General features: G+C 39.6%; 19 protein-coding genes across 34 annotated transcripts; 9 read left to right on the top strand and 10 right to left on the bottom strand.

Moving 5' to 3' along the window:
• Positions 1-4,811: 4,811 nt before the first annotated feature.
• Positions 4,812-14,827, top strand: LOC130546522 (kinesin-like protein KIF2A). 3 transcript variants are annotated; one of them, XM_057321825.1, is made up of 21 exons: positions 4,812-4,994; positions 5,929-6,023; positions 6,884-7,012; positions 7,133-7,187; positions 7,265-7,366; positions 7,724-7,824; positions 7,992-8,087; positions 8,180-8,234; positions 8,309-8,471; positions 8,851-8,941; positions 9,023-9,086; positions 9,628-9,719; positions 10,171-10,313; positions 10,393-10,597; positions 10,684-10,794; positions 10,903-10,970; positions 12,213-12,296; positions 12,772-12,919; positions 12,997-13,098; positions 13,364-13,499; positions 13,766-14,827. In XM_057321825.1, exons 1-21 carry the CDS (start codon positions 4,934-4,936, stop codon positions 13,849-13,851), a joined length of 2,187 nt encoding a protein of 728 aa, XP_057177808.1. In that variant the 5' UTR covers positions 4,812-4,933; the 3' UTR covers positions 13,852-14,827. The 3 variants fall into 3 exon arrangements, with proteins under 3 accessions (XP_057177808.1, XP_057177807.1, XP_057177809.1); XM_057321824.1 differs by having other exon boundaries at positions 12,213-12,326; XM_057321826.1 differs by lacking the exon at positions 12,213-12,296.
• Positions 14,828-16,672: 1,845 nt separating this feature from the next.
• LOC130545826 (membrane-associated phosphatidylinositol transfer protein 2) lies at positions 16,673-67,766 on the bottom strand. The gene is given in 24 exon segments (XM_057320618.1): positions 16,673-19,925; positions 21,391-21,519; positions 21,670-21,853; positions 21,935-22,084; positions 22,168-22,316; positions 22,409-22,525; positions 22,609-22,725; positions 24,212-24,360; positions 27,892-28,056; positions 29,396-29,566; positions 29,643-29,821; positions 29,897-30,120; positions 30,993-31,112; positions 31,203-31,392; positions 31,483-31,727; positions 32,713-32,759; positions 32,888-32,992; positions 33,069-33,164; positions 34,246-34,578; positions 35,316-35,549; positions 37,742-37,863; positions 37,966-38,180; positions 45,975-46,168; positions 67,224-67,766. Coding segments are annotated over 23 exon segments (3,861 nt in total). The 5' UTR covers positions 46,053-46,168; positions 67,224-67,766; the 3' UTR covers positions 16,673-19,583.
• A 596-nt stretch (positions 67,767-68,362) lies between these two features.
• On the bottom strand, positions 68,363-81,362 carry LOC130546462 (M-phase phosphoprotein 9). Of its 2 annotated transcripts, XM_057321735.1 has the most exons (24): positions 81,244-81,362; positions 79,956-80,227; positions 79,718-79,865; positions 78,578-78,667; positions 77,998-78,455; positions 77,338-77,485; positions 77,079-77,151; positions 76,909-76,994; positions 76,657-76,776; positions 76,216-76,586; positions 75,675-75,824; positions 75,040-75,127; positions 74,560-74,775; positions 74,418-74,465; positions 74,262-74,326; positions 72,447-72,548; positions 72,171-72,287; positions 71,934-72,088; positions 71,693-71,854; positions 71,486-71,606; positions 71,327-71,412; positions 70,931-71,142; positions 69,858-69,926; positions 68,363-69,766 (listed from the first exon to the last, which is right to left on the bottom strand). In XM_057321735.1, exons 2-24 carry the CDS (start codon positions 80,189-80,191, stop codon positions 69,665-69,667), a joined length of 3,423 nt encoding a protein of 1,140 aa, XP_057177718.1. In that variant the 5' UTR covers positions 80,192-80,227; positions 81,244-81,362; the 3' UTR covers positions 68,363-69,664. The 2 variants fall into 2 exon arrangements, with proteins under 2 accessions (XP_057177718.1, XP_057177719.1); XM_057321736.1 differs by lacking the exon at positions 81,244-81,362 and having other exon boundaries at positions 80,003-80,224.
• Positions 81,363-82,046: 684 nt separating this feature from the next.
• On the bottom strand, positions 82,047-84,660 carry LOC130546169 (cyclin-dependent kinase 2-associated protein 1). Its single transcript, XM_057321288.1, has 4 exons — positions 84,131-84,660; positions 83,037-83,128; positions 82,811-82,937; positions 82,047-82,707 (listed from the first exon to the last, which is right to left on the bottom strand). Exons 1-4 carry the CDS (start codon positions 84,183-84,185, stop codon positions 82,640-82,642), a joined length of 342 nt encoding a protein of 113 aa, XP_057177271.1. The 5' UTR covers positions 84,186-84,660; the 3' UTR covers positions 82,047-82,639.
• Positions 84,661-84,966: 306 nt separating this feature from the next.
• sbno1 (strawberry notch homolog 1 (Drosophila)) lies at positions 84,967-97,073 on the bottom strand. Of its 3 annotated transcripts, none has more exons than XM_057321432.1 (33): positions 96,553-97,073; positions 95,642-95,758; positions 95,419-95,520; positions 94,845-95,181; positions 94,321-94,359; positions 94,065-94,165; positions 93,226-93,322; positions 92,949-93,109; positions 92,677-92,810; positions 92,506-92,596; positions 92,266-92,427; positions 91,454-91,589; positions 91,202-91,307; positions 90,937-91,090; positions 90,550-90,732; positions 90,365-90,462; positions 90,075-90,220; positions 89,637-89,825; positions 89,382-89,558; positions 89,047-89,219; positions 88,836-88,967; positions 88,614-88,749; positions 88,371-88,483; positions 88,212-88,283; positions 88,045-88,144; positions 87,876-87,950; positions 87,650-87,796; positions 87,466-87,560; positions 87,299-87,385; positions 87,086-87,223; positions 86,797-86,873; positions 86,499-86,692; positions 84,967-86,210 (listed from the first exon to the last, which is right to left on the bottom strand). In XM_057321432.1, the coding sequence occupies exons 2-33, from the start codon at positions 95,753-95,755 to the stop codon at positions 86,068-86,070; spliced, it is 4,209 nt and encodes a 1,402-aa protein (XP_057177415.1). In that variant the 5' UTR covers positions 95,756-95,758; positions 96,553-97,073; the 3' UTR covers positions 84,967-86,067. The 3 variants fall into 3 exon arrangements, with proteins under 3 accessions (XP_057177415.1, XP_057177416.1, XP_057177417.1); XM_057321433.1 differs by having other exon boundaries at positions 96,737-97,073; XM_057321434.1 differs by lacking the exon at positions 94,321-94,359.
• Positions 97,074-98,007: 934 nt separating this feature from the next.
• kmt5aa (lysine methyltransferase 5Aa) lies at positions 98,008-101,698 on the top strand. The gene is made up of 7 exons (XM_057321475.1): positions 98,008-98,261; positions 99,104-99,260; positions 99,343-99,553; positions 100,228-100,315; positions 100,407-100,466; positions 100,549-100,739; positions 100,861-101,698. The coding sequence occupies exons 1-7, from the start codon at positions 98,253-98,255 to the stop codon at positions 101,069-101,071; spliced, it is 927 nt and encodes a 308-aa protein (XP_057177458.1). The 5' UTR covers positions 98,008-98,252; the 3' UTR covers positions 101,072-101,698.
• Positions 101,699-102,338: 640 nt separating this feature from the next.
• On the top strand, positions 102,339-104,525 carry snrnp35 (small nuclear ribonucleoprotein 35 (U11/U12)). 2 transcript variants are annotated; one of them, XM_057321476.1, is made up of 2 exons: positions 102,339-102,396; positions 103,628-104,525. In XM_057321476.1, exon 2 carries the CDS (start codon positions 103,628-103,630, stop codon positions 104,369-104,371), a length of 744 nt encoding a protein of 247 aa, XP_057177459.1. In that variant the 5' UTR covers positions 102,339-102,396; the 3' UTR covers positions 104,372-104,525. The 2 variants fall into 2 exon arrangements, with proteins under 2 accessions (XP_057177459.1, XP_057177461.1); XM_057321478.1 differs by having other exon boundaries at positions 102,385-102,443.
• Positions 104,526-104,600: 75 nt separating this feature from the next.
• On the bottom strand, positions 104,601-114,367 carry rilpl1 (Rab interacting lysosomal protein-like 1). 3 transcript variants are annotated; one of them, XM_057321473.1, is made up of 8 exons: positions 113,860-114,367; positions 112,401-112,545; positions 111,109-111,227; positions 110,754-110,999; positions 108,004-108,158; positions 107,450-107,554; positions 106,061-106,148; positions 105,403-105,517 (listed from the first exon to the last, which is right to left on the bottom strand). In XM_057321473.1, exons 1-8 carry the CDS (start codon positions 114,145-114,147, stop codon positions 105,512-105,514), a joined length of 1,152 nt encoding a protein of 383 aa, XP_057177456.1. In that variant the 5' UTR covers positions 114,148-114,367; the 3' UTR covers positions 105,403-105,511. The 3 variants fall into 3 exon arrangements, with proteins under 3 accessions (XP_057177455.1, XP_057177456.1, XP_057177457.1); XM_057321472.1 differs by lacking the exon at positions 106,061-106,148 and having other exon boundaries at positions 104,601-105,517; XM_057321474.1 differs by lacking the exons at positions 105,403-105,517; positions 106,061-106,148; positions 107,450-107,554; positions 108,004-108,158 and adding an exon at positions 108,867-109,247.
• Positions 114,368-114,649: 282 nt separating this feature from the next.
• Positions 114,650-127,218, bottom strand: LOC130546226 (huntingtin-interacting protein 1-related protein). The gene is made up of 33 exons (XM_057321371.1): positions 126,864-127,218; positions 126,050-126,113; positions 125,771-125,913; positions 125,612-125,668; positions 125,431-125,511; positions 125,273-125,349; positions 124,961-125,022; positions 124,702-124,842; positions 124,552-124,609; positions 124,284-124,359; positions 124,065-124,199; positions 123,918-123,967; positions 122,507-122,579; positions 122,235-122,418; positions 122,066-122,154; positions 121,897-121,995; positions 121,693-121,794; positions 121,409-121,603; positions 119,986-120,096; positions 119,606-119,800; positions 119,220-119,370; positions 119,045-119,131; positions 118,863-118,970; positions 118,503-118,639; positions 117,582-117,692; positions 116,877-116,935; positions 116,768-116,798; positions 116,627-116,689; positions 116,438-116,538; positions 116,248-116,353; positions 116,038-116,161; positions 115,872-115,933; positions 114,650-115,797 (listed from the first exon to the last, which is right to left on the bottom strand). The coding sequence occupies exons 1-33, from the start codon at positions 126,960-126,962 to the stop codon at positions 115,456-115,458; spliced, it is 3,573 nt and encodes a 1,190-aa protein (XP_057177354.1). The 5' UTR covers positions 126,963-127,218; the 3' UTR covers positions 114,650-115,455.
• Positions 127,219-127,344: 126 nt separating this feature from the next.
• On the bottom strand, positions 127,345-132,666 carry ccdc62 (coiled-coil domain containing 62). Of its 2 annotated transcripts, XM_057321372.1 has the most exons (14): positions 132,236-132,666; positions 132,118-132,158; positions 131,730-131,864; positions 131,266-131,458; positions 130,958-131,124; positions 130,766-130,867; positions 130,520-130,691; positions 130,277-130,393; positions 130,018-130,106; positions 129,519-129,619; positions 128,795-129,280; positions 128,325-128,439; positions 127,982-128,197; positions 127,345-127,855 (listed from the first exon to the last, which is right to left on the bottom strand). In XM_057321372.1, exons 1-14 carry the CDS (start codon positions 132,294-132,296, stop codon positions 127,841-127,843), a joined length of 2,010 nt encoding a protein of 669 aa, XP_057177355.1. In that variant the 5' UTR covers positions 132,297-132,666; the 3' UTR covers positions 127,345-127,840. The 2 variants fall into 2 exon arrangements, with proteins under 2 accessions (XP_057177355.1, XP_057177356.1); XM_057321373.1 differs by lacking the exon at positions 128,795-129,280.
• A 186-nt stretch (positions 132,667-132,852) lies between these two features.
• On the top strand, positions 132,853-135,817 carry denr (density-regulated protein). Of its 2 annotated transcripts, none has more exons than XM_057321226.1 (8): positions 132,853-132,917; positions 133,766-133,873; positions 134,125-134,144; positions 134,280-134,364; positions 134,594-134,686; positions 134,945-135,061; positions 135,153-135,292; positions 135,519-135,817. In XM_057321226.1, exons 2-8 carry the CDS (start codon positions 133,777-133,779, stop codon positions 135,561-135,563), a joined length of 597 nt encoding a protein of 198 aa, XP_057177209.1. In that variant the 5' UTR covers positions 132,853-132,917; positions 133,766-133,776; the 3' UTR covers positions 135,564-135,817. The 2 variants fall into 2 exon arrangements, with proteins under 2 accessions (XP_057177209.1, XP_057177208.1); XM_057321225.1 differs by having other exon boundaries at positions 132,880-133,028.
• Positions 135,818-135,928: 111 nt separating this feature from the next.
• LOC130546121 (hydroxycarboxylic acid receptor 2-like) lies at positions 135,929-137,837 on the top strand. The gene has a single exon (XM_057321224.1). It carries the CDS (start codon positions 136,504-136,506, stop codon positions 137,497-137,499), a length of 996 nt encoding a protein of 331 aa, XP_057177207.1. The 5' UTR covers positions 135,929-136,503; the 3' UTR covers positions 137,500-137,837.
• A 3,462-nt stretch (positions 137,838-141,299) lies between these two features.
• Positions 141,300-142,271, top strand: LOC130545734 (hydroxycarboxylic acid receptor 2-like). Its single transcript, XM_057320451.1, has one exon. The coding sequence runs from the start codon at positions 141,300-141,302 to the stop codon at positions 142,269-142,271; it is 972 nt and encodes a 323-aa protein (XP_057176434.1).
• Positions 142,272-143,897: 1,626 nt separating this feature from the next.
• On the top strand, positions 143,898-147,343 carry LOC130546173 (B-cell CLL/lymphoma 7 protein family member A-like). Its single transcript, XM_057321295.1, has 6 exons — positions 143,898-144,059; positions 145,007-145,088; positions 145,171-145,264; positions 145,729-145,875; positions 145,984-146,084; positions 146,477-147,343. Exons 1-6 carry the CDS (start codon positions 143,968-143,970, stop codon positions 146,546-146,548), a joined length of 588 nt encoding a protein of 195 aa, XP_057177278.1. The 5' UTR covers positions 143,898-143,967; the 3' UTR covers positions 146,549-147,343.
• Positions 147,344-149,892: 2,549 nt separating this feature from the next.
• clip1b (CAP-GLY domain containing linker protein 1b) lies at positions 149,893-166,897 on the bottom strand. Of its 3 annotated transcripts, none has more exons than XM_057321270.1 (22): positions 166,765-166,897; positions 165,480-165,639; positions 164,644-165,095; positions 164,447-164,571; positions 164,168-164,369; positions 163,887-164,084; positions 163,558-163,661; positions 163,410-163,470; positions 162,060-162,164; positions 161,486-161,614; positions 160,951-161,067; positions 160,320-160,377; positions 159,906-160,114; positions 159,769-159,822; positions 156,054-156,139; positions 153,916-154,027; positions 153,778-153,821; positions 152,788-152,848; positions 151,996-152,152; positions 151,795-151,847; positions 151,603-151,715; positions 149,893-151,521 (listed from the first exon to the last, which is right to left on the bottom strand). In XM_057321270.1, exons 2-22 carry the CDS (start codon positions 165,565-165,567, stop codon positions 151,293-151,295), a joined length of 2,757 nt encoding a protein of 918 aa, XP_057177253.1. In that variant the 5' UTR covers positions 165,568-165,639; positions 166,765-166,897; the 3' UTR covers positions 149,893-151,292. The 3 variants fall into 3 exon arrangements, with proteins under 3 accessions (XP_057177253.1, XP_057177252.1, XP_057177254.1); XM_057321269.1 differs by having other exon boundaries at positions 164,644-165,134; positions 166,765-166,896; XM_057321271.1 differs by lacking the exon at positions 162,060-162,164 and having other exon boundaries at positions 164,644-165,134; positions 166,765-166,895.
• Positions 166,898-167,664: 767 nt separating this feature from the next.
• LOC130546207 (dual specificity protein phosphatase 26) lies at positions 167,665-171,891 on the top strand. Its single transcript, XM_057321344.1, has 4 exons — positions 167,665-167,922; positions 169,043-169,250; positions 169,520-169,731; positions 169,812-171,891. The coding sequence occupies exons 2-4, from the start codon at positions 169,072-169,074 to the stop codon at positions 170,012-170,014; spliced, it is 594 nt and encodes a 197-aa protein (XP_057177327.1). The 5' UTR covers positions 167,665-167,922; positions 169,043-169,071; the 3' UTR covers positions 170,015-171,891.
• Positions 171,892-172,839: 948 nt separating this feature from the next.
• On the top strand, positions 172,840-174,914 carry LOC130546212 (RING finger protein 122). 2 transcript variants are annotated; one of them, XM_057321351.1, is made up of 6 exons: positions 172,840-173,090; positions 173,508-173,681; positions 174,151-174,196; positions 174,293-174,334; positions 174,421-174,503; positions 174,629-174,914. In XM_057321351.1, exons 2-6 carry the CDS (start codon positions 173,572-173,574, stop codon positions 174,741-174,743), a joined length of 396 nt encoding a protein of 131 aa, XP_057177334.1. In that variant the 5' UTR covers positions 172,840-173,090; positions 173,508-173,571; the 3' UTR covers positions 174,744-174,914. The 2 variants fall into 2 exon arrangements, with proteins under 2 accessions (XP_057177334.1, XP_057177333.1); XM_057321350.1 differs by having other exon boundaries at positions 172,841-173,090; positions 173,529-173,681; positions 174,629-174,913.
• A 1,162-nt stretch (positions 174,915-176,076) lies between these two features.
• ppiab (peptidylprolyl isomerase Ab (cyclophilin A)) lies at positions 176,077-178,224 on the bottom strand. Its single transcript, XM_057320995.1, has 5 exons — positions 178,025-178,224; positions 176,916-176,946; positions 176,758-176,846; positions 176,500-176,672; positions 176,077-176,385 (listed from the first exon to the last, which is right to left on the bottom strand). The coding sequence occupies exons 1-5, from the start codon at positions 178,091-178,093 to the stop codon at positions 176,253-176,255; spliced, it is 495 nt and encodes a 164-aa protein (XP_057176978.1). The 5' UTR covers positions 178,094-178,224; the 3' UTR covers positions 176,077-176,252.
• Positions 178,225-178,593: 369 nt separating this feature from the next.
• On the bottom strand, positions 178,594-212,072 carry zmiz2 (zinc finger, MIZ-type containing 2). Of its 3 annotated transcripts, none has more exons than XM_057321085.1 (19): positions 194,634-194,868; positions 194,339-194,444; positions 190,313-190,427; positions 189,008-189,201; positions 188,366-188,549; positions 187,581-187,802; positions 187,017-187,211; positions 186,126-186,224; positions 185,730-185,898; positions 185,370-185,511; positions 185,011-185,221; positions 184,811-184,916; positions 184,576-184,733; positions 184,319-184,386; positions 184,126-184,194; positions 181,848-182,092; positions 181,540-181,709; positions 180,896-181,090; positions 178,594-180,769 (listed from the first exon to the last, which is right to left on the bottom strand). In XM_057321085.1, the coding sequence occupies exons 2-19, from the start codon at positions 194,386-194,388 to the stop codon at positions 180,662-180,664; spliced, it is 2,700 nt and encodes an 899-aa protein (XP_057177068.1). In that variant the 5' UTR covers positions 194,389-194,444; positions 194,634-194,868; the 3' UTR covers positions 178,594-180,661. The 3 variants fall into 3 exon arrangements, with proteins under 3 accessions (XP_057177068.1, XP_057177070.1, XP_057177067.1); XM_057321087.1 differs by lacking the exon at positions 194,634-194,868 and adding an exon at positions 194,544-194,564; XM_057321084.1 differs by lacking the exon at positions 194,634-194,868 and adding an exon at positions 211,477-212,072 and having other exon boundaries at positions 178,595-180,769.
• Between the last annotated feature and the right edge of the window lie 2,928 nt (positions 212,073-215,000).

Genomic DNA, 215,000 nt, shown 5'->3' with positions numbered 1-215,000 from the left:
CTTCAGCATCTACTCTGGACCACTGAAGAACTGAGATTGCTCACATGTTGCTCTTTTATAGCTCACGACATTTGATTGAGGTCTCGTTGTGTTTCATTTAAGTCTTAGATGTTTCTCTCCTCAGAGAAATAAAACAGAAACAGATGAGTGGAGGTGTAAAATGAATGTAGATTGTAGAGGTAAAATAATCTAGATTTGATGAGAAATGTTTGAGTTCATGTTGGGATCTTCAGTAATATTGACTTTTGATTGCGGTCTTGACAAATCTGAGCTCAGTTTGACACATTGTTGACATCTCTTCTGAAACTCTTAATGACAGAGACATTTGTAAAAAAAAAAAACTTTCTGAGGATAAATATCTGAGACGCAGATGAGACTTTTTTTTCTTTCCATTTTCTCTCCATTTAATCTCATCGATGTCTATGAGAAAGAACTGAGATATTAACGAGATCTCATCTGTGGTTTTTCTTTCTTATGGTGAGTATCTCACAGCTGCCCTTAGCATTTTCTTTTCTGTGTTATCTTTGAGCCTGTGTTGTTTTCAAGATATTCAATGAGACACACGTTTGCAAACATACAGGAATCAGTATACTTGCAAACTTTATACTGCAGGAATAGCACAGCTAGTAAGATAGTATGTGAATCAGCACACACGTATTGTATTGAATAATATGTGGTTGAGAGCGCCTCCATGTGGTCTTAATGTGCACATGCACATCTAAATATTGATAAAACACAACAGCATGAAAAGACATGAATGAACATATAGTCATGCCTGCATGTTTTCAAATAAGATCTTTTTAGTATCTCCATTATTTCTCATAGACAATGCATTTAAAGTGAAGGAAAAAATAAAATTCTGTCATCATTTACATCAAAACTGTAGCCTATAAATGTCTTTATACTGCTGAACACACAGGAAGACGTCTGAAAGATTGTCAAATCTCACTCCCAACATCTCACCTCCCCAACCACACCAACCCCCCCCCCCCCTTTTGAATCCAATATTATTTATTCTTCCCTACTATGGCAGTAAATGGGGGATGAGATCTGACATTCTTCCAAATATCTTACTGTGTGTTCGGCAGAACAAAGAAATGTATACAGTTTTGGAACAATGAGTAAATGATGACAGAATTTTATTTTTCCTCCCTTAAAGAGCAAATCTGCTCATCATATATTTTTCACAAATAAAATCTGAAATCTCAAGAATGTCTCCATGTCTGCATGTACAATTGTCTCACTTCTACCTGTTTTTATGTCTCCACGGCAATTTTAGCAGAAACATCAAATACTAAGTTGATACCTGAATAAATCACAACCGTGAACTTAATCGGATCTCCTGAGCTTTAAAAGAGCAACATCTGAGCAATAACATTCTCCTCTGGGTTCGCTGTACGGCTTTGTTTATTTGATGTCAGTCAGAAGCACCAAAGATTTTTAAAGACTATGAATTATTTCACAGTGTCCATTTGATTCCCTCAAAACACGTTGAATGTCTGTCCTGTACATGCATTTTTAAAACACTGATATGGTTTGGATATAGTTTTGAGTCTGAAGGAAGCATGCATGCACATTTTATAAGAACATTAGAACAGTCACTGAAATCACTAAATGCGGGACACAGATGACATCAGACTGGAAGTTTGATTTAGATCTGATGTAATCATTCATCTAAAGAGCTAGGCACACGTGTCATTTATTTATTTATTAGAAAGAAACTCTGACAAGCCATTGTTTGTTTAGATACATGTTTACTTCAGGGATCTGACAGCAGTTACAGAAACGATTTATCACAATCTGTGATTTAACATAATATCTCAGTTGTTGAGTAACACGCACAGGTTGATCTCCTGATTTCCGCTCTGACACTTCTGTCCTGGTTTGATGTCTCAGATACGTTCAGAAAAAAACTGGGTAAATTTGATGAGAAGTGTTTGAGTTCATATTGAGATCTTCAATCATATTGACTGTCGATTGCAGACTTGACAAATCTGAGCTCAGTTTGACACAACGTTGACATTCTGAAACTCTAATGACGCGAGACATTTGTGAGACTTTTCTGAGAAGAAATATCTGAGACACAGATGAGACTTAGACCAACGTTTCCATTTGGTCTCCATTTAATCTCATTGATGTCTAGGAGAAATAATGGAGATATTCAAGAGATCTCGCCGGTGATTTTATTTTTTCTCAATCGTGTATCTTGAGGCTTTTCTGCAGCTGTCTCGTGTTTATTAGTTACACTTCAACGTGATTTCATGTGCCCTGTTGTTTGTTCTTTCATGTGTTTGTGGCCCTTGAAATCTCACACAGATAGCGGGGTGAGAAAACACAACAAACAAATACCTGGCCTTGTTTTTGCACAGCACACAATCTCATTCTGCACATCAAAGCTCGTGCACGGATTCCCGGGAGGACGTCTTTCATTTGCCCTTCACCTTGCTGTGAGTCCCGATCAGCCTGTCAAATCTCCACAAAAGAGTCGCTGTGAGCGTACGCCGCTTCCCAATCCATTCCCCGGGTGATTCATCTCATGCTGTGTGGAAGAAAAATGAGTGAGGAAAAAAGTAAATATGTTTCATTCAGAGACAGATGCATCTTGGGATACGTGTTGTCTTCCTCTCCGCTGGTTCAATCATCCCAACAGAAAATGATTCTGAATCCGGGACACATTGATCAAAGAGGCGACAATGAACGAATGATACTGGCTGTGACATTTTGGCGTGATTTGTTTTTAGGGATATTTCATTGTATTTGTCAATTATGTATGAAGGACAGACATGAGCAAAGGAGGCAGATTTTAACTGAAAAGATGCCTTAGTCAAATTACAAGCATCGTATATAAGTCTTTACAAAAGCCAATATCTGACCACGACCCTTTTTATATGAATGACAAACGTCTTTGTCATCTTGGAATAAAGCAAAAAGAGACAACGCGACAATTAGGAAAATTATAGTATGTATAAGTTTTTTAAAAAGTATAGAAAAATCATGCTGTCATCCCTAATAATTTTTGGGACTGCTTTTATAATCCAGCCAATGACCTGTTGATAAAATAAAGTCCTCTGTTTATTTCTCTCAGATTTTATTGCTTTACTCTGAAATATATCACACTATGGAAGTGAACCAAACAGTAAAAACACCAACTGTGAAAACTGTCTTTTTTTGTAAAAATCCACATGAAAAAGTACTGTAGTACATATTGGTATTTACTTTAGTCAACAGTACTAACATTCCTATACTATAGTAAATATACAGGATTTACTACAGTTTATCAATTTACATTTCTATAGTTAATACTACAGAATAGGCTACTATATACAGTATACTACAATTTACTGCAGTTTACTATAGTAAATACAATAGTATACTTCAGTATTTTTCATGAGGGATGTTTTGCCTGAAGTGTGTTTGGGTCATAACGCTCTATAAGAAACACATCAATCGTGTTGTTAAATGCTGATCGTAACACTTTCAGAATGAAAGAGTTCAGTTGTATAATCTTGTTGTCCTGTTACTCCTGTATGAACCCAACAAACTGACACACATTCCCTCAAACTGTAGCCGATTCACTGTTACCGTGGAAACGGCTGATGAGAAAGTGATGCTGAGGTCCAGAGGGGCAGAAGAGCTGCATTCAGCTGACAGTCACAACTGATGGCTTCATTCAGCTTCACAAATAGATTGTCATTGTGAAGAAATGACCGCACCGGTCAACAAGAGATTTGTGTGCGAGATCTCACAGATGTTTCAGCTCACATATTCAGCACATAACATTACTCGCTGTAATAGAGAATCATTCTTCTCAAAGCTGTTGATACACAGAGCTCCACACGCGCTGCTGGATTGTGATATTGGATATTGAGATTTTCTACAGTAGTTTTGCAATTTAGTATTGTTGCATATACACTAACTTCCAAAAGTTTAGGGTCACTTACTCAATTTTATATTTTATTCTATGATTTAGAATAATAGTAAACTCATCAAAACTATGCAGTAACAGAAAAGTAACTGTGGGAATTATGTTAAAATTTATAAAAACTTTATTTTGTTTGATTATCTTCTGGGTAGTGAGTTTTTGTGTAGAATTTACAAAATATTCTCGTGTCATTTTATCAAAAAGCTTGAGGTCTCAGCCTGAGATGCTTTAAAAACAGTATTAAAGGAGTTTCTAGTCTAGTCTGACCTCTTAATGACTGATTTTACATCATAAAATTGATACATTTTATTAAAATGTTTTATTACAAAAAATAGTTTCTGATGAAAACATAATGTGTTGTTGGCACAATTATATTTTTCTCTAAGTCAAGAAGTGACCATAAGCTTGGTAGATCTATTATAAGATTTTTAAATTATTGTTCTGACAAAGGTAGTTTACTAAAGTTCTCAGTAATTTCCAAAAAGACAGTAGATAAAAAGACACACTGAATCTTACTGAACCTTTCACCTGAAGTCATCAACACAAGCCTTTGCTGCCCCCGCGTGTTTATTTCTGCAAACGTGCATTCGATAAACTTAAAGATTTATTCAAGTAAATATTTTTAGATTCATATTTTTTGTTTTAGTTATGAATCGAATCCAAGTAGGAGCTGTTTTTATTACGAAATTTTATTCTAAGAAAGCGGAAATATTTTAAAAATGTTTATTTAAAACCCCTCAGAATTGAGCTAAATCTTTAAAAAAAAAACACGAAAAAAGATTTTTTTTAAAGTGTTGTGGACAGTGAATAAAATAAAGTGATTTGTGTCCGCTGCAACCAGACAAAAGAGGCTGATGTGACATCCTGCTGATGGGCGTGTGAGCGCATTGCGCATGCGCACTCGTCCTCTCTCCCTACTGACCTCCTCCCGGTTCCTGCTGCCGATGATCAATTTCTCCCGTTAAACCCGCTCAAATACATCCGCACGGATACTGGGTCACACATGAGGCCATGGCAGCTGTGTTCGGGAAGATCCAGATAGGCATTTTTGTGGAAATCAAGCGGAGTGATGGTGAGTCACGCCCGACAGCGGCTCTTTTATGGGCAGTTTGTCGGCGCATCATCTTTGTTTGACCGCGTCAACCCGCTTAACAGCGCGTCCGATTAAATTGAGATCAAATGCAAACGACAGAAGAGACTCGATATAAGTACATACATGCAGATTTGGTGCATATTAAGCGTGAACGTGTATCTGTCTCTCGGAGACCTGCATGAACCGTTAGCGTATTTACGAATCGCACTATGGCGCAGACTGGGCTCATGAATATTAGTTAGGTTATCCTGACGTTGCTTGGTTACCGTGTTGGTGCGACATCTCATTAATATTCATCAGCCACCATTGGGATTCGCCAGATGAGCCGGCTGGCACAATGCTGTAAATATTTCAGCCAATGGTGTAGGTCGAGGAATTCATATTAATGAGCTAAGCCTTGACCGTAGTAGGATTCGTAAAATCGCAGTGTTAGCATCCAGCCTGAGGAAGACGCCCTGAGACAATCGTGTGGAAATGACTTTAAAATAAACGCTTTGCACTGCTCTTTAAGTTTTTCAGTGACTTTATTCTCATCCTAGCACTCTAAAATCATACCATCGAGAGAAGTGTGGTTTTACGAGGCCAAACTGCAGATAGTACAAGTAATTCACTGTAAGCAGTTATGACGCGTAATAAATATAACCTATACATCTAAAACATACTTTATTATTGCTACTGATGTGGGTAACAATGTACAAGTGACATAAGTGATGTGTTGTAGTGGTCAAAGCTCAGGAGTCTCGAGGCATGACTCTTATGCATGAATATAGCTACTTTCTTACATTTAGAAAGATTTTTGTAAACTAAACATTTGGGTTCTGGCACAGTTTCCCATAGGAAAGAGGTTGAACTATTCCTGATAGTTGTCCGGAATATTGAAACGCTGTAATGTTGGTTGTATGATGTCTTGTAGGCAGAATCCATCAGGCCATGGTGACATCACTCAATGAAGACAACGACAGTGTGACAGTTGAATGGATTGAAAATGGAGATACAAAAGGAAAAGAGGTACACGTGTGTCCGTCAAACTGACTGTGTGTTTGCAAATATTAGCTGTTGCATTAGGTATCACTTATACATTTTTGTTTTCTTTTTTTACAAAAAGTATCCGTGACCCACATTTGGTTTTTGCCCATTGACATCCCCAAATGTCTCAGATTGTGCCATATCGGGTCTTTATGAATGTAGATACAATACGACAAGCTGATGGAAAACAAGAATCTGGTTCTTCTTGAGAACGCAAAAAGTGCTTTTTCTCATTTCCGATATGAATAGTAAGTTAACAAGAATTGCTCAAGTCAACAGATTCTCAACAGATCTACCCATCTCCGTGTACAGTACAAATAAAATAATGACACGCGTCATTTGAATACTTACTTTTCCCGAAAAAGAATCATCAAAATATAACATTTTAGCCGGAGAATTCTGGTTGATTTATGTAACAGAATTTTGTCAGCAATTGTACAGTATATATAGATTTGAACTATAAAAGCTGTATTCATTGTTACCGTTGCATAATACAAGCGTATTATCCGTCTATGAGACACAGATATAATGTTGACGTGTCAGGATAAAGAGAGATTTATTCCAAAGCAGCTTTTCTGTCTCCCGTTATTAACATCTCAGTTCATCTGCTGATTTAAGTCTGTGACTGTTGTGCTGCAAACCTGATCAATACTAAAATTCACTTATATTGGTTTGCGTACTTTAGTATCTTGTCAAATGTAAGCACAGCTCGAGATCTCTTCTGAAACTCGCATGTGAGATTAAGCGAACCTCACTGCAAACGAATCTCATAGCTGTCTACGTGACGTGAACAAACAGTGTTTTTATTAACTGAATCAAACGCTCTGTGTCCGTGTGAACAGGTTGATTTGGAGAGCATATTTGCACTGAATACAGATCTGGCACCTGAAGAGGAAATCGCACAGAGTCCAGAAACTCCTCCTCCCCCTGCGTCCAGCGCCATCAAAGTCAACAAGATCCCGCAGAACAAGGTCTGTGTCCTCAACTCAAAACTGGATTCAATACTCTTTCTGGATTGCAATGCATTGTGGGATGAACTTACAGTGGCTGTAATGACACGTTTATGGTTCTCCTGGATTTGTCTCTTGTAGAATCGCAGGACAGTCGCTCCGCCTAAAAATGAGACGCCTGCCAGGGATAACCGAGGTACCATGCGATGACGAGATGAAATTTGATGAAAATGTGGAAAATGCTAACGCAACACCTGTGTTCGTCTTATGTAGGGACGACTCGAGCTCGTCCGAGTCAACAGACCGAAGCTCCTCCTCCTCCCGCTGCTGTTCCACCTCCACCCATTCAACATCAGACCCTACAACAACAGATCGGTAACGCAACGCTTCTCGTGCTTTTCCTGACAGACATTAGCTTAAAAGTGGAATTGTTGTTTAAGAGACTGCAGTAGCGAGGGTCACACACGAGAACAAAAGCCACATTTAGTGTTGTTCTCCAACACGACTCCGAGATGACGCCTCCTGCCGCCGGCGCCGAGAGAATCACCCAAACACAACCGATGTGTGTGTAACTCTTACACAAGCCCATTTTCATTTCTGATTGGTTGAAGCTGCTGTATAATAGTCATGAGACACACACCTGTGACGAAGAATTCTTAATTTAATACATGAAGTTGCTACAAACCATTCAAACATACGCTGTCATCAGACCTCTGTCGTTCTGTCGTTCAGCCCGCAGGAAGTCCAACTGTGTGAAGGAAGTAGAGAAACTACAGGAAAAGAGAGAGAGGAGACGAATACAACAGCAGGAGCTGCGTGAGAAAAGAGCTCAAGCGAGTGACATGAACACACACACACACTGTATTTTCAATTAAACACTTGTTTGAAATCAGTGAAGGTCAGTGCATTGCATTGTGGGATGTCATGGAAGCGGTGTGCTCTAGATGTATATTTGGTGTAATGTGATTGGTCATTTCAACATGGGGCGTGTTTATTACAGGAAGTCGAAGCCACAACGCCTAACTATGAAATCATGTGCATGATCCGAGACTTCAGAGCCAGTTTAGATTACAGACCGCTGACAACTGCAGACCTGGTAAATTAACGTCCATCTACACGTCATACATTGACTGTACTGTACTGTATGTTATTATGGGAAAGATAGTAATAATAAACTTATTTTCTCAGATCGAGGACCACAGGATATGTGTGTGTGTGCGGACACGACCATTAAACAAGAAAGGTGAGTGTGAAATCAAATGTATTTCGTTTCTGGTGTTCGTGTAATATTCACGGGTTCGTCTTCTTTATTCTCAGAGATGACGATGAAGGATCTGGACGTCATCACCATCCCCAGTAAAGATGTGGTGATGGTTCACGAGCCCAAGCAGAAAGTGGATTTAACCCGATATTTGGAGAACCAGACGTTCCGCTTTGACTACGCTTTCGATGATACCGCCACCAATGAAATGGTCTACAGGTCAGATATTTCCTTGTCGTGCCGTTACCGCGGTTGGATTTTCAAAAGTAGGCTGTGATTGGTTGATATTATCATTTAAAAATATATATGGAAGGTCGGCACACCAAAGCTCCAAGAACATCACTTTTGTGAACGTCTGTAAACGTTTAATATATTTTTGGAGCTTTGGTGTGCTGACTTGAAATACATTTTCTATGTGATTCGTTTTGGTGGAGTAACCATTTCCAAGTTGAATGCCGAGTGCATGCTTTTGTGGCATTTTGTTATTAATATTATGGTTTCCCATCCATGAGACTTTGGTGACGGCAGCAGAGAGTAAGCGTTGTTTCAGAAGCATCGCGGAGTATGTTTCAATATGTTTGTTTTAATCTTGTGTCAGGTTTACCGCCCGGCCGCTGGTGGAGACTATATTTGAGAGAGGAATGGCCACCTGTTTCGCTTACGGTCAGACGGGCAGCGGTAAAACCCATGTACGTACCACAGCTGATGTCACATGATCACACTTTCCCAGAGGAACGTTCAGCATTATAATCCATTCACTCGCATTTCAGACCATGGGCGGAGATTTTTCAGGGAAGAATCAGGACTGCTCCAAGGGCATCTACGCACTCGCCGGTACTCATTCATGCATCTGATGATATTTTGTACCTTCAATAATTTGTGTGTGTGCGTGCGACGCGTGTGTGCACATGCGTATGTTTGTGCGTTCCAGTGCATGCGTGTGTTTGCGTGCGTGCTTGCGTGAGAATTGAAATGACTGATTTTGTGGTAGTAATTTCCACAAATTTGGTAAAAACAACATGCATTTGTTTATGACTCGAATACCAGAAATACTTGTTTTAAAAAAGTTTTCAATAAATTAAATAAATAAGCAAATTGTCAGTAATAAAATAAGTCTCTTTTAGACCTAAAGTAATGTATGGATGTGTCTGAAACGGTTTGTTTATTTAAGACAGATTGTGTTAACATACAGTAAATACTCGCCAAGATAAAACAGAATGATGTTGAAAAATGATGAATTATAAAGAATCTGAATAAATTCACCATTTTGTATTCAGCGATCACAGAATCATGCAAAGGGGGCATGAAGAGGGACTGTTTTGAAACAAGTGTCATACTGTTGTTGTATATTTTAAATATCTCATCTTTGTCGCAGCACGGGATGTTTTTCTCATGCTTAAAAAACCCATCTACAAGAAGTTGGATCTTCAGGTGTATGCCACGTTCTTTGAGATTTACAGCGGGAAGGCAAGTCCTGAAGTTCAGTTTTCCACACCAATGAATCAGAATACAATGCGTATTTTTAGGGCTGTCAAACGATTAATCACGATTAATCGCATCCAGAATAAAAGTTTGCGTTTACATAACATATATCTGTGTACTGTGCATATTAATTTTGTTTTTATAAATACAAACACATACACAAGTATACATATTTAGGAAATATTTACATGTATTTATTTATATTTACCAATAATTGAAATGATATATAAATGTTTATTAATATTTAGATTTTTCTTAAATATATGCATGGTTGTGTATGTGTTAATAAATACAAAATTATTATGCACAGTACACAGATATATATTATGTAAACACAAACTTTTTTCTGGATGCGATTAATCGCGATTAATCTTTTGACAGCCCTATTATAATATTCATGTAATATAGTTCGTTTAACAAATGTGTGTGTGTGCAGGTGTTTGACCTTCTGAACAGGAAGACGAAGCTGCGTGTGTTAGAGGACGGTAAACAGCAGGTTCAGGTGGTGGGATTACAGGAGCGAGAGGTTAAATGTACGGAAGACGTCCTCAAACTCATTGAGATGGGGAACAGCTGCAGGTGAAAGACTGAACTGATCTCAGTCGGTGGAGATAGATCGCACACATCAGATTCCCAGATTCCTCTGTGTTTATTTCAGGACGTCAGGACAGACGTCGGCGAACGCCCACTCGTCCCGCAGTCACGCCGTATTTCAGATCATTCTCCGCCGGAGAGGAAAAATGCACGGCAAGTTCTCGCTCATCGACCTGGCGGGAAACGAGCGAGGAGCCGACACGTCAAGCGCTGACCGACAGACACGTCTCGAGGGCGCTGAGATCAACAAAAGTCTCCTGGCACTGAAGGTTTGATGATGACGATGACGGGTTGGTGTTTGGGTGGTGATCGCACACACCTGAGGTCTGACGTGTGTTTGTTCTGCGTCTCACAGGAGTGTATTCGAGCTTTGGGTCGAAACAAACCACACACTCCATTCAGAGCCAGTAAACTGACGCAGGTCTTACGAGATTCTTTCATCGGAGAGAATTCCAGAACATGTATGGTGAGAGATTTACTGTGACATCACATTCTATATATGCAGTGACATGTAACATTCAGTGTTTAAAGTAAACATGTTTGTGTTCTAAAGATGTTTCATTTCTTTGAATAGATCGCTACGATCTCTCCTGGAATGGCATCGTGTGAAAACACATTAAACACATTGAGATATGCCAACAGGTACATTAGTCTTAACACCTCTGTTTAAATTAAATATATTTATGAGGGGTATTATTATTCTTAATATTGTAGAATAATCAGTTGACCACCCTAAAGTTCATTTTCAGATTCTCTGAATTTACTGTGTAGGTACATGTTTAATTTAAATGATCATTTCATCCTGTGAACTGGTGATGATATTTCTCCTAAATTCCGAATGAAAATGTCATTTATTTGATTCGGAACTGGACAAACAGGTAAAAATAAATGCAAATTTGAATATTGCAATGAAAACAATTCATGTTTCATATTCGTTTTAAAAAAATAACAATACTAATGTTTTTACGTGTGTTTTGGGATTACGAAAAACATTACAAAATAGTTGGATTAATATTCTGATCATTTGCATAAATATCTGATCAAATGATCCAATTTTGCTCACTTGTGATTATTGACCTAGAAATAATTATATCTTAAATCTTCATTTTATTTAAAGGGATAGTTCACCCAAAAATAAAAATCCTGCTATCATTTACTCACCCTCGGGTTGTTTCAATCTTATATAAATTTCTTTGTTCTGTTTAACACAAAGAAAGATATTTATAAGAATGTTTGCAATTTTCAGTTCTGTGACATCAACCACTAACCCAGTAGGAAAAAGAATATTGTATATTTTGATGTTCTGTTGAACAAAACAGTAAGATATTTCGAAGAATTTAGAAACACAAACAGTTGTGGGGCACCTTTGGCTAATGAAAATTGCTAACATTCTTCCAAATATCTTCCTCACTTTTATCTTAATTTATACAGGTATGAAATGACATGAGGGTGAGAAAATGATGTCAGAATTTTCATTTTTGTCATTCATCACTTTAATAACGTCACTTTTTTGAAAATTCTTGAACATTGTTTCCACTGTCCACATCATTCTCGATTACAAATCAATTTGCATTTGCGCGTTTTAAATGTGTCAAATGATACGAGTTGGTTTTATTATGGTAAAAGTGTAGTAACCTTGTTTTTTGGCAGATTCATTATTTAATGTATTAAATAAATATACCCTGTTTTTTTCCACACTCATCATGGTTAAACTGGTGTTATTGTGTTGAGACTGTAGTAAATTTGTGTTTGATATGGTTTTACAACAAATACATCAAAATAACTATGTTTACTATAGTAAACTCATTGTAAAGGTTAGTAAGTTCATATTTCACTGATGGTCTTCCTGTCTTTCTGATTGGCCGTCTGTTGTCCTGTCTTCAGAGTGAAGGAGTTTGGGATAAGTCCGTCTGATATTCCCTTCTCTCAGGGGGGAGGCGGTCGCTCCGAGCTTTCTCCTACCTATGAGTATGATGACTTTGCTACCTCACCCAGCAGGTCTCACCCTTTTCCACATTCAAGCCTGTCTAAATCCAGACAGAGCGCTTATCAAACCTCTTTCTTTCCCTCATCATCCACACTAACCATTCAGTTTCAGTTCACGTCACGTCTGCGTATGCATGCGATTTGGTTTGTTTTTTGTGTCCTGTTTTTTTAATCGTTCCGTCTTTATTCCACGTATGTCAGGCATGTTTTGAAGGAGTAATTCATTTAGAAATGAAAACCACCATTGGATCATTTTTGGATGAACTGTTCCTTTAAGTGTTTTCCATTGCGCAATTTTAACACCGTTTTTTTGTTTGCTTGCACTTTATAGTCCTGATGGAGCTTGTCTGCCATTTCATTGGTTCACTGGCTGCCCGTGTGCCATGACATCATCACATGAATAGTTCACATCTTCACACGCTGAACGTCATGAATTGAGATGATGTTTTTGTCGCAGGGTGAAGGAGTTGACCATAGACCCCAGTGCGGTGATGGACACTGGGCCCGGCGGACACTCGGTCGGTCAGCTGGACGTGCTGGAGGCTCAGTGGGGGGTGGGCAGCTCTCCTCAAAGAGACGATCTCAAGCTCCTCTGTGAGCAAAACGTAAGAACACTTCATCTCACGCGTCTTTGGAGAAGTGTAAAGATGAGTTCGAGTTGTGTGTTGATGGTTGTGTGCAGGAGGAAGAGGTGTCTCCTCAGCTCTTCACCTTTCATGAGGTCGTGTCTCAGCTGGTGGAGATGGAAGAGCAGGTTCTAGAAGATCATCGAGTCGTGTTTCAGGTGCAGGATTCTCTCTCTTTCTTACTCTCTTAGTTCAAGTCTGAAAAAGGGTTTACACGTTAGAGTAAGTCCACATACATCAAATGGTGTTTCAATAATTGCTCCAAGACATCATTTTTTTCTTCTTGGCATCACATCATCTTGCATTTATATTCATGACGTTGGCAGGTTGTTACAGAAAACATGCCGGTAGTTATATGGTGTTTGCAGTAGATACTTCATCATGATGTTTTTGTGTTTTTCCTGGCGGTTTGATGACGTGCAGGAGTCCATACGCTGGCTGGAGGATGAGAAGGTGCTTTTGGAAATGACGGAGGAGGTCGATTATGACGCGGAGTCGTACGCCACTCAACTCGAGCAAATTCTGGATCAAAAGATTGATGTTTTTACAGAGCTCAGAGGTACAAATACATTCTTATTGCGTGATTATACGGTGTAAGATTGACATGATAATGTACAGATATACTGTAAATGTGACGCATATACAATCGTTAGAGCAGACACAATCATATCAAGCTGTTGTTTAAGTTTTTTACTTTGTCTATCAAAACACTGAAATGCATTTATCCCAGTGAAAACTTTTGGAAAGATTGATTTAAGTCAGTCTCACAATGTCTATGTTAACAAACATGTAAGAATAAAATGTACGTGTTTGTTTTCGTGACAGATAAAGTGAAGTCTTTCCGCTCGGCTCTTCAAGAAGAAGAACAGGCCAGCAAGCAGATAAACCCCAAGCGTCCTCGAGCGCTGTAGCTTCATGACCAATCACAACATGTGATTCTGCCCATCAGACGTCGATGTACATACACAAATAACTCGCTCTAAGTGTTGTGACCGTTTCTTTCATCTACGAAAAGCACATTTTAATCGTGATTGTATCGAAATCCAGTTCATCTCAGTTTTTCATTGTCACGAAAGGGATCCGTGAGCCGACGCATAAACATAGCTTGAGCCTTGACTGTGTGCGTCTGTAAATATTTCATGGACATCATTCAAAAGGAAAATGCTTTTCAGATGTATATAGCTGCTGCTTGTGTTTTAATCTGAATCCCGATGGAGAAACAGCCGCAGATATATTTACCATTAGAGACATTTTGACTGATGCTGTATGGATGCCAACTGATATTAAAGGCCATTAAGTTCAACTAAAACACTCGTTTCAGTTTGACTCATGTAAAAACGCATTCTTATGTAAATTCGATTGTTTACAATTCCATGATTTCACATTAAAAGAGTATAATATACAGTGAAATCTTTGAAGTCTGGAGAAAAAAAAACATTGACTCTGAATTGAAAAAGGCCTTATTGTTAGAAACAGACAAAGAGTATAGTTCAAAGATATCGTGCATCTTTAATCCCAATAGAAACGCTGCTACACAAATTGTTGGATTATCTCTATTGAAACCTGCAGGAACCGATTCCTGAACGTTGTATTTATGTTCTGGTTTGATTAAAGTTAACAATTGTAAAGGGAAAGAGTTTTCTATGTTACTTGCCTGATAAAACCAACAAGGCCATAACTGTACCATAAATACCACATGTGTACACATGTGTGTCGTGGCTGATGTGGAGCTCTGAAAGGATGAAACGAGGGATTTTGTTACCTGATGGTGTTTTGTACATTTTGTCATTTATAAAAAAACAGTGTTTTTTCTGACACTTTCCTCCTCATGTGTATTACACCCTTGAAAGTAAACCATCATCTGTCAACTTTATACTCATTTGTGTTCTTTTATTGCAGCGCATGAGGGGTCAAATTCAGTTTTATTGAGACAACTAAAGTCAACTGAGACGAGAAGTCAAATTCACCTACAGTAAGCATCATGGCAATTATGCGCTGTTAAGTTCAACATAAACAGACAGACAACATAAAATTGGCTAGATATGGGTTAATTAAAAACTTTGTTATATAACTATGTGGTATAGATGAAACAAAACATTGGTTAAGTAACAGTTTGTGTTAAATCCATGTTTGTTGGTTTCATTAGGAGCAACAATGTATCATGCAACATAAACACAAACCTGCAAAGCACAAAAACAGCTTTTTTTAAACCATCGAATTCAACAAAATGCTAATGCTAATCCAACTAATCCAATTACATTTACAAGTTGGGAAAAGTTTGAAATTAAGTAAAAGTATCTCTTTGTTAGCAAAATGCTTACATTAAATCATATTCAGTATACACAAAGTAATAAATTGACCCCTCCTATATTTAAGTTCTTGTTGGGAGAACATTTGTTATAGTAAGTTTTTTTTTTTTACAGTGCAATGTCCACATTTCTTCAGCAAGTAAACCAGGTAGATGCTGTAAAAACAACTTTGGATGAACTGGACAAGTTCTTCTTGAGCTCCACTTTATACCAAAGTGTCTTTGCTAATCTGATAAATATTATGTTTTTTATTTTTCTTTATTCCACCATAACTTGGTCATTCATGTAAAGGCTGTTCCTCTGCTTTGAAGTGGCAATGAAGTTTTAATTAACTAGATGAAATAACAGTTGAAAATCATCTAAACGGTTTAAATTCATTTTAAAAACCAACAGAGCATAAAACATTGAGATTATACCCGGTTAATTTTCTTAATGTAATGTTACATTTCTGATATTTTATTGTGTCATTTAATGCATATAACTTGCAGATCTTTCCAATTTTCTTGGTAATATTTTTAAAACATTGCCTGATCTTGATGACAGTCTCTAGATCAGAAAGCTCTGGATTAGTTTGTCTGTGGTTTTAACATCGTTCCTGGTAACATCAAACATAAGCTGTTGAGGCACCCGTACTTAAAAGAAAAACCTGTAACCCTTTACGATAAATCTCATTGATTAGTTAGTTAGCACAAACAAACAATGAATGTACAACATTTAAAAAGATGAATAATTATTGTAAACAATTTGTATATGTATCAATATAATTGATAAGCTCCTGTTCATTGTGCATTAACTCGTGAAAATAGACAAAACTTTTGATTTGACAAATATGACAAAATAGAACCTTGTTATAAAGTGTTATTGAAATACCTAAAGTTCGGTCGAAATCTGTCATCATTTTTTCACCCTAAGGTTGTTTCAAACCTGTATAAATTTCTATGTTCTGCTGAACACAAAGGAAGATATTTGGAAGACTGTCAGTAACCAAACAGATCCCATCCCCCATTGACTCCCATGGTATTTATTTTCCCTACTATGGCAGTAAATGGGGGATGAGGTCTGTTTGGTTACTGACATTCTTACAAATACCTTTCTCTGTGTTCATCAGAACAAAGAAATGTATACAGGTTTGGAACAACCTGAGGGTGAGTCAATGACAGACTTTTTATTTTGGGGTAAACTATCCCTTCAATTAAAATGTCCTCAAGTTTCCTTTAACTAGAAAATTCACTCATTTTAAAATACACACCAATTTATTTAATAATAATTTAAAAAAAAGAAAGTGTAAAATTAGGCTCTGTTTGCTTTGCTACTATCTAGAAGTATGTAAAGCTGCTTTGCAATAATACCAAATTGGGAAAAGCACCATAGAAATAAATCTCAATGAAATGCAACATTGTATGACATTTATAAATCATAAAAGCAATAGAAGAGTCAGAAGACATGCACAGTTGTCCAACTGCATTTAATTCACATTACATACAGCTATACATATGAGAGCACTGAACCACCGGCCGGGTAAGAAAACTGTAAGAGAGCGAGTCGGTTGAGATCAACACCGACACGACAGAAGTGTCACAGTTCAGTTGTGTGTCACTCATCATCAGCAAAACATGTTTCCTTCATACAGCGTTTTGGCAACAAACAGGAAAAATTGTGAATCCAATTTGTCTATTGATTGGTGTACATGTCCAAAAGTTCTGCCGTGTTTATTGAAAACAGTACTTTCACTCTAATTCCAACATAACGCCAACACTTGAAAATCTCACCATGTCAGTGTTTAAAAATATGGTTTGGGATTGCCAAGATAAATATTTGGTAGTAATATGATGTTATATAGAGACAACAGCATATTCGTAGATACAAACTGGAGGTATGTCCGGTATAGTGGCCCATTACTGAATACAGCAAAGTGTACGAAAGATATGCTGTGTCATGCAAAATAGAAAAGTGTCTATAATCTGGTTTATCTGAGGATATAATACTTGTACATTAGCCCGCAATCTTTCAATGAATATCTGCTGCAGAAAACGTGTGCAGAAGTGTGGCACAAACCGCCAAATGACACAAAAACCTTCGATTCATAAATAAAATTCATGAACTTGACCAGCATCTGTGAAAAAAGGCCGGTATTAAGAAAGCGTAACAGGTTGCAGAAGTAAATCTGTTCTGATATGGAAAACGAACGTATGGTGGAAAAAATGACAATTTCAATATAAAGAATCAATTTAAAATGGAAAACATTCAAATTATTCAACATTTTTTCAAATTTTTCTGAATATTTGCCCTGATGTCTAGTATCGAACAGACAACAAAACCTGTTCACGTTACTTACAAAGACTAGTAATACTAGTCTAAATATAAACTTAAAAACAGAACATTTTAAAGATGAAAATCACACAGCATCAACTTAAAACTCACAGAAAGATGAACCATGTTAATAAACGTTCATAACCCCCTTCACATTAAGTGGAAATTAAAACCCCGTTTTCCAAAGTACGATCGCTCTCCAGAACATCTGCACATGTGTTTGTACACGTGTGTGTGTGTGTGTGTGTGTCTGAACACATGTGATTGTCCGTGCGGTACGGTGGCGTTCTCTATAGAATTTTGCTACAGAAACACTGTTGACGATTATGCACAAGGACGCACGTCATTGGTCCTTAAAAGAAGCGTCAGACAAAAAGTAAAGCGAGACGTGGAATACAGTCAAACCTGAAATATCTATCATCTAACGAAGCTACAGAAATAAATAGATTCTGACCGTAACATATCCTATGTAGTGAAATTTACATCTTTTACAGTATCTACACGCGTTTAAGTCCCATTCATTTCGCAACAGCCGCTCTGGATGAACGACAAAAACCATCAGCCGGGTTGGAAACCATCGCTTCGGATGGGAAGCCCCGGCGTACATGCAGAATGGCTATTCCAGTGTGTGCATGGCAGCGTTAAACAAACTAACAATTCAACACCCGACTCGGTCATGCTGTCCCATCTAAAATCATAAAATTAAGAGCACGATTTCTAGAGATCTCAAATCACTTACATATGAACAATATCATCGATTACTGAACTTCAAAGGACTTGAGTTGATCTAAAATGATCTAAAATCTATAAAACATTATACACGCGCCATCCAAACACAGCGTATGTACACACTCCGCCCTGGAAACTTTGCTACAACACATCCAACACTCCGCTCGGGTTCCCACCGTCCGACCGCCTGGTTTTGGCACATTTCTCACGTTTTTTTCGTTTCCTATATCTTGGAGAAATATTTGATCGTGCGTGCGCACATGATGAGGGTCACATGACGTGATAAGAGGACGTCCACTATTCCACTAGTGCAAAACAACAATGAGGTGATGCAGTTGCAGGACTACAGCGTTTCAAATGAAGTGTATTTGGCCATCGGTGGTATCAGGCGGGCGATCGATCGAATCGCTCCCCCCGATCACCGGGGAATGAGTGCAAAGAGGTTCAGAGGAAATGATTGAGAACATGTGGAATCCGTCTCCATCCAAATCTTGGCGGAAAAAAACGATCGTTTGAGTTTGCGGCGGAGCATGCCAGCTGCACGGGTGGAAATGGGAGATTTTCTCCAGGGTTTCAAAGACGCTTTTTGACTTCAGTGGGTGTGGCGTGAAATCCCACGTGTGCTTACGATTGTTTTTTGGTGGCTCAGAAGTTGAAGAAAAAAGAAATATGTTGAGAGTGACCCAGCAGCCGTGCCGAGAGTGTCCAGAGGACAGGACCGAGAAACGGCAGACGTCTCGTAGATATTGCAAGCAGATGGCCTGGTAAAGGGATAGTTGCTCGGTTGAGAACGAGCGTCCGTTCATAAGGCCTGCATGTTTTCATGTGATGGGGTTGGATCCTTATTGCCGAAAGCTGCTGGGATTCCACTCGGAGATGCCGCCGGGAGAGAAACGGAGTACTCCGTGAGAACAAGAGGGACGAGAGACGGCCTCTGGGTCTGACCAACTTCTCAAGATCATGGCTGCCCTGAGCAGGTAAGAGGAGGCACGGTCTGAAAGGGTAGCGGGGTGTAATGTTCCTGGATGACGGTGAAAGGGAGGAGTCCAAGGTGTTTCCGTCCGAACAGTACATTCAATCAGGACAGAGGTGAGGGCCGGGACCCAGAGCGATGCTTAAGGCGCTAATTTTCGTTTTCTTGAAAATGTTTGGCTGCTGGACTTAAAACAAAAAGAATTCTCATTTTCTCAAACGACTCTCATGCAACAACACTAAAGCCTTGAGGTTTGCTCACAGAGTTTGTTGTAATACTGTGACCATAAATCAATCTCGATTTTAAACCCGGTGGGTGGAGCCTATTTTGGGCTCAGAGCTCCGCCCTCCAGTTTGCTGGTTCGGCCCCAGCAGCCGGCGGCGATGCTCATGCTTCTCTGGGCACGCTCAGCCCGCTCTCGGTCGCATTCTGATTGGCTCTGGGCCCGTTCGGGACGGCCCAGCTGCACGACGGGAGTGGAGGGGGTGGGTTGTGAGGAGATGGTACGCATCAGGTGATTGCGCTTGCGCAGGAAGTCGTTGCTGCCGCCCAGCCCGAAACTGCCTTTCCTCAGGACCATACGAGTACTTCCTGTCTTGGCAGGTCTGGACCTCTGATTGTACTCCAGCTGTGACAGGTGAGACGCGTAACCATCTGTGATGAACTGAGACAAGAGGAGAGATGTTAGGGGGAGTAAAGAGAGACGAGTGTGTATGAATGGAGAAAGACACATGAACTATGTGTTGTGATTACAGGAAAAAAGCAAATATAGAGACGAGTTTGAAGAAGGAGAAAAAGAGAGACAGAGACAAGAGGAATGGAGATTAATAATTTTAATAATAATATTAGTGTTGGATGTCTTGTAATAATAATAATAATATTTTATTTATTTATTATTTGTGATGTTTCCTTTATACATAATTTATTTTTGCTTATAATTATGAAGTAAATAATATTATGTATGTTTTTATTATTATTGTTGTTATTACTATTATTATTATTTTTAAAACATAGTATTTACATTTTTATTGATAAGTTGTGATGTTTTGTATATATAATTTATTTGTGTTTTATTATTAATAAATAATCAATCATTTTGTTTGTTAATAATAATTAATAATAATACATAATATTCTTTAGATTTTGTATTTATAATTAATAATTACATCATATTTACATTTTTAAGTATTGTTTTTTTGGTTATTTTTATACTATTATTAAAATTGTATTTTATTTATTATTTATTATTTGCACTGTTGTGTATATAATTTATTTTTGTTTATAATTTAATTCATTAACATTTTTATTGACAGAGACAAGAGGAATGGAGACAGAGACAAGAGGAATGGAGATTAATAATTTTAATAATAATATTAGTGTTGGATGTCTTGTAATAATAATAATATTTCATTTATTTATTATTTGTGATGTTTCCTTTATACATAATTTATTTTTGCTTATAATTATGAAGTAAATATTATGTATGTTTTTATTAATTTTGTTTGTTTATTATTATTATTATTGTTGTTGTTATTATTACTATTATTATTAAAACAGTATTTAATTTTTTTATTGATAAGTTGTGATGTTTTGTATATATAATTTATTTGTGTTTTTATTATTAATAAATCATCAATAATTTTGTTTGTTAATAATAATTAATAATAATACATAATATTCTTTAGATTTTGTATTTATAATTAATAATTACATCATATTTACATTTTTAAGTATCGTTTTTTTTGGTTATTTTTATACTATTATTAAAATTGTATTTCATTTATTATTTGCAATGTTGTGTATATCATATTTTTGTTTACAATTTAATTCATTAACATTTTTATTTGCTTTTTTGGTTTATTTTTATATAATTATTATCCTTGTTGTTGTATACATTGTCTTTTATTACTTGTTTAATACTCATTTGTATGAAGATATACTGTAAATGTTGACAACTAAGCAAGTATGTTGTGCCAATAGAGCTACAACTACAAATGAATGAGTGAAAACAAAGACAGATTGATATGAGAGGAGAGAGACAGGTTGATGAGACTGAAAAGTTGCAAAACATGAAAACGTGTGTGTGTGTGTGTGTGTGTGTGTGTGTGTGAGAGAGAGAGTGTGGATACCTGACACTGATGTTGCATTTTCTTTGTTGGTCTTCCCACAATGTAGATCTGGGATGGAGTCAGACCCAGTGACGTGTAAACCGAGATGTCTTTAGTAGAGCCATAGGCAGCAAAGATCTTCATATGTGCCTATGAAATGAACCAGATAATCCTAAACTTCTGTTTACAATCCACACAGCCTATCAAATGTACCGTACAGTATACTAGACTAGAAATAATATTACCCACAACCCCTTGAGCCACGGAAGAGAAGTTTGTGACGGTTCTGCGTTCTCTCACCTCAGTTATGAGACACTTGAGAAAGTTGGCTTTGTGTCGGAGGGGGTCGTGCACTAGACCGTCACAGAACGACACGATTCCATGAGGGAAATTGTGTTGTGAAAGCCACGCTACCACACGCTGCTTCTGCATGTCCGGCCGTCCAGTCACGTACACGATCAGATAACCCAGATCCTGCCAGTGCCTGACAAACCAAACCATCTCATGTCAAGAACAGCAACACCGCCTGCCATTTCAAGGAACGGATGTGAAGTCAAGACCTCACCTGACCACATCAACGGCCCCCGCGCGGACTTTAGGGTCACTGCCCATAATGGACACGCTGGCTGCGAAAGAGCCATCGATGCTGAACACGACAAATTCAGTGCCGCACGGCAGAACCGTCAGGTAGCTGTCAGCAGACGTGTGGTCACCCCTGTGAACAGAAAGAACAGCCTAGAACCCAGTTCGTAAAAAACACAACCAAACACTTGAGAGTTGTTGTGTCTGTATCTGTACCTGACCACCATTTTAACAGGATACACTCCAATTCCCAGTTTCTTACTCTCAGGAATCACGTACGAGATTCGGCCGCTGCTATTGGTCAGTTCAGTGTCAAAGTACACCCACTCACCAGACGGAGGCTGGGTCATGATGTGGATGTCAACCTTGAAACGACAGGAAAAATACAGTATATATACTGTCAGCAGAATCATTTACAGGGATGATGGTTTATATGAGCGGATTCATTCATACACACCTTTTCTCCTGTTAGCGTGACCATATCCAATGGACCGTACATGAAACGCCCCGTGACCACCTGAGGACCGTCCTCTGTAAACACGGCATCATTCACACGATGGTTTGCCGTAACGTTCTACAAAAACACAAAGAGATATTGTGCAATGAGAAAAGCACCTCTCAAACAGTGTTTGAGAAAAAAGAGATTCCGTGTCTCACCCTGATCTTCACGTGTGTCCTCTTCCTCATCCATTTCTCCCGCGGTTTGGACGGAGTGAATTCTGAGACTTCCTTCCCATCCAGTTCCAAAATACTGGAATTCTCATGTCTCATAACCTACAAATATCAAGAAATAACAGATCAATAAAAATCACATGCATGGCTGATTCAAAATTTCACATTTGGTTTTTGGGTTGTCCACAGCTGTTTTTATAGCCAACCAGAATAGAAATGTAATTTTTAAACAACAATTTACATTTTCTTTTTTGCATTTGACAGATGCTTTTATCCAAAGAGACTTGCATTCAAGTGAATATATTTTATCAGTAGGGGTAAAACAATACACACAGATTATGCTTCGATAAAATACATAATACTGCATTCGCAATACAATACTATAAAAATATTTCGAACATTTAAAACATTTAAACATTTAAAAAAGGAAAAATAATTTACAGTACTTTTTTCTTAACAATTTTAAATAAACTTTTTTCTTTCTTATAGGAAGAACTTTTATATAGAATTGACAACATTCAAGGTTTAATTGAACCCTATGTCCAACCTTATTTTTTTCCATACCGTGTACGTAAAAAAACCCCTAATAAAAATAAAATAATAAATAAAAATTTAAGCATACATTTAAGAAAGAAAATAAGAAAGTAAAAACTTTTTAAAGCGGTAAAAGCACAATATAAAAAAAATTTAAACATTAAATTGTACAAAATAAAAAAAACACCATAGCTTAATACAGTGGTTCTCAAACTGGGGGCCGTGGCCCCCTGGGGGGTCCCAAGATGGATCCAGGGGGCCACAGATTTTGTGGCATTTTATGAAATATAGAAATTTATCATAGATTTTATGCAATCAAACATCAGAAAAATAACACCACCAACCAAACGAATTGAGGTTCCAGCATTGTATAACTGAATGTTTTTGGTTTAATTAAAATTCTAAGTTTAAGATTATACGTCTTTATATGGGGGACCGCAAAGCGATGCACGTAACACAAAGGGGGCCTTACAACGAAAAAGTTTGATAACCACTGGCTTAATACATACACCACCGGTCAAAAGTTTTGGGGCATTTAAGTGAAATGTTTCTCGTTATTTAAAAAAACTTTTGATCTGAAAGTGTATGCTAAAATGTTTGAAATGAGTTAAGTAGACAAAAATATAATTTTGCAAACAAACATGTTTTTTTTTTCATGACAAAACTAACATTTTATTTAATGAAAAATGGATGACTTTGACTGAATAATGAAGAAAGAGCAGCCATGTGATAAGGGCACAGAATAGATGGGAACTCCTTTAATATTGTTGAAAAAGCATCTCAGGGTGAGACCTCAAGAAGCAACATAATTCCCATAGTTCCCTTTGTTTTATTTAATAATTATGATGAGTTCAAAATTATTCTAAAATATGAAAAAAACATGAATAAGTCCAAAAACTTTTGACCTGTAGTGTAGTAGTTTAATTTTTTTAACAAATCTAAAAGTTTGGGATATGTTGTGCCAGCTCTATTTATCAGTATGTGTGTTCCCTGTGTATCAAACCCAATCCTCTACCCGCTGAACTACAGGAACACGTGATGAGTGAATAATCACCTGTCTGAGCAGAAAAGACACGACGTCTGTTGATTCCCAGTATGATGCGTGAAACAGGTGAGGTAGAGCCACGGTAGGGAAGGCAGTCAAAGCATCAGGACAATACAAAGCAAAATCTACACGTTTAGTGCCCCACCAGCGTGCAGCGACTGCGGAGAGAGAGAACACGTGAGATCAGACACATCTGTTCACAACATCAGGTAGTTTAGAAGTGAATCAGGGTGAGGAATATGATGCAGGACAGGAGCGGACAGTTGTGGTGGGTCATGCGAGACTGAAGCGAGAGACGTGAAGCGCACATCTCTCGCCAATGATCCACAGCAAGGGCACTCCAGAACACTAAAACTCTAAATCTACCTTCTAATTCTTATGTTTAGTCTTCATCTACAAAACGTATTTATTGCTCACATGTCGCTCTTTCACGTCTCAGGACGTTTGTGTTTCATGTACAGCAAGTATCAGAGTGTAATTGTTGACACATGAAGAGTATGGAGGTGTAAATGAATGTAGATTTGGTCAAATAATTTGGATTTGGGTCATTTTGATGAGTTCATATTGAGATCTTCAATAATATTGACTTTTGAGGCTGTAAGCACAAAACACACTGGAAAAAAAAGCAAGACAGGTCATCATGCTTCCAAAGCATCATCATCATCTTCATCGTGCAGAAGAACCCCGGAGCGTCTCGGGGTTCCAGAGATGAAGAACTAAAGCACCAGCGCTGAGCTTTTAAGGGAAAGGAACATGAATTCAAGGGCATCAGCGCAGGGGAGATCATCCAGAAACGGACTGAAGATACGGAGGAAAGCAGGAGGGATGGGTGCTAGAAACTAGCTCAGGCAGACGGGGGAGCGGGCAGATCTGTGACCTGACATCTACCCTCGCTCTCCTGCCCCATGTACCTTGCTCGATGTCTGGTGGGACACAGGGTGATGGAGGGTCAGAGCCAAGCAGGGGTGAAGGCTCAAAGCTTAGAGAGATGCTCTGTTCAGCATCATCCATACAGCCGGCATCCAGAGACTCTACCTGCCTATCACGCACCTTGCTGGATTTAGGGGAGGGGCTTCGGGAACCAATTTTATGATAGGGGAGGGCCAATTGGGACAACAGATTGAGCTTTTTGGAGAGACTAAGTTGGCACGCTTGCGCTACTAGAGAAACAAAAAAATCAAGACAATAGTCAACAGGTGAACATAAACTCAGTAATTCTTTTAACTATATAACAACCACTTTAAAGCAAATAATATTTGTTAAAAGTACTTCTAAATACTGTACAATACGTAAACAGAAAACATTTGAAAAACGTAAAAAAGGTTAACAATATATAAACAATATTTGTTTTTTTAACATGTTAAAAACATGTAAACAATATGTAAAAATATGTTGAAAACAAGTAAAAAAATAAGTAAAAATATATTAAAAATATAAAAGCAATATGTAGGTAAATAAATAAATGTTCAAAATATGTAAACAATATGTTAAAGTTTAAAATATGCAATATATAAAAATGTGTGTGTGTAAAAATGTGCAAAATGTGTAAATATAGAAATAAATGTGTATATATATATATATATTAGTGCTGTCAATATATTAAAAATTTTAATCGCACCCTTTTTGTGTGATTTCGCACACGTTTAGTCAAATTAAACATACACTATTTATTTTGTTCAACATATTTATTTTAGTGCTGTCAATCGATAAATAAAATGTACTAACTAATTACACACAGCATTTATGTTTTTAAATATACTTTTACATTCTAATAATTTCACATTTTATCTCCAAATAATGTAGAAACAACACATTTCTTTAACAGCATCATTTTATGAATGAAAGTCAACTTCTTATATTGTTGCCCTGATGTCTTTATTAAATATCTTATGTTTTTCTACTAATCAAACTCATTATAATAAGTGTGCCCTTCCTACCGGTCTAACAGGAAATATACTGAAAATAAATCATGTTCTCAAACACTTTATTTACAGCTAAATACATGAAATACAGAAGAATCCTCATTAAAGCTACAAAATCACATTGATTTCTTATTTTCTTTTGTTCTTTGATTACCAGCAGCACGTTTAAGAATGCGGCCCCTTTAAGAGCTGCCGCTCTGAGCGGGCCTAATGTGCTTCCTATTGTCACTACTCTTTGCATTCATTTAAGACTTTATTTAACTCGTTGAAGACTGTGCTTGCGAAAATACTGGACAAAATGTGCTTTCTGGCATAATCTTGTGTGTTTTTGTTCATTCAAGCACAAAAGAGAAGTTAATACTGGTATGCTGCCTGACAGACTCTGACGAAGCCCATGTGTACACCAGACTGGACCTCTGTGTCGTTGCGTTGAGCCGTTTTCTACAGCCAGAAGCTGTCAATCTATACTGGATGTGTCAATACAACCATTTCAAATCGCACCTAAATAGTTTAAACTGCCTTTATAAGAATAAGAGCGTGATTATATAATGTATCACTAGACAATGAGTGCATTTACATGCACAATATAAACGGATATCTATCAAAAATCAGCTTAAGAAGAAACCTGTTTTCGTGTGTTTACATGCACAGTAATAAACCGGCTACGCATAAAACCGCTTTTACATGGAAGTTTGAGACTTGCCGGGTTTCTCGTGTGCAGTGACGTCACCGTCGATAGTCTGTTTAGCAATTAAAAATGCAGCGTGAAAACGGTCAGAAGCTGTATTTTTATATCTATTCTCATGTCCACAGTACCTGCATATGCAACAATAGTTCTTCATTTTGATGTTTCTACATCAACTGCATGATTCGAGAGTGGAATTTTATGCGTTATTTTACTATTACGTCCATTTTGGACTTATACTATTGTGCTGTCAGACATGCGCACATAAACAAAACTGAGAGAAAACTGGTAAAGACGTTTACATGCAGCGCGAAATCGGAGTAATGTGCAAAAAACTACCTCTTCCGAGCGGGTTTTGCTTACACGTTTATGAGCTTTCCCCGATAAAAGATGACCTACTTGTTATCAGTTTTCTGAGTAAGACTGTGCATGTAAACGCACTCAATGATGTTGCGTTAATGGCGTTAAATATCTTTAACGTGTTAATCTGAAAAAATGAATCGCATGCATTAACGCGTTAACGTTGACAGCCCTAATATATATATATATGTGTGTGCGTAAAAATATACAAAATGTGTAAATATGTCAAATTAAATTAAATTAAATGCATAAACATATGCAAAATAAATGTTAATTTTTTTTATAAATGTAAAAATATGTTACAAATACATAACAATATGTACACAAATAAATGACTGTTAAAAATATGTAAACAATATTTTAAAAAAGTAAAAATACGTAAACAACAAACATAAACATGTAAAATATGTGCAAAAATGTAAAAAAAAAAAATCGTAAATATGTATAAAATATGTTAAAAATATGTGTAATTCTTTTCAAATAAAAACTACGCAAGTAGTATTTTTATGTATGTATTTTTAACATGTACTTGCATAGTTTTTACTTGCGTAGTTTTAAATTAATATATGTATGTACATGTAAAAAAGTAACAAAATGTGAAAACATTTTAATTTCAAGTAGATTTTAATTCAAGCAGATGGCACATTTAAAGTGTCAAAAGTAGCTTGTTTTCTTGTTATTTATATTTATGTTAGTTGTATGTTTTGTGTGTGTGAACTCACTGTTGGCGATGTTTGATGCGGTGTAACTGTCCGCTAAACCCGACACCTGGCTGGCGATGCTGGTCTCGCTGGCTCTCCGGGTACCACGGAAGGCCGGTATAGATGCCGGAGATGAAGGACTGGAGTGATCTGAAAACATGATGCTGTGAGAGTGCATCACATCCGCTGTAAAGAACAAAACCAACATCACTAACAAAACTAACAAATCTACAGCAGGGTGTATACCGCAGACAGCAAGCAGATCTGGTTTAAAAACATTTTATAAAAGAACTCTTTGATTTCAAATCATAAAGATGCAAACACAATGCCAGAGACAGAGAAGTAAATACTGCCCCCCGAGAGCCCTGCGGTCTGATCTGGACCATCATAGATGAATTTAGAGGAGAACTTTGACCGTGAAGTCCTCATGGGGCATTATCTACCATCTACACATGCAAGTCCGTCAGAAACACAATGCTGTATTAGTCAACAGGGCTGTTCAATGTTTCACAAAGGTGAAGCGTGTCATTTCGGTGTGGAAATGTGTAATGATGTTTAGTTTAGGGCTGGTTAAGTATTGTGACATTATAGTCATAAATATTGTCATTTAATAATAACTTAAAAAGGCAACTTAAATAAATGATTAAAATATAAATATATTTTAATATATTTATATATTAAAATAAATATTTGTATTTATTTTAAATAAATAAATGTTATAAATATGTTTTATAATAAACTGAAATAAGAAATATTGACAGAAACATTTAAAATAAAATGAAACAAACAAACAATAAACAAGTAAAACATCCGAATACATTACAGTAAGGATAATAAAGATAAAATGTGTCATGAAAATGATGCCAAAAAAAAATCCTTTAAGCAAATAATATTTGTTTTAGTTTGGGGGTGAAATGTGACTTCGGACGTGATTTAGATATCGCAAGAAACAAACACGGCTTCACCTCTAAATATAATTTCACACCAGTTACAGTTGCAGCATCAGAGAAACAAGCCCAAGCGTGTGGATGTGAAAGCAGACGCACAAACACACAATTACACACACGAGCGGATACGAGGACATGACACGGGGGCATTTACACTGAAGGGTGTAAGAAACCAGGAATGGCTACACACACTCGACGGGGGCCGGCACGGCGGGCCAGTTGAGCACAGGGACAGCGATGGAAGTCTCGCTGATGGAGTCCTGAGCGCGCGGAGCGTACACACACGAGCTCTCCGGCAGGAGCTGAGGGTTACTCTGGATGGTTTCCACTGCGGGATGAGGGACACGTGCAGAACGACAGACAGAAAGAGAGACAGAAAATAAAGACACAGAACAGACAGGAACGACACCGACCGACGCACAGGACGGTGGTCGTGACTGCGGCAATGAAGAATGTTTGTTGGATTCAATTAAACAAACATGTATTTGCATGTAATGAGTTCTTCACACAAGTGTCCCAAAGGTTTTGTGATCCGCATTTGAGCAACATCACTTTTTTTGCGGCTGTAAACGTCTTACCCAGCAGTGCCGATTGGCCGTCGCCCAGAGGGAAGCGCTGGTATCGCGGCACGCTGAACGGAGGCAACAGGTGGAAGCGCTTCTCCAGCAGAGGCTCCAGACGTGAGGCGGACGGATCCGCGGGGTGAAACAGATTATACACCTGCTGGCACGCCGGCCGGAGGTGAGCCACTGAACAAAGAACAAAAACGTTAACACCCTCTAAAATTTAGAAGGCTTTATTTGTGTACTCAATGTGCTGCCGTACCATCCAGAGAGGGAACGACGGTCTTCCTCAGAGCGAGAACCAGACCCAGCGGAGAGCCGAAGAGGAAGAAGTCAGACACATCGAAGTCAAACTTCCCCAGAGCTCCGCCTCCCTCCAGCATCGTACTGCTACTGGAGCGACGTGAACCCGGATCGTTCCGCAGGACGCTGGAGTGCAGACTACACACACACACGCTTCACGTGAATATATTTCAAAGACAAATCATCTACTGACACTGGAATCCCATGAGTCACCTGGACAGAAAGGCCTGGTGCTGTTTGATGGTGTCCAGCTCGTAAGTGGAGGAGTCGCTGCGTTTCCGTGGCAGCTGTTTTTTGGGGTCGTCTGGACCGCTAGAGCGTGGGATGTCTATATTACTGCGGCTGAGGTGACGGCTGCCCTCCAGAGATAAACCCGAGCCGGATCCCGAGCAGTGTGTGCTGTTTATAATGATGCCTGGAGATAAAAGATCATTGTCCTGTGGAGACACAATGAGTATTTGTTCATTTAAAAGGTGTGGAATGGTCTCATCTCTTATTATGGGATGTAATGAATCATTGTGTTATGAGCGAGAGAGAGTTAATAAGTGAGCGAGAGAGTTAATAAGTGAGCGAGAGAGTGTGTGGGAGTTAGTGAGTGAGCGAGAGAGAGTTGGTAAATGAGCGAGAGTGTGTGTGTGTGTGTGTGAGTGAGTGAGTGTGTGTAAGAGAGTTAGTACGTGAGCGAGCGAGACAGTGTGAGTGAGTGAGTGTGTGTAAGAGAGTTAGTAAGTGAGTGAGTGTGTGTGATTTAGTGAATGAGCGGGCGGGCGTGCGTGCGTGAGTGAGTGAGTGAGCGAGCGAGCGAGTGTGTGAGTTAGTGAGTGAGTGTGTGCAAGAGAGTTAGTAAGTGAGTGAGCGAGTGTGTGTGAGTTAGTGAGCGTGTGTAAGAGAGTAAGTGTGTGTGAGAGTTAGTGAGTGAGCGTGTGCAAGAGAGTTAGTAAGTGAGTGAGCGAGCGAGTGTGTGTGAGTTAGTGAGCGTGTGTAAGAGAGTGAGTGAGCGAGCGAGTGTGTGTGAGTTAGTGAGCGTGTGTAAGAGAGTAAGTGTGTGTGAGAGTTAGTGAGTGAGCGTGTGCAAGAGAGTTAGTAAGTGAGTGAGCGAGTGAGTGTGTGTGAGTTAGTGAGCGTGTGTAAGAGAGTGAGTGAGAGAGTTAGTAAGTGAGCGAGAGAGTGAGTGTAAGATAGTGAGTGAGTTAGTGAGCAAGTGTATGTTTGTGAATGTATGCATGTATGTGAGAGAGAGTGAGTGTGTGAGTTGGTGAGTGATAGAGTATATGTTTGTGAATGTATGCATGTGTGTGAGTGTGTTCACCTGCACGCTGACGATACTGCCCCTGCGGCTGCTGTTCTGACTCTCAGACACTGTGATGTTACTGCTGCAGAGAGCATCAAATCCCAGAATTCCTCCAACACAGTCTCCGATCAGACACACCTGCACACATTAACACACCTCACAACTTAACATCAGCACACCCACCCACTTCCCACCGCTTACATCTATAAATAAAAAGATCCCACTGACTTGGCCGGTGAAAGTAGACCCCTCCAGGGATTTGATGAAGTCACCGTAAACCTGATTGGCTCGCACAATGACCGTCGCCACGGCGTCCTGGTACTGTGGTGCTGAGGTGGCCAATAGGGGCAGGGCAGCGAGAGGGATGTGATCCTGACTGTTAGAGAGACAGCCTTCATCATAGCTTTACGGACTCAAACTGTGTCAAGGACAGAACAGAGAGAATTCTGGGTAAATTTGGGTCATACGCACAAATCGCGTACAGTAAGAAATTTGTGTGTGTGCTCACTTTGACACCAGAGAGAACGCTTCGGAACACACGGCCGGACACGGCACCAGACGTATGGCGATGCGACCCAAAGCATTGGGATAGTGAACTCTCATGACGGCATCAAACGCACCGCTGATGGTGTTGACGTCACACTGTTTGCTGTTCTGGTCTCCTCCTCCCGTGTCCAGGATGTTTCCTCCGTGCAGGATGAGGATGAGGACGTGGATCTTTGAGGGTTGTAAGCCCTGCTGTAAGGAGCAATCCTGAGGGACACATTTATAAGACGTTCATTTTATCCACACACGACAGAGGGATGCTGGGAAACGACTCACAAACATCGATATAGACTGTAGGATTGTGTCTGTGACAAACTTAAAAACAGAACAAATATCTCTACCGTACAACACACTCTTCACTCTACGTGTTGTCTGACAACACTGCTAAAACGGATCTAATCTGACGTCCAGATGTGCGGTGATATCACTCACAGCTGCACGTCTGCATGCTCTGCGCTTTTGCTTGCGGGCGGTGGAGCGTCGCATGGGTCTGAGTCTCTGTGGACCAGAGTTAAAGAGTGTTGAGATGAATCCAAACGCTGTGAAACCCTTCACAACATGAGAGTGTAACCTGACGGCAGCTGACCGTCAAACCGTCAAAGGTCAGATGGAGAGTTTAGTGAGGGTTTGTTATTGCATAACACAGAAACCCTCAGAGACGCAGGAATATTCTTTGTTTTTGCTTTTACGTCATCGTAAATGCATCGTGGCTGTTCTTCAGGTATAAACGAACGAGCCTGATCCAGGGTTATTATCGTTAACTTTAACAGAAACATTTCTCTTCAAATAAAATGAGGGTTTGTGAAACGATTAATCGCGATTAATCGCATCCAGAATAAAAGTCTGTGTTTGCATAATGTATGTACACAAACATGTATATATTAAGAAAATGTTTACCTGTATTTATTTATATTTGCCAATAATTTAAATAATATGTAAATGAGTATTAATATTTAAAAAAAAAAATTCTTAAATAAATGCGTATGTTTTTATGAATACAAAATTAATATGCACAGTACACAGACATACATTATGTAAATCCAAACTTTTATTCTGGATGCGAATAATCGTGATTAATCGTTTGACAGCCCTAAATAAAATATAGACCTAAATATTATCCGAAACACTTAAACTAAATGAAAATGACAAATGTTGCGCTGGCAATAAACTGAGAGAAGTTTGAGGCACATACCTCGCCAAGCCGCTCCACAACGGCAGCGCCAGATTCACAGAATTCACCTGCAACAAAAAATGAAAGCACTTCTAGACATTTACTTAAAGAAAAACGTCATAAGCTCAAGGACACAGCATATGAGTCCAGCCTCAAATCTGATGAATGGAAATAAATAAAATCCTTTTTTGTATACCCTGAGCTTCCTCTGCCTCTGTGCTCTCGATTTTATCCATCATGTCATTGGAGTTCCATTTGGTGATCTCCTTGGCAAAGATCTCCTCGTTGTCAGAGAAATCCTCTGTGAAAGAAACAGATCTGAGTAAGAAACTGATTGACAGAATCTCTTAAAACTGAAGAACAAAACCGAGTGTTACCGTGAGCATCGAAGAACTCATCATCTGTGCTGTCCTCTGAGTCTCTGGCTATGCTCTGCATGCGCCATTCTGAGATACTGTGTTGTGAAGGACTTCCTGTGTGACACACACATAAATACATAAAGTCAGGTCATGTTTGTGCGCTTTAATGTCACCAACAAATACTGGATAACATACTTAAAAAGATGGAAATCATATTGGGTAATTATTTTCATCCTAATATTATTAAAGTGTTACTTCACTGATCTTCAGTTCTCTTTGTATTGGTACAATGTATATATTAAATGCATAGTTTTTTGTCAGCAAAAGTCTGCCGGATGAAACAAAACAAGTCTTTTGCACCGCTCCTAGTAAGCTGACAAACTTGACAAATAAAATTCTCAGTTCATGTAATACAAAGAAATGTGATTTCTGTTAATATAAGTCAATTCAAATATAGGCCTAAATATTATTTTAAAAAAAATTAAACCCAAGGAACACTAGAAATGTTGCCTTAGGAACTTTAAGTTGAGGCGCCTATATGATTAACTGGAACTAAAAAAAAAACTATACTATACTAAAAACAATATTTAAATTTTTAGCTATTTTGTTATGTGTCATTTAACCTAAATTAATATTAAAACTGCAAACATATTAAGCCAATTTAAAATATTAAAAATAAAACAAAACTAAAAAAATAACACCGTAAATATATAAAAGTTTAAAATCTAAAAGTTACACTTTAAGTAAACAAACGGGTGAATCTTTAAACATTTTACTACTTTAAGTGAATTTTGTCATTATTGAAAAGCATCCAAAAATGTCCACACTAGAAAAACTACTAATTTATAATAAATATAATAAAAAATATATATTTAAATAAAATCTTAAGAAATTCAATGCTTCACAAATTTATTAGATGACCTGTCATAATAAAAAAGCTTTTTTTTTTAAATCTGTCAAAACTTAAAAAAAAAATGATATTGTCATTTAGTAGGCAAATAGCAAACTGAAACAACTAAAGTCTTTATTCACGTTTTTGCACCCAAATTTGAGAATTCTCTCAGAAGTCAGAAGTGAATCAAGTGTAACATTCAACCATTAATCTAATACTAATACATTTGTTAAGCAATGTATTGTAAAATAAATACTGCAGGTGGGACTCTTAATGATTCTGTTTTGTTGAATGTGGACGTACCACCTCTCTTGGAGGAGCGTGAGGACCTGGAGGAGGTGGACCATTGTTTTGTCAGCTCTCCTCTGGCCTGCAGAGTATCTCCCAGTCCTCTGGACGTGTTCTCTGCTTCGATGGAGCCGATGGCCTCTTTGGCTTCCAGCTCTTTTTCGGGGCTTGTGACCATGCCGTTGTTTTCGCCTCCCTCTTCATTGCAGCTGTACTGAGCCATCTTCTTCGCAAGGGCCAGCTGTGTCTCCAGCTCCAGATGTCGGATGTCCTCCATGGTCAGACCGTACCACTCGTCCTGCCAGCACCAGGCCTGCCGATGAGCCCGTACCATCACCTTTCTCAACCCTGACGGAGAAATGCTCCCATGTTCATTTTCACAATATCACATGATGGAAATTGTTTCGATACTTTCGATCTCACATGCTTCATCAAAACATTTGGTCAATGGAAATTACAAACATTCTGGACAGAGATGAAATTTGGGTCAATCGATAAAGATTCATTGATGCTGTTAACCAATTCCTGATGGTGAAGATGAAGAGATGTGCAAACAAAATTTATTATTATTATATTTTAACAGCCAGAAAACTGCGAGCGATATCAGGCCAAAAAAGGAAGAATTTAGCATCACACCTCTCGCAAATGATGGGAGAAAAAAGGCAATAAGCGAGCGGATACGGGAGTAATGAAACGTTAAGCGTCAGCCGTGCGGAGGAAATGAATCCCGTCTGCAGGAGGCGGCTTTCACCGCATCACTCTCTCTCATTAAATGCAGGTTAATGTTTAAGAGGTTGTGTTCCTGACGGAGCGCTTGACACCTGCCGCCCACCCACGCTCACCGATAACACGACCACAAAACACACGTGTGGCAGATAACACGCTTCATATGGAACTACTGGAGAGACAAATCACCACCCATGTTTCTTTTTTCCAAGGAAACAAAATGAGCAGACAACGGGAAAAACCATTAGGGATGTACTAATGGATACTAAATAAAAAATGTATGAATAAACTGGTACAATCTTTATTTTAACACGATGTCAGCAGTCACATAATAAAGATGTCTGAGCGTTTGCACTTACCCACGTCATGAATGAAGCGTTCGATCTTGGACTGCATGCCCCAGTAACGAAACTCCACTTTGCACAGCTTGTACGCACACATGACGGGCATTTTCCCGGGGTTGTTGTTGATTTCTGCAATCCAGTCATCGTTCAGGGGACCGCGCTGGGTCTTCACTGACTTGTAGAGTTTAGGGTCCTCTTCAGCTAGATACTCGTGAAGGGCCATGACATCTTTCACAATGTCGATGGGATCTGCAAAAGACATTTGCTTGAATTATTTTGGACGAGGCATGGAGAACGGGTTGCTAGAGAATCAATGAATGAAAGAGAAATACATCTATCACCGAGTTCTTGTGGAAAGTGCCAAAGGTGATAACCCAAACATTGACTATCTCTTTAAAGTGATACTGTAGTTCACCCAAAAATGAAAATTCTGTCATCATTTACTCGCTCTCTTGTCATTTTAAACCTTTGCGATTTTCTTTCTTCTGCAGAACACAAAAGAAGGTGTTTTGATAAATGTTGTTAACTGGCCCCCATTCACTTGCATTGGTTTTGTGTCCATACAATAGAAGTAAAAGGGGTCCAGTGCAGTTCGATTACCAACATTCTTCAAAATATCTTCTTTTGTGTTCTGCCGGAGAAAGAAGACCATAAAGGTTTGAAATGGCAAGAAGGTGAGTTAATGATGACAGAATTTTTTTTTTGGGTGAACTATCATTTTAAGACATTACTAAGGACATGGATTGTTTTTTTCTGCTGTAATGTCATCATGCGGTCTCTAGATGTCTCTGCTGTACACTGCTGAACACACGTCTCCAGGTCGGAATGGAGTTATGTAACAGTATGTTCAGGGCGCTTCCCCCTGCATTGTTTGCGTCTGTCTACGTTCGGCTCAGATACCTCCAGTATCTGTCCCAGAATGCACTGGGGCTCTCGTGCTGTGGCATGTTACTCGTCAGTGTGCTTCTGTGCAAATGAAACAGACGTGACTCAAGAGCACTTCCTGTTTGGACCATTTAACAGATGAACGTCCCTTACAGAAAAGACACATGGATTTCACATGTTTTTAACATGTTTTTCGCATGTGATCACATGTATACAACATGTGTTTAACATGTGCAAAAAACACATGTGATCACATGTGAAATGTGTGTTTTTGGAACATTTTGGTGTGAATTCCACGTGAATTCCCACGTGAAACCCATGGGATAACATGTAAAAACCCATGGGATGACATGTGCAACATGTGGTGATGTGAAGAACATGTGATCACATGTGGAGACATGTCGCATATGTTATCCCATGGGTTTTTACATGTTATCCCATGGGTTTCACGTGGGAATTCACATGGAATTCACACCAAAATGTTCCAAAAACACACATTTCACATGTGATCACATGTGTTTTTTGCACATGTGAATTTCGTGTGTCTTTTCTGTAAGGGGTGTGAGGTTCCGTCAGAGCAAACCGTCGAGCATCTGAAGTCGATGGTGCTCATGTGGTTAACAGCGAGCTTCATATGAAATTCTCAGCTGCGGTTTAGCATTTATAAAGTGTTACAGAAAATTAAAGTAGGTTTAGATATAAAAGGATGCTGTGTAGATCAGTGGATCTCAGCTTTCTGACTTCAATATCCCCCTATTGTGCACAATCATATTTTGTGTATAACACAGCAAAAATTGAATTTCTTACCTTATCTACATTGTTAAATCAAGATGCATTTACTTAAGAAGCAAAATGGTTATAACTATTGTTTTCTAATAAAAAGTATTCTTCAAAATATCGTCTTTGTTTACTGCAGAAGAAGTCATAGAGATTTGGAATGTTCCCTTTAAGATTCTGCTTAAAACAATAAAAAACATCTGCCGATGGGGTAAGAAAAATAAATGTAATATCTTAAGGCTTAATATCTTAGATCATTTTGCTTCTCAAGTAAATGTATGATTTAACATATTTTCATAATTTTAGATATTTGTACAGGATAACAAGACAAAAAAATCATGTTTTGCAGTAAAGATTATTTTTCTTACGTAACTGGAAGATGTGTTTCCTTGATATAAACAAAAGAGTTTTTAACTGAATAATACTAAATAACTTGCGTGGATTTGCTTGTCAAGTAAATGCATCTGAAGACATTTGTACTGATAAAACACGACAAAAACACATCGAAAAAAAGTGAAGCTCCACACATTCACAATTTTTACCCAATAAAACTTTCTAGAGCTTGGCTGAACTACAAATACATATACATTTTATGATATGAAATTAACCAAACACTATGTACTTTTTAGTTGTTTTAGCTCATCTTAATGTTTGCACACATATTTAAACAGAAGCTCATCGCTGACGTTAAACACATCAGAACAGAGATCATTAAAACCACAAATAATCCTTCAATATCAATATCTCTGCAAATAGAAATGAATCTGATGTAACCGTACCTACGTCCCGCTGTCTCCTCTCAGCACCAGACATGTTGAAGACGTCATTCTGAGTTCCCGTGTCCGGTTTGTAGTACGTCTCGATATCGATGGAAAACTTTTCGACAAAAGGACACGTGTATCTGCGGGACAAGAGAGAACAGATCAGCGTCAACATCACATCAGCATGTCTGAAAAAAGCCTGATGTGTGGTTTTTTTGATGATTATCAGTCAGGACACCGACCGTGTGCGGGTGTATGGGTAAGCGTTCCAGGACTCCTCCTCCACACGAAGAGCGGCTTTGGGTAAGATGGAGCGGAACCAGCTGGGGATGTGTTGGCCGATGTGATAGACCTTATGGGTGTACTGACCCGAACCGCCCGGCCCGTCTGTATATGGCCGGTTCTCCAGGATCTCCACCCCGCTGCCCTCGCCTTCGCTCTCCTCACGACTCTTTTTCTGCAGAGAGGACAAAAAATCAAGGGTCAGGAGTATATTTTTAGGGTCAGTACTCGAAACGATCATGAAACGGGAAAACCAGACAAACTTTCTAGTGTCCGTTTTATTAACATCCAGCCGTTTTATTGGAAGTAACAGACACTGATCTGTGTATAATTGTCCTCTGTGTTTGAATAAAAGCCGGACGATGACAGAGCGGGTCAGGACAGGACCGGCATGCTCGCAGGGCAGACGGATACACAGCCGTGACTCTGCATTAGAGAGACGATGGCTGGGAGATTTAAAGCAGACAATGTTACTTAAGACCTTCATTAAGATGACATTTGAGCCAGACAGTTTTCCTCACGTCTCATGATTTGTCCGAAGGCCCAGTAAACACAGACATGGGTAAGATTAAACTCATCCGTATGTTTGTCTAATACAACATCACTGTAACAAACTTCATAAAGTCCAGCATATTATTGTTAGTTTTGAGTATCCAAAGTGACTTTGAAAGTATGACAAAGTGATTCAATCTAAGAAGTCAAAAGCATGAGAAGTGCCAAGATACGAAAACACGAAATGTATTTTTTGCATCTTTATTCCATCATGAGTTTTACTGTACAGTAAGAGTCGGGTGTTCTATAAAAATATAAAACAAAAGCTTTTGATAAAATTCCGATCAGGTTCCTGTGTTGGAAGAAATCTGTGTTTTGGACATGGGGAAACTCAAGAGGCAGAGATTCAGTCGACGAGCGCCGAACAGTCTCGCGACAGAGACGCCTCGCAAATGCTCTTGGCCTCAAGTTTCAGTGATTTTAATCCATCAGCAGATACATGATGAGTAAGACGTGGCAGCAGCCGAGCCTCCCCGAGTGTCAGAACAAACCACAGCGGCGCTCGGTCAGACACACACTGAACATCAAACCTGTGACGGTCAGAACACTGCTGAACGCAGGACGGACAACTGAAATTTAAATGTGAATTTAAGAAATTCTGCAGAACACAAAAGAAGATATTTTGAAGAACGTTGATAATCAAATAACACTGAACCCCATTGACTTCCATTGTACGAACACAAAACCACCTCGAAATATCTTCTTTTGTGTTCCACCGAACAAAGACTGACATCTACATTGGTGATGGTTTACAACCACATGAGGGGGAATAAATGTTGACCGAATTCTTATTTTTGGGTGAACTATCCCTTTAATTCCAACACACATTTTGATGTTGCTCTTTTTTATAAGAAACATGGATTTGGTATAGAGATAAACGTACTTAGTTAAAAGGACAATGTCCAATTATTTAAATGAAAAATATTGTTTTGTATTTCTCCTAATTGTAATTCAATAAACTGCTTTCCCATTTAAGGTTCCCATTCCCTGTGAGGTGTGGCCGACTCAATTCAGCTCGAGCTAAAAGGGAGTCGATTCATTGTTCTCCTCGATCGTCTTCTTAGAGACGGACGGCGGGAGAGCTGTCAGGAGGTAAAGACAGACAGACGAATGGCAGACGGGCGGCAGGATCTGCTTTTCTTCGTCCTCTCAGCGTGAAAGCGCCAGCATTTCATTCTGTACGTGACAGATGACATCACAACCCTGCGCACCTGCTACAATCAATGACACATACACACTCTCTCTCACACAAACACACACACACACCAAAAGTAGTGTCCCAATTGACTCTTCCTCACAATATTACATTGATACTTTATTGCATCAATAGTTCTCAACTGTTTTGCTTCAGATATTTTCATTTTATCAATAACCACAAACTGCCGTGAGAATCTTATAAAAACGCAATAACAACACTCTGCAGCACACAGCCTTTCTTTATTCCTCTCATTACACCAAATACAACAAACACTGGGCCAAATATCATATTAGTCACCACAACATCACAGATTCAGTAGTAAATATTCAAGCCCTGGTCAATAAAATAAGTTTTTTTTACATTTGATATTTCAATACAGGATCTCAACTTCTGAACTAGGCATGGGCCGGTGTCATGAGATATCAAGTTCCCTCTCGAAATCGGTCCCCTTTAGGACCCCGACTGGTAGCTAGTTAAAATGCCGGATCAAAAAGTTGTTTTTGAAAAGAATTACCATCAGGCACTAAAAGAGTACCCGTTAGACGTTCTTTCAGGCAATAAAATCACTCGGGGTCCTAAAGGGGAACGATTTCAGGAGGAGACTGAGACATTTGTCATGACACCGGTATGAGATTTTGAAGATATGATAACCTTAAGCCAAAATATCACGATTTTGCGGTATGGTGGTATTGTGCGTACAGCTTTTAAATCTGTCCTTTTAAATGTCTGGGTAGAAACATTGAACACAAAATATTTTATTTTTAAGCAATACAAAATATTTGGAACAATAGTAAACATGTACAGTATGTCAGGTCAAATTAGTGGTTTTAAAAGCATGGCAGGGCTGTCACAATTATTAAATAATCGTCTCATCGCGATTGTTTGACCTCATCATGATGGTTTCGGATCATCGCAATTATCGCACATCTCTATAGAAAACACTAGGGAGAGCTGTAGTGCATCTGCATATTGCATATTTTAGTGTATTTATTGTAACTAAAGCATTGTAATACTTGTAAAATGTACCACCACAACACAATAAAAACTAAAGCATATACCATAAAAATAACCTGAAGTACAATTTAATATTATTTAAGATAATCTCAGTCTCAGTCTACCAAAATTTCATTAACATAGAAGTATAATTTTTATTGTAGTCTTGTAAGTGAGAAAAAAACAGACTAGAAGCATTTCTATGACTGATAGCATATCAATGGTGGCTTCAATTCACCCCTGATCAATTTACTTCATTTACAAGTATTTGGCGGTTGTATTATTGACAGGTAAAAGCTTAAACCTTAAATATATGATGACCCAATTTTTTCCGATGTATTTCCAAGAAAAAAACATATTTTTTTATATTCAGAACAATATGGTCGTTTCAAAGCTGAATAAAAAATGTATGAGAATTGAATGTCAAAGCTCTAAAACAGACAATTAATCGCCATAATCGCAATGATTTACTAGACAATTAATCGTCAGCCAAATTTCATAATCGTGACACCCCTTTCTAGTCTTTTTTTACATGCTTTTCTAGTAATTAAACTTACATGCATACATAAATATAAATAACCTAAATGCAGATGAGCAAACAACAAATTAAGCATAAACCAAAAAAAGCACAGAACCTGATGGGATTCCTGCACTTTCGGTCTTTGATGAGACACAAAAAGAGCTCATACCTTGGGAACGGTGTAACAGGAAATTTTTGTATTTTTTTTAAACCGTGTCTTTTTCAATCCACAGTATACCTTGAAACCGGTCTTCGCCCATGCCTAGTCTGAAGCAAACGTGAGATAATAAATCAATGAAAGCAACATTCTGTCCATCCCGGATTTCTTGAGTCGCGAGTCAGATCGGATGGAAAACAGCAGCACAATGCAGGAGACTTTGACACATGCGAGTTTAATCCTTGAGTTTGTTTAAATCTCTAACCCTGAACAAAAGCTAACAGTGATGTTTGCTTAAGAAAACAATACACAACGTTCTGGTCTCACGTAATGCAGTGTTTTACTATTGTCAAACCTTATGGCAATATTCCAAAAACAACAACTGAAGGAAAAGTCAATTATGTTTGTAAAGGACACAATGAGAAAATGTTTGATTTCCAGGTGAACAATTCATTGAAATAATCCAGTCTGGTGGTTTTATTACTGTATCTAAATCAGATGTTTAATAAAATCAGAATCTCATGGGTTTGACAAGTAATTTATTCAATGGAGTACAACTCCAAAATATAATGCAAATTCAGTAAACAACGACAGAATCGTTATTTTTGGATGAACTTTCCCTTTAACTCAAATGAAAAATTACTAGAGTCCTAACAAGGAGTGACCTAAAGATTTGTTGCTCTCCAGTTTTATTTCTGCCACCCGGGATTTGCCCTTAAATAAAATATTCCTCTATTTTTTCCTCTGCGGTACTCTTAATTAGCACCGCTGCAGATGAACGTCAGGCGAACGCATCCCTATATGGATACGGAAGGGCCCGGATCATGCGAGAGGTTTAACCTCGGCACGACGCACCTTCACTGGCCATCTGTGGATAACAGAAATCACGGGAGTGGAGTTGCCCCGGCAACAGGCTTGCATCATCGTGACCTCTTCCTCCATCTCTCCTCTTGCACTGCAAACAAGCCACTGCAGCGAGCGCCATGCTCTGGCTGATGTCACCGGTAACCATGGCAACCGGAGCTCAGCTGTGATGCTGCAGTGGAGGGGGGAGAAAAAGAGAGGGAGATGGAGCGCTACGGACGGATGCGTGATGGTGTTGTGACGAAAAGACCCATCAGACGGATGCCTTTGAAATTCCTACGTTTCTTTAGCGTGCCCTGAGCTAAAAATAACCTGATAATATTCAAATTGTGTTTGCCATAAATGGGCCTTGACACCAAACTACTTAAAATGTTTAAAGCAGAATAATTTAAAATAATCAGGTCGTGTGCTTTCTCTCTACACGAACACAAGAAATGTGATGCGACCTTGGAAAATCCAACACATTGTGAAATTGTATATATTTCAGATTTTGATACCATATGAAAGCTGGGTTCCAGACCTTTCCAAATACCTTGTATGCAACAAAAGTTATGGTTATCCGAAGTCGGCTGACCGCTATGATTTTCAGAAACGTTTAAAGTTGGCGATAAAAAAAGCAATGAAAATAAAAGCACAACAGTCAAGAATCACAAGTAAAAGTAATACTCTATTAACAATTTAATATAAAAACATTCCCTATAGTGTTGAAAAATATAAAACACACGGTATGAAAACCATTAAAATAAAGTGAAAATAATGCATAGTGTTAAAGGGGTCATATGGCGGAAGTACGTGTTTTTCTGTGTTTTTGGTGTGTAATAAGTTGCCCATGCATGTATTAGACACGTAAAATTGCACAAATGAAAGTGTGGGAACAAAAGATGCATTCTATCTAAAAGCGAATGCTCAACCAGACCTGCCTGAAACGCCTTGTGTAACCACACCCCCACAAATCCATGTCAGTTCGTAACAAGATTTAACTAAGACCGGCCGCCCAAATCTACACGTAGTTAAGGTGGGTGTAATTGTAAATCTCATTGTATCGTCTGTCAGTACAATTGCTTTGGAACTTGATGTTCCGAATATGGTAAGAGGCGTTACATTTCCGTGAAATGCTTGCAGTATTTGACCAATCACTATGCACTGGTTAACTGGCCAATCATAGCACACCTCGCTTTTCAGAGCCATGAGCTTTGTAAAAAATCAGCACGTTTCAGAGAGGCGGGGCAAAGAGGAGATACAAACATGCACGGTATGTGGAAAATACAGCGTTTTTTAAACTTTAAATGGTGTATACACACTGCGTTACATCTAAAACAAACAATAATATTCGTTTTAGCCGTGCAATATGACTCCTTTAATATGAAAATGGTGCTTGGCACACTTAAAGAATGAGAGCTCTGTCAGGTATTTTTCAGAAATAAACAAGCAATTTAGCCAAGATGTTTTGAATAATAATTTAACGAAACCCAATTTTGACCAAAAATGGAAATATTCCTGAAAACGTCCAGTGCGACATCCGACGGGTTTTCCCAGATCGCATCACAAATAATATTGAATCGTTCTTATGTACACGCAAAGAGTCAGAAATCTCACAAATGTCTCTGGCATTAGAGTTTCAGAAGAGATATCAGCAATGTGTCAAACTGAGCTCAGATTTGTCAAATCTGCAATCAAAACTCAATATTATTGAAGATCTCAATATGAACTCAAGTTTCAAGTTTACTTTATTTATATAGCACATTTACCACAGCCGCAAGACTGACCAAAGTGCTTTACAGAGTACACAGCATCATAAGAAGGTACAAAACAGATTAAAACAACTCAAACATATTTACCCAAATCCAGATTATTTTACCTCGACAATCTACATTCATTTCACGCCTCCAAACTCTTCATGGATACTTTTATAAAACATACTCCTCTGTGGCACATCATACATAAACCCTCACGCTAGTAAGCGACGGCCCGGTTTCTTCTGCTTATTTTCCATCAGCAGTGAACACCTGCTCCTTCATTCTGACCACAGAGGATAACGAGGATGATTCTCGCTGTAATCTAGAAGAATCAGGACACGTATGGTGTGATACGACACTAGTGGGGTCACTGTGACGGAGCAACCGTGTTCATGCCCTGTGTGCCCACCGGTGGCACGTGTACAGATGGTTCTGGTAAACAACAGAGCTCAGAATGAAGTAATAATCGAACTGATTTCAACAAACGCACGGTTAACGTTCCCTCGACCTTTTTAACTTCAAGGCCCTTCATTGTCCGCCACAATATTTGAAGGCTTTCCCCTCACAATTTCTATTCAATGAAATATTTCAGAGCTTGGTATAATATGTTTATTTGTTACAAAACGCAAAGAAATATCGTATTATTTCAGTTATTTTAATGCTCGTTTGTCTTATTTTAAATCATTTTAACAAGCAGCGATCAGAATGTCCATTTGATTTAGACTTAAAACAGTACTGTATCACAGTATTCAGCAAATCATTGCATTTCGATATCGATGGAAAGTTAGCATGCTGACGTGTTGTTTGTTTTCGAATCTCCGCATCGAGCGAAACGATTGGACCTTCAGTCATACAGACGTTGCTTCGCACATTCGACGACTCACACTTTCTGCTAATGAATCTGTCGCTCCTGCGGGACTTTGAGTCTTTTACGGGAGTCAACATCGCTCAGGTCAGACTCGGATGTTTAAATTTAGCACGCCTGTTTCGTTCGGACAGTAACACTCCGGCTGTCTATAGGGGCCGCTGCTTTAATACCTCACTGACAACAAACACTGACGGACAGAATGCTAATTAACCTTATGAGCGAAACACTTCATCTTCACTATCAACTACTCAACCTCATCACGAAATGAGAAAAATCTATGTTGACACAATGAAATTAATTGAAATCTCAAGACATTTCACTAAATAAACATACAATATTTAGCACATTGCAAACACCCGTATTGATTTCTGCTGACGTCTGTCAGTATTTTCTGTCAGCGTGAGGTTCTTCCTGCCCCAGCGGCACCCAAAACCTCTCCGACATCCTTTCTCAAGAGACCACAGCCCGATCGGCCGCAACATTCAGCTCGTGTGAAACTCTTGCGCTTTATCAAAAACAGCCCAGGATTAGCTGACGTAGCTCACTCATCAACTTTGCTCCAGAAAACGCAAACTTGTGTGAATGATTCAATGTGCACGTAGGTCTGAGAAAACATGAGAGCGCAGCACGTTTCAGAAAGGAAACACCAAACTGTGAGTCACGTCTTTCGTGCGTAACAGCCTTAAAAAATAAAACATTTTGTCGTGCTAAACCTGGAACACAACAAGAGAATTTCTGAAGAATCTTCACAGCTCTTTTCCATCCAATGACAGCTCACAGTAACCAATAAAGACAAAGTATAACACAATCTATAAAACCTGCACAGTGTTCCCAGCATTCTGAAGCCATGTGAAAACCTTTTTTTTTTACCAACAAACTGACACATGTTATTGTTTACCGTTGATCTTTCTTAAGCTGAATTTCAGTCTGGTGATGTCAACACAAAGCTCTCAAAAGACCTGGAAAACTGTTTTCAAGTTGTATGATTTTTTAAAATCAATTTTCAAAATTGATTAAGAATTAATGACAGCACGGGTTTGAAAACGTGTCAGCAATTTTCACACGTGAAAGAATGCCAAACCTGAATCATGTAGAGCTGAGCGATGCGATACTCCTCCACGCTCATGGGCATGGGGATGCGGTACTCTTTGATCAGCATGTTGGCCGTGGAGCGGGGCGGCGGCTGCGAACTCTGCTGGGTCGGGGGGTAAATCCAGCAGGACTGCCCTCAGCTCGAGTTCATCAGAGAGGACAGGCCGAGCTCATTTCTTAAACCTGTAAAGAGGAGAGACGGACAAACACATCAGACTAGGGTATGATTCATCACATTTAACGTGTCTAAAACAAAGTCAAGAGTTTGTTTTTAAGCGAGTTTAGCCCTTAATGATTGACATCCAAACTGTCACATTGATATTGAGTTCGACTGATGTGATGGCATTTAAAAACACCTCAAACAATTTGATCAGATTACAGTCATCCAATCCTAGTTTGGAGTCTTTTCTTATTAACGCAATAGTTATATAATAATGAAGCAAGCGGTTTCATTTGTTAGGAATAATCTTTTATGAAGGGGATTATGGGCCGTACACACAGAACACATTCTTTAAAAAAAAAAGAGGCAAACGAAACACAGAAAAAGAAGAATTAGTTAAAAGCTGAACTTCTTAACTTTCAACCTGCATCCACAAAAATATGAATACCACAGAGGATTTCTGACAACTCTACAGCCAAGGATTTAGTTTAACAAACTGAATTTTATCATCTTACATGCAATTGGGTGAACAAATATTTAAATGGTGTGAACTCTATTCCTAAACAAGGCTAAACAGCTCCCTGGACAAAATGTCAGTCACTTTAGATAAAAGCGTCTGCTAAAAACTAAACGTAAATGCACATGTAAATATATTTCATATACAGAAAACATCTTACTGAAATTGTCTACTGAAACTCTAATTTCATTTTTTCCAGTGATAGCACTGGTGCGACCCACTTACTTTCTCAGTTGGTCGCACCAACTTACAATTTTTTATAGTAATCATAAAGACCTTGCATAATGACCTCAGTTGATGAATCGTTCTGTTAATTTGTCACTCTGTCTTTTAAAATAGTCGGCTATAGACCACTTCATATTTGCACTTTAACACTTACGAGCCCAATAAATCCAAAATAAATGCAAAGAAACTTCATATTTGTTATTTTATACAGTTGTTATTATTTAGTTTTATATTCAAGTTATATATTGGCTATGAAATGATCTGACACAAATATAACCTGTCACTCTTCACAATCCTCCTATATCGCCCTCTTTGCAAAAAGCTGTAATTTTGCCACTGGCCTTCTTTATTTTTACCACATAAAATTAGCTAGCTCAAAACTCAAAAGTAACTCAGAACTAAATGATTATATATGTACTTTACCACACACTGTCTGTCATAAATAAACTTAAAATATTTAATCTTACTAACCGCTCTTGTTAAATGGTCTAAGCACGCTTGTGTTCTGATGTGTTTTGAGTGACTGATTTGATGGGTTCAGTCAGTGAGTCTTGTGAGTTCAGTGTTTGATATACGAGTTGTTTCGACAAAATGAATCGGTTCAAATGAGTCATTACGTCGCCAATCGGACATTAGCGGACATGACGCGCTTTGTTTTTCACAGCTGTTAGGAAATCGCAAAAGATAGAAGTTAACAAGGAAAACACTTCACTGGATAGGATTTTCCTTTATGTCAGCTGCATGTGCGGAACACTTGTCAGGGAATAAAAGGCAACATGTTTTTGAGCACATTCACACCCAGCTGCAATTCAGGTAAAAATATTCTCCGAATGCGCCACGTGAAACCGATGTGTTAGACTTCATTAATCGCTGCGGAGAACGATCGGAATATGACATCAATGTTCCGTGAGAGCGTTTTAAAACCATATGGAGCGCTCTAGTGCTTTTATGCCGTTGGTAGGGCTGTCACGAAAAACCGACGATAAATAACACGTGATTTATGCACATCTTTTGAGTGAAGTACGGGAAAATGCTGCTGCATCCGAAAGCCAGAGGGCGCTCTTGTGCAGAAACTCCAAATACGCAACTGCAGAAGAAGACCTTAACACGTTCTAGAATCTAGGAAATGCCTATGGACATCTTTTTATCACTGTTACTCAAGCCTCATCAGGTATTTTATGATAATAAAGTATATTTATAATGATCATGTTTGACGGGTGTTGCTCTTTCAAATGCACATTATAAGCGACTCAAACTCGCACTTCTTTTATATCGAGCAGCATTTCCTACTGATACCAGAGACGTGCTTCACGGACAAGCAGAGGCGTATGAAGACCTCATGGTGCCCCTGGGCAACAGCCCCAGAGGTGCCACCCCCCCCATCAACCCACACGCAAGAATCCACTCATTAAAAGATTTATAATATATTAAAAGATTTTATAAGAATGAAACTCAGCAATTTACAATATACTATTTTACAAGAATTATACATTAACATGACACTTTTGTAGAATATAACACAAAAACAACTTTTTTCCATTAAGTATTTTTAATAATTAGGCCTACTGTAGTTAAGGGGCACCTGCTTTCTGTTGTAATGTTACATTTCAGGTTTTGATGTAATTTAAAAAAATCACTAACATTTTTTTAACAAGTGTAAATGTTGTGCGTGCCACAAAATGGGGGTACAGGGACACACACACACACACACTATAGTTTGCATGTATGTATTCACATTAGGGGGACAATGGAACAATGTACAGATTTTCAGGACATTGGGACTTTAATTCACCAAAGTGGCATTCACCAGATTACAATGTATAGCAAGGTTATTCATAAAAATAACATGAAACGTTATTGTTACTATTTTAACTGCTATACAGCTATTCAAACGCTCTATTTAAGCACAGTATGTGTATATTCTTCTAACTAAACGATCACATAAGTACTAAGATAAAAGTGTACTCCACTAAAAAGGACGCGTATGAATTGATTGCTATAGTGATGACACCGACCGTTCTTCACTTTCACTTTAAAACCCAGGTTTGGATCTTCAATAGTGGCCTTACCTCCACGTACTATTATTAGCATACATTATCGGCACTATAACATCTTATTTCTGACGCATGCCATGTATATATACCTTTATTAATCAGTGCTAATCCCCGCATTTTTAGTCTCCGCTACAACAATGCGCTCTGCATCGTTCCCGATTCCATCTGTTTGAAGATTAAAGTGTAGGCTACACGAAAGACTACTCGCCTCATAACACTCACTTGTGATTGGCTGAATGTTAATCCACTCAAATCTATGTAACTAACCAGATAACATGGGCGGGAATTTTGGCGGAGGTGTGTCGAAAAAGTGCGGAGGACAGAACCATTTTTATCTGAAAGTGGGGGTATTCCCGCACATGGTGCCACGCCTATTTAGCGCAGATGCGTGACTTAAGTCTTAAAAAACAAGTGCTTATGTACATTTATAAAAAATATATATTTTGTATTGCGGGTTTATTTGGTGCCCCTAAAGTCTTGGTGCCCCTGGGCACTTGCCCAATTGCCCATATGGTTAATCCGCCTCTGCGGACAAGCTACGCATTTTTTTAAAAATCGACACATTGTATATCGCAGCCAGCTCGATTACAATAGGATTTAGTGGTATCGCGGTAAATTATCGTGCAGTCAAACACACACTTTAGTTTGGATACATGGAGTGCACGAGCTCTGCTCGCTCTTTCCTGCACTAATCACAAGCGCGTCATTCACTACTCATAAATCACATTAACTGTTCAAATAAATCTTTGGCGGGGCAAAAATTCGCGCCAATGCGACCCTGTGAAATTTTACCTCGCACGTTATAAAAAAAACGATCGCATTTGCGAGCATTTTGGTCGCAGTCTAGAGCCCTGATTATTGTTGCACACTCATTACAATGCAAATTCATGGTTTGTAACACACACAATACAAACTACATCACAAACACTCATGCACGTTTCAGCCGTTCTGCAGCACAGCCGCAAATTATAAATAGTGTGTTACTGTACACAAGCAGATGTGTAATGGAATCCAAGCGTCTAAAATCTATGCAAATGTTTTCCGTAAGAAAAACATAGTGGCCTTCCACTGAGCCACGGCTGTCGTGAGAAACGTAAATCCACCTGCTGATGACCTGGAGGTCCAGCGGACACATTAACTCGTGTGGAGTTGTACAGAATTCACATGACACAGAGAGCTTAGTGTAAAACGGATTATCCACGCACAACCAACACAACTCTTCCTTAAGAGATAAGAGGTAGTGTGTGTTTGTGTGTGTGTCCAGTTAACTGGTGTAAACACACACACACACATAAACTAACACCCACCGTCAACTAAACGCCCCAAGAGAGGCCATGTTAGATGCAACAGCTGTCGGTTAAAAACTGCATCTACACTTAAAGAATCGCATGCAATTTAGACTATGAAAAGCACACACGGCTGGGTTGCGTCACGCAGACACTTGTGCGGTACAAAGGTTTGTGATGTAATTGCAGCATCTTGTCTTGTGGTTAAAGGAAGTGTTCAACACAATTACAACAGATCGCTCGGGCCTCGACTGCGACTCCAGAAATAGTAACAAAAATCAAAAGGTCGAGAAGAAAAGGTGATAAACCAAACTACTGTTTAACCCTACATGTCCCGATTCAACAAAAACCTTGTTGTCACCCTCACATGTTTCTGCAAAACACCCTGACTAATACCAACCATGATTTTACTATAGTAAAAGTGCAGTAACCATGATTTTGGCAACCTGATTACAATCTGAATTACCATAGTTTTACTACAAATACCATGATTAAACTGTGGTTACCCAGAGGAAGAATAAATACTGCTCTTTCATAGCTTTTAAGATTTATCAGCTCATTTAAGTATCAATTTAGTTTTAGATATTTCTCATAAAATTTCTTTTTACGCAATTGACTGAAATGAAACCATACAACTCCGAACAAAGAAGTCAAAGAGTGAAGAGTGAAAAAAGAGTTTGGACGACAGAATTAAACTTTTCTTTACTGTAAACAAACAAACGTTACAGCGCATGCGCGGGTTTGTGGACTGCCCTTAACTTTCCGTATACATTCGCAAATACCCTGTATATTATTTCGCAGTGTTTCCTCTAGCATTACCTTGTCAGGTCCAACTGCACCCCCTTCCCCCCTTGAAGGTCAAGTTCATTTTATTTTCTGTATAGCGCCAGATCACAAGAGAAGTCATTTAAGGTTACCTTTCCTATTCCTTGTTCTTTTATTAATCAAAATAAAAATAATTATGTTTTACACTGACATGCCGCCGTGTAAATAAGATAAATAACATAAAGCTATTTTCTGCGCATGTCAGAAAATATGTCGCGTCAACCACCTGAAAAGCAGATAAATATTTGAGTTTTTAAACGCTCCCAGGGTGGTGAAAATGGCAATATTGGCTCTCTTGCTCAGAGTCGAAGTACAGAAAAGACGCACGCCCTGCCCCTGACAAGCGTCAAAAGTTCAGTCACAACGGGATGACAGGTTTTCACCCAGCTCGGCTTCGTTCCATCCGCACCACGAGACATAATGAACCATTCAAAACATCAGACTATTTCTGTAGTTTAAATTGAGCAGCGCGTCTACATAACTGAGCTGTACACATCACGCGCACTCTAACTACAGGATCCATTCAACAAATTGTTTATTTAATCGAATTAACATAAAACATTTCAACAAATCTTTTATTTAATACAATTATTATACAATAAAATAATAATATAAATTCATATAAATATAAATAGATATATTATTAGACACTGGCCAGACCGATAAACAAACACAGACCGGAAGTTAACTGCAGTCCAGGCGGTGCGTGCATCCGATGAAACGAAAACATGCTTTGATTTTATTTGTTTTACATTGTAAATAATACAGGACTGTGGTTGTGTCGTTCTTACACTGGAAGAGGTCACAGCTGGATTGGATTTATCTGAGCTCACAGCATCGGTTTATTTCAGTGTTGAACTAGGTCAGAGATCCTGCAGCATCCCGACCGCTCTGAGCTCACGGCAAGACCTCAAATATCACGCGAATGTACCGACACACCATCACGAAGGCTTCGGAGGCACACAGACTGTGCAAACATATGCCACAATAATACACTGATGCTGCTTCGCTCTGTGAACGTGAATGTCATTATTTAGTCAACAAACACTGGCGATGAGCTAGACAACATTAAAACCCGTCTGTCTGGTTGCAACAGCCCCTTAAAATCCACTGGATTCTCAGAACGTCTGGGATTCGTGGCGTAACACCGACAGATGTCTAGCGTGAAATGTCATGGCTCAATAACAACACAACATGCAGGAAAAAGTTGCATTGTTTACGCAATTCTCTATAACTGCGGAACAAGAGATTTTCCATAATTACGTTCTGAAGGTTTCTAAAAATTCCCCTCGTTGGCAAGGGTGGACGGTGTTTATAAGAACAGCTTTCCCAGGACCCCTCTTTCACTACAGTGTGTGTCCAAAAACACAAAACCACACTAGTACCATAATCTTTATAAAGCACTTCGCAGAAATAGAACCACAAGAAAAAGAGAATTCTGTGGCATTTGGTTACGGAAACACACAAACAGTGCAAAAGAGCAGATCATGATGTCGATTACATTACAGCGATCAATCATTTTTACATCATGTTACATGAGCTTACAGTACATGGCTCCTTTAAAATCTCAAACGCAACAGTGTTGCAAAGATGTTGACATTATCACAATTAACCCTTTTACTACTCAAAATTAAGAATTCCATCTTTTTCCACCCAATCCTCCATCTTAACACGCCAAGGCCGTGTGAAACTGTGAAATAAGATGATGTTGTTGGGTCTCAGACATGAAGGATGACCGAATCTCGGCTCGGCACATCTCAGATGAATTTGCATGTGAAAATACTGTGGGCAACACACAAGCATTCCATTAGAGACTCAATCACATCATGACAACCCCTCTAGCACACCTGCTGACATCAAACGCTTCAAAACCCAGAACATCACGTCTGAGGTGTTTTACCTGATAGATGGCGCACACCACGCCGTCAATCCAACCGATCCCATCGATCCACAGAAAGCAGTCAGTCAACATCTCATTCCCAAACACAATCATTCCAGCGTCAAACATCATTGCACTGCTATTCTATCCCCAGCGAACGCAAATGTCATCAAACGCAACACACTGAGAAGAAGAAAGAAAAGCAAACGTCTTTTTTTAATCTCCCTCTCACTTGCAACCTTTTCCCTCGGCTGCTTCCTCTCCATCCACCTCTTGTGGGGCTATAAAGCTCTGTTGCCATGGAAATGCAAAAGGCTGTGCTGGGATTGGCCTGGATGGGAGTGATGAAAGCGGCTGGAGGACGGCCCACTGACTGCTGCGCCCGTGAGCGGCCCCGCCCCCTCCTGCTTATCCAGACTGACTGATAGCCATTGGATTGAGCTGGAGCTCTGCGGCTTCACGTGAACGCATCAATGAGTTCAAACATAACAATCTCATAAAAACTGAACTGGGAACAGATACTTAAAATGGCATAATGACATACAGCGTCACGTACCCTTTCTTGAAATCATACAAATTCAGCAGCATTCGGCAAATACAACCCCCCAAATATTACTGATATATTATTTTATATTTTATAGTAGTCATGCATCTGGGTTGCTTCAGAGAACATCATGTTCCAACATGAACGGCCACCTCGCTTTATTTATAATGATGCAGAAGTAAATTGTGACTTGCGAATATACATTCGCACAGTTTAATCACATTGTTAATCTGTATGAATGACAGTTTATTTGCATTAGCCGGCACCGAAACGTACCTCCGATGTTTCAGACGGCCTGTTTTGGTTAAACAACGCGAGGGCTGTTTGCTACGCAATGGAAACATTTACATAACATCCAATAACACGTTCCATTTCTGTGAAAACCATCATTGATAAATATTCCCTCGCTATAGCAAGACTGCTGTCCCCCCCGAATCCCATCGACCCGTGAGATTAATTCACTTAAACGGTGCTAATGTGAGGTCGGCCCGCAGATTAGATACGTGTGACATTTCATACGGCGCAGCCTTTAGCTCTGAAGGGACGCTATGAGCTCTTCATTGATTTGTGCTGGCTCGGCGTCCCCCGCCATTGGCCGCTTCTTAGCGGTGTACGATTACGACAGCGAATCGGGCTGAGTTAGCCAGTGCCGCAGACATCAGATTCTGCACACGAGGGGGAAATGAACCGGCATGTCTACACAGCAAACAATGACTTGGATCCCATTTCATCTATAAAAACAATGCAAACCTCGGAGGCTTTAAATCTCGTAATGTACAGTATATACTGTATATATGTCAACCAATACTAAAAGTAGAAAAATAAAAAAACAGTAGATGAGACACAATTCCTTGTGTGAATGCTTTCTGATTGGCAGGTAACTACTTAAGAACGCAGTTACTATTATAATTATTAAACAAACATGACAAAAACAAACCAAAAAACTGCTTCACAATATTTCATAGTTCTTCATTAGTCATCGTTCATTTCTAATGATTAGGTAGAAAAATGATAAGAAACAATATATAATATATAACTTATAATATTTTTTGCGTATGATTTTCGCATGATATCATACTGACTGCTTTTATAAGAGCCACAGTATGATTTTATGCAAAATGTTGGTTCAACGTCATTCGATTCAACCCACATAAAGATGTGTACGTCACGTATGAAATACAAACCCGATTCCAAAAAAGTTGGGACACTGTACAAATTGTGAATAAAAAAGGAATGCAATAATTTACGAATCTCATAAACTTATATTTTATTCACAATAGAATATAGATAACATATCAAATGTTGAAAGTGAGACATTTTGAAATGTCATGTCAAATATTGGCTCATTTTGGATTTCATGAGAGCTACACATTCCAAAAAAGTTGGGACAGGTAGCAATAAGAGGCCGGAAAAGTTAAATGTACATATAAGGAACAGCTGGAGGACCAATTTGCAACTTATTAGGTCAATTGGCAACATGATTGGGTATAAAAAGAGCCTCTCAGAGTGGCAGTGTCTCTCAGAAGTCAAGATGGGCAGAGGATCACCAATTCCCCCAATGCTGCGGCGAAAAATAGTGGAGCAATATCAGAAAGGAGTTTCTCAGAGAAAAATTGCAAAGAGTTTGAAGTTATCATCATCTACAGTGCATAATATCATCCAAAGATTCAGAGAATCTGGAACAATCTCTGTGCGTAAGGGTCAAGGCCGGAAACCCATACTGGATGCCCGTGATCTTCGGGCCCTTAGACGGCACTGCATCACATACAGGAATGCTACTGTAATGGAAATCACAACATGGGCTCAGGAATACTTCCAGAAAACATTGTCTGTGAACACAATCCACCGTGCCATTCGCCGTTGCCGGCTAAAACTCTATAGGTCAAAAAAGAAGTCATATCTAAACATGATCCAGAAGCGCAGGCGTTTTCTCTGGGCCAAGGCTCATTTAAAATGGACTGTGGCAAAGTGGAAAACTGTTCTGTGGTCAGACGAATCAAAATTTGAAGTTCTTTTTGGAAAACTGGGACGCCATGTCATCCGGACTAAAGAGGACAAGGACAACCCAAGTTGTTATCAGCGCTCAGTTCAGAATCCTGCATCTCTGATGGTATGGGGTTGCATGAGTGCGTGTGGCATGGGCAGCTTACACATCTGGAAAGGCACCATCAATGCTGAAAGGTATATCCAAGTTCTAGAACAACATATGCTCCCATCCAGACGTCGTCTCTTTCAGGGAAGACCTTGCATTTTCCAACATGACAATGCCAGACCACATACTGCATCTATTACAACATCATGTCTGCGTAGAAGAAGGATCCGGGTACTGAAATGGCCAGCCTGCAGTCCAGATCTTTCACCCATAGAAAACATTTGGCGCATCATAAAGAGGAAGATGCGACAAAGAAGACGTAAGACAGTCGAGCAACTAGAAGCCTGTATTAGACAAGAATGGGACAACATTCCTATTCCTAAACTTGAGCAACTTGTCTCCTCAGTCCCCAGACGTTTGCAGACTGTTATAAAAAGAAGAGGGGATGCCACACAGTGGTAAACATGGCCTTGTCCCAACTTTTTTGAGATGTGTTGATGTCATGAAATTTAAAATCAACTTATTTTTCCCTTAAAATGATACATTCTCTCAGTTTAAACATTTGATATGTCATCTATGTTGTATTCTGAATAAAATATTGAAATTTGAATCTTCCACATCATTGCATTCTGTTTTTATTCACAATTTGTACAGTGTCCCAACTTTTTTGGAATCGGGTTTGTACATTAAGTAACATGTTATTTCATGTTTCCGTCAGAGATGGCGTTAGAAGTTACGGATTTCAATTTAAATAGTTAACTTTTTTAAATGAAGAACTTAAGTTATGAACGGTTTAATCATTTTCACATTTGTATCAAAACTGGTATATGGAATTTTATCTACTCAAACATCGGCAGCAACCTCAACGAGTCTCTTCGACAGACGTTATGAAATTGAAAAACAGGATGCATGCTGAGGACTTTGGGTTTCTTTGACATTTCACATCCTTCCAGGTGAAAGCCAAAACCAGACCCGCTGCTGTCACCAAACGTCCCTGTTAACAGATCTGTCCACTGAGAAACGGCAATTTGTTAATTTAATTGATCTCAAGTGTTCTGGTGCCGTTAAACGGCAGACAGAACGCAGACGCAGGACTCTTGACAGCGGCACTGGATGCCTCACAACGCTGCTTTTGCAACACAGAAGTGATGAATAATGAAAACAAAGACTGATCTTTAATGCGACGCAAACACGTGTCAAACTCTGAGCACACAGTGCAACATTTGCTTCACTTTAAACTGATGTAAGGCTTAAAGAAAACTGATTTCATGAAAGAAGAGTAATTTCAATGACATCTCTTGGCTAATGCTTAAATGATTTCTAGATCATAAAGAGATAAAGGAACTTTTTCATCATTTATTCACCCTCACATCATTTCAAACCTGTATGACTTTCTTCTTGCACAACACAAAAGATATTTTGAAGAATGTTGATAACCAAACAACACTGAACCCCATTGACTTCCATTGTATGAATACAAAAGACATTTTTCAAAATATCTACATTTACAGGTTTTAAACCACACTAGAATAAATGATGACAGAATTTTATTTTGGGGTTAAATGTGTATACTTTTCCATATCAAAACCAGTCCACAAGGGCATATTATAAGTAGACAAACTTAGTTTAGCAATTTCCGAAAGAAACGACAATCTTGCATAAATGAGAAAATGTGCATCACTGCCAACAACTGAAAAACAAACATTATCATTCTACCAATAAAACTTGTCTTCCTACAAAGCTTTTAAAAACCACCAGAAGATTCTTATCAGAATAACTGAAGTCTCTTTCAGCTGCAGATAAATGAGGCAAATAAGTCCGCTACTGCAGAAACGTGAATGGAGGAAGAGCAAACAAACGCTTGACTTGAGGGGCGGTTGATGAAAAAAGGCAGTTTATTTATAGAACAGGCCAGCTGATAGTTGACTCTCCTCCGTTCTCGCCCGTTTCTTTAAATTATTGTAATAAATCACTCACCTCACGGGGATCTGAGCTCAGATAATCGCCCGCCGGTCCCCTTCACTCCCAGCTATTAAAAAAAAATTTTAGGGCCGGTTGCTGGAAGTTATCGGCTGGGTTTTGGAGACGACGTATCACTGGTTCCACAGAAGGCTATAACACGCTGCTTTCATGATGTGGATACCTGACGCGAATGCTGATTTGAAGATGGGTAATGGAGGGGAACAAATAACGTGGCCAGAAAGGAAAATGCAAAAGCAGCATGACATACAAATCTGACCAAAAACAGAAGCGAAGTCAAAAAATAACTTCCTGCCTTGAGGTCTTTTCTAAGGTGGAGATATATGAAGAAGTGAAAATATGCAAATACACTTTTGTAAGCTCATGGTGTTAAATTTTTAACCTAAAACCGTGTTTATCACACGACAATCTCTGTCCTCACGTTTTATTCTACTTCTGCATTGTTTTGCGTTGCAAATACATGGCGAACAGTCGAATGCAAATTAAAACCTCATGATAAAATGCAAATCACGTGTGCGTCGGAAACAGATGCTTGATCGAACGATCAAAGAGCCAATGAAGAACAGGAGAGATTGCAAGTAGAGTGATGAGAAAATTCCATTTGTCACCTTAGAGGAACTTCTCAACTAGGACTGGGCGATATATCATGTGATTCTTATGCTCTCAGTTTCTCAATGAATTATGGTTAAATGCCGCCACATCTGAAAGCCGGAGGGCGCTATTGCGCAGTAACTACGAATATGGGAAACAGATGAAGAACGATTAGTTCCAGGAAATGCCCATGGTCATATTCTATCGCTGTTCTTCAAATATTTTCATGATGATATATTATAAAGTATATTTATTGTGATGATGTTTGACGACTTTTTCAAATGCACATTATAAACGACTCAATCTCGTAGTGATTTTAGATCGACCAGTACTTCCTATTGATCAAAGAGCCGTAGTTCTCGGAAGAGCTGTGCACAAAACACAGAATCGATTTAGTCATGTATAATTAGCGTGAATCGCGATATATATCGCCCAGCCCTACGGAACCACAAAAAAACGCCAAACACCAACACTGCTATTCTCAAAAACTCACTATTTTTGTATGTAACGCCATTATACTGAATGTATGATCTGATTTGCATTTAGGCCTGACGCGACAGTCAATTTATCGACTTATCGCGAGATATATAAACGTGCTATATATATGACAGCTGGTGTCTTTGCGAGTGCACGCTCATAATGTCAGAATGCCTACACATAATCAACACGTCTTTTCTATTGGCAAAGCACATCGGCGTAATTTTTCTAATATTTAATTTATAAGCCAATACCGGCCGATATTATCTGCGTGCCGATAATATCGTGCATCCCTAGAAATCGATACTGTTGGTTGAATCTGGCATAACGTGTTTGATATTGAATATTTTTGAATATTTTATATGAAAAAGAGAAAAAATATTAACAGATGATGACTGTGGAAAACTATACATTTTAACAACATAAATCCACATCCAGGCACTCGTGTTCAATTTTAATATTATAAAGATTTTACTGGCAGGGCTAAATCTTAAAAACAACACAGTGCTCTTAACTAAAACTACTTCTTTGGGTCTCAGCGTATTCCTGCCAATAAAGATTCTTTAATAATGACACGTACAAAAAACATGTGCAAAGCACTCGATTTTCACTTGATATTGATGTTTTATTGGACAAAAAACATTGCCTGGATGTAAATTCTCTTGTCGCCACATGCATAACACCTGTAGCTTTTCCTGAAGGTCCAGATGCATTGTTGGATAAAAGCCTTTATGACTCACAAAAACAAATTAAGAATTGTTCTTTTGTGTTCTGCAGAAGAAAGTCATACAGGGTTGGAATGAAAGGAGGGTGAATAAATGATGAGAGAATTTTCATTTTTGGCTGAACTATCCCTTTAAGAAACCACACAGCCAAATAAAAAGCACATTAAAAGTATTGCAATTACTCATGACGCAGCTCTAAATATACGGTGATTCCACCACATATATCTCCGCCCTTGTTGTATTTTCAAAACGGTCACGTCTCGGAGGACGTCACCATCAATCAAAAGCACAGTGGGCGTGGCTTCACACTGCCACACTCGGCCCAATACCATTAGAGTCTGGACACGCTCCAAACGCAGAGAGCGGAACATATAAAGTTGCTGCTTACTGCATTAACGACTCACAGCCTGCTATGACACAAACCCCCGTACACCCCCCCCCCGACCCGAAAACCCATTTGTTACCAAGATTAAGCATCTATTAAAACCAACTGGCCATTTCCTAAATGCATTCATTAATAATGGCGTTCTGCTTCGTGAAGAAAAGCTACAGCCCACACACGAACCCAAACCTGGAGTGCGGATGTCACAACGGACGCTGAAGCAGGCGGGTCCCAACTAAAAGTGTATTGGCTTTCACAGTGTATTACTGTAAGTGGGACACACGAACACTATTAACATTTCAAAAGACACTGACGTTTGGCTATGTCATGAGCAACATGGTTGCAATAACTTTTGGGGACGATCCAATGCAACAATTTTTGAGATGGGGAAAGACAGTTGATGCATTTCAACAGCCTTAGACCGTTACACTTTAAAGAAATTATTCAGCCAAAAATAAAACTTCATTCATTTTCATGTGGTTGTACATGTGTATGTGGAACACAAAATAGTTTATTTTGAGAACTGTCTTAGTGGTTTTGTGTTCATACAATGAAAATCAACAGGGTTTTTTAATTAATATAGTTTGGTTATCAACTTTCTTCAAAATACGTTTGTTGAAGAACGTTCAATACCGCTGTGACTAATGAACAGATCAGAGAATGAAGAAAATGGATATGGTACGGGATTTGTAACTTTCCAAACGTTATATAAATCACAACACCCGATCATATGCCCACACAGCTCTTGTGCCCACACCAACACATTTCCTGCTACAGTAAACTTATAACATGGGCACAATGGCTATATTTGGAAGCGAAGGTGGAACGTTGGCCAAGAAAATCCTGCAGAAAATAGAAGCGGAAAGCTCTGGGCTCCTCAATGATTGGATGACTCTCCCCAACAACTCAAGACTCAAGAAGATCCTGTGCTAAACATGATACAAACACACACACACAAACCTACACACTTCATTTATTAATGGTCTCAGCCGATAGATATACAGTGTCTGTCTGGAGGGGTCGAACGTTTCAGTTACATTGGCTACTCGCTCGAGGGAAACGTGTTATATGGGTTGACAGATTCCACTGGACACCAATGACTTTGCATCAAATCACAGATCCAAATTTGCGTACGCACAAAAAAACTCATGCCTGACATGAAGTTGTCGTAGAGGAAAGCACATTTTCACGTTAATTTCACTGTTAGTACATCCGACCGTGAAAGCTGGCGTACGCAACGTTTTTGTGCGTACGCAGCGTTGATACATGAGGCTCCTGGTGAGTTGATTCAGGTGTGTCATATTAGAAGCAACTGACAATAGTCTCTCCCAAACGTGGGAGCGAGGGGAGGGTCGGCCAAGGAAATAATTTTTTTGTGCCATTAAAAGTGAGATATTTGTCATTCAAATGTAGTGAAGTACAGTAAAAAGTAAACAGAAAAAGTAATACTTAAGTACAGATACTAGCCTATTATGTACTTTGAAAAGTGCAAATGCCACAAATTGGGTTTTACTAATATAATTTTTAATTTTGTAATTTCAAACACCTCTCCCCTTTAAACTTTAAAACTGCGCAGCTTGAAGAGATGCATGCAAAACACGTTTGACTTTAAAACTGCGCATCTTGCGCTGCATGAAGAGAAGCATCCACGGAGAGACACGTGTGACTTTAAAACTGCGCACCTCGTGCTGCACGGAGAGACACGTGTGACTTTAAAACTGCGCATATCACGTTGCACGAAGAGACGCATCCACGGAGAGACATGTCTGACTTTAAAACTGCTCAGCTCATGCTGCACGGAGAGACACATTTAAAATGGTAATTTTAGAAGGGAAGACGCGCTTAATTTATAACTGCGCAGCTCACAAGTGACGTCACAGACCAACTAAACGATAATGAAATTCATTGTCGATTATTATCGATTAGTTGTTGCAGCCCTAAACTACATAGTGTTGCTTTAAGTAGCCATTAAAACAAATTTTATATACCGATTAGAAAAATGAGATTAGAACGATTCATAGATATCTTTACTTTATCTGGTGTTGTGATTAAAAACTAAACACTTTGGCAATGTTTACATATATTTGTGCATAATCTCTCCCCACTGCCTCAAGCACGAAAGTAGCACAGTACAGACATGTGTACTGGGGTTTTTCCACATGGATGGGTCATGTTTGGGCTGTACAGTCTCACAAAATGAACATTTCTGAATGATTGTGTGAAGATATTGTGACTAAACAACACTCAAAATACTGAATGTGTTCATGATGAAAACGCGTCTGCACACGTATGAGAAAGTCTACATGAGACATTCAGCATAGCGAGTTCACCACCTAATAAGTCAGAGAATTTTCTGCGAGATGTTCTAACAATGTAGCTACTAGTTCTATCGTCTACAGACACCTAATAATCTTAAGAAACACTTAAGCCATTTCTGTCTTTGTGCTCTAATTCGTGTGCATGCGATTTAATGCTTTTATCAGCTCTGTCTGCACCCTCACATCAACGCACGTACACCTGGCTCCGCCTTCACAAAATGACGCTGTATCGGGGAGGGGGCGTGGCCAGCTCGAAATGCATTTTCAAGTCCACATTGAATTTTGCAACACTCGGCACGCTGTGTAATGAAAATGCAATCCCAGATGTTCAACCCGTGAATGTTAATGCATTTAGGGAAAATAACATTTGAATGATCATTTTGCAACAGTTTTTCTTGGCTATCTTAAACACATATACTCAATCCGGGGAATGCATTTTCATTTTCATTTTGCAACTTAAAGAGTGTTAAAATATGCATTTCAAAATACATATTAAAAGTAGAGTAGGAACGGACAAATGTCAATTGTGTTATTGAATTTTCATTTTCATTTTGCACCTAATGTTACACATATGTTATTTTAAATGTATATTTAAAGACATAAATGCATTGTCATTTTACATACTGCATTGCCATTGCAAATTGCATTTCAAGTTGATAATTGCTACCAATATGCTTCCATAGGAACACACCGTATGAACACACGTATGTTAGTAGCTTTTCTGGCACGCTAGCTCGTCTTGTTGGGGGGGGTGTATCTCTCGGTTTACAATCTGTCTATAAATAAGAAGGTGTAACTGTGTAGTGTCGTCTCGTCATTTCGCTTTCCCCCTCCAGCGTGTCACTGGCTCGTTGCTGAAATCACGCACCCTGTCACGAGTCCGGCAGCGACCCGACTCTCCTCCGCCCGTACGTACGGCACTGTCAGAACCACAGCCATTAGCAGCCGGTCTCCGGACGGGGCGGGGAGGTGGAAGGCAATCAATACTGTGACTCATTCTTTCTACGATGGCTGCTTCATAACAGGATTCATTAAGGCCAAACCTAATCATTTTGCCTGGATAATTAGATACAGGCAAACATTTTTTCCTCCTTCATCGTGCTCGAAAAGAACATCGCAAAGTATGCAGCCTTCCCACCTAAAAATGTGGGTTGCTAGGGAAAACACAGGCAAGGGAAGAGAAGCTCCGACGTGGAACTCCGGCTAAAATGAACAATTCTGTGACAAGATAATAGTGACCCTGCGATTGAGACATGAAGAGCGTCTTCATTATCTCAACAAGACCCAAATTATTACAAGCTAATGCAGATCAACAGCCCAATATAGGTAGAAGAAACAACACCAGATATAAAGAATGTAACCAAATACTGATGGGGGCTGGACAGACCGGCAAGAGACACTCAAAGGACAAACTATTGTGCCTCTTAAACCAGATAAACAATCTCTTGACTGCTTATAACTTCAGGTATCCAATAGTCCAGAGTCACAAACTCAACAGCCCAAAAAAATCCCTGAAAAACACCTGTGATAAAGTGTCACCTCTATGACCTATAAACACAACCACACATGCAAAACTCTGCCTATTATTCCGATTAAATATATAAACACCTTTTGACCAAAACATTTCCATGTGCCTTCCGGACAGACATGACTACTGGATAAAACTATACACTATAGGAAATACTGACACGAAGACCAGATTTTAGCTGAACATAAAACATACAATACACACACATTATTTCACCACACTTCCATGAATTTAAATAAATATAAATTAACGCAATAGAGCAGTGGTTCTCAACAGGGGGTCGGGGCCCACAAGGGGGACCCCAGCTGACTTCCAAGGGGGCCTCAAGATGACCGATATTTAAAATGAAACTAAATTAGCATTGAAATATTTTTTTTTAACTAGATATTTCTTATTATTTGGCTATTCTTATCATTAATAAACATTTTTCCAGTTAATGTTTAAATATTTTATTGGGAAAAAATTGGGTAGAGGGGGGCCTTTAAATATTGCTGAATACAATGGGGGGCCTTGGAGTCAAAAAGGTTGAGAACCCATGCAATAGAGTCATTTGGATTACTTTAATGATGGATGATTGTGCTTCCTGAAGCTTTACCATGTTGACCCCTATGCAAGAAGATAACATGACAGCATTTTAAAATAAAATTATTCATTTGGGTTTAACTGAAGACTTACAGAAGTCATACACATCTGGAATGACATATGACGGAATTTTTCTTATTTGGACAAACTAAAAGTTTCAAAACTCAATTGCCAGATTTTCTTTGTCAGTGGAAATAGTGAACGTAGCAAAGCTAAAATGTGCACAATAGAGGAAGGTTACACCACCACAAACATGCGTTTATCTGTCTTATGGTCATATAGTTCCTGTCAGTAATGTGACTTCTATAATCTTCAACCAGATAGGTTATCTCTCTGACAGTTTATTAACTTTGATAGACAAATAGTACCCAGACAGGGTCACAAACACAACACTCCCCAAATTAACCAAAGTAATAACAATATTTATCCATAATGGTCACTGTAAATTAATCATTACAAGAGTTTGATCCAGTGATCTGACTTCACTGAGATAACCTTCATGAACTATTCGTGCTACTGTTGAGATTTATGATCAATTTATGAATCTCATCTAATCTTAAACTTCGTTATAGCAGCCTGACGATATGCCAAATGACAGCATGTTAATAATCTGAATAAAAAACACAAGCACATCACCCTCATGGTTTTACTACAAATTAAACAAATAAACATGGTAGCCACAAGTTAAAGGGGTCATATTGGATGGCTAAAACGAGCATTATTGTGTGAATTTGGTGTAATACAGTGTGTTTACGTGGTTTACAGTTTAAAAAACACATTCGTTTTCACATACCGTACATTACTGTTGCTCCTCTGTGCCTCGCCTTTCTGAAACGCCTCGATTTTTAACAGCTTTGTTGTGAAAAGCGCTGTGTGCTCTGATTGGCCAGCTACCCAGTGCGTTGTGATTGGCCGAATACCTCAAGCATGTGGCTGAAAGGTAACTCCCCTTACCATATTCGGAACATTAGCCGTCAAAGCATATTGACAGCTGATAATGTCACCGGTACCGTGTGAGTTCAAGCCCGAATATGATCCAGAAAATGCATTTTACCAAGCGGATTAATCGACTTTGCCAGCAGAGCGTAACAGATCAGTAAGGTTTTATTTTTAAAAACGATTAGGTTTAACAATTAGCCAACTTCTTGAGCTGCCTTTGACGCTGTGTCTCGACGCAACGCGACAAAGTCAATAAAACATATTATAACGAGGCATTTGTTGCATCCAGCGGGGACATAGTTACTGAATATAATGACTTATATTGACTTTTTCCGTGTAGCATCATGTTGTAGGGGAGAACAGCCAGAGGATACGAGGCTGAATCCAGATCCCGATGGATTCAGCCTCGTAAATATAAAACAATTTCTGCATTTGTGAACGTAGGGCCGACAAAAAGCTTACGTTTGAATAATCAGGTGCAAATTCTTTAATAATGAAAACGTCCTTACAGGCTGTGAATGAGAAGCGGCAGACTGTCCTTACAAAGTTGGATTTGCCCCACTTTTTAGAAACAGCCTTTGTGCACAACCAGGTGTTAATGTGCTGCACACACTCGGATTTTGGAATTGTGCTGTTTTGGAACAGTGTTGTAAATAAAACTTAACCACCGATTTCTAATTGTCTCCTCGTTTGGAAGACCCAACTAAGTCGTTTTTCATTTGTAATGAAACACACAGCGTCTCCACGACATGGCGGCAGCAACAACAACACTACAGTGGGAATAGACACGCCTTCTTTCTTTGCGTATACATTTTGGGTGGTGTTCTTCAACGCTTCTCACAAACTGACGTAGATATGTTGATGACATAGATATGTTCGCGGCGGCGTCGACGGCATGGTCCACCCGCTTGTGATTTCCGTACTGCGCTCTTCTGCATTCAGATTATAAGCGGCCAGTGGGCGTTCCCACTAGTTGTTGCCTGAGTGACGACATCCACTGATCACGTTAGCTCTACCATCTTCCTATTGGCTGTCCACTGATCACATTAGCTCGACCATCTTCCTATTGGCTGTCGCTTCTGAATGTCGCTTTTCATTTGCATGAAGTTGAAGATTTCTCAACTTTGTCGCGTGGCTAGACACGCCCATCCGGTCACCAATGGTTGCGACTGCTCGTGTCGCAGGAAGTCGCCAGCTCTCCATTGAAATGAATGGGATCATGTCGCTTTGTCGCTTATAATCTGAACGCAGCTTTATGTCTGCTCAAGTCGCGAGCTGCAGGATAAAGATGCGGCTCAACTGTCATATCCGTACGCATATCCCTCAAGGCTTGTGAAATGTGTTTATGGATGATCAGCCTGATCAACGAATAATCCAGAGAGAGGTTTTAAATAGAAAAATTAAGTTTCTTTTACATGCACAAGCTGTTTATTTCCTTTTTACACCAGCAAATCCATCATGGCGGATAAAATTAATTGCAGATGACGATTTAAATACATGTTAAAGTTTGAATCCACGATTTGTTAATCTTTGTTTCAATTTAAGTGGTGCAACACAACTAGAATTAAAATAAAACCAGGATCAACAAACCCGAGATTAGCTCTAAACTCTGTTTACTTTAATCGTTGTTGGTGCAACCCACCCTTAGAATTTTCCTGTCTGATTGCATGGTGACTTTAAATAAAACATCTCTTTTGGTTTGAGACTTTAATTTGTGCAATTTTACGTGTCTGATGTATGCATGAACAACTTGTAACACACGAAAGATACAGGAAAACACGAAAACACGTCATATGACTCCTTTAACTACACAGTTTAACCATGCTATTTGTGGCAAAACGGTTGTTATAAAGATAGTAGCCACGAATAATCACTATTATTACACTTTAAATATATATTTTTTTTAAAGGTTCATTTTAGTAAGGGCAGATCCACTAATCTCATATTCAACTACCTCGTTTAAATAAATCTGTTTAAAATCTGACTTTATTTATAATACTCACGAATGACAGCTCAGCACAGGCCGTGACGCGCAAACACACCGGTGACGGTTGCAAACGATCGGTTAAAAGCACAACGAATCGCATTTAAATGTTTGAAATGGCAGACATTCCGCGTGCACTGACGTTCTTACCGTTGCCGCGGGAAATTCAGCTCGAGTCAGAGCGGGGCGGCCATCGGCTTTCCGCGGCTTTAGCTCACGCACATCCCGGTTGACGTCGACGTGGCTCCGGGTCCGTGCGACGCTATTTCCCCCCGCTGTGTACTGTGCGCGCGAGCAGTCGGCTAGCAGTTTAGCCGACTAAATAAGACAGGAAAGGGCAGGCCGACGCTTTGATCCGCGCATTCCATTCGAAGTCAAGTCCTCCGCTCGCTGACAGTCAAAAACACGCACACGTCAAAGAGGAAGTGACAGAACTGGTCTAACCGCACCGCCGCTCGGCTCGAACGGCTGTCATCCACACTGCATCGCTGGTATTGTTGATGCTTACAGCATGATAGCATGCAGGACAAAACTGCACAGGTATGCGGATCCGCGCTCCCGTGGGCTCTGTGCGCGTCTATTTAGAGCATCTGCTTTTTTGCAAAACCTTGACCTAGCTACGAGTCCTTTCCTCTTGTCTATCTTTACCGCAAGCGCGAGCAGCATCATTTCTGCTCTGATATTATTGGACGGTAAATTTGCCTCTCCCCTTCCTCTGGTGCTGGTTTTTCCATTGCATTAGCGCCATCTGCTGGAGTGCTGGTGTCACGATGTGCGCAGCGAGTCCCACTTGGGCTTCAATGCGAACTCTGCCGTTTGATATGCAATACAAGTGAGTGGTGACCGAGGTGGTCAAGCTCTAAAAAGCACTGTTAACGCCTTAAAAACACCCAGGAAGATTTCGATGTCCTTATGTTGATATGAAAAACGTGAATTTTACTGTGAATAAAAAGAATTAGCACAAATTCTAAAGCTGCTTTCCTAAAAACAAAAGTCCAGTCCTAATGTACTCGTCTTAATGTCAACAAATATTAGGATATTCATATGAAGATTAAAAGGATGTAATTTTTATGCGATTAAAAAAAGATGGCAGACATTCCAAAGCTGCATTTTTTCCATAAAGTGCATGGTGACTACAGCTGTCAATGCAAAGCAAGTAGTCAATGCAGTATACAATGCTCAAAGTCTAGATTTGAGGAAATAGTTTTGAATGAGTATTCACACAGCTAACAACACATCCAAACAATGACTTCACAGTGACAGTCACAGCCATTTCAAATAATAGAGTCCACACAATTTGTGTGCTATATTTTATTTGATGTAAAGCCATTTAACACCACAATGTTTTGTGATGAGCAACATTTGTCAATAGGAAAAACACTGCTAATGGTGAATAAACATTTATTTTGTGTGTGTGTGTGTGTGTTGTGAAAATAACCATGTATGGGTTTGAAATGGCAGCATCAGAATTAACTTTTCTTGGTTTAAAAAATCTTGCTATTGATTAAAAGCTAATCACGTTGTAAATGTATTAATCTGTCATGTTCACAACATCATTTTTTGGTCATTTTAACACTTCTACTTCACTGCTCAATGCATCCTCAAATAATGAATGAGGACACACGCAGGAGTCTGTTCTAAATCTGACTTCATAAAGTAAACCCATTAAAATGTCAAGCACACAATTCATTATGCAGTTTTACTTGTGAAACATTTGCGTGTAACAGTAAATCACTTCCATGAGCTACACAGAAACAATGAACTGCCAACAGCTAAAATTTCAGATTTCATGCATCAAATTAGCAGCACATCCTGTGTATGTTGCGTTTCAACATGTCTGAGGTCTTCCTTTGAAAACGTTTGTGTAAACAGTCTGCTGGTTTGAGTTTCTTTTCTGTGCAGAAGATGATTTTAAAAAGGCCATTTTGTCAATATATACAAACATGATCATTCTCTGCTGGAGTATGGCACAGGCGTTATAATGTTCGTAGGACACACACAGTGAAAGCAAAAGAAGAAAACCTGTTCCAAAAGCACAGTGTAAAAAGCTTTAAAATCAAGAATGTAAGAGTGTGGAATGAATTTATGCAACATGAATAAAACAGACTGCGAATGATCTGCCCTGCAGGAAAATAAAAATATATACACCATTCAAGCATACAACTTCCATATTACTGACACATTAAAAAAGTAAACGTTTTTACAAATCTGGACATTATTAAAATATACTTTATAGTACGTTCATCCTGTAATAAAACATATAAAATAGATCCTAAGGTAACAAAAGTAGAAATATTTACTGAACATATACATCAGAGTCTGTGAAACGTCTTTAATAATCGTAATATTAATTCATACGGTCCGGTATTGTACCGAAATTCGACTCCCCGTGAGATTACGACTCCCCTACTTCTGATTGGTTCATTCACTCAGGATGCTGCTTTGTGATTGGTCCCTGTCTCTAATTCCCGCCCACACCTAATCCTAACCCTAACATTCGTAGGGGAAAACAGGGGGAGTAGGATTTTGATACAACACCGGGATGAAGTGATCCACCATCACATATCGTGACGGTCCACGGTGGCTTTGAGCTAGATGTTGGCAGATGACCGCAGGATGTTAAATCGTTTCAAAGTCATGCGAATGAACCCGAGGTCGCGGTTCACTTTCTCTAAGCGGTTCTCCAATGACACCTGGACAAAAAACGAAGAACGAATATCAGGCTGAGGTACAGAAACTATTCGTGTTATATGCATTTAAAAATAAATGCGACCGTGTTCTCACCTCATCCAATCTGCTCTGCAACGTGACTCGAGCCCCGCCCCCTGGAATCCTGCTTAGTGCCGCTTCAATCTGAGAGAAATACATGAATAAATAATGCAGGAGAAAGGTACAGCACTGAAGGCACTGCTGATGGAAACAACTGAGTTTAAACAACATGGTTTTGAATGGTCACTTCTCAGCATGAATAGGAAAAGGGAAGCCTGTTCTTAAAATAGCGATGATTAACACGCAGCGGTTACGTAACGTGCAGCGCTGAGGTCACAGCATTGATTCCACACTCGCAGCCGAAGAGCGAGTCACATGCTGGGTAAACGGTCACGCGCACCGCAACCTTTGACAAACCATTATTAATAAAGCACATAAATTAATGCTGAAGAAATAAAACAAAAAAAATGTACATTTAAAATAGTCTGTCATACATTTCTGTGCTTCAGATATGCAATAAAGATTACATATATTTCTGTATGGTGGTTCCTGCTAGGAGTCAAGTCAAATCTTTATAATCTCTTGCTTTCTACGTTTTTATTGTACAACAGGTGAAGAATATTCTATTCAACATTTTATGCACATTCTTTTTTATGCTATTAAATTAAAAGAAGCCATCTTCATCGGTGTTTTGATGTGTTGAAATGTTAGTGGGTTTAACAATATATCGTGACAATACATCACAGTACAAAACAAATATATTTTCATATAACAATTATTGTGTTGGTCGAGTTGCTAACACATGACCTGTGTCATCAATTATCATGTTTTAATGAAGCTTTCTTAAATCCTTTCTTAATTTTAATTTGATGTTAAAACTCTGTTGTATTTTCCTGTGAAAGATCTATACAATTGTTTATTAAATTGTACAAGTTGCATCATACAGCAAAAAATATCATTGCAACTGGAATGTTTTCTAAACCGTTAAATTTCATTTTTTATTTTCTGTTCAAGATTGTGTGACACTGTCGTATTATGAACCCAGTATCGTGTATTGTATCGATACACCAAGAAAATGGCCATAATGTGCAACATTTATCATAGAAAGACAGATCTTTGTATAACAACAGGAAATATCCCACAATCACCTGCTGCTTTTCCTGTGTGAGCTCATCAAAGAGACGTTCCGCGTCAGCCAATGACTGAATGCGAGGCTGACAGGAGAGGAGCGGGTCATCGACTTGTGTCCGCAGTGAAGTGGCTCCAGCTTCCTGTTCCTGCCAGCTGTGTCTGTGTGTCCGATCATCAGACTCGCTGCTCTCCGCAGGCTCAGATGAGCACACACTCGACCGAGGCTTCACTGTGGAGGAAATTCACACTAGACTCACACTTCCTGCAGGAAATACCAACGCTTACAAGGACGTAAAACAAAGTTTGAGGTTAAAGAGAAAAGTTCATGCCAATGTTACAATGATTTATTTGGCAATTGATCAGAGAATGTCAAAAAGAGAAAAAAATAATTTGAATGAAAAAAGCTACGATACCTTCTGTAAACTGTAACCTCTTCCTTGGGCTCGGATAAGACGGTTGAGACGAACCGACGCCGTTAAGATCAGAAACTAAATCAAACCTTAAAAAAAACAAGGCGGTAAATATCTGAAAGACTATTGAGAACACATGATGTCGACGCACAGAAATATTACCTGCTCTGCAGATGCTCTTGGGAAGGAAGAGGGTGACCCAACACGGTGGAGAAGTTCTCTGTCGGGGAGCGTTTAGGACTGGATTTGGCTGACAGAGGTGTGAGTAACGTGTCTCTCTTTGCTAACATAAAAGAACAAAAATCAAATCAAGTTTGACTTCCAACACTGAAAGGTGCAAGGAGCCGGGGTCAGTCAGGGGTCACTCACTGGGTGTAGAGAGAGGAACCGCTCTCTGTGCTCTGGGGGGCAGTGAAGAAGACCTGTGACCCTCTGGAGATAAACTCCTCTGAGCTCTCAGCACAGCTCCAGTCCTGTCCTGTACCGCTTCCACGAAAGCCACTGTAGGTCTCCTTCTAGCCAACCCTGAAACTAACAAAACAAAAGAAAGGATGACTACTGTACACAAAACAACAGATCAGTCCAAAAACCAAAACGTCCTTGGACGTACTTGAAGATGAGCAGTTGGTCTTGGATAGAGCTCGACCCTCCGTGGTTTTGGTGTCCTCCATCTGAATGAGAGCTTTCATCATGGGCGTCAGAGGAGCGTCTCTCTTCCTCTGCTCGTCAGGATGAACCTGCTCACTCTCTGGAGGAGACGGACGTCTGGAGACAGAGGGACAGAATAAACATACAACAAATGATGTAGAATGGAAAAGATCGTGTGATGTTTAGTATCGTCTCATACCCTCTGGCTGTTTGGTCTGATGATGTTCCAGAGGTCTGAGCAGCACCGTTCCTCACGCTACATTCATCTCGCGGTCTTCTGCTCGGAGATAGCAGCAGATCGGGGTGATGGAACAATCTGACAACACAAAGACTATGTTTTAGATTAGAAGAGATCACAGCAATCTGTGTAACTCCTATTTCAACCAATGTGATGATCTCTTGAAAACAATGTAGTTTCTCAAACAGAATGTTGAATGTTCTCTCATTCATGTGTGTGTGCGGAGATGTTTGGTACCCTGCTCCAGATGGCTGAGAGTGTCCGTGGAGAGAATGACGGGTTTTCACCAGAGTCTCGTGTTGTAACTGACGCACTTGAGATTCCAGCTTCGAGATGGTCCTACAAAACAATACAGAGAAATGATCAAGATTTATTACAAGCCTTTAGGGGCAGATAACACTTTATATTAGCGCATCTACAGACAGAGCTGGGTAGATTACTTATGAATTGTTATCAATTACTGATTACAGATTACATGACAAAATTTGTAAAAAAAAAAAAAAGTAGAGAATCTCTTAGATTACACATTTTGTGTAATGTAATCTGACTACTTTTGGATTACATTTAGATTACTTTTTATTTAAATCTTATTTGATGTTACATATATTGAAGCAGGATCATTTTGTACTATTTTGACGGATACAACGAGGAAACATTTTCCATTCTTTATCACCAACAAGAGCCTCAAAATGCGCCTATTTAGCAATTTGTGATTTTCAGTTAAATAAAAGACCATTTTTTCATTTATTTCATCATTGAGGATTACTTAAAAATAGTGTAAAAATCTTTTCTTGTTCTTGTGAACCCAATCTTGTGTCTCGTCTCATCTCGTGGGATAAGTGTCTCGTCATACCCCCTAGTGTCTATACATCCAGCCATCAAATGCTGAGTACCGCTCCATTTCGCATCTCTGTGCGATTCCAAACCCCTCCCCTCTCTGCCGGAAAAAGCTCAAAGAATTACAAACATATATAAATGGTAGGTATGTTTATAAAAAAAGTTTAGAAAAAAATTAGAAATAAAAAAATTGTAGGGAAAATCACTCACTGCCATTCTGAGAATTTACTGCCATTCTGAGAATAATATTGTGATCAATATAACAATGTAATCATGTAATCCATAAAAAAGTTACTGTAGTCTGAGTACGAGTATTTTAAAATGTAGTTTACTCTAATTACAAGTACTTGATTTTTTGAATCTGATTACGTAATCCAGATTACATGTAATCCATTACTACACAGGTCTGTCTATAGAACATGTAAAAATGCCGTTTTTACATTAATTTATAAATCACAATTATAATAGCAGAATTTTTTCAGATGAAAAAATGTGAAAAGTACAGGAGCTTCACAGATAAAACATTGTGTAGATTAAATCCTCCTCCGTAGGTCGTGCAGATATTTATGCTAATTTAAATTTATATTTAAATTTGTTTTGAATAAATCCCAAAATGTGCGTCAAAAATTGCGTTTACACAAATTGGGCGTTGAAATGTACATACTGAATTCTCAATGCACATATCGAGGTTAATAAAAATAAACTTATCGTAAACATTCATATATCAGGCCCCAGAAGAGTAACCACAGTACTCCCCATGAATCAGAAGTTGCGATTGTTTTTACTCCCGTATTCTGATGCATTTCCGAGTGAAATAGAATTTCAAATGAGAAAAATACTGGCGGTGGCTTTAGTCTTTCTCTGCGATTTAATTGGATGTATAAAAAAGCTGTTTCATTTTGAAAAACTGGCAGCAGTATGGGAGGAGTTAAGGGATGCTCCGCCCAAGCCTTCTAACATAGGTTAAGATGGATAGTCATTATCACAGGAATGCATTTTAGTCAGATTTTAATTGAAGATTATGAGGCCACACAATTCTTTTTAAAGAGAATGACCCACATTGATAAACTATTTACAATAAATGCTGCAATATTTCATTACAAAATAGGCATTGTAATGTTTTATTTCACTGGGACTTTAACACCTCTAAATAATAAATGCATTATAAAATAAATATTACAACAATTTTTTTAAAACTATAGTTATATTATTTACCTTTTCAGGTCACATATTTGTTCATTAGCATCAATCAGTTTGTTTTCAGTTGAAGTCAACTTGTCCTGTTAAAAAAACAAAAACAATGACATCATCTGTTCTTCTATATGTATTTGGAAAGAACCACAGATTCATAGATTTGTGTTATGATGTCACCTTCGTTCCCTCGTGATCTCTTCTCAAGGCATCGTACTCGTGTAGTAGCTAAACAAACAGAAACACACACGTCATCATCACACTGACAGTTTAACAGAATAGCGTAACAGCAGATTCAGAGACGACGTAATGGGCGGCTCACATCCTGCAGCATCTTGTGTTCTTTCATCAGACGCGCCTCCGTCTCATCCACCTCTTTACAGGCGTTCTGGACGGCATCTTCCAGCTGTCGCAGGCGGTTCTTCAGTTTGGTCACCATGCCGTCCTTCTCACGGCTGCTGTGTTTGCTTTCCTCTAACCTCTGCTGCAGGGCCCGGACCGCAGCACCGGCCGCATCGTACCGCTCCGGCCACTCCGCCTGCAATACAAATACAAACTTTATCATCCAAAACCATTCTATTATTGCTGATAAAGAGCATTTTATTTTCTCCCTGTGAAACAAAAGATCTTTTGAGAAATGTCTCAGTGGTTTCATACCATGGAAGTCAATGGGGTTCTACATATTCTTATATCGGTCTTAAATGAAATATAATAGTTGTGATTTCCACGGCACAATTTCCACGTCCACACAAGCGCCTCTCTTCAACATCAGTCATTTATATTTCCTGGTGGTGAGACATACCAGCTGTCTTTCCAGGAGCTGGTTTTTGATCTCCAGTTCTCGAATGCGTGTGCTGGCTTCTGTTAGCGCTCTTTCCAGGTGCTGACATCTGACAAACCATGATGAAAGACACAATCAGTAAGAGATCAGCCGACTCTCTTTAGTCTTTATCGTCTCATACAGCAGATGTACGGCAAACAGCAGCACTGCATCTCACTTGTAATTAACACATACAAATGCATTAGATTAACTGGGTATTAGATATCGGAATTGAGAGTGAGGCCTGAAATAAGAGCAGTGACATTACAGATGCACTGATGAATACAAATATTGGGCAAACATTAAAACAATTTAACCAGTTGGCCAGAAGAGATCATCTGAAAATCCAAAAGGAAAAAAATCCATATATACGTTCATATGTTTTCCTAATTTTTAGTATTCTCAATGGTGTTTGTCATTAAGTTCTCATGACTGTAAAGAAAAGCATCCTGTCTGTTTTTTGTCATATAAAAAGAATATGGTCACAAATCTTTCATGCGCTCCTGTGCTCTGATCTGACACACAGTGGTTGTCGTTTTTTCCTAAAATGATGCTGTTGACACACACGTGCTGTTCTGTCTTTTGTGGCAGTTCATCAGTGCACCACGATCTCTTACCTCTTATGTAACATCTGGTTGCTTTTCTCCATGTCCAGAGGTAAATTCTCCAGGTCCAGTTTTTCTTTCAGGGCACTTATCTCTGCCTCGTAGTACGCTCTCAGATCGGCTATGTGCCGGGAGTGTTTCTCTCGAAGGTTTTGTCTCAACCTACCAAAAGAAGAACGAGAGGTTCTATCAGTTATTAAAGTAGAGATCAAACACATTTCACATCTTCATCTGCAGGTTTAAAAAGAGTAAAACTGTGAAACTGGATGTTCAATGAGCCCCAAGGGTTTTTAGGTTTATGAAGAAGCCGTTCCATAAGAATAAGATTAGTACATAGCTTTGATTTGAGGTTGACTGTAATAATATATCAGCGTGTGACACACCAGAGCATTTACATCAAGTATTCAATGTATAATATAATTTTCCTGCTTTTATGATTATGAACATTTCCCCCTTGTTTCAATCATAAATACTATATTTATATTTAAGGCTGTTTCACAATGTAAAATGGTGAAAGGTGCTCTAGAAATAAACTTGAATGCTCATTGTTTACAGCGAGAGGACCACAGGATCTTCCAGTGAGGTGGTTCTCTCCAACCTCCCGTCGGTTGATCCGGGGCTGCACGTCTCTCGAGCGGGCGGTCCTCTGTGCTGTACGGTGACGGTGTGACTGCCCTCATCCTCGCTGTAAGCCTGATTGGCTCTGGGGTCGGGCGACTGCTGCGTGGACAAGCTGCTGGCGTTGGAGATGCAGTCGGTGTCGCTGTGGCTGCGCAGGGCTGCGGAGTCCGGACTGACAGGAGCTCCCCTGCGGCCGGGACAGACTGCGATCCGCGCGGACGGACCGCTGAAGTGAGAGGGAGACGTGAAGCCTGACGTGCGATCTGAGTGTTTCACGCGCACCTTGGAGTCCAGAGTCAACACCTAGAGGAGAGATCCACAGGTGAGGACACACCTCACTCATTTATTCATTCTGCTTTTCATTGGCTCTGACCTGAGGGGAGGAGTTTGAGGAGTTGATTAAGGAGTCCCACTCGTGGCCTTTGGGATCTGCTCTGTGTTTGCTGTGATAGATCTCACGCAGAGATACAGAGAGTTGACTGTCATCTGGAGTCTGTGTGCAACAGAGAAACAAAAAGGCGAGGAAAATGACTCTTGCATCTTGACAAAGGTTTCTGAAAACAAGACCAGATGCATTTGTTAAGGAAGATTTGTTAAGGGACCCTTTTGCAGAGCTCATTTGTACCTGATGTAGAATAAAGGAACCACTTTCAAAGTTGTCAGGCAGGGGGCGATACAACTCGTTCTCATCTAGCTTCCAGTAGGAGAGGCCTACAAAATGACACCAGAAACAGTTATAAAATCCCTTCTTTAAAAACAACCTCACAACAAACAGAAACAAGTGAAATGTGTTACCTGACGCCTCAGACATCAGACTGTCACTTCTCTTCAGATGCAAAGAATTCAGGGAGGCTGAACTGCATCCACGCTGGAAAAACACAGAGGTCAGAGAATACCAACACACTGTATACAATGATTCTTCAACCAAGCTTTAAAGTTCATAAAGTTCATGTTCTCTGAATAGTTTTGAATCCATCTGATGTGAGGTTATATGTATCATGTGACTCATCCTATTTGATTTAAGATCCATAAAAAAAACTTTGTGTGTGTTTACATTATGTAAAGCATCAGCGTTCTCTTTAGGAGATCCGGCTCCCGGTGAGCTCCTGTCTCTCTCCTCCCCATGTGACGTCCTGCTCTGTGTCCTTCGGTTCTTTCTCTGTTTATGTTTTTGCCGTTGGGCCCACGAGGTCAGGGGTTGACTACAGAAAGACAGAAATGTCACAACCATCATGCAAAGGTCATAAACTAAAAGCACAAGCTCAATCTGTTATCATTCATGTTGATATGTGATCAATTTAAAGGTCCAGTGTGTCATTTTTTGGAGGATCCATTGACAGAAATGCAATATAATATACATAACTATGTGTTCAGAGGTGTATAAAGTCCTTTCATAATGAAGCGATATGTTGTTATTATTATGTTAGAACGAGTTATTTCTATCTACATACACCACGGGTCCCCTTACATGGAATTCGCCATGTTATCTCCTAGATAGACAAACTGCTCTACAGAGCGCATTTCGTACATACTTTATCTCCTTCGACAAAGAAGTGAAAACAAGACGACATCTTAGTTTTGTGTCAGCCACCGTAGTGCTTCGAAAGGGAGGGGTGGAGTGAGCCGTTGGTTGCAATTCGCAACCTAACCTCTAGATGCCGCTAAATTTCAAACACTGGAGCTGTAATGTTCAACGACTACACGTTAAAATTACCTTTTTACTGTCTGTTTATTCATCATTGGATTAGACGCACTAGCTGCGGTCGTCTGTAGCTTGTCATTGGCTGTGATGGTTCTGATCAGCGGGTTCGGGCTCAGCGGGCTTGTGTCAGGTATAGGAGACTGTGTAAAACTGCCATCCTGCGGATTAGGAGACCACAGCACGTCATCCCTCCCTTCTGCTGAACCTGCCCGGCCCGGGTCCAATCCGTGTTCCCAGGTAGATAAAGTCCCGTATCCGCTGCTCAGCACGGTGACCATCCCCTCCTCAGAGTTCTCATGAGCGTGGCCGGTGAGCTGCGGTGCCAGGGTCGAGGGTGGGAAAGCGCTTTCAGTCGCCGGGTGTTCTGGAAGCTTGGGGTTCTTTCCGGATTGCAGGTCCGGCGAGCGCATCTGTGAGCTGATTTGCCGGTTCTGTAACTGCACTAATGCCTTAATTTCATCCTGTATGAGCTGGACAACAAAACACGTGGCACTGATTTTAATGTTTCAATCTTTCGATTGGATGCAGAATAATATACTGATATTTCTCAAGCACAAAAGAGTGTGAAAGCACAAACACAATAATAACACACCTGTATTTGGCACTGGTACTGTTCCTGTTGAGCGAGAATCTGTCCTTGATATTGCTTTTCCACCAACTGAAAGAGATGCAGCCACCGGCCCTGTTTTAATAAAGAAACACAACAAACAAAATGTCAAGACCATCTCCGTTTGTAATTAGATTCAGGGGTCTGTTTGATGGTTTAGTAGAAGATTCAGTCTGGTTTGGAAGGGTGGGCTGGATCACAGTGAACTTTGGTACAGATCACACCCTTTGAATAATTCGATTGTGAATGAAGAGAAGAGACCCCTCCAAAATATTTTTTTTAGTTTTTCTGAATTAACTATTTCTAGGTACAGTATGTGTTTAGAATTCCAAATCAATTCCAAATATTTTTTTTATTTGCATTTATTTGAAGAAAATGAAAACTCGACAAACTGGTCAAAATAACAAATAAGATTGCAAAGAAACTGCAAAGAAAATAAATTAATAACAACACAATCCTGTTGTTTTACATGTATTTAAAGGGATAGTTCACCCAAAAATGAAAATTCTGTCATGAATTACTCACAAGTTTTTCCGAACCTGAATAAATGTCTTTGTTCGATTGAACACAAAAGATGCTTTGAAGAACGTTAGCAACTGAGAATTCTGGGGCACCTTTGACAACCATTTTAATGGTAGTCAATGGTGCCCCAGAAATGTCAGTTGCTAACATTCTTCCAAATATCTTTCTTTGTGTTCATCAGAACAAAGACATTTATTCAGATTTGGAACAACTTGATGTTCAGTAATTCATGAAAGAATGGTCATTTTTGGGTGAACTATCCCTTTGAAAAGAGTTGGGAAAATAAATATCACTGGAATGGAATGGACACCATACATGTAGGAGTGCTAATTAATCTCTTTATTTTTCCCAGAGTTTTTTTGCCCGCTTTAAAACAAACAAAAACCACTGCGACGTAGGCAATATCACCATCCTACATTTTTAAGCAACTGCATGATGACACTTTTCTAAAGTTGGTGGATTGTAGGGGATCAGCTGTGTTGTGGTTGTTCTCACAGCTCTGAACATCCGTGTGGCTGCTGGACTCCTACGGGAGACCCCAGACGATGACCCAAAAAAAACCTGGGCCATGACAGCTGTAAGAGAAGAACAGCATCTGCGTACCTCACAGTCCTTCCAGATCTCAGGGTCTGTCTCTCCACTGCTCTGGATCTCCTGCACCAGGGCTCTCAGGGTCTCTATAGAGCTGGGGTTGATGAAAGGCAAACTTCTCCCTGAGCCGAACTCCTCTTCGGTACGAAGACATAGATTCCTGAAGCATGCGACACCATGAAAAAGAGTCACGCTAAGTCAAACTGCCCCACCGAAAAATCATAAACACTACACAACAACAGTTACAGACCTTATTTTGTTCGAAATGTTGCATGCTGGTGTAGCCCCTTCTGTCACCTGTAGGAAGCCCTCCAGGGTCTGAACGGGGTGGGACGTGCACCGCTCCTCTTCGGGGAGTCCAGACACAGTGTCCTCAGAGGAGACGATGGACACCTCGCTCTCCTTCCCTCCATTGGCACTGATGTGATCGTGGCTCAGGGCCACAGAACTGGACACGTCCTCAGAGATGCTGTCATCTGTGGACATGCTTAAACAGCCGCGTACAGTGACCGTGTGTGAGCGCTGGGGAAAGACACACTTGGTTTAGTGTTATGCATTATAGGTGGCTGTTATTGTATTATCTTTTACAGCTTCTGTTGCTTATGGCTGGAAAACACTGCAAGACTTTTCAAATCTGAACAGAATTTTTTTAACTACACATCATACACTTGCAGACTTTGTGAAAGTTTCAGATAGAAACACACAAACTGATCAAATCTGCAGACTTGCACAGACTTTCTGCAACAAGTCCAAACTGAAAATCTGAGCAAAAATTTTGTAGTGTATTTTAGACTTTATATAAAATAAATCAAATCTGACACACATAAGAGCTATGAATATGAATGAAAATAAACATGAATATGAATACAAAATATTCATGAATGTGGATATGAATGTAATTGACCTTATCATCTGAATATGAATAACTTTTTGGATCTAATCTTAACTTAAATTAAGTCTCCACAGCATCAATTTCAAGGTCTTAAATATGATTAGAAACAGGATTAAATATTGAATAAACATCTATTCCTACAAATCTGATTTTATGAGATAAATATTTGTGCTGCATGAGCATTGTATGTGTCCTATCTGTGTATATTTGTTTTATTGTTTGTTCGAATGTCATTCATTCCTATGAGCTTGAATAAAGACTAACAGCCAGACATTAAGTTTTACCAACAATCATCCCGTCAGCATTCATTCAATTCATTTGATAAGGAGTAAAAATCTTGCGTTGGCAGCAGTGCTGTTTAAAGAGTATGACACAGAATTTAGCACAACATACACAATACAGAACGATATACAGAGAAATGACGTAATATACACTAAATGCTCACCTGGGGTTGTGTTAAACGGGATTGATAATACAAGATATATATAAACCTGCCATCAAAACACACGCGAGCGAACAGGAAGCGCCATTGCGCGCGCGACCACACCGAAAGCTCGCGCATCACCTCTGCAGCAGCAAACACGGTCCATTCAAAGTCCCGGGCGCTCGCGCGGCCATTATAACTTACAATTATCACGTCACTTACTTGTTACTTTGCATCGTCACTTCTTCTCCCATTTTGACATTTCCTCGTGTCCCGCGCACTCTCTCTCTCTCTCTCTCATCTGTCACTGTTTCTCGCTCATCCTTCCAACGTTTCAACCACCCAACGACGACACACTGCGCCGCGAGTCGGCATTGGCTGAAAGGCTTCCTCTGGCTTGACCTGATTGGCCAGAACAAGGATTCTATGTAACTGCGCGCTCTGCGATTGGCTTCGCGGACTCGATTCTGCGCATTTCAAGAACACAACAGTAGTTCTGATTGGCTGTCGTTTGAATAACCTCACCACAGTAGGCTGTTTTGCGTTTAATTCCCAATTTAACCCGGAAATAATTAATGTAACGGTGCTCTTTAAATGTTAGCAGCATGTACTTGTATGTTTTAATGCTACTAAATCATTAGTAACATTAATGTTTTAATATTACTAAATACTTTTAATGTTACTAAATCCAGACGTTGCTTTCGGGTTGAAGTGGGAGTTATCACGTTTCCGAGAGTATGTGAAGGCAGCAGAAACTACATTAATTTTGTTATATTTTGTATAATTTATTATTACAATAAAATCTTTTTAGTAGTCAACAATGCTGAAAAAATACTGAAATTATTCTGAAAGCTTTCATTTTTGAATATGATCCCATATTTATAGGTCAAATTTATGAACGAATATATCAAAACGCAAGCGACTGTTGTATTCTCGTGAAACGATCATGACCATAGTACATTTATGAAATATTGCACAATATTGTCTTAAGTCTTTTGCAAAAACAACAATGACAAATATTTAATACACAATGAATGTCATATTTATTGACAGATATACAAAATTTAAAAGAGTGACCTTTTTGTCTTTACATGAAAATACATTTTATTACACAAGGTAATAAATAGAAATAAAGACGAACGTAATGGCAACACTATAATAATACTTTTCAGTATCTCCCAAATTAAAAGAAAACTCACCTATCCATTGTTGTGGTCAATGAGAAAATACCTCATGAGACCTATTTCTAAATCTAGTCTAAACCTGTAAAAGCCATGCTAGTTTCTAATTTAAGACCTTGAATCTGGTTGCATGCATTTTTGCTTTTTTATTCTTAAAGATACCATATGGTCAAAAACAAACAAGAATAAAGATAAAAGCTAATAAAATGTATAAAAAACTCAAATGGCAACTGTTCCAGATGTCAGCATTTATAAATCAGAAGATATATTTTATGAACCTTTTCCCTCCAAACCACAAATTAAATATGCAACTCATAACATAAATGCTGCATTGATTGTTTTATCCCCTCGAAGGAAAGGCATGCATGATTCCCGTGTGAAAGGGTTTCAGAAGACACAGTTCTTTTTGCTGTTAGTATAGAAACATGACTTCTGGGCTAGGATCTCGCATTACGTTCTGTTTCTGCCAGACACTCTCGAACCAGCCCTCTCGCATGAATGATACCTTCAACACAAAATAAAAGCAAATATCAGTTAACAGCACACAACATTTAAGAAAACAGTATATAAATAACCAAACAAAGAACTTTTTAACAATGAACACAAACCTCTTTTAAGTCGTTCCATTGCACTTTTACTCCCTGCATATGTCGGTCTGATCTCCTTCCCAAGTTCTTCAATAATGGCAAGAAGTTCAGCATATTTACTCTGGGGTACTTGGCTACCATTTGGTCCCTGAACATTATATATTGAAAGAAAAACCAATATTTCAATCCATTGATGTGATGTACAAGACACATTTTGAAATTTAAGATTTCAGTGTTTAAAAATCACCTGTGGGAACCCCAGTGACGGTGGTCCAAAGTCATTTAGAATTGGTTTGTATGACTGTACTGTTGCCATAGAAGATGGAGAGGGAATGCTTCCTGTTAAGAGCGAAACACATTAAAACACATGAAACAATATTGTTTATACAAATATATATATATATCACCATACATCAAGACAACCACATGATTCTGATCTCAAATGTTTTTATTTATGTTATGTATGTAAGCATTAAATTGTAAAAATGTCCTGTTGTTATAGGCTTTCTCAAATTCGCATACTAAATTTATGTAAAAATTTAAGTTTGAGTTTATACATCGAATGGCATATTGTGTATGAGCATTTGGCAGATACCGTTTAAACTAAATGAAAATTTTAAATGTTGCCTTACCAATACACTACAATGAGTTTAGGCGAATCATTACAAAAAATTAACAATTCTGAGAAAGTATTGACTGGAAATGATTAATTAGTAACATAGAATTAAACCTAAATAGCAATATATAAATCGAAAATAATGACTAAAGCTCATCATTAGTGATTAAAACGTAAACTAAAATAAACATCAAATCGAAACGGAAATGAAATGAAATAATATAAATGCTAATTCAAAACAAATCCTGAATGAGTGCACCGTGTGTAAAAGCGTCTGCATTAAATGAACAATGAATGGCGCAACACCACCGTCCACCGCCAGGTGTCCCCAAAGAACAACAAAACACAGCACGTCTGAATCCGATCAATCAACAACCCGAGAGACAATCATGGAGGGAACGGCACGGGCTTGATCTTAGCCACTAAAAGGATTCATTTTTATCACAATCCAGAGGCCTACACACAACACCATCCGGCCACGGCGCGACGCGGACCCTTCTGGATGGACCCGAACAACCACCGTACGGCGTTATTTAACCCGGCCGATTCCGAGGAACGCGTTTTTTTCACTAGTAATAATGGCGGATGTGAAGGATCTGACCCTATAGCGATCAGACCGGACAAAAACTACACACGACTGTTCCCCAGGTATTCTCTCTCACGCCAGCTTTTACACTCGATTAAATTCACTCCAGAACGACACTTTCCGCGCTTTTTCGCCATACCTTGGTTCCCTGAAGTTCCCGGAAGGTGTTGATGGGGATTGGGTTTGTAAGACATACCTGAAGAGATAATAAAGAAGAGAAATAAAATTGTCCCTAAAACGAGCGGAGCGTCCGTCTTGCCAGACACTTTTTGTTTACAGCGGAGCGGCACCGGCAAACATGGCCGCGTCACTCCTCATGACACCCACAATGCTGTCCATCATTACCATCACAATAAACACAAATCTTCATTAATAAAATAAACCAGTGCTGTCCGTCATTACCATCACAATAAACAAATAATAAAACATTATCTAAATACCATCTTTGCCATCACGTGTCATACAAATCAGAAAAATGGCAAGTGCTGTCCAACAACTTTCAGAATTCCTTTAATAAAAAAACAGCCTTTTATGAAAGACATGAATACATTTGTTTTTAGATTTTTGTCTGTAAAAAACTTTTAGGATTATTTAAATCAATGGTTTTGAGAACTATTACCAAATAGTGGATTCAATTTTTTTGTGGATAAAGCTTTTCATGTTATGCAAGTACAATAAACATTCATTTTAATGTCAAATACTTTGTCTTTTGTCAGTTTAGTTACAAAATTCATTTCCCAGCAGATTTACCAAACTTCCCACTTTCTAGATAACACACACACACACACATCATGTATAACACGTGCAACACTTCTTTGAGCTACAAATTCCAAATAAAAGTGCCACAAAAGTAAAAATGTGCTAAACTGACAATTAGAAGGTTGCGGACTTGTTCCATACCACATTGAAATATTTAAATTTCAAACTTCCCAAAACCCTGAAAGTTCTCTCGAAATGAAGACACTTGCAAACTGATGTAAATCACAAGATTTATTGGTCATCTGCAAGAGGTAGAGATCTTGCAGCCAGTTCAATTTTTCATAGAGTCTTTATACAACAGAATCATCAGTAGTGCAACTCGTGCAAGGATGAAAATGACATTGTCTCGAGAGTGCTGCGACATCTATAATTCAGTAAAACATTTGACAGATATGCAACTGTACACTGAGATATACCAGAGAGACCAAGCGTGTGTCAAACTCCAACATTTACAGCAATACTGAGAGTTTGGAGAAAGAAGTGTTCTGATGTCCTCATCCACAAATGTTTGACGTGACAGTAAATGATTAAAACCAGGAAATAGAAAATGCCTCAACCAAAAATGTTGAGCAAAAGCTGATGGATGCGGCCATCTGTAGAGAACACTGCATGTTACAACTTCAAAAATGTTACGCAACACCCTTATGTCCAGATTAAACTCAAAACTGAAAGCAGCAAAAACAACCGACCCCATACGCATGTCTCTTTCCACAACTAAACAAAATCCAAAAGGTTTTTCAAACCATGCAACGCCTCGGTTCCTAAATAAAGTCATAAGGGCTGTGATTACACCACTTTCACCCCAGTTTCAAACCAGGGGTTGTATGAAGTGGCAAGCAAGCGCTGCCATGCCCAAGACATGCTGGATTAGAAGGCTAAAGAGAGATGGAGGTTTAATGTGCATCAGAACCTTGGAGCTGAAAGTGGAAGGAAACTTTTGATTGTGAGTAAAACCCTGAGCTCTGTCATGTGTAAGTGAATCTACAGCCCTCTTGTGAAATAAAGAGCCCAAGTATGTCCTCGGTGGATGGCACGGGCGATGATGATGCACCCGGAGGTTGTAAAATAGACACCGCCTGATGGAACGTCTTCACGTTTGTCTTACGAACCCCTCAGTGCGGTCTCCTCGTGCTCAGCGGCTCCGGCACGCAGAGTTCCGATTCGCTAGTCCAGCAAGCTCCTTCGGCATGAGTCCTCTTTGGACACGAACCCTGAAATACTAAATAGGACGAGCACCGTCTTCCTCGTGGCCTACCCTGCGGGGTGAGGAGAGGAAGGGTGGCCGGCTGGCCCACTGTAAGGGGCGAGGTGGTCACGCTACGTGTTGATGCCATGGCTGATGCTCTGAGGATGAAGCTGCTGCCACATCTGTTGTTGCTGTACTGCCAACTGTTGCGACTGATCCGACGATGACAAGATGTTTATGAGCGGAGAGACACAGTTGGCTGGAATGATCAGACCTGAGCAAACAATACAGAACATCTTAATGAAATCTAAATTAGGGATGAGGATTTAAACACTGGTTTGTCATGTTTAAGATAGTTCTGTTATGTAATGTTTTCAGTGGTTGCTTAATGGTTTTTTGTCAGTCAGTCAAACTGCAACTTTTTAATAAGCATTTGTGTGACAAGGACGTGACAAGAACAACTCTTAAACCTGTACTGGATTTAGATTTACAGTGAGGTCTAAGATGTGTCGTTTTGCTAATACCAAACCAATAACAAACCGACTGCTGTTTGTCAACTTACCCACAATTCTCTGCCCGTCCTCCGTTCTCAAGCGCACAATCTGCATCTTCACGTTGGTTCCGCTGACCGAGGCCAGTACGCCCTCCACTTTGGTCCACACGCTGAGGACAGAACCACAGAGGACGTAGTACATCCTGCAGCGCAGCCCGATCTCACACTGCAACCCCACGGAGGCCTTCTTGCAGTTCCCTCGCCTGTTCGAAGAACATCACATCACTCGATCAATCAAAATGCAGTTTCTGACATGCACAAATCAAACTGATTAAAATGCGTTTAGGTTTCAAAGAAAAGTATGCACCAATACGCATGCGAGCAGACATCAGCTGAGGAGTTGTACTGATCGATCCAGTGCTGCTTGGCATCATCAGACAGAACCTGATCAGAGATGAATGTGTTAGAACACAACCCGACCCAAATATACAATCAGCTAAGTGATTCCTGTGAATTGTACACAAAATAAATCATGCACAAAATGTATTAAATTACTACTAAATTCATTCACCAGTCATTGGCAGCTAGGGTGAAAAGCATATTTGACTATAAACTGCCGTGTCATTACATACAACACAACACACAAACTAAAATACCTTTTTACTTCTCTTCTTAAGATCTGCGTAGGTCTCCAGTTTAACTTGTTTTCCTGTATTTGGCCTGTACACCATGAAGAATCTCTTTCTGGAGTTGACCTCCTTCACCAGGATGGCAATTTTCTTGTTATTCCGCACCTTGGGGAAACCAGACGAACTTGAGTTTCAACAGTTTGCAAACTCGATCATGAGTCTGGAAGGATGAGACCTCACCTGTACATAGAAGCCATCATCTGGTCCATTTTGATCAGCCCAGACGTGGGTGGCGTCCTCCCATGACATTCCCCGCTCCACACTCACCTGAACACACAGAATAAACCTTTACACCAAACAACTATTAAGACAAAAACATTAGTATCATACATCAAATCAGTACATACTGTATAGAGCTCCACGTGTCCTGAGGTGGAATATCCTGGGGTCAGGAATTTTTTCACTTCGACTTTCTTCACTTTCTCATCTCCAGAGCCCAAATCTGCAATAAAACCAAACATTAAAAACTGCCAGAAAATGCCACGTGTAGCTAGTCTGAAATCTCTTCAATGGTGTTAAGCATCCGCTAACCTAAAATTCCCATGTCATATCTGCCGCTCTTTTTAGCGTTCTGTATAACAGCACTGAGAGTATCTGAGAAATACTGAAAGAGGGCATTCTGCTGCTGAACCTCCATACCAAGAATTCTGTTCAAGAACTTCCCGATGTTGTTGTAATCTTGAAAGAGAAAGCAAAAGCACAGGACATGAAAGACTGATTCTGATGGCAACATCTCAAAGGTCTTTGAAAATCTCACCTTTGTCCAGTGAGAGAACACCACATCTATCCTCCACATTTATCAGTCCTACACCAATTAAACCGTTCCGTATTTCTAAAAGAAATGAATAAAACGGCAGCGTTTAAAGATCCCTGCTTGTTAAATCTGGTGACTTTGCAGTTCTATCTAGCAGGTATTGTGACTGTACCTTTAAAAAAATCCCCATCAAAGTCAGCAGGTGGAGAAACTAAAGGAGAATCCAAACTGACGATAGACTTCATGACTATTTCAAGAGCATTTCTGCCATACTGTAAAAGAGAAACATGTCAACTCCACTGCATACGAACAAACTCCTTACTGTAAACAAGACCTTACCTTGTTATCAAAGTTAAACCGGCTGAGATCTCTCGTCTCAGTGGCTCTTCTGTCACCGTGAGTAAGAGCACCCTGTTTGAGACAGACAGTGACACACAATGATGCTATAAAATTCAGAAGCTTCGCTGTAGAAATACACTTCATGCTCAAGTGACTCACCAGGCTCTCCAATCGTTTGGCAACAATAGAAGCAAATCTTTGTTCTCCGGCCAGTTCAGATATGAGGAACACGTACTCGGGGGCTGTGACCTGGTTTGATCTGTGCGTTCGACCTGTTTGCACAGGATCCAAAGTGTCACTCAACTGATAACTTGAACCTTTAAATCCATTTTTATTCAATCTGATATATACACACACACACCAGGATGTCAATGGCCCATTATTTACTGTATGTGAACTCACCAAACTGCTGAATGGCTCTGTCAGCACTCCACGGCAGCTCCAGGGTCATGTGCACCCTCCTCCTCTGATTCTTCACTCTGCGGTCGGCTTGAAGTGAAATGCCCGAGCTGGCAGCCTCGGAGATGATCGCAATGTTCTACCAAATGCAAACGTAGAAAAGTTCTGATGCCGATAATGACATTTAAACGTTAAACAGATGTGTGTAAAACAAAAGCAGCAAACCTTTTCTCCATCCATAAACCTCTGCTTCTCTGTGAGGTTCAGGATTTCAACAGGAACATCCAGCTCGGATCGCGATTCGTAGGAAATGCTGCCATCGTCGTTGCTGACGACCCTGCCTTTACGTCCGGTCATCTGCGTTTCACAAGACACACGTTTTTAAATGTTTCGCAGCATTTTTTTTATTAAATGAAGCGCAAACATGAACCTGTACCTCTGCAACATTATCAGGGCCTCCGAGCTCATCGATAAGTTCATCCAAAGTGTTGGGTGGCAGGTGTTCTGCCAGCTTCTCCAGTTGTTCCAGCAGATCTCTCTTCATCCTCTGAGCGTCCTCGACAGCATCTTGACTGGTCACACAACTGCTCTCCTCTGACTCGCTCTTGGCTGCGGCAGATTTGAAAATGCTACTAACATCCTCTGACCGTCAAACTACTGTGATAACAGCTCTTAGAAACTATTCATACTATATCTCTGAAGTTGCCAAATTTGTGTTACAAAACACACCACTCCTGGATGAAAATATGCACACATCTGTAGATGACTTACCGACAGGAACTGTGTTATTTGAAGGTTTGACAGCAGGTGCTGTAAAGGTGGGCCTGGTGGTTCCCAGCCCGGATGCTAACAAGGCACTCTGGATGGAGTCTGGATCGATGCTCTTTTTCTTCTTCTTGTTTCTCTTCTCTTTGTTCTTTTTTGTGTCTTTTCTGATGAGCCAAGGATCTGTCAAGCACATGATAATATTTGGAATATTTCTTCTTATTGTGAACAATATGCAAAAGAGTGTCTATAAATGTTCACCATCTTCATCATCCTCGCTGGAATCGTCCTTAAATGGGTTGAAGTCTTCTTCATCCTCTCCCGAGCTGACGGATTTAAAGCTGTCGTCACTGTCACCATCTAAATCATCAGAGTTGCTCTCATCTGAGCTGGTTCCAGACAGACCTCCGGATTTACGGGCTTTCTTCACTTCCTTCTTTGTTTCTGTACCTGTAAACACACACACACACACACACAAACCTCCAGAGGTCAAACCAGAACTCGCTCATCACCTTCATTTTCAATCTGAGCAACCCAGCAAAAGCCCACAGTTTTGGTTTTGCTTCCTCAAAATCCGCAAACGTTAAAGACTGAATGCATTTGTAAATATAAAGAAGCATTTACACATTCTGTACAGGTTTAGCAGCAACCCTATAGCCATGACTACATTCATAATATAGCATTTCATTGTTATAATACCCTTGCGCTTTTTCCCTTTCTGCTCAGTGATGGTTTCTAAAGGTGAAGGTGTTTTCTTGGCAGACAGGTCGATGCCCAACAAACTGAAGAGCTTCTGTCTGTCTGGAGCAGGGAAATGTTTCTCCACCAGGGACTGCAACACGCCTCTGTAACATCACATCACACACACAAACCAGATCAGCTCAGACTTCTATGTTCAGAGTTGTATTAACATGGAAAGTTTTAACATTTGGTTACTTTTGGAACCCACTTCAACTGAAACTCTGAACAGGAAAACAAACAGAACTTACTTTGCTGTCGAGACAAAGTCATTAAGCTCGCCTCCGCCCTCCTCTAATGCTTCGAGGGTTCGAGCCTCTCCGGTTGACTGAAGACCAATCACCACACACTACAGAAAAGGTCAGATGTCATCACAACCAATCGCTGCTATTCTCTCTCTCCAAAGGCTTTACGGTCAAGAACCATTTGGTCTAACCTTTCCGTTTTTAACCTCCTCCCGGGCCAACTGCACCACTCTCCGAACCTTAGAGGCAATACACAGGTACTTGAAGAACCTCTGGTGAGCCGACCAGAACTGACCCCACATGGACTTCTTCATCCGTTGTTCTGCATCCATCAGGTTAGCGGCTTGCTGAAACTTCTCCCTGGCACTCACCCACTGCAAGATTACAGAGGATATTATAAGCATTTTTTCAAGCACTTTGTGACAAACTAAATTATCTCTTTATATACCTGGCAGTGTTGATAATAATCTCTCAATGACTCATTGAGTTCTTCTTGATTTACCCTCTGAGATAACATTGAGGTAAATAAGCGTGTTTGATCACCTTTGACAGGCACACAGAGTTGATATTTTACTTACCAAGCGGACTGATTTGTTGTACATTTTGATGTAGTTGGGCGACAAAGGAACTTCTTCAATTTTAAACGTCACGCCTGTGAAGCTCAGCTGTCGAGCGATGTACATTCCTCTCAGCTTCATATCCATGGCAACAATCTCCATGGCACCAACACCTCTAAAATAAACCAATCCAAACAGGGTTACATACACTATTCAAAGGATGCATGCTGTTATTAAAAAGCAAGGTCAAGGACATTCAAACGCACAACAGACTTCATAAACTCACCTTCTCTCAACCGCTTGGATGAAATTTGTGAATTCTTTAAACGGAGTTCCTTCACCCCAGATACCGAGTCGATTCATGTAGGCCATGTTGCGAGGTTCAGATGCTCCTACACAAGATTCAGGCAAGGTTTATAAAAAACAAAAGAAACTCAAAGATGAAAGAAACAGAACTGCGCCCATCTTGACAATTTTCTTCACATATGGCAGGATTAATGTCAACTTGCAACAAATATAAAAATAACATGAAACGTACCTGTAGCACTAGCGTAAACAACCCGGGCTTTTGGCAGCTTGTTCTGTAGCTCAAGAACCGCCAGGCCCGTTTTTGTAGGCTTGGATGACCCAATAGGGCAAACATTTTTGGCTTTGTGACATTCATCAAAGACGATCTGAATCACTCGGTCAAGGAAATCAGTCTCCATAGTTACAGCACAGCTTCCAGAAAGAATGTTTCTCTACCGCTCAGCGTTATCACCCAACCTGATATTGACTGAGATATATCAGCCGTTTGATTTGATTTATATGAAAACACACATTTTCTCTGAAATGGCTACAAGAAATAAATGCTTTCTACTAAACATTCATCCCAGCTAAACAATGCAAGAATAAAGCACAACAGAAAACTAGTTAGAAACAATTAACCTATAGAGAACAACTACAGCCATAACAATTTATATGCATCAATATGCTACAAAATAGAGACGATAAATATTTCTATAGAAACTACTCAAATCAATCATCAGCTGTAAATCAAGCCACAAAATAAAGATGGATTGTGAAATATGTGACAAGGATTCTTACGTTTTCTAAAGGCAATGCTGCCATAAGAGCCAGTAAATTCTTTATATATTTACAATGCGTGCGTTTACATGCACAAAACAAATCTTATAAAAGAAACCTGTTTTCATGTGTTTACATGCATATCATAATATTACATGATCTTACTTGTTATCAGCTTATTAAGCATAATCAGAGTAAGACTGTGCATGTAAACGCACTCAATGTGAAGATTGAATGAATTATATGATCATTGCGATCATGAAGCGTCTTGCAGTGAAAGGATACAACCCCATCAAAGTCATCTCCACACCAGTGTAGCAGCTGCTTAAATCTTGTCTTATATTTTCCTCCAGACTGACTCTCTCCAATCAGAGAGGAGTATGTGGCAAAGATAACACCTTTTTTCACACTGCCATTGTGTTTTGAGGAGATCTTTCCGTATTTAAACTAAAAGAAAAGAAATGAATAAATTTGCAACTTGAAACGATAAAAAATTCATTTTCAGATAAGACGCAAGTGTAGTACCTTGTTTAGTGAATGGACCTGAATGTTCTTTGCACCAATGTCTCTCAAATCTCTCTCTGCATCGTATTTCAAGTCATTTGACACGCTAAACCTACAGACACCAACAGGGATGAATGCATAAATAAATTGTATAAATGACACCCAAATTCAGCTCGAAAGATTTAGAATTACCAGAGTGATCTTTTCCTGCCAAGAAGATAATTCTCATATATGATGCCAGCAATGGTTCTTCCCTTTCCAACACCAGCTCCATCTCCTATCAAATAAGATGCTCTGTCTCCATTCGGTAGGAATGTCTCATGTTGCTGTATTGAAAGGTATTATTGAAAAACAGAAATTAAAGAATTGTTAACATCAGCAAGTATTTGATGTACAACAGCAATGAATATGTATATACAAAGTAATTCATTTTAATGCACTTGAAAGGTTGTTTTGAAACAAACCTGGGCAGCGTATGTGATGGCCTCGAGCTGAAGGGCAGATAACCAGCCTCTGTCAATGGTCTCCTCTGGTATTGAAAGTCTGTACCAAACATCTGGCGGGTTGACGCTGGAGAGCGAGCTGGTCTCCACGACAGAATCAGGGTGACGCAGGCCAATCCTCACTGAAAACGACATGAACGAGTTTTCCAGGAATAAGCTCAAGTAAAACCTAACAGTCAAATTGAAACAACTGTTCAACAATCTACTTCCTAAGATATTCTTTTATGATAATACATACGTTTCATTGGCATGTATTCAGCATATGTCTCTGCATGACCCAACTCCTCTTCTTCCTCCTCTTCTGGTTCATCTTCTTCCTTCATTCCGGGTAGTTTCTAAAATCAAACACCAGCAATTAAAGTAATTTCTGTTCTGATAGTATCACAATTACACGATAAAATACGTTTTCTGACACTCCCTTTGGCTGCCATTGGACAGACAAGCGGACCATTAGGTGGTCTCACGTGATTTAAAGAGTACATAACATGACATCATGAAAATAACATTTCATGCAGTGTGTAATGTTGCCGTGTTTGAAAGTAAGCAGTCTGCAAAGTTGTAAATCCGAAGGTGAATGAATAAAGTTATTGGCTTGGAAATTTGGGTGATTTGGAGATCGTTTGAAACTGATATATGGAGCCGTCCCAGTGCTAAAAAATGCCGGACATGAACCGCATGCGGTGAGTGAAACTGATGTCTGCGTTTTGTTGGCAATGGATGCGCACATGCTTTAGTTCAGCCTACCCCTCCCCCCGGCACGCGCCGTATGCTTTCGGAAATAATCGTACAGCTGTATCTATCTTTTATAAATATGATCAAACTAAATACTCTTCGAAGATACGAACTATGCAATACTACTCTATAGGCACTCAAGATTAATATGAGATTGGCAGAAACCGCGTGTGTTAGGGTCGCTTTAAAAATCCCTAGTTATGTACGCTTTAATCCAAAGCAGCAGCGTCAGGTAGGCTTAATACTCAAATAAAACAATGTTTTAACATTCATATTCATCTTAGAACACAGAAAAATGTTCACTGACACATACCCCACTATTTCTTTGACCGATCATAAACTTACATTGACAGGTGAGAAGCTCCGCATTTTCATGTCATCGTTGACCCAGATTCTTGCTACGTCTTTGCCAGACACTTCTTTCTTCAAACCATTGTTTGATTCCGCTAAAAAAAGCAAAGATAAGAAACAGTGAAAATAAAACTCAGACATTACAGTTCACATAAACACACAGCAGAGCCTCAGTGTCCCCACAACATGAGCACCTGTGAAAACATCAGACTCAAGCGCCTGTGAGCTCCAGTTAAAACCCTACCCATACCTGATCTGTTCATCATCTTTGTGGAGACCAGAATAAATTCTGAAAGGAAGAGCACTGGCATTAAAACAAATACAGCATCATTTACAGCTCTGTAAAAACCTCCACTGACCCAGAAACAAACTCTTAAATGCATGAAAACGAATACGCTTACCAAACAAAGCCAGTTTTAACAAACACGACCAGGTTAAATTTTACCCCAAACATCATAAACAAACAAGATATCACATCAAGTAAACAAACAGATACACATGACAATTTGGGGATAAAATGTAACCCACGGGTGTCTTATGATTCATCCAATTATTGTGTGAAAGTAAAACCTTTAAATAAGTGAACTTAAAGCCCAATGAGCCGTCTCAAACGCTTGTGTTCCCTGTTTTCACAGCTGGAGGAGGCGATTACAAACTGGCCCTCGGCGAGGGATCTGATGAGTGCCACAAAGCCGACAGCTGCATCGACAGACCCATATGAACAAAACAACCATGTACGATAGCCTGACGTCCAACACGTCTGCCAGCACTCACTTGTGCCTGTGGCTGTTGCCGTAGCAACGGGCTGAGCTATGTCAGGTGGGGGCTTCAACTTCATGAGCTCTCCAAGGCTGCTCGTCTTTAGGCTGCTGCTTCTGAGAAGGTCCTTCAATCTGATCTGCTCATTGTTGGGAGGGACCCCGTGGCAAACGGTTGGAGAGGATGACAAGCTCCGCTGGGCTGCTGGGCTTGTGTGGACCACCTTGGTTACTGTGATGGTTTGCCTGGTAGTGGTCCCGGCTGATGGTTTGGTGACTACGATGGTCCCCAGCGATGGCAACTGATTTAGCTGATTTAAGACGAAGGTAGTGGTTGAGGGCTGAGGCTTCTCCTGTAGGGAAGCAAGGACACGGCAAAGAAAAACATGAAATAAAATCTCCTCACATTTATATCAACATTTATATCATATAATGTATATTAAAAGAAATACGCAAAATTAATCACACTGGTTGGCAAACAGAGGGTCCAAACACCACCATATGTGCGTTATAAAGGAACTAAAGGAGAATTTTAACATTTGGATGAACTGGGTTTTTTTCAGTAGACAGTAAAGTATGTGCAGACTCACCCTGATTGTGACTGTAGGTGCAGGTGGAACGGTAGACGCGATTCTGACCATACCAGACGCTTCATTACCCAGACCAATGTCAAGCGCATTTATTGAGACCGACTGAAAAGACAAGCAGACCTTCTTTCAGTTTCAAAACACTAACAGTTATTCCAACGCGAACGCACCATGAGCAATCCAGATGACATCATCAAAATACATATGGGATGTTTGAGTAATTTACCTGTTGTGAGGCAGGGGGTGGAAGAGTGTCCTGAGGGTCAACCTCAAAAAGATCATTAGGGCATATTCCACTTTCACTAAGAGCAGCCAGAAGCAAATCCTGTCCTGGATCCATTGTCTAAAACAAGACAGAAGCAACAAACCACAGATGAAAAATACAGTGAACTCAACTGACAAAAGACAAATAGGCAGCAGAGCCTTAAAGATAACTTCTACCATAACACTGCAATCTATTCAAAATACATCTGGATGTTTGTATTTTTTAAAGAACGTATACAGTAATCAATAAGGCAAAGACATCGGGTACTAGACTTTGCTACTACTGCAAACGGCTCACCACAACATCCAGCTCCGCACGTGTTTGCCTAAACTGATCCAACTAGACACTTCCTGTTATGACGTTGGTGCTGGACGTTAATGTCAGTCAGCGCACACGTCCATTTAAAACAGAAAAAACGCTCAAACGATCGTTAAAACGATCAAATTATACAGCGTCAACAATCTGCACTGAGATACACGCAGATGGCTGTGATACACAACATTAGACACTCGGTGCAGTAAACATGCTATCCGCAGAGCCGATGTTTAGTCGCTTTGAATGTTTTCCCAACAAAGTGATCGCCGAATATATAACATTATAAGACACATTTATATACAATTGCAGCGAAATACAGTCTCGTTTGTCAAAAACAGTGCAGCGTTATGCTGCATGTGGTGACAACAGTCTTGGCAACGATGGTTGCTAGCTAATTTCCCTAACGACCCGTTCCCTCTTTAAATGGGTCGAAACGTTGTTCAAATGGACTACAAACCGGTTTAAATGTATTCGTCAAATGTTGTCAAACAGAAAGCGTCTTGTTAACGTGAATCGCGCCTGTCAGTGACTTTGTCAAAAGTGCGCTAACGGCTCACCTCAGGTTAGCTGCCAAGCGCGTGAACTCTCACTGAGCCAGACGCCCTCAGCTTTCACGCGAAACGGAATTAAACTTAATAATTCCCCTCATAAGGGCCCCAAACAGGCTACTATAGTGAGCCTGGTGGATCAGAGAGCAGAATTTGTTTTTGACAGCTAGTGTCCGCTAAATTGGAAACGTACTCCACTCGGTTCTTCGGGATCCCAACTGTCGCGGCGGTGTGGAGGATGTCGCCGCTGCTCACGCTGCTTGTTTTCTAACCGCTCGGCGCCATCTTTACCCGAGACGCGTGCAGGTCACGTGACGCTGCAGTCTGCAAAACAGACGGTTTTGTGTCTCGATATTCTTCTGCCGCGGAGAAGCTGGCGAGACGTGGAGCATCGGTACCGAGTCGGCGTGCGACCATCGTCCAGAAAGCCTAGAAACCCGGCCATATCAATCGCGATGTATATTTATTTTTTTAAATCAAAAGTAGTCGGAGAAGGAGAGCGCCGAAGCCATGTCACGTGACCTCACCCTTCATTTTCAGGAAGTGACGCTGTGTAAAATGGTTTCCTCCAATGACACGTTAAAAATGACATTGCGAAAGCCATATTTGTAAGGTCAAGAAGCTCACGCGAAGGAGGCCAGAGCTTGACCTCTGCTTCACTCAACACCCACACAAACAAAATGTAGAATATTCTGAATCTAATCATTCATTTATCTACTGTTCGTTCAGCAAGTATTAGCTACATTCACATCATGAATAGTTGTAGCAAAGAGTATAGAAGGTTGTAGTGACTACCAGAACCGGTGACTACAACCAACAAACTTAACTTTTCAAGCTTTGCTAATTCGTGTGCCATATTTTTGAATAAATAATGTAATTATATGAGCCTACAAAATAAACCCTTGATGCTCATAGTTTTATTTATAGATTTCTTTAAGTTTGTATTAAACTTGCTTTATTTACAGCAATATGACTTTAAAACGAAGCTATAAAAGAATGCACAGAATAAAACGTACAATTCATATGCTTCTTTTGCAAATTAAAAAAACATGCGTGTACCACTTCATGAAGTATATTACATTGTATTTATAATATGTAATTTTTATATAATAATATATTGAAACAGTATATTAAATCAATTCTTATTAAAAAAAATTAAACTTAAACGCACTAAATATCTGTGAAGTGTTATTTGTATGATGATTTGATACCAGTTTATTTACCAGTATATTTTCTTCGTCCTCTCCTGTGCGTTATATATTTGTTCATCAAACCACATATTGATATGTACGTGATCACTGTCAATTGTTTATTGATAAGATTGTGACTGGCAATAAAAAATAGAAGACAGCTCTTTGAGAATGAAAGGAGCGTGCAGGAAGCGTGCGCTTAACAGCTCCATCTTCCGGTGGATTCAAACACAACTTTCAAACATTATTGGTTATTTAAATGCTCACATGGTCTCTTCCTGTGAATGAGATAAAAGTCCGAACATGGCGGCGTGAAACTGTACAAATTCGCTCGGATGGAGGGGCTTTATTAGAGACGGCTTGAAAGTTGAATGTTTATTTTCTCCTCCTTGAACGGAGAGCTGTTGTGAATGTTTCATTTTCACGTCGTGCGGAAGGACAGAAGTGTAGAAGAAAAAACACTAGATTGGACTGAACCATCGCTGGAAACAATAAGGCTCGAAGGGAAAGTGGGCTGAAATGAACGGGGTATGTTACATCATTCATTTTGCCTTTATTTGGATCACTCTCATTATGTTTGACTGTAGATTGACATTAGCTTGTGTTTTATGGCTTTGTTTGCGGGCTCATCCTCAAACTCTCATATCCAAAACGCATTAACGCCACTTGCTCATTTGTTTCCTGTTTATGAAGTTGCTGGTATTTAATGCAATCGAGCTGGTATTGTGTGTGTATGCAGGATGTTATGAATCATATAGCTGATGGTTCAGTGTTTTATAGCAGATAAAAGAACAATAGTTGTAGTTTAAAGGCCCAGTCATGTGGGCGTGTTCATCCACTATCAATAACATGACGATGAAGTTACATATGCTACATTTCATTTCATTTGAGAAATAAGACATAATGGAGAAAAATGTATTCTTTGTAATACATCATTTCGAAAAATGATCAAATATATATTTTACTGTTTCTGTATTATATACAAATTATGTATTTTTGAATAAAACTCATGTTCCCTGATATACTTATTTTTTTTTTTGCGAAACAATGTCAATTAATAACATTAACCAAGTTTAGTGTTTTGTCCATGTTGTACCATACACCTCATGTTTTGGTGGTTTAATTGAACCCGAGAGGTCATTTAATTTTTAGAAATTCTATATTATAGGAAAATATTGTAGATATATATACTCACTTTTGGCTTCTTGCATAATGTCATCGGTCTCTGTGTTTAAAGTATTTCATTTTTGTCTATAATTGGTGATAAACCAAAACTTGACTTGAAGATGAACGTCATGCCTTGATAGATGCAACTAAATGTATATGACACCAGAATATGTGACTCATTTGTATAACTCACTGTTTTGCAGGACCTCATATGCAACGGCCACACGCCATTTCACCACATCTTAAAACACAGCAGGTCAAAGTCACCACATCATGAAACCATCTCAGTGAAAATCATCAAAGACAGGAAAACGTCACGGTTTTTCTGCACGCAAAACGAGCCACAGAAGCATGGTGAATGTAAGAGTGAACACATGAAAATCAGATTTTAGAAAATGACCGTCTATGCATGAACATAGTCTAACATGTCTGTACGATCCAGCCAGGAGACCCAGTACTGTAAATGGTGAGTTCATCCTCCCAAACATGGCAGTGAGTGAAGATCTGCAGCATTCTGTACACCGAGCCGAGGAACAGACACACCAGATACACTGTACAGCATCATACATCCACTCCAACGGTGACGTCACCCGTCCTGACCAGAGGAAAAGAACCGCTCGAAAAATTAAAGTCAAGAAGTCCACACAGAGAACGTGAGTCAAAGGGGAGAAATTATTTTTGTTTTGAGAAAGTTTCAAGCACTACATAAAAGTTGGAATTCACCAGTGCATGTCACATTACAGAAGTTAAGATTTTTTGACTTGAATATCTACTGTGTTTACACGACAATTTGTTGTGGTTTCAGGACCTCAGAGTACAATAGAAAAATGCTTAAAATATAAAAATGTAGTAATATACATAAGATGTTATTTACAGTTGTGCATGGCTTAGTTATTATAGTTTTTATTTTAGTTTTATTAGTATTTTAAATGAGCTTTTGTTTTTAGATTTTTAATTTTGATGTTAATTTTAGTTCAAGTTTTAGCAATTTGGGGTAAATGCTTTTGTCATTTTATAAAAAACATTTGTGTTGCTATACAAGACTAATTCATTTTTATGGTAGTTTTGGTTTATTATTATAATTTTAGTGCTTTAAACATATTTCAGTTCATTTTTAAGGCAACATTTCAATTTTTCATTTAGTTTCTTTTTCCAACAAGTTTTAGGACAATATTTGATTTGATTTCGATGAACAGAAACGTTTTCAAAATTGATCAATCTTATATTGGTGCCTCGTGACAACTTTAAAATATAAACATATATTTACACATTAGTCGTAACATTTAAATATTTTTTTTGTCATTGCAAATATAATTTTCCTCTCCAGTGCCGAGACCAAGAGCCCCCAAAACCGTAAGGTTACAGATTATTTTCCCATCAGGAGAAGCTCAAGAAAAAGCAAAAGTGAACTGAAGGTAATGCAGAGATGTTTTCTTAAAGCCGATGGATCAAAGATTCAAGTGTTTGTGTGTTTGTTTGCATCATAGGCTTTTTTTATTTCAACAGTGTGAAGAGAAGCGGCACATAGACATGTTAATTACAAACGGAATCGAGAACGGAATGATGGTAATTCTGCCAAAAAGATCTAGGGCGAGTGTTATATTGTGATCTGTCGACTGACCCGAGATCTTCACGTTACTCTTTACAGGTCAGGTACATTGAAGGAAAGGGCAGAGGGGTTTTCGCCACCCAGAGGTTTCAGAAAGGGCAGTACGTCGTGGAGTACCACGGAGATCTACTGCAGATTACAGATGCCAAAAAACGGGAGGCTTTTTACGCACAAGATCCAACCACCGGCTGCTATATGTATTACTTCCAATATCTCAGCAAAACATATTGGTACGTTCAAGCACCACGCCCTCATTGCTTTTAATCTTGTGTCTTGTTTCGTGTGCACGTTTTGGTCTTCTTGTGCACAGCTTTCGCATTTTGATTTCACACGTTGTTTATTTTGGAACAGTGTGGATGCTACTAAAGAGTCTGATCGTTTGGGACGGCTGATCAACCACAGTAAAAACGGCAACTGTCAGACCAAACTCCACGACATCAATGGAATACCTCACCTCATCCTCGTGGCCTCCAGAGATATCCAGGAAGAAGAGGAACTTCTTTACGACTACGGTGACCGAAGTAAAGCCTCTATAGAAGCTCACCCCTGGCTTAAACATTAATGTATTCGGAGGAGGAAAAAAATCACCTTGTTTCTTAACTAGACAGTTTTTAAATGTAATTATTGCCTTAGTAAACAGAGAATGTTACGGGATAGTTAAGTGTGTGGGTATGTCATGCAAGTGACTCACATGTCAAACGCGTTAGATTGCGGTACATATTCGACGTGTCCTACTTTTAAGATATTTATCCTGCTCGATGACATGCTAGTTTCGGCACATTTCTTTTTGTATATTTTATATATTGGTAGATCAGTGCTTCCAAAGCATGCAGTTATAGTCCAACTTTCTGCATTTTTATAAAGAGTTTTCTTAATCTAATGTATGGTAGTTAGAGGCTTAGCAATAATTATTTATAATGCCCAAACGTTTATGTTTGAAGCAGAAAGCCAGTGATGCGAAACAGAGCAAAATTTTAAAAGGTTCAGAAAACTGGAACATGAAACCAAATTTTGATATTATTTGAAATGTTACCGTTGTACTATGCTGTGTGTCATGTAATAAACCTGAACAAAGATGTATCTGTTATACACAAACTGAGTGTCCATGACCAACCGCTCCACATGAGAGTTTCAGTCAATCTGTTTGAGATGGTAGATGCATTGTTTAAATAAATGATTTTATGCAGTGTTTTGCTTCCGTTGTGTTATCTTGAACTATGCCAGATGGATTGATTTATGGGTGAATTTATTATTTATTAATACTTTATTTGGGTTATTTGTTATTTTTATTCACTCCCACAAGAACGAGAGGTATTACATGGTCATGTTATTAACTGTAATGCCGAGATTATGCACCCCACCTCCCCACAATGGTGAGGATTAGGTTTAGGATTAGGTGTGGGGAGGGGTTAGAATTTGCCAATCGGACATCCGTGTTATTGAAGGGGGTGCATAATCTGGCAGGGGTGCATTTCTCGGCAAAAAATTAAAAAGTCATTATAAATTCTTGAAGAGAAGCCCTCATTCCGTTAATCTCGTGTTTTATTCATACGATTAGTAGTATCTTATGAAATGCTAAATTAGTGCATGTTTTGGTCTTGTTGTCTTATTGTTTTTCATGCATTATGATTTTATGTTATATATATATATATATATAACACAATGTAAATGCTTTTAAAGCATATGTTTTTAGTTTGTTCCGGAAGGTTTTTTTTTATTTAAAACCCTCTTTTATTAATATTATTATTTTGCTTTCAAAAAACAACACGAGACGAACAAACAAAGGTTAGCGAGGGCTCCCCAACTACGTCATTTCCGCTTCTGCGGGGAGTAAAGAAACACACGGTCGAAGTTTCCACACGGAGCGTTTTAAACGGCGCACGGAAGGTTTGTTTTGACGTCTCATATTTAATTTTATATAACGTAACGTACAGGTAAATCTGTTGTGTAATCATTATTGAGTTCGAAGGGAATTTAAATAAATGATGCGTTAAACGTTGTATTTTATAGAACAGTATTATATTCTCACGTGCATGAACATCAGTTGGTTTTGTAAATGTGTCTCATTGCTGTGTGTCGACTGTATGTAATTACTTATTAGCTTTAACATAGCTTTGGTAAATTTGCAAATAAGATTAAAAAGTAGAGCATTTAGAGGAGCATGTTGTAACGTTAGTCTTTTAATGATGGTTTATTTCTTCTAGATAAATGTTTTTAAACTGTTCTCAACACATTATGTTATACAACGTGGTCCTTCACTCCCCACATGGAAGAATGCTGGTGTGTACTTAAAGGGATACTTCACCCAAAAATTGAAAATTCTATCATCATTTACTCGCATTCGAGTTGTTCCAAATGTGTATAAATGTCTTTGTTCTGATGAACACAGAGAAAGATATTTGGAAGAATGCTTATAACCAGACAGATCTTTCCCCCCATTGACTCCCGTAGTAGGAAAAATTACTTCATCGTTTTTTTGTTTGTTCTGTTTGTTCTGGGGCACTTCTGACTACCATTGTATTTTTTCCTACTATGGTAGTCAATGGGGGGGCAAAATCTGTCTGGTTATAAGCATTCTTCCAAATATTTTTCTCTGTGTTCATCAGAACAAAGACATTTATACACATTTGGAACAACTCGAAGGTGAGGAAATTATGACAGAATTTTCATTTTGGGTAAAGTATCCCTTTTAAGTATTTACTATAGTAAACTCAAACTGTAGTAACATTTCTAGATACTTTTGTGTGTATGAACCTTACCATAGTAGATAATGTATATTACAGTTTGTCAGTTCACTATAGTTAATCGTATAGAACACTGTAGTATATTTGACCAAAGTGTAGTCATTCCTTTATTAAAATACAGTATGTGGTTCTGATTTCTTCCTGTCAATTTTAACAATAAACAGTTTTTGAATATAAATGAAAGAATGATGTTGTAAATCAAGTTTTCACTAAGTTTGCACTACTTCTAGATCACATTCATTTCTTCTGACATTTTCACACTTTTGGACTCCACTAGGCTAGCTATAATCTTTAAAAGCCAGATTGTGTGATCTCAGACGCATTACTTTGAAACGCAATCTACATTTTCTTACCATGATTTAATTCTCCATCAGATGATGTGCGAGTGGAATCCTGTGGCGAAGGTTTACGACGCCCTCAAAGCGGGCAGCATAGACGGCACAGATGTTGAACCCCACGATAAAGCAGTCTGGAGGGCCATGCTGTCCCGCTACCGGCCTAACAAGGGTGTTACTGGTGACCCTCACCTTACTCTGTTCGTGGCACGTCTGAATCCGCAAACCAGCGAGGAAAAGCTCCAGGAAGTCTTCTCAAAGTTCGGAGACGTCCGCAGGGTACGACTGGTCCGGGACATCGTGACGGGTTTCTCCAAACGCTACGCTTTCGTAGAGTACAAGGAGGAACGTTCGGTGAAGAGAGCCTGGAGAGATGCCAACAAACTGGTGGTTGATCAGTACGAGCTCTTTGTGGACTTTGAGCTGGAGCGCACGCTGCAGGGCTGGATCCCGCGGCGACTCGGAGGGGGTCAGGGTGGTCAGAAGGAGTCCGGTCAGCTGAGATTCGGAGGCAGGGACAGACCCTTCCGGAAGCCCATCAACTTGACTTCTATGATGCCACAGAACAGATCAGTGGATCGGTGGGAAGGAGCCAGCGGGAGAGATGCTGTCCAGGAACTGGACAGGGAACACGGACGGTGGCGGGAAAGGGAACGAGGGAATGATAGAGGCTACTACAAAGACAAAAGAGATCACAAACGTCACAGGGACAGAAGCAGAGAGAGAGATTCCAACAGAAGGGAAGACAGACGACGCAGAGACGCACACAGAGATTATGAATAAACACTTTTACACCTTCACATTCAAGACTTTTAGTTTGCTCTTGGTTCTGGGTTGGATTCCGATTAAAGGATTTCTACTCAATGTTTTCTCATGCCTGTTATGTTTTTGCTGAATTTTCATTGGACCAATAAATTTGTACTAAAGACCTATCAAATCATTTCTCACGTGATCATTCAATCTCAAGGACTTGACATGACAATTCATGATATAAAACATTTTAATACACAATGAGATGAGTTAATGTGCATAATCCTTCATAACAATACATTTCAACCAGTTGGATGTTTCTCTTTTCTTTTAATCTTGTACAGTTTTTCCCTGGAGTTTGTCTTCATGTTGAGTTGTATTAGCTCAATGTTTGAAATAAGAGACCACAGGCATGAGTTTCTAGCTCACAAAGCTGTCTTTAAAACCACAGTTTGATCAACTTCATGCTTTTTCACACTTAACACTTCTGTTATTGCCAGCGAAAGCCCCGTTCAAGCAATGCAAAAGAGCTGGTGATTGACACTTTAAAAGAAGCCAGTAATAAACCGTGAATTATTAATATCATTCTGCATTCATTCAGTGCAGACACACCTAATGATGCAAACAATGCCGTAACACTCCTTTAAATACTTTCAGCGTGCCAAAATAAAAAAGTCCTTTGTGCAATTTTAACCTTTTAAATACGATTTAACATATAATGCCCCATTCTATTCTCTGACATGGGCACCATTATTAAAAATTAAAAACTTTCTTTAGGCACAAACATATTCACGGTATCTTTCCATGATTTATAATTCAATTTGAATTAAAAAAGATATTTATTTGATCTACTAATGGCATCTTCTGTCCAAAATGGATCCTCTACTAACAGTAACTCAGTAATGCAATGCCAATAAAATGTCTTCACTATAACAAAATAGGCACATAAACGCTCTTACAGTATCTTTGGGTCAGTAACTCTTCTGTCTGGTCACACACGGTCACATGACGCAGGTTAGGCATTATTGGAGCGTGTGTGTTTGTTACATGTGCTGTAATGCTTCTTGAGCCTGTTCTGTGTACACGTCTTCTTTCCCCGTCCACGAGCCGAACCCTCCGTCCATCTGCCCCATCCTCCTCTGTGAGCCTCGGGTTTTATCTCGTGAAAAGAAGCTAAACCTGTGAACGCAAGAGACGGGACACGTGATGTTGTTTGAAGTGTTTTCGTGTGATTAATAATCAAAACTATTTATGTGATATGCAACTGTGCATAACTCAAGCCATACATTACTTCATAAATTACACGTGTTATATTTTTATTTTGAAGGTGTGGTCAGGCACTGGCCACTAGGTGAATTAAAAAACCATCCAGATCAGATTCGATTAAAAAACACTAAAATAAAAAATGAAGCCTTTTTCTTGTCATATCCACGATCAGTCTCTCTCTCTCTCTCTCTCTCTCTCTCAGCGCTCATTCAGTTTGTTATCTAACTGGTTACAGTACAGCAGCGTGTTAGTGACTGTTCGATTCTGACTGGCTGATTCTAACGATTCTCCAGCTGATTGGTCACACAGATAGCCCCACAATCAGCCAATCAGAATGAGCTCTTCATGAGGGAGGAGTTAAGATGTAAGGGGGGGGGTCATGCAGCTACATCACATGCAGGGCAGGTCAAAGGTGTTAAACAGCAAAGGTCACACTGAACCACCAAAAGGTCGTACAAGGGAAATAAGTCGTCTGATTGGCTGTAAAGTGGGGTCATCTGGAATCAACCCAGCCGCCACCATCGGCATAATGGCTGTGAAGATCCTGTTACAAAGAGACACGGATACGCATGAGCAAAAGAAACACACACACGAACTAAAGAATGAAATCACCCGCAGTTAAAGGGATAGAAAACTCCCAAACGGCGTCAATTTTATTGTTCTGCTGAATACAAAGAAAGATAGTTGGAAGAATGTTTGCACTCCCAACAGTTGTGGGGCACTATTGGCTACCATATGAGGAAAAATGCATAGAACTGTTTTGTTTTGCACATTCTTTAAAATATCTTCTTTTGTATTCAACAGAACAATGACATTTATACAGGTTTGGAACAACTTGAGAATGAATAAATGATGACAGAATTTTCATTTTTAGGTGAACTATGCCTTTAATTGTTTTATAGACCGTTTCATCGGACACGAGCGCCTGATCCCCAGTTAACTTCCGGTTTGTGTTTGGCTAGTGTCTAATAATATAACTATTTATATTTTATGTTAATATTAATTTGTATTATTATTTTACAGTATAATAATTGTATTAAATAAACGATTTGTTGAATTTTGTTGTATGCTCATTTTATTAAATACACAATTTGTTGAATGGGTCCTGTAGTTTGGTCGCATTTAAACGAACCGTATGGTACATTGACATCTAGCGGTTGAGCTTGGTATCGCAGTCTAAATTTATTATATTGGAGAGGGTTTAGCCAAGTAATGGTTCTTCTCGGTTTCTTTTGATTGTTATCAGAAATCATCTACAGGCACTCTATTGTCTGTGAATGTGTACCGGAAGTTAAGGGTCACAAAAGTGCGCATGCGCAGTAACCTTTGTTTATGTTGTTAAGATGAAACAGTCTATAAAAAACAGATCAACTGCTTTATGAGCTCTTCAGAATGACTGACCAGCTTAAACCAGTTCAGACCAGTAAGCCGGTTTTCGCTGTTTTATTAGGTTTCATTTGGTGATTGCCCACCATCAGATTCTTTTGGTTCGGATGGTACAGAATTAATGATGACCATGCAGTGAGATTTTAGTAACACAACGGTTCATGTGACACAAAAGGCAGCACATGTCATTTTTTGTCATAAAATCCCCATGTGCAAAACCTGTTCCAATATTGTATCATTTACTTTATAGTAAATATAGTTTTTAAAATATAGTTTTTTGTTTCATTAAGTTTGTAAGTGTGTTTCGTGTCATAAATCCTACAAAAGAGTTTGAGTTACACAAATTTGAGAACTACTGATCTAAATCTTAACACACACGCCACAACATTCACTCATTCTAAATTTGGCTTGTGTGTGTGTGTGTGTGTGTGTGTGTGTGTTTGTTTGATCAGTACATACAGTCGTTTAATGCCCGACTCAGGCTGGAAGTTAGAGCGAGAGTTCGACCGGAGAGTCAGTGAGGGGTCCGGCAGGGGCAGTCCTGTTTCCTCCTCCTGTTCTTCACTGTAACCAACATAATACTGACAGTTACCTAAAATTACATTTTAGGCTTTTTAAACAAAATGTAGATGGAGGAAATTCTTCTTTTTAGAAAATATATAAATGAATAATGAAAAAACATCATGGGCCGGTTTCCCGAACAGGGATTAAACCTAGTCCCAGACTAATTTAAATGTTAGAGGTGTCTTGATCGAAAACAACATACACTGACATATCTTAAAATATATCAGTGTGATTGTGTTGTCTCAAGATGCACACCAATAAAAAAAATTTTTTTAATTATAGTATAGTATAGTATGTTGTTTATATTATGTTTTATAGTATGTTATGTATATGTTTTATAATATGTTTTTTAAATTGACTTAAATATCCTAATTTAACTAAGGCCTAGTCCTGTTTTAAACCAATCCTTGTCCGGGAAACCGGCCCCATATGATATAAAGTGAGTGGACCTTTTATAATACGCCATTTCCTCTTGTAACATAAAGACTTTAGCTTTCAGCTCATTTCTCTCATGCAGGACGTCCCGCAGCTCCTGTAGTGTAAATCTCGGTCGGTTTGGGTCTTTTAGGTCAATAAGAGTTGCGTCCTCATCACACAGCGCCTCCTGGTGGAAAAGAGAAACACTTACAGTCACAGTTACACTAGAATTAAAGTCACCTGCTCTTGCATCCAAAACAACTCAAACATTATCAGAGCAACTTCGCTTTAAAAAAATAACATCACACTATCACATCACATTCATTTACAACAAACACATGCTCTTAAAGCCAAAAAGAAAAATTCTGTCATCATTTAGTCACTCTCATGTGGTTGTAAATCTGACTCTTTCTCCTGTGAAACACAAAAGAAGATATTTTGAGAAATATCTCAGTGGTTTTGTGATCATACAATGAAAGTCAACTGGGTTCAGTGTTGTACGGTTATCAACATTCTTCAAAATATCTTTTTTTGTGTTCTGCAGAAGAAAGAAACTCATACGGTCTTATAATGACACGAGGATAAATAAACGATGAATGCATTTTTATTTTTTGTGAACTATCCCTTTAAGGACCAAAGGGTCATCAAATCATTTCATAAGGTCTATCAAACATCCACTTTGGTCATGTGAGTTTTGTTTTATTGCTTAAGTGCGTTTTACATTGTAAATCTTTTAGATGACACACATGATTGATGTTTCTCATTTTACAGTGTGTCTGGCGCTCTTTATTACAGTCCAAGTTAACATTTAATTCAATCACGAGGTGTGTGTGTACAGTACAAACCTACACAGTCGAGTTAGTAAAAATAACCATGCATAAGAAACAGGCCGTATCGCAAATGACACACTTGATGTGCCCTGAGACTTCAAGACTTGTATACTAGTTGTTTGCTCAGTACACATATAATCTGCTGTATGATGGAAGCACACTATAAAGGGGGTCGTCGTCCCCTCGTGTGAGTCGTGCAAACACAAACTCAGATATGGGTCGCCATATTAGTTTACACTCCATGCTATCTTTAGAATCCGCCTCTGACGGGTTACCCAGAAAAACACTGTGTCTTCATCATCTCCATCTTCCTCACTTTCATCTGTACGTGGCCCACGCGCCCTTGTGAGATGGGGGATATGAAGAGGACCTTCTTCTATCTTCATGCCCTCAGCGAGGAGCTCAGAAGCTAAATCCTGACCCCAGACGGCAGACGCTTTACCCGACTGCATTAACAAACATGTGAAAAGCAAACTGGAACCACAGCTGGACAGCTCTCTTATCTTAGTGTGTTTCTCTTAAAGGGATACTTCCCCAAAAAATGAAAATTCTGTCATCATTTATTCACCTTCGAGTTGTTCAAAATCTGCATACATTTCTTTGTTCTGACGAACACAGAGAAAGATATTTGGAAGAATGCTTATAACCAGACAGATTTTTCCCCCCATGACTACCATAGTAGGAAAAAATACAATGGTAGTCAAAAGTGCTCCAGAACTGTTTGCTGTCCTACATTCTTCAAAATGTCTTCTTTTGTGTTCTACAGAACAAAAAAAACGCTAAAGTAATTTTTCCTACTATGGTAGTCATGGGGGGTAAAATCTGCCTGGTTAGAAGCATTCCTCCAAATATCTTCCTCTGTGTTCGTCAGAACAAAGAAATTTACATCGATTTGTAACAACTCGAATGCGAGTAAATGATGACAGAATTTTCATTTTTTTTGGGTGAAGTATCCATGCCATGGTCCTTTGTTATTTTGATTTATTGATGTATTTTTTAGGCCATAGTGTGAGTGTTTATATTTATATTGTGAGTTTTAAATTGATGTGTTGCAGACAGTCATGTTCTTATGTACGTATTATTATCATGATTGGTGTTTATCGGTACGTATTTGGTTTTATTTGTGTGAGACCAAGTTTCCACAAGACACAGAACGGAACACAAAGTATTGATATGTATTTGCACTCGTGAGTTTGAGAGTTGATACAGAAGCAGCTTGTTGATCTCATCCGAGTTTTCCTCTGTGACTCAGTGACGTGACATTCAAACACCAACATGTGAACAATCCTGAAACTTTACATCACATTTACTTCCTGTATTCATGTTGGGAGATTTAAATGACTGAAACTTTACAATGTATATCAAGAGTCAACATCTGCTAAGAGGTAATTAAATGTAACACGTCGTGTAAACAATTGATTATTTTGCATGAGAAAAAACAACATTTTATAAAACTTTGACGAATGCCTTTAATCCCTAAAACAACTGAGAAGATCGTGATTGTTTTCCAGGAGATGCTTGTAACCCCTGAATCTCTGTTTCTCATAAATACTTCTGTCTATTATGCACATAATCTTTTGACACATTCATATTTGTGAGATTAAAATGATGTGGATTTGAAAACAAAGAAATGGTATGGTAATAATTATTTATCTAGGACTATGGTTTGTCAAAAAAAAAACCTGTTGGAAATTATATCTGCAAGTTTATATATTTTTTTACCAGGAAAGGAGTGGTTTTGATGCATGAACGTGTTGTATTATCGTCTTTTTTTAAAGCCTTTAAAAATGCAGATTCCATTCTAAATAATAGTGACAAAAATTGTTTTTTACATTCCCTGTTGTGTCATCTCTACCCCTTAGCAGATTTGGACTCATCCATCCATTCTAATAATATAAAAGACTTAAACGTGACACACATTGTCATTGGCATTAAAAAACATTCATATGTACCTGTGCAGGTGACGGTGGTCCTGCAGGTTCTTCAGCGTCAGCGCTGATCTTTCCCTGCTCCTTCAGTCGTTCTTTAAGACGTGTCACTTCCTGTCGCAGGTTACTCAGTTCCTGCTGTCGTGCCTGAGCAGACGCCTCCAGCTCCACCTTCTGTTCGATCAGACCTTTACCCTGAGCCTCCACCACTGTGATCTTGTGCCTCAGGTCATGATTGATCTTCATCAAACGATTCAACTGCTGCTGGAGCTGAAGGACGACAAAGACAATCATGTTAAAACATAAAATAACATACAGGACGTCATTTTATCCATCTGGCATTCTTTTTCAGACCCATACAGGGAAAACAGAGTCTTACTGCTTCAACGTCCTCGTTCTTGAGCGTCAGCTCTCGATCTTTGGCGCGGATCTCATCTCTCTGTTTATCAACGACTTCCTTCAGTTTCTTCATCACCTGCCGCTCCCTCTCCGTCATTCCTGCCATCATGAAAGAAAACCCACCATGAGCCTCGATTCCAGTGCAATATCAAAATACAAGCCACGTTCATTTAAAAACAGATTCGATCGTGACATGATTTCACTTGATTGTGTGTAAGTTTGAGGGTGAGGTTTGATTCGCTTGTGTTGGTGTAAATGGAGACAAGAAGTACGAGAGAATAACCGGCCATATAACTGCTCTTAAAATAGTGCAGAGCGTCTGACACACAACCACTGACACACTTCACGTCTGTCACTGGCCTAAAAATATCATGACATGCTTAACACACCCACAGCCCGAACAGAATAATCTGAGGAAATACATCTTCAGCTCTTTAACCAGAGGATGGCTTCCAAAAGTTGTTTGGGAGAAATAACAAAAAACAAACGACAGTGTAATTATTGAAACACATGACGGTCAATAATCTGGATTTGATGAGAAATGTTCGTGTTGAGATCTTCAATATTATTTACTTTTGATTGCAGCTCAGTTTGAGACATTGTTGACATCTTTTCTTAAACTATAACGACGGAGACATTTTCTGACTCTTTTTCTCAAGAGAAATATCCGAGACGCATATGAGACTAAGCAAAAGTTTGCTCTACTTTTAATCTCGTTGATGTCTAAGAGAAATAACAGAGATATTAATTCAATACAGCAAAAAAAAGTGTGCTGTGTCAGAAATCATTTTTAGAAGTAAACCGGATGGACGCGAATCTAAAATAATTTGTATTTTTGAAAGATCTCTGTGTATTTTATGGATCATTAATGAAAGTGTGCGTTGTGTCGACAGCTGCTCTGGCGAGTCTCATCCAGCAGGTTCAGAGAGGACTGAGGATGGTCTGTTCTGACGGATGCGGTTCGTGTCAGAGGAACTGAAGAGTCTCTGTGTCTTTCGTGTAGTAATACATGCGGACTCGTCTTCACTCACACGCAGAAAAAAAACACTTTGTGTAACGTTTGTGTCCGTTTCTAAACTGCAGAAAGAATGCGCGCGAATTCCTGAATGTGATCACATGGGTTTACTTTGTGTCCCGTAGAGGAATGCTGGGAAAACACTTTGTGGCCGTGTTAAGAATGCAATGCTAAATGTCAATGCTCGACTTGCACTAAAAGAAATCAAAACCTCAGACACAACGTTTCTTTATTCAAAGCTTGAGTTTGAACACTACCTTCATGTTTCTGTATGTCCTCCTCCGTCATCTCTTTGATGGACAGGTTGTTGAGCAGCGTCTTGTTTTCTTCCTGCAGCTGAGCGATCTGAGACAACAAATCCTGCGCTTCACCTCTCCAAACGTCCTCCACCAACTCCAGCTCCTGATCCCAAACACACACGCACGCTTCAGAAGCAGCTCATAAAATATCCATGAGTGTGGATTCAACCACTGAACATCTGACAAAGCAGCGATTCTGAACATACTGTATGTGCACCCACAAACACTTCTGCCATCAGCCTGAGGAAATGTACAGACAAAACAACTCAGCCCTTCTTGCACACTGATACTCAAAATGTCATTCTTGATGTGTAATAGCATGACACTCTTTGAAGAACCAAGTAATGGCAGTAATTCAGCACCACAGTAAATATCAAACTGATGTCATCATTCATCACAGGTGCTGTTTTTAAGGGATCTATCAGCGCTGATGGACATCAACTCGGTGAGCTTTGGTTCTGCTCACATTGTGATTCTCGCGGGTTCGTACCAGGCAGAAAGTTTGCCTTTTATTTTGGGGGGAAGGTTACAGGCGCATCAACACAACAGTGTGTAAAAACATGGCTTCATTGACCTCCTCTTAAATTCCCATAACACCAGTCTCATGCAACATTGAGACATCTTTTTGTCATCTCTTAACATTTTTTAAACAATTTATTAGTACAGATATTACATTTTCTATGCCTACGTTTATCTGTATTTTTTTACATATCGTTTTGCTTTTTTCATGAACAAAAGGTCGAACATTTCCTCATATAAACATACACATAAGTGCATTTACATCTAAGGCACTCGGAAGTGAGATCAGGTAAACCATCAAGATAGAGAGAAGAAAACAAATGTGAATTATAGAACAATTAAAAGAAACACCAAGCCTGTGAGGGGATCTATTTCAAATCAATCAACCTTCTTTTATTCTTCTCTTTATTTTCCTTGTACTGTATATATGAGCCATATAATGACAATAAAGACGATCTATAACCTTTCCCGTTGTTAAGATTTCCTCTGTAATATCGAGCCACTCATTTTAGGTCAAACCCTAGTAATATTCCTGTGTTTGTTCTCAAGACATAAAACTGATTTGGAAATCACACCTCACATATAGACACGCTATGATCTGTATGGAAATGATTAATAACTAGAAATAAAAGGTTGTGTCCTAACTGTAGTCTTGTATAAATGAGTTCTTCTCTTCAGGTTTTTGAATATTCTCATTTATTTCGTCAGTGTTTGTCAATGTCTTTGATATTTACATCATCGCTGAAAACAATGTAACAACTTGCGCCGCGCGCTTCCCCTCTGACGTCATCCGTGCAGAAACAAACATTCACCCGCCGCTTTGTACAAGCAACTAAAGACGTTTAAACGGACTTAATTGTTATTGTTGACATGAAACAATAGCAACTCTTACAAGCACCTTTTTATGTTTCCTCTCTTTCTCCTGACGGTCCATCCGCTCGAGTCGCAGTCTCTCCAGCTCGAGCCGCAGCTCTTCGGTCTCCGGACTGATGCTGTTCCGGCTCACCAGAACCTCCAGGATCTCCAGAACCCGGACGACTTTTGGCATGAGTCGAGCCAGAGCCTCGCAGCCGTACTGATCGATTATGCGCTCGAACTCTTGACCCACCACAGCGGCGATGTCATAAACGTCCATCACCGTCAGATCCGCCACGTTCTTCTCCAGCGACGAGCCGAAATCTTCCATGACCGACTCTCGGGTTCGTCCTGTCGCTTCTAAACTTTCTCAGTCTCTCTGTGAGTGTCCTGTTAGATCAACAGAGACCTTTAAAAACCTGCTATTGTCGCTCCTTCGAGGCTAAAACACATTTCGGGGGTGTTTTGAGGTCGAATTGGACCGAGATAAGAGTTGTCCCATTGCGGTTCGGTTTCCTCTGCCCTTAATTATTCTTCAGGAGCGTTTGATGTACTGCGCATGTCAGGAGCGGTGACAGATGAATCACATGAGTGTTTGTAGAGTTAAAGAAGGAAATAACTTTATTACATTTACAAAACACACATGCTATAGAGTAAATCAATTTCTTGTTAAATTAAATATGGGATATTTAACATGTTCTTTTTGTTACACATTGGCTGAAAGATTTTTACTAGATTCATAACGGAGAATACTGACCCCGCTTTTAACCTGTGTTAAATACATTTTTACTAATATTATAATTAAAAGTAAAGAATACAACATTGTTATTTCATTTATGTATTTATTTCCCAAACTTCGTATTAAATGAATATAATAATAACTGTAATTCTAACTGTAATATACATATATATATATTCATTTTATTATAATTCTGACAGTACTTTCATTTATCACGGTTTAACTATGGTCTTCGTAGTTTAGACATGCATTAAACAATGTGTCAGATCAGTGCATCTATGACTTTCTTAAAACAAACAAAGATGTTTGTGAGGTAACATATCAGCCTAATTACATTTCATATTTCAACATCTGACATAATTAGCAATTTGCTAACAAGTACAAAAACTAAAAAAAAGATAATTTACACCAAAATACAAATGGTTTTTATTACCACATAAAAAAAATGCAGCATTTACATAATTTTACAAACACATTACATTAGTTTAAATTCATTAGATTAAATAATTAAATAGACAAATAATGCAAATGATGTAAAGATTTTTCAAATCTAATGGGGTACTTTAGGTTAATAATGCAGTTACGAATGAAGAATCCTGGCTCAAGATGATAACATCTATAACTTCTTTAATTTCGGTTTGTTAAATAAAGAGTTAAATGTTCAGGTTTTTAACTCAAACCTCACTGTCTCTCAGGACACTGACAAAATAGAATACAAAAGCTCCAATGACAAAAATATAGAAATATCTTCCAGAATAATGCATTTTTTCATGGCTTCTTCACACATCTGTGTCTCGGGCTCTAAACTGTGGAAGACATTCAGGACAAACGACTCGAAATCTGAATGTCAATGTAATGTAACATATGAGTCACAGACGAGCAGTTTTAATACTCAAAGCGTTATTGGGGAGGCTTCCTAAATTTATGAAAGAACGTTCGTTTAGAGTTCGTGTTTTTGACAGGTTCTGGCGCTGGCGGTTCTGATCTCGCCGGTTCCAGTCGGGGTGGGTTGAGTCTTAGTGGTTCTAATTTCGTCGAGTCCGGTCCGTACGGTTCCAGACTGGGCAGCTCCATCGTGGGCGGGTCAGGAAAGACTGTAGGAAGTGAACTGTCAAAATCATTCATTGCTGACCCTGAAGCTGAGTCCAATGGAATTCCGCCCATTTCGTAGTGTTTCCTCCTGAGTTCTCCCAACCGGACGCGCTCGTGTGTCAGCTGGTTCTCCAACTCTAACACTTTCACCTAAAAACACACAAGTTTAAGGTAAATGCTTCGTAACGTTGTGAAGCTTTGGATGTTATGATGGATAGACTTACCTGAGAGTCCATCTCCTCAGTTTTGAGCTTTATGAGAGACAAGCCCGAAAAGTCCATAGAGTCTGGAAAAAGAGACCAAAGTATTTATGCGTCAACAATTTCTTGCAAAATAAAACGACTGCACGACTATAACATTCAAACTCATGATCACTATAAAGACATTCACCTTTTTCCTCAATCTGCATTTGTCCTGCCTTAGTAGACTTCACTACAACAGCGGCCATGTCATTCACGTGCCTGGAGGCGTGTTTTAACGTTAGAAGCTTCTTGTTTCCTCGATCTGCCTTTACCTGCAAAATGAAACATTGAAGTGTCACAATAAGTTGATTGAAACGCTTTACACCAGTACATGGGCATCATTGACTTGTGATTGTACCTTTGAGGCAGCGACGAGCTGAGCCGTACTGGCGGCGATCTCATGAGAGCAGACGATCAATTCTTCATATTTTCCTCTGTCTGTCACCACTTTATCAGCTGATTCTCTGTTTGACATGACAAATCACAGTTACACTGACAGGTGAACGTTTATATGGCTGAACACGGATTAAAGTTGTGAATGTACTCACAGCATCTGTGTAGCGCCCCATCCCACAGCCTTTGAGGCGGAAATGAGACCCTCTGTCCAGCGGGAGTTTTTAGCATAGAAATCTTTGACGGAGCCGGCACCCTAAGAAAGGACTAAAGGGTCAAAAACACACAAAACTAAATCTAAATCTAAATAGGCTTTATTCCTGAATTGTGATAATGACTCTCACCCGTCCACTCTCCACAATGTCTCTCTGTAGGTCAGTGGCGGCCGTTACCAACATATGTATGGCCTGACAATGAGAGGAAAAAGAGAAAAGTGGCAAGAAAAACTGTATCATTTATTTATTTTATTACAAGTCTAAGCTTACCTTCATTAGATCCGAGCAGGAGCCAATGATGCTGATAAAACAAAGCGCAGAAATTAGTTTATCCATGCAGATTAACTTTACATTTCATGTGACTGTACACCAAACTAACCTTTGATTCACTTCCAGTTTGATTCCATAGGTGTCTCTCCTCGCCTGACTCAGTATTTCCTGTATTACAAGAGAAAAACACAGAGAGGTCAAAGAGAATAATTGCTCTAACATCTCTAGAGCCCCCTTTGTGTAGAATGCATTGCTTTGCAACCCCCCCAAAAAAACTAGAATTTTTATTCAACCAAAAACAGTCAGTTCTACAATTCTGGATCATCAATTCTTTTGGTTGGTGGTCTCATGATTTGCATAAAATCTATGATCAAAATGTCTAGATTTCATAAAATGCCACAATGCCCCAGTTTGAGAACCATAGAGAACAGAATTTAACAGAAAATCTGACATCTTTTCTGTTTTTTTTTCTTTACATAAATATGACTCTTAAAATAAAGTTTCTTAAATGAATCCTTTTAGCACCAAAGGTTCATCATCACTGGCTTTATTGAGTTTTTCAGGTTCTATGTGGACTTTTAGAGATTTAAAAAGTTCTTGACGTTACAGTTTAGACGCTTTAGATCTGTGTTGGTTTTAAATTACTTTAAGACCTCACGGAGGATAAAAAGTTCTTTGTGCAACTTTCAAAAGTCACAGTGTAAATCCTTAAATGTCTTAAATGCACTTTCAAAGTCACTGGGCATCTGACAAATGCATAAATGTCAAAGTATTTAATCGGAGGAAAATCACAGTCTGCCACAATATGACTTACATCCATCCTCAGCACAGCGTCTTCAATGGCAGAGGAAGTTGCAGCCATTTCCTTATCCACCATATCAGCGAGCTCTTCCTTCCGTACATCTGCGCCTCTGGGCAGCAGGTCCTGCGAGACGGAGGAAAGTAAGTCACGATCACTCAACACACACAAGCCGGGTTTCCATCCAAACGTGATGCGAATCTTTTCAAAGTTCGCAATAACAGGAGGATGTTCCATCAAGTTCCTAGAGCGGATCACGGTGGTATTGTTAACCTCGTAACCAACGGTGAATAAAAAAGATCTGGAAACCAGCAAGACACAGTAGAGAATGCGAAGCTACGTCCTGCCATGTTGAATGGTGCGCCATCTTGGGAGGATCGCTGCTCGTGCGTTCAATGCAATGTTTCGTTTTTCTTGCTTGATTAGCAAATATAACTATGGTAGGTCGGTCTTGCTGTGTTACAAACTGCAATATTAAGCAAAGTCGTTCAGGAAAATCCCCTGGTTCTTTCACTTTCGATTTCTCCATATATCAAACAAAACAAGTAACGGTACATATTAAAAAACAATAATAGCAGTGGAGTATGATCCTCCCAAGATGGCGGCGCCACTGCAACATGCAACATATGGCGTGACGTCAGCTTCACATTCTCTTTTAACGGTAACAGCCGCTTCGTCTCGTGGCTTTAATGTTCGCTACGTCAGAATTTATTCGGCAAATGCGTTTCCATCTCCCGTTATTCGCATTAACTGTTTTTTGCAAAAAAGAAAAGCCACATCAAGCGAGCGTAAAAACTTTCTTGCAAACTAACGTTTTTTATTTCGAAATTCGGCGTTTCCATCACTCGTTTCTGATGCGAAACTTCAAAATGCGAATAAAACGAGGGAGATGGAAACCCGGCTATTGACACACATGTCATCTGTTGTCCAGCACACCTGGCCTTGGTTGAGGATGCGCTGGACCATGCAGCGGACGCCAGTGGGGTCTGCTCTCGGGAGGGTGGCCTTCAACTTGAGCTCTTTTAAAAACTGAAGGCAGTGGGTCGCACAATCCCTGCAGTTATCTGTCAAACCTAAAAAAGATGTACAGAGAAATGAGCTGAAATAAAGCCAAAGACAACAATGACTGCTCTCAACCTAAACTAGAAAATCTAAAGCTTCTTGAACTTTACAGCAGAGTGGATTTGGTTTTTAACAGTATTCTGTCAACGGAACAATATAAAATGTATAATTAAAGATTTTAAAAAATAATAAATGTCTACATTTTTTCCACTACAGTATTATTCGGCCACTCACGGTCTGCTTGGTCCGTCGGTGCCGAATGTGCGGCGCCCGCTCCGTTCACAATGGTGTCAGCGATGAGGTGAGAGAACTGAGTGACCGACCTCAACATACCGCTGGCATCTGAGAGGAGAGAGAGACATGACACCACACCTGACAGCACCTGTCAATCACTGATGATAATCCTGAACTCTTACCCTCCATGTTTCTCAAATATCCCGCGTGACTCTGCTGCATTTTATCAATGGATGCCAATGTCAGCTCAGCCCGATTGATCAAATAATCTGTGGACGGGTGTGAAGAAGAGATGAGTGACAAATCCAGTAGATGAAGTGATGTGTCATGAATCAAAGAGTGCGGGGAAGGACGGACCTGGCGTGCTGATGCAGCGCACATGAACCGGATCGTCCAGTTTGGCCACTGCGTCCAGTACGATACCCTCGGCCTCAACCACAGCGCACTGCAACAGACTGAACTGCTCATCCTGTAACTTCTGCTTCAACGCTCCTGAATCCAGACTCAACTACAGGAGAAAAAGACACAATATGGGGTTTGATTCTTAGGGATTCTCATTTGTTAAAATTGCTTATGTAGATTTTAGAGGTAAAATAATCTGGATGAGGGTAAATTTGATGAGAAATGTTTGAGTTCATATTGAGAGCTTCAATAATATTGACTTTTGATTGCAGACCTGACAAATCTGAGCTCAGTTGGACACATTACTAGACATTTGTGACCTAGAGAGAATGCTTCCTGACCTTGGCCTGCATTTGGTTGTGGAGTGTTGCCATTTCTCTCTGACTTCTGTCTCTCTCCTGCAACAGAGCATCCTGATAGAGCTGTGCGGCCTGACGCAGGGTAGAGATTTCAGCCTCCTGTTCTTTCACCGACCGCAGAAGATCTTCTTTCTCCGCTTGCAGACCCACCAACACTCTGCTCAGCTGATCTCCTGCCTAAAACACAAATAATAACATACAGTTTTAAAGGTACAACGGTCACCCGAGTGAGATGTAAGCAGGCCTTGATGACATCATCAGTTCTGTTGGCATCAAATCAGCTTATATTTGGCCATTTTTAGATTTTTTATCAATATAAAAACGCAGATCTGAGGTGTCTGTATTGAAGTTTTAATACTCACCGTCTCTTTAGTGGTCAGAGCGCTCTGAGCTCTCAACACCTCCGCTCGCTTCTCCGCCAGCTCTCGTCTCAGCTTCTCCATCTCCATCTGCTGCTCCTGTTCTCGACACATCTGACCAGACGCACACAAAACACAACACGTCTCGTTCAGATCTCACGCTGCATGGTGGACGGTCTCATCTCATTTTATTGACAAAATAACAGAAATCTACACTGTAAAAATGCTAAATGTTCTCCCTACAAAGATAATCAAGTAACTTGAACATAGATTTTTTTTAGTTAAAGGAGTCAAATGAGTGTTTTGCATATGCTAAACAAAATTAGCCTAAACATGTTTCTAACAAAGATTATTTTGTTAACTGGACTCAGACTCTCAAGTTTTTGGCCAAAATGCGTCAGAAAGTTTGCCCAACTTATATTGCAAGAGTTTGAAAGATCCCTAGATGCATTGCAGCGTGTTCAATTCTGTGTTTCTCGTTTGTTTTTCTTTTAAATATTAGTGTTTTAGTTCTTTCTGGCTTACTTAATGCTTTCTTATTGTTGTTACTGTTAGTTATCTGTTGTGTTTAAAGTTTTTTTAATGAATGATGTTTTTTTTTTATTGTTACCCTGGTTGAGATTTGTGTGTTCAATGTTGAGATGTAAGTGCATGACACAATGACACAACTGGCTATAATGCATTCAACACAAACTGTTTAACAGTTATTTGATCAAAGTTCTGGTCTTTCCAAGCAGAAAACATGTACAATTGAAGTCAAATACAAATAAATGTGTTTATTTGGAAATAACCAATCTATATTCTCTATTTATGTTCAGCCAACAAAAACTACTTTGTTCTGTTGTTCATTAGACTTGACTATGTTGTGACAACTAATGACTTTAACATAATTTTTTAAGTTGGGTGGACTTCAGTCTCTGTTTGTTGAGTTAAAGGTCTTTGCACAGTCAGAAATTTTCGTATGCGTTTTTTCGTATTTGGCGCTCGTTTGTACGGTGTGTCTGAATTGTCAAATGCCTCTCAAAATGCTTGCTACAGATGCGAAAAAGGCAGAAAATCGAACCCAGTCCGAATTTTTTTATGACCAACGAAAATATCGGAGGCAGTGTGTAAATGTGATCGACACAACGTGAGGTCGTATTTATTTTTTTAACGTGCGGAAATTTCGGACTCAATGTGCAATGGCCTTAACTCAAAAACGTGCTTGTGATAAGTTGCCTTATTATTTTAAGTTGGCTCAGCTATTTTTTTTTACAGTGTACAGTTTTGTTTTAAGGTTCCTTGTCAGGGTGTATGCCTTTCTGTGGCACTAAATTCACTAAGTTCTTAATAGTGGTTAAAGGTTCTTCAGCCTATAAAAGGTGAGACAGAAATGGTTCTTTTTTCTTTGAGGGACCAAAAATGGTTCTTTAGCAGTAGTACAGACTTTCTCCTGTAGTTGGTTGTGCAGTGCTGTCATCTCTCTCTGATGTGTCTCTCTCTCCTGCTGCAGTGAGGTCTGATGGAGCTGAACGGCCTGACGCAAGGTGGCGATTTCAGCCTCCTGTTCTTTAATTGTACGCAGAAGAGCCTCTTTCTCCACCTGGAGACCCACTAACACACTGCTCAACTGATCTCCTGTCTGCAGAAGAAGAAGAAGAGGTGTAAGGGCTGTGTTACACTTCAGTATTCCAAAATAAATATATGCTATTGAATTATAGACATCAGTACCTTCTCTTTGCTCTGCAAAGCATTATGGACTTGTGACTTTTCAGCTCTTTCGGTCTGTAACTCGTTCTTTAGCCGTTCGATTTCTGCTCTCTGTGCCTCCAGCTGAACAAGACAAAACAAATGCAATATGTCTGTGAATCTAGGCTGATATATCAGACAGAATGAAGAGCAGGATTGTAAATGTTAGATTAGTGTAAGATGTACAGTAGCGCTGTTCTCGATCTCAGCCGTCAGCTGTCGGGCCGTCACAAGCTCTCCTTGAGCCTGCTGAGTGCTGTTGATCTGCTTCACCATCTCTGCGTTCTGCAACGCAATAAAACACGCTCAGAAACCACTCGAATGTTCGTATTCCTTTAAACGTGTGCGTCTCTACCTTCCGCATGAGGTCAGCATGTTTGCTGACCAGTTCGGCATGTTTCTCTTTGAGTCGGGTGAAATGCATCTGAGCGGTCTGAGCTCTGCCTACAAAACAAGAGAAACGGATCAGACTGATTGAGAGAGATTCATATGCACGTGTGTTTTGGTGATCAGAGGTCACTCACTGCCCGCGTCCTCGACCGTGGCCTGTAGGCTGGCTGCGACTGCCGTCTGCGTCCTCAGAGCATCCATCTCCATGCGCAGACGCTCGTTCTCCACCATCGCCATCTGCTTGTGCGTGCGCTGGTCCTCCAGCTCCGCCTCCAGTTTATTCACCTGCGTCTTGAGCTGGACCACGGCACGCTGAGCCTGGAGAAACACACACACGCACGCGGCAGGGATTCAGCACTGAAACATGACCAAACACTCTCATGCAGACTACACAAACACAACTCACCTCCACTTTCATTAACTCCAGTTCTGGTTTCACCATCTCAAGTTCTTTCCTGAGACTGTCCGCTTCCGTCTCCCTGCACGAGAATATGTTGTTTTGATAAAATAAATAAAAACGAAAAAATATATACATAAAACACATACAGTATATTTCTGTATAAAACAGACACAATCGAGAAAAAATTCAATTTTTGGATCACGTCTGTACATTGAGATATTAAAGAGATCTCCTATGTGACCCTGGACCACAAAACCGGTCTTCAGTAGCACGGGAATATTTGTGGCGAAAGCCAACAAAACATCGTATGGGTCAAAATGATCCATTTTTCTTTTATGCCAAAAATCATTAGGATAATAAGTAAAGATCGTGTTCCATGAAGATATTTTGTACATTTCCTACCGTGAATATATCAAAACTTTATTTTTGTGAGTGGATGCAGTAAAATCGCTAACAAAAATGGCCGGTGTTGTGCCGAATTCTGACTCCCCTACTTCTGATTGGTTCATTCACTTGCTTTGTGATTGGTCCCTATCTCTAAAGCCCACCCCCACACCTAATCCTAACCCTAACCTTCGTAGGGGAAAACAGGGGAGTCTCACGGGGAGTCAGATTTTGATACGACACCGGAAACACGCCTACAAACATCGCTCGCTGCTGCCCGCTCTTTAGAAATTACCCACTCAAGTTTGGTTTCAGACCCTGCGTTCCATTTCGAAGGGCTCATCTCTATGCCCTAAGCCCTTTAAAGTGTTTACCCTCCGGAGTGAGAGCTTCAAAGGGTTGAAGGGTGTAGGGGACCAAACAACTGTTTCTTGAAGTGCCCTTCTGTGTCATTATCCCGCGCCCAAAAGGAGGCGCCGTCACCATGCCAAGAAGCTGCGCAAAGAATCACTGGGGCCTGAAGTGTCCATCAGATATATCCTTCATTCCGAAGGGCTCTTTGAAGTGGCCAGTTATAAGCACTTCGGTTTGGAACGACCTTTCAATATGGTGGACATGACTGTTTTCACTCCGAAGTGCCCTTTGGAGGGCGATATATCCCAATTGGAACGCACAGTATGTAAAGCTTAGAATTTCTGCTTTCAGGTTCATCTACTCTCCACAACGTTACTACATCAGTAAGCCAATAGAGAGCGTTAAAACAAACCTTTCTTCTTAGCAACGGCCTGCTACAGCGCCTCTGATGGACGACTTTCTCAATATTTTGATTTTTGGTCATGATTCCAGTTTTAAATAGTAGTATCTCGGCCAAATATTGTCCTATCCTAACCATACATCAATGGGAAGCTTATTTATTCAGCTTCCAGATGATGTACATACCTCAATTTCGAAAAATTGACCCATAAGACTGGTTTTGTTGTCCAGGGTCACATATACAGTATGTCTTGTAGACAAGAAGCAGATTGTATGTTACCTTTGCTCTGGTATATCACTTGTAGGATCAAAGTGGTTGTAACCATAATACTGTGAACAACATGACATATAAAACATTAAGACAGAAATGTTTGTTATTAAAGTGCTGGTCTACAGCTATAGCTGGAATACTCCGGGCATGTTTTACCATTTGATACGACTGTCCTTCATTAAAGTCCAGTTGAGTGTCAGTGTCGTCGTCTTCAGTCATTCTGTGATTCTGAACCACCACCGGCTTCACGTGATCTGAATAAGCAGCCGCTCGCAGGAAGTTTGGGGGCTCCTACAAGCACACAAAACCCTCATATCTTTTACAAAAACCACTATAAAAGTATTATGAGTGAACTTGCCCGATGTGAAATCTTACACTGGGAAGATCTGGGATTTGAATGATACTCTTAAAAAACTCCATGCCTCTCGCTCGCTCGAAAAACTGCGTCAGGCTGTGGAGGACAAACACGGACCATTAACCAACTTATGACAGCAACACATCCGACAGCACATATGTTCTGAAATCTGCATTTTTATAGTTTACACACAAATATGTGCACGTAAGCTTTTTAATGAATATTTACAACGAATGGCATTAGCCAAACGTTCATTCTCAGCGAATCCCTGCAAATACTACAAAGCACCTGTTGAACTGATCCCGGAATCGTTCCCTGTGTCCCAACAGAGCGTCCACAGGTATTCCTGTCATACAGTAGATTAGTAGATAGACACAACACTTGTTAAAATGTGTTTCATTCGTTTTAACAATAAAGACAGCGAGGAGAGCGACTCACGGCTGTGCAGCTTAAACAGAAGTTTGACCAGGAAGTGATAAAGCGGACCGCAGTCCTGAATGACCGGAACCAGCGGTGCCAGACGACACTGACCCACTGCTGTGGTGGAACTGGTGGAATTAGACTCCATCTGACGGAAGACTGGAGTTAAAGAGTCAATAATAAGTGTCACCATAAACAAGACAGTGTGTGTTTTCTAAGAGACTATTTTCAGGTTGGGTTTAAAACAAAAAGTTCCGAAATTTGCGGTCAAGCTCACCGGTTTCTTGCAGCTTCAGTCCTGCCTCCATGTAGTCAAGAACTTCACCGGTCATGTCAAACCTGCACATATATTTAAAACTATTAAAACCTGTATTTATAATATACTGTATATACAAGAGTCTACGTGTTTCTTTTTCATATTAATATATGATGATTTGTTCTTAGGGCGATGACTTTCTGACACTCTGTCAGCTGAAAAACAGCCTGTTTGGATAATTCTGGCACAGTTACCGCCATGTTTATTAATGTGCACTGCCCGTGTAAATAAACAAAATATAAACAACACAAAAGCATCAAACGCTTCACTTACACTTTATTGATGTCAATGGCGATGGATTTATCCAGAACTTCCTCTGGGGTTTCAAGATTTGGTGGGATTTCCAGATGCTGTGGGAGAAACAGGCAATGAAATCAATACACTCATATTCTCCAGAGTATATTTCAATATTGATAATCGCATGGACTCACCTTTAAATGAAAGTCGATCTTGATGCACAGCAGCTTGGCATACAAAGCAACTATATGTCCATATCTATCATGTAGATTCCCCTAAAAGACAAAAGCACGAAACATTAACACGTTAGTTATTTAGGAAACACATCTCTTAGCAGAAAGTGTTGAATACCAGATGTCTGGTTCACACACTCACCCATAATATTCCCATTTGTCTGATGCTGGTGGTTTGACCTCTGCTGTCTCGCAGCGTCTGAAAGAAAGTCAAACTGGATTTATTATGTGCAAGATGGGTGTAGTTGAGTTATTCCATACGCCTTTTTCACGATGATGTGGTGTCACAGACGGGACTCACATTGGGGTGTCCGTCTCGAAGCAGTTTGTGCACCATGTGGCAGAATTTCCAGCTCAGGATGGCGTTACTGGACAGCGGCAGACTGACGGTGTGAGACCAGAATGTGACGGCACCTCCTTCCTTATATGTCCCTAAAATGATGTCTGCGAAAATGTTAAGGACGACTTCCTATAGTCCAGAGGTCAAAGGGCACATTGTAAAGCATTGTTGTGTGTGTAAACTGTTCCCAATAACACACAAATATATAAATGCAAGCGTGGTTGATGTAGTAAAGGATACTGCGTCCATATTTCTCTTTGATAGGAGCCTCTGCACTGGTGATGGACTTTGTGATGCTGTGTAGCTGTGCAGCTGATGAAGAAACAACAGAACACCGTCAGTGTGTTGAAACAACAGAAGTACATTACAAACATGATCAGATCAGATTATTTTACTTGCACTGTCAGAAGTTTTTTGTTGGTATTTTTGGTTATTGGAGGCAATGTCAAAGAAAACTTGGAAAAACATTGAAATATATTTTGGTACATTCGGTGAACTTGCTGTAAGTGAAAACTGTTAAAATGTTACAAAAAATGATGTTTAGGAGGATAATGTAAAGATTTTAAATCTTAGGAAACACCTTACAATAAGGTTCCATTAGTTAATATGAACTTGTGACGTGCTGGTACAATGTACAGCATTTACTAATCTTAGTTCATATTAATTTCAACGTTTGCTTGTACATTTTAAAAATCAAAAGCTGTATATATGAACATCAGTAAGTGCACAATAAACTAACAAAGGAACAGTTGGTATTGACTACAAAAACATTAAATTAACAACATAAACCAAAAATGTATAATGCTGTAAAAACATATCGGTCATTGTGAATGAATAAGACCTTATCGTAAAGTGTTACAAAAACTTCTACTAATGATAGACTTGGAAAAACAATCATTACAAAATGTTTCTCCAAGAGACTAAAGGAAAAACATCTCTCTGTACAACTGTGTTACACTTCTATTAATATATAAATAATACTGATAAAACCAAAATGCAGATATAATGAGTCTGTGACGTATTTTGTTAAAAGTTTGTTGAACATGAATCTTACCTGTAGTTTGATGAATTGTTCTTTCTCAGCAGCTAAGGCTTTTTCAGTTTTATCCACCTGTTTCTCATTTTTCTTTAATTCACTTTTCTTTGAAGCCATGATGATCTGATCTTCTTCCTCTGGGGAAACCAAAGGTTCAAATGATCACTTCAGACCTGACACACACACCTGAGACGTCAAAGCTTCTCTCTCACACACACACACACAGCTGAGAGCTTCACACACACGAGTCTCCTCAGACAGAGATTACACGCAACTAAACTGTACCAAAACAAACTTTATAATAGATTTCATCTTTCCTTAACCCACCTTAGTTTCACTATTTGTTTTAATTTTGTGAGCACTCACATACAAGCCCATCCATTCAATTTAGCTTCACTTTCTTATTTCTATACAAACAAATACAAAACTAACAACCACATTTAGATTGTAGTCATTTTCTATCATCGTGTAAATGAAAAGATTAATGACAGCACTGAAGCGCTTTTATTGTTCTTTTAATAGTCCTGAGATTAGGGAAATATAGCGAGTTTCAGTGGCTTTTGAAATGGCTGTGGTCTCCTTGTGTTTGATAAAGAAAGTCTTTAATGTGAGAACAGGACTCACTAGATTTCAGTTGTAAAAGACAATCATCTAAACTAGACACACATCACGCTTCGTTCCCTTTCCAACCAGACAGGTTAGATGACAGCCAAACTGGATCGACAAAAACAACCAGCTTTTTGCCATCTTGTAGGACTGGTTTAACACTTGAAGAAAACAGTTCACAAATAAATCCGTCCAGTGAGAGGTAGTGCTTTCTGAATGCTCAGCTATTATTCATTAAAAAAATAACACTGTGAAAAACTTCACCAGTTAAAATACTTTTGGTTTTTCAATACTCTTCTTTATTTATTTTTTAGAAGCAGTGATGATTCACAGGTCCCCGTGGCTCTACAGTCCTCATCTCCTTGTTGTAAATGTGGACTTGTTTTGAATTACGAGTCACTTTCCTGTTAAAACAACAAAGAAATGTCATTCAGACACAAGTGAATCTTAAAGCATCATTTACATTATGTTCAAAAATAACCCATCATGCAAACGAAGTCAGTGACATCATGTCTTTTAAAGAGACAAACCAGGCTTCTTTTGCTGTCCTCTTGACTATGGGTGGAGGACTGGGAGTGGCGACTGCCGTTGTCGTGGTTACTTTGGGGTTGACAGACAGCATTAGTGTTTGTGGGGCTTTGCGCCTGGCTGACAGGTTTCCCGGAAGAATTTTCTAAAGTTGCCACCATTTCCCGAGACTCGGCCAGCAAACGCTGTAAGCGACTCGTGGATGAGCTGTAGCCCTCCTGCACGACACGCAAATACACATGACATAAGGCCAGATTGATAAACCTTACAGGATTCATACATTGCAAAGCAGTGCTTCGATGATAAAAAAATACACAAAGTATGTGCTGTGAAATGGTGGGCTACCTCGTTGCCATAGAACTCAATGCATAATGCAGATTCGTGTAAACGACTGGGACCACGCCCACTTTCAGGTAAGGGGGAGGGGCAATCCAAGTTAAGACGGCTCAGATCTGTAGCGCTAGTTAATGAAGCAAAATACATGATTATTTTTTATGGCAACAAACTTGCATTAATACACTTGTTAGCATCACTTTCAATTTTAGGACAATCTGTAAAATGTAATATAAAGGATACAAATACAGTTAAATCTGTCAGTTCAATGCTTTACCGGAAGCTGAAATTCACCAAAGGTGATGTATTTTTTCTTTCTTAAAATACTTTCTCTGATCCCAAATGAATGCATAAATAAGAGCTGCTCTGAACGAACTCTTTGTAATTCATTATCCATTAAAAAAGTGAGCACAGGGTCCACGAAAGTCTGCGTATAAATACAATCTAAACTAAAGAATAGTTTCAAAGCTAGAGAATCATACCAGAATATTGGACTGACATCCACGTCAACAACACACACAGGAGTTCCCGTGTCTGGATCATAGTCAATGACAGCCACAAAATCCAGGCCAGCCCCGGGCTCACAATACACGCGGTGAGTTTGAATGTCTGTTGGGTTACCAGACTCATCACAGCTGTTCTCTCTGGCTGGGTTTTCCTTCTCTGTCATCTCTTGTTCACAGATGGTACCCTGGCTCACTGCACAGGTGTCTTTAGCGCACACGTTGTTTTCTACACCATTTCCTACTGCTGCCTGTTCTGTGACTTCAGGGTTTTTTGTGCGGTCAAAGTCACACACAAAGTCAGTCTGTGTTTCTGCTTCAACGCGGGGATGTTGGGTCAAATCTGAGGGAACATTTCTGCCTGTGCTGTGATTCTGGAGGCTGGATATCAACCCTGTGTCTATTTCTGTTTCCTGTTGATCACTGTATTCTATCACATGACTGGCTCCTAAACCAGAATCAGTCCTACAAACACAACAATATTCATATTTGATGATGTCTGCATCAAAACACAAAACGTCTTCAGTGTTCTCAACCTATTATCTTCTGTAATGTAACATATTTGACCAATAAAGCTGGAGATTTAATTGGTCTCTAATGGGACAAGAAGTTTAAGTAAAGGGATAGAAAAATAAGAGGGTCGTTTCAGAGTTGTTTAGATAAACAAACCAGGAACTTATAACGCCATTTGTATATTTCTCACCTCCCAAGTGACCTTTGACCCTCATGATGTCGCAGCGTCTCCCTGACACACTCCAGGTTCAACTTCAACAGCTGTAGGTCATTCTGCTGGTTTTCACACACCTGTCACGAACACAAACATTTTTCATCCACAACACATACTAACCAGAAGTCACGAGACAACGTAATCCAGCGATCATTATGTCACGTTGTGTTAAGTCATATTTAATCAAATTCACAAACTGTCAAGGGCACTTAAATATATAACAATTCATTAAGAACAATTCATACTTAAAGGCAATACAAGGCCAACAAAGGGTTACAGTCTGTTTCAAAGCATGTTTAGAAAAGATCAGTCAAACGGTTGATGTCTTGGAAAAAGAATGCAGTTAGTCTTAGAGGTATGCAGAAGAACCAGACAGCTGCGCAGGAAGAACACACGGGAAGGGCAGAGAGATTCTAGAAACGACTTCAGGCTGTCATTGGATAATGTGAATGAGGGAGTTTTGAAGCAAAGATACCTGCCGCAGACACAGCAGCTCCGATTCGCCTCGAGCTTGTTTTGATCGGGATAACTCCAGTAATTCATCCTTCCAGCTTTTATCCTCACCTGTGAAACACACATTAAGATTTGTATTCATTTTAAAACAGAAGAACTTATAAAGATCTATTTTCTATCAATATACATGACAGAAATGATTACAACGAATTGTTACAAACACCTATTTTTTGTACCTGCTTAATACATGATTTTTATTGAGTGATTAATCAATGACATACTCAAAAGCTGAAGCTCGGCGACAGAGAGATCTTTCTTCAACAGCTGGTTCTCTTGTTTCAAGCGAATGAGTTCTTCTGTCTGTCTGTTATTCTCCATGGTTTTCTCCCGAAGTTCCGCTGTTAAAAAGAAACACGTCTAATACATCAACTTCACCCACGACAGCTTTACAAGAGAGAGCAAACAAATCGAATCGCCAAAGTGACAAGTCACATGGCAGGACTCCCATCATAAACCCATCTCACCCTTCAGCTGTGTGTTCTCGTGTCTGCTCTCTCTGAAACGGTTTTTGTGCTCGACTGTCTCTCGCTGCGCTTCGTTCTCACGCGTTCGCAGATCATCCAGTGATTTCTCAAGCTCACATAGGCGACCAGAGAGCTCTAAAATGTGACTGGTTGCCTCAATCATATCTTTGTCCTAAAAGAATCATGAAATTAACATTACAGAAGCCTACAGTATGTCCTCTTTCAGATAAGAGAACATGTTTTTACCTTCAGCCTGAGCATTGTACCGAGTTCCTCCTCTCGAACCTGCAGCTGTCCCACTTGTGATGACAACATCATGACAGTCGAATTCAGACTCTGGTTCTTCTCCTACAAACAAAAGGATGCTATTAATATACACCATTGAACAAAGGCATTGGTAAACATGGAGAGTAGAGATATTATGGGAAATGATTTTGCCTCTAGGTCTTGCTGGTGTCTGCTGGTGTTCAGTTGCGTCTGATTCAGCTCGTGTAGCTGCTGTTGAGTGCTGTTAAGTTCTCGATAAGCGTCCTTCTCTCTCGCTTCCACCACCTTCGTCGTCTTGCTAAGAGCTCTGATCATCTCATTACGCTTCTGGAGCTCATCTAGGGACATAAGTGGGATCGAAGTCGGATCTATTCAGCTGATGAACGATTTACGAAATGACTGGAAACATAACTTAATGCTAGATGTTTTCATTTGTTGATCTGTGATTTAGTTCTAGTTATCGGGCTGTTTACTCTTACCCTCCAGCCTGGCACATCTCTGTTCCAGTATCAGAACTCTCTGACGGTCCTGCTCCCATGAGAGAAGCTGCTTTTGATGGGCTGCAGCCATGGCGTTGAGCTCCTGGTCACGATCCTTCAGTTCTGCTATCAACAGTTGTAGCTCCAGTCTCTGCCTCTGCATGGTGGAGATCTCGAATCCATTAACTGGTGTCTAACAATAAAACCACAAACAGGTTTATGATCATAGTTTCCAAAATTTACCTATTGATACAACAAAATTGTGGCATTAACCATCACTCTTATCGTTTTGTGGGATTTTTAAAATGTTATATATGTTATTCACATAACTTTGTAAGCCATGCGTTGAATCAATACATTTAAGCTATGAATACATTTGACATTTATATTTATTCTACATAGTAGACTTCATTAAAATATGATTTTTACAGCAGTACACCAGTGATTTGGATTTGGGATATTACCTGGAAATCTTGTGATGAGATAGAGGACAAAGGTTTTGAGAGGTTTTGAGGAGTATAGCCGGCCAGTCTTGTTCTGTTTACATCTCTCAGTTTGGCTGAGGAAACCTCTGGGGTTTCTTCATTACCAAAAAGATTCTGACAGGTTGAAAATCATAATGAAAACAATCAGTTCAGTAAGTGTGCGGTGTAATATTTGTCCTTAAAATGAACACAGGTTCAATACATGGAGTCGAATATATAGACATTACACAAAATAAACAATGCAAACACACAAACAAACAATACACTTTGATGCCTGAATTTGCCTTTAGATCATGAGAATCCAGCATTCTGTCAAGTGTATTCAAACCTTCTAGTTCACAAAACACAATAAGATAGAGAAACCAACCTTTTTCACAGGAGTACTGTGCCACGGTTCCCTTGGATAGCCTGAAAAATCATTTGATAACATATTTTGAATTTGTAAAGTTACTGACACTTCTAATATAGTTTGACTTTATCATCACCTCTTGATGAAGTGAGGTTTCCGAGTGTTTCTGAACTCCTCTTTTCTTTTTCTACATCCATCGCAACTCACACTGGAGAAACTATAAATACTGACAAAACAAAACGAACAGGCAAAACTTTCATATCACTTCTACAGCTTCGAGGCGAACGGTATCTCTTCTGCCTTAAGTGTTGTTGTTGTTGAATGATCATGACACTCGTTGTTTTTTGATTGTATTTTGATGTGTTTTTGAAATTCCGGGAAATTTAAGTATAAACAAAAGTCAGAAAATGTAACGTAAACCCGAAGAACCAACACATCCTACACACAAACCACGAAATATATATAAAAGTGCAAATAAGTGTGCATTTCATCACATTGTAAAAAAATATAACATTAAGCGAGTGGTCATTTTTTCTGAATTTTTAAACTGCCTGTTGTGTCGCGAGCTCATCGGGCTGTCCGCTAAATGCCTGATTTAAATTCTTCCGATCGAAAACGGTATACCTCAAACTATTTATTTCAAATAGACAAGCCGTATTTATTAATAAATGAATCACAGATATTTAACTGAATAAAGGCCCATGAAACAAAGATATTTTATTACAAGGAATGTACGCAAGCAGGCATAATCTCAAACAGCCGTTGTTTCTCAGTGAGAGAGGCGCTGTTAGGACCCAAAGCCAAATGAGCAAGTGAAGGTGTGCTGAGCAACAGTGAAACTCTTTTAAACATTAACAAGCATCTTCACGAGTTCATGTAATAATGATCAAGTCGTTACTAAAAGGCAAATAATAGTGAGATAATATCGGGTATGTATGAGTTTGAGCGCGTGCCTGTTTTAGCAGAGCTGTGATTAGCGGTGCTGGCTAATGAATGGATGAATATTGAGCGGAGGCTGCATGCTTCACGTCCAGTTAACACTGTCAGTCTCTTTCAAATCGTTACACACTTGATTTGAACGCATTTGTGTACGTATTAAGATCAGATGACTTGATCAGACCCATTGAATCTGATCTTCAGTGTGTTGACTGGTTTGTTTAAACGGCCACTGGGGTATTTCTGGCACTTGTGCACTTGACTGGTTTTTATGCACTTGAAACGCACGTTTACGTTATTATTACCAAATAACAAGATGAGAGAGTCATCAACGTGTTAACTTGTAATTATGTATTTGAAAATGTTCTGTAGGTTGATAAATATGACCTGGAAAGGTCTTTGCTGTCAGATGGGCCTTGTGTTGCTATTATTAGATTAATTTTAATTAGTTTGCACACCTTTGGTTTTGTAAGGAATTGCCTTACTCATTTCTGAAACTAAGAGAAAATAACAATTGAAATGTTTGAGAGAATGGTTATTTTCAGGCAGAACACATTGTTCTATCTGTCATGACTTGTATTCTTGAATTGTGTTCATATTGAAGACAAAGGTTCATGTCAAATATAGGGCTATAGAAGTGTTCTCGTTTATCTTCACTGATTAAAGTGTATCATAGATGTTTTGTAAGAATTGTTTGTCTCTTCACTGAAGGTGTATGTTCTTTCTCTAGATTCACGTAATATGGCTACTACTGAGAATGCAGAGGTTTCACCAGAAAACAAAGTGAATCGGTCTGACCCAGATGCGAAGTACCCACTGAAGGTGCTCTATTGTGGAGGTGAGAACATCTGTTGACGTACCTGTATCGTCTATGTTAAAGACTTTGTGGGAAAACTAGATGTGGAAAAAAATCATTAGAATGCCTACACAAACTTTCATCTCTGTAAATATGTGTGTGAAGTGCATATGCATTTATTCTAAGCTCTGTAGATTGTATTTTGCTGTCTGCTCAATTAAATGTTTGCATATATTCACACATATTTCATGGAAAATACTAAACATCTAAAGTATCTATACTATTTTTTTCAGTGTGCTCCTTGCCAGCGGAGGTAGGTCCATGATAGTCATGAGAAAGATTTCTGATTACATTTTCTATATTTTTTGTATGTTGTAGTTTCATTGTGTAAAAATAGTGATTTATTAACTCTCCGAACTAATGAAATGTTTCTACATCTCTCTGTTAGTATTGCGAGTACATGCCTGAGCCAGCCAAATGCAAACAGTGGCTTGAGAAAAACTTTCCTGACGTGTTTGCTAAACTGACTCTTGGTAAGTTTACCTTGGGACGGTATTTTCTTTTATAAACCCTTTTTGAATAACAAAATGGCTGCTCTTTGTCTATGTTTTGTTTTCTTTCGTGTTGAATATTGATATATGCATTAAAGACATGCAGTACACCTTTTTGATATTTTATCTTCTGTCACAAAAACAACATGCACCACTGTTTTATTTTGCACCTGATTTGTGAAAACTAACCATCATCATCGCTGTTGTGTAGGTACAGCACACAAGCAGGAGACAGGAGGAGGAGGTGGTGCTGGAGAGGCGCCCCCTGCAGGAGAGGAAGAGGAGAAGAAGAAACAGAAAAGAGGTCACAGTCTAGACATCTTTTTCACATTTGTAGAAATAATGGCACGTTTTCACAATACTTTGAAGCTCTCTAGTCCAGCTTTGAGCTGTGTCATTTTCCCAGTCACATTAAACATTGATGTCTAAAACAACTGCTTGGGTACTGATACAATTCTGATCAACTGGTTACAATAGCTTAAATAAACTGTCTAATTTGAATACAGGCATGTCTGATTTGAACGTGTCTGGCTATGAAAATGTTGCAATGTCTACTTCGCAGGAGGAAGAGGTCAAATCAAACAAAAAAAGAAGACCGTTCCTCAGAAAGCCACAATAGCAAAAATCCCCAGGGCTAAAAATAAATACGTCACCAGGGTGTGTGGCTTGGCCACTTTCGGTAAGACCACTGTATTTATGAGATTGTGTCAAAAATATATTTGTGCTTTGTCATTGTATTAACGTGTCCGTGATTTTGTGGTCTTCATCAGACATAGATCTTAAAGAGGCTCAGAGGTTCTTTGCTCAGAAATTCTCCTGCGGTGTCTCTGTAACAGCAGAGGATGAAATCATCATTCAGGGAGACTTTACAGACGACATCATCGATGTCATTCAGGAGAAGTGGCCTGAGGTAAACAAACATCTAAACCATTATATTATCAACCAAACACTCATATTTAAAATAGATACTCATGAAACTAAAAGCCACTTCACATTGTCCCAAAAACTCCAACATTTGCACCATCTGCATCATTGTATTCTTCCTATTGCCCATTATATGTTTGAAGACAGCTGTATTAAATGTGTTTGTCATTTCTGACATAATCTCATTTTGAACCTCTCTGACTCCTCTACAGGTGGATGACGACAGCATCGATGATCTTGGAGAGGTCAAAAAGTGAAGCCCAATATGCACTTTTACCGAAACGGATGCGACACGACACGACACAGCGAACCTGGCCAAATGTACACATTTGACATAAAGCCCTTTTATATCTATTTTATTTACTGTATAAAGTTCCGTGGACTTGGCTTCATTGGGTTTTTCAGTTTTCATTAGCTGCTTTGTCTCTTGGTTGCCAAAGGTCTGGAATGATGTGACTTAAACCATTTCACACACGCAAACAATAGACTAATAAATTTCAGTCTCACTCGGTTCTTTGTGTATCGTTTCTTTTATTATAACCTATCATGCAACATTATGACTTAGTAAACATTAGAGAGAGTGCAAGTATATTCATATGTGAAATTAACTAGATTAATAAAAACTGGATTTTCAAATGTAAAAATAATTTGTATTAACATTGCAGTGACATTTTGAGGATAATTCACCTGAAATTGTTTCACAATGGAAAAACTATGATAATAAAAAGCAAGCCTTTATTTTTTTTTAATTCTGTGAAATATGCAGATATATCTGTTTTTTATTATCCAAACCTCTTACAGCAGGACATAACTTGCAAAATCATGCCCAACCGCTACAAACAACACAGTTTAGTTCTGTTAATTGTATTGTTGGCTTTGCAATTGTTTGCCTGTATACCCAAGTGTAAAGTATCTTGCTTATAATAGTTTTAATGGTGCTTTTGGAAGGTCCCAAGGTAGAGAGAGATGAGATTATTAAATTCGCTGGAGATCCAACTGCCTCCTGTGACCATTTACCCACCACACCTGGGTTTTTGTTGTCCATGTTCATGCTAAAAACTGCATCTTGTGCACGTGAACAAACATCTTTAGGAAGCAGTCTCGGGGGAATCAATGCAATATACAATACTAATGTGAAATGGAGAAAAGATCTGAAGTTCTGCGAGTCTTGTCAGGTTTCATAGACGCAGCTGAACCATGAACAACTCTTCGAAATGCTGCACATACGATACACCCATGTTGGACCAGGTTCTACCCCCTGTCATGTTCACGGAATTCACGTTGGGCCTTGTGGGAAACGTCCTCGCCCTCTTGCTGTTCTTCTGCCATAGGGACACCTGGAAGCCCAATTCTATTTATCTAGCCCACCTGGCTTTGGCGGACGCGCTGGTCCTCTTCTGTCTGCCTTTCAGGGCTGACTACTACCGCAGAGGGAAGGACTGGGTGTACGGAGACGCTTTTTGCCGCATTCTTCTCTTTCTCTTGGCCGCCAACAGGGCTGCTGGAATATTCTTCCTCACTGCCGTCGCCGTGGACCGCTACCTGAAGATCGTCCACCCTCTCAACCGCATCAATCGAATGGGTTTGCGCTATGCCTCGTGGGTCTCTATTGGCCTGTGGGTTCTTATCATATCCATGACCGTCTACCTCTTAACAGACCCACATTTCTACTTTCAAGGCAACCGCACTCAGTGTGAGAGTTTCAACGTCTGCTTTGGGAATAACGTACGATTCAACTGGCACAATGTCTTCTATGTTGTTCAGTTCTTCGTGCCCACGTGCATTGTTACCTACTGCACGACCTGCATTACGTGGCAGTTGAAGAGTAAGACGGTGGACACGCAGGGTAAAATCAAGAGAGCCGTCCAGTTTATATTAGCAGTGGCTTTGGTTTTCATTATATGTTTCTTTCCTAGCAACATCTCGCGTATCGCCATGTTTGTCCTGAAGCTCTGGTACAGCGAGTGCGAAGATTTCCGTGACTCAAACGAGGCTTTTAAAACGACCGTCTGCTTTACCTACTTCAACAGCGTGCTCAATCCCATAGTTTATTACTTTTCCAGCCCTGCTCACAGTGGAATATTTAAAAGATTCTGTATGAAACTTCAAGGAAAGAAAACCGAGGAAGACGATGATGAAAAGAACAATAATAGTCCTCTTACAGTATCATCTACTGCCTCTTTGACAAGTTAGCAAGTGTTCATGTAGACGTGGTTTCACATTTTAATCTTTATGCTTTGTGAGAGATATTTATTTATAGAAATAATAGTTAACAATGCATGCTGTCTATGCAACGTCTATTTGTGACAGTCTTAGTGGCTTAATAAAAAGTTGAACAGAAGAACAGTCTTAATCTGAAAATAAAAATGCATCCATTTTGTAGTTAACGATGTTTGGTTCTAATATTAAAAATGGTTCTATATTACTGTTATTCAATGCTGTTGATAGGAAATTGTTGACTGCACTAACAACATTCCTCTAGATCATAGATACAATGAATTCTCTGTAACTGGACAAAGAAATAAAACAGAATAAACACAACACTTGAATAAAGGTCTTTTGGGTGTGCTTGTGTGGTTATTTTTGCAGTTAAGTGGACTGTATCCTTAGATACTGCTTGGGCTATTGGTGGTTTTATATTTAATGTTCTATATTTCAAATATTCAAAAAACATTACACTTAGTATCTGTAACATTGGTACATTTTCCATAAATATCCAAAAATAGAAAAAAGGATCCGCACACTTTCAGAAAAAGTTCAAAAAAAGTTTTTTTTATAATACAGAGGCCAAAAATTCAATTCGGATATTAGCCCTTCCTCAGTGCCATGTGGTTCCAAGCATACACCTGCGCTCATTAATAAAACGGACATTCCTAATCCAACTAATAGTCCAAAAGATTGGTCTTACAAAATATATATCAATATATCAATGCAGTACATATTCAAATAAATACATCCGCAAAAAAACTGGCCATAAAAAATTACATATACAAATTCAAAACACACATCTTTTCATATATAGGGACAAAACATTATAATTTTAAAGAGAGATGAAAGACCAAATGTCCAAAAAATGTATGTATGTGTGTCCGTTCAATAAAAACATAATTAATCGGGGACACATTGACATGATCACAAAAACAATTCAAAGATTATTCTTCGTTCATGCAAAAAATATGGCCTGCGAAAAACAACTGCACTGAGTAAAATTTTAAGTGTAGACGAGATTTGTGACTTTCAAGGATTACTATGTTTACTTTCATATAAGTTTTTGATTTTGAGGTTAATGACAGCTGACAATGTGCAAGATGATAAGATACATGTTCTCAGAAATGTATCTCATGTTTGTCTTTGACAAATATGTTGCGAATACGTAACTGCATGTTGACAGGTGACACAGAGGCATAAGGGACTGCAGGAATCCTCTTGTGATGTTCTTGTCACATGACACAAAGTTGTGCACAAACATACCATTTAATAATAAAGTTCCTTTTTTTTCACTTTTTTAAGAAAACCCTTTGTTACAATCTACAAACAATTACAACACCTAGACATTTTTTGCTTTAAGCCCTACAAAAAAAAAACATGTTCATCAAAATATTTTTTGTATAAACTTTAAAATACATTTTTGAATAACTTGATAGATGCTGAAACTTATTGCTACAGGTATGCAGTGTTGGGTAAGTTACTCTGAAAAAGTAATTAATTACTAGTTACTAGTTACATATTCAATAGTGTAAATAGATTACTGTACAAATGACTCTCTCCAAAAAGTATTTAATTACTTATTACTAATTACTTTCTATATCTTATATCAACCTTTATTTGAATTGATTCAAGGATAGACATGAAACAGCTTATTTAATTCATTCAAATAAATAATGAATAACTACATAAATTATTCTTATTAACTGACCAAAGTATACAAATGTGAGAAGGATTCATTAAAGCATACATTTTAAAGTTAGACTCATAATTTTGATGTCATTTCCACTGAATATATTACAGTTTTTAGTTCAATTACATCAGAAGTAACTGTAATTAAATTACATAAAAAATAGAGTAATCCCTTACTTTACCTTTTCAAGGGGAAAGTAATGAAATTACAGTAACTAATTACTTAGTAAGTAGTTACACCCAACACTGCAGGTATGTGACACCATTATTATATTTGCAAAAAATTTGGCACACGCACCAACTAAATTACCAAGGAATAGTTGACCCGACAAATCTGGACTGTCTACTGTTTTTTAATATGTGACCCTGGACCACAAAACCAGTCTTAAGTAGCACGGGAATTGTATGGGTCAAAATTACCTATTTTTATTTTATGCCAAAAATCATTAGGATATTAAGTAAAGATCGTGTTCCATGAAGATATTTTGTAAAATTCCTACAGTAAATATATAAAAACTTTATTTTTGTAAGTAATATGCTATTCTAACGACTTCATTTGGACGACTTTAAAGGCGGTTTTCTCAGTATTTTGATTTTTTGCACCCTCAGATTCCAGAGTTTTAAATAGTTGTATCTCGGCCAAAAATGGTCTGCCTAACAAATCATATGTCAACGGAAAGCTTGTTTATTCAGCATTCAGATGATGTATAAATCTCAATTTTGAAATATTGACCCATTTTGTTGTCCAGGGTCACATATACTGACAATTGAAAGCCCAGCGTGGCCGACCTGCTTGAGATACAAACTTAAAATTCCATACATAGATTTTTCTTCTTATGAAAAACAAATTTGCCTGTTGATCCTTGATGTTTATGTAAACAACATAAAATGTGTTACGAAATGTATAAATAAATGCCACACCGCTGAAATCCAGCAGGGGACTGTCACCAACAGATGTTGAGGTTAAAAACATATCAGCAGACATCTATCAGATGAGTAATAATGCCATTACAGGTTCAACCACCAAAACTTCCGCTGGCAGCTGTTTTTGCATATGCATACAATTTATATATATGTGACCTTGGATCACAAAACCAGTGTTAAGTAGCACGAGAATTGTTTTGGAAATAGCCAACAAAACATTGTATGGGTCAAAATTATCGATTTTTCTTTTATGGCAAAAATCATTAGGATATTAAGTAAAGATCATGTTCCATGAAGATATTTTGTAAATGTCCTATCGTAAATATATCAAAACTTTATTTTTGTGAGTAATATGCTGTGCTAACGACTTCATTTGAACAACTTTAAAGGTGATTTTCTCAGTATTTTAATTTTTTGCACCCTCAGATTCCAGAGATTTAAATCGTTGTATCTCGGCCTAATATTGTCCGATCTTAACAAATCATATATCAACGGATGGCTTATTTATTCAGCTTTCACCTGATGTAAAAATCTCAATTTTGAAAAATTGACCCATAAGACTGGTTTTGTTGTCCAGGGTCACATATTTACAATTTATATACACATATACACGCGCATATATATATATTAGAGTGTGCATTTTCATTGGAGAAGCCTGTATGACTATTTGTCTCTGTGGAACACAAAAGAAGATATTTTGAGAAATGCCTCAGTGGTTTTGTGTTCATACAATGGAAGTGACTGGGGTTCAATGTTGTTTGGTTAACATTCTTCAAAAGATCTTCTTTTGTGTTTTGCAGAAGAAAGAAAGGGAGACTTTAGGTTTAACATCACATGAGGATGAATAAATGAAGAAAGAATTTTCAGCTGTAGCACAAACCAAACACCAGAGGCCACTGATGCTTCTCTCACTAATGTAAACCGTGCCAAGGCAGAACAGAAGCCATCCCCTGGCATAGGTAAGAAAAACCACATAAACAGATCACATACGATTATTAATTTCATAAGAGGCCCAAATGCCTCCTGAGACCATTTACCCACCACACCTGGGTTTTTGTTGTCCATGTGCACGCAAACAACTACATCATTTGCATGTCAGCAGACATATTTAAGAGCCAGTCTTGGGGCGATCACTGCCATATTGAGATGAAACAGCAGATATCTGAAGAACCATGAACAACTCTTCAAAGTGCTGCGCTTTCAACGCACCAATCTTGGATCAAGTTCTGCCCCCTATTCTATTCACAGAATTCATTTTTGGCCTTATGGGAAACGTCCTCGCTCTCTCAATGTTCTTCTATCACAGGGACACCTGGAAGCCCAATTCTGTTTATCTAGCCCACCTGGCCGTGGCAGATTCTGTGGTCCTCTTCTGTCTGCCTTTCAGGGCTGACTACTACCGCAGAGGGAAGGACTGGGTGTACGGAGACGCTTTCTGCCGCATTCTTCTCTTTCTCTTGGCCGCCAACAGGGCTGCTGGAATATTCTTCCTCACTGCCGTCGCCGTGGACCGCTACCTGAAGATCGTCCACCCTATCAACCGCATCAATCGAATGGGTCTGCGCTATGCCTCGTGGGTCTCGGTCGGTCTGTGGACTCTTATTGTAGCCATGACCGTCTACCTCTTAACAGACCAACATTTCTATTTTCAAAACAACCGCACACAGTGTGAGAGTTTCAACATCTGTTTGGGACATAATTCACTGTCCGACTGGCACAATTCGTTCTACGTTATCCAGTTCTTTCTGCCTACTGGCATTGTTACCTACTGCACGACCTGCATTACGTGGCAGTTGAAGAGTAAGACGGTGGACACGCAGGGTAAAATCAAGAGAGCCGTCCAGTTTGTCTTGGCAGTGGCTGTGGTTTTTATTATATGTTTCTTCCCCAGCAATGTCTCACGTATTGCCGTGTGGGTCCTCAAGTCTTGGTATAGCGAGTGCCATTATTTCGAAGACGCAAATGTGGCTTTTTACACCACCGTCTGCTTCACTTACTTTAACAGCGTGCTCAACCCCATAGTTTATTACTTTTCCAGCCCTGCTTTCAGCGGATCCCTCAATAAAATCTTCATGAAACTCCTAGGAAAGAAAATAGACGATGAAGACAATAGTTGTGCTACAATATCAACTAAGGTCTCTTAGACAAATGATGTCAATTTTCATGTAGACATGGTGATATTTGCATTATAGCCTTACGCTTTGTGTGGGATATTTATTAATTCCATTGTAGCTGCCGATGCAAATTCATGTGTAATCATATTCATCTATAGTGACTAGTTTTATCAAATTGAAAAAGACATTAAAAATGTACATCTTACATTTAGTGATATTCTATGCCCATTATTTTCCTGTTCATATATAAATGAAATGTCTACTTTGTCTTTAAACTAAATATTGATGGCACTATAGCATACTCATAGCATTTTGCGTTGTTTTTCAGTGCATTTGCAGTATACAAGTGATTTTGAAATGATTCATCTTTTCATGTTTTAGATCTTTTGTCTATAAAACAAAGGTGTACTGCAAGGATTAATAATGTTGGTGAATTCTTTTTTTTTGCATTGTAGTTTGTAGTATCAAACATTATTTTAAAGTTACCACATACTGTACTTATGCTTTTAATACTTATTGCATGTGACTAAAACAAGGATTCTTTTTGTCACCTCACTTTTATTAATTAAACATGTTGTGTTTAGTCAAGAAAGTCCTTTTTGTGTCTGCTGTTTTTTCCATAATTTAATTTAGGGGATTTTTATTTATATTGTAAATTATAACATTGATTATTGTAATCACATCTGACTGGGTGTAACCCTCAAAATATTAAATAACACAAATCAATCTCGTTCTGAAAAAGATATTATTTAACATCCTTTAATATATTCGCCCATATTTGGCCTTAACTAAAGTATGAAATTACTTAATCTAAGTATTAATTGTTTTGCTTTGTCTGTTTTAAGTACAGACTATATGTTTTCATTGGATATTTAGTGTGCCACAAGTATTTGTAGCAATTTGTGTAGTAAAAACATATATTTGCGATAATTACCATTTCCACCAACCCTTGCATAAATGTCTACAGTTTTTTTCCTTTTGGTCTGCAAGAGTCTTAACTTGATTTTCTATTGAGTGTTTAAATAAGGTGGACAACAGCTCGGTTTATGTGCCTTTCCCTTTTTGTGTAATTTATTTTTAAAAAATGTATCTTTTCAAAGCAAACCCACGAGAGGTGAAAAAGGTCAGACATACATAGCAGGTCTTCCTAGGGTATGTTTTAAACAGTTTTTATGTACTAATGCATTTTCCCCAAAGCATTTAACCTAAACTAATCAATTTACTGATTTTTAACTGAATCAAATGTGGAAAATTGTACAGCAGAATTTAGATCAAATATCTTTAAAAAAATGCTGAAAAGTGACCAGTTTACATCCATATCTAGAAGAACTAGTTTGAAACGTGCTGCTGACCTAACTAGTTTACAAATTATACTGACAATTAGTGATTCGTAATGTTAATTTAATAAAACCACGTTTGAAAATAATACAAAATGTTGAATAAATTGAAATCTTCTCCGTGGAATGTAACAATACAAAATATTACGTTTAAATTACGTTTTAATTAACATATTAAATACTTTATAAACGTCATTATCTTACTGACAAATGTAACAAGTGGAAAAGTTAAACGCTTAAAAAAAGTTACAAAATATCGCTGCAACAAAAGAACGTGTTTGGCGCAGGCGCGCTCCCGGCCCAGCGCGCCGGCGTTCACTGTATGCGAGTGCGCGCATTGTGTGTGAGCGAACTGCCGGCGAGCTTAAAAATATTATCGAGCGGCGGGAATGTCTGGCAGGTCAGTGCGCGCGGAGACCCGGAGCAGAGCCAAAGATGACATCAAACGCGTTATGGCGGCTATTGACAAAGTACGAAAATGGTAAGACGGCAGAAAAAAAGCCCCGTGTGTTTATTCCACCAGTGGGGGAGGAGAGAAAGAACAAACGAGAAGGACGGCGTGAAACGATAAGGGTCATTTTTGAGCTCGATTTCCAAGTGAACTCGAGCGCACGCCAGGTGCTGTGCGCGCACACGACATCGAGCACTAAGAAAAAAAAGCTGAATGTTTGGAGGGTTTTAAAGCGTCTGGTGGAGATGAAGTAGATCTCGAACCCAGGAGCCATTTCGTTGCAGTCACATGAAGCCATTTCTCTCTGCGGATTTGCGCACTGTAACGTGTGAGATCTGTTTGTTTAGGAAATTGAATAGTAGAAAAACAGCTCACCTGTGCGCGCGGGAACACACCTGCACACACGAACATCGAGTTGAAATGCACCGCGTGAGTTTCTGAACACCAAATAAAGCTGAACACATGGAACTGTGCGGGCTGTGATAGGAAAGTCCGCTAAATGCATGGCTGATATTTAACATGACAGTTATGCGTTTTGGTAAATGCTTTTATCAAAAGTGCATTCAAGATTTACATTCAGTGTTTGCGTGTTCTCTCACTGGGATTCGAACCCCCAACCTTTGCGTTGCTAACATAATATTTTACCAATAGGAACACATGTTATTAAGCACATTTGGAAAGATTATATATATTGTATAACGATTACAGAGACCTGTTAAGCTGCATATGTATACGCAAATGTATAGGCCCTCTGGATACTTTTCAAAGCACACAACATTTGAGATATTTGTGATGGAGGATAAAGTGCCATTTTGATCTAAGCTTTTGTCTAGTCATTTTCAAATCATGCACTCAAGTGGTTCAAGTGAATAATACACCTTTGGGAATATTAATATACATGTTACACTTTTAAGAGAAACAACTGAGAACAGAATATGTCACATTTTATCTTAAAACTTTGGTTTGTTGCTTCACAGGGAGAAGAAATGGGTGACGGTTGGGGACACTTCACTGCGTATCTTCAAATGGGTTCCGGTGGCTGAATCAAAGGCAGATGATGTACGTTTATAAAAGTTAAAGTTTGCAACCATTTTTTGTATATATATATATAAATCTAAATGGCTTTTCTTCTGCTGTACAGAAGAATAAAAAGAAGAAGGGCAGAGAGGAGAAATACGGATCGGAGGCGACAACTCCAGAGAACAGTTCGTCTCCAGGAATGATGGACATGCAGGGTCAGCCATGTGTCTATTTGGGGTGTAAATCGGACAGTTCGTCACGATAGGATATCGATTTTCTCTGGCAGCTGTGCGATATTTGCCGATACCTCGGAAATTTCTGCGTCATGATTCGATTCATTTATCAATTTTTATATAACTTGACTAGTTTACACCAGCAGTTAATTTTTTTATAATTCACAAATGCAACCAAAATATAAAATGAATGTTTAATTACAGCAAACTAACAAAACAAAATACACTTAGACGGGACGTTACGTGGGAAATGAGGACGTGGAGACTAAAATTTTATCGATCCATATCGATGTTCTGCTACACCCCTATGAACTGTTAGCCATGTTAAGACCACCATAAATATGAACATCCCTTCATTACATACATTTTGAAAACTGTGTCCAAATGTCTCATATTTCTTGTAGTGTTTACTCATGGGTGTTCATAACTGTATGGTTAAAATATAGATGAGAACAGCAATCAGAGCTCAATAGCCGACTCCTCTCCTGTGAAGATGGAGACCAGCTGTAGCACAAGCCCGACACCAGAGGTCACTGCTGCTTCTCACACTGATGAAAAGTGCACAGCTGAGCAGACGCCATCCCTCGACAAAGGTAAGAAAAACAAACACTATCTGCAGCTTGTGTGGTGTCTTCAGGAGATGAGCTGTGAGGCTGATGAAATGTGATTCGTATAAAATAAAAATAATTTCTTTTCCACAGAAAATTTTAAATCCACCCCTTCGGTGACGTCAGCAAGCAAAACACTTTCGCAGTTATCAGGGGAGAAGGAATCTCATTTAGACACGTCTAAAAACACTCAGGTGAATCAGGCATCACACACCTTCAAAACAGCACATTAATATCTAAAAAGATATCACAATGGACAGATTCTGAGATTCTCAAACTTGAAGGGCCTTTTACTAACATCAGGGTTTCAACATACTTTCTAAAATTGTCTATTGGTGCCATCAGTTAATTATTCATACTAATTTTCAACAATATTCAATGTTGTGAAATTTTAGATCTTCAGCACAAATCCTGATCTTATCTAATATTCATCTATATATCTTCAAGCCCACATTGGGTTGACAGAAAACAGCATGCTTAATGCAGTTGTTTATGGTCTGCTTGGATCACATGTCACTGAGAGAAATGAACTTGAACACAAATGGAAGTTCTGTTCTCAATATGTGTTTTTGTTGTGCTTTATCAGGAAAGTGAAGATGGTTTCCCACCCACTAAGAAAAGCAAAGTGGAATCGTCTTCTCAGGAAATAGATAAATAAATAAGCTGACCAGTTTGCTCGCACGAGGAAAACATCCTTAACTCACCCAACCATTCTTGATCTTCACTGTTCACACACCGATTGCCAAGTAGAGCTTCACCCTGTTCGTCTTCTTACCTCTTAAAGTTTGTGAAGCGGAGGTGTGCAGACGTCACTGTGCTGGTGAACTGATGCCCAAACACTGACCTGATCCTGTGAGACCCGTACAGACTCCCTCCTGTACAATATACAGCATTCCTTTAACAATGAAGGAGAAAAGTTGAATTTCCTGCTGTGATTATCTTTTGTTATTACATTTGATGACTTTACTAGTAGTCTTTTTACAACTTTCGCCAATCACGAAGGTTGATGTACTGGGGCCCGTTTCAATAAGGAGGTTCAACCAACACCGAGTTAAAATGTGAACGCTGAGTTGATTTACACCGAGATGCGAAACTTTGAGTTTTTGGTTTCGGAACAGCTGATTTGAGTTAGTTCTATCAACTCTGGGTAGGCTTACCTTGAGTTAAGCGCGTGCACCATGACTATGACAAGCCATGATCAATGGAGCGCCAATATTACGATTCACCATGGCAACGGTACCAAAGGAAAACGCAACATGGCAGCAGAAAGCACTACAGTACATACAGTGTGGATTTACTGATGTGCTGAAAATGACTTGAGTTCAAATAATAAGTAGATAAATGTACCAATAAACAAGTAAATTAATCAGTAAATGAATGATAAAACAGAAATAATAAAAAATAATTCTTATGTTCTCACTGCCCATCAGTGCTCTAGTTATACAAATGAAACGTCATGATGTACAGGACATCTGTAGGGCGTCAGACTCTCGTGTCAAAGTCAGACTGATCACGAATTCGAACCCTGCTCGGAGCAGATTTGGGAAGGAATGGCTGCACGTCTAAATTAATTGTTTATTTCCTTTATCGCTTCATTTCTGCATTTATGTCTGTATTTATTAATTTCTTTATTTATAGTTATACACTTTATTAAGTCATTTCTCATCGTCCATAGAAAATTATCCTCTGATGTAATACACGCACGATGGCTGATGTTATTGATGAAATTATGGATGATATGTTTTGATATGTCTAATTCACTGTAAAGAAAAATGGTAGTTTTAATAAAAATGCACAGGAAAATGATAAATTCCACTGGGGAATCCTGAAATCAAAGTACATCTCTATGAATTAATGCAGCCTCTTCACATACAGGATCCTCTATAAAAGCACATTTTAGTCACTGAGAAGGTATCTGTGATCAAAATGTGTGCCATGAATGACTATTAATAAATGAATGAGGTACACCACTTGCGCTTTAAAAAGGGGGAGGAGATTGAAAGAAACTCTGGGTTTACCAAAGAAAACCTGCTGCCGACCAGGTTAGGTTCACAGAATAAGTTACTATGGTTACTGACTCTTGAGTATAAGTTACCTCTCTTTTAGAAACGGGCTTGAGTTACCCCGCTTTCTCGGGTTTGACATACCTCGCATTCTGAAATGGAAAACCCAGAGTTTCCCTCATTTCAGGGTTAATATACTCAGAGTTTTCACTAAACCTTCTTTCTGAAAAGGGCCCCAGTTATAGTGAGGGTGCTTGGTTTGGTACATAGATTCTCTGCTGGGTTTTTTTTAGGTCGCTTTAGTTGTTTCTGATCTGACAAACTGCTTTGTTACACATCAAGTTAAATGAAAATATACCTCATTTCCAAACCAACTGAGCTGGAAATGAATTCTTTACCAATAGAAGATAAGGTCATTTTCAACAATAAATCCATTCTGGCTAATGTAGCAATGTTAAAGGAACTCGCAACAATGGTTTATTATTTATATTTTAAATCAAAAACATTTGGGACCATATTTTCTTGAAATTATTTGATCTTTTACAGTTGATTTAATTTGGTTTTATTTATTCCATCACTAGTGCTTGTTTGTTTTAAACTCATTCAAGTTGTTTTATTAAAAATAATTAACACATAAAGGTTGTTGACGTGTTTTACCACGTTTTCTGGTTTAGTAGTTCGTTGCATAGATTTTTTATTTTCTTATGTTGTTTGGTTAGACCCCAAGAGTCTATAATATTCTCGTCCCTAACTCAGCAAACTTTTTTTTTACATTTTTACTCGCATTACACAAACTAAATTACTTAAACTCACCCTAACGTAAATTACCCATGGTTGTAAGAGTTTTTATAGTAGGCATAGTTTATTTGTAGTAAAAGTATTGGCGTCCCAAAACCACACCAACGTGATATGCAAGTACTCTCATGTGTTATTTTATAACTTTATGTGAGTTATTGATCATATTTGTCGTGAGGTAAAAGACTCACCTCAGAAACCCCGCCATCCGTCAGACTTTCTGCGCGCACGCGCTGCTCTGCTCAACGGTTTTTTATGTGTTTCGCGGGAAGTCTCGCGTGCAAAGCTGAAACAAAACAACTAACCAACGATTGCGTTTATGTTACGTGAGAAAAATGGCAATATTTAGAATATTTTGAGAGGGCCAGGGATTGATTTCAGCTGGCTGCTTAGATTAAAGGACCTAAATTATTAAACAGGCCGCTTCTGCTCATTTCAGAGACGTTGAACAGCATAAAAAAAGATTTAAAGAGATGTGAGAAGTGGTGATGACCACTCTGCTGTGAAATTGTGAAACTATGAGGGCTGCAATTTTGTCTTAAGGTACTTAAATCTTTATTTATTCAAAGCAAAGTTTATCAAACTGTTGTATATTTAGATGGTAATATAGACTGAAAATCATTCATGAATAAGTATCCTATGTGCACAAAATGGTTTGATGTAGGCTAATAATTGCTAAAGTTTATCTAGATGGAAATATAAGACTGAAAATCATTGAGTATGAGCACAAAATTGTTAGATTTTATAATGACTTTAAAACTTTTGGATACTTAAGACTGTGAATTCATGTAAACTGGGACACTTTAACATTCAGATAGTATAATATAATATAATAATACAGACTAATAAAGGCACATCTAAGACTAAAACACTTATTTATCAAGATCAACAGTTATCCAAATATGAACAAAACCTGTTGAGGAGAAGCAATCTCTTTCTCTTCTAGACACATATGGTATACATTTTTGTCTGGCCAACAATAACAGGCAAAGAATCTTGTACATAAATTAAATAGAGCGATGAACTCTTGACTTGGACCAAATTGCAGCCATTCAAAACAAAATGACATCATGGCTGAGCAAGCATCGGCCAGTTTCTTCAGAAAATGTAACTAGTAATTGTTTGAACTATTAATCAATACAAGGAATGTTTATTGGGTCAGTATGGTCAGTACTAGCATACACAAAATTAATCTGAAATGACATCAGAAGAATTTGTTGGACATTTTTTATTAAGTTCATTGGAACAAACAGTACATAAACAGTTACAACAGTTAAACACTGCCACAATATTTTAGTAGAAACAGATCCTATTTGCAATGAACACTTTTTTATCAAATTATTTTTAAACCAGAAATAGTCATAAATATTATACATATAGTCTTGTGCACTACTTCATTGCAGTTTATTAGGTTGCTAAATAAACTTTGTTAATATGACATAAATATTACGAGATTCAATATGATCCTGTGCATTAAAGTTGTGCTTTAGTGAAGGCCTATTCACGCCAACTATACTACACAAATGTAAAAAATATTCACAAAAATGTTTTGCACCCAAATTGTTCTTTGTTCTCTGAAGACAAGTCGAAATACCTGAAAGAAGCATATGAATAATTTACATAAATTAATCAAGAATCCATAAGAGAAAGAACAAGTTCAATCGGATAATCTTGTGCATATTCTTCATAGCTTGGTGTGAATAGGCCAGAAATCTACAGGATATAACATAAAAATACACAACATTTGTGTCTCATTATCACGATTATATTTGACAAGAACTCAGTTCTTAAGAACGGCAGCTCATGTGCTGTATGTATTTAAAGTGAAGAGTGCAATAAGTTTAAAGTGGTTAGCTTCATCTTTGTTTGGTGCACTGGTTTTTGTGTCCGCAATAGCAGTCCATTACGACTTCTCAATGCTGAAGTGTGTCATTTTTGTCTCAGTCTCAGTTTTATGCGCAAGTAAATTATTAGCTAGCCATAACTAGAAAGATGTATATTTCTTGATTTTTAGTTGTTTTAGCTGTTTGCTTTGTCTTATTTTAAATCCTATTTAAAGTAAAAAGTCTGGTTTACAAACATTGGCCTACAATCCCTGATGACCTGCTACATTGGCCAAAATATTCGGCTAACAACTTTATTGTCTTTATTGTTTACGATCTCTTTAAGATATTTTTTAGACAAAACTGCATTAAAAATGAATTAAAAGAACTGCTTTGTTTGCTGTTATTTAAGCAGAACTGTTAAAAAGCAGTATTTTCTCAATTCTATTAGCAAAGAAACTACAAACAGCAGCTTTAAAAACACACTTAAGTATCGCTAAACAGCTTCCCATTTTTCCGCTGGTAATTCTTCATTGGATTAATGCACACACAACAGTTGAAAACACACAAAACAACACTGAAAAATCTCCCGTCATTAAAACATTTGAAAGACATGAATGCAGCATACCCTAGCCTTCAGACGGACAGGTGTAAAGGAATGTACAAGAGGTCTGAATGTATATATAGATATATATATATGCTGTATACAAAAATAGCGTATATTCTGGTGGAAAGCGATCTGTGCATTGCCTGCTCTCAGGCGGAGGGGCCGAGGGGGAATTCAGAAGGTTTGGTCATCGTTGCAGGAATCTTTCCAGTGACCGAAAGCCTCACAGGTGTCGCAGTAAGGCCGTTCACCACCGCGGCAGCCATGATAGGTGGTGTGCGGTGGAGAGTCTGGAGACTGCGTCTGCGTGGGACAGTCCTCTGTGTCGTGAAGGTCGAAGCAGTCGCAAATGTCGCAGAAAACACGTGGAGGAGCTTTCTTCTTCTTTTTGACATCACCAAGACTTGGAATAAATTAAACAGTTTGATTGTATAAAACAACTCATTTATATAATAATAGCAATATAGCTTAATTTCTAACTTACCCATCGTTTTCATCATTGCCGTTGAATTCGGTCAATGCCATTTTCTTCAGCTTCACATTCAGTTCCTCATTCTTCCTCTGGAGATCCACAATGACCGAGTTTAAGAAGTTGATCTGATCCCGGAGGAAAACACGGCAGATTAGACTTTCAGACATTTAGACATAAGAGCAGAAACACTGAGGAGAGCTGTACCTGTCCCTCAGCAAACTCCTTCTCTCCTCTCAGCTGCTCCATAGCAGCATCACCTGATGTGGGGGAAAAAAATGTTTATCCACCCGACAGTTAATTCAACGGCACACCGTGACTTCAAAATAACTGAGTAAAGACTGAATAAAATGTTGTGATGTTTTAGTCAGTAGTATGCTAGTGTTTCACATGCGTTCTTAAACTGACCTGAGGTGATGACTTCTCCGTTTCCGCCCGGCCGTCCCTCCAGCTTTTGTTCCAGACTGTTCACTCGACTCTGCAGATGGGCTTTGTCCCTCTCTAGAGATTTCACTGCTGACTGAAGCGTTCTGGCCATGGCATTTTCCCCACGCAGCATTGCGATCTGAGAATTACAAAACCTCTTTTTACGTCACAGATTTATTCATCTCTAAACCTGCCTCAACACGGAGAAAAAAGAACGCTAAGTCACTTCATAAGATGCCTTTGCTACCAAAAATAATGCAACAAATTTAAAGAAACAATTCATAAAAAAATTGAAACGCGAAAGTTTGGATATATATATACTGTATATATATATGCCAAGTGAGTAAGTAATTAGACACTAAATATTAATTTTCAATAGTTTATTAGCTCAAATATTTTTAGCGGTTTTAAGCTAAGGCACAATGTTCAAACTGGACGTACATGCAGTTATCATTTCTAGATATCATTTCATGTGTTATTAATTAGCCACATTTAAATAAGTACTATACTGCACTGGTGAAGATGACACACAGTATCTGGAGTGTGTTATCTGTTTTGGTAGTGGTTATATTTACTAAACAGACCTCGGAATGCTGCGAATGACCAATCAGAATCAAGCATTCCAGAGAGTTGTGTAATATAAAATAAATCTACTTAAACATATCATTATCAATGATTAAAATAGCATTAATTGATTGCAGAATGACTTCATTCACATTCCACAATGGATGAACGGCAAAGAAAAATGTGATTCAGCCAACGGTTCAATCTTACCTCATTTCGTAACGTCTGGAGCTCTTTGTCTTTATCTGACATCAGTGCATTGGAGTTCTCCCTGTGAGAACAGATAACAGCTTTCTATGACTGGAATCCATTAGATTTACAGTCATGTTACGAATGCCATATGCACTCTAAAAGCACGCTCGGCATCATCTCCCTGCAGTGCTCCGCTGATTAAAAGCTTACTAAAACACAAGCTAACAGAAAACCCGAGCCAAAAGCATTGTGTTTCTGCATTTTTTTCAACTTGTTTGTTTTAATGCTAACAGAAACAGTCTTGTGAATCTTAAAACATGAACATAACTCCAGATGTATAGATGTTTACATTTACATTTATGCATTTGGCAGACGCTTTCATCCAAAGTGACTTACATTGCATTATACTATACATTTGTTTCTAAGTATGTATAAGATGTATAGATTGTTTCTAAGATGTCCGTTCCATAAGAAACATTAAAGGTCCAGTGTGTAATTTTTTGTAGGATCTATTCTAAAAATGCAATATAATATAAATAACTACAGTATGTCTTCAGATATAAAGACCTTATAATAATGAAGGGTTATGTAGTGCTTCGAAAGGGAGGGGTGGTTGCAATTCGCAACTTAACACTAGCTGCCGCTAAATTTTATACACATGACCTTTAAACTAAAGATGCTTGTGTCCTCAAATTTAGCTCTCATTGTAACCATACCAGAGCAGATTTCACAGAAATGCTTCAGAAGTTCTAGATAATTCCAGAAAGGGTCTGTGTGATGAGGGAGGCGGGACGAGAGCAGTGGGAGGATGAGAGGAAGACTCTTCCTCCTCCCACGGCTCTCGTCCCGCCTCCCTCGTCACAGTCTGTTTATATGGAGAAAAAAAATCCACACGCAGAAATGATGATCGGGGGTATGATTTTCTAATAGTGCATCTAGTTATTGCTCCTCGTAGAATGTGATTGAATAAAGCAAACACAGCATCAGAAATGTGTAATATCTTCTTACCTCTCTGTAATCTCTAGCTGGCTGGTCAGAGATTCATCTTCAGGCTGAAATAAAAAACATGGTTCAGAGAATGACACAGCCGACAGAAGACGAGCGGATCTAACAGAGCTGTAAGCAAGAACACAGACAGATAAACACCTTCTGCTGCATGTGGACATCCTGTCGACTCACGTTCAGGTCCAAAGCCAACTTCCCTTTCTCATCCTGGAGCATCTGAGACTTCTGATTGGCTGCCAGCTTCAGCTCCTCACTACAGACAGAATGAGAGAGAGAGAGAGAGGGGCAATGTTTTTTTTTAATCAGTTGTGCAATGAAAGCAGTGTTTTGTACTTAAAGTGTGTGCTCCAAAAAATCCCAGAGAAAGGTCACCGTCATCCTCCTCATGAGTAACGAATGAACCAATCTATTTTTACACAGAATGCATTATGATGCAGGAATAAATCAAATCACACGCGCTCAAAAACAGCATCTGGTGTCAAGCCAGAGTCGAACCTTCGGCGTGAAATCAAACTGAAGTCTCCGTATAACAAAACCGAAAAAGACAGAAAGATCTACAGTCTGAAAGAGCCTCATCGTTTGGTTTCATGCAGCTGTAATTAAAGCATAACCCAATATATTATTGATTTAAAAATAGAGGCAAGAACATTCGATAAATTGAATCTTATAAGCAACACTGATAAATATTCATGGGCGTCTAAAGTTCAGTGAAGCAGAACGACTTCTGAAAGGATTGCTCACGTGGAGCGGAGACCGCCAGACAGAGAGACGGTTACGTAAAACATCCCGGAGAAGACACTCGCATCTGAAAGTTCCCATGTACTGAAGATGTTATATTCAGTAAAAGTCAACATTAAATCAAAAGTGATCATATTTACTTAACGTACACTCACTGTCACTGTTCTTTTTTTGTGAACAAAATTGGTTATTCTACAGAAAAAAAATAAGATTTTTTTTAAATATAATATAATTTTGATAGAAAATAAGATTTTTTTATCATAAAGATAAAATAAACAATAGTGTTGGGGTAACTTTCAGGATGATTTTTTTTCAAGATTAAAGATTTAATTGATTCTTAATTCTCTTCACTTTGGTACATTGAAATTCTAATTTTGTTCTTTCCTCACGAGAAAGACGGGGTGAAAGGGACCCACACAAATAAAAATATAAAATAAAAACACCCAATAAAGGACAGACCAGCAAGAATAATAAAAATAAACGTACAATACTAAATATCAAAAGTGCATTTACAGTATAATTAAGAGAAAAAAACGATTTAACACTGACAGCCAATCAAAATCCATTTAAAGTGTGAACCTATAGCACTCAAGCTTATTATAGTTGGTGTGGACGCTTTTACAGTTATTGTTACCGCTATTATTTTCGGTGTGAATGCACCTTATGCCCTCCTATATATCAACCACCTGTCTATACAGTGACCACTTCCACCCTTCCAAAAGATTTCATTGTTGTTATAAAAAAGAGGACTGAAATTGAAAGGGATCAGAGCAAGAAATGTCACAAGCCAGATTCAAACTCACATCACCCGCATGCGCTCAATGCATCTCCAGGCTGTGGTACCATACGGACGTTATTCTTAAATCAAAGCTGTTGTTACTGTGATGTCATCCTCTGACTCACAGATCTGAGTAAATCACCATCATGACATCACCACGGTATTCAGCCAAGAAATTGGAGATCCTTTTATAGCACTAACTATCAAGACACAACTATTCATTTAACCGGACAGTTAAAGCCGGTGTTTAATAGTCACAGCTGTGGTCTGCTGATGAGCACACGTGGTCGGACGCATTTCAACTATCAATAAAACTGATCAAATGTGACCCTGGACAACAAAACCAGTCTTAAGTAGCACGGGAACATTTTTAGTAATCGGCAAAAATACATGGTATGGGTAAAAATTTACGATTTTTCTTTTTGCCAAAAATCATTAGGATATTAAGTAAAGATCATGTTCCATGAAGATATTTTATAAATTTCCTACTGTATATGTATAAAAACTTTATTTTTGTGAGTGGATGGCCTGCTACAGTGCCTCAGATTAACAAATTCAAAAGCGATTTTCTCAATATTTAGATTTTTTTGCACCCTCAGATTCCAGCTTTGTAAATAGTTGTTGTTCCGCCAGATAGTGTCCTATCCTAACAAACCATATATCAATAGAAAGCTTATTTCTTCATCTTTCAGATGATGTCCAGGGTCACAAATGGTCTCAAATAAATAACAAACTGAAATGCATCTAGATGTGCATGTCTTACATTTCTTTGCAGAGGTTTCCGATGCGCTGCGTCTCTGAACTCAACTGCTGCTCGTACTGAGAGTTCTGATGCTTCAGGGTCTCAACCTGGATAAGGCAATAAAAGACGAATAAAAGAAAACAGAGAGAGGCAAAGAGAGAAAGGGAGGGTTATAGGAAAAACTATTCAAAACGAAATACTATAGTGTGGAGTCTGGTGACAAAGAGCATTAACAAATCATCTTGTTTGACAGTCAAATGATCTTTTGCACCCTGATGTGGTTTCATCAAAGCTCCAAGAGGACAGAGCAGCGTTCATTCTGGAGCAAATTCCACAAATCTTTTCTAAAGATAATGGGATTTGAAATATTCATGGTTGTCAGGGTGTTGAAAACAACTGTCCAGAACCACTTTTGTGCTTATGGGTCGTGCCGAGTGGGAGTGACGATTAAAGGATGTCATTAACAAACAAAATTAAACAACCACTTCTGCAGAAACACACAAGTAAAAACATTCAGTTTACATCTCTGTTACAGCAACAACACGAAAGATACAAACCGCCAAATGTTTTTTCTTTGCGGCAGCTCGTGTTGTTTTTCGTCTCAAATCTAGAATGGCACATGCTTCAAATTAAACCAGGCATCAAAACATTAACATTGATGCATAGCTGTTGTTTACTCTAGTAAATTCAATAACATCAATTCAGAGTTTTTATTATATCAAATCTAATTAGTATTATGAATATAGATGTCATTACTATTATTATTATTGCCTAAGATTAATCACTTTATTCTTTTTTTCACTGTTGTAAGTTTCTGCTTAATGTCTTTATGTCAATGTTATTCTTTTTTTTTTATGCTAATATTGCCTGATACCGCTGTGGTTACACACATGCATCGCTACAAAACTGAGATCTTTACCTGACAGAGCGGAGTATAAACACAGCCTGTGTAGTTCTGTTGAAGCGTTGTTATATCCATACCGCTGTAACCCTCCTGCTTTCTCTGAACAAATGTGCCCTATCAATAATACAACCCCTACGGCCCCCAGCACACACCGACACAGAGAGAGAGCCTCCTAAACACACTCTCACGTTCGCACTAACACACGCTCTGAAAAGCATCACACAGGGCAGCTTCATTATGTAAGGACGTGAAGCCCCGCCCCCTCTGTCCCCGCCCACCGCCTTCTGCTGTTCTCTGTCATCCAAACGTTTTCATCCTCCACGTTCATTCATTCAGCATCAGCTAGCAGTCAGATCTCCATCTCTCTGTCTCCGTGACGAGAGAATCCGTGAGAATCTCTAATGACATCAGCTGGATGTTTCGTCAAAGCTGTTTCTTTAAAGCTTCAGCACAGGACGGGTGAGAGATCTGCGTCATCCGTGAACATAAAAGGAAAGAACACAATTTGGGCCGACCTAAATTAACTTTGCTGTTTCAAACCTTGAGGGGACGAACAGAGTCAAACTTAAAGTGATAGTTCACCCAAAAACACAAATTCTGTCATAATTTATTCACGTACCTCTCACTAATGCTCCTTTTCCCACCTGCAGATAATCTTTAGGAATTCAAAAATTCCAGTAATCTGAACGCTGAACGGCAGAACACCTGCGGACTACAATAACACTCCAAAATAACAGTGATTTTTATGATCTGTGAGCAGATGGTAAACAGAGCTCAGTTGGCAAAGCTTCTACATCTAAAGAATCTCAAATCAAGGCCGTCACATTATTGTTGCTAATATATAAATGCATCCCAGCATGAGGTCTGCGCTTCATGTGCGAACGTTTTTTACCAAACTGATTTATATGGCTTTAGGACACTTGAAATATATGCATGAATCACGTGGAGTTAATGATGATTTAATGATGCTTTTGCACTCTCTTTAAAGGGGTCATATGACGCGGCTAAAATGAATATTATCGTTTGTTTTAGACGTAATGCAATGTGTCGACACGATTTAAGGATCAAAAACGCTGTATTTTCCACACACCGTGCATGTTTGTATCTCCTCTTTGCTCCGCCTCTCTGAAACGCACAGATTTTTTACAAAGCTCATCACTCTGAAAACCGAGGTGTGCTATGATTGGCCAGTTAACCGGTGCGTAGTGATTGGTGGAATACTGCAAGCGTGTGATGGAAATGTAACGCCTCTTACCATATTTGGAACATCAGGTTCCAAAGCAATTGTACTGACTTGCGTATACATTTGGGCGGTCTTAGTCAAATCATACCACGAACTGACGTAGATTTGTGGGGGTGTGGTTACACGAGGCGTTTCAGGCAGGTCTGGGGGGGCATTCGCTTTTAGATAGAATGCATCTTTTGTTCCCACACTTTCATTTTTGCAATTTTACGTGCATGGGCAACTTATAACACACTAAAGACACAGAAAAACACGTATTCGCGCCATATGACCCCTTTAAGCTCGAAGAGACATTAACTTACATTGTAAACAAAAAAAACAGAAAAAGCTTCCAAGGACAAAGAAAGCCATTAGGGTTTGAACGACATGGGGGCGAGTAAATGACACTATTTTCATTTTTCCATAAACTAACCTTTCAACATAGCAGCATGAACCAGCAACAGCATCTGAATCTGTTTACTACAAAAGCCCAGATTCACTTGAGTACAACTGATGTAAAAGCTCCACTGACACTTCGTACAGATGTGCTGTATGTCCCGCGAGCAGAAATCTTATCTGATTATATAACTTCACGTATGAGAGAGCAGAACATGCTTTACGTGCAGCCTTCAGGCGGTCAGCGACACGCCACACATGCGTAAACAAACCGTTGTCAGAAGCATTATGTCATCAACAGGACTGTAATACTAGCAAAAATCTTGTTTTTATTTGGCATTCATTGGTTGTATTTTTGATTAGCATTTTTAGTTATAATCACGAGAGATGCAAGGCAAGCGTCACTATTGGGTTTACTTTTAACCCCCCCACCAAGTATTAAACTTCACCACGTTATCTCAAAACGTGTGGCTTTAACGTTTAATAGGAAAAATCTTTCTGTAAATCAGGCCACTGGGCAGTGAGCACTAACTGCTGTATTCTAACACTGTCTCTACACAGCGACACGACATGACAAACGGCTTGTTCTTAATGGGTTTGTTGTGTCATGTCGTGCCGCATCCAGTGTAGACACAGTGTAAGTGATCGAAGGCCTAAGGTGCACAATTCTATGGAGGACCAAAACGGCAATAATAAAAAGAAATTAAATAAATAAAAACATAAATAATACATGAAAAAAATAAAGCATTAACAATCAAGTTAATTAAATAGAAATAAATTATCAATAAAGGAAAAAAGTTTTTAAAAAATCAGGATTTAATTGAAATATGATTTGTTTTCATTTGGTTTCATTTATTCACTTACTTACTACTATCTTATAGACAGCTTCAGTGGCAACAACATAAACAAACATCATGTGGCCCAAACTTAACTTCCGGTAGACCTCGGCAAAGAATCAAAAACTGTTGACTAGTTTTAACTTAATTTAAAACAATTAATATACAATAAAATACTAATATAAGTTAATATTAACATAAATTAAATATCAAATAAATGATTATTACCAAACAAAGACCGGAAGTTATCTTCGGGCCAGGTGCATGCGTCCGATGAAACCGTCTATTTTTGCATGTATTGTTTATTTATTTATTTGTATTATTTTCATGGTTCGGTCCTCCATAAAACACATGATGTAAAACATAAATCCTGTTTACCTCCTTCTGCTGCTCTTTGTTTCTCTGTGTCAGGTGATCCAGCTCCTCTGTGGACTGTGTGAGAATATCCCTGGTTACACAACTGCCTTCATAGTATGTACTGTATGTTCACTGATGCTCAGAACTCTGAAAGTCACCTGGGTTTGATCTTTGTAGGCCTTCAGTTCAGCCACCTGTCGTTCCAGATCGACGTTCCTCTCTGTGGATTTGTTCAACTCTCCTTCAGTTCGGCCCGTCTTCTCCTTCATCTGGCGCTCTCTCTCCTCACACTCCCTCTCCAGCTCCTTCTTCTCCTCACACACCCGGTCCAGCTTCTCTTTATCTGCTGTAACATTCTTCTCCAGCTCTGTCACCACACACACAGATGGAGGAACATCACAGAGAAACTTGTGCAGCAATATTTGTGTCAAAATGATCATTTCACCTAAAATAGAAGCTCCGTTCTGTGTTCTGTGTCTTATCTCACGAGCATGCAAAAACGTGCAGGTTTGCAATGCAAATACAGTACACATCAGTTATGTGAAGCTTCGCGTGTTTGATGTGAACGTTACCTTGCACAGTTAGCATAGCTTGATTATTTTCCTCTGATGCCACGACAAGCTTTTGTTTCTAGAATCAAATAGAATAAAAAAAGAATAGAATTAGTACCATAAAATCACTGTAATGCACAACCTCATATGTCTTAGTGCTTTAAGTAAGGGATAATCCATGGCTAGCCATGCATTAAAGGATTTTATTGCACTATGGCGAGACCAAAACCACCTAGTTGCCTCTGTGAAGTGCATTTAAAATCCATTAATGCATGGATAGCCGTGGATTATCCCGCTTATACCCTGGTCACTTGCAAAGTTAAAGCTGTTATTGATGTTTATAGAGTAATTTATCAGTTAATTTCAAATATTGATCAAACTGACTGGGACTACCTGTGCATTAAATGGTTTTAATGCACACCTTCCAGCCAATCAGAATCGAGTATTCAAACAGACAATGGTATAATAGAAAAAATACAACATCATGACTTTGTAATGATGCATCGATAATTATATAATAATTCACTTATATAAAAGCAGTTATTAGATCAACATATGGGCTGGCGAGACATCTGTATGCCTGAATTATTCAAACTTTCTGTCATGATGTGAAATAAAAGCAGGTGTTTTCAGGTTTGTAAATGAGACGTACCAGATCCTGTAGTTGTTGTTGGAGAGAAGTGTTCTCCTGCTCAGATGATGCAAGTTTCTGCTGGAACAGAAGCATCTCTTTATGTCTGTTCTCCAGCTCGCTGTTCAGCTCTTTGATCTAGAAAAACACGAAACAGACTTTAGGACGAATAACAGCAATGATATAAAAGCATTCCGGAGTAAACTGAATAAATGGAGCACAAGCAGATGTCATAATGCATCTGGCGTAAACAGAAGTTTGGCGTAAAGTCCGGACCGGTCTAAAAAAAAAACATGTTTGCTGCTGCGGCAATGACACACTTCACCTCAAAAGAACTTTCTGCAGGTCAATTGGAAATCAAACCTGAAGCGGAAGGATCCTTCTCAAACAAAACATGATGCCTCACAAACTCAGAAATACATTGTAGTAGCCTGGAAACGTCTCAGAGGACTGACAACAATTCTTTTTTTTTCAAGCGCATTTAATTCTGACATTTTTTAAACTGAAATCCTCTCTTGAATGTAAAATTCACACGAGTGAGGAGAAATGAAGTGACCTTCTTGTCCTGTAATGGAGGTGAAGCGGATCCGGAGGTCTCGGCTCTGAGAGTTCTCATCTGAAGCTGAAGATCAGCCACCTCCTTCTCCAGCTCCATGATCCTGGAGCGCTCAGACACTGTGGCCACCTACAACACAACACAACATCAGTTATATAAATCAACATACAACAACACCGAAAAACCGCAAAACTGCTGTAACGTGATGCATTTTTTGTAATGTGATGGATTATCAACAAATGGGACTTTATTATATCCACTGGCATGTGAATAGTGGATATTACATCCTATAGTATTAAAAGAAACGAATGCAAGTTTTCCATTTAATGCAAATCTTTAAAGTTAAGTAAATTCAAATATACGTGCAAACCGAGCAGTATGTCCACTGTTAGTAGTGTATAACACTCTGATGACTTTGTTTTCTAGTGTTGCTTTCCAAAAAAACAAATAACATCAAAAGGACCAATTTTAGACCTACCTCAATCCATCACGAAATAAAATAAAGAATAAAACCCCTTCACCCATCTAAACGATCTGACCGCAAGCCAAATCTCTCTCTCACGCGCTCATTTACCCGAGTGTCCTCTAACTCTCTCTGGAGTTTATCTGCTTTGGTCTTTTCAAAGAGAAGACTCTGTTCAAGTTCCTTAATGTGGGCATGCTCCAGTTTGGTCTGCGTCTGTTAGTAGACAGAAGAAGAACAGAGAAGAGAGAGAGAAACAGCAAGAGCACGGTCACGTGCAGGCAAAAGCCAAGTACCGAGAGCTTCATGCGGATCTTGACATCATCCTCCTCCTCGTCTACGGACAAAGACAGCAGTGACACAGACACAGAGCGGCGACACCATGAGAAAAACAACAATGGTATGATGTGTGGCCCAAAGAGCCAGGTGGAGGGTGTCCATACATGAAAGAGTGAGTGAAAAAGATGACGAACGCATGAATGAGTAAATGAAGCAGGGAATCTGCGCTTGTGAAGTGTATGTTTTCCCAGAATGCTTTTATAGAGCTAAGCAGGGCTGAGCCTGGTCAGTACCTGGATGGGAGACCTCCTGGGAAAGCTAGGTTGCTGCTGGAAGAGGTGTTAGTGAGACCAGCAGGGGGTGCTCACCCTGTGGTCTGTGTGGGTCCTAATGCCCCAGGATAGTGATGGCGACACTATACTGTAAAAAGCACCGTCCTTTGGATGAGACGTTAAATTGAGCTCCTGACTCCCTGTGGTCGTTAAATATCCCATGGCACTTCTCGTAAAGAGTAGGGGTGTAACCCCGGTGTCCTGGCCAGATCCCCTCCACTGGCCCTTGTCAATCATGGCCTCCTAATAATCCCCACCCTCTGAATTGGCTCTATCTCTCTCTCTCCTCTCCACCTATAGCTGGTGTGTGGTGAGCGCACTGGCGCCGTTGTACTGTGGCTGCCGTCGCATCATCCAGGTGGATGCTGCACACTGGCGGTGGTTGAGGAGAGACCCCCCTCATATGATTGTAAAGCGCTTTGGGTGTACAGCAATACACAGAAGAGCGCTATATAAATGCCTCATTCATTCATTCATTCATAGAGCAGATCCTTGGTTTAAAAGAAATCAAACAAACTAGTCCTCAAAGTTAAGTCACATGACTTTATTTTGGAGAACGGAGATTGAGAAGCGTTCAGAACAGGTCTGTGAGAATCACACTGTGTAAGCTCAGGTCAAAACCTGAAGAATGATTCATTCACCACCAGAGTCCATCTATCCGTTCTTAAATGTCTCATGAAAATCTGTGACTGATATCCGCTAATGCACTACTGTGAATTCATTCAAAATAAAACATGTTCAAATAAGAAAGAATGGACATGCAAACTGATGTGCTAAAGACGGACGACTCTATCGGTTCTCTCAGATCTGATTTCTCTGGATGTAAACGTGTGTTGTGGGGTTACTTTACCTCCAGGTCACCTTTGGTAATGCAAGCTTCTTCTACACGAAACTGCAGATCCTCCACTTTTCTGTACCACACAAAAGCAGCGTCATTCAAGGTGTAAAAGAGTGTTTTCTCATGTGAGAAACGAAGCGCATGTCAAGCTTAAGTTGACCTTTTCTCCTCCTCCAGTTGATTCATCAGCTCCACTTTTTCTCTGTCTGCCGTTTCCACGAGTCTGCGCAACTGATCCAACTTGGCTTCCATCTCGAGGGCATACTAAACCAAAATACAAGTTTTAAAACCCGAGATTCAAACACACCATCATTTTTATCACCGTACAACAATGGCTGGGTGGAGTTTAGTTTGCGCACATTCATTGCACATAAGATAAAAAAAGATGAAAAAGTGACGGATCTGGGATCTTCACACAAAGCCTCATATAGCTTTTGGACTCCTGAAACCATAACTACTGACCGTCAGCTCTGCGTTAGTTCGTCTCACCTGTTCCTGACCCTGTCTGAGAAGCGCCAGCTCATGTTGAACCTCTCCGGCGTGGCTGGTGGCTCTGGCCACCTCCATCCTCTCCAGGTCCTGTTCGACCAGGAGTTGCTCGATGTGCTGCTGCTTCTCCTTCAGAGCCTCCTGCAGCGCCGTGGTGCCCGAGATCTTCCGCGCGTAACGCACAGACGTCTCCGTGAGCTGGAGAGTTGAGAACAGATACGATTTCCCTCAAAATATGACTTTAAACTTTGGGAGAAAAGTGGACGGCGTGAATAATTTACCAGGCCCGCTCGACTGGGTTTGCCTCCGACTGAGGAGGCCATGGAGCTGAGGGAGCTCACGGAGGAGGCGCTGGGGCTGCGCTTCAGGGTGGACCGCGGTCTTGAGCTTTTGGATTTGGCCGGCGTGGTGGACGGGAAGCCGATGCGGGTCACTTTGTGCGTGGGAGCGAACAGGCCGTACTTGGGAAGACACTGGAAATACCTGAAACATAAAAATGTGCTCAGCTAAAAACGACTTGTTTATTTTCCCGACAGTTTTATCTAACACGCAGCTCTTACCTCACACCCGCCACTGCCCCGTCGTTCTTTCCAAGCGGCTCATCTAATTCAACACCGCACCATTCGCCTTTGGCAAAGTCAGTTTCACCCAGAAAACGCACCACGCCTGCCTTGGTTCCACCCACCTTAAAGTCACACAATGAAACGTTAAATGAAAGAATCAATACGTGAAAAGACAAAGCAGAGACGGTTCTTACCAGAACACGATCACCCAGTTTAAGTTCCCGTTGTAACTTCTTAGCCGAGTCGGCCTCGGACAGATTCGAGGTGGACCCGCTGGCGGCTCTGGTTAGGTTTGCTGAGGTTTTGGGTGCATTAGCGGTTTGAGTATCTGGAAGAGCTTTGGGGGGAGTGGTCTGGCTGGTGGAGGTCTTGCTGGCCGGCGTCTCCGTGCCATTGGCCTTAAGCTCCGCCACAGAAGTGTGAGACAGTTTGGAAGGGCGAGTGAATATCCCTCGCAGGTCCTCGCACTGAAAGTAGTGAATCCCGGCCACAGAACCGTCATTTTTCCCTATGGGTTCATCTAGAACGATACCCGCCCATTGACCCGGTGCAAACTGAGTCCCGCCGATGAACTGCACGTAGCCCGGTTTGTTTCCATTGACCCAGACTCTTTCACCAACGGAGAAGTCTGACTCTGTGTCTGGACCTGTATGAGAGGTTGGAGACATCACCGCTTTGGGGACGGCTGAAATCACCAAACAACAGAACCTTTTGTGTCACATGTAAGCAAGATCAAATTTAACACTTGTCAAGCAGCAAGGGGGAGCGAAAGCTTCGGTGAATAAGCAAAAATGAGGCTGTTAACTTTATTAGCTATTAAAATATCATAAATGATTCTGCTAATGTGGGTGACAAGAACAATTTAAATCAAAGACATAAAAACCCTCATCTTATGAGAAGATCTGTCATGAAGTGCGTCCTTTCTAAACACTTCTACCATTATTGCTTGTTTATTTTTTTTAAACAGCAGAAAGCCAAATAATCCGTCACGGGGACATTAGAATATTGTTTCACAAATTCAGTCAGTCACCTGCAGTGGGTGAGGTCTTGTTTGGCACCGCAGCTGGTTTTCCAATCTTGGTGGGCGGTTTGAGACCACTCGGCTTTGCTGTACTCATCTTCTCGGCTTTATACACGTGAGTGTGCTATTCCTGCAGGGTTTGAAATTTCACCCCTTCCTGAACACTGACCTGATAGAAGCCCAGGAGAGACAAAAAATGACTATGAACACGAGTATGAAGTATTATTACCACAGATCTAACTAAATATACAATATCATATTCATCAAAATATTACTACAGTTATTGTGTCATAAAACTATGGTATCTTTTTATACCACCTTCAAAAAGTACTGTGGTCACATGGTAAAGTGATTGTGTTTACACCCTGGTTCTGAATTATTACCATATTAATGTACAATATTCAAATTACCATTAACATTGTCCTCGAAAATACATGAAAAATATTATGGTACTACAATTCTCTGGATCTAAAACATAGTTAAATCATGGTTATCACAAATTAAGCATTATTTTGTGAAAGAAACCATAGTTCAACCTGGTAACTGTGGTAAAACTGTGATTATACAAATGATAATCCTTTAGAAAACTATGCTTACCACACTTTTACTATAAAAACATGGTCAATTTTCTTAAAACCATGGTACCATTATGGTCATTTGTTAATGGCTTTGTGAAAGGGATTATGAAATTATTTCCATTTAACATAAATCTAAATAAGTACAGCCAATAATAATCACGATATTTTGACGGCAACTATGGTTACCATGGTAAATATTTATGATAATGACAGTCTCATTCAGACTCAACTGTTACACATGTGAGGGACGAACCTGTTTTACACACTCTTTACATTATAACATCAATACTTGTTTTGCCACATACTTATAACGTACATCTTCGCGGTTTTACCTAAATATTTAAAATAATTATTATGATTAGACGTAAAATAATGTAACGTTAGATGACTTTGTGTACAATATCGAGTTTGTAGTTAGTAAATAAATATTTTACTGATTATTTTGCTAAGCTAACCACCACGAACACTTATCAAAACAAAGACCCTGAACGGTTATATTTCAAAGATACTCGTGAATTTAACATTTTATCCGAATAAAGACTGTTTTGAAAGCTTCGTTGTCAGTCAGAAACACATGATATTTGTGTTTCCATCCGCTCATAAGAAACATGTCTGCTGCTAACGTTACGCGACATTAGCCAAAGAGGATACATCCTCTACATAACGTACATACAAACAAATGAGCTTTAGAGTATAAAGTCATGGTGTTTTCTTACCTGAAGTGTTTTAATGTGCAGCATTTCTCTGTGATAAGGAAAATAAAGTGATTTACAGTGTGTGTGTGTTTACATGATGATGATCTCACAGGAATGATGTCGATGATGATGTTAGTGGGTGAGGCAGTTCAACACAAAGCTGCGCACCCAAACACTCCTTTCATGACTGTGATCTTTGACAAAACACAACGATAATGTGTTTAAACATCACAAAAAATGTGTAAATAAACGTTTATGAATTTATGCGTTGGGACTTTTGTTGCGGAAGACGTTTGATGATTAAATCACTTGACTGCCCTGTTCGGCAAAATGCAAAGTTAAGCTGGAAGGTGGAAAAAATTAAATGACTGAGGGTGTAGTAAAAAGACAAAAAACAAAAAGATTAAACATTTTGTAACAAATTCTCTGATCAAAACAGATGATCTGTGGGGGAAAACAACACAGTACACCGGAATGTTTTCATTGAAAAGCCTGAAGATATCAGTGAACTTTGGCGACCACTAGTGGTCAGAGCTGAATGGTGACGCAAGTATTTATGAAAGCATCTGTCAGAGCGCGTTTAGCTACGCATTAAAGGTTCATCCCAAAATAAAAGTTCTCTCATATTTTCATCACCTTCACGTTTTTTCTTTTATAAAACAAATATTCAACACTTTAAATAGGTCCCAGATTTCAAATAACCTACTCCAGTGAGTTAATAAATGTCTTATAACAGGAATTATGTTTAACGACAACTATTATTTTTTTTAACTTATTTAGCGAAATTAAAATATAATACTTCAAATGTATGTTTACTAGTCTGTACATTCGAGAACCTGTGACATGCGTCTGTGCGTTGCGTTTGTCTGCAACATCTGCATGACTGCTGCATGTGCATTACTGTAATATCCGAGAGGGCGCTATACACACAGCATGCGTTTGACATGGACAATCTCAATATTGTGATATCAGTCATTTATATTTATATAACGAAACAGGACAGATACTGCAGCATGCATCACATGGATGTTGCGGTCTGAATGCATTAATGACATGCGGCTGTGCTCGTGCATGTTCCGCATGCAGATACACACGGGCTTCTGTAATACGCGGGAACACATCAGAAAATAAAACGACTCAGAAAAGGATTTGTTTTAGATCGGAATCCGCCCATTTAAGGTAAGAATGAAAGTCTTTATTATTAAAGATCGATTTCAATGGCCGCATATATGAGAGATTCGCTCATGAATGTTTATTGTATTGGGTGGAAAGACGTTATGATGCGTTTTATTCCGTCATTTTAGACGGATAGATAAAAAATAATTTGATAAACAGATGTGGGAAGACCTGCACTTGTGGATGTTTTTTTGTGCTGCCATTGAAGACGTGCGGTTGTGTGCGTTCCTTGTTTTCTCTTTTATTCATGCTTTAAATGATTCATTGTCACGTTCAAATCTGGATTTGTTTGTACATTTTATGCCTGTTTCAACGATACTATCAATCCAATAATTTCTTTATTTTTGTTACATGAAGCATGAATACATAAATCATATTACCCACTGAAAAACAACTGGCATTGCGATTTTTGTCACAAAACCTTTTATATATATATATATATATATATATAGTATATATATAAACTATTATATACAATATTTATAAAATATATATATATTATTTTTCTTTTGTTTTTATTAATATTCAATATTCTTCTACATCTATTACTTAAAAATATGTGAATCAATTTATTTTTGGATATTACGTTATTTTTAATTATGATCGTATTATCGTGGTAACATTTTACATTAAGGTTCAACGCATTAATGTTTCTATTATTATAATTAGATTATGTAAATATGATATTATTTTTGCTAATGTTAAGGCCAATATAATTGATCTATATTCATTGTACATTAACTAACGTAAACAAATACAACTTTTGAATTCAAAAAGTGTATTAGTGAATGTTGAAACTAACATTAACTAGTGTTCATTAATTCTGTAAACTGTATGTAAACAAAAGTCACATGATTTTAAAGTGTATATGGTGCGTGTGCGCGCGCGTGTGTGTGTGTCCACATGTTTTTATATCCCTGTGGGGACCTAAACCTGAATGCACACCAACACATGGGGACCAAAATTGAGGTCCCCGTGGGCAAAAAAGCTTACAAAATTGTACAGAACAATATTTTTTTAAAAATCTAAAAATGCAAAAAGTTTTCTATGATCTTTAGGTTTAGGGGTAGGGGTAGGGGATAAAATATACAGTTTGTACAGTATGTGTGTGTGTGTGTTACAGTAATAGAGTTGCAGTACAGGTGAGACGGGATGGCTTTCATGTCCAGATTGTCCCGGTCCAGGAGTAACTCCAGATCTCCCAGCAGACGGGATTCAGAGAAGGGATGTCCTGTACTAACTGTTGCTGAACTTGAACGTCTTCTGTACACTGGAAAAACCGCCTGTAACCACGCTGATGAAGTCTGGCCAAGACTCTACATAGGTGACCAGTGAGTAACTCTGTCTCTTCATTTTCAATTTAAGAACCTTCATTGGCATGATTATGTTTATATATACACACACACACGCACACACACACACACACACACACACACACACACACACACACACACACACATCGCACATTATAAACAACACACAAAGCATCATTCATAAACCTCTCTCTGTCCCTTTAAATTTCATTTTTTAGTTTTAATAGAAGTATTGGCACAACAAAAATCTATAGGCTATTGTCAAAGCATTTTCCCACTTCTTTCAGAGATTTTGCCTCAAACCGTAAAGAGCTGGTAAAGCTCAGGATCACACACATCCTCAACTGCGCACAGAGTAAATGGAGAGGAGGGGCTGAGTATTATGCCGGCATGAACATCACGTATCACGGCATCGAAGCCCACGACTCACCCTCCTTTGACATGAGTGTTAACTTCTACCCCGCGGCTGAATTCATCCACAGAGCTCTCAGCACTGGAGGTGAGATCATATTTATGATTTAATGCTCAATGCCCTACTACACCTGAGACGATTTTAACAGGAGGTCTTTTATTTTGTAGGAACTGTGCTTGTGCACTGTGCTGTCGGCGTGAGTCGATCTGCCACGCTGGTGTTGGCCTACCTCATGATTCGCCAGAACATGACATTAGTGGAGGCTATTAAAACCGTGAAGGACCACCGAGGTGTCACTCCGAACCGTGGTTTTCTCCGTCAGCTCAGCGCTCTAGACAGCGTGCTGCGCGCCAGCCGAAACACAACATAAACCCACCGGAAGTGCTTGAACTTCTCTTGAACTTTTCTGGCCCAGGCATTGACCTGACAAATGAGAGCAGAGAATCTTTACATACCGTGAGTTTATATCTGTCCTCCTGTGCTCAGAGATGCCTTATAACATCAGGACCTCCAGAAATGTGCGCAATGCCTTATTCACTCTTACCACTTGTTGCTTTTATCTCAGTTTTTACTTGACTTTGAGGTGACCAACACAAAGAAGTGACACCATGAAGTCTCTCAATGATTCCTTCAGCATACCACTAGCATGTAAAAAGGATTTTCCAAAATATTAAACAATTGAATTAAGAGCTGAGAAGATTCGCTGGATTCACCTTATCTTAAAAGATAAAGCTGATTTATTGATGCGCTTAAAACAAACACAAAAGAAGATTTTTTTGAGAAATGTCTCCGTGGTTTTGCGTTCATATAATGGAAGTCAATGGGATTCAGTGTTGTTTGTTTATCAACGTTCTTCAAAATATCTTATTTTGCAGGAGAAAGAAAGTCAGGTTTGGAAAGACATGAGGATGAATAAATAACCTTTCTCTTTAAAGGGATACTTCGCCCAAAAAATAAATTCTGTCATAATCTTCTCACCTTCGAGTCATTTCAAATCTGTATAAATTTCTTTGTTCTGATGAACACAAAGAAAGATATTTGGAAGAATGCTGGAAAGCAAACAGTTCTGGGGCACTTTTGACTACCATTGTTTTTTTTCCTACTATGGGAGTCAATGGGGGGCAAAATCTGTCAGGTTATAAGCTTTTTACCCAAATATCTTTCTCTGTGTCCATCAGAACAAAGACATTTATACAGATTTGGAACAACTCGAAGGTGAGGAAATGATGACAGAATTTTCATTTTTGGGTGAAGTATCCCTTTAAAACTGCTCTGAACAACACACAGGGCGACAGGCGAGAACCCTTTCATATTTTCACGATTTAAAAAAAATAAGAGCTTTTCCTCTGTATTATTGGTGCAGTGTTATTGTGATATAAAAAGTATGTTGAATGTTTTTCAATGAATAATGTAGCTGTGCACACAGGCTGTATATTGTGATCGAGATGAAGCTCTCTGGTGACCTCTGCTGACAACATCAAACGTTTAACACTCCCTTTCATCAGGACTTTTACTTTTCTTTTAATTTGCTTTACATTGTCTGCATTAATATTTAAAAAAGCATTTACGTTAAGTATTCTACGCGTCAGAACTTAAGCTTGTTTTAGCTTGGTATTGCATTATATGGTAGCTACACGAAAGGTGCATCCTTCTCATACTCACAAATCCAGCGAATCCTTGAGTGCAGTACACTAACAATCTGTAGCTGTATGAATGACAGTGTTCTACTATTCTTGTCATTTGTATTAAATACTGCTGTTTATTGTATTTATCTATAACCACTCCGCAACAGCTTGGACTTAAGCTAACTACTGCCAGGACTCCGTCCACACAAGAGGGAACTGAACTTCACACCAATTTGTGTCTTAATAATAGTGTCACAATGCAGTAGCTTAAAACACAGATCAGGTTTGAAAGAGCGGATATCTACAACCCTACAGAGAACCCTCAGTGACACTTTGGCATTTACTTTTAAAAAAGCAGCAAAAATGTATCAGCGATTTAACTTCAGAAAATGTAGCCACTGTTCATTTTTACTTATTCAACAATAAAACATTTTGTGTAGACCTGTTTGTTTGACTTTTATAAGTTATATATAAAATCATTGTGGCAAGAAGATACTAACTAAACAGTCACCCCAAAAGTACTTCCACAAGTATTCTTCTAAAGTCTGTCATTGTATTATATAACAAAATATCAAACCATGTTGCATTTAAATTCAAATAAGGGGCAAAATTATAAACATTTAGGTGCTTTTGTAGTGTATGCTTATTGAAGTCACATTGTGTGAATGTTGCACTGGGGTGATACATGAAACTTCATTAAACTCTTGTTTGTCAGTTGAATATTGACACAGAACTGCTGCTGTTTGAGAAAATAAAATTTGGTGGAGGGAACACAAAGCATTTACGTCATTTAGTAGGAATTTGTGTGCGAGTTATAACCGGCTGACCATTAAAATAATTTTAGGCAACACCTAAAATTATTTATCTTTATTGAAATAATGTTCTATAGAAGATAATCAGAGGAACAGCTTGTCTTAGGTCTGACATGAATAATAAATGATTCACTAAGGATGAAATGAGCAAATATTGACTGTAATGCTGTCTGATGTGAGATCTGTCTGTCAGCAGGGTGTGAACTGAACTGAGTCAATATTTCTGTCATAACAATATTTCTGTCCTAACATGCCTTTTCAAATGACCTTAAATGTTACAAAACTATACGAACTATTCACTTCACACAACGTGATAAATGTAGGGCATATTCTTTTTAAACTTTATTTGTAAAAAATAAAACCTTTAAAGCATTTGGATTGATAATGACATTACATAAAATGAAAGCCATCCTAAAAACAGCAGACACATGAAATATCTTTCTTCACGATTAAGCGCCTATTAAATAAATACCATATACATAAAGCAAAGTTTTTGTCAATTGTACCAAAAGGTAGATTGTTTTCCACAGATATAAAGATTTTTTACGATTCTTTAATATTATTACGAAGCAAAGCTGTTAAGACATCTCGGCAACTGGAAAAAAATCTTTAAAAAGTTGTTTTTTTGTTTTGTTTTGTTTATTTGCATTGTACAATTTTGTACTATTACATATTGTAATTTACCCTATTGATGAATAAAAAAAGAAACTTTGATGTTTATAACATGCCCGATGCTGTTAACCCCGCCCCCTTCGTGTTGGGCGGGGTTTATGAGATTCTCCGGCTTTGTGAACCTTTGTGATTGTGTGACTGTTACATTATTTCATCTTCTCGATGCCGTCCGGATATTATTTACATATTTAACTTATTCACGTCGTTACCGCGTGGTTATTGTAGATTGAATAGATGTGAACAGTGATTTTGAGTCACTTAAAGGTTCCGCGAGACACATCAAAACATCAGAGTATGAAGAAGAAAACACACTGAAGACATTCAGCAGCCTGTGATGGTGAGATTTCTGTACATCTATAACACCAATGTTTACACGTTTCTCTTATTTATCAACTTGTGTTTTCCGAGCCCGTGATATGTAAAAGATTGGTCTATTAAAATAAATTCTGCTTTAAAAGATCGTTGTTTCTAAACGTTTTCTAAAAGTTTGTTTGTTATCTACATAAAAGAAATAGCGTAGTACACTTAAGTATTTACTGTAGTAAAATTCCCAGATACTACAGTGTTTATGAACCTTACCATAGTCAACTAAAGTAGCCTATCTACTACAGTTTATCAACTCACTGTACTAGAGAATACTGTAGTATAATTAACATGTATACTACAGATTACTGTAGTAAATACTCTAGTATCCTACATTTATTTAGTCATATGGGATAAAGGTGTTTATCTAGTAAACCCGTGTGTCTGTGAGTTTGTTGTCTTGTGTTTTCAGGGCTGTTTTATTCTCAGGAGATGATATTGATATTGAAAGCATTATGCCTCCAGTAACCTCTCAGGAACTTCCTCTCAACATCTATGTGGTCATTTTTGGCATGGGGATTTTTGTCTTTGTATTAACTGTGATATTCTGCTGCTTCTTCATAAGGCAAGTGTCAATGTCTCATTGAACAGATAAGGATAATAACTAAATCTTGAATCTTTTTTAATATAAATAATATAGGCTAAATATAAAACCACCTCACTGCCTGTCATTGTACGTAATGATTGGAGTGTAAATAATGTATTGTGTATCAGACTGACGGTCTGAGAGCACAAAGCGCTTCCTCTGGCCTCATGCACTTCCTACCTTAAACAATTCACAACTAGATTGTATCTCAACGCTTTTTGTCCACAATGCTATTTTTGACCAAAGGCTTTTGGCTAATGTTATGTCAAACCCCCTCCCACAGCGCTCTTTGTGTTTTACACATGTATGTGCGGACGGTTATATGTAGAGAGCATGATGGCTGAACAACAACGAATTTAAAGAAATCATATTGTAAACTCACTTTTCAATGTACAGCTTTTCTCACAATGCATCACATAAAGTCAACAATCTTCTGTGCCTTTTTCAGTAAACTGAGACATGAAGCTCGGAATGAGAGAGACGGTTACAGGATGGTAAGCGTGGAATCTTTTTATACAGGGATCTTTAGAAACTGATTTGTAGTGGCTTTGAAGTGTGTGTGGAAAACAGATGAAGTTGTTTGTATACAGGTTGTTTTTAAAGACGACACAACAACGTTACATTCAGACGGGGTACGTACGTTTTTTGATCGTTTAAAATATCTGAAACATATTTTAGCCGTTCAAGTTCGGATTTTTCCTCTCGTCCGTCCTCTCAGTTAACATGTGCGGTCTGCTTAGAGGACTTCAGGACAAAAGACGAGCTTGGTGTGTTACCGTGCCAACACACCTTCCACAAAAGGTCATTCACACAGACGCCCATTGTCATGATAATTCCACTCTTAAACACATGAACATCGTTCGCTTTCCAACAGATCTTAGTGTAAATGTGTTCAGTTCTCATGTTGGACTCACCGTCTGCTGCAGGTGTTTGGTGAAGTGGCTGGAAGTGAGATGCGCCTGTCCCATGTGCAACAACCCCATCAGCACGGCTTTGGGTCAAACACACGGCCCAGAAAACCTACTGGATGAACTGCTTTAAAAACACTGCATGCGGGACACTCAGATGCCTTTTCAATATGAACGACTTCTCCATCTGGAATCTAACAATCCAAAACAAAGGCTGCCTATTTAAAACACTGTTGTTGTAAAAAAACACTTGTCATGTTAAAAATAAAAATGTTTACATGCAGTTCGAAGTGTGTTTTGTTGATATTATTAGGATTGTGGAGAAAAACCACACTAATGTAATGCAATAGTTTAGATAACAAAATAAATGGGCTTGTCAGCTTTAAAAATCTTGTCAATGCAGTTCACAGCAACATGAATACACATGAATAACAGTTGACTTTTAATTTGATGTTTGTTTACTTTTGTACGATACTGTGTCAGGTCCATAGACTGTCAGTGCGTTCCAAATGGGATATATCACCCTCCGAAGGGCACTTCGGAGTGAAAGCAATCATGGCCGCCATGTTGAAGGGCCGTTGCAAACTGAAGTGCTTATAACTGGCCACTTCAAAGGGCCCTTCGGAATGAAGGATTTCAAAGGGTTCAACTTAGGGACACTTCGGGTCCCTATGATTCTTTGCGTGGCGACGGCGCCTCATTACGGGCGCGGGATGATGACGTAGAAGGGCACTTCAAGAAACAGTTCTTTGATCCCCTACACCATTCAACCCTTTGAAGCTCTCACTCCGGAGGGTAAACCCTTTGAAGGGCTTAGGGATGAGCCCTTCGAAATGGAACGCAAGGTAAATAAAACATGGACGTAGTGTCCGTGACATCACCCTTAGGTTTGTGAAGAGCAATTTTGAAGCCTAAAGTGGGCGGAGCTGATTGTCGCCATCTTGGCAGCACCTGCACATCACTCCCAGATAATCGAAAATGGGCAAAAAGGCGGGACGTGGGTGGAGCTGAGGTGCCTGGTTGGTGACACCTTTTTTTTATTTAAACGGAGTTATAAAAAGTCACCCCTCTCACAGTTGTCATGAAGGGCAAAATTAGCTATAGAGACCAAAATCATTTTTTGGACCAGGCTGTAAACATGTTTTTCTGCTATAAAGTTGGGCATTTTAACATCTGCTCTGTTTTGGAGCCAGTTTCTAGCTGCCAGTCTATGAATTGCAGTTTAAGTCACTTCCGTGCTGGTTTCACGAGAGACCGGAAGGTTGCCGCTTGGTCAGGTCAGACTATAGTGAAGTGATGGCAAATTCTGCTCATAAGAAAGAGTTTCGAAAGCAAAGCTTTAATTTGTGAACGACTTCCAAGATTACAAAAACAAAACAGCACAATGAAAACTTAAAACCTCAAAGATCTTGCATATCTCAAGCAACAAAAGTGTCAGTTCTGAGGAAAGGATGAACACAAAGCTGTTGAAAGAAATCTTGAGCCATATTTAATACATGTTTTAACAAATCGAGTCCTGAAAGCCGTCAGAATACATAAAACAGGACCACATCTCATTGAGAAAAGAAATGACAATAAAAAAAATCATCATCTATATTGTAAGGAATGTGTATGATTGGGACGGGTGGAGCGTTGGCAGGAATTAAAGTTGGCCACAGTCGGCGATGGTGATTTTAGCAGAACATTTGCCACTGCTGCTCCCTCTGGTCTCAATGGTGTCGACCACGGACATCCCTTCCACAATTTTCCCAAACACAACGTGTTTGCCATTGAGCCTGTGACATCATAAGAAACTTTGTTATGCATATGAAACCTAAATAATAAATGTACACCTGCAGACCCAAGTCTAAAAAATACACAGGGAAAAAAAATCAACCAAAGCTCTTTACCAGCTAGTTTCATCAGTACAGATGAAGAACTGCGAGCCGTTGGTGTTGGGTCCAGCGTTAGCCATGGACAGGATTCCCTTTCCCTCGTGCTTTAGGGTGAAGTTCTCATCCTCAAACTTATTGCCATAGATGGACTTCCCACCGGTTCCATTATGCTTGGTGAAGTCTCCACCCTTCAGCACCAGAGCGTTACATCACAGCAAGACCACGAATTAAGTCAAAAGTGTGGATTTTATTTTCAACTGGGGGTGGGCTTACCTGGCACATGAAGTTTGGAATGACACGATGGAAGCCGGACCCCTTGTATCCGAAACCTTTCTCTCCGGTGCACAAAGCACGGAAGTTCTCTGTTAGGATAAATCCATGAATTATTAGAAGTCATAGATGTTTAATTTCAGAAATACAAGAAAACTTACCAGCAGTCTTGGGTACCACATCGGCTCTCAGCTAAATTCAACAAAATAAAAAAATAGAAGTGAATTAGGCTCAATGAGATGTCCAAGCTTAACAAGTTTAATGTGAATATAAAAAAGTTTAAAACACAGAGGTGGTGGACTATTTGGTAATTTCTGATGCAGTGTCCCAGACTAAACAAACAACAGAAGTGACGGACAGTGCCAGGATTTTCACAATAGTTCTGCATAGGACACTTTGGGACTCAAAACGCAAAAGCATTTTTTTCACTATGCAAAACGAGGACAGTGTTTTCTAAAATGCGACAAAAAACGCGATAGTGAGCTCTCGTGACACTCAAAGAAGCTTCCGCATTTCTCTGTTAATACGCAGCCACGCACGAAGAGCGCAGACGGACGAAATCTGCAGCGCAGCCGCCGCAGACACAGAACATGTAGTAACTACATCATATAATTAATTTCAGTTCGAATACATCAGAGCACACACTAAAAGAAAAAGCCCCAAGCAGATGTTAAAGCGTCATTTATTAATTTTAAAGGATAAGCTGCAGCACAGCCATAAAAAAACATTAACATTCTAGTTAATAAGTTTCGGTGTCAACTCTGACTCACCCCTCCCTTTTCAAAATGGCATAGTGCGTTATGAAAAAAATTATGGTGAAAATGGCGTCCATTAAAAAAAAAAAGTGTAGGCTACAGTGAATTGTACGCAGTGTGCGTCTGAAAAACACCCACGCGCGCCACTGACAGCACACTGACACATGAAAAACACAACTCATGTGCTCATTATTCACAAATGAACAAGCAGCGGCTGTGTCATCACAATCGCTCAATCACATCTGACAAGACACGCTCCTAAATGCAGCTGCTGAAACGTTGTTGCAGTTCAGCGCGTGAAATCTGCTCCACGCATCCAGCTATTTAGGGATGCACGCAATACTTTATTCAATCGCACGCACGAGTGCAATGATTGCGTTTCTTATGCATGAGCACGACCCTTTTAAATCACCAAATGAGCAGGTTAATAAACCGTAGAAAAAAATCCCATTTGATTTTAAATCCCTATATTTTGTCTGGGATCCACGACGCTTAAGTCACTTGACGTGACCTACCTCCATCACAATCCTCCCCGCATTTTTTCCATCGATGCTGATGTCAAAATAAACTTTCGGGTTAGCCATGATGAAAAACACAAACGGATGTTTTATTATCAGTCGGACCCGGTCACCGTGCGATTGCAACAAAATGCCGCAGTTCACCGGGAAACGGGACACGCGCGATAACTGGATATATACCAGCGGCCAGAGACGCTTTTCTCTATTGGAGCCTATGAAGACGTGGTTCTGCTGACTGACGCGCGCGTTAACCAATCAGAGACGGCCCAGGTGAATATATTACAGCAAGATGCCGCGCTCGAACGAACCGCCTCACATCCGCAAAGTTCACGGGATGCGCGTTTGATTGACAGTACTGTTAGCCTATCGTGGGCGGTAGAAATGGCGTCTGTGGATTCTACCCAATGGGCAATGGGAAAATAGCGTGGTCGTTTACGAGCGCGAGGGCGCTGCTCGATGAGTGAGTGCGCCATTGCTGCACGGAACCGAATGACATATTTTCGGGTTATTTTAAATAGTTTTTTTTATTGTACGGATACAATCACGACTTAACCTCGTATCAGACGAAAATAAATCCACCGGAGACGTAAAATTATTACACGAGCACACCTTTGTCCGGCCACGCCCCCCGTGCCGCTGCTCCTTTTCAAATAAAGCCAATGAAACTCAATGTGGCTTAAGTCTTTACTTATAAAACATAATGGAAATATTTAACATCTTTAGAAAAACAAATCGATTTCAATTGTACATGTTTAATTCAATTGATAGAACTTAATGATCCACCGACACAAGACAAGTCAAACATCTTTTAAAACAGTTTGATCAACAAGTGAACATGATGCTGGTCTCCAGGTTTCTCATGATGGTGGTCACAGATTCAGATGGCGAATTCATTTTCTTTTTCTCTTTCTAACAAATTCATAAACTCTGCTAGTTAACACAGAAGTGAGAGACACACAGAGAGAGAGAGAGAGATGCATACAGGCCCATCAATTGTCTTCATAATTATAATAACAATTATATAATCAAAAGATAAAATGGTATGATACACAAATTACTTCAAAGAAAAAAACAAGCACATCTGAGAACTCCTGACGTTTCCTGTATTGTTAATATACAAACTGCACTTTGCTAACAGTGCCTGAAGAGTGATGATAAATAATAAAATGAGACAAGACCAGAAACAACAGTAGACTCATCTCCCCTCCCCGCTTTCACAGAGCATTGAATGGGAAAACGGGGGAATGAAAAGCATGACATGAGCTCATCATAGTGTTTCAAATGTTCTTTTTTTCAATATCGTGGGGGTTAAGAGAAAGTTCACATCTGCAACAATAATAATACTATATCTGTACATATTTCACATGAATCCCAATGTTTACCGATGTATAAACGTCAGTCCATTTCCCATTAGCTACCCAACCAGATTTGTCCAAATCTCATTGCGGGAAAGTTTCTGTCCCAGAATGCCCAAGTTTTACCCTCTTCGTATGCGTTTGTGTGTGGTTATAACCTGTCAACAAGCTGCTACTGGGCTGTCTGAGCTCTGTGTGTTTTTAAAGAGTTCTGCAGTCACGTTTCTTCAACAGCCCAAAATCTCTCACTTGCATATTTAAGGGAAACTGAAATGTGTGTTAAAGTGAGGGTGCGACTCGAATTAGGAATTCTGATGCGTTCTCGTAACCGCATCAGTGAAACCCACAGACCTTGCGTCCCGAAAGGAGAGGAAGACTTCTTTTTCAAATAAAGCTGAGGAAAAACAACACGACAAACAGACGTTTCTGAAAGCAGGATGTGGCGTAACAAGTTTGAGTTTGTGCCAAAACACACACTGAAGGTGTGCATGTGTGCGTTACAAGGACAAATTCATTACCTTTGATTTCTGTTGTATGAGTCTGTAAGAAAAACAGCTTGCTAACGTCTGAAGGGCCTGACGTGTGCAAAAATATAATAGTGCATTTCTGTAACGCTACTGGTTTAAGATCTTGACTTAAGATGTGGTTGTCTATATTAAAATGTTTAAAAAGCTACACTTGTTCTTCTTCAAGTAGATTTGAGATCAAGTCATTTACGTGTGACACTAGCTCTGTGTCTTTGGGCAAAATAAGAAAAAACTTCAAGTCTTCCTGTTTATTAGGAGAATTAAGTTTGTGTTTTACAGTATATGTGAGCAAGTTTAAATGTTTTTAAATGGTGAGACGCTTTGGCTTCCCGCATGTTCTTTTTAAGTTCAGTACTAAAGTTAGTCCCTCGTTTAATTGAGATTGCTGCGATGAGAAACGAATGATGCCTGGTCCCCCCCACGATGTCATTTACAGCACATGAGTCAGATGCGAGATCTTTCTACAAATGATCTGAGAGTGCAGCTCGTAAGAAAGGAACTCCTTCTAAATGAAATTCACAATAAAATCTTGACAGAGTTCAGCGAAGCAGACGGACAGTAACATCGTCACATGAAAAAAAGACCTCCGTTGCACCTTCCCACAAGTCACTACGTTCTTCAGGAGGAATCGGCGCAAAGACGCAAATGGATATCTGTTACACTTCACAAACCTCCCTGCCGCGGGCCGAGAGCGGGCAGGGGAGGCTGTCTGTTGGACGGTGACGCAAGGCTGAGGAATGATGGGATAGGACTCAGTTACTCTCGAACAGAGAGAGCAGGTCATCGCTGCTGTTGTTAGGAAGGTCGGGTGGACCCAAGTAGGACAGCAGCTCATCTGGGTTTGTCAGCTCTGGGAGAAGCTGGAAAACATTAGAGGATTCGGAATGTCAAGACATTCACGTTGGCTTGCAACAAACAAATATCTGTCTAAGATAAACAAACTCGAATATAAAATAACAAAATCAAACACAAAGACTGATTCTTACATCAATGGCAGGCTCTGGAATGTCCCCCGGTCCCCCGGGTCCCCCCAGTCCAAAACTGTCTGTGTGCATCCGGGGATTCTGGGAGGGGTTGCGGGAATGCATGGGTCCACCCATGTTGGCATTACTGTGGAGCCCTTGATGCTGCTGCTGTTGGAGGGGATTGTGGGAAGGGTCCATGCGACTAGAGTGGGTCATCTTTATTAGAGGAGAGAGAGTGTAAAACAGACAAAAAGAGATGGTTAGGAATTAGTAAAAGTAGCACAGTGTTTAGAATAACGTGTGTTGCGTTTAAACACAGCAGCTGTGAATGACAGACAGAGACGTTGGCTCATGCTGTCGTCTCCAGAACCTTCTGAATAGCTCTTACACACCACAACACACGGAGACGACATGAACTAAGATGCCACAAAATCACATTCAGGTAACCAGGGTGCAAGCTCATTTTTGCACGATAAGTGGACCGCTTTGGATAAAATCATCAGTCAATATGCATAAATGTAAATTGTAAATTTGTATGGATTGGATCATTTCAGACTTCATACCACGATAAAGGTTGTAGAGTTCAGGGTTGATTTTTAGTCTTTATTATCATCACATTTATGATGTTGAATTTAGACAAAACTGATCCTTTACATGAGACTCACCTGTCCTGACATGGGATGTCCCACTGGTTTTTCAGGGGTGAGGAGACCACTTGGTAAGTCAGATTGGTAGGAGACAGGGGGCGGCCCAGAGGCAAACTCTCCCAGGGTGGGGGTGCCCGGAGCATTGGGAAAGTCCGAAAAGCCTGATTGGTTAGAATATCCCGAACCGCCTGGCGAACAGAATGACAAAAACAAGTGAGGTTAAAATACAGATTTACCTTTTGCGAAATGTTTCACATCCATAATAATCCTCTTGCCCTTGTGGTCCCTTGAACATTCAAATTTGACAGGTCCCAACAGTCTCTTACCTTGGCTGGGATAATCAGGTGTGCTGCTGCTGCCCCCTTGTGGTAGGGACTGGTAGGGCGAGGAGGCCGGTCCCAACGCTGCAATCATTTCCATCACGTTGGGCAGGATCATGTGACTGGGACTCAGGGTGCGACAGCGTTTCAGGGCAGGGCCGTCTGGGTCCTCTTTAATATGCAGATCTGGTTTCACTGGAACTGGTTTCCAGCTGCATACTGGATCAATGGTGATCTCTTCATAGTCCGAGCTAAACCAGTGAAAGAAAAAGCACATTTCTCTAGAAACCGAAAACTACCACACAGAACATGGATGGCAAGAACTAAAAACTTCCTTTAGCAGACATGCTAACAATATTCAGTTCAGAGTCGGCGCCACGAGGGGGCACTAGGGGGCATGGCCCGGCCACGTCAATCACTGTGCCCCCTCACTTTTTAAAATGATAAAAGACGAAATCATTAAAAACCATTTGGAGAATGAATTTGGTTTATATTTATTAATGAAACAACAAGAGCAGAGGGTAAAAATAATTTATTTATTCGTTAACAGATTTTAAAGACATTGTCTTGTGCTGTACTTATGTGTTGTTAAAAACAAGCTAAAGGGCTGCTTGCATCCAGCTGCAACGTTTCTGTATGCATTGCTTAACAAGAAACGGGCATTACTATTATGCAGACGGTGACAATTGAGATACAGGCTGTCTAACAGAAAGCAAGAGCTCTCTCTTTAGTGTTGTTATAATGATGCGATTGTTAGACATAAAGCTCTACTGGGGAACAGTCCCCTGTATACTTTTTCTCTCACTTTTTCTTTAAAGCCTGCTTTTGACATTTTTTATGTATTTTTTTCTATATATGCGTCTAAATTAGTCATCTTCATTTATTAACTTCCGCTGAATTTATGTAGGCTATGATCGGTGTATTTCCAGTTCTTTTTGTCAAAACGTCATACAACATTTGCTCTCCTCCAAGTTGATATAAAAATAGCCTTTCAGTTTCAGTGTCTTTCATGTCTTTTAGTTCAGTTCAATTTATTAGCTTTGAAAAAGCTATGCGAAATATAAAATGCTGTCCTCGAAATGGACATTTAGAATTGTTAAACTTCAAAACGGCAGCGCGCACTGGATGAAACGCTTTGTATCTACAACTCGCAGGTATTGCGCACCCATAGGCAGGATTTAACTAGATTTTTTATTGTATTATAGTTAAAAATGTCTGGCTCTCAATGAAAAAGACAGTACGCGGCTGATGTGTGCGGACATGGATTTCTTCGCGCACTCGTTATGTGCGAATGTGCCGCTTTTACAAGTGTGATTTGGTTAGCCTACCACGTTGCATATAGATCAGGTTTTCCGTGATCATCTCTGATAAAAAAGTAAATTGGTAAAACTTAAACTTGAGAAGAAAACTGGGGCATGGCGGAGTGCCGCTTCTTAACACCAGAAGAGCAGCACACTGAAACAGAACAGAGCGAGACCTCAGCCTGTGCCGTGTCTCAACCTCGAATTGTCCTGGGCAAAATTTAGGCTATAATCTAAACCACATCGACAAAATAAACAGGTAGGATGATTTTACAATGCAAAATACCCTGTCAGATAGTCCTACCAGTTTAAAATGAACACATTAAATACATTTACATCGTAAATACCCTGTCAGATTATCCTACCAGCATAAAAGAAACATGATTAATTTACAGCGCAATACCGTATAATTGTACTACAGTAGTAAATAAATATGTAGGCCTAGAATGATTTAACAACAAAAATCAGATTCCCGTAGCAGTATAAAATAAACAAAATAGGATGATTTTATAGCGCAAGAAAATGACGTAACATTGATGTGCGCATGCCTGGTAGGATAATCTGACGGGTAGAATGAAATTTCGGGACACCAGCCCATTCTAAACCCCTAAACCCTGGCCCCCCCACTAAACATAGCAGCCCCCTCACTTTGTGCACCCTGGCGCCGACTCTGATTCAGTTCATGTGTAAAAATTGATTTTATGAGTCGCTAGTGAGCACATTTTTATGATTAAACATTCTTTAGTACTTCTACACCACCAAGGTATTGTTCTGGCTTTTGTTGAAACTAGTAACTTGGTATTAGCACCTCTTGTATTATTGCTCCTGTATGACATATAGCTTTATTGCTCCCTGAACTCCCTGTAAGTCTCTTTCGATAAAAGTGTCTGCTAAATGACTAAATGTAACTTAGATGGCCTGAGAGTGAGTAAATTACCAGCGAATTTTCAGTATTTGAGGAACTAATGGTTACAGAAACATACTTCTGAATGTAGATGAGAATGCCCAGCATGTACTGATCCACTTCTAGTCCCTCCAGCAGTGCAGTCTTACTGCAATGAAACAAAGAAGAAAACATTTAGGTAAACTCTATTAGTCGTATAGAATAACAGTCTTTTAAAAAGGAAAAAGAAAAGTCAAAGTATAAATTCTTAAGTTAAAGGAGAAAAGTCTTACTTGCACACAGGACAGCGCCAAGTTCCCCTCTCACAGTTTAGCTGCAGGTAAGACTCCAGGTCAAAGCACTGTGAGAAAAACACGGCAACACAGAGTCAAGCACTCAAACTCAATGATAATCCAAATTAAGACCTGAATTGAACATCTAACAGAATTAAAAGTATTTTCAAGCACAGCTGTGGATATTATAAACCCTGGAGTGTTCCGGATCTGCTTGACGCTGATATATGATTTCAATACAATCTGTCAGGACTCACCTGTATGTGTCTGCAGTCGTGACCCCTGGCGGGAAGCTGGATGCGGCGGAAGGTGATGGGACACTTGAGGGAGACCTTGATGGCTGTCTGTTCCACGCCATCCTCACCATTGTGCCCAGGGGTTCCTGGGATGGTACCGCTGCTGAAGTTTCTCTTAACTGTGGGGGAGCAGAGGGTGAGTTGATATGGAGAGCACAGAAGCAGCGAGCGGTCAAAAGCTATGATGTTCACTCACTCTTAGTGACACAGTGCTCCGCTGGGAGCAGTCTCTTCTTCATCAAACCCTGAAGAACGGAGCGCACGGACGGCCGGTGAACCAGCTGCAGCACGAACAGATGAGACTGCAGAGAGAGTGAGAGAGAGTTTAGTTTTATAACTAAACTAAATGGTGTTCAAAACAAGTAAAACTGCACGCAATCCTCTCATGACACTTACACAACAGCAGGCCGTGACCGTTATCTGAATGGTGTTGCGTCCCGGTTGGCAGACGTGCTTGAGGTACAACGGTTTGTGGGACGTCTTGTTGTCCCCGCGCTCGATGGTGAGAGGCGTAGCGTTGACGCTCACCTGCACCGACGCCGGCCAGTTGGTGTTCATCTGTCTGTCCTCATGATGATAGCACTTAAACTGAAGCTCCAGATCCGGCCTGTTAAACACACACATGTCAGCCGTCACACCTGTACGCATCATCGGAGCTCAAACGAAACAAACAACATGAACCGCTGCACTGCCACACGAAACACTAACAAACACTTCCACGAACACTGAGACACATGGCAAGCATAAAAGTTCACCTCAGCATGAGGGTCTTATAGACGGAGTCTCGCAGCTGGAAGACGTGGTTGCTGACGGCCAGGTTGTGCTCCAGTCGGAAGGGCTCCAACACGACCCCGTCTCGTACAGTAAAGGTCAGACGCAAGTCATCACTGGGGTTGCCTACAGACCAGAGAAAGATTTGTGTCAGATTTGCTGAGATGATGTAAGAAGTTTAAATAGAGTGACATGAATATCATCGCTTATGTTACTCATTTAAACTGTAAAATAATACAAAAGCACTAAAACTAATGAACTTTTTAGATCTTTACTGTGAACTTTTTTTTATTCCACAACAAGAACAAGAGGGGTGTTGGCCCTGATGTAAAGTTATGTGTTACCTGAGGGGGGCTGCAGAGAGTTGATGTTGGGTTTAACGTCATGGAGGAAGGGAGATTTGACGTCTTGGCCCGGGGACATATACGGGGGCATAGAACTGCCAGGGGTCATTGGAGGAGTGGGATTTCCCGGGAGGGGGGAGCTGGGGTATCCAGGCATCGCCCGTCCAGGCTGCAGGATACAGAAGCAAACGTTACTAACCGCATTGGCATCGTCACCACAATCTTGTTTTCATAATTAAAATTCTGCAACAACATTCAGGTCGGTGGAGTTTGGACTTTTAACAGCCAAAGTCCGACCACAGGGCTCATGAAATGGTGAAATATTAACAAGCAGCTTCATCCAGAACTATGACACGTGAACACACACACGTGAAACGCGAGAGAGGAGATACCAACCCCGTTGACAGCGGCCTGGTTAAAGGTGTTATAGCCGGCTCCTGTCACTCCAGATGATAGACTGTTGTGACTGTTTCCCTGTCCATTAAACTGGTCCGCCTGTTAAACAAACAAAAGCATTTCAACATGAAGCGTACAGCAGTCCATCCAACCCCCGCTTATAAGGGCGCATTCAAACTGTCATGGAATCTCATTAGTGAGCCATTTGAGACGCAGTAGCAACTTCACATGTCAAAACATGTCAACAGAAAATTCTGCATTCGTGTGATGCCGATAATACAATTTGAACTAATGCATATAAGACAGCACACACAAATACAGGGTCAAATATTCACTGTTCTATCACCTATCACTATGTCTGCCATCTTGAAACAATGCATTATGGGATTGTATGCGATTCTGCCGTTTCACTTTACACAAGAGACTAGATTTTGAAAGCGAGCCTAAATGTTAGAAGTAATGAAAGCACTTGCTCTGGTGATAACACAGTGATATGACGGTAGCGATCATCTATCGCTGTAACTCCAGACTCTGAATTTAAACCACCTGCATTGGATTTTGTTTCACCGGTACTTCCAAAAATCTTTGCAAGCAGTTGCCTGTTGAAAGTTCATTGCTGTATTTGTAAGTATCACATAGCAGTGCGTTTCTCTAAAAATGGCAGCTTGTTTGTCACTGAATACACACAAGGGAACCTGTTCTTTGGAAACACGATACTATTTGCAGCCTACAATGTGTTGCAATATGCAGGTAAAGGGTTTGAAAGTTTCTAAAAGAATAAGACGACTGGTCTTTACCTGTCATTCACACTTACAACATAAGGGTAGGTCATAGATTTTTCGTTGGCTATTTCTAACCCAGGAGTTTAAGTTTTTAAGCCTCTTTTTTTACCTTGTAGTACTGGCCAGGGTTTCCTGGTCCTGCAGGATACTGGCCCATATTGGGTTGCTGGAGAGGCATTCTGTGGGTTGGGTAAGACGGGGAAGGAGCAGACCGCTGTGGCCCGGGACCGTGGTACTGCATGGGTTGACCTGGGTACGGGCCCCCGGCTCCCATCCCGGGACCGTACTGCTGTCCTGGAAATCCCTGCATGCAAAAAAGAGAAAGAAGCAAATCTTTATCATATTTCCATTATATACTGTATATACACAACTAGGATCTCATTATATAAAGTAAAATCCAGTTTGAAGTAAATTTTTTACTTGCTATTGCTATTTACCTTGCATTGCACTATGGGATTGCCTTACTCATGAAGAATACATGTGATGAATACGACCAAAATAAGGTTTCTTAAAAGACAGCATTATTACACTGCCTACTTTTTTGGAGCAGTCAGGAATAGTATTTAATACTTTAATATGCTGTCTAAGTAGGTAGCTGACTAGAAGCTGTGCTATGATTTCCCTGCTGATGTTTGGCATGACTCGGTTAGCTTAACAGCGAATCACGACTCACGTCAGAGTTGTAGGGGCGTTTCAGGCCCTGCTGGTGTCGCGGAGGACCCTGCTGGCCTCCCTGGTACACCGGATGCTGGGGTAACCTCTGGCCCTGCTGCGCGTACATGGGTCCCATGGAAGGGGGTCTGGAGCCGACCATCCCGGAAGGGGCCATGCCCGGTGGGCCACGGGGTCCTGAGTGTGACAGGAACTGGGTGTTGTAAGAGGAAGCACCACCCATCTGTGAAGCAAAATAACATAGAGATCCACACCCATCAGAAGCAGCGTTGAGTAACAATGGCTGGAGAAGTGCCTGCTACCATGACTTATGGCTGACAAGCTCTGGGCATGAAAGGAAAACGGCAACTAGGTCACCGCTGTAAACAATCAAGTCCCGTCTCGCCTGTGTGGCCGGGACGTCTGCCGTCTAAAGCCGGACAGACAAGGGGAATGTGAAATGTGCTGTGTGATACGTGCTGGAAAAACGAGAGGGAAATGTTTTTTTTTTTAATAATTAAAGCCGTGTTTTTGGAATCTGTGTTCAACCAGCAGGGGGCAAATTGAGCACAAGGAAAGAGAGGTTACTGTGTGTCACAAAGGAAAACAATTTTATTATAAAACAAACGGAGCCTGAGCACGGCACTGATCAGATTAACAACAACAAAAAGACACGAGGGATATAAAGCCGAGCGGCACAATTCATCACTAAAACATTTAAGTGGTATAAACACAGAAGACCTTGGCTTTTAGTGCAGTCACCGTAACGAAGGTCAACTGTGTGCACAAACAAGTAAGATTCCTTACAGGCCCATAGTTCAGCTCCTGGTTTTGCTTCTCCTGTATCGCAGCGACTGTTGCCGTGGCTGTGGCCGTCGCTGTGGCAGCAGCTGCGGCCACAGCAGCGGCAGTGGCTGCCTGGGTGAAGTCTGTGGGCTGACGGACTCCATGGGGCGGCATCCCGAGGGAACCTCCTCCGTTATTGGGGTAACTGAAGAGAGATAAAAGACAAACATGTTAGGACAATGTGCACGTAAAGTCACGTCTCATTTCTATCATGAAATAAGATTAACAGCACTGCTGGGTATCGTGAGCCGAGGTGGCGTGGCATGCTTGTATAACGTGGCTTAAATGGGGCTGATTATTCACATCGTTGTGACAGCGCGGTGTTGTGCGAGTGGTCCTCAGAGCCAAAGGGGGACGTTGAGTGCTTCGAGTCAGTGATTCAAAAGATTTATTGCGATGCAAATTGATCTTAAGGGACGCCAGCGTGCGCGTGTGTTTGCGTGAGTCAGAGCAGGGGTGGGACGACGCAGCACGCTCATCCCCCACTGCGGTGACGTCTGCCGTCTCCTTGACGTCATAGAACTCCCACGAGGAGCAGAGTCTAAACACAGCCACATCCTCATCACACACACATATTGCTTTCCTTTTTCAAGTGTTTCTCACCTGCCCCCGTATCCAGGTCCTGCTGGGTATCCCCCGGTGGGCCGCCCGTACATACCCTGCTGCATGTAGCCCTTGTTGGGCTCAGGGTAGCCCTGCTGACTCATAAATTGAGAGGAGTTCATGCCCGGACTGTTGCCAGGCATCATATGACCACCGGCTGAGTTTCCGCCTGGACCCATGGGAGCACCAAAAACCTGCGGAAAACAAGAGGAATGTTTATACTCCCGACTGAAGGACAGGAAGTAAACAGGTTTTCAGGAAGGGGAGGTCAAACGCATGAGGTCAATTGTTTCTTCTACCCTGCATTTACTTTACAAGCATTATTATTTCAAGAGGTTCACAACATAGTCAGAGCATCTGCTTTTTTAATTTTGAATAGTAAGATTGTTGTTCAGTCTGTTTCATCTGTAACAAATAATCGATGATTTGACACCCGTGCATTGCCAACTTATAACCAACAAGAGGTCAGGGCATTTGTTGTTATACTTGGAAACTACATGCCAAAGTTTTAAATTAATGCAATGTATAAAACGGAGTTTGTTCAATGCGGTATCAAAAATCTCCTCTACTGATGTCCACTTCTGAAATTTTATTGTGACAACCCCACGCTCTAAAATATAATTCTGTGGGCTTAGTAAATATCACAGAAATAAACAGCTATATTAACTTCTTATCTTTCTTATATAAAATCACTTAACTGATTTTTTTAGTGGGACATATTTTTTTTAACAAATATTTTTGGTGAATTCTAAGAGAAATATTTGATTTACATAATTTTTATACTTATATTTACTCAATTTAAACCGTATATTTCATTGATTTCACAGCTTTAACATTTACTCAGTTTTTTATTGTGTGTAAATTGTTACACGTAAAATCACAGTGTAACTTTGTTTTCAACTTCCAATTTTTGCAGATGTTCATTTGTCAACTAAAAAGGGAGCTGTCAAAATCCAGTGGACTTTTGCAGACAAATAAACATGAACAATAGAAAAAGATGTCGATACTGTAACTATAAGAAGTGTCTTGAAAATACAGTATAATATAGGACGGTCACAATATCAACATTTAAGCAATCAATACCAATACCAGAAAAAATTGCTGACAAATGAACTCGAATCTCTCTGTCCAGGTGTAAACATCGTCCAAAAGTCCAAAAATGTCAAATTTGTCAACACATTCAGAAACATTTGCCAAACGAATCCACCGATTCATTGACTCAAACTGAATTGACTTATAAATCAGACATCATTCGTTTCAGTGGGTTCTTTGCTCTGTGGTCAACACACTGGAGGTGAATGTTACCTGGCTGGGTGAAGGATTGGTTACCCCCCACACTGTGGTTACCACAGAGAGGGAGCCGGCAGGCTGATTGGGGCCTTGCTGCCAGGGGACAGAATCATATGGGTATGAGGCGTCACTGTGGGGACAGAAAACACAGACATTAAAGAGTTTCTGAGTGCTTCTACCGGACACTTTAAATTCACTTTTCATTGATCCGCTTTACATGCTCAGAAACAGGATTCAGATTCTATTACATTGACTACTTTGGTTCTGGTATGAAATCAGCACATGGCGTGAAGTGTGAGTGAACGAGAGCGAATCTTTGTGTGACTTCAGACGTGTCACAGCCAGGAGGTACTCGGCACAATGTTACCATGGCGACTCCACAGTCACTTAGAGACAGGAAAGAGTAACGATGCCAAGTGGGGGGGGGGGGGGGGGGGGAGTGTATGTGTGTGTATGTGTACCTACTGTTTTCTGTGTAACTGGATCAAACCAGATCGCTCTCAATAATCTCTCTCCATCTTTCCATAATTAGCCAAACTACATCACATACTGAACTGAACAAAAAACACGGGCTGTAGATGCGTGAAAATGAGGCTGTGAGGATTAGACGTACAGTACGGACAATATACTGTACTATTGTGTGCTTTGGTGTTAATTGATCAAAAGATTGAAAATAGGTCTTTCCCAAAAATTTTTTTGAATAAAACTAGAGATACACCAATACTAAATTTCAATTTCAAAATATCAATAGCCGATTATTCCAAGTGAAATCTGGCGATACGGACAGTATGGTGGTCATATTAACTCGCATTAACTAAAGACTGCCGATTAAATTAATTTTCTTAACTTTCTAAATGTTAATAATTCATATAATGACTATTAATATTAAACATCAAACTGGTGATGTTTCTTAACATTTTCTATACACAGAGCACAAATTCATTGCCTTTTCCTGTCCTCTTTTGATTAATAGGATATCGGTCCTGATCATCGGCTGTTTTTAAACCATCAGAAAAATAGCTTTTATCGGCCGATACCGATTATTGGACGACATATTGGTGCATCTCTAAATAAAACTGATAAAGAACAAAACTGAGACTGTAAGACATTGTGAAGGATTGTATGCATCAAAACCTTTGTATTAATTTAAGTTATATTTGGCATCTCAGCGGTTGCGCTACACTTTTTTTATCGTCTGTCATTTTGACGGACAGGGTCATAAAAAATCTGTCATAATCTATTATTACCCGTCACTATGGTGCAAGGAGGCGTTACGTGGTAATTAGCATGTTCATGACGTCATCACGCTGTACTTGCGTTTACTCTTGGAACTTGCTGTGTTTTAATACAACTGAATGCAAAGCCGTTCAGTTATATATTTCATGTTTCTGTTGTCAGACATAAAATAGTAATTAAAGACAAATGTTAATGTTCATATGTCTAGTCAGTCACAGTGACAGGTGCTTGCAAATGGTGTTTTGTACACATACCAAACTATTTATTTCTAACTTCCTGTCAAGATCCCAAATATGTAAATCCAAAGCCAAGCGCATACATAACACTGTAACCCAAGTTTAAAAACGGAAAAAAGTATTGTGTTATGCCAAATTAAGACGTCTGTACAACGGGTAAGATACATGTCGGAGACTGTAGGTGAGTGCATGTTAAAAGTGACCAATCAAAGGATCGGAGAAGTCTGCCATTGTCCCGCCACCAAAGTCTCAGAAGTCAACTCAACGAGCGAGCAAGTGTTGAGCAGCTGCGAGAGCATAGAGAGAATCGCGCGCGTGCTCATCAAAGCCTCTGCTCGTGGACTGAGTTTTTGCTCACGGAGCAGAAATGCGCCTGCGCGAGGATTCTTTTCCGCTTGCGGATACTGTTCTGCTCACTCGCGGAGTTTAAATGTGCCCTCGCGGAGCAGCTTTCCGCGCGTGGTTATCATTATGCGCGTTTGCATAGCGCGTGCGGATTCCATGCGCGTGAGTTTTGGGTCCATTTAAACTCCATAAACCAGGCATTGTACGTAAGCTACTGAATGGGAAACACACATCCCTTCGCGATCGTGTTCAGGGCAGGGGTAGTAACCTACGATCACACTCTAATGAAGGGAAATGACAAAACAGGGAGTTACAAATTGCCCTTATTGTAATCTGTCAAAATGACGGACGGCCTTCAGATTTTTCAGTCACTGGTAAAAAAAAGCTGTCAATGACGGAGAATTTTCGGTTAACGCGACCTCTGGGCATCTACATCCATAGAGGGTCAATAAATGTGTGCAAACACACATGCACGAAATCAGGTGAGAAAACATTTTGTGAATCTGGACCCTGGATGGGAATATTTCCAAAAGGGATGCACCAATTAAACCAAGTAAATCATGATTTATTGATTTAATTTGCAATTATTATATATTTGATATATATTTTATTAATTATTAAAAGAAACTATTGGTTTGTTATATCAGTATTCTTCATGCTATAGCCAATATACTGATGGTCTTAAATTGATTAAAAAAAAACAAGATACATCGGTACATCTCTAACTCCCGACTTATTCAACCGTCAACAACCCAACCAAGAGTACACTAAAAATTTAAGTCGTGTGGATTTATGGAGTGATAACTGTATCGCCCTGACTGACCGTAGACACCTAAACCCCACAGCCACAGAAAAGCTATCTCTCTCTAAAGCTCTTAAAGAAAGTGGAGATCCTTCGCCTGACACATTTCCACCTTAACCTGCAGCCCACAGGATACTGAAGTTCCAACAAGTGAGAATCTCACTGCGGCCGGTCATCGCAGAATCAAATAAACAAGCTGAACTATCAGTGGCTTAAGAGGCATTCCACAGAGGTTGTTCTTAACTTCCTCTGCAGGGAAACCACCAGATGCCCCATCCTCTCTCAAACAGGAAACTGTGGTTCCAGAGCCAAACCCTACAGCAGCCAATCAGGAGCTGAGAGAGAGAGCAGCCAATCAAAGTGAAAAAATGGCACTCAGGGCTCAGTAAACGATAGGAGAGGTGTGGGCACGGGGATTGGGTTTGGGGCCTAATGCGTGCACCGCTGCAGGCGATTTATCTTTGGCATACTGCGGCTAGAGCGATATGCCAACTTCCACTTTTTCTATGTGTTCAGAACGCTTGCTTCATTATTGCCTCTCTAGCAACATAATTCCCTTTATTTGCTCAAATATCTGTCAAACATCTGCCAAGTACACCTACATAGGGAAGCATCGCTTACTAAATATTTAAAAGACCAAATGACACTGCGAGCTGAGAACAACAGGAATGTGTATATTTAAGGTGCTGACACTACCTGTAATTCTGTTTCTAAGTATTACAGGTGACGTCTTTATTGTTGGCTTAGAACTTAATCACTTGCACTGTGTCTAAACTGAACCGGTGTGTTGTGATGCATCTACAAAATGGCTCTTATTACAAAGCAGAGGGATAGTTCATCTAGAAATTAAAATAATTTAATTATTTATTCATCCTCGTGTCATTCCAAACCTGTTTGACTTTCTTTCTCCTGCAGAACACAAAAGAAGATATTTTGAAGAATGCTGATAACCAAACAACACTGAATCCCATTGATTCCATTGTACGAACACAAAAGCACTGAAACATTTCTCAAAATATATTTTTTTGTGTTCCACAGAAGAATCAAAGTCACAAAGGATTTGACATGAGACTGAATAAATGACAGAAGTCTTATTTTTTGCTGAACTATCCCTTTACATAACAACACCTGGCCCAGAAAAAGATTTAAAAATACAAATGAACTGCACGCTGAAGTTAATCTCATCCAGATACGACTGCAAAACACAAATGCACACGGCTTCCCCGAGGCTATTAACAAATAAGAGTAAAATATGTAAATGTCAAAAAAACAACAATCAAAACATCAGGGCTAGAGTTGAGACTGTTAGGTGCAGCACCCGGGGAAGCAGGTGTCAGTTCAGGAGGGGGGTTAAGAGTTCAGAATGTCGTTGAAGAGGAAGCGCTCGCGGCTGCAGAGCTGATGTGCACCGTCTCCACTGACCTGTGTGGCGTTGGAGGCAGGGCAGGTTTCATGGAGTTGATGGGGTTCATCGGAGGAATCTAGGGGTCTACGAGGTACCCCAAATCTCCTCAACCAAGCAGGCAGTCTGGGGAAACAGAGAAACACAAAGAGACACGTTAGAACCACAGCACTTCCTCCAGGGCGTGTGTCAACCGAGCGGCACTATTAGCTGTAGTCGCTTCACCCGATTTCATTTGGAGAGCTCTCGGTTCGGCCCAGAGGCACGAGGAGTTAATCAACAATTCACTGCACCAGCACATCTTTCTCCGCTCACCTCCGCGCTTTGATAGGGTGGGTTTTGCAACCATTTCCGCGAGTCGGAGACCTCCACCAATCACAGTTTAAAAACGCAGGCACAAAGGAGCGAGATCTGACAGCATGTGGCATCTCTCGAGCTGCAGTCACGGTCGAAAACTGGGAAATACTGCAGCAGTGGAGACAAAAGCCAGTGAGATGTGTGTGTTTAAAAACATGCGCGTTTAACATGTCGGACAACTGTACCCACGAACGCTACGTCCTGCTGCAGGATTCTCACGAAGAACCCGGGGAGGGAGGGAGGTTTATTTATAGCTCTTTGATTCAGAAAAGAAAAATGAGATGTGGAGAAGCGGAGGTTCTCATGGCCACCACTTTGAGATAACACCTTCAACCCTCTCAATTATTTAAACCATTCTTGTTCTGACCACCTCGAGGTCGCCCACCTCGATTCTTTGTGCACGTGTGTGCGATTGTACATGTTAATAATGACAACAACACACCGCCAACCCCCCCCTCCGCCCCACCCCATCATCTCCTGTCTACGCTCTCGGGGGTGAAGCTCGATTAGCACACATGCTAATTTGCCGCCAACATCAGTGGCTGTCAACCCCCTCGTACCGTACTGTCTCTCCACCCCCCACTCCCTATTTGCTTCCATTTTCTTCCCCATCCTTACAGATTTAGGTCAGACACCCCACAGCTTGAAAAGAAAGGTGGATGAATGGAGGAAGAGTAACTGAGCGGAGTGACAGGGTTGATCAGAGAGATGTTCACCTACAGGGATAATGAGAGGCTAGAAGAGAGGATGGGGGGGGGGTGGCGGCAGAGAGAAAATCAGATCCTCCATTGTCGTGTTGTGATAACCACTTGACTGAAGCGGGCTTAGCAATATTTACATGCTCGCGTGGCCGTTTTCATTAGCAATTACAGCAGGCAGCTCGTGTTAAGAGACGTTTATTAAACGCCTGTCTGAATTCCACCTCACTGCTGCGCTGTTCCGCACCGTTTTTGGATTGCGTGATATATTAGCCATTCATTTCATGTATTTGGTTAATTACTGGAAGGATATTATCAAAATTTGTATATTTCAGGTTTCACTGAGCCATATTAAAACACATTGCTTTTCAAATTCAATTGTATTGTTTTGTTTAAAAACAAGCATGGCACTACGTTTAGCATAGATTTTTTTTGCATAGCTACTTTTCCTCAGTGACTAAACATTTATAAGTCAATATTAAAATCGATAATCTTACAAAGACGCTCGGCAGTTTAAGGAATAGTTCACATGAAATAAAAACTTCGATTACATCTAGCAATGTCAAACCTGTGAGTTTCTTCTTCAGACCACAAAAGAAGATATTTTGAAGAATGTTGATAACCAAACAACACTGAACCCCACTGACTTCCACTGTATGAAGACATTTCTCAAAATATCTTCTTTTGTGTTCCAACAGTTAAATGATGACAGAACCTTTATTTTGATGTTGACTCTCTCTCGAAGTAAACGTCATGAGCTGCTTTCCTTCACAAACACTTTAGACAGATAGAGCGATGCTTTCTTTACCCAGTGACAAAATGTTTTTAAATATTTTGAACATAATTTAACTTTATTTTACAAACTTTAAGCATTATTGTATCTCATAATATACTGCTGCGTGCATAAAACGCATTACAGCATCTCATGCAATACTGCAGCATGTCTATCAGACACATTACCTTACAGCTCTCCGGCTTAATGAACATCCGACTGACGAACATTAATGATGTTTAATTAGCTCAGCCCACCCCTGTAATCATTAAACCCTCATATTGGAACAATCCTTCAATGATGGAGCATCTATTCAAACACTGGACGACAGTAATCCATCCTTTCTGGCAACACAATATGGCAGAGCTCACCATAACACACACACACATTTAAAATCAACGCAGAACAGACACCAGTGATAGTGATCAATTAATCAGACTTAGTTATTTTTAGATTCAATGATTACATATGTAAAATAAGTGTTAATTTAATCTAATTTACTGTCATTATTATCTGTATATCAACAGTCGGCTGCTTTGCACAACTACAGGTCACTACAAACATTGAACACACCAAATAACTGCACACACGTGGCAAGCGTAACCACAAGCTAAGGTTTGTTGGCAACAAGGTTTTGTCAAACATTTATCAAGGCCACATACAGCACTAGTCTTACTTCACAGTCTTGAAGACTTATTTTTGTGCAGCAAGTCAGTTAAGCATCTCCGTCTATTGCTTTCGCTTCACTGTGTGACGGATAACAGGACAAACAGTTCTTGCCTTGGAATGAACAGAACACGCTGTTCTTTACTGCCGGGCTCCATCTAACCCCCTCCTCTACTCTTCCTCTAGTTCCACCCCCGGCCTACAGTGACCCGTTCCTGCTGGGCTTCCCTCCCTTTCTTTAATTCCACAAACCTCTCTACCCTCCATTTCCCTCACCAGCACGCTTCTCTGAGGTCAGTCCACGTGCACTTCTGCAGCCGCCGTACGGGACGGATGAGTCCGGAACAGCGCGGCGCTGCAGGGGTGTGACCTCTTATAGAGTAAATATTGCAATGTCCGTAAAATTACATTTCATACAGTGTGTAATGTTGCTGTGTGTGAACGTAAGCAGTCTGCCAAGTTGTAAAGCTGAAAGTGACCAAATAACCAACTTATTGGCTTGGGAAAAAGGAGTCGACTCTGTCGTTCGAATTTCAGTTCCGGGTCGGATTTGCGTCACTCCATGTAATGCCCGCCTATGTTCCATTTGCGACACAGCACACGGTAGACCAATCACAGCAGACTAGACCATCTGTCCAATCAGATCAGAGTAGGCTGAAAGAAAGGAGGGGATTAGACAGATGAATCGCCGAACGAATCATTTGAGAGTCAGTCAAGAAGTAAGGTAATAATAAGTTATAACTGCCAATTATTAAAAAATGAAAGTGTTTTTACACAGTGTATGTATGTAAACTTGTTGTTGGACACTCCATAAACCAAAGTTGGACCTTAAATTATTATTTTTTTAAATCACTCTTTAAAGGTACAACAACTCTTGGCACTTCTGCAAAGCAGCACACAAAAGCTTGCAGGCCTTTGATTTCTGATAGGTCGGAGAAATGCCTGTGTGTCAGCGTTCTAAACGAAGTGCGGATTCAGCTCTCTGCGGGGACTGCGTTTTCTGTGGACAGAATCATTTTAGAGACGTGAAGCGCAGGTTGGGATAGTATCCTTTAGAGGCAATCGAACAATGAGGAATATCAGACCTGAAGATTTAAAGACGAACGGATGTGCAACGGGTGAGCAGCCCTATGTAACATTAGCTTTTGGGGCAGGACCAAAACAACAAAAAGTGTTTAAAATTTAGTTTGGAAATTATCGTTTTGCAGTTCTGTTTGGTTCCATAAGTGGTGCCAAAATTGTGCCCATCGTATCTCCAAATCCATCACTGGAAGCTTTAACAAATCTCTACATCATCTGCAAAATACAAATATTAGTAAATCAGAAACTCAATTTGATAATGAAATGACGTTTTCAAGAGCGAGCAAATGATAACTCGCAGACTTGCAAGAGTCTCGCTTGGCCAAAAGATTTGTTTGCCTGCCAAATGGGGGAGCACCTTGGGTCACATGGTTGGAGAACCCTTCCCCCACGTAGCCAAAGCCAGAGTAAAAAAGTCATGCCAAAAGAGTGCGAGAAAGAAACTGGGGGCTGGGGAAGGGGACAGAGGATTAGGAACCACAGGAAGGCTGGGCCTGATAACACATTCCTACACACATGTGCTCACAAACGCGCACACACTCGCAGCTCCCTGGCTAAAAGTGTCTCAACACCAGTGATGGTGCTGTGGCGAAGAATGCGGGGTTGAAACCGTATGATGGAAACTTGCTTGTAAGAAAAACAAAAAGAACGAGAAAGACACCAATCAGATAATATCACTTAAAAGATACTGAATCACAACCTGGCATTTTAACTCATGAATGAAAGAATATTAGGTGGTTAACCGCATTAAATACTTAAAAGGAAGCCGTTTGCTTCTTTTAAAAGTGCCATTTCTGTATGTTTACAGCTGACAAAGCTTGTAAAAACACACGCCGTTGAGTGTTGTGACTTGCCAATTGAAGCTGGAGTGCCGTGTCAGTTTTAAGCACAGCTAAATCGACAACGCATTTAAAGTGTCGCCTTGAGGGCACCAAACATATACCTCAAGAAAAACAAAACTCTAACCAGCACAACGGAGACAAAAATGCAAATTTCATTCCTCGTCGGAGAGTAAAGTGAACACTGTCCACCGCTTTCTTCACAACTCTCTACGCCTTAAGGCCGTGACGCAGTATGACGCAAAGACTCCGACATGGAAAAATATGCAAATGTAACTTGAATCCCAGTGTTGGTAGATAGATATAGCCAAGTTGTTTTTGGGAGAGGTGTTGGCCCAGTGTAGCCGTGAGGTGATCGTGACGGTGTTTGCGTGCGTAGCGGATGCCAGCTTGCTGTTGTCTGAATCTCTCAATAACACACACACAGGTATTCAGCATACGTCTAAAAGCCAGTCTGACACCTTCCTGTGAATAAATGAATGGGCAGCAAACAGAAAGTCATTTAGCAGATTACAGAAAGTGAAGCACAACCGGTTTTGCTCGCGGCTTCGTGCTGGCGTACACCTAGGAGCACGCGAAAGCCAGAGGTGGGCGATTCGCTCGTTTCTGAAAACATCAAATTATTCTGAGTCCGTTCCAGTTGAAGTTGTGTTTGCTAAATGCAAAGACAGGTCATTTTTTTCGCTAGAGAATGAGCTTTTCAAACGCGACCAAGTCTAAACTCAGAAAGGTCCAACTCTGTGACATCGCCGGCATGGAACGTAAGGAGCGTCTATGTTTCATAAGACATCTGCAAGCGTTTGTGTCTGGCAGAGCAGCAGGGCATCAGACCAGACCGAGCACGTAGCGACGGAATGGAACAGCCCGTGACTTCGCTCAGCAGATTTAGTTGTGCAGTCAGGGGTCTCTTCAGGTCAGACTATAAAGTCAAGATTTTTGACACAGACAAAGTTATATACATATACAACCTGTAGAGAAATATTAATAAAGATTGTGCAAACTTTTAAAGAAGTATTTCAACTAAGACCAAAATAAATAAAACTCAAAACTGAAAGAACTAATAACTAAATATCGTTGCATATACAGTTCTTCCACATCTTCAACTCTGTCTCAAAGATTCACTTGTAACTATAAAACTATCACACAAGCTTCTGTGTTCTCTCCTGCCCTCCATTCGCATGCGTGGGAGTGTCTCAGGGTTCTCAGATGCCAATCAAAACCATTGCAATATGACTTGAGCGCCAAAGTTAATGTTAAGCCCAATGAGACATTCCTGCTGGAAAAATGAACAAGCAATTAATAAACGTATCAATAAACCTGATTTGCCTGTACACAGAATAGCGAAACGTATGTGTGTTTATAGATTATTAGTCGAGTGGCATTGGTATTCTTGGAGGCAAGAAAAGGTTGAGTGGAAGTGCACAATGGAGAGCATTCATTTGGCCGATATCAAATTCCTCCTCAGGCATCAGTAAACGGTCTACAAGGCTTACGGCTCTAAAACCCATTTCCCTCAGCAGAGTCTGTCTGAATCGAGCCACGCCGAACTCAAATGGCGTCACATTGTATTGATTCTCCTTTAATGACTTTGTTACGCCTCTGAATGTCCTTTACAAAAGCAGAGCGGGCCGGTTCGTTCAAGGGCCTGCGCTTGATAAACTTGTCTGACTTCAATATTCGGCTTCTGTGCAACTCTCTCTCTCTATGCTGCAACGTGACTCACAGTGCACACAGCAGTGCCTTTCTCTCCCTTGCTGGTGTAGAGGGAAAAACAGGTTGACTGACTGATGGTTTGGCTGATGAACGGTGACAGAGCCACTCGATGGAGACTTACATAGAGACAGCTTTCTACCAGCCTGGCTCCTTCATTATCAGACAGAGAAGCAGGGCGGTTAAAGAGCTTCTGTGGGGATCATAGCAGGTGTCTTCAGGCCTCGAGGTTCATGTATCTTTAGTCGGAGGAAAAGCACAAATTAAGGAAGAGAGCAAACACGATTGCATAAGTAACCCGCCCTGCTGATGACTAGACACATTCATAGGACTCATCGTGACCAGTCCCTTCATAAATCAGGGCTGAGTGTACAAACTGTACATTATCCACCGCCACAAACCACCAGTAACCAAAACAAAGATTGAAGAAACAAGCAAAAGACATGCATATTTGTGGCTCAATTTTATAAATGGATTATTTACAACATTGACCAACACTGCAGATCTATGACAAACACCACTGACCTTCTGAACAAACACACACATGATCCAGTAACTGTATTACAGAGTTAGTTCATCCAAAAATGAGACCTAAGATATTTAGAAGAACCTTGATAACCAAACAACACTGAACCCCATTGACTTCCATTGTATGAACTAGGGGTTGCACGAACTAGTTGACATTAATGCTCATTAATGCTCGCAGGTAAAGCCTTACTTTCAGTGTGCTAGATTCTACACGCAGATCTATAAATATTATAGGCTATTTATGTACTTCTTCCCTGTTTAATAAAACAAAGGAATTTCTCATATTTGCTGCTGTGTCACTGAGGTGCTGAGTTTGTATGTCCGCTATGATAAAGCGTCTGCTGCATTAGGCTAATAAATATATAAATATATAAGTCATAGGCCGTCACAAACAAACTTGATCATTTTTCTGTTGTTTCATCTATTAGTGCACATGACACTTTCAGTTAACTTGTTGTAAATGCAAGGGAAGTTTGGTCTGTACACACGCTTCAGATCTGAAGTAAGTTAACGTTAGACTGCTGTAGAGATCCCCCTGCTGCTCTTTTACTGCATAGCCCCGCTACCACCGACCTCGCGCTTTAAAATAGTTTTATTTTAGTTTAGGTGTTGTTGCTCTTGTGCAATAGATGAACAACAGTTTATTTGTATTTAGATACTATATATTTAGGGGCCGGGAATCCCGCCATTCTCCCGCAGCCCGCACACACGAGTATCTTACTGCCCACACCCATCAAATCTTGTTGCAAAACATTCCCTAGCTATTATTCTATTTATTAATGACGTCAGTGACTAGTCGACGCGACCTCAAAAAATCTAAGGCCCCTAGTATGAACAAAAAACCACTAGGGATGGTCTGATACCATTTTTTGAAGACCGAGTACGAGTACCGATATTTTTCTGGTACTCACCGATACCAATACCGATGCCTGTACCTGTATTTTTTTAGTGAGGTGGCAATTTTCCAAGCACAACACACTGGAACTAATAACTCTGCCTCAAAACACATTATGAAAAAAGAAAATTTTATTTGTTTGTCACAAACTTTCAATGCATACATTTCAGTCCGATGCTGATACTGCATCCCTAAAAAACATTTCTCAAATATCTTCTTTTGTGTTTTTAGAAGAAAAGTCATATACAGGTTTACAACCACAAGAGAGTGAATCGATGACAGAATGTTGATTTTGGGGTGAACTATCCCTTCAACTTGCTGAGTTGTGAGCATGCAGCAAGTCAATGAAAGTCAATGTTCAATTGGTGAGGCGGTCAATGCAGCGTCAGGTGTATGACTCCAGAACATGGTCATATGTCTAACACCCTAATCAGATTATAAGTGGGAGAAATCATTACTCAGAAGACAAAAAGGACTCTTTACAGGAACTAACAGCACATGATCATTCAACTAACCAAGCATGGAACATCACAAACATGTGACGAAACGTTAGTCAGAGGGTCGTCTGAAGACACAGACACTTCACCTCATGAGGTGGGTGTGCTGTGGTCAAAGCTTGTGTTCACTTGATGATTGTATAGGCAGGGACTGTTTGTCTGTGTGGTAAGACAACGTCAGAGGAGCGGGTCAGTTGCAATGCTGCTGGGATTTTACAGCGTCAGTAAACAGCATGTCAGTGTATCCCACAATTCCCACCTCTGCACTGACTCACCGTTTCAGTTTGAGAAACACACGCACGCCCCCTTAAACACACAAACACGCGGCGGTCTCTCTGATTCTCCACTGAAAGGATTTTCAACATGACAGACATTCACGAGTGGCGAGTGTGAAAACTGTTCAAACGGGATCACCCGAACATACGAGAGATGCTGAGGGTACCTGTGATCCAAGATCAACTGTCAAACACTCATTTTTCAGATGAAGCGTCTCTTACATCACTGAAACCAAAACTCAGATGTGATACCCTTAAAACCACTGCAATGGTGCTAGTGTCAGAGCCATTAAAACCTCTTTTGCAATCAGCCTGCTGAGAGCCAAATAATGACATCACAGTTACAACTCACAAACATGCCACATCAAAATCTGTTCACCATCCAAATTAATTTAATTCAAGCCTTCACATGATATCTTTCATGTAAATAGTACAAGATAAATAGTAAACAATTCATAAACAAATCCATTCCAGTGGAAAGAAAAAGATGAGCTTACAGTTAGCTTTGTTAATTTGAACAGGCTGCAAAGTCTCTTTACCTCTCAGATTAGTCAGTTTGTGCTATAGGATCAGATGAACTTGAATACTGTTTGTTTCTCTTGTCCGTGATCCACCGGCCTCAGAGAGATGAGCAGAGGATGCATCCTCGTGACACGATTCTCTGTCCCCGCTCTCACCCCGTCTTCATGCCAGCCAGGGCTAAGGGCGACTGAACCGCAGTCACCTTTGTTCTCGCCCAGAAAACGTGCAGCGCTAAAAGCATTATTGTGACAAATTTGGCTTGGTTCATGCTGGATGGGCTTGATTTTGTCAGGGATACTTAGCAAGCACTTGAAAATGTTAAGTTAAGGCAGGTCTCTTCTCTGGGGCGGTGCTACCGTCGAGAAACACAGCTCGCATCTTGTGCGTTCATCTAGGTGAGGAAAAGTTTCAAATGTGTTTTTGAATGAGTGTTTTGGCTCATTGAAAGTGTGCATTTCATGAAAATCCTTAAACAAAACCGGCTACAACTGACACGTGCCTAGCTACCATGTAAACTACGAAGAACATATGACCAGCATGAAAACACATCTCTTCCGTCAGCACCTGACCGATCATTTCTAACTACTATATCTTTTCTACTCTATCTATATATATTTAAAAAAACTTAGCTCTGTACACTGTAGTAGGCTTTGTGAGACATGTTTTATTGCACTTATGCTTTTTGTTGTCCTAATGTTTACCCAATTGCTTCCATTGTTTACCCAACTTGTAAGTCGCTTTGGATAAAAGCGTCAGCTAAATGAATAAATGTAAATGTGAAAATGAATTATGGATTACAGAAATCTTGGCAATAATATATACCTTCATTAACAAGAAGCAAGAACAGACATGCCGTTCAACCAGAGTCGATCAGTAAATTAGGTGACACACAAAACCGGTCCAAATCGAAACGCTTCAGTTGCACAACACCTTCTCATATCAACAACCCGATGCTTTTGCTTCACAATCTGCTTTGGTCAGTCACAGAGAGGAAAGATAGAGATGCAGAGCTAATGAGGCATCTATCAGAGCCCACGGTGTCCCTGTCACCATGAACAGAGAATCCATTAACCCAAGCGACCTCGCTCAGTTGTGTCCAGTCCACACTAACCAGACAACACTGACACGGCCTAAGGAGAAACCAGAAGAACAGCTCATTACTGCAAAAGTGCTTCCGGCCATCCAGCCCAGAACCGGTTGACCGGTCATCCAACCGGACCAGGGTTAGAATTAGCTTCACAGGCCAAGGATGGCTACGTGCGCTTGCGGTTCCGTCAAGAGCAGAATTTCGAGTTGTCTGAAATCAATTTGCCTGTGATTCAAATCAGACTCAAAAGCTGCGGTGTACTACTAAGCAAATGATCAACTGAACAACAAAAGAAGGCAGAGTGTCAAAAATAGATTTTCACTCCAGGGTTTCCTACTCAACACAAATCAGCATACGCTAATGCCTGCTCAACACACACAAACAAACCCAGAAATTGTTAAGCAAAAAACCGCAAGACCCTGAGAAGTATTACACTGTACAGTCAACAAAATAGCCAAAGCACATTAGAGAGACTTCACACATAAGGGTCATGCCTTCTTCCTCACCAACCCCCTGCCCGCTCTCTTTTTGTCCTCAAAATGATGAATTGCACCTTGCCGTCCTTACGTGGGGAGGTGCGCCATATGGAGGGTGTGAATGACGACATAGAGCGCTTTTCTCCGGTGGCCAAATTAGATGGAAATAAGCCTGTTCGGGGAGTTGTCTTGTGTCAGGGTGGAAGAGCTGCGTCACAGCCCTGGCACTACACTGATGGGAAGATTAGACAAGCCCCTGACATTGCAGATGAAACCACAGGAAACATTCGTTTTGACAACACGTCCGGTTTTACGGCATCTACAGTGACACGAACCAGAGCGACACGATGTGGCCGTCACGTATCTGGTTCTGGTGTCGTTTCCGTCCAAATATAAGATCTAGAGATTTAACTTGGATCATCTTTCTAGGTTTATTGACTCAAACCATGAACTGCACAGCTTACAAGTACATCAATCACAGCACTAAACACTACAGCGATTTTCTCGCCTTATCGGTGTACTAGAAAGTAAACAACAAACCTTCGAGAAAGACCAACGAGAGGTCAGAAACGTCCTCTGACGGGGAGGCTTATCAAAAAGAGGAAGGTTGGTAAGCTCACTCGGCGTCACTCTGGCAGACGCACGCAAGATTAGAGACATTCAGAGCTGTCAATACAAATACGTTTCTATTGCGAGGTCTGTCGGAGCCTGAAGGAAGGATAAAAGAAGTTAGAGAGAGACACTTTACAGAATGGCGTTTGAACTGCCACAGTGTATCTAAGCCTTTTCTCAGGTGGCCAAACAGCAATACAGTAGTGTATTTGAAAGCGTGATTTACATTGAACCTAGTATCTAGTCCGCCTTATCTCTAGCTGCCGTAAGCACATCTCACACATTCTTCTATAGAGACATATTTAACTAGTGTGCACGATCAAACAAACAAGGAAATTTCGAAGCATTATTGAAACGGATACTGAGGCCGCTCGTAAATGATATTATTTAATGACAACAGCAAAGCCTTGCGATCGGGCCAAAAAAAGAGGGAAACCATTAGACATTCATTGTCCACGAGCACCTCTTCAACACACATTCCCAGGATTCCTAGCAGCTGGTGGAAAGGTACTCCAGGGTGACCCCTGTGACCTTAGCACATTGATATCTGAGACAAAGTGTCTTTACCCTTCTCCATGTTACAGCCGAATAAACAGTCCTCAGGCCACAGTCCCTACAGGAGCAATTTGTGTGAGTGGTCAAAAAAAGGCCCTGCCATCCCGAAGAGATCAAAGCTATCCCCGCATATCCAAACATACAGGGGGAGTGAAGAACATCAATTTGCAGAGCAAACAGCAGCTGCTCTGAAAGGGAGAGCTACCTGCCTCCACAGCCCTCCACCCCCACTCCACCGGTGGAGTCGTTCATCTCTGATGTCCACCCCCTATACACCTCTGAAAGTGGAATTTACTACTCGCATCGAGTCTTTGAAATGATGGGCTGCAAAATCATCTTTCCTCCTTTAATCCTGTTAGACGTGCTTTTGCCAGATATTTTGCAGCAGTGCCTTTGAAGGAGAGCTTTGCTCATGGATGAGGTTCGCAAGCCTCACGCCACACAACGTTAGCGAGATAAGAAACCCCTGTGATGCACTGACGGTCCTGTCGGGATTTCGGGGTTGCGGAGAGAATTTGGCAATGCTGATCATCCGAGGGCAGCCTCGAAGCAGCCGGCGAGTGTCTTGACATTTTGGCAAGCTCCCGTCGCCTGTGGCTGAGGAGCACAGCTATACAGAACCTGCAATTTTACTTTAGTGATTTCATAACAGATTTTAAAGGGATAGCTCACCCCAAAAAATTGGTTCACATGCAGCTCAAAACTTGTATGTGACTCTTTCATTAGTGGAACACAAAAGATATTTTGAGAAATGTAGTTTTGTGTTCACAGAATGGAAGTCAATGGAGTCCAATGTTTGGTTATCAACATTCTTAAAATATCTTCTTTTGTGTTCCCTCAGAAGGTTTTAAATGACATGAGAGTGAGTAAATGATTCAAAGAAATGTTCAATTTGCTGCACTATTCTCCATGAGAGAGTCTGTCAGCCTTTCAGGAAAATGCAATAGCTAGAGGGGGAAAAGGAAAGCAGATTTATCCAGGTTTCTGACCTCTGACCTCTGGCTTTGATCCGGTGGTGGGTAATAAAGGTGTGTGGGTGTGTGGGTAATAAAGCAGTGAGTCGTCACAGCCTGCTCCTATACACAGTCAGTCAATAAGAGGTTACTGCACGTCTGTCCTCTAATGCATTGGCTGCAGGGGTGAAACAGCAGGCAGATTACTGCCAGACCTATCCGGTGATCTTCAGGCTACTGCGTGACGCTGCCACATGTCTGTAAACATGATGCTCGCTGGCGTTCATGCGATGGCTGAAAAGTGTTACTGTACTGATCTACAACCACTGTTATGTACACTGCACTTTATTGTCCTGTGATCCATATGATTTGCACCAAAACTAATGTACAATTAATTTTGAGAATGTGATGTATTTATGTTCAACTAAATAGTTATTATAAAAGTAGTTGCATTAAAAATGTTACAATGTAAATGTGTATTTGTATTGAAAACGTAACAATGTTGCAGAGTCAATTTTCGCGATATGCACGATCAATATATCGATATTTCTGTGAAAAATAAGTTATTTCTGTTTAACCATAATTCGACAAACGCAACTGTGCAAAACACTAAATTCCAAATGCTGACGAAACAAATACATCCCAGTAGTATAATTTAAAATTGCATACAATATAACTATTCACACCATTTTCATATCATCAGGTCCCTACTGATTCCCACCCGACACCTAAGGGCCATATAAATCGTACAGCGTTTAGTCCTCAACATCACCCGGAAGGAAAACAGCCATGAATCTGTTCTGAAGGCACTTGCAGCTTGAGCATCGATTACATTGATCTGTACATCAACATCTTAATGTTTGATCACAAAAGCAGCCCTTTAAGTCCACTGTCATGTGATCCTAATAAAACCCTTTAACCACATCCCTCCCCAGGCGGACTGCGGGGGTCCCGATTCATACAATCTCGCTCTCAGAAACCCGCTCAGAAACTTAATCTGCCTTAATCGACTCTGATGATGACCACAGTACAAAAACAAAAAAGGAAATTGACATAACAGGATTTTTTGAAGCGCAACAGCGCACCAAATATAGGCTGGCCAGATCCATATGTGCAGTAGGGACGTTGATTCGAATGGTGTGTGCGTTGCTCACTCGGTGGATATAAAAAGAAATCTCCCCCAGAGTACTGAAGCAGACAGAGAAGAGAGGACAAGGCCGTGAATCCGTCTGCTTGTTTGTGTGTGTGCGATCTGAAGCTATTCTAACACGTTGCAACCACTAAATAATGTTCACTCTTACCATCCGCCTACAATCTAGTGCTGGACAAATATTAACACACTCTGTGCCTAGAAGAAACCCTGAACCACAATTCCTTATTTTGCCATGATAAACATTTTGAAAACCAGTTTTAAATAAACTTTTGACAGTTCAATTAAAATAAGCAAAAAAGGTAACAGTATCCTATATAAACTGTATACTTCGGCAAATATAGTATGTCATCATACAGAATATATGCATACTGTACATGGTATTAGAGACTGCGAAAATATTAGTACGATATTAAAAGTGGAATGATATTATGTCATTACGAATAGAAGCAGCAGCCAACCAGCACTTTCCCGGCTGACAAGAAATGTTCTAGTTAAATGGTAATAGATTTACGTGTGAAGGAATGGCTCTTCCTGGACGTGTTTTTATTCCTCTTTGTGTGAGGTCTGGATTAAATTACCTGCTCATCCTTTTGTTCATACAGCAGGGCCTCTGTTGACATCCCCTGCAAAACTGCTGTCTATACACTACCACCTCCGTGCCAAGGTCAAGCACACTGTTTGCACAAACCAAGGTTAAAAAATAAAGTGATAGATTTCCGGGTGCTACGGCTCTATTTTAAAACCCAGCTCTTGTCCGTGAAGACGTGACATGCTAACATATGTATTCATGCACTTACAGCTGAGCCGTGCGGACGCACGGTACTTATAAAAGTGATAATTCACCCAAAAATGACAATTCTGTCATCAATTACTCACCCTCTTATCATTTCAAACCTTTATGACTTACTTGCATCCACAAAACATAAAAGAAGATATTTTGAAGAAAGTTGGTTACTGAACAGCACTGGACCCCGTTCACTTCTATTATGTGGACACAAAACCAATGCAAGTGAAGGGGTGACAGTTAACATCTATGAAAATATCTTCTTTTGTGTTCTGCAGTGCAGAAGGAATGAAGTCATACAGGTTTGAAATGACAAGAGGGTGAATAAATGATTTTTTGGGGTGAACTGTCACTTTAACAAGTCAATCCGATTCAGATGAAAGACTGATACCAGTCACCTCTGTTAAACCACATGGTGAGCAAAAAATATGGTTTAACATTTAGATACAGTGACTACTGTACAATCATGCATACTGTAAACTTAACTGTAAAGTCTTTTATTTTAAAGAATATTATGTCAAACCAGTTATGCAACAATAAACAGACAGTGTAGCATGTTACATTGTTGTCACATGACCTCATCAGGTTGTGTGTTTCAGTGAATGGCATCCAATTATCAGTTTTAATTCTTTTTAATTTTTAATCCAAATTTGGGTAAAATATCTTAAAGGGACATCCCAAACTGTCATTTACTTCATATCACATTGTTCCAGATCTATATAACTTTCTTCTTCATGAGAAGCATCAACATTTCCTTAATTTATCAGTTTGTGTAACACACAAGATAACGTAGGGAAAAAAAGAGTTTATGACAAAATAATTACATTTTTTGTGTGAACTAAACTGCACAATTCAAGTGAGTCAAAGCATTTAGCACACTGGAAACAGGACAGGTACCCATATGCTCTGCTGAAAACTGCACAATTTAACACGTTGATGGTCATTCAGGTAGACACAATATGCATACTATACTGATGATACAGGGTAGAATGCATATCTTAAAAAACAACACGTGACTTTAAACTCATCATGATGACACAGTCAATTGCAGGGAAACAAAAACCAGCATTGTTGTGAACACTGTACGTTCTAACCTGTGTGCAAATACATGACAAAATTCTGCCGACACATTTAATAATATTAAGCTTAGGTCTCTATCCCTGGAGAGAGCCAATACAAAGCCATAGCACTCATCTTCTGGACCAGCGCTTTACTTGACACTGCGAAGTCTGGCCTGCGATCAATAATTCACTAACTCCTCACTACCATTTCGTACACATTTTCCTGACACGCATGAAGAGAACACAACATTCTCAGACAGATGTAATGATGTCATCACTTTGATCTTTTAAGTTAAAAGAACATCAGCCCACAGACGCTGTTTATTAAGAACAGCAGATGGCTCAGGTGGTCCTTATCATAATTGAGTGATCTATCACCAACAGCATTTAAGCGGCTCTAGAAAGATACAACGCATGCAAATCAGAGCAGAAAGTCAACACTGGGACGTCCATAACCTGACCCCCGGGGATGGGCAGCGCAGCATTTGTTCCCTACCTGTCCTGTGACCCACAAACACAGACTCTGTGGCTGGAAGGTTGTGTGCATCCACCACACCATCTGTCCATCTCACCTGCTGTATCGTTACCGGCCTAAAACGCCTCCCACTACACCAACCTGCCTATAGGTGAGCTGCCAACATGTAAAGCATCTGGGTGGAGCGCTCTATCATGATGCTAATGCAAAAGGTATTGTGATGCGACAAGACAAACCCCCCTTCACTCCCTCCCTTCCATCCCAACCCATACTTCAGCAATACTTCAGCAACCAGCCCGATACATGCACGGTTTCAGCTCAACAAGGAAAACTAGCATTATGAGTTACTTTCACCCACCTACTAACTTGTAAATAAAGCTTTTTTAACAGATAAGAGACCTTGTGGTCTCTTATGACAAAAGTTTGGTACTGACAGCAACTTTACTAACAGCATGTGATCAGGACCACCCAAATTACATGACAGGCAATGCTAAAACCGTCACTTTAAACAACAGAAGTCAGTTTAATGTCAAAAACAACACCATGAATTAAAGGTGTGAACTGTATAGTGGCAGGGTGTCTCTTAAACACATCAGATTGAATCTTGGCACATTCAAAGCTGTGATGCCCACAGCTCGGGTTTGCATTGAGAAAAACTGAGATTCACTGTCTAGCCCCTTATTTCACAGCTATCTCAGACAAAAAGCCACATCACATGACAGTAACAGCATGCACCAGTACAACAGTCATAACCCTGATAATATCTAACGTTACATCGCGATTTTGTCTTTATGCTCATATTCAAATATACACGTTAAAGGCTTTATATAAAGTCTAGAAGGGGACCCTGCTACAATAAGCTCACGTGCATGGGCTAAAATGCTCGTCCTTCCTACATTCAATATGAGGATAACACATTTATGATTATTTATCAGAGACGATCAGTGCTTTAACAGGCAATTAAATAAGTTAAAGGCAATGAAAAGCAGGAAACGATTGCACCGGGCCATTACATTTAACGTTACACAACATGGGAACGGTGGATACTATGTGCATTATGATCCTAAAGATCACCAAGCACATTTGCACACAAAAATACATGGCAAAACATAACACGACGTTGAGATCTTACAGACACCTTTAATGAAATAAAAGCGTCTCACCTTCCACTCCGGCTGCCCGAGGTTGATCTGCTGAGTCTGACTGGATTTGATTCCGTGTTCTTGTCAGAAAATCCCCCTCAGAATGTTTAAAAATCAAATGTTAGGATCTGCTGCGATCCTCGGTGGGTGCGGATGAATAAAAATAAAAGCTCTTCGATGTGTCTATTTGTCTTGGATATCTACGGTTACCTCAGAAATCGGAAGCTGTAGTAACACATTAAAAGCGTTTAAAAACGGATCGTATTCACGAACACTTCCTTACGGACGATCCATGTGTGGGTATATAAAACCTTAGCGTTCTGTCTCGCAGCTTTTGTGTGTTTTAGTCAAATGTTTTTGAGTAAATCCAGAGAGTCGCTGCTGCTACTGCTGCTGCTGCTGCTTCTGCGCGCGCGTGCGTGTGTGTGTTCGTGTGTGCGCGCACGAGTCCGCTCGACCGCATTCCTCCCTCTATTGCACAATGAGCCGCTATAATTTATTCATGAGATCATGGGGATGGAGGTGCTCTGTCGGAAGAAAGAGAGGCAGTTTTTTCTCTTTCTTGCTCGCTTTCTTTTCTTTCTTTCTCTCCCTTTTTTGTCGCACCCCCCCCCAGCTGACTGACTTCCTCCGAGCGCGAGACTCGATCAACGGATCGTCGAGCCACAGAGCGAGCGACGATGGTGCCATTTAATACATGTGAATTTTGTGAATACACGTCTGACTACACGGTGAACGTGGAAATGAAATTTAATACATGCGATCATCCCTTTCAAATTAATCAAATTAAAACTTGCTATTTTACAAAATAAACATTTCTCTAAAATGACGGTGTGACAGGAGTGTTTTTTACTGTACCCAACCTGCACCACACATAAAACCCTGATTATTTAAAACTATTTTTAAATGTTATGCTATATGAACAATGCGGATATTTAGAGGAGGTGTAAAGGGTCTGAATAAGGGACAATTGAAATGTATCTAATATACCACAAATATTCAGTTAATTTTTGTAAAGATCAGAAATTAGACCAAAACTGATTCCAGAAGGTTTGAACAAAAAGACAAAGGCCATCACTATAAACCAATGCACTTTTAGATGACTTTTTTTACTATGAGGAATAGATCAGACCAAAATTCACATATGGCGTGTGTTACCTGCACTTGATGACTGAGGATGGCGCCATTGTGGCTCAAGAGGATTGTTCTGTTCCGTGAATTGTTAGTGAGTGCTGAAGACGAAATGAGCCAAAATGGCGCACTGCTGCTTCATTATATAAATGTTCAGTTGGAAGCATATGGCATGTCACCATTACACAACATTATACCTGTTTTATTATCTAATCAGTTTGTATAATTAGGTCACTGTGCAATATAAAAAATATTATTTATAACTATTTAAAATTATATTAAATTTTCAAAACATTTATTTTGAATCACAGAAGGTTAATTTGTGTGATCTTTTTATCAGAGTAGACCTAATTCATTAAACAGAAGCAGAACCAATTTATGTGAGAATCCTCTGTTAATCCAATTGACGTAGGAATGGCTTTATGAAGAAATTAACCAAATTTTATTAAGAGCCAATGTGTTAAAAGAACATTTTTCCACACTGACAGGTAGCCAAAGCACTTTAAGATTGTCACTTACCTATGCTGCGTTCAAGAAGTCATCTCGGAAGTTAAATATTTCCCACCACAAACGTGGAAGTAACATTTGGATTTAACAACATTAAAAGTATAGTAACATTAAAACGTTGATGTTACCATTTAAACATTACATTATAAATGGTTGCATTAAAAGAGCACCGTTCCATAAATTATTTCCGGGTTGAAGTGGTTCTGTTGTGGGCGGTGAAAGAATAGATTGGTTCAGACTGGGGCGCATCTCACAATTCAGAGGTCAGGAAAGGCCAAACTCAACTTCTAGCCCTACAAAGCTCCGATGTGGACTCAACTCCATCTCTTCAGATATTTAACTCCACTAATGCTGTTCTTGCATCTATGATCTCTGATTCCTCAATTTAATGTTATTTGATTTTCAAGTCCCACCGTAGTGATGCTGATAAATAACAATATGCCTATTTAACATAAAGGAATAATTCTAACAAATGAAAACTTTATTCTGTTCTTAAAGTTGAAATGAAACAGTGTTCATACCCATTTTTACTTCTGTAATGTGATGTGTCCAAGTGAACAAGAAAATACAATAGGCAAAACTTTAACATTTTTATATGAAAGATTATCAAGACAAACATATATTTGGAATAACATGTACTAATATTTTTTATTTTTAAGAAACCACATTACAACTATTACCTCACCCACTCCCCCCACCTGACCCACCACATCAGGAAAAACATAAATAAAAAATAAAAAAATAATAATACTAAATATTAATATAATTATCAAATAAAATAAAACATAAAAACAAAATGCACAAATGAATTGTTCACAATAAGACATGAAATCAAAATTGACCCTGTTTTCTCTCTGCATGCATATTATTTCTGGTATTACTGTGAACAATTTACAGGTGCACATTATTCCAAATAAAAATAATCGACATGAAAGTAATGCAATAATGAACAAGGTTTCACTTTGACTTTAAGATAGTACAGAGGGTGAATTTTGATTTGATGTTGACTTTAGATCCAGCAGAAAGCACAGCAGTAGTGTAAGAACTGATGTGACGTGCTGTTATGTTCACGTTTATGTTGAGCTTTTGGGTTTGAGCTGACAGTGACAGACGGCATTCATCAGCACCAGCATCTTTCATTTGCTCTTTTGCTTTCACATTTATGATTATGATGGTTCTGCATCTGCGTGACGTTAGGCCGCCACACTGATCATGTCTACCGTTTTGCCAGTTTATCGCTCACTTGCTATCATGCAGCGAGATAATTGATATTCCTCTCTCATTCCTGTCCTGTTAAGATCTCACAGGGCAATGAGAGAAAAACGGGAAAAGAACTGCCCTTAAGACACAGAGTCAATAAAACAGGCATTTTACTACGCTGTGAGGGAACGGGCTCGCCCAACGTTTGCATTTCAGAAGGGTGTGAGCTGCACAGTATGTGTAATAGGTGTCTCGCATTCTTACGTTACAGTCACATTCACACACGTGTCTGTCATTAGGAGGTTTTTGCTGAATCAACAAATAATGGTTGGTAAATATCAAAGTGCTGAGCGTTTAAAAGTCAGGTTCTGTTTGTAGTCCCCCCTGTTTTAAATGGTACACCCCAAGCCAATGGCAAGAACATATCATGGGAATTATCCAGCAGAGAGATGGAGGGAGAGAGGGAGGGCGAGCGGGGGAGAAGGCAAGAGCTGAGCTGCTGAGGAAAGAACAATAGAACTGCAGTGTTGATGAGCATGACTGAGCACTAGTCTGGAGGTTTGGGGCCAGACGAGAGAGAGAGAGAGAGAGAGAGAGAGAGAGAGAGAGAGAGAGAGAGAGAGAGAGAGAGAGAGAGAGAGAGAGAGAGAGAGAGAGAGAGAGAGAGAGAGAGAGAGAGAGAGAGAGAGAGACAGAGAACGAGAGAC

Source organism: Triplophysa rosa, linkage group LG22 (genome assembly GCF_024868665.1).
Source record: "Triplophysa rosa linkage group LG22, Trosa_1v2, whole genome shotgun sequence".
NCBI lineage: Eukaryota > Metazoa > Chordata > Actinopteri > Cypriniformes > Nemacheilidae > Triplophysa > Triplophysa rosa.
Note: the sequence above shows the minus strand (reverse complement) of the source record. Positions and strands in the feature narration are given on the sequence as shown.

Bases quoted from the DNA above. Each gene is read 5' to 3' on its own strand.
- LOC130546522 (XM_057321824.1), top strand. From the start codon at position 4,934: ATGGCAGCTGTGTTCGGGAAGATCCAGATAGGCATTTTTGTGGAAATC. The intron at 8,088-8,179 runs GTAAATTAACGT...TTATTTTCTCAG, and splicing joins CGCTGACAACTGCAGACCTG to ATCGAGGACCACAGGATATG. The intron at 12,327-12,771 runs GTCTCACCCTTT...TTTTTGTCGCAG, and splicing joins TTTGCTACCTCACCCAGCAG to GGTGAAGGAGTTGACCATAG.
- LOC130546462 (XM_057321735.1), bottom strand. From the start codon at position 80,191: ATGTCCACAGATGACAGCATCTCTGAGGACGTGTCCAGTTCTGTGGCC. The intron at 77,486-77,997 runs GTAATTTTAACG...GTCTTTCTGTAG, and splicing joins AATAAACAGACAGTAAAAAG to TCAACCCCTGACCTCGTGGG. The intron at 71,413-71,485 runs GTAATATTTCTG...GTTTTTTTTAAG, and splicing joins CAAGAGCATCTGCAGAGCAG to GTTTGATTTAGTTTCTGATC.
- LOC130546169 (XM_057321288.1), bottom strand. From the start codon at position 84,185: ATGTCTTACAAACCCAATCCCCATCAACACCTTCCGGGAACTTCAGGG. The intron at 82,938-83,036 runs GTGATTTTTAAA...TATAATGTTCAG, and splicing joins CGTCACTGGGGTTCCCACAG to GGACCAAATGGTAGCCAAGT. The intron at 82,708-82,810 runs GTTTGTGTTCAT...TTTGTGTTGAAG, and splicing joins AATGGAACGACTTAAAAGAG to GTATCATTCATGCGAGAGGG.
- sbno1 (XM_057321432.1), bottom strand. From the start codon at position 95,755: ATGGATCCAGGACAGGATTTGCTTCTGGCTGCTCTTAGTGAAAGTGGA. The intron at 95,182-95,418 runs GTGAGTCTGCAC...GCTTCCCTACAG, and splicing joins CACCTACAGTCACAATCAGG to GAGAAGCCTCAGCCCTCAAC. The intron at 90,463-90,549 runs GTTAGACCAAAT...CCTTTTCTGTAG, and splicing joins AGGAGGTTAAAAACGGAAAG to TGTGTGGTGATTGGTCTTCA.
- kmt5aa (XM_057321475.1), top strand. The intron at 99,554-100,227 runs GTGAGTCAAAGG...TTTCCTCTCCAG, and splicing joins AAGAAGTCCACACAGAGAAC to TGCCGAGACCAAGAGCCCCC. The intron at 100,467-100,548 runs GTAATTCTGCCA...TACTCTTTACAG, and splicing joins GAATCGAGAACGGAATGATG to GTCAGGTACATTGAAGGAAA.
- snrnp35 (XM_057321476.1), top strand. From the start codon at position 103,628: ATGATGTGCGAGTGGAATCCTGTGGCGAAGGTTTACGACGCCCTCAAA.
- rilpl1 (XM_057321472.1), bottom strand. From the start codon at position 114,147: ATGGAAGATTTCGGCTCGTCGCTGGAGAAGAACGTGGCGGATCTGACG. The intron at 108,159-110,753 runs GTACATATGAAT...CTTTTCCACCAG, and splicing joins GACCACCGTCACCTGCACAG to GAGGCGCTGTGTGATGAGGA. The intron at 107,555-108,003 runs GTCCACTCACTT...TGTTGGTTACAG, and splicing joins GAAATGGCGTATTATAAAAG to TGAAGAACAGGAGGAGGAAA.
- LOC130546226 (XM_057321371.1), bottom strand. From the start codon at position 126,962: ATGGCTTCAAAGAAAAGTGAATTAAAGAAAAATGAGAAACAGGTGGAT. The intron at 121,996-122,065 runs GTAGAGACGCAC...ATTGCGTTGCAG, and splicing joins ATGCTGACCTCATGCGGAAG to AACGCAGAGATGGTGAAGCA. The intron at 115,934-116,037 runs GTGAATGTCTTT...CTCTTTTTCCAG, and splicing joins AATGCAGATTGAGGAAAAAG to ACTCTATGGACTTTTCGGGC.
- ccdc62 (XM_057321372.1), bottom strand. From the start codon at position 132,296: ATGGATGTAGAAAAAGAAAAGAGGAGTTCAGAAACACTCGGAAACCTC. The intron at 130,868-130,957 runs GCAAAATCATTT...TTTTGTTTGTAG, and splicing joins GACACCAGCAAGACCTAGAG to GAGAAGAACCAGAGTCTGAA. The intron at 128,440-128,794 runs GTATGATTCTCT...TTCATTAACTAG, and splicing joins GATGTCAGTCCAATATTCTG to CGCTACAGATCTGAGCCGTC.
- denr (XM_057321226.1), top strand. From the start codon at position 133,777: ATGGCTACTACTGAGAATGCAGAGGTTTCACCAGAAAACAAAGTGAAT. The intron at 135,062-135,152 runs GTAAGACCACTG...GGTCTTCATCAG, and splicing joins GTGTGGCTTGGCCACTTTCG to ACATAGATCTTAAAGAGGCT. The intron at 135,293-135,518 runs GTAAACAAACAT...ACTCCTCTACAG, and splicing joins TTCAGGAGAAGTGGCCTGAG to GTGGATGACGACAGCATCGA.
- LOC130546121 (XM_057321224.1), top strand. From the start codon at position 136,504: ATGAACAACTCTTCGAAATGCTGCACATACGATACACCCATGTTGGAC.
- LOC130545734 (XM_057320451.1), top strand. From the start codon at position 141,300: ATGAACAACTCTTCAAAGTGCTGCGCTTTCAACGCACCAATCTTGGAT.
- LOC130546173 (XM_057321295.1), top strand. From the start codon at position 143,968: ATGTCTGGCAGGTCAGTGCGCGCGGAGACCCGGAGCAGAGCCAAAGAT. The intron at 144,060-145,006 runs GTAAGACGGCAG...GTTGCTTCACAG, and splicing joins ATTGACAAAGTACGAAAATG to GGAGAAGAAATGGGTGACGG. The intron at 146,085-146,476 runs GTGAATCAGGCA...GTGCTTTATCAG, and splicing joins ACACGTCTAAAAACACTCAG to GAAAGTGAAGATGGTTTCCC.
- clip1b (XM_057321269.1), bottom strand. From the start codon at position 165,567: ATGAGTACAGCAAAGCCGAGTGGTCTCAAACCGCCCACCAAGATTGGA. The intron at 164,370-164,446 runs GTAAGAGCTGCG...TTTATGTTTCAG, and splicing joins GGGGCAGTGGCGGGTGTGAG to GTATTTCCAGTGTCTTCCCA. The intron at 154,028-156,053 runs GTAAGACATGCA...TTCTGTCTGTAG, and splicing joins GGAAACCTCTGCAAAGAAAT to TGAGGAGCTGAAGCTGGCAG.
- LOC130546207 (XM_057321344.1), top strand. From the start codon at position 169,072: ATGGCTTTCATGTCCAGATTGTCCCGGTCCAGGAGTAACTCCAGATCT. The intron at 169,251-169,519 runs GTGAGTAACTCT...CACTTCTTTCAG, and splicing joins AGACTCTACATAGGTGACCA to AGATTTTGCCTCAAACCGTA. The intron at 169,732-169,811 runs GTGAGATCATAT...TTTATTTTGTAG, and splicing joins CAGAGCTCTCAGCACTGGAG to GAACTGTGCTTGTGCACTGT.
- LOC130546212 (XM_057321351.1), top strand. From the start codon at position 173,572: ATGCCTCCAGTAACCTCTCAGGAACTTCCTCTCAACATCTATGTGGTC. The intron at 174,197-174,292 runs GTAAGCGTGGAA...GTTTGTATACAG, and splicing joins AGAGAGACGGTTACAGGATG to GTTGTTTTTAAAGACGACAC. The intron at 174,335-174,420 runs GTACGTACGTTT...CCGTCCTCTCAG, and splicing joins CAACGTTACATTCAGACGGG to TTAACATGTGCGGTCTGCTT.
- ppiab (XM_057320995.1), bottom strand. From the start codon at position 178,093: ATGGCTAACCCGAAAGTTTATTTTGACATCAGCATCGATGGAAAAAAT. The intron at 176,947-178,024 runs GTAGGTCACGTC...TGTTGAATTTAG, and splicing joins CGGGGAGGATTGTGATGGAG to CTGAGAGCCGATGTGGTACC. The intron at 176,386-176,499 runs GTAAAGAGCTTT...ATGATGTCACAG, and splicing joins TGTACTGATGAAACTAGCTG to GCTCAATGGCAAACACGTTG.
- zmiz2 (XM_057321084.1), bottom strand. From the start codon at position 194,388: ATGAACCCCATCAACTCCATGAAACCTGCCCTGCCTCCAACGCCACAC. The intron at 181,091-181,539 runs GTGAGTCTCATG...CCTCTAATAAAG, and splicing joins GACATCCCATGTCAGGACAG to ATGACCCACTCTAGTCGCAT. The intron at 180,770-180,895 runs GTAAGAATCAGT...AATGTTTTCCAG, and splicing joins TTCCAGAGCCTGCCATTGAT to CTTCTCCCAGAGCTGACAAA.